Source organism: Triturus cristatus, chromosome 10, assembly GCF_964204655.1.
Source record: "Triturus cristatus chromosome 10, aTriCri1.1, whole genome shotgun sequence".
In the NCBI taxonomy this organism is placed as follows: Eukaryota; Metazoa; Chordata; class Amphibia; order Caudata; family Salamandridae; genus Triturus; species Triturus cristatus.
In genome coordinates, this window is record NC_140593.1 from 1,121,747,668 (window position 1) to 1,122,018,148 (window position 270,481).

At 43.3% G+C, this 270,481-nt stretch overlaps 1 protein-coding gene across 1 annotated transcript; it reads left to right on the forward strand.

Annotated features, from left to right (window-relative positions):
* The first annotated feature begins 15,094 nt into the window (after positions 1-15,094).
* Positions 15,095-223,837, forward strand: LOC146796676 (uncharacterized). The gene is made up of 53 exons (XM_085629355.1): positions 15,095-15,225; positions 23,436-23,535; positions 28,359-28,393; positions 44,599-44,620; positions 49,172-49,202; positions 50,479-50,563; positions 55,124-55,273; positions 59,365-59,567; positions 60,712-60,803; positions 62,586-62,695; positions 64,643-65,007; positions 68,700-68,803; positions 71,246-71,364; positions 73,362-73,544; positions 74,281-74,489; positions 75,399-75,490; positions 79,012-79,109; positions 82,043-82,228; positions 100,401-100,600; positions 101,203-101,306; positions 105,157-105,272; positions 108,480-108,656; positions 109,601-109,797; positions 121,464-121,576; positions 126,014-126,123; positions 129,788-129,955; positions 132,857-133,065; positions 134,264-134,376; positions 139,540-139,667; positions 141,802-141,966; positions 142,663-142,868; positions 146,800-146,891; positions 149,217-149,332; positions 149,440-149,598; positions 155,551-155,750; positions 156,714-156,829; positions 158,991-159,109; positions 168,424-168,591; positions 172,384-172,592; positions 176,401-176,498; positions 178,239-178,357; positions 182,010-182,177; positions 183,308-183,513; positions 184,122-184,225; positions 187,019-187,137; positions 190,464-190,616; positions 192,484-192,692; positions 194,518-194,615; positions 200,122-200,240; positions 203,155-203,322; positions 210,367-210,569; positions 215,603-215,706; positions 219,995-223,837. Exons 2-53 carry the CDS (start codon positions 23,478-23,480, stop codon positions 220,144-220,146), a joined length of 7,347 nt encoding a protein of 2,448 aa, XP_085485481.1. The 5' UTR covers positions 15,095-15,225; positions 23,436-23,477; the 3' UTR covers positions 220,147-223,837.
* Positions 223,838-270,481: the final 46,644 nt, after the last annotated feature.

Here is a 270,481-nt window from a genome sequence, read left to right on the forward strand (position 1 = left end):
CAGTAGGGTAAGTGTTGGATAGTATAGGGGTAAAAATTACTATTCTAACTCCAGGGGGTGCATCAGTAGGGTAAGTGTTGGATAGTATAGGGGTAAAAATTACTATTCTAACTCCAGGGGGTGCATCAGTAGGGTAAGTGTTGGATAGTATAGGGGTAAAAATTACTATTCTAACTCCAGGGGGTGCATCAGTAGGGTAAGTGTTGGATAGTATAGGGGTAAAAATTACTATTCTAACTCCAGGGGGTGCAACAGTAGGGTAAGTGTTGGATAGTGTAGGGGTAAAAATTACTATTCTAACTCCAGGGGGTGCAACAGTAGGGTAAGTGTTGGATAGTGTAGGGGTAAAAATTACTATTCTAACTCCAGGGGGGTGCAACAGTAGGGTAAGTGTTGGATAGTGTAGGGGTAAAAATTACTATTCTAACTCCAGGGGGTGCAACAGTAGGGTAAGTGTTGGATAGTGTAGGGGTAAAAATTACTATTCTAACTCCAGGGGGTGCAACAGTAGGGTAAGTGTTGGATAGTTTAGGGGTAAAAATTACTATTCTAACTCCAGGGGGTGCATCAGTAGGGTAAGTGTTGGATAGTATAGTGTAATATTATGCGTTGTAATGGTATGTGTTGTAATGGTAGTATGCGTTGTAATGGAATGCGTTGTAAAGGTAGTTTAAAAAAATGCGTTGTAGTGTCATGCGTTGTAATGTCATGCGTTGTAATGGATTATGCGTTGTAAAAAATGCGTTGTAATGGTAGTGCGTTGTAAAAGTTGCGTTGTAAAGGTTGTTCCCCTCTAATTCTGAATCCCTCTAAAACCGATTCCTTCTTCACTCTACCTCAACTCTCCTCCTCCTGTTCAATCATGGATGGATAATCTGAACATTCTTAACAACAAACCTACCATCGTTGACAGCGCCAAATCCCTAGGTGTCATCCTCGACACAAAAACTCAACTTACATTAAAAAATATCAACACCATGGCCAAGAACGCACGCTACCAACTACGCCTTCTCTGGGGGATTCAGCGTTTCATTTCTAAAAAAGACCTGAAACCCTGATCCAATCATTGGTTCTCTTCAGATTGCATTACTGCAACTGTTTCCTTGCTGGCCTCCCCAATCCTACCAATCCCCTCTAAAATCCATCCTCCATTCAGCGGCACATTTAATTTATGGGGCCAAAGAAATGATCATATTACAGCTATATCTCTTCGCTGGCTTCCTATTGAAGCTAGGTCAATTTACAAGACCGCCTGCATCACCCATAAAGCCATACACACTTCAACCCCTTGCTACCTGGCCAACAAACTCAAATTATCAGGCGACTCCAGAACCTCACGCAATGCTGAAAATGAACCGCTGGAACCTCCTACTTTCAAAAAGGAAAGACTTATGGCGCAATCCTTCTCAGGTAATGTGACTACAATTTGGAACTCGCTACCTCCAGTCCTTCGAACCACCGCCTCTTTCTCGATTTTCAAAACAGGTCTTCCAAAGACACGTCTCTGAATAATTCACCTCAACCCAGGTCATGACCCTGATTGCCACAAAACCTTCATGAGAGCTCAATTTTGTACATATGTATTCTGTACTTTTATTACCCTAATCATGCCACCTCTCGTTTTTATAATCGTGAATATATCTGTAACTTGTTAATATGTAAATTCCACCATGAGTACCTATAAGTAGTGTTACTTACTTCCATGCTGCTCTCACTCCTTATGTAATTCATTTTGTTCTATTATAAAGCGCTCTGGGTAAAGTTTGCACTATACAAAAATGCATAATTAAATAATAAGTAAGCCCTGGTGTAAGTTACTCCATCAGAGGTTTACCGTCATTTGCAAGTAGGGTGTACAGCCTGTCCTGGGCGTGTACAGACTATTGTAGCCACCAGGCACGCAACCAGTTGCCACCAGATGTATATTATTATTAGTGCCTTTTAGAAAACCTCCCAAGGCAGAACAGGCCAACTTAAGGCTGCAATGTTTCCTCCCTAAAATACCAGAAATGCCATGTACAGGATGAAGATAACCAGAAGGGCCTGTTTTTAATTCCTTATTCTACAGCACAGTATGTTAATTTGGGTTGATCAGATTATTCGATTCAATTCTGTGTATTGCATTGACTAATTTGCTCTGATGCATCAAATTCTGTGAATTTTAGTAGCCTAAAGTGATCATGTGTGGTAGAGAGATACAGGCTATAAAAACATCCTCCCATACTTTCCTAGATTCATTGCTTCACATCACTAGCAGTTCTCATTTGGGTAAAGCGCCGCAATTTACAAATTGGTTATAAAATGTGTGTATGGGTCTCCAGCATACTAAATTTCCAGAGGGAAACCCTTCTCCTATCTGTTAGTGTGGGAGTCAGACAAACCTGCCATTTACCACTGGGTAAGAAAAGTAAACAGCAGGCAACCCTCCAACACAGAGATATTGACACTGTGTGCAGGGGTTCCGCAGCGACAACCAAGCGACCTAGGATCAGGACTCGGACGGTAAATTTATGGACTTGTAACAGCCACCGGGCAAGCTGAATGAGTCGATAGTTTCTGCTGCCCAAACAGCTGTAAATTGTATTAATTACTATTTTTATTTTCATCATGCAGACATTGGAGTAAAGATAATAAACGTACACCTATCAGCAATACTACACATAAACTCCCCTCCTACAAGATAAGTTATACCTAGTAGGAAATAGTGTAACACCTACCTAAACAAAAAGGGACCAATTTTAAATGATGTAGATAGCTGAATGATTCAATAGTTTCTGCTGTCCACACCGTAACCGTTATTAATTACTATTATAATTTTCTTTATGCAGAGATTGTAGTAAAGGTAATAGACGTACACTGACCAGCAATAGTACACATAAAATCACGTCCTAAAAGATAAGTTATACCTAGTAGGAAAGGGTATAACACCCAAGTATACAAAAAGGGACCAATTTTAAACGATGTAGATAGCACACCTAATATACATTTAATCAAGACAACAGTCCATGTATGTTCAAAAGCATGTAATTATACAGCACATTGAAATCACCAGTAAAGAGCATTCTCTATTTTGCTTTTTTTTTATGCATCACTGTTTTTGGAGAATGCTAGGATATTAAATTTTCAGCGAGATAACGTTTTCATCAATCGCAAACTTTTTCTAGGCTATCCAAATGATACTCCTACAATAACAAATACACGCGTATTACAACATTGTTTTCGATTAGCCTTTAGTGTCGTTTTAGAATATCAAAATCTGTACAACCCACCTTGGCACAGCTCCCTGGAGATAAAATAAAAAAGGAGACCGAAACCCCAACCAACAAAGATACCAAACAATTGTGTGTTAGAGGCAGACAAGCAGTGTAGGCTGCTATTATTATAAAGGATGTACACCACCTTCTGACCAGAAATACACCCAGTCATCCAGCCATCCTCTCCACCACTGAATCACCCATGCAACCGTTCACCCACCTCTATCCATCTCTGCCTATCCATGCAAAAATCAATACATCCATTCTCTAACTGCTTTGCACTTTAAGGCCCAATTTAGAATAAGGTGGACCTGTTACTCTATCACAAATGTGAGAGAGCACCCTCTGTGCCAAACTCTCAGTTCGCCCGCCATATTTAGTCGGGCTGACCGTCAACTTTCAGTAGACGATGCTCGCTGGCTCAGTGACGGAACATTTATTTTGCCTGACGGAGTGCTAGCCATCAGAGTAACAGCGCCAGACCACTGGCGTAACAAAACTTGAGCGGGCCCCCCTGCAAGGTACATGGAGGGCCCGTCTCCGGACTCAATCAATAGGTCTCTGGCCAGAGTACTGTGCTGGGAGGGCCACCTGGAGCTTGGACCCCCCACACCACGGGGGCTGGGGAAGCCTGTGTTACGCCACTGCATCAGAGCACTTAGGGTGGGGCAGTTTCATGTCCTTTCTTTCTGTTTGTCACATCCAGGGAAAACCTGGTGGTAATGAACAGAAAAATTAAAATAATGACCCCAACACCCAGGGGTAAACTCCTTGCATGTGACAGTCATTAGGTATTTGTTTTTAAAAACCAACACCCACTTTGGGAGTTTGTTTTTGAAAAACAAAATGTTTGGTGGACTGCCACCGAAAATGACGGCGGTTGTAGAGCGGACTTAATGAATCTACAGACAAACTGCCATGATGGCGGTTCCTTAAAAGATACAAAGATCACTGCTCAGCTGGTGGTGATGTCTCAGTCTGATGAATTGTAGTCCATCTGGGTAGCAGACATAATATCCATTGCCACCCTGAGTGGCAGACTATTGCCCGCCAGACTATAAAAAGGACCCTTAGTTGCCTAGATAGTTTGCGGAAAGCTGGGTGCACGAGTAATGGAGATATACTTTCCTCTTATTGGTTGATTGTATTTAAAGTATTTGTGGTGCAAAGAAATTAAAAAGGAATTCTCAAGCAACATAGCCCATCCTGCAAATGTTTCTGACAAAGTTGTTGTGTCGGGACCCACACTGAGCTTGTTCACAGAATGGAGAGGATGTGGCGTTGCGTAAGAAAGTTTCATATGTGATCAGTCCTTTAATCCACCTCATGCCTCTTTCTTCCACCACCATACATTCCCTGCGCCTTTATTATACTCTTGGAGGTTCTTGCACATCTCTAATTTCTCCTTTTGGTTACCGTCTTTCCATCTTTTCTCCTCTTCCTTTCTGTAAAAAATTGGGTCAATGGTTGAATGGGGGTGAAGCCCCACTGAAGCAGCAACCACAAACCTTGTCAGGGTGAAGTCAAAAGTAAACCCCAAATTAACCTGTACTCAACTCCCTGGTACCTTGATACAGAGCAGTCAGGCTTATCTTAGAGGCAATGTGTAATGTATGTATGCAACACTTCAAACAGTAATAAAGTGAAAACACAAAACACAAAAAATCCCACATCAATTTAGAAAAATAGAGTAAAATTTAATAAATTATTAAAGTCTAAAACGACAAAAATCCAATCAGTAGAACTGGAGATATGCAAGTCGAAAGATTTCAGTGAAAATAGCGCCAAAAAGCACCAAGTGCCAACTGTGATTATCAGGTCGAGCCAGACCGGTCCAAAGCCACAAGTTCAGGCCAACCGCGATGGAGGGTGGGTCGGCTACAGGAATCCACATAGGTTGCTGAACACAGTACCTTTATCCTGATGGCAAAGAGATGCGGGGTCTCACGTTGAGGAGCGCAACAGATGCGATTTGAGGTTCTGGCAGGGAGATGCGCTTTGCGGTGGCTGTTCCGGGGAACTGCAAAATGCGATGTCCTTGCGTTGAGATGTGTCGCACCACGGCAATTCTGATTGACTGCGTTGGGAAAGGTAATGTCTTTGCAGGGAGATGGGTCATGTGGAAGTGGTTCTGATGGGCTGCGTTGGGTGATGTGAAGTCCTTGCATCTAGGAAATCCGCACAGCGGAGGCGATAAATCAGTTCCAAGGGAGATGCGTTGAGGAGCAGAGGTGATGTACCACGTCAAGGAGTAGGGGTGTTGGTTCTTCTGACTCCACAGATGGGCTGGCAGAGCATCTTCAGGTACCCTTCCAAGGGTACAGGACTGGGGTGACACCACTAGGGAGGGCAGGACTCACAGATTCCAGGTGCTGGGTTCAAGGTTGTTGGAAGCCTGTTCTGTCCTGAGGCTTGTGATTAGGAGGCCAGCCAACTAGCCCTTGGAGTCACTCTGGGGTGCATGGTTTAGAGATGCAGGTCCAGACCTTCTCATCCATGCAACAGGGCAGCAGGCAGCAGCTCAGCACAGAAGGGCAGCAGTCCTTCAGAGCAGCAGTCCAGCAGAGTGGCAGCCCTTCAGCACACAGCAGTCCTTCCTGGCAGAATCCCCAGGTCCAGAAGTGTACTGAAGAGTTGGGATCTGAAGTCCAATATTTTTTACCTGGTGCCCACTTTAAAGTAGAGAAAGCTCTAGAGGTTTCCTCCCCCCCGAGGGGTCAGGCATCAGCCGCGGTTGGTAGTAGGAGTAACTGCAGGGCGGTGACGTGGGGAGGGGGAGGGGCAGGGTGGGGGGTAGTAAACTATGGATTACGGAGGTTTACAGGTAAATTAACATATAAATTAATAAAAACGAATTTTGTTGCGTGCACAGCATCGCATTTGGGGATGCAGTGCATGCAACGAAATTCGTTTTATTAATGTATATGTTAATTTACCTGTAAACCTCCGTAATCCATAGTTTACTACCCCCCACCCTGCCCCTCCCCCTCCCCACGTCACCGCCCTGCCGTTACTCCTACTACCGACCGCGGCTGTCAGGCATCCCCTTACTCCCTGTCCTGGCACTAGCTTGTCTGGGGTTGTAAACGACCAGTGTCAAACGCTTTGTGAGGATGCTCAGGCAGAGCCTTTGTGATGTGAGAGTGTGGTCGGTGGCAGTTGCTCCGCCTCGTTAACGTAGAGTGGCCCATCGTGCCAACACCTATCTTCCCTTTGCCTGACTGTCTGGGAGCAATACACAAAGATCAACTGGCAGCAACACCCAGTCCTGTGACCCAGGATCAGGCTGCAGGCACCAAATGGTTAGGACAAGAAAATGCCAACTTTCCAATGGTGCCATTTTCAATCAATCAAACATTAATAAAACATGGCAAATCACCCATAATGGTCTTGAGGCGCTGGAGATGTTGGCTGCTGCTCGCTGGTTAGTTCATTCAAACATCCAGGTCTTAAGTTATTTCCCGAATTGCTGGAGCAATGGAGTGGTCCTTAGCTGCAGAGTAAGGTTGTTCTAAGCCTTGGGCCACCAGGGCGAGAAGGAGTGTCCTTTGCTGTTGGTTTGACGGCTCTACGGGGTGTCTACAAGGGAGAGGGAAGCCGATTGAAGGTGTCTGGTCGGTTGGTGGAGGGTCAGGCATTTATTGATGTATGCTGGTCCTTCATTGTGCAAGGCCTTGTAGGCGTGGGTCAGCATATTGAACTGGAATCTCTTCTAGATTGGGAGCCAATGTAGTTTCTAGCGGTAGGGTGATGTGAGTCCTTCTAGGGAAGTCAAGGATGAGTCTTGCCGGTGAGTTTTGAATTGTCTGGAGTCTCTTCAGGAGGTGTGCAGTGATACATACGTAGAGAATGTTCCTGTAGGCCAGCCTGCTGGTGACGAAGACCTGCGTGGCGGTCTTTCTGGTGTTGACTGGGAGCAACTTAAAGATCTTGTGGAGCATGCAAAGGGTGTGGAAGCAGGCAGATGAGACTGTGTTGATTTTGCTATGGTGTGTCCTATGAGAGAGGTAGGCCTTGTAGTAGTGAAAACGAATGTAGGAGTTTTTTCACTACCAGGACAGGTAAAACTTAAAAGTACATGTCCTACTTTTTAAATACACTGCACCCTGTGCTGTGGGCTGTTCCTGGACTAACCTAGGGATGTTTTTAAAAGGAAGGTTTCGGCCTGGCAAAAGGTTTACTTTGCCTGGCCCAAATGGCAGTATAAAACTGAACACACACAATGGCATACCTGAGACAGGTTTATTGTTTACATTTCTGTAATACGCCTGAGACAGGTTTAAAAGGCTACCTAAGTGGGTGGCACAACCACTGTTGCAGGCCCACTAGTAGCATTTAATTTACAGGCCCTGGGTACATGTAGTACTGCTTTACTAGGGACTTTACTAGGGACTTTAAAGTAAACTAAATATGCCAACTGGGTGTAAACCAGGTCTACTATGTTTAAAGGAGAGAGCACAAGCACATTAGCAGAGGTAAAGTGTGTAGAGTCCTAAAGCCAGGATTACAGGACGGTTAAAGGCAAAAAGGTAGGGGAGAACTACAACAAGGATGCCAGGTCTAACACTTTTCTACTTTTCTGTTTTTCTCTCTCTTGCACCAGGTCAAACTTTGATGAGGAAAAGTAATTGTTGGTCCCCAAAATTAAGTGCAGGTGGGTATCTCCTGCAACCACCGGCTCAAATTAGGCACTGATAAATAGCCACATTTGTAAAGTGTGAGATACATATGGCAAATGCAAATGTTTCACAATGAAGCATACATATGCACTCGACTCTTTAGAGAGGGGGTACTGAGGCACTCATTGCCATGTATGGAGAAACCTTACTCCAGTTGTATGCTTTACACAATGGCACATAAGTATGAGCTGTGCCCCATCATCTAGCCCATCCACAGTATTTCCCAGTCTGGCCAAACTATGATTGTCTCTGCCCACTTGCGCCCTTCATTTTATTACCACATGAATTGCTCAAGCTGCTTTCCATAGCACCCAACAGTGTTCAAGGAGAAGGCTCAGCCTTTTCCACTGCCATTGGCTTCTTCAGGATATCACCCCATGGACATCCCAGAACAGAAAAGCTCATGGAAGGCAGGGCTAGCGTAGCCAGAAAAAAAATCTTTTACTACAAGTAGGCCAGAATTTTCACATTTTCACCAACCGTGCCTGAGCAAAAAGAAAATTATACACAGTCTTAAACGCACCTGTTACCCTGAGGCTCAAGAATCTCATTGTGAATTTTTGGCTCATCAGTGTTAAATTCTGTGGCTTGGCTCATGCTTCATGGGGGAGGAGGACAAAGGCAAACATGTTACAGCTCCCGGCTCTCTGAAAAACACAATAGAGCAAGTGTTTTCCATATGTCCAACATATGGTAGCAAAGTCAGTGGGCAGACACAAAAGAGAGGTTTTAACTGATGAGAGGAGTGACTGCACCCAGATTCACATAGGAGAGATGGTTTGTGAGTCAGGGTGAATTCGGACTTTAAAAAAATGCAGTCTGTGGTTTAAAAGCCATGTGACTCCTTCCACCTGGGACTAAGAAGAAAGAAGATGGCGGGCTGATCCCACGACTGTGAGCTTTCTCTCTCCTCATTAAATCACCGCCAGCCGCTGATCACGGCTGGACTGCCTCTGCTCCCAGCTCAGTTCAGCAGTGCAACCAATAATCTAGTCCTGGGCGGTGAACTCCACTCTGTTCGCAGAGTTTGCAAGGTTTTCTGCACTCTGTGCTCCGCGGAGTGCAGACAAATCCGATCCGCGTAGTGCAGCGGAGTTTTTCCCTGAGGCCATTAGAACTTAAAATATTGAAAACTGCAGCAGCCGACCCTGGGGGGTGGGTGATTGCTCAATTGCTGTTGTGTGGCATTAAATATGTGTTCTGTACAGTTTATGGGCCAAATCTAGATGAGCCTGAGCTCTTGAATATGCTTGGTTTTGAACATCTGGACTGGTCTGAGGGGTTACTTATAATGGGTGATGTTAATTGCGTCATGGACTATATTATTGATTCCACAAATCACTCTGCCTCTCCCAACATGGTGAAAACAAGGGCATCTATTCTTGAATTCGCTCTGCTGTGTGGGCTGAGAGATGTTTGGAGGGCACTCCATCCGACTATGCCAGGGTACACATTCTATTCCTCTCCGCACAGACCCTATTGTAGGATAGATATGTTTTTTGCTAGTGGAAGTTTGTTTCTGGAGGCCAAATGGAAGTTTGCCCTGGGATCACTTCTGATCCTAACCCCATCCTATTGCTCCTTAGTTTTCAAGCAGCTAGACCAGCACAGCGTCAGTTTTTGTTCCCCCATAATTTCCTATCAAACATAAAATATTACAAGTGAATGTCCTGCTCACTGTCAGAATTTTTTTTAAAACAAATGTGGGTACAGCTTCCCCTTCGGTGGTATGGGATGCAATGAAGGCATTTATTAGAGGGACCACGTTGCAGTTAATTTTCAGGAGAAACAAGGACAATGAGACCCCTAGGTTGCTCTGTAAGTAGGGTGACCAGAATTTTAAAGCCAAAAACCGGGACATTTCACAAGAATAGAAGCAGGACTACAATTTTACTTCAAGCAAGCGCACAGAATGACAGCGCTCTGCGCTCCTCAGCAGAGAATTACAAAACAGGCAGTTAGAACATACATAAAATGCAATTTTTAAACCCAGTGGCTTGCCTGTTAATTAAATTGCTTACTTGAAACAACTGCTAACTATCCCTGCTTTGTAAAACATAAAAAAACACCTTCTGCTGGTTTCAGTCGATCTTCTCTAAAAACCAGGACATGAGCTAAATTTCCTGAATTCTGCCGGGACAGCTAGTGGAAAACGGGGACCGTCCTGGAAAAACCGGATGCCTGGTCACCTTATTATGCAGTTGGGGCTCATGCATGCTCATGCTATAGTTATTGGGGGAGCGGAGGAACATATCTTTGTATCACAATTTGATTGAAAAACAGTCCCTTTCAGGGCAGGACCTTAACAAAAAGATTGCGGCTGGTTACGCTAAGAACCAGGCCCTTCAATATGAATACGGGAAAAAGATGGGACGAGCACTTGCTCAACAAGGGCCATATTATCAAGAATGGCGATAACATTATCGCAGCTTTAGCAGCAGGAAACTGCCGCTAAAGCGGCGATAAGGGGTTTGAAATATGCCCTTGAGAATTCCCATAGAAGCCCAGGTTCTGGTGTCAAGGACATCAAACCTGGGCTTCTATGTTTGCGCCTTTCTTGATAATATGGCCCCAAGTCCCTGAAAGAAAGTCCAGAGGTGTAATCCATTCTAGCAAAGGTAGTGATGGCGCAGTATACACTCACCCTAAGGATGTTACGAAACAGTTCTCTCTTGTTTTTTTTTTTTTTATCAATAATTCTATAGCCAGCCCCAAGGGTTTAACTCTTTCGAATGTATGCAATATGCTCAGGATTGTAGACTCCCTACTTGAGGGAGCCCCAAGCTAGCACACTGCAACAGGTTATTACTATTAGCGACATTGATGCAGCTGTCGTAGCTTTGCCATGCCGTAAGGTGGCAGGAACAGATACTATTCCACTTGAATTCAACAAAATATTGAAATATACTATTCTTTCAGCTTTTCTTGATGTTATTCAGCAGATTGATGCTATGGTGAAGTGCCTGGACATGGATTATGATGAATATTATAGTCTTCCTATATCAAGGCAAGCCATCAGATGAGCGGGGCTCACATTGCCTCATATGCTGATGCAAAAGTGTTTGAAAAAATTCTTGCTGTCCGACTTGCTCCTCTCATGTCGGATTTGGTATCGCCACCGCAGTATGGTTTTATACCTGGTAGGGACAATACGTGCCATGTCAATACTGCTGTTGGCTAATTTGATGTAGTGGGAAAACTTGGCCAGCGAGTAGGGATGATACTTTTAGATGCCGAGAAGGCGTTTGACTGTGTTGCATGGGATGCACTTTGGGCTAAGAAGGCAGCTTTTGGGTAGGGGACCGCATCCGTAAGTAGGTTAAGTCACTTTATAGGAAACCTAGAACTTAATTAGTGTACACTGGGGTATCTTAAATACCCTTTGAGCTCCATCACGATACTTGAGAGGATTGTCCCCTATCGCCGCTTTAATTTATTTAGAGCCATTTTTGCGGTCTCTGTCTAGGAATGGTCAAATGCAGCCCATGATCTTAGGGGATCTTGAACTTAAAATCCCAGCATACGCTGATGACGTGCCATCTTTTCATCCAAACCGTCCGTGGCCTTGAAAAATATTATTAAAGAGGCTGATAGTTTTGGAATATTCTCCAGTTACAACCTAAACATATCTAAGACCAAAGTTCTCCTTAATTTTAAACAGAAAGTCCTGATTCCTGAGGTTTGTTCAACAACAACATATCTTGAGGTTCAAATAAGGTTAGGGAAGTTGTCAATGAACTATGAACCCCTTTACTCTCAGTCGCCAACAAACTACGGCTCTGGAACAAGCTCTCGATTAGCGTCATAGGTTGGTACAATATCATTAAAACGAACGATTTGCCTAAGTTTTTATATTTATTCCGGGCTATCCCCCATGGGTCCCCAGTCTATTTTTTAAATGCTTACAAGGTGTTATAGGAAGCTTCATTTGGGGATATAGATGGGCTAGACATGTAATAAGACTTTTAAAATTCCCTTAGGGGCAATGTGTGGTACAGCTTCTCAACTTCAAACTTTATTTTTGGGCGTCATTAGCAGGTCACCTTCGTAATTTGTTAGTACGCGGTGACCCTGACCCCTCAGCTTACGGGTATCGATTGACACTAGGGTCAGATCATAAGCTATTTTCATACAAATGTAGAGATTCCAGTTATTTTAAACGTTTTAAGGTTACGTTTACTATGGACAGTGTCAGTATATGGCGGGAAATATGTGCTAAAAACTCCTTTTCCGCTGATACATCCAGATGTGCTCTTGTGGGACAACCCAGCATTTCTGACCATATTCCATGATGCAGCGGGTAAAACTTGGGGGTGCTATGAAGTGGAGACTGTGGGACAACTCTATGACCTCAATATATTTTGCACATTTTCTGTGCTCCAGATCTCCTATGATCTCCCTCACCATTTCTTTTCCAATATCTGCAGAGGAGGGAATAATTTATGTGTGAATGTAGGCTTGTAGCCGGTATGGGTGGCTCTGATTTGCTTTCCTGTTTTCATAATACACCTAGGAAATCGTTAATTAGCACTATTTACTTAGGGCGCTGCCAATACAGAGCCAATAATGGTCCCGCTCTTGCGGCTAAATGGAGTAAGGTGCTCTCTGATGAAATTCTTGCCTCAGAAATTCTAAGAGACAATCAATGGCTCGGTTCACTCTGTTAATCTAAAGCAGCAACAATTCAAGACAAGTTGCATGTTGTACTATACACCGAGCAGAATTGTTAAGTGGGGGGGCGGGTTCTAGGGGTAAGAAGACCAAGTGCCCCAAGTGTGGGTGTTATGCAGCAGATATTTTGCACATGCTATTCACCTGGCCTAACCTGCAAGAATTTTGGGTGTGGGTGACCCAACTCCTTGGATACAATGTACAACTTTCCTCTAAGGAGATTGTGTTGGTTATAACACGGGAGTCGACATTGGTCTGAGACGGCTGCTGACGAATAGTCGTTTTGGCCAGGCTTTGTATAGCTAGAGCATGGATCTCTCCTTCAGCCCCTAGAGTAGTTGAGTGGTGGGCTGCTATCCGATAGATATTTGAGTCTGAGCTAGTCGTGGCCAAAGCAAGGGGTGTACGCTCTATTAAAAGATTGGATCGAATCTGGGCACGATTTAATGGGTATCCATAATTTAATTCTTGCACTGGGCAAATTAGTCGGCTGGGATATGATCCATAACACTCTGTGGATCTGATAAGCAAGTCTCTATAATCTGATCATGAGTCGTTCCAGCTAATTTTCTTTATTTTTAGGCAATTTTCTATTGTGTTATCTGTAACTCAATGTGTCATTGTTATCTCTGGTTCAGGAGTTTCATTCATATGTTATACTTTGTTTTGTATATGTTGCGATTTACCTGTGCTTCCATGATTGTGTTACAATTATGCGCTTTAAGCCTGGGTGCTTTCCAGGCCCCTGCAGGCAAAAATCTTTTCTTTTTTTTTTTGCTACATGATCTTCTGACTTGCAGAAATATATTTTTTTTAAAAAGATTCCATCCACCAGAATACATAAAACTTGCAATACTTACAAAAAAATGCTTTAGGCTTGGTGTGCAATACGTAGTGGTGTAAAATGTTTATTCGCAAGTCTATGATATATAAAGCATTTTTCCACCAGGCAAATAAGGAGAAAAGGGATTAGGAAAACGTTGTAAAATTGTTAGAAAACAATAGTACTTATAAATCACTTTATTGTTTTTAACAAAGGAAAGGTCTGGTCCTTGAATAAACTTTTTTTTTTTTTTTAAAACAAAGTAAGTTTGAATTGATTGTGCAATATTCATAGTATGAAAAAGAGCAGCCTGCTTTTGTCTCAAATTTTATGTAATTTTGTTATAGCTTTAAAAGTCGCAGAAATGTTATTAGTCCCGTTCCTTAGATGATTGGCAGAGCAACAAATATGGTACATGACTTTTCTCCCTTGTAGCCATTTTGTAAAAATCTTTATGCAAGCTTCACAAGGGTATAAAAATTGTGTTCTACATCAGTGGTTGTTAACCTTTTGACTTTTGTGGACCCCTACTTAATCATTACTGGAACCCGTGGACCCCCACTCAATCATTATTCGAATCTTGGGACCCCCCGCTAAGTCATTACTGGAAGCTGAGGACCCCAGTCCAAGCATTTTCAATGATTTAAACCTCAAAACAATACACAAAAAACACAGAATTAAGCTTACATCAAACAAATGCACAAATGTTTAAGGGACTGATTACGATCTTGGTGGATGGGCTACTCCGTCACAAACGTGACGGATATCCCGTCCGCCGTATTACAAGTTCCATAAGATATAATGGAACTTATAATACGGCGGACAGGATATTCGTCACATTTGTGACGGAGTATCCCATCCGCCAAGAATGCAATCAGGCCATAAATATTTTATTAAGTCACAAACAATTTTTTTTTCTTTTTTTTTTTTTTAATCATTCTTTTTATTGAACAGTAACCGAAGATTGGTACATTACAGAGGAGTCAAGCAGTGTATATTTTACAACGTGCATAATTGGAAGGATATACAAATCATACATATGAGTGGAACATTACGGCAAACTAGGGTCATCATGGTCAACAGTTTGAGGAGGTGTGCATATTTCCCCTCTACTGGTATTCCACGGGCTCCAAACCAGTGACCACTTCCTAGGGCACCCTCTTGCTAAGTACACTGTCTTTTCCCTAAACATACACCAGTCGAGATTCCTCTCCCAGTCCTCCATCGAACAATTTTTTTTTTTATCTACATTTTAATGGGAAGGTTGGAGCTTTTGTAAATTCAATTTTGATGCACTTGCACTGCTCCCACATATCAATCTGAGAATATTAACTTAATTTTCAGCTTCCAATTTTAAATTCCTTCCCATTTTCAGAAAGATTTAAAAATGTCAGTTGTACATTTAGTTTTTTTGTATGGACACACTTTATTATTGTGTCTCAACATTATTTATTTTTCTCAGCAGCTGCGGACCCCCTAAGTATGTTTCGGGGACCCCCATGGTCCCCGAACCACAGACTGAGAATCACTGATCCACATTGTTGGCACTGGTGCTGAGTGAATGTCATCTGTTCTGGGTGTCATTTGCATACAGCGCCTGATTGGTTGATTCTCAGCACAGGCTGAGGATTGATGTCAGAGTCAAAATGTCCCTGTACCGCATTCCATCCGGCCAGGCCCAGCTGGTGATTCTGAGAAGGGTATAAAAGGTTGTCGCGCGGTCCCTCGCTCACTCCACCGGTTCCTGCTGCAGAACATCTTCAGAGCCCAGACCTTGCCTTGACACCTGACACGCACAGTAAGTTCAATGGACGAGCCAAATACATTTCAGCTCTGCCAAACTAATATTTTATTTCAGCCTTGTTCGGATTATGTTTGAGTTTATTGCACTACAAATCCCATAAATTAATTTACAAACTTTTTTTGCAAACTATATTCATAAATCATTAGTATGATTAACAAAACACGACCACAAAATAAAACAGACGTACCACAAATCTTTGTATATTTCATAGTGTTTAATGTTTGTAATCTTAATGTTCACGTAGGATTATGTAACTTTGTCATTAAATTACAATGTGGGTATTAATTGCTTTTTCATTGCTGGCTATATTTGAAGTTATGCATTCTGGAAAGAGCCACCGTGGGTGGCACAAAGAAAGCAGATGCAGTGAAAACACGGCTGACCGAACACAACCCAGAATATATTCTTGTTTTTCTGGGAGTGCACCCGTGAGCTTTGGTTAATCTTTCCTTTTTTGGGAGCAGTCGGACATTTTCACGCCTCACATTTTAGACGCTTCTCTGATTTTTGGGAAAAAGTAGCACCTTTGGTTAGTTGAGTTGGCGGTTTTGTTTTTAATTTCTAAGGGCGAATAAGGAAGTCGGAGCAGCCAATAAGATTTATTGGAATCCTAGTGCGAGCACAGAGATTGGAGGGAGGAATCCCAACTCCTAAACCTATGCCACAGGTGTGAAATTAACCGTGCATGGAGTCGTGTCTGTTTTCTAGGACACAATAGTTTTATAGCTTCGCAGACGTCTTTTCAGGAATCGCTTGGGATCCCTTTGTCCTCTGTGATTGTTTCACAAGAAATAATTGGAAATGAATTGCAAGTGGCAGAGGGCCCGGATGTATCTCCCGAAATAGGTCTGCGTGCACTGTGCACGGGGGCGTGCTCCTTCCACCCGAAGGGATCATTTGGAAGATAGTCCAGTAGGTTAATGCTGGCTCTGCAGAGATCTTTGAGTGATCCGTAGGTCACAGGGCTGCATTCCCACAGGACTGGTCCAACCCTGTGTCGTTCCATTTGCTCGTTATTAGACGGCCCCGGGGCACCCTGAGAAGTCGAGCTGTGTAAAACAAGTTATAATTTAGAGATTGCGCAGTTGAAAGGGAATGAATGAAGTCCGCGTGGCGCTGTAGCTTTTACAACACCACGCCCGTAGAAAAGCACGCCTTGAAAGCTCGTGCCAGGAGAGAGAGTTCGCTGCAGAACTTACACAACAGTCTTGTTAACATTGTTTTGATCTGTATTAATTTAAACCCCAATGTGCACTCACCCCAGCGGGCTGCCACCGAGGTCTCGGGGTCCCTGCTCCTGATCTGGGCGTGGGGTTGGAAGTCCAGTAGGTGTCCGTGTGTCTGTCACCCCAGAGGACGTGCGGGTGATCATATAGCGCATACCAGCATCTGAATCGCCTCAAGGCCCGTTGGTGAATCGAGGGTGCGGAATCGGTGTTGGTGCAAGGTGCCGAGGTGAGAGTACAAGAATTTCAGGTCCTCCAAGGCGGTACCAGTTTCCTCACACTGCGTCTGATGGTGCATGAAACCTTCACGGGCGGGTGAAAACACTGCATACTTAATGCTCATGCAATCACTGGCCTCTCTGCTTAGGCGGCCAAACAGAGGGGCATATTATCAAGAAACGGCGTTAAAATTATCACATGTTCTGGTGTCAACATGGGCTTCTATTGGAATTCTCACAGGCATATTATCAAACCTATTATCGCAGCTTTAGCAGCAGTTTTCTGCCGCTAAAGCGGCGATAATTTTATCGCCGTGCTTGATAATATGCCCCAGAATTACCGCTAATACTAAAAAAGCTTGCATGAAGAAACACATGTTCATTTAATGCATACACTTCTCACTATTTCAGGTTAGCCTCTTTCTAAGTTATCTTAGGTTTGTCAGATCACATAGCTGGTCGAACAAGTCGATAAATCCACTTTCCTAGGATTATGGACTGGTAATCTTACTTAGAGATGATCCTGTTTCCTCCTTCGGTCTAAAGCCCACCTGCCATGACACATCACCTGCCCGATGTGGCAGTAATGGGTAGACCCTGATGGAGAGAGCGTAGAGGGTTAAAATGTGAGACATTTAGGGATTGTAGGGGCTTGGATAAGCACTGATCGAGAGAGCGCAAGGAGGTAGATGGAATACTTTTCTGCCACGATGATGACTTCAGTGGTTGGACCAATGGATTCGATCCCAAAAAGTGAGGGATGGGACCAAAGACCTCTCAAAAGCTTTCCTTTATAAAGCGGAGGATTCATCTTCTGATCTTCTGCTCCAGGGCTCCACCTCAATCCTCCCGCAGCGGTGAAGACCACCAAACAGCAGAACCTTCATGGTGGCCTTCTATGCCTGCCTCCTTGCCAGCGAGCTACGGTTTAAGTTACAGGTAACACCACCAGACCTGACCATTATAGCCGCCATGATCTTTTCTTGACAAAGATCTCCTTGGGCGTTTACAGACAGCGCGGAGCCCGGCAGCACCTCCGGAATGAGGCGGGTTCAGGATGGACCTTCACCTTACCATGGGCCTGGCATGGCATTAGAAGATGCTGGACAACAGCCAGATGGTGTGGGAACCCCTCTGTATGGTATGCGGTGACCTCAGTGCTAAGGGCCCACTGTCTATATCACGGCCTCGACATAGGGGGCCTTCACTGAACGGCGGGAATACAAAAATGGTGCAACACAGAGATCACTTGTACATCTCAGATACCTGATGAGAGGAGTAAACAGGACCAGAAGTGGGGCAGCTGATAGAACAATAAGACAGAAGACTTGGGGGCTTTGAGGAACCTCTGGGGATCTCTTCATGGACCTGATTCTTGGGTGTTGTGGCAAAACAGAGGTACGCTTCTTGGAGCCCATCTAATGGAACAATCAGTCCCATGCCATGTGTGTAGATCTTTTGCTTAATAAAAATAAGTAATTGAAATAAAACCCCTAGATTGCTATGTTTGTGGGATTCCTTGAATGAGACACGATTTGGACAGAGACTTAAAACAGCTCAGTTCGTGGTGCGAGGGTGTGCTTAGTAAAATAATACAATATAATATAGCGAAGCCTGTCTTCTCTAAGAGAGGGATGGAGCTGATGAAATATCAAGTAAGAAATAGAATTAAACAATTGTAGCAAATAAAAAAAAACTGCGTGAATTATTTTTTGGGCTAGAAATGTCAATGTCCTGAGAAACAATGTTTGCACACATTTTAAAATTAAAGTTCTGAAAATAAAAAAGTGAACACTGGCTTGGTGTGGAGAGAGGCCGTAAGTGAGGGATGTGATAGAGAAGGGAATTCAAGGGTATGCACTGGAAAATGGACTCCAAAAGCAGCCAGAATAGGGGCGGCAGGGAAGCTCTAAGGGTTAATGGAGAGCTGTGAAGTGTTGTCTTTCGTGGTTTATTCCTGAAAAGCAACACAGCGTTTTTGTGGTTAAGTAAGTTCCTTTTTTGTACCTTTATTATTGCTAATCACGGTTGTGGTGAAGTGTTAGGTATTATCGCGTTGTTTGAAATGTATCCCACAGCTCACAGACCTGTCATTGAGCCACTGGAAAGACCCACCCAGCTCTGTTCGCCTGACCCTTGTCCTCCTTCCTTCAGGCAGACAAAAATATACCCTTTACCATCGCGTAAACAAATGCACATTAATCACTCAAATGATGTCCCTTCCCCCGTCTCGCTGTTCCCGGGCTCACAATTTCTTCAAAGGGTCTAAGCTAGGGGTGTTCAAAGCGCGTCCAGGAGGGCCGGATCCGTGCTACATTTTCAGGCTAATCTGATTTAGGAAACTAGCTCTATGGAGTTTTATTGAGTGCAAAATGTATCCTATGTAGACATCCCCAAATTCTACCCTGGATCCGGTCCACCTTATATTAGACACCCCTGGTTCTAAGCACTCCTCTTTGGCGCATAACCTGACCCTGAGTGGGACTCCTTCCGTTTTTATTTATTTATTTGTTTGAAGAGTTTTATACTTTCATTTTACTCACTACTTACTCTTTTGGTTATATGTATATACTCTAAGTAAGAACGAAAAGGTAACAACTGTCATTTTCACGAGTGTTCCTGTGTGTGACAAAAAACATGCATGTCACACAGTGTGACCTTGGCTATCTTCTAGTGCAGCGGTGACTCAAGCGTTGGTTTGCGGTTCCCGGAAGCGGATCCTCACTTCTCGTGAAGACGGGGTCGTCTTTTGTTTTAATTGATGACTAAATCATGAAGGCGTGATCTTTGGTTCGGCTGCTCCTTGAAATCTTTTCAAGGGTGCCATATCCTGGTAGATGCACTAAGTCACATCATGTCACACCCATGTCATCTCAGGTATGAAACATCTAGAGCTCACATCACAAAGTGAGTCTATTCTTGGAATGGTTCCCATTCAGCAGGTGGACAAACTGACACTATGGAATCTGGGAAGGACTTTTTTAATATGTTTTTATGATCCAGCAATAATCATTAGTTCATCATTTGATACCGACTGGGTGTACTAAAAATGGCCATCACTGCTGCCCCAGAGCAAGGCTACCAACTTAGTCCATGAAGCAACCAAGCCCCATGGGCGCAGCTCAACATGCTCGGGTCAATTAAGTGATCGAGAATAATGATAAGAAAATTAGTAAATATTCTTCCTGTTATAATAAACCGACCACACACTACCCAGGAATACAATCAAGAGAATAAGTTAGTCATATATGATATACAAATCTAACTGTCAAATTTCAATTTGGGTCATTCTGAGTATATTGAGAACAAAAGTCAACATGTTATTATATTTAACTTTTATTAACCTTGTATCTTTTTGTGATCTTCAAACATTGTTGGCTCGTTGCAAGATTTTGGAAACAGTGACCAGTCGACACGTGTTTCGCCCCATGCTGCATGCAGGCCTGGTGCTTTTTCAAGGCTATAACGCAATGGGCATAGATGGGTTAAAGTCTTCAGAAACTGAACCTAATACAAGAAAATATTTGTTTAACCAAGCCGGGTGGTTTGCAGAAAGAAGATGATCTCCGAGTGTCAGGAGAAAGGTAGTCTGTTGTTGCTGCAGACCTAGTCACGGAAAAGGTACTACGTGTGTCAATTCTTGTGGTTTTATTCATAGCCCTATGATTGTGGCAACAAATTCAATCAACAAATTCAATACTGAGATTGTGGAAAATTTACACTCAACAAAAGACTTAAACATATCTAGAGGATGTCATGAAGTTAATATTCCACTGGAAAGCTTTTCAGCAGAAAAGTTCTGCATGCCCAGCTTAGCATTTTGTAAAGCTTTCCCCAAGGTTTATAGCACTGGCCAGCTCTCATGTTGTAGGGCTATTTGATATTTAGACCAGAAAATATATCACTCGTATCATTCCATTTCAATACTTTATTTGATTTCATAATACAATCAGAAAAGTGCAGTGCATTACATTGTAAACTCTTAGTACACAAACATATAATTCAAGAAACAGAGAATTTCTTTAAAAAACAATACCCAATGCTAATCAAGAACAATAAAAAAAATTCTTTCCATCATAAAATACAACCAACAAGAAAGTTGACACACTGTGGCATATCTCCAAGTAGACGAAGTTTGTAGGTAAAGATAAGCAGGACGGCGTTGTGTGAAGTTGAGCGGTCTTAAAATGGGAAGAATAAAACATTTGCTCAGATTGTTATAAAATTTGCAGAAAAGACCTACATGCATAGTATCGTATCATTATTAGTAGGCCATTGATGCATGCACATTTCTGATGGGAAATATGAACAATGCTGTAGATCTCTTAAATGTGAGGCCCAGTAAGTATGTCCAAAAAGCTCATACAAGCATTTTAAAGTTTGTGGTGTGGGGATCTGAAGGGCACTCAACACATGTGGGCCTTTCAAACTTCCAATGGGGGATGTATTACAAGTCCACCAGCAGTTACGATATCTAGTGGGTATCCCACCCCAACGTGTACCCTAAAAACATCAAGCGGGCATTGGTGCCTTAGTAAAGCAGATACTACGTTCAGATGGATCCTCGCAGTTGAGTACTCTGTTACCGGAGCCCCTGCGACAGATACAGTAGAAAAGCGCCCCAGGCTTGGGAGGGACGGCAATGCCAACAATGAGGTTCACCTAGGACTGAAAAGGGCAGTATTCGGGCGTCACCTTTCAAGAGGACATCTTAATTGCCCTGATCCAGACTAGCAGGTCCAAGAACTGGGTGGTGCACTTTCTACAAAAACTAATTCTTGAAAAGACTATGAGAACAAACAAGGCGGTTGCCGTGGTTGCGAGCAAGTGGACAGTGTGACACATGTAATATACTGCAGAAACCACAAGACCTGGAGAAGATACTGGAACTCATCGCCAAGTGTCTTGAACAAGGATTCAGAGAAGATGTGGCTAAAAATTCTTAGAGTCCTTAACATTGAAGAAGAACATCTGAATGTGGTTTGAAAGTATATAAAGAGCCTCACAAACCCAAGCATAGGACATAAAATATGAAAAAGGTTCTACATACAGCATATGGTGATCTTCATGGTGGGGAAGAGCAAATTTGCTTGTTTCTTTAGTTCTTTGTTAGCTGACCCTGACAAGGAGGGTGGTAAGAAATGGATTAGAGGAAGCGAAATGTTATGTATTTTTAAATATGGTGGTAATGTCCACCGTAAATTCTGCACTTGTTGTACATCTTTTCCATGTGTTTATATATTTTCATAAACACACAGGATACTGTTTAATAGAGGAAAATTAGCACTAAAATGTTGGCGCCGGTGAATCTCCTGAGTGGAAATGACATGAGATTCCTGAAAAATGACACAAGATTACGCAAACTGCTGATTTGGCATTTTATGCATTTTTGTAATCCGGAATATATCCTCATGTCCGAAATGGAGGGCGAGGACATATTTTGCTCTAAAAAATAGCAAACAATCGTGAATTAATCAAACAATAGCCTTTCAGTTCATTGGCATTGTTTCTGTGCTCCCACAATGGAATTTGTTCCCGAACAACATCTCAATTACGTAATGGGATGTAATAGTGTAATTTCAGCAGTGCTTAATTTGTGCCGGCGTTTTACGGTGCTTGGCACAGGCACTAATTTGTAAAAACAATTACATATTTATGAGAAACCCCCACATGGTGGTGCTGTGTCTGTGTATTTTTAATCAGCGATCATTAGTGCAGCATTAAACTATGTAATATAGCTTTAAAAAAATGATAAAACTTGAACTTAAACCTGCAGGTAAAAAACGAGGTGGGTCATGCAAGCTGCAGTGGTCTGGTGAGTAGCACCTTGGGCCCTGGCTCTCAATATTTTACAAATCAAGCACAGAATCACAGGCATATAAAATTACAAATAATGCGAAATACCACTCCCATTACTTGACCTTTCAAATGCATCTACCGAAATCTGAAAAGCCAACAAATTCTTGAATGTCACATGAAATTTCGATTCGGCCATCTCTCTCTCTCTTTCTCTCATGGGCCATTGGAGTGTGGTTCTGAGTTCTAGGCAGGTGTAGGGTCTGTAGTTTCTATTGCCTTGAAATATATACCAATGGTTCAATTTATGTTGTATCGTGAAAATAATGTGTCTTCCAAAGAGAAATGTTTGACCAAATTCTTCATTTTGACAATGTTAACGATGCGGAGAGTACCTGTTTTCTCATGAGCTGGCGGTGTTATATGTTATGAATCCAATTCTAACCTTTTACAAACGTTCTAGACATTTTTGTCGAATGTCATGTCATTTAATATGTTTACTTCTTATAATTAGCAATAGCTAAACAATCAAACAATAATAGAGGTGTACTGTATTCCCGTGCCCTTGAATTCTGGCAAATTATTCATGCAATTGTAACTTTTTACAATATTTCAATCCATTTATTTTTTGTGTTTCAATATATTCATATTTGTTTATGAACAATACATAAAAAAGTTTTAAAAAAACATTCTAGAAGTACATTGCACTAATGCACTCAGACGAGTCAACCTTTAAAAAAAGGTTTGTAACCATTATTGTGAATTGTCATGATCTTTATAGATTTAATATATTCATATTTTTATAAACCATATAAAAATAATAACCCTGGACGTGCATGCTCTTAATGCTCATTGCCATGCAGTACTGTAACAATGTGAGACCTAGTGCTTAGCAGATGACGTATGTTCAAGATGCAAGTAATGGCTGCAGGAAGCATAACAATGGCTGTCGTCTTTTCCGCAGGACTGACCCATCTCACAGGAGGAGCCCTCCACCCAGGACAGAATGAGGGGGAAGGGCGGCCAGCCCATTCTCGCGGCCCTCACCACGCTCCTCTTTTTAGGTAAGTCATTTGGTTCTCCCTCTGAAAAACGACTCTCCTGAACTTAGTGCTGGTTGTATTGGTAACTGTCCACCTTTTCATGTTGTTTATGGGCAGCAGCACACATAGAAGAAGCAAGTCATCATTATTTAATGATTGTTTATGTGCAGGAAGGGATACCTTCTGCACATAAACAATCTGTAATGGCGCTTTGCTCTTTCTATGTGTGCTGCAAACAGTATGGGCTGCTACCGGACCCAGGTGGTGGGGCGGGGGGTGGACAGAAAAAGAAAACAAAAAAAACACTTACCTTAAAAGGGCGCCGCCTCTCTTTCGTCCTCCGTCCCTCCGACAGCTTCCTGCACTCCTGGCCAGCAGCAGGAAGCACCCGCCCTCCCAGCCTCCCCATAGCCAATCATAACACTGCTTGCCTCTTTTTTAGTCTCAGGAATATTTCTAGTCAAGCGCTGAGATGCCCCCGGTTGAGTCGAGCGCTATAGAAGTATATATAACATAACATAACATGCAGCGTTCTGATTGGTCTGAGCGCTGTGGTTCGGCACTCAGACGGGGAATGGGAGGCTTTGCATGTTCCTCACCAGGCTGTGTAATGCAGCCTGGTGAGGAAGATGCAAAGTGCGCATGACTGTTTGGCCAGCCCATGAGGGTCAGCCGAGCAGTTGTGCACACTTCATGAGTGAAAACCACTCCTCTCCCTACTCGGCCAACCCCGCATCGTCCGTGAGCCACGGAAGTATACAGGAAAAATAAAATGATAATAACAATAGTTGATATCATTTTATTTTTCCTTTTGTTCAGCGAGGCGACGCTCCTCTGCCTTAGCGGAGGAGCCGCCACTGGCTGCAGAGTGCAGCACACCGAGGAAAGGCAAAAACGAGGAGAAATAAAAGTATCCAGGCGCTTACGGGGGCGGGGCGAGGGGGTTCTGGACTCCTGTCCAACCCTAACACAAAAGGAATGCTTGAAAACTACTCTTCTGGCCTCAACCCACCAAGGTGGAATGAAATAGATGTTGGTTTTAGTTGTAAAATACCCGCATAACACACTTTACGCAAAGGGCGTTTCTGGGACGTCTCTAGGCTCTGACTGATCATCAGCGAGAGGAGAACTTAGACAAAAAGAGCGGTCTAAAGAACCGAGTTGAAAATATTAAAGGATCTGAATTTATTAAATGATGGCACATGCCTCGGGGACACCAGAAAAGAATTCTAGGCCTTGACCGCTTTAGTGAATAATCTTCTACCCCATATAGTGAAGGCAGAAGGGACTGTGACAAGGTCATCTTGAGTTCTCTGACCTTGTGGTCCAACTACAGCCTTTGCAGTCGCGTAGACAAATATTGAATATAGTCTGATGTAAATATAGTGCACGAAATACCATTTATTTAAAGAATATTGTCCAATTGGGTAGCCACCAGAGGTGAGATGTGATGGTAGGAGACATGTGGGACAAGATATTCATGTCAGAAGATAGTCTGACGATGATAGGGCGTCCACACCACTGGTGAATAGTCAGGTCCTAGCTTTCTCCATGCAAAGTTCTCACACGCTTTTCTTGTGGACATCCTTAAAATATGACCAGGGTCCAATGTCCGTGCGCCAAATGTGGCTACTCCTGCTGCATTGCACATGTGTGTGAGTCTGACCCAATGTTGGTGGGTCAATTCTTACTGCTGCCTCAGAACCAACAAGGAGTTCGGTCTGGCAGCTAAGCCTATTTAAGGGGGAAAGGCACATCGTTTATTGAAATGCTGCTCTAGTGCTCTACTTCTTTGTGCTGCTGAATTGAAGTGAGGCGAGAAGACACCAAAAGAAATGAACATCCCGTACAAAAGTGTCTGTTTCAAGAGCCAGGCTATGCGGCTCCCGTCCAGGGGTGGCAGCCACTGCTTGACTCACGTGAGTGGCTTCCTCAGGGCATGGTTGGTTCTGACTTCAGATGACTGCGACTCGTCCTCTCCTCTGGACTGGCAGCCACTGCTTGACTCACGTGAGTGGCTTCCTAAGGGCATGGTTGGTACTGACTTCAGATGACTGCGACTCGTCCTCTCCTCTGGACTGGCAGCCACTGCTTGACTCACGTGAGTGGCTTCCTAAGGGCATGGCTGATACTGACTTCAGATGATTGCGACTCGTCCTCTCCTCTGGACTGGCAGCCACTGCTTGACTCACGTGAGTGGCTTCCTAAGGGCATGGTTGGTTCTGACTTCAGATGATTGCGACTCGTCCTCTCCTCTGGACTGGCAGCCACTGCTTGACTCACGTGAGTGGCTTCCTAAGGGCATGGTTGGTTCTGACTTCAGATGACTGCGACTCGTCCTCTCCTCTGGACTGGCAGCCACTGCTTGACTCACGTGAGTGGCTTCCTAAGGGCATGGCTGATACTGACTTCAGATGACTGCGACTCGTCCTCTCCTCTGGACTGGCAGCCACTGCTTGACTCACGTGAGTGGCTTCCTAAGGGCATGGCTGATACTGACTTCAGATGACTGCGACTCGTCCTCTCCTCTGGACTGGCAGCCACTGCTTGACTCACGTGAGTGGTTTCCTAAGGGCATGGTTGGTTCTGACTTCAGATGACTGCGACTCGTCCTCTCCTCTGGACTGGCAGCCACTGCTTGACTCACGTGAGTGGCTTCCTAAGGGCATGGTTGGTTCTGACTTCAGATGACTGCGACTCGTCCTCTCCTCTGCACTGTCCCAATCAGCTGCGGCTCCTATTGGAGCAGGCTCAAGACTGATTTGCATATGGCTGGGTCTAATCTGAGGTGGCATGGTGGGCATGGTGGGATGCAACCCAAGTAATTGATAGTGGCTGAGAATTATTTCAGCATATCATCCATCACTTGTATTGTTCACTGTGACACCATCAGTGTGATGGATATGCACAGGTGTGCATCCCATGCTCACTGTGCCACTGGAGCCCACAGCACCCAACTGAAGAGGCCCAAATAGGCTGAAATGGTATTGGGTAGCTTGTCTTACGGTTCAGAGAAGACCTGGCTTGGTGCATATGACTCAGTTTAATCTTTGGTGGCATGGTGGGCAAAAAGAAAATGATGGACTGCGGCAAAGCCCTAAGTAGTTACCAGTGGCTGAGAATAAATCGAGGATTCTAGCTATCACTTTTTGTTCATTTACTGTTCAGCAGGCAACAGCAGGAAGTCCATCTTTTATTTGACCACTAAGGTCTGAAAACTAGACGGAAGACGGAGAATAAAGTGAATCTTCACTATTCTGTGTATGGGCACCCTTCTTCTAGTTCCACAAACCATAGTGGGAGTAAAGGAAGGACTGTCGCTCTCCCACCTGGATGGTGTGCATGCTTTTGGTTGGCCAGACTGACAGTACAGCCGATGGGCAGGCCACTCCTATAGGCAGTAGAGGGCTCCTGGTCAGTCGGTAGGGGTGCTGCTGCTGCTGATGTGACGTGACCAAACAATGAGCAAGGTAAGACTGCCTTCCCAGTTCACACTCCATCCTCACTTGGCCTCCAGAGAAACACTCTACAAATGATACACTGTGTCCAGCATAAGTCCAGGAGGGCAACTACATGCCTTATTATCAACACAGACTATGTAAACTACTTCCACTTTATGTTAATATCTGCAAACTCTATTATTGATCGGGTCCTCCATAATCTTCTCTGGACACCCTTGACCAAGTCCCAAAGTTTGCGTAGCGCTGGAGTGAGGGAGAGCACGGTGAAGCGCCATAGGTCACGGTGCGAGTGGGCCACAGAGGCTGCAGCAGACATTTCACTTCAGTGCTAAGTGAAATATCTAACTACTTCCACACAGGGGTCCCTTCAAGCACAAAGCAAAGCCACAGGGCATGCATTCACCTCTACCCTTATCAGCCACTCCTAGTTACACGAGGGAGGCTTGGTGCAGGGCTTCGAAGAGCTTTTCATCTGTCATGGCAGTAGCAGCAAGCTGCCTGAGCCTACTTGTAATGGGTGTGGTTGGTTGTCAGGGATGTATCTAGGTAAACATTCATGGGGTGAAGAGACCGTAGGGTTGAACCAATGTGAGCGTCCTTCGGGGCTTAGCAAAGCAACCATGGGCTTGATGAAACTACAACACAATGGACCTCTGGTGGCTTCAGAGAGTGTCTGTCATCCCATCGGCATGAGCAAGAGTAATCTTGCTACAGGGTGCTGTCACCAAACCACTTTTCAAAGAACATTCTTGTAATGAAATAAAAATAGACTGTACAAACTGTAGTCGAATCCTCATCAAGAAAGTTGAAAGCCTATGTCATACGCGTGAGATAAAGAATTTCCAATATTTGAAAGCGGATTGAAGGCCCTAAGTCTCAGGTTAGTACAAGCACATGAAGCAATAATGTTTGGCTCTTTGAGAAAACAATCTCCATACATTTTTACATTATTATTAGAAAACATCCTGTGCGCAAACATTCAGCTTATAGCAGTCCCATACCTGAGAAATGAATTGTTAAGACTGAAAACTGGTGTTGATCTAGGTTGGAAGAAGACAAATGTTAATACAAGTAAAATAAAGGATTATCTTGTTAAAGGGTTATGTGAATATTGAGAGTTTTCTTCTAAATGGGTCAATTATTATGCGCAGTTAGAAAATGTATTTTTTAAACCTGTATTTCTTCAAAGCGCCGTATGTTTCAGAAGACGCGCTTTGTGTTGCTGGAAATGGAATTGCGAGAGATTTGCATTGCCTAAAAACGAGTATACAAACTGAAATGGCTTCTTGAGTCTGATTATCTATTTCAATCAAAACCTCCATTTTGAAGTTATTAATATTGCACTTCAGAAGGACTTACCTGTCTTTATTAACTTTCTTTTAGTTCACCATATTGAAGCTCAGGCAGATCAACCACCTGTAAGTATGATGGCTTCGATTTTGCATATATCTCGCCTGTGTCCTGCTTGTAAATTGTAATAGGGGATGTTTATTTGATCTGAGTAACACATTTCATTTATTAACAACGTAGAAAATTAACTAGCGCCTTTTACTTATGGTTTTGCCAAAGTAATCCACAGGCCATTAACATAAAACACCCCAAATGTGTCAAATTCTGATACAAATTTGCCCTTTGGGGCGGAATATTTGATAAAAATGACACCAAACATCCCAATCGCTAAGGAAATTTAGAGGATTTTTCCACATTGAAAAAGGGGAGCAGGTAAGGATGTGGGATGGGGAGTAAAGCTATACTGTAAAGAAGGCAGTGCGTCACGCTCTTTTCCATGTAGACATACTCACATCATACCATTGCCTGGACACCATCAGCCAATCAGATAGTGCGACATTGTATTGTACTGTAATTGCATTTATATAGTTCTTACTACCCCTGATGAGGCGTCAAAGCGCTTTTTCGGCAAGTACTCCGGAACCCATAAAGGATTAGTGGTGAACTAGTATAGTGAAATATGAAAGTAATTTGAGTGGTGCATAGGTTAGTCAGTTATTTGGATTGAGAAGGATAGTGGAGGAATAGAAGAGGGGAAAAAGGTTTGTATTTATATAGCGCATGCTACCCCTGATGAGGTGTTCAAGTGCTTTTTTGGCGAGTAGCACACTACTCCGGAACCCATAAAGGATTAGTATGATCAGACTATACCGAAGGTTTGTCACATGTTGGGCCACAGGGGCCAGATTCATGCCAGATTTCTTGACTGATAGGATGCCTTTACATATTTTCACCCAGTTTAACTAGGGCCCGCATCAGCATTAAGCGACACAAAGTGGCTAAAAATGGTGCATAGTATTTTCTTGCCAGCACAAAAGGTATTTTATGCTGGAATGGTAACACTTTCTCAGCCTAAAAAACCACTTTGAGCTGCTTTGCGTTTGCTTCATAGGAATGTTACTGGGGTGTTACCTTAGCCGACAAGTGTAAACACCCCCTGGTTTGGATGCAAACCCCGATCTAGTAAGGTAACCAGACTGGGCTTTACGTTTAAAAAAAACACCTCCTTGAAGCAGACACTAACAAATGTTCTTATATCTCAAAAAAAGCCACTCATTGCACTTGTGCTGAAGTGCACAGCACACACACACTGCATGGGCTCATATGATGTCCAAGCATAGGAATTTGTACTGGAGGCAGGAGCGGGCCGTGCAGGTAAGAGCGGGTGGGTGGGGTGGGGGCGAGTCCAAAGACGATGATGAGGGAAAATTAAATTTGAATAAAGAACACCACTTACCTTGCGCTCGTCGCATCACCGAGTCGCTGATGCGGTGAGCGCAAGGTAAGTGGATTCTTTTTATTTTATTTTCCCTCGTTGTCTGTTGAGTCACCCCCTCCCTGCCTCACCACTCTTACCTGCACGAGCTGTTCCTGCTGGGAGGGCAAGCTACCAATGCAAATCCTGTGCCAAACAAAGCACACTGACCTTTGCGAAGCTGTGTGTCTTTTAGAATGCCAGCGCAGCTGATGCAAATTTGGGTGCTACACTGAATTGGTTAAAAAAGTATTAGAGCTTGATTCAGACTGCATTCATAATAAGACAGATACCCTTCACATTTGGGATGGAGTAACCCGTCGTCAAACTCTAAATCTGGGCTATTGAACTAAAAAGGACATCACTTGCATAGTCAGTGGTTTATTAAAAAAATTGTCCACTAAAACCAACACCGGTCATCCCTGCATTTGATTCACAGTACCTATATTCATATGGCCCTAATTTAGGTCCGTTTATGGTCATCCTGGGTCAAACCCAGTTCCCAATTTGCCAAATCAGAATTACTACTTACTTCAAACACCTATTTTCAGCCACTTCCACGGCACAGTGTGTTCAATCTACTGGGTCTCCCGGTCCTGCCAAAACAGCTGGCGATGGGCATTCATTGAAGGCCACTGCTGTCTTAGAGATTCTCTACTGTCCAATATGATACAAAGAGGCCAGTAACATGTAACAGCTCAGGCTTCAGCTGCTGTACTATAGTTGCCCAAATTAGTGTTTGGATACAGCTTCTGTACCTTGGCTGTCAATGCCTGCTTTATTGTGCCTTCCACCACAACAACAATCCCAACAGCTACAGGTGAGTGGCAGAGGCACATGCATAATAACAGCTGTTGCCACTAAAATATGAGAATTAATAGAACAAAGAAAACTGAGAAACCACATTGGAGAAAACCAATGGCCAGATTTAGAGTTTGGCTGACAGGGTAATCTGACTGCCAAATGCTGCATCCGTCTGCCTCATTTATAGCTGGCCACACTTCTCTAGTGGCCCAACAGAGTCAGGGCTGTCGGACGAAGGACATTCATCATCTCCCCTATTGACGGTGGATAAAATAATGTCTTTTTTACCCTGTCCTTGTGTGTGTGTGTGTGTGTGTGGGTGTATATATATAGATATATATATATATACACACACACACATATACAACGATTCCACCATTTAAAGTCCTCCTTTCAGGTTAGAAAGTGGACGGCACCACAGGAATGGGATATCTTACATTTAATTTTTCACCAACAGTGTCTTTTACAATAGGGAAAGTCGACGCGTTTCGGCGTTTGCATTCTACAGATATGCAAAAATGAAGCAGAGAACATATATTGATAAAGATATAATCTGCTTCTGCAGCCATTGCTCTGTAATCAAGATGTCACTGCTCCCGGTCTGGTTCCAACTGCTACACTGTGGCTGCAACTAGTATACTATGGTCTAGCTCAATTTGTTGCTGCAATGCAGATGCTCTGTATTTTGTTCAGGGCATCCACTTGCCTCCTCTGGTTTCAGGCATGGAATATATACAGGGGGAAGTGCAGTTCCCTGCTCTAGTTGCATATCCTGTGCCGATGATCTGCAGTTTCAGCGCCACTTCTTCTGGCAACAAGTGGTGATGCGTATGGATACAGTTTCAACCGTTCCGATTAATGTGGAAGTTGCGATACTTAATTGTGTGGAATATGACTGAAATGTAACTCAATGTAGCATGGTGGGCGTATGCCTAAAATGCTGCACCATGTTGCATTGTGTGGGGCTTTACTGGAAATGTATTTGCACTTCCAAAGTTCCAGTTTGAATGGAGCACTTTAATGCAGAATGCTTTCTTCTTTTCAATTCTGGGGGAAACCGAGGGAAGTCACCAAGATAACAGCAGCATGTAACTTATGCATGCATTTTAAAAAAGACTCCACCCTTGTTAAATGATTACAATTTTGTATTCAAATTTGCTGTGACAAACTCTGACAAATTGTTTCAGTATTGGATATGAGGTCAATCTTGGGGAACAGGTAATCACCCAAAATAAAAACAATGCTTTGGCCTAAGCAGAAGATCCCTGGCACAGAAGTAGCAGGGTTTCACCTTGCTGTACTACTTCCTAGCCCCTTCTAAGCTCCCTATGGGACTGCAAATCCACCACTATTCTAGGTCCATACCCATCTGGAACCTGCAGCTCTCCAGAAGGGTTTTCCATTCATACATACAACCCAGCCTTCTTCCTCGCTGGACCCTACTTCACCCCGCAATTAGCAATAGATAGCGGGTGAGGAACATGATGCAACACAATGAAGCATTGCTTGGGTATGCTTTTAATACAACTCAGTGTTGGGGTATTCTTTGGTGATGGGTACTCATGCCAAATCAAAAAATATTTTGGGTTAGATCAGAAGATTCTAAGCACATAAGTTAAAGGGGTTCACCTTACTGTCACCATTCATAACACTTTCAAAGCTCCCTTTAGGACTCAAAGTCCACCTCTTCTGTATGTCTAAATCTATCTGGAACTTACAACTCTCCAGAAGAGTTTTTCCACTTATCCATGATTGAATGTGGTGCAAAAACCAAACAAAAAGTGACTCCATCCCTAATCATCCAAAAGTACACATGTTGATTGAACCTTGCTTCCAGAACAAAGTTGTAGATGCTCCAAACTTGCCACTTTAGGACAGCTCAAGTGCCATGTGCTTAATTAATCTCCCTTGAGCTTGATACAGCAGTGTAAAGAGCTGACGTCCATATGCGCACCAGAACTTCCACTAGCTGAAACTGGTGGGTTGATTGCCAATACTGTCAATGTGAGGTGGACACAAAGATAACTATGATGGGATTATAATGGTTTCCAAATCACATGCAATGAAGCAGAACACCAACCGAGTTTATGGGTACAGACATACAAACCCAGGGTGCACTCATTTTCTCTTGTACACTCTGATGTTTAAGCATTTGGGCAATCTTAATAACAGTCACATGATTGCACGTGTAGTCGTTAGAGGTTCCAGGCCGTGAAAAATAAGCCTCACTTCTTTCTGCCCGTAGCTGCCCAACGATTATTCGAAAGGGTTGTCTTGTACACTGTATATCACACGGGTAGTAGGAGTGAAATCTCTAAAATCCTCATACTACTGGATAATTGGCAACAATGTCATTTTGCCCCCAAGTAAGCCAATTGTGACCGTATTACCCCAACATGTTATGTCTATCAACTGTGACTCGACATCCATGAATCCCGGGGCTGCGAGCAGTGGGTCCACCGTCACTGAGATGGCCTTTGATATTCAAATACTAAATCTCAACACAAATTTTGTCACAGCAAATTGGAAACCAAAAATATAATCCACATAAGGGTTTTATCCCCCATCCCTTTCTATTTTCCAGAATTCTACTGCAATGGCAGAACCCACCCCGACAGCAGCACCAGTCTCTGGAGTTTCCACCCGCACCCCTGGGACAATGGTTACTATCATTTCTACCACAAGAACCATCTGGACTCCTAGTAAAGCTACAACTACATCATCTTTAGGAATATTCATAGTGGAGATGCCAGCTGTAAGTCAATGTTCTGACTCTGGCTGGACACTGCTCCTTTAAGGATGCCTCTTCCCATAAACCAACCATTGCCCTCATGGTCAATTATGGCAGGGCAAACAGGGGTGGCGGGGTTGAGATTTATGATGTGGTGGGTAGTGATAGGACAATGGATGTGATGGTGTTGCCTAACAGTTGACCAATCAAATGCTGTGGCTATTTAATTCTTCCTATCAAAACCCTTGCTCCCCTCAACATGCCATTCTTATCACTGATGAGCACAACATTTATTTTACGTCTTTCCCATGTGAGCCCTGTATGTCACTTGTGCCAATATTGTGTAAAACTCACATGTACTGAACAGTTTACCTCTTAATTATTCCTGTGGCATGGCTGACACCTGCCATTAAAAAATGAATAATGCCAATTTAATGCAATTTGACTAACAGATATTCATACATTTTAACTGTGCTTCAAACCATTCTGAATACTTGGTGCCCATTCATTATTTAACTCTAGATCAATGGTTCTTAACCTTTTGACTTCTTTAGACCCACACTTAATTATTACTTGAATGCAGGGACCCCCACTGAGTAATTACTGGAAGCCGAGGACCCTGACCTAAGCATTTTCCATAATTTAAACCCGAAAACATTACATAACAAAATTGATTGATCAAATATACGAATGGTGAAATATTTGATTTGTTTCGCAAGCAAATATAAAAAAATCAACATTTAAAATTTTATGAGAAGGTTGAAGCTTTACTAAATTGAATAGAGGCCACTCATCCTCCATACTGTTTTCTGTTTGATGCAGTGTCACTTCTCTCATGAATAAATCTGAGGATACAAACCTAATTTTTAGCCTCTAGTTTCAAACTCCTTCAGATTAACAGAAAGTTTTAAAAATTTCAAAACTTCATTTTGCTTCTTTATTTCTTTACACTTTATTATTTGTTAATATTATTACATTTTCTAAGCAGCCACGTACACTTTGATTAGACTTCTCGGACTGTCGGGAGCCCTGGGACCACAGGTTAAGAACCACTGTCCTACATGATCCAGTTTTATATGTGAAATATTTACATAATAAGGCATATTTTAGTGACAGGATGTTCTAAAGATAGTGTATGACTGGCATGAATTCCTCCTTAAGAAGTCCCTTCTGAAGAAGGGCTTGTTATCTGATCACAAAATAAAAGGTAGGGCCTTTCCTCTTTAAGTGAAAAGATGAGAAGGATTTGCTTCCCCATCTGTACTTGCAGCAAACACTCAGTAACCCATTCCTTCATCAATCCTGCTTCTGTCCCCATTGACTACTAAAGTAAATGAGCAAGGGCAAATGCCCTGGGGCGCCCATTAGTAATTTACAAACCCAGTGCAGGTAAAGGTGTTGCTGGCAGCAGGAGCAACCTTTCCCCAACTACCCTCTCTCTAAGGTGACCTTAGGAGGAAGTGAACGTAGGCTTCTGGGTACAGCAATTTGCTTGCACACTGGTGTGACAACAGCAGCCAAATTATGTCCTATAATTGAAGCCGTACACAAGATACTCTTTTGACATCTTTGCTGAACACACTATAATAAGCAACTTTAGAATCTGTCTTTGGCATTCACTACCGGCCATCATAACAACTTACTGGTGTATATACAATAACTTCTGGGATTAAATGAAGTGACATTGGTTTAAATGGTCTTCTTCCTTGAGGGAGGAACACAGAGGAAACCAAGCCACATTCAGCTAGATTCAAAATCTAACCACAATCCAGAAACTGTACATCTGAAAATGCTTTTCTTTATCCACCATTTTATCCAACCCTAGGCCACCGCTTCAGTCATCCAAATTTCAAAATAATCCATTAACTTCAGTCCACAACTTTAAGCCTGTATATTCATCAACCTCAAACTGCAATTTAAATCACCATCAATTGAAGACAATAGTCACCCTCAATTCACAGTCTCAATCAACCCCAATCCACAATCAGCTATTTTACATAATCTGTTGTTCACAACCTTTAAACATGCTTAGCAATATTACATTTGACATCCTAAAAGGTCATGACCCCAAAATTCACAGTGCTAAGGTATTGACCTCAAAATGCACAGTCATGGCATCCCACATTACCAATATTAAAGCATGACATTATCTTCTGCACATATTATGAGTAATCAGACATTGCAATTAGGTGCCCACATCATCCTTAATAGAGCATTGCAGCATTTGGACTTGGTCTTTTTTGCAGGGCCCAACCCCTCCAACTTTTTGCCTTTCTCCTCCTACTTTTTACAGAATTTTGTTTGTTGGCTTTAGGACACTGTGCACTTTACCACTGCTAACCAGTGCTAAAGTGCTTGGGCTTGCTGCTTAAAACATGGTAGCAACAAGCATTTACCCAATTGGCATATTTAATCTACTCATAAGTCCCTGGTAAAGTGGTGCTACATGTTCCCAAGGCCTCTGCTACTATTGGGTCTCCAACACTGATTGTGCCACCCACTTAGGTAGCCCACCAAACATGTCTCAGACCTGCCATTGTAGCCGGTGTGCATTTTTTAAACCATTTTGACCTGGCAAAATAAACCTTTTACCACGCCCAAACCTTCTTTTTTAATACATATAAGTCACCCCTAAGGTAGGCCCTGGCCAGCACCAAGGGCAGGGTGCAATGTATTCAAAATGTTGGGCATGAACTTTTCAAGTTTTACATGTCTTGGTGGTGAAAAACTCTTGAATTCGTTTTTCGCTACTGCAAGGCCAATCTCTTCAATGGGATAATATTGGAGTTGCCATTATTACATTTTATAAGTGTAATTTCCAAATGGGAAGAGATAACCAGTTCTTGTTTGGTGTCTCTGGAATCCTACTTTAAAATCCTTAATTTTGGTGCAATTGGATTTTAAATTCCAATTCTGAAAATGCTACTTATAGATATGGGGCATATTTTTGCCTTAAGCATTTGGTGCCTGCAACCTGTCTCTGGGTCACATGACTAGGTGTAGGTGACAGTTGGGCTCTGTAAATTCCTCCTAGACAGCCACCCTCAATGGGAGCTTAGGTGTCAGTGGATGGGCCAACACTGGCAGCAAGGGGAGGGAGGAGCTGGGCCCAGCCCCCCTTTCAGTTGAACATGCTGTGCCCTGTCTCGACACAAAGGGCTGCATACCCCCTATAGTTAGTCTGGAGCCAGGGAAGGCAGGGTATTTGTGCACTCCAAGGCATGCCTCTAAAAGTTTCTCCCCACTTCAATGGCACAACTGTGTATAAAAGAAGGATCTCAGACATCAACTCTTCAGTACACTTCTGGATTTGTGGATACTCAGCTAGGAAGGAGGACTGCTGTGCTGCTACAAGGACTGCCACTCTGCCGGACTGCTGCTCTAAAGGAACTGCTAACCTTCTGTGCTGACCTGATACTAGGCCTGGGCAAAAATTTCGTTCCGTTCGCGGAAATTGCGATATTTTGACATTTTTGCGTTCCGCGGAGAGCGCGAAAATGTCAAAAATTCCGGTTTCCGCAGCTTGGCGATAATTTGTTTCTTGCTCGCGCTGTAAAATGATACATTCTCGCGCGCGCGCGATCGCCTTACCTGAATCCCTGCGTTCGCCGACAAGTTTTCTTGATCCGGTCGCGTTCTCCATGAGATGTTGTATTGTTTTTAGCCATTTGCGCTGTCTCGCGACAGTTCGCGCCCGCAGTGACGTCATGCGTCGCGCGATCACGTCTTTCTTCTCGCGATCATGCACCGCGAGAACAACTCAAAACAAGATGGCCGCGCCCGCAAGCAGCCACATGGGTAAGTTGGCGACCCGCAACCATGCAGAAAATCGCGCGAACATGCCGGAAAAAAACTTCCGCATCTTCGCGATATTTCTGCTTGTTTGCGATAATTTTAAACATTCTCGCGATAATTTGCGAAGGTTAATTCCGCAAATTCCGCCCACCCCTACCTGATACCTGCTGCCCTCTTGCCTGGCAGAGAACTGGACCTGCAACCACATCTTGAACCTAGGACTCCAGAGTGACTCAAAGGGCTAGTCTGCTGGCCTCCTGAACTGCCCTATTAACACTGAAATTCAGTGTGAGCCAGTGACAGCACATCTCTTTACACAGTAATTATCTCTCGTATGTGGAGTACCACCACCGCGAAGCTCCAGCCCACCCATATGCGATACTAGGGCTGCTCTTCGTGCCACACTGATGTCCGCCCATGCTGCTCTCCTTGCTCCCTGCAACCCTCTCCAATGCGAGCAGGACACTTCACACAAAACTTGAGATGGTAAAGCTTCAGCTACACTAATCTGGGACTGTATCCAATTTGCTCTTCATCGCGGTCGGCCTGAACTTTTGACTTTGACCTGGTCCAGCACGACCAGATAGCAGCAGTTGGCACTTAATTCTTTACGCGCTATTTTTCAGTTTACTCTTTAAAAATGTATACCTCTAGTTCTACTGATTGGATTTTTGTTGTTTTGGTCTTGTTTAATTTATTAAATTCAGCTATGTTTTTCTAACCTGCTGTGGGACCTTTTCGTGTCCTGTTTTCACTGATTTACTGTTTGAAGTGTTATACAAATACTTTACACACTGCCCCTAAGTAAAACGTGACTGCTCAGGGCCAAGCAGCCACGGGATCGAGCACAGGTTTAATTGGGGTTTGCTTGTGACTTTTTTTTTTTTTTGAATTGTGGTTGCTGCTTGCCTAGGGCTCACATGCCCGTCAATCACTAACCTAAATTCTAACAGCAGCTTATCAGGAATATGAGTTACTGTCAGCATTAACAACCCTTAAAGCATAGTCATTAAATTTTTTTGAATAAAGCATTGCCTAAAGTCATGGTGAATAATTAATTTAAAAAAAACATCATTAAACCATCATGAAGAACACTTTTCAATAAAGCGTTGTTCAAATCCTTATGACAACCATCTTTGAATAAAGCATTTTCCAACATCTATCATGTCTCTATGTCTTCTTTAACACACTTAAGATCACAGATCTTGCAGCCATGAGCTCAGCCCCTATAGGGTATTGCATTCCCAGCTGTAGGATTTCAGCCGAGGGAGTGCTTGAGAACAACCAGGGATCCCAGGGTGGTCTTCTTTGATGCACAAGACTTAGAATCAGTACATTGTGAAAATGCCTTTGGGCCTCCTTGGGGGGAGTTGTGAAGCTCCTGCCACTGCCTCACTCTCCTTTTCTTTTATCGGTGTTGGCCCCACTATCTTAGAGCTGGTGAAAAGTATTTTTGTTAATTTCTGTCCTGCAGTGCATTAGGGGGTGCTCTCTCCAGGAGTGTGAATAATAATGAGCGGCTCCTCTTGCTTGTTGTGGCCTTCTGTGTCCCCTTTCCTTTCTGCTTTCTCTTTCATGGGGAGGTGTCTGGTCCCACCCGAGCACCCCAGCCAGCCTCCAAGTGTTGGGTGAATCCCAGGGAGCCCACCCCTGGTTGCCCTGCCGGGCCCCCGTGCGGGCAGCACTTCCTCATGCTGTCGTGGGAGACAGCAGTTCTCTTTCCCGGCCTGCTCCTGAGGGGAGGGCGCTTCATCTGGCGGTGGCCATCCCCTCCTCCCAGACACAGGCACAGAGTTTCGGGCAGGCCCACCATCGATAGGGGAGCATGGTGGCACCCCCATGTTCCTTGGCTCGCCAGGGACCCGTAGTTGGGGATCCCAGGCTCTGTTTTTCTCTCCCTATCGTATTGGAGCACAACAGCACTTTCCCATCCTCTTGGCCCATAGTGGACCTGGGGTCGGGGGTCTGGGCTCCAAATCCATGAATTGGCCTGGGAGTTGGAATCCTCAGGCTCTCTTAACTCTGGGGAGGGGGCCTCACGCACACCCTTCCTAACATTTAAAAATTAAAACGAGGGGCAGGGGTTCACAGGACAAATTCTTCTACTGCTCATATCTCAGGCCCTGTTTGGCTGTTTTGCTCCTTACTGGGCTCATTTTGCTCCTGGTGACGAGCCCTAGCCACCCTCAGGCATCCTCGACTCTAAGGGGGTGAACTTTGCAGACAGCTGATTCCACGAGCTCCCTGCACCAGCATCCCTTCACTTTCTCCTCTGTTCCTTCTCTCCTACTTGGCGCAGAAGTAGGGGTGGGCAGAATTTGCATAATCGCGTTACGCAAATCTCAGCGAAACAGTAAAAAATCTCCGCGAACATGCAGAAATTCCGCGAACATGCAGAATTGCTTGCTCGCGATGCTTTTTTCCTGTTCACAGTTGCTGTTTGCATGCTCGGGGAGAAATATCTCGTGAACACGCATTTTGAGAACGCGAACAAGAAAAAATTTCGCGAAGTCGCGGAAAGCAGAATTTTGGACAATTTCGCCTTCTCCGCGGAACGCGAAATTACCGAAATTCCGCAAATTCCGCGAGCGGAACGGAATTTACCGCCCAGGCCTACGCAGAAGTCCAGTTCTTTGCCCAACTAGTTCTTAGGGGGTTTAAGGGGACCAGCTTCCCTGTGCCTCGGGAGAGCTCCACTGGTCTTGGGGTCAACTGTAGTCCTTACTCCAGATGGATATCAGGGGGTTCTTCCTTCCAGTTGTCCATGGCTGCTGCCTCCAGTCCCAGTGTACAGCAAAAAGCACAACCAAGGGAGAGCTCTCCCCCTTGTGCAAGACCTTTTAATTGGGGGTGAAACGTTCTAGAAGTCAGGCTTCTCTGGCCTGGGATCTGATTTTGAGCTGAGCCAGTCTAATATGACAATCGTGGATGACCCATAAGCTGTACAGCGGAGCGCAAGTGGCGGAGACAGCTGATCATTCTGTTAGAGGCGCAAATTATGATGTTAGAGCGTCGAACTTGAGGTGAGGATGGGGTCGCTGCAAGTCAGCAGCTGCACCTGACTCAGCAACAATACCAAATTGAGCTGATGGACGAGGCGCAGGGAGCACGGCTTGCTATACAGGGTAGAATTTACCAATGGGGTGACAAGTCTGGGAGACTCCTCAACAGGCTGTGCCAACAGGCGCAAGCATGCGCTCCACTTAGGTGAATTTGTGATTCCGATAATGTACTAGTGACAGACACTGCGACACTTGCTGATAACTTTGCGGCCTCTTACCAGTCCCTGTACACACCCTGCTTGAGGCCTCCGCGATCGAGCACTTCTTTGATGACATTCCTCCGAAGGCCCTCTCCGAGGAGGCCCCGAGGTCCCTCAAGGCCCCCTGACACTGGAGGAACTAACCGCTGCACTGGCTGACCTTCGCACTGGGAAGGCTCCTGGCCCCAATGGTTTCCCCAGTGATTTTTACAAAGCCTACACGGCCCAGTTAGTCCCCCACTATTTAGCAGCTGTACAAGGGCCAGCCCAAACCGCACGCATGCCCCCAGACTGGAAACACGCAGAAATTGTTGTGTTCCAGAAACCAGGTCGACCCCCGGAGCTCCATGCCTCCTATCAGCCAATCTCCCTTCTAAATGTAGAGGCGAAGCTCCTCGCCAAACAGCTCGCCACGAGACTCCTGGCTCATCTTCCTGACCTGATCCACCCGGACAAGGAGGGATTCATGCGAGCCACACGCCATAACATATGTCAAGTCCACAATGCGATTGCTGCTGTGGATCGTCTTCATCGCCCAGCGGCCCTAATGCTAGCCGACATCGACAGAGCGTTTGGCTCAGTCAGTTGGACCTACTTATTCATACTTCTGGAACGTCTGAATTTCGGCCCCAAATTTATATCATACATACGAATGTTATACCAGGGACTGACTACATCAGTGCGTATAGCAGGAAGCGTGTCTCCTCCCTTCCCAAGTGGCCGGGGCACCAGGCAGGGTTGCCCGTTGTCTCCATTATTGTTCGCCCTAGCCATTGAGTGGCTTGCGACCTGGGTTCACCTAGATACCCAGATTTGGAGCTTTGAGTGGTCCGCCGAAATTTCAGATCGAATAGCCCTGTAAGCGGATGATGTACTCTTCTTCATGACGCCATTCGTCAATCTATAAGATGATATCTCTCCCACAGTTCCTATATCGACTACAGAAACATCCCTACCCCCTTCCACAGATATGGTTCAGACAGTTTAATTCCATGTTAAGTGGGTTCCTGTGGGGGGTGGCGGTCAGACTGGCTCTTCGCACCTGCTTTCTCTCCACCTATCGTGGGGCATTGCGGCTGCTGGCATACAGTCGTACTATACAGCCTCTCACCTGTAAGTACTAAATGACTGGTGGTATGGCTCAAGAGATGAACCATCGTATGCCATGGAGAGATGGCTGCTAGGGGACCCCTTGCTATACAAATATGTATACGGATGTCCGAATATTCAGGCTCTTCCCCCAGCCACTAAAGTGGTGTTGACAACATAGCGACAGTCCCTTTGCCATATAGGCAGGATGAACCTTCTCACACGTGAAGCTCAGCTATGGTGTAACCGCCTCCTTCCACATTTGCAACACTTACAGGGCTTCCAAGGCTGGGACCGGATTGGGATTTCTTCTCTGGGGGATGTCCTCCAAGGCCCCATTCTCAAATCCTTTTCAGAACTACAAGAAGTATTTTCCATACCACGCCCCAATTTTACAAACATTTACAATTCTGTCATGCCCTTGTGCCCTATCTTAGAAACCTCACGGTCCTCCCTGAATTTAGCCAACTGGTAGGGAAACTCCTCATGGGAGACCTAGAGGACCATTAAATCTCCAAAAGATATCAGACACTAGTCATCCATAGCGCCTCCACATTGGAGACACTGAGAGAAACCTGGCAAGTCGACGTAGGTCCCATTGACAACAATGATTGGAGAGAGGCCCTAGAGTCCCCCGGGGGGGGGTCGCAGTCTCCTCGCACTTGCATCTGATCCAGCTAAAATACCTACACAGAACAAATTACACATGTCTGAGGCTTTGGAAGGCTGGGCTTATAGCCTCCCCAGTGTGCCTACGCAGTGGCACAGAAGAAGCCACATTCCTACACACAGTATGTACATGTACAGCCCTAGACAGCTTTTGGAAAGGAGTATTTACATGTCTGGCTGAGGTGCTTAGGTGGACCCTGCATAGTACATCACGGCTCTTGTTTTTACATATCTCTGAGGATATCGGGGGTAACAGGTACACATGCCACCTGCTGTTTATGAGCCTGACCTTAGCTAAACGAGACATAGCTCGCTCATGGAAAGCAGAATCCCCACCCTTGCTGGGTGTTTGGAAGAGAGGATTAGATTTCTGTATGGACCGGAGGAGCCTGAGTTTAGGGCTCGGGGGTGCCCTCAAAAACATGTACGCATTTGCCAGCACTGGGCAGATTACAGAGGTATTGTCTTGGCCCCACTGACACCACAGCCCACATCGTCAGATTTAGCCATGCTGCTCCACAGCTAACATATAGATTATGCTTATGGCCAACAAGTTGATGACAGGGATTGATCACCAGGGTAGCGACTCAGGGACACTGTCAACTTTCCGCGAGATTGCTTCTTTTCTATTCTTTCCATCGCAGCATGTTTATTGTTAAGTTACAAAATGCTATATTGAATACTTATGCCAATACTTTATCTCAGCATGTTAATGTATAGTATGGCTCTTCGAGCACAATGTTGGCAAAATCCGATAAAGTATGTTCTTAAAAAAAAACAAAAGGGTATCAAAAAGCAAAAAATCCAGGTGGAATAAATGGGCAGAACCCATTGCCTTACAAATCTCAATTTACAAGATCCACCATGCGAAATTAACATTCTCCACTACCCTTGGTCTGCACCTTAAACAGTCGTCTCTCTGCAGTTTTTCTAAATCGAAAGCCTTTCTTCAGTCCAAATTTAAGAAGCAGTTTTCACTACATTTGGATGCCAAAACTAGTGTGCAGGTTGACCTAGGGGCAGCTCCGTCACTATGGCGGAGGAGCGTCGCCCCACTGCTTTTAAGCAGTATGAAGGAGAGAAACATACAGTCGCGGCCCGTGGAGGGTGTTCCGTGGGGCGGAAAGGCGGGGCGGGGGAGGGGCAGGGAGGGGAGTTCTAAAAACCGGAATATGGATAATTGCAGGTAAGTAAACAATTAAATAAATAAAACGAATTTCGTAGCGCGCGCTGCATTGCATTTTGTGATGCAGGTCGCGCAAAGAAATTCGTTTTTATTTATTTAATCGTTTACTTACCTGCAATTATCCATATTCCGGTTTTTAGAACCCCCCCCACCCTGCCCCTCACCCACCCCGCCCCTCCCCCACCCCACCTTTCCACCCCACGGAACTCCCTCCACGGGCTGCGGCTGGAAACATAAAGTAATAATAACTTTAAGTTATTATCATTTTATGCTTCCTGACATGACCTGCTGCTTTGCGGCAGGCGGGTGGGCGGGTCAGCTCTGCTCTCTGAGCAGGGCAGGGGAGGAGAGGTTTGCCCACTCCAGAGTGCGCAGTGACTGTTTGGTCGGCCCTCTCAGGCCCCCCAAACCAGTCATGCACATGTCCCTGTTCTCCATGCAGGCTGCATTACAGCCTGCATGGGGAACATGCCCACCGCTCCAGCCCCTGGCTGAGCGCTGTGTCACGGCGCTCAGACCAATCACAACGCTCCATTGGAGCATTTTGATTGGCTTTGGGGTGGGAGACTGGCTGCCTGCTTCCTGTTCCAGTCAGAGGCAGGAGAGCAGGAGCACAGAAGACGCGGGACCCAGCCTTGAGGTAAGTTGAGATTTTCTTTTTTATTATTTCGGCCCCCCCTGCCCATGCGACACCACCGGTGACCCCCCCCCCCCCCCCGCGAACCCTCACCGTGAAACCCGCCCTGCCTCCCAACCCGCGAACCATGCCGGCCGCCGCTGTCCAGTTGTCAGATCCTCTGCCCCGAAGGGTTAAACAAGCTGAGTGAGATACAAATTATATATATATCCGACCTTTGTCATATACAGTCTTCAACATCTAATCCTCAAACCTCAACCTTAGTGGACTTTAAGACATGGACCCAAAGATGTTCACTCTGCTGCAATCCAGGCCTCAATCAGCCTCATTTGACACTCTCAGAGCACTCAGTCACTCAAGTTGAGTGTCCATCATGTTCAATGAGTATCTTCACTCCATATTTAGATTACCATCCATCCTCATAACCTGTCAGAAAACCCATGAAAAGCAGTTGGTGCCTGAGATCAGCACAAGTCAGTGTCGGGAACAGAAAAAACAATGACTTCATGGGAATGGAGAGTCCTTGAGCAATACTATATTGTGGTGCTTCCCATGTAACACTTTTGTCATGTAAAGTCATTGGTTTGAATGTCTTGAAAATTTGTGTTGTGATCTCCTAAGTTATCATCAGTTTTCATACTCTGAATGGCACTTATGCTAACTTAAGTTTTCCATTTGTTTTTCAGTGCACGTTGTACACCGCTAACGGTAAGTACGCTTAGAGTTCTACTCAATCCTACTACAAGCTTAAACTTTTTTAAAGTTTTCACATTGACAGTAAGTGTGAGTGTGTCCACTAGCTGTGAAATCTCTCCTTCTCAAACACTTGCTGTGGTCAATGTCTTACAAACAGTAGATCTATGGCCTCCCTGTCCTACAGTGGGAGATTTCACTAAATATGGCAAACTGTGCCCAATACCAGGTACATTTAACATGACCATTGCTGTGCTTAATCAACTACAGCTCACCTTCATAGACCAATTCAGGACACACTTAAATGCTATTCAGAGGGAACACTGCTTAGGCGCTTTTAAGTGGAGAGGTTACCCCCAACCACTAGATTGAGATATTTTAGGTGTCCCATCCCTTATGGACGTACAAAGAAAGGGGAAATACTTTTCGACTGACAGGAGGCAGGCGTGTGGGTTATACGAAGAGGCCAACAGTAGTTTGTCAGAGATCGAAAGCTTTGTAATCTAATAGGTTTGAAAAAAAAGTAGTTTGACAATTGATTTAAAAAGACACTCCGAAAAAAATGACAATTTGCTGACCTTTTTTGAGTAACACAAATGAAAAAAACCTGTGATGTTTCACTTATTTTGCTGACATTTTCCACAAAACTTCCATTTGTAGGGATGTTTTTATTTAGAATTCGTTTCCTGACATTTTTTTTTAAATACAATTCATCAACGTCGAGAAGTTCTTTTTTCCCCATGACTAATTATAAAGTCACGGAGTCAGTGTAGGTAGAAAGATGGTGGCACATGATTTACAAAGTTCACCTTTTATCTACTTACTCGAGTCTGGCCAATTTCTTTTTTTTTTATTTTTTTTATTTTTGTAGAGCAGAGCAGGAAGACATTCCAACATTATATAATATAATTGATCGTCAGGAGTAAAAATCGACAATTTACCAATAATATACACTTTTATTCATTTGTCAACTTGAACCCATATAAAATAAATAGTCATACCAATTAATCAAAATACTTTAAATGACAACGGGAGTCTGACAGGACCATATAATGATTTAAAAATACCACATAATCGTGCTACAAGAAACAAAAAAAATTCTAAAGTGCTGAAGTGCTATAAATACAAATTGCCTCCTGATGAGCATAGTTACAAATACTGTTTACATTATTACATCCTCAGGATCACCACTAATTGATAACCTTATTCGCTGCTACCCATGATCATAGAGTGTTAGCGAGCAAGCAACAAAATAGATCCATACACGAGTGTTGAAAGCCTTATACCTATGCTAAAAATGGCAACATTAAAGTGCGATCGTACCTTCTCTTAAATATAGGGACATAAAGTGCAATGTGCTAAGGTGCTAGGTTTCTATCATTGTTTCCTAATTATAAAAAAAACTTCCAAACAACTGTGAACTTTTTTTTAAAATGGCGACATTAAAGTGCAATCGTACCTTCCCTTAAATATAGGAACATAAAGTGCAGTATGCATAGTTACCAACACTGTTTACATTATTACATCCTCAGGATCATCACTAATTGAAAACCTTATTCGCTTCTACCCATGATCATCGAGTGCTAGCGAGCAAGCAACAAAATAGATCCATTAACAAGTGTTGAAAACCTTATACCTATGTTAAAAAACGGCGACATTAAAGTGCAATCGTACCTTCCCTTAAATATAGGGACATAAAGTGCAGTGTGCTAAGGTGCTAGGTTTCTAGAGTCTGGGAAATTTCTTGCTGGTAATCTCGCAAATTTCAGTCGCTTTTTATATAATTCATCAATGCAAAAACAGACAATTCAGGTAGCCCGGACCGGCCCGCAAAACACGACTATATATATATATATATATATATATATATATATATATATATATATATATATATATATATATATATAAAGCTGCGGACATCACTGGCCCCCATCTCGGCAGTTGTGCACACGTGGCAGCCCAATACTATCCAAACCACACGTGTAAATTATAGAATAAAGGGCGCACTCCAAAGTTTAATGTGCAAGCTTGATTAATTTCATTAAATTCATAAACTAGCCTCACTTTATGGATTTGATGGAATAAATCGATTTTGCAGATTAAACTTCGGAGTAGGCACTGTCTTCTATAATTAGACACGTCGTTTGTGTGTGTGCCCTCATACACACACACACGCACACGAATAAATATAATTTTATTTCGGTGGCAAAGATAACGCTTCCAAACTCAGAGGATCTTGTTCACATAAAACCGATGTTTAAAAGGTGCACGTTTTATGCAAATGCATAAAAACATCACCAATGGACTTTCAAAACACATGCCAAACAGAGCATAATGATATAGATAGGTAAACGATATTATTTTCTACAAAAATAGATGAAAGGTGTCTCACCTGGCAATAACCCCAATCCTGCATAATGATGTGGATAGATAAAAATCCACTGATAAATTCATGGTTACAATATTAAAAAACTGTTCGACAGAGTGTTACATTCCTTCGTAAATTAAAGTTCCATATCTATGTGTTTTGTTACATATCCAAAATGTTTATCATTTTATTTCCTAAAATACACCATATAACTCTAGAAATATAGTTCTATAATCCAACAGAATGCTTCCAAATAAATTGTGTAGTCAGATAGGCGTCCCCAAAATATTACACAAAGTGTTCAGAGCAAATTATCAACAAACTAGCCATACTTATATAGCTATATATGCGGAAATCTAATATTATCTACTCGCCAGTAGATAGTTATCGTTAGGACCCTGTTTCCATAGGAAATCCGCAACATTCTATTTGGAATAACTTTGGCGCCGGTCGATGAATCCTCGCGAAATTTTCCAAATAGGTGGGGCGCTACGCTCCGCTCCTACCCTGAAAGTCTCGGGGGGATTCGTCAAGCAGGGGCTGAGATAAAAGGGGGGTCCCAAAACGCGTTTTTCCCATGCATTTTTCCATAGGACCTTTAGACACAGCTACAGCCCGAACGGCTGAACAGAGTTACTTGAAATTTGGCAGAGAGGTAGTCCTCAGGTCAAGGAAGTGCCTTTTGTAGGTCTGGTGTAAATCTGTTCAGTAGTTCCTGAGAAAATAGCATTTAAATCAATATATATATCTGAGCCAGCTTACGGTGCGCTTACCGTGCGCTTACGGTAAGCTTACCGTACGCGTACGGTGCCGTGCGCGAGCGCGATTCTGATTGGCTGTTAGATCTTAGTAAACATTCGAATCGTTCGAAACCAGGAAGCGGCGGCCGCCATTTTCTCTCTCGCACTCTGAGGGGGGGAGGAAAAACAAAGGCAAAAAACATGTAAAGGGACTGTTTAGACAGCTCCTAACCACCTAGCCTTGATTAATGTGTCCCCAAAGATCCCCCAAGGCCAAAAATACTTTTTTTTTTTTTTTACGAAAAATCGCCGATTACGCGTACGGTAAAAAAAAAAAAAAAAAAAAAAAATTATCCACACTCTCCCCACCCCGTGTGCAAATGGAGCCCGAAGTGCACCATTTGTACATGGCATATGGGTCCAAAAAAAATGTAAAAGCTTACCTTTCACAACGAAGCGCATATTATGTCCTCCATGTGCGCACGGTGCGCGAAGCGCATCGTGCGTACATGGCCCATCCACGGCACTAACTGGGTAAAGTGGGCGCGCGGTGCGCGAAGCGCACCGCGTGCTCACTGTGCGCGCACGGTGCGCGAAGCGCACCGTGCGCGCACGGAACGAACTGCGTTAAGTGGGCGCGCACGCCACGAATGGGGTAAAGTAACTTAGCATTTAAAAAACCGTACAAATTCACTGAAAAAACCATAGGTTTCACACACGTTATAGTTAGGAATTAGCATTTAAAAAACCTTGCAAATTCAGTGAAAAAACCATAGGTTTCACACATGTTATAGTTAGCTGGACATTTTACTGATAAAAAACCAATGCAATTCCCCCGTTATAGTTAGTGCAGGCAACTATAACTCACGCGACCGCAATCCTCTGCTGATGACATATGTGTCTTTATGAAAAAATATATTTGTAATATATGTATAGCTAAAATTTAATGGAAGAAGACATGGGCAAATAATTGTCTAAATACAGTATTAGCATCAGCAGAGGATTGCGGTCGCGTGAGTTATAGTTGCCTGCACTAACTATAACGGGGGAATTTCATTGGTTTTTTATCAGTAAAATGTCCAGCTAACTATAACATGTGTGAAACCTATGGTTTTTTCACTGAATATATATATATACATATATATATACATATATATATATATAGTCTAAGCACATCAAAAAATGCTTTTCCTATGGAAACTAGGTTCTATCTGTAACTATCTACTGTCGACCGTCAGTAGATAATATATATTTTATATGTATTTTTTTGGGTCAGTTGCTGACTTGGTGTAGACAGGAAGTGGAGTGCCATTGATCGGTTTGAAAATGCCAGCACTTTCTGAAGCCCTGTGTACCTCTGATGGTTGTTAAAAGATCAGTATAAGGAGCTTGTGATATACTTTTGACGCCAGTGCAAGATTTGTGTTTGACACTTTTCTTCTGTTTTTCCCATTCCAGGCACAGCACTATGTAATGGTTTCGTCGACAGGTAAGAATTTATTACGGCAAAGTTATTTTTAATAATTTTAGCCAACCTACCGTTAAAATACCACAAGACCAATGGACACATCAACGTCCCTCACCACTACTAAAACTTGTGGAAACGTTTATAGAGCTTCAAGGCGAAAAATGTTTGAACAGCACAAACAAATTAACTTAGGAAGCTGATGGACCCTATATCTTCTCACTTCAAATGGCCAGTGTAAAAAAATGAACGGGCAAGCCAAGCAATGCTTTATTTGAGACAGTGGTTTCCGGTGCTCGGCACCTGCACTTAAATGTGTGAACACCTGTGCTTTAAACAGTCTGCCACAAGGTGGGGATGTGTGGCTAATTTCGAGATGGCCATTAAAACAGGTCATTTTTACTACAATATACATAAAAAATGACAATTACCTGTCACCCAAGCCATTCTTACGGCTTTGAAGGCCTGAAATAGTCTGAATTGTCACACTTGTACGAGTGTAAGGGTTAGTAGTTGTGTTGTTAGTATCATTGGCAGCATGGTAAAAGATGCAGTGGCCTCCTGACGACAGCCCTGGCACTTATTTTTTTACAAAGTAAGCACTGGTGCCAAGCAAAAGATGTATAGTACTCTGCTGGGTAAGGAGCTGGAAATGGCTCACCTAATGAAGGGCCAACAACCACACTTAGACACCCCCCCCCCGCCGCAGGCTTATTTATAAGTAGAGTCGGTGCAGGTGGTGCAGCCTTTCAAAATTTTGGGGTTGAAAATGTTGCGACAATTTCCTTTAGGGAATATTAACTGAATACACCTTGTATCATGCTCTGCAAAATGTGACAACATTTTAAAGAAACTATTATCAGAGGTGTGATTACATCATGTTCTTGCAGCTTTTCCCTTATTAAACAAAAAAAGCTAGATTTAGAACCTCAGCGCTGCTCTTCTTCAGGTGTTCAAGCTACAGGTTCACAAGAGTTAGGGCTGGATTACGAGTCTGGCGGTCCTGCGGCAATGCCTTTCTAAGACATACATGGATGCCTTTGAAAGGCACCGCCTCAGGGCCGCCACGCCGCCCGCCAGACCACAATAAACTTGTAATCTGGCAGGCGGTGGCCCTGTTTGGCGGTTTTGGCAGTTCTGGCGGAGGTGAGACTGCCAAACTCGTAATCGGGCCCTAAGTCCAGATGGCGGTTGGGTGTTGCTTTGGAAGACAGATGCTTGTCAATCATAAATGACGCCCAGCTGCTGCGATAAAGTGTTTTTACAGACATTTCATCATTTGCCTTCTTTTTCCTTTTAGTAATGGCCTAGCGGGTCAGTTGGCAGGTGTATTCAGCGAAAGTGAAGCCTGTACGCACTCCATCAAAGACTACGCTTGTGTCACAGTGAGTACCGCCCACAACTATCACTGCTCCTCACAACAATGAACCTATTGAATGCTGCTGCACTTGGTGTACTTTCTGGTGGAGAGTAGATTGACATTTTGGATAAAATACTCCAGTAGAGCATTTTGGCCTCTCTGAATTCCAAGAAATGATCTGATAAGAAGGGGTGGAGGCAAATTTCAGCACTTAAAGTTCTCCTTTGTTGTCAACAAAATGCCCACAGTCAACTAAGAGTCCATCCATCTAAGGCCTAACTGGTGGATTCATGACAACCTTTTTAAAAGAATCGAGTGAACACCATTGGAAGGACTCAGCACCTCAGGTTCTACGAAGGCGCTGACTATCTTTTCAAAGTACAAGTAAAAATTCCAGACACTGATCCTTACGAACATTGAAGATGAGAATATTGAATTTAGCTCTGCACCTCGCACTGATCCCCCCTGTCAAATAACCGTAGATATAAATGAATGGAATTGCTACTTTTTGGCATCTGCCGTTCAAGCCTCATATTTCGAGATTAAAGTTTCCTCTTTATCACCTTGCCTGTGCTTGCTCATAGAGTAGCCAGAGAATGTAACAGAACGTGTCAATCATCACTCCTTCAAGAGGATATGGCCTAGCGGCTACTGCGATCTACCTCGGAGCTGGGGAACCAGGTTCGAGTATCGGCAACGACATTCAACCAGCATCCTGTGATTCAGGGCAAATCACTTAATCTCTCGTGCCTTCCAAAACAAGCATGTGCAATGCAATCGGTCTCGCCTTTGGGACCTTATATGTATTTAGCTATGCAACAAATTAGCCTGGGTGCTGAAACATCTACTGTTCTTTACCATTGAGCGAAAGTAAGCACCAAACTGCGTGACACGCCAGGTATGGGTACACATGGAGTCAGATATTGCCTTTCAGCAGAAAATAGTATAATCCAAAGCTCTGTTTTTAATATAAAACCAGGGCCTTCGGTGGCCATATCACTGAAAATACAAGATTTGGAAAAAAATATTATTGTCTACGGGTGCTCGTGGAAGGCAATTACTACGGACTAGAATCTAGAGAATGCTAAAGTGATTCTGGTATTTTACTGACCTCTGCTGGTCGTTTTCTATCAAGAAAGTTAAATAGAGGCAGTTGAACAAAACAAAAAAGTCCCTAATCGGAAGCAGACAAGTCCTAGGGCTGATCTCCAGAGCCCACAAAGTACATAAACATATAAGTATATAATAAGTATATACAAGAGGTCTTGAATGGTCGACCTAAAACAAATGAATGTGCCCTTGTGTAAGGTGACTGGTGCTCATGTAATGCAATGTGGTACCGGACACCTTTGGGTCGAGTTTGCGCTATATAAAAACCTGTTAAAAAAAAAAACGCTCCATGTGTGCATCTCATTTAAACAAAGGGGACATTTTTGGGCAAATAATATGGGTTGTAATTCGGGTGGGTGCAACCCCTTAGGACTTCCCTTCCACACTCTTTGTGAAATGCAATTGTAAATTGATACTTGTATAGCGCACTACTCACCCGCAAGGGTCTCAAGGCACTTGTATGAATACCGCTGTGGAACCCATCCTGGCTTTCCCTGTGAGGTGTCCACTCCTGGGCACCCTCAAGGTGGAGGCCAGGCATCTTTAGCGTTGTGGGTGCCGTTGTGGAGATTGAGCAAGCTATTGCCCAGAGTTGCACTCCATGATTGAAATAGGCACCGAGGCGAGAATTATCAGGTCCGTGGAATTTTTGAGCCCAAGACCCACCGAGGCTGGGAATTGAACCCTGGTCCCGGGCCAGACCTCTGCATCAGGGTCTGCCGCTCTAACCATTGAGCCACACTTCTCCACGTTGAAAACTTTACAAATGTGCTGCTAGTTTTAGCCACGAAGAACGGTGATGGAAAAATGAGCCACACGCCATTTATTTTGCAACACTATTTGTCATTCAACCCAATTGCTCGTACACTTTGCCTGCAAAAGGGCATATGCCAGAAAACTTTACTATGAATAAATGAAAAAACCAGAGGAAAGCATTACAATTTCAGAGTTCAGAATCCAAACTTCAAAAAATGTCAAGGGCAGAAAAAAAAATCTGTCTATCACTACTTCCAAGTCAGTTCACAGCAAAGTCCAGAACATTTTAAACGAAATGTAATTGAAAGAAACCAAATAATGTTTCAAGTAAACAACAAAATATCTAAGTCAAAGAAATGATATCTGATCTTTTCAGGATTAGTACTGACTCACAGACAAATGTCATTGGTGGAACAAGCTTTTGAAATAGTATTTAAACACCTAACAGCGCCTGAGAAATCACCCTTGATGTAAATAAACATAGACACCAATTAACTGTCTGGGGCTATCTATGGTTTAATTAACATGACATATTGTGGGCATATATTTTAACAAGAAAAGGATTCTCTCTTGCTCCTTTTAGAAGGTCCCACCCTTTACCTCACTCCAGCTCTACTTCTCTTTATCTAACCTCCTTTGCTTTCTCTCAGAGACCCCCTTGGTAGAACCACAGTAGAAGGAATGAAGAGGGGATCTCTCTACTGAGGGAGCAGTGCTCATAGATGCAGGTTTCAGTGGAAGCAAAGGAGTAGGCAAACATTTTGAATGCCCCCCCCTTTTGACTCGTACTGATAATGACACCAACGATTAGGTGCAACCCTACCCAGAAGAATCATTCCCCTTGCATCTATCCACCCAACCATTCACTCTTCCTTTCAACTTTGCCTACATCCTTTCATTTTCCCATCCATTATTTAATCTTTACACCATCCATTCATCCTTTCAGCCTTTTAGCCATTGATGTCTTGCCACCCACCATCTTTTTTTTTTACAATTCCTTAATTTCACCCTTCCCTCCATCTTTCCTTCTCGCCTTTCACTTTTCCTTCCACCTTTCCTTTCACATGTCTTTTTCTCTACCTTTCGTTCGTTCACTCTTCCATACTTATCATCTTCTTTCTTGTGCCTTACTAATTAACCCTCTTTCTTTTATTTCATTTTCTTCTCACCTTTCTCTCTCACTTGATTTTTCCATTTGTCTCTCAATTGTCCCCATTATAATTAATTTTCCTCCTCCATCTCCTTTACTGCACTTACCTCATTTGTCAATGTTTGCCTCAAACCCCTCCGCTGTACAAAACTGCGTTCTTATGAGCTACTTTGTTGGCAGACGGACGAGGGCCCTAAAGAATTAACAAACATTTGTTTGTTTGTAACAAACATAGTGGGGCCCGGCTTACTAGCCCACTAGGCCCTGGGGCAACGGCAGCTACAGATGATAAAGTGGGGATTCACTATGCCGCTGAGTAAAATAATCTAGGTCCAGCCGCTCTACACACTGGAGGTACAATACTTTATGGTCAACCCAATTTAAGACACTATGGAAGATAAGTCGATATTCTTATTGGAAGTGAAATAGGGGAAAAGGAAGAAGTAAGAAAACCAGCAACCTGTTGGGGCCTCTCTGTAAGCGTGGACTTGCAGATCCATTTATTTACTGGTTCATCGCAATGGCCATCACACTCTCTGGAGAGTTGAACTACAATGTACATAACTATGGGGCTTACCCCAGTCATTCTGAGAAACACAGGCGCCTCAATGAGCCAGCACAAGTAAACTGTGGTATGAAGGCTGAGGTCTGGACATAGGACGTCAGATATCTGGCTGGCCATGTGAATCTTCTTCGTTGGAAGTAATTAGCTGTTCATTCTCTTCCCGCTTCTTTATCCACACATTTTCACAGGCTTTAGGAAGAAAAGTGGGATGTCCTTAAGGTTTTCTAATTCATTATCATGTTTTAGTTGAGCAAAAGCATAACATCGCCCAGAACTGGCAGTTGAGAAGTAGCCTATGTGACCGACCTCTACACGCCTTGTCCAGAGAGCTCCCATTGTGAGACTAAGCCACTTTGAAGACATGGTGACACTCCCACAAATCCATGTACAGACAATTCCGCAAATAAGCCACCCATTAATTAAAATAATAAGCCCCAGTAGACTCCATCCTCTCTGCCAACAAAATTGACCCTGCAAACGCAAACCCTTCTGAAGCTCAAAATCCATATGCAGTTCAACATCCATATGTAGTTCAAAATCCATATGCAGTTCAAAATCCATATGCAATTCAAAATCCATATGCAGTTCAAAATCCATATGCAATTCAAAATCCATATGCAGTTCAAAATCCATATGTAGTTCAAAATCCATATGCAGTTCAAAATCCATATGCAGTTTCCCGGATCAGGGACCTGGACTTTGAGACCTACACTCTTGTCCAAATGAATCCCCCAAATAAACTGTAGCAGAGCCACTATTATCCCCCAAGGCACCACCTCTTCAACTGGGGAACAACCAAAATGCTTCAGATCATCTTGTTGCCCTGTATCAAGGCTTCTCAACCTTCACCTCCATGCTCTGGGACTGAAGGAGTTGCTCTGCACTGTCTACCATTATGTGCTTCCAAGGCATGTGGCGGGAACTTGAGTAGAATCTCCTTGTACTGACAGTCAGTCTTTGTTGTTCAGTAAACAGTGTCTGATGGTTCTTTCTGTTTGTTTCAGCCCTCGGTTCCACCCAACATAGTGGCTGCTGCTCTCAAATGTGCCATCACAGACCCTGCATCTGATGGGAATCCAGCATACGCCATCCTGCTCTTCAACAAGCTCTCTCTAGACGATTTCAGGGTCGCTTTGAATGTGCTGGACACACAGGTACAGTATTCACGACATGGCACACAAATGACTGTCTTTCGACTCAGCAATATCCCCATATAGACTCAACTGCTCAACCAGCAACCATGCATAGAAGAATTTCCAGGTCAAAGGTTAGCTGGGCTTCAAGTGTGCGAGAGAGGAGGACTCTGGCAGACACCAGTTAACCGGTCTGAGTTACCTCTGGGGATGTGGGGTCTGAGGTATTGCGGGAAGGCAGAGGGGGATTGACATATTTAGGCTTATATATACAAGGACACTGAGAGTAGAGAATTAGAAATAGAATTGTATAACCAGCTCTTGAAATAGAAATGTCAAGAGCTGGTTATAAAGAGGGCTTCCTTGCCACAGTAAGCTCACCTTTGACCCCTCTGCATTCAGAATATGCTCATTTGTCATCCACGAAATATATTTAACATCATATTTTAAGGGGGAGGAGCCAAGATGGCGACCGGAGCAGACGCTTGAGCGCCCGGCTCCGTCGGCCCTTGGCCCCGGACTATTATCCTGATTCCTATCCTTGCCGATTCTCGAGGTGAAACGTGTACGACGACGCGCTGTCCACGCCGCCACTTCCCCGAAGTCTCAGCCCGCCCGGATGCCGGAGTTTTTGGTGCTTTTGTTCTCCACCCTGGACCCCTGCTCCATTGTGGCCTTTGCCGGCCCCCAGGAAGCTCCGCAGTCCCCGGACCCGCTAGCGCAAATCCGAGCCCCGCGGTCCCGACCTCACCTAACACCACGGACTGTCGCCAGATGAGCCTGGGGAGGGACGGCCAGACACCTCCTGCACCCTGCGCCTGAAGGGCTGGGGCTGTAGGGTAAGCCCCGGTGAGGCGAGTCTCCTGCCCCGATCTGTGGACCGCGCTGTGGGAGGCTGCTGACCCCCTTCTTCTATTGCCTAGTCGGCTGCAAAGAGAACCCGAGGGAAGGGAGGCGAATGTTGGCTTTTCCAGTTGCGGTGCAGACCTGAGGGGAACTGACTCCTTGCTACGACCCCCCCCCCTGGCCATTGTGCCGTCCGGCGGTAAAACATGGCGTTGTTTGCCTGCTCGCGGCTGGGGGGTGATACTCCGGTCTTGCCCGCTGCCCGCTTCGCCCTCCCTCCACCAGACACCAGCTCCACAGTGCCGTCCCGGATTGCTGCCGATGTGGGGGTGCAGCTCCCGCTGACATGCGGCTCCGTACTGGCCGTCCTGCGGGACTTTCGTTTACAAATGTTTGCTCGCTTTCAGGCGCTAAGTGAGCAGTTTGACTCCCTGTTGTCGGCTGCGGGCCGTGAGCGCTCCGTCTGTCATCAACACGGCGTGGGTCCGCCAGTGCTTTAGTCCTCTTGCGGGGACGCAACGGCTGTGTGTGATCGTGCTACACTGGTGCCTGCATCTGGCTTTCCCGGCACCCAGGATCAATTGCTCTTCAGCTTAACAGCGGATACTTTGTTTCCCCGTTCATTGCTGCCTGCTTCATTGTTGCCTGCCCCACCGCGTCTGCAAGAGTATCCAGCTGAGCAACACCTAACATCCTCGAGGAATCGTTCACGGTGGCCTACTGCTTCTTTTCTGTGGAACTCCTGTACTTTACATGCCATGTCTGGACTTTATGTGGTGCACAAAGGGACCTCTACAGATGGTCGGCGGCCATTTTGGGATTCTACTTCACCATCTTCTCCCAAACGGCCATATTGTCTTTGTCTGCACGGGCTGCGGGGCCTTCATGTAGGGGCTGGCTTAATCTCAAGCCCGCGATCGGGCCAGGGCTAGACTGATTAATATCGCCATGGTTTCACGGAGGGGCTGGACTGGGACTGGAACTGTATGTGTACTTTGTGCGCATTCGTCGCGATTCGTCTTTCTTCATCTAAATTGTTGTGACAATTCATTTTCACACGACCGCTTTTGGGGTAGTGGGTTCTCAGTGTGTGGAAGCCAAAGATGGCCGATGGTTCAGGGCGCTCTGATGATACGTAGGCTCCTCCCCACCTTCTTCTTTTTGGGAGTTTAGATTAGAATAGTCCTATTCTTTTCTCACCCCCTTTAACATAGGTGTATTGTTTTCTTATCTTTCTTTACTTTATTCTTACTCTCTTTCTTGTCTATATTTCGGGTTTATTGGGCGACAGGCACTATGCTGGGGGGGGGGAAGGCCGTAGCCTCCGCATTGGTGTAGGGTGGGGGGGTAACTTACTGTTTCTAATTAGTTCTATGGGCCTTTTTTCTCTTTATGTTTCTGCGCTATACTTGTTTCGATTCTGGGTCCGGGTGGGGGGTTGACTGAGTGGGGGCGGCACTGGAGGGGTGCGTAATTGCTCATGTGACTATCCTGTTATATAACTGCATTGCCTCACTGCCTGTGATTTTACTTCCATTGCTGCTTTAATGATGCTGCTGCTCTCCTGTGTGGTGAAGATAGCGTGCGGACTCGAATCTCCTTGGTTCTTATTCTTCACTGACTATTTCCCTGATAAACTTATTTTGAAAACTTTAAAATTAACCTTCACTTCTCCTTTCCCTGGGGTCAAGGATCTCTCCAGTGTATGTGTCATAAATCATCGCTAACCTTGACCGTTGAAGCACAGGGGCCGTAATGTTTGTATCAGTGCTTAACCGTATCGTGGCCGGCCTGAAGGTTGTAGGCCCGTATTTGTTCTTTTAATATGCACGAATAAAGGTTTTTAAAAAAAATAAATAAAAAAAAAAAAACATCATATTTTAAGACAGTGTTATTGCATGGGCAGTCAACAGCTTGCAGAAATAATTCTTTTGTCAGACTAGCTCTTGTTTTTGGTGGCTAGTTTCTAATATAAGTGCACATATGATTTTCACAAGACAGTGATGCACAGTGTGTCGCCATGCTGTGCGTTTCATTAACGTCACTGCAGCGTCACCAATCTGCGAGGACCTTCTTAAAAAAAAGTGTTTTCTCTGCCACATTGGACCATAGAAAGCTCCTGCAGATCATTTGCATTTTATGCAAATGATAAAATATAGTTTGCAAAGACGTGCCATGAAGTCGACATTTAGAGGATACTGCAATGCGATCATTCAATCATTGAAATGCTCCAGCAGTGTACGATTGGCAGGCGGATCATCGAAAGCACCCTGGCTCCCAGGTGTACCTAGAACTTAAAACGTATTTTTTGCATCCTTGGTTCAGTGGTGGAAGTGGGCAGCACCAGACGTGCTGCTAACCAGTACCCTCTAGGAAAGATTTGGGCCTCAGCACTTATTTTTCACAATTGCAGCTCTTTACATAAATAATTGATATAAATTGCGAAATCAGCATATTTACGATTAATACCACAACCTGGGTAAAAACTGTATGTAGCGCTGTGGATGAGGTAACATACAGAGGGGAAACAACCTTTATAACGCGGCTGTTACACCGCGATACCTTTACAACACGGTTGTTACCACGACCGCGTTGTTAGTGCGCGATGCATTTACATCGCAAGTCATTACAACGAATTCCCCTAGGGAGCGCTGAGGTATTGGAAATTAATTCCAACACCTTATCTACTGCTGCGCAAACTGGAGTAGGAATAGTAAATAATACTATTCCTAAGTCCAGCGCGCCCCCTAGTGGAAGTCGTTGTAAAGACTTGCGATTTAAATGCATTGCGTGCTAACAACGCGGTTGTTGTAAAGACTGCGTTGTAATAGCACGCGATGTAATACTTCACGTAGTAAAGTACTATATTCCATACAGAGACTCGTGCTCTACACAATAAGTGCAAACATACGTAGAGAGTGAACACATGTGTTAAGCTGAGGCGTAACTCACGCCGACAGTCAGGACTGGTCGTAGCAGGCACTGGGCATTATCACGGAGGGCCGGAAGGGTGGGGGCCGGGTTTGGGGGTCGGTTTTGTAGCAGCGCTGCAGTTTTGGCCCCCTGCACCAAAAGCAGCAGCAGTGTTTCCCACCAGCTCCTCCCCCTCCCTCGCTTCACCGATACCTGTCTGTGCACCGTGCATCCTTCACTGAATGAGTAAAGTCCTTGAAACACTTGTGGCTGGCAGTATTAGCAGCAGTGAGTACTTTGCAACATGAAGATTTCATAACAAACCTTAAAGCACAGCCTTCTGCTCCTTACAGCTTTCTGGCGCCCACATCACTCCCCAAGGCAGGGACATGATGATGAAGGCAGCATGGCAGAGGCTACAAGAGGAGAATTCCTTCTCCAACTCAGGATTCCTGTCCATCTGGTTCCAGGAAAGACTGCATTTATACATGCCTGCCATCAACGAGAACATACTCAACTGCATGGCAACTCTGACGTGTGATGGGCTGCAGACCATGTAAGTAGACCGCGCCAGCATCAATCCTAGTAGGTCAGGGTCCATCAGAAAGGCATGCTCTGTAATCAATGCAATCATCTGGCATTGTAAGAACCACTATGGAGCAGCCATGGTCCGTGCAGGTAACAGTGGTGGGGCCGGCTAAGGAGGGGTTGTGAGGGACGAATCAGAGGGGAAATTAATTATTTATTTAGATTTCCCTCTGCATCGCCCCTCGAAATCCCCCCTTACCTGGCCCCACCACCCTTCCCGGACCGCGGCTGCTATGGAGTCCATATGTTATGTTATTCAGTGGATATCTTGTCTCATCAACATCCTAATTGATGTCTACTCCCACAATCCCCACTCAGCAGCTTACCTCTCCATTACCTTCACACGTCCCTCAGATGAAAATGACTTTTTACAGCTCTGTCCTCGTGAAACATGCTTATTTTTAGGTTTACTTCATTGCATCTGAGAAGGCAGCTCCACCATTCAATGGCGGCATTACTGACCAGTTGTCCTCTGTGTAATTCCCAAAGCCAGAGTCCATGTTCAGGACTTACCTCGCTATTCCACACCACGCCCTGTCGAAATAGACTGGAAGGCGTGTTTTGTGCTAACAAAAATGGTCCAAAATTCCAGGTCATGTCATATCGCGGAATTTTGTGTAAGTTTTTACATTTTAAGTAATTTTCGCTAATGGAATTACACAAATTTCGCCCAGGCCTATGATACGGCGGAATTCTGGCGCCTTCAATGTGGGACTCATCTTTAGGGAGCAGAAAGGCTGCATCTTGGCAAATATACTGAAGGGTTGCATGTTGAAATACCGACTTCAGAACCATAATCTGGCCAAAAGATTGGGGACTTAAATATCAAGAAGGTAAGTGCATATAGGTGCAGTTAACCCCTCGACTGGTAAGGACGAGATGGTCTCAGCACCATCGGAGCTGGCTGTGCTGAGGACGAGACCGTCTCGTCCTTAGCACGTACGTGGATACATAAAGTGAAGCCACATACATTTACCTTGTCAATATTCTGGTCTTCAATATTTTTCCCATGATATTCTGGTAGCGCAATGTTCTCGCGTCGATAATAAGGTAGAACATCATATTGACGAGGTCAGGAGCGGAAGATTTACGACTTTCCTATATTGCTACAGGGTGCAGACTCTGGATAACGTGTACGATGAGCTGGAGAACACCACCGTGCTGATGGTGGTTGGATGGATCCAGAGAACCCTTGCTGCGCATGGTAAGTGGGGCATCGGAAAAGAGGGATGCAAACCTTCCAATGTCGAACGAAACCCCGGCTCTTACAAGAGACAGCCATAGCAGCACGAAAGCAAGGGGGGACCCGGAGGTCAAATGAGTTATTTGTAAATCTGTTTTTACCTTTGGATTGGATTGCCCGTTGCTTTTACCATACAGGGCTAACCCTAACCCTTACCCTTATGGTGACTATTACCATTAGTCCATCACCTTCACCACCCCCCCCACCCGTCACTTTTATCCTCTCTCTAACGCTAACTGTTACCCTCAACCTCACCCTCTCTCTTCTCTTAATGAAACCCAGTGCTTTAAATGGGCCGGTACTCACCGGTACTGAGTACCGGCACTTCTGAATTGTCTGGCCGTCAGTACCGGCACTTTTCTTAGGTGAGGGAGAGTACCGGTACCCTCATTGAGAGCACAGCAGGCTCAGGTTACTTATTTCCTCAGGGCAGATGCCGCCCTGCTTCCGAGGAGCTCACAAGTCACTGAGCCCCTCAGTGGCCTTTTGCACAATCGCTGCTGGAGATTCCAGCAGCTCTTACTTGAATGCCCCCAGACTGCAGGGGGTTGAGAGGGCGTGCCTTGCGTCATGCTGTGATCAGCAGGACAGGGTCTAGACAGACCCTGCACTGTTGATCAGGTGCGCAATGGTTATTAGGCTTAAAGTGCTTAATGCCCCGCCACCCCCTTCCTCCATCATGAGTGTGAAATGGGCTGGGGCTGCCAGTCAGTAATCCTGTCCCATTTAAGGAACTGTCTGTACTGGCCGTACTAAAGTGAGCGGCAGCGACAGACAATCCTCTACCTTACCCAAGGCCGTTTTCTTTCTCCATCTTTTTGTTCAGCACAGAGGTTGCTTTCCTTTGTGTGCCCCTCTGTTGAAGCAGGAAACGAAGATGTAAAGTGGATAAATGATGTTTACTAAACGCATTTCTCATGCGTTTTGATATGTGCTATAACTGGTACAGTGGTCATTATGTAACATCATATCTTGCCCCTAGCCCCGCCCATTTGCCACACCTCTAACTAATTTTAATGAGTACCTGCACTTATTTTTTCCCATTTAAAGCACTGATGAAACCTAACTTATAATATTATTCTTTACCTTCCACTAACCCTTTACCTAACATTCCCATCTTCTTGTGTGTGTGTGCATGTGTGCGGAGTTTGTGTGTGTGTGTGTGGGCATGTATAATTCACGCTGTGGGGACTGACTCGATCCTTATAGCGTGGATTAACCTTGTCAAATGTCAGAATCAGACAAACACTATGGGGCAGATTTACAAGCGCCTTGCGCCACTTTTGCGTCACTTTTCCCATCTTAAAAGTGACGCAAAAGTGGCGCAAGGGCCTTGTAAAGCTGCCCCTATCTTTGTGAGGACCGGTGCGTTGTGAGGACCCTTCCCGTAGTGTGTTTAGGTACTTTTGAGCAAGTGTATCAAAAAAGTGAAAGTGCAGTTAGATTTGCCTCGGTCCGCTTTATAACCTACCCTACTATCAAAGCGCGCGTGGAGTTAGAATAGTAATTTGGCCGGTCCTCATAATAATAGGTATGTTATTGGTGGGCGGTGGGGTTTATTGGGGAGGGCGTGTGTGTGTTTGTTTTTAAACACTTGATCACAAGGTCAAAAATACCTTATGCATCGAAGCTGTCAGGGAATTTATTGTTAAAAAGAAAGTTTTGCAACACATTCAAATGTTGAGAAAGTGCAGACATAAAGTGTCTGAGGCGGCTGACTGCATCCGGTTTGTTTCCCTTCAGGTGGTTGTCCCAGGGAGAGCATGGCAGAATGGATTTCCGCCTATTGGAAAGATTTTAGTAACGTCACATCAATATCCGTGTTTATGCAGTCCTGGAGCGGGTTCAATGCGGTAAGCCTTTTTATCCACATAAAGAGCGTAAAGTCATTAGGGTGTATTCAACTTTGGGTACTTTTAGCCAACAGATTTTTAGCACAGCCGCTGCCTGCAGAAATGAGTCTGAAGTAGGTTTATATTCGTGTTTGTCAAATGTGGGTTGGCTAAACATGTGAAATGGATGACTGCCCTCTTGGACCCACGCTGGACACCTCTAACATAGCTGATCCTAATGAGACCCTTACATTGTAACATACAAAAATAGACAGGCTTGGAGAGGAAGGGAGAGGTATAAGGCGGCGAGAGAGCGTGTGATGAGGGGGAGAGGAAGACAGACAGAGAAAGAAATGGAGGCTGAGGAACACCAGAGATAGAAATCTATATAAAAAGAGAGAGGCAACGAGAGAAAGAGATGGGGAAAGACAAATGGAGAGGTCGATCTATAGGAACAATACGACACAGAACGAGAGAAGTAAAAATAAAGGACACAGAACAGAAAAAGAGAAAGATAGTTATAGATCATTTCACAAACCAAAGAAAATGTCCTATTACATGGCTGCTCGAATGTGAGAACAGACTCATAAATAGACTTCTTACCCACGGAGAGAAATGTATACATCCCGGAGAACGATACGCCTGACCAAATCACCACAAACATACAGGGATTCAGCCTTAAACCTCAAACAAACATACGTGAGGAAGAAACTATGGGGCAGATTTACAAGCCCCTTGCGCCGCTGGTGCGACACTTTTAACAAAGGAAAAAGTGACGTACCGGCAGCGCAAGGGGCTTGTAAATAAGCCCCTATATGTATGCCAAGCAGGCAGACGAGGGCCTCATTTATGAGAAGTGACGCATCGCTGCGTGAAAGCAGCGATGCGTCACTTCTCAGTGTGCCCTCCTTGCGACATGCTTGATGCGTCATATTTACAGTATGACGCATCATGTTGCAAGGAGTTACAGATACATCAGTATTTCTGACGTATCTGTAGGCGCAAAAGTGACGCATAGCTGGAGTGTGTCACAGAAGTGACGCAACTCCAGCAATGTGTTCTTTCACATATGGGGTAAGCCCCATGTGAAAGGGCCTGCGTCAGTCTTACGCCTGCTGTGAGGCAGGTGTAAGATATTGACGCATCTGCACCCTAGAAGTGGCGCAGTGAAATCTCATAGATTCCACTGCGTCACTTCTACGATGTATCCTTACGTGGGAACGCCCACCCTGCATACATTATACCTGACGCAGGTATAATGTAGCGCTGGGATTTACAAAGTGACGCATCTAATTAGATGCGTCAATTTGTAAATATGGTGTAACAAGGCTAATTTTTTACGCCGCTGGTGCGTCACAAAAAGTGACGCAGTGGCGGCGCAAAAGTGACGCAAGGGCTCATAAATAAGCCCCTCGGTTCTCACTGACATCACCAGAGACGCCACAGGCTCGTTGTCTGTGAATGCCACAGCAACCTCATCTAGACATCCCTTCCACTTAGACATCAATGTGATTGAGTGCGACCACTAACAGACCAACACACATCTTGTTGACCCATTCACCAGCGACCCACTGACACACGTGTCCAACCACAACCAACCCATCCACCGTCAGGAGAGGTCTGCCGAACTCTCACCAATACCGTAGTATTATATTCCAAATGTGATCTGCAGCCGCTTCTATGATAAAATTCATTTTGTCACTAGCTTTCTAGGAAAAAATCAAAAGGTGTCACTTCCGGTTTCATAAGCTGGCCCATAACTCTCTGTTGATGTCCACATTGTACACACATGGTGGTGGTAATAGGGTGGGAAGGGCGTGCCTGTGACGTTGCCTACGTGGAGTTGGTGGCTTCATCTGCAAGTCGGTGTGGCTGAGGCTTGTTCTTAGCTCATGTTTTCACAGGGAATAGTTGTCATTCGTGCTATGACGATAATCACAATATACATTTCTGTGCATCTTCCTCCAGTCTGCCGCCTTGGACGTCCTGGATTCTGAACAGCTTGCAGAGTACGCGGTGACGTCAGGGGCACTGATGTCTGAGTCCAGCAGCGTGGCCATCATATCGACCTTGAACAATCGAGATGCCGGATCTTTGCTGTCCTTCCTGGACTTCGTTCAGGCGCATAGTCCCTCGCTACAGTTCAACAGTCACGTGATGCACTCCCTGCTAAGCATTACTCTGAGGAAAGTCACCATCAGCTTCCCAGATGTCTGTGTGACCACCTTGAAAAAGCTGTTCCAAGTGCACCTGAGGTTCCTCTTGGTGGTCATTGACAAACCAATGTTGGACCTCATTCCAAGGTTCATCGGGTGCAGTGACTACCACGACATGTGAGTATGAAGTAAGGATGTCTGCACCTTTCAGCCAAAAACCACGGAAGGAAACAGTCAGCTGAGTGAATGGCTCCCGCTGAAAGGGTCCATCAAGGGATGGGTGACATTACTCTCTTGGCACAAAGATAATTGCTTGATGGTTTTCCACCAATATACCCCTGAGAGGTTCCTTATTGACCTGACATGTTCAGAAGTCTTACAGAAGGAAAATTAGTTTTACAAATCAAAATTTCCACAAAATGCTTCATTGTTGTTCCCAATAAAATGAAACCTGTAGGAGAAGGATGGGTCTCTAATAACTTTTTGAAGCTACCTGTCTACCTGTAGGAGAAGGATGGGTCTCTAATGCTTGTTTGAAGCTACCTGTCTACCTGTAGAAGGATGGGTCTCTAATGCTTGTTTGAAGCTACCTGTCTACCTGTAGGAGAAGGATGGGTCTCTAATAACTTTTTGAAGCTACCTGTCTACCTGTAGGAGAAGGATGGGTCTCTAATGCTTGTTTGAAGCTACCTGTCTACCTGTAGAAGGATGGGTCTCTAATGCTTGTTTGAAGCTACCTGTCTACCTGTAGGAGAAGGATGGGTCTCTAATATCTCTTTGAAGCTACCCGTCTACCTGTAGGAGAAGGATGGGTCTCTAATGTTTGTTTGAAGCTACCCATCTACCTGTAGGAGTAGGATGGGTCTCTAATGTTTGTTGGAAGCTACCCGTCTACCTGTAGGAAAAGGACGGGTCTCTAATGTTTGTTTGAAGCTACCCTTCTACCTGTAGGAGAAGGATGGGTCTCTAATGTTTGTTTGAAGCTACCCATCTACCTGTAGGAGGATGGGTCTCTAATGTTTGTTTGAAACTACCTGTAGGAGAAGAATGGGTCTCTAATGTTTGTTTGAAGCTACCTGTCTACGTGTAGGAGAAGGATGGGTTCTGTAATGTTTGTTTGAAGCTACCTGTCTACTTGTAGGAGAAGGATGGGTCTCTAATATCTGTTTGAAGCTACCAGTCTACCTGTAGGAGAAGGATGGGTCTCTAATGTTTGTTTGAAGCTACCTGTTAACCTGTAGGAGACGGATGGAACCTAATATTTGTTTGAAGATACCCGTCTACCTGTAGGAGAAGGATGGGTCTCTAATGTTTGTTTGAAGCTACCTGTCTACCTGTAGGAGGAGGATGGGTCTCTAATGTTTGTTTGAAGCTACCTGTAGGAGAAGGATGGGTCTCTAATGTTTGTTTGAAACTACCTGTCTACTTGTAGGAGAAGGATGGGTCTCTAATATCTGTTTGAAGCTACCAGTCTACCTGTGGGAGAAGGATGGGTCTCTAATGTTTGTTTGAAGCTACCTGCTAACCTGTAGGAGAAGGATGGAACCTAATATTTGTTTGAAGATACTCGTCTACCTGTAGGAGAAGGATGGGTCTTTAATGTTTGTTTGAAGCTCCCTGTCTACCTGTAGGAGAAAGATGGGTCTCTAATGTTTGTTTGAAAATACCTGTCTACTTGTAGGAGAAGGATGGGTCTCTAATGTTTGTTTGAAACTACCTGTCTACCTGTAGTAGAAGGATGGGTCTCTAATGTTTGTTTGAAGCTACCTGTCTACCTGTAGTAGAAGGATGGGTCTCTAATGTTTGTTTGAAGCTACCTGTCTACCTGTAGGAGACAGATGGTCTCTAATGTTTGTTTGAAGCTACCTGTCTACCTGTAGGAGAAAGATGGGTCTCTAATGTTTGTTTGAAAATACCTGTCTACTTGTAGGAGAAGGATAGGTCTCTAATGTTTATTTGAAGCTACCTGTCTACCTGTAGTAGAAGGATGGGTCTCTAATGTTTATTTGAAGCTACCTGTCTACCTGTAGGAGAAAGATGGTCTCTAATGTTTATTTGAAATTACCTGTCTACCTGTAGGAGAAGGATGGGTCTCTAATGTCAGTTTGAAGCTACCTGTCTACCTGTAGGAGAAGGATGGTCTCTAATGTTTGTTTGAAGCTACCTGTCTACCTGTAGGAGAAAGATGGGTCTCTTATATTTAGTTGAAGCTACCCTTCTAACTGTAGGAGAAGGATGGGTCTCTAATATTTGTTTGAAACTACCCGTCTACCTGTAGGAGGAGGATGGGTCTCTAATGTTTGCTTGAAGCTACCTGTAGGAGAAGGATGGGTCTCTAATGTTTGTTTGAAGCTACATGTCTACTTGTAGGAGAAGGATGGTCTCTAATGTCTGTTTGAAGCTACCTGTCTGACTGTAGGAGAAAGATAGGTCTCTAATGTTTGTTTGAAGCTACCCGTCTACCTGTAGAAGGATTGGTCTCTAATGTCTGTTTGAAGCTACCTGTCTACCCGTAGGAGAAAGATGGGTCCCTAATGCTTGTTTGAAGCTACCTGTCTACCTGTAGGAGAAGGATGGGTCTCTAATGCTTGTTTGAAGCTACCCGTCTACCTGTAGGAGAAGGATGGGTCTCTCTATTTGTTTGAAGCTACCCGTCTACCTGTAGGAGAAGGATGGGTCCCTTATATTTGTTTGAAGCTACCCGTCTACCTGTAGGTTCTCTTGTAAAGTTGGTCTTTGCTGACACTGTAGTTGTTCCTAAACACAAGTAATATCGATTCATTTCAGCTCAGATTCCTCTTATAAGTCTACCTTGCCTGTATGCATTAACAATGTCTTAAGGTTTTCCCATATAGGGTTTCTTTGTATACATCTCGGGGCAGATTTACAAGCCCCATGAGTCATATTTGCGCCACCGTTGCGTCCGTTTTTGTGACTAAGCGGCGGCGTAAAAATGCGGCCCATTTACCACGTGATGCATCTAAGGAGATGCGTCACCTTGTAAAACCCTGCGTCACATTATACCTGCATCAGGTATAATGTATGCAGGTTGGGCGTTCCCACGCAGGAAAGCCACATAGAAGGGAAGCAGTGAAATCTACAAAGTTTCACGGCGCCACTTCTAGGACGTCACTGCTTCAAAACCTTACACCTGCTAGAAGCAGGCGTAAGGAGTGACGCAGTACAATGAGGATAGGCCTCCCCATGCATTGCTGAAGTTGCGTTGTGCTTGCGGCACAATTACAGCAAAGCGTGACTTTTGCGTCCACAGATGCATCAGAATTTCCGATGTATCTGTCAATACTTGCGCCATATTTTAAATAAGGCGCATCCATGGTGGCGCAAGGGTTTCTCAGGGTGGCGCAGGGAAATTGATGCATCTCTCCAGATGCGTCACTTTCTTGTAAATCTGGCCCCTTGTTTGCGGAAAAATGCTGCTCATTTATAAAAGGGTAATAGATAACTCAAAAAAGGCAACACTGAATTAATGATTGTAAGAAGCCTTTGCAGTGTAATGTTAGATAAAGGTGTACGTTTCTGGGGTCAGTGAGTACCCTCAAGGGTTCATATGTCCTCTGGAAAACAACAATACGCAGAGGAAAATGCTCTCATTAAACTTTTTTTTTTTTTACAATATAGGAGATAGTTTTTATTATGTTAAGACCTCTTCGTGTGTACCCCAACCGGTGTTAATCCCCTTTCTCAGCGTGAAAACAGATTTACGCCTGTTGAGTAAGCTACTAACGGATGTGACTGCAGAGCAGGCATGAATGCGTAATGCTAGTTCATGGCGTATGGGCGCATATGTAAAATGCAGGGAGGGGGTTTTTGAACACAGGCGCTCATCCGCCATTTTTGTTTCTGGACAGAGCAAATGGACTGGATGCGGTGTTCGCTCAATTAAATGATTCTCAGAAAATGGCGGTTCTCGACTACAAAATAGAATATCTGGCCAACCAGACTCTGAAAGACGGTAAGGTTATTTCTGTATTGATGATAGGTCACGAGATAGTTTGGTGGTACTAGAAGCTGCACGTTTGTGTTACTTTTGTATTCATTTGATTGGACAAGATTCTGTTTTACACCTGAGGTGTGCGAAGTTGGTGAGGTTGTTCTCTGACAACTTCATGATTCTTTTTAAAGTTCACCAGTTTCGCCAACTTTAAGAAGTGGACGAAGTTTAAAAAAAAAAAATGCGGGTTAAAAATCCAACATGCTGTCGGTTCTGCAAGGAGGAAATCCATGCAAAATGACACTTTTAAAGAGAAAAAGAAGTTTTATTGGAAAAATGCCTTGCAAGGAATTACACCGACAAGCAAAGTTGACAGAAAATGGTGATTTTTTAAGAGCGATTTCTTCCAGAACCTTTTCGGATGCAGACCTTGCTTTAACTTTTATTCTTCTAACCACCTGTTTTACAAAACGTTTCACACTTTGTGAAATTCACAAAGATTTCAAAGATTCCAAAAGCTCAAATGAGTTGCGAAGTACAAACTTTGCACAACACTAGTAGAATGGAAACATGCTTTTTCAGCAGATCTTGTGAACATACAACAGGAGAGCATGATTGCCCCTGTTTTGGGGGGATTTTCCTGGTTTCAGTGTTTCATCACGTGACATACCTTCCTAAGCCAATCACCGCTGCAGCATGTCATGGGATGCTGAGTTGATATGATGCCGGTTTTGTCAGAAGTGCTTTCGATCGTTTGTCAGCACCACTGCGGTCCAGTGACGGCAAACAAAATCTAAGTTTTTGCAGAAGAGTAGCTATAATGGAGCAGGTGCAGTGGCACCAGGGTGCTGGTGACCGAGGGGCCCGCTGCAGCTCAGTTATGGCTGGTTTCACAACCTGACAAGCAGGCAGGGAAACCGATTTTTATTGCTTATTTTCGGGCGCATGGCAACAGTGCTTAATCTGAGCCGGTGGTTTCCAGTGCTAGGCACCTGCACTTAATTGTCAACACTGGCACTTATGACAGTTGCCAGATGGTGGCGCTGTTTGTATAATTTAGAGATGAGCAAAACAGCAATTGTTTATTGATGCAGTATACATCAAAAACAACTAATACGTGCTGCCAATGCCATTTTTATAGCTTTGGGGCCCTGGAATAGTCTGAATTGTCACACTTGTGACAGTGTGGTGGTTAGTAGTTGTGTAGGTACTGTCACTGGCAACACTGGCAGTGGCAATGGGTGATGCAAGCTGCGGAGGCCTCCTGACAGGAGCCCTGGCACTTATTTCTTTTTTACAAATTAAGCACTGCAAGGCACCCATGTTATACCACTGACTTTTTGTGAGCAGGCAGCCGCACATCAACACCGTCGCAACAATCGAAGTTCCTCCCCCATCAACCATTGTGCAATGATTGCACGACCAACCAACAGAGCCGTTACAAATCCATGCATTCTAGAGCTCCCACAAGGATTGTTGTATGCCGCATTTATTGCAGCTTTTGTTGGTCCTACTAAGGACAAGAAATCAAAGGAAAAAAACACTGACCTCAACAATGGTTAGGAAGTGTTTACTGGTCAAGAGTAGAGAGGAAAATAAGAGAGCGGCAGGACCGTGCTGTATTGTGGGTGTTTTTGGAGAGGAGGCCAAAGTGGAAGCGTAAGAGGTAAAGCAGAGGGGAGTTTGATCCGGCTTCTACGTGTCACACAAGTTGAGTAATGGAAAAGGCTACTCTGCCCAATACCCTGCTTCTGGCACAGAAGAAGACATTCATTGTTTGAATGATGGAATGTTCGGGGGTTCCCAGTGGACCTCAGCATCCTCCAAGAAGGTCTTTAAGTTCACCTTGTTCGTCTGCCTATCCTGACATCATCTGCATTCAAGGCCCTTCCCCTCGACTTCAGACATATGTGTCTCCAGCTGAGTCTAGAAGAAGATGGTTGGCCAACATTACCTCCTCCTCACCTCCTCACCCCCTCCACTGCAGATGAGTGAGATATGGATGCCTCATGCACAAAATGAGGGATGGACATAGACAAATTACAGGGCCTCTATGTCAGTGAAAGCACCAGGATGGTGTGCTACTAGCCATTGAACTTATGTTCTATTTGTAGACAATTTTTACCTGTTTTGGTACATAAAACTGTATTTTTTTTTTTTATTGCAGTAGATTTTTTTAAAACAGCATATGACATTTAAACGTATAACATATTGCATACATAAAACATATAACATGTACTCTGCATCGCTTGTTGTTACAGGGCAGCCCCCATTGACTGTGTTAATTGTAGTTCAGTTTGCCTATTTTGGCTGCCCCCCAACCACTGTCCTCGTATGGGTCAGAGAAAGCAAAGAGAGGGGCAGGGAGAGGGACCAGAGCGGAGAGAGAGAAGAGATATCGCATATAGGGAGAATTAGCCTACTCGCTATTGTCTAATGAGGGTTGCTTTTTTTAACACACAGGGAGTGCCTGCACCATTATGTATGAGACCAGTACAAAGTGGTTGGATAATAATCTAGGACCATACAGCTTTCTCCTTTCGTTTGAACAGATTCTGGCTATCAACCACAACTTCATTGGGGTAAGTCATGCTTGGAAATTTGGTGTTGAACTCTTGCGGCTGATTACCAACTCGTATTTGTGGCCATGCTGCTTCCTCCTGTTGTATGCAAAAGACTGAGGCGTTGAACCAAGCGCCTGTGTGTATATGTGCGCAACCCGGATTTATAACATAAGCAAGGATCCCACCCTCCATCGCATGCATTGGACACAGGACTTTTGGAGCCCTTCATTTTTGCTTGTTTTTTAAATAGATATATATTAATGTGTACTATTATATAGTTTTAGGGTCTCGGTTATATTTACAGCATGTACTTGTGCCACCCATACATCGAGACCTGGAGATGTTAAAATAAAGCTTTCCTGGCTGTGGGGAATAGAAAAGGATATATATCTATATCTATCTATATATATATGTATATATATATATATATATATATGAATCATGTAATGTCCTAGGTTGGGGGACGGCGCTCTTTGGTCGGGGAGGTGCGTAGTACAACCGGTAGGACAACCGGTATAAACAAGAAGCAAGAGACCTCTGAGCCCAGAGGTCAGGAGTACACGCACTCAAGCGGAATCCAATGGTTTAGTTTGCAGTTCGTTTTAATCCAAAACAAAGTTCATCAGCACAGCCAACAACAACACTGGCCCAACGCGTTTCGGTTCTCACTCGAACCTTGATCATGGGTGATCAAGGTTTGAGTGAGAACCGAAAGGTCCTATGGAAAAATGCATGGGAAAAACGCGTTTTGGGACCCCCCTTTTATCTCAGCCCCCGCTTGACGAATCCCCCCGAGACTTTCAGGGTAGGAGCGGAGCGTAGCGCCCCACCTATTTTGAAAAATTCGCGAGGATTCGTCGACCGGCGCCAAAGTTATTCAAAATAGAATGTTGCGGATTTCCTATGGTAAGAGGGTCCTAACTATAACTACCTACTGGCGACCGCCAGTAGGTAATATATATATATATATATATATATATATATATATATATATATATATATATATATATATATATATATATATATATATATTAACACCCTGCAAACAGGCACCAACACCGTGAAGAATTATGGCACAGACGGCGATTTATTTCAAAATCAGGTCAGACGCGTTTCGGCGGTGAAACCGCCTTGCTCACTGCATGAAATGTTCTGTCAGTGTCAACCAAACAAATACCTCCACCATTTACCTGTGGTTGCCAAGACAACCAGTACATGTCATAGACATAGAAGTTTTTACACCGTGACTTGGCATATATATTATAACAAATCCAACACTACTCCACAGAGAATAGGGCACGCACACAAATTGCACTGAGATATATATATATATATGCCTTAAATATTGATATCAGCACATGACATAGAAGGATACCACAAATCAACTATATATATATATATATATATATATATATATATATATATATATATATATATATATACATAGTGTAATATACTTTTTATCGCCATTGTCGAAGAAGTGCAGGGAGGGACCCACAAAGTCTGAATAGCCTGAATAAGGGTAGTGGACGAGCCCCCCCTCTGTAAAGTTGGAAAGGATTCAATGAACAAGAGGATCGCGCCACTTTGCCAAGAGCATCCATTCCACACAAAATGCATTTTTGTCCAGACTTTAATCCATCCCAGGTAGATTCTCCTGCAGTCCGAGGTGGCCCGTCCATGTAGTTATACAAGAACTCAAGTTAAGTGGGGCACCAATTTCAAAGGGCAAAAAAAAAAAATGACATAAAAATATTGAGGGGCGTATTGTATGGTTAACATAATGTGCCTTTTAAAGGTAGGTAATCTAGGAACTTACCTGCCTGCATGGCCACTGGATGGGGTAGTGAGAGGAATAGGTCCCTGTGCTGCAAGGTCTCTGGTGTAGCCACAGCTCCCACTTCTGGATCTTTACGGGGAGGAGAGGCAGTTCTGACCACAAATGAAATCATTTGAGTGCTAAAAACAGGTTGATGAAGCACAGACGGGTTATGTTTGATTCTCTCTTTTCCTAGTTTGAAGCTGCATCATTGCTCAGTGGTGAGCAGCTGGCTGAGCTTGTGGTGCAGTCGGGTCTTCTGGGTAATGCCTCGGTACAGGATGCTGAGAGGAAAGTCGATATAGTACTGGAGAATTTTAATGACACCTTTGAGGAGTTTACCTCATTCATGGTCGAGCTCCACGTCCAAACCATGCAGGTAAGAACCAACACCTTCAAAGTTCCTTCATCCCCTGCAAAAACTCGTTCCTAGGCAGGACAGAATTCATCATTCCTTACAAATGTGGTCCTGCTGTGAAAGCAACAACTTGGCTTTAAAACCAGAATCCTGATAATGAAGCTAAAATCCTTCCTGTTTCAGGGTCTACCCTTAGTTGGAGGAAAAAGATTTACGGGCCTTATTTAGAGTTTGTAGATGATACACCCCATCACAGACATGGTGGATATCCCGTCCGCTGTATTACATTATAGCTGATGGCCCGTCCTTGAAACGCTGAATAAGGTCCTAAGACCAAAGAAATAAAGTTATTGGCCTGTGATCACACACACAGGTCTACAGCTGAAAGTGGGATAGTTGTGCCTGTCTACTAGCTTGAGATCGTACATACATCTTAGATCCTTGACCATATCTCCACACATGGTGCGTATAGTCGAGGCAGGGTTGCATGAACGAACTTGTCAGTGCTGCAGGCACATCTGGACTTGTACCTGGTGGATAAATGCAAGTAATTGCTACCCAGTGAAGTCAAACCTTTTGATGGACTCTGTAAAGTTACAATGAACAGCCGTCTTCAGGCTAAACAAAGAGAGATATACTTTGAGTCTAGCATTCTGCTGGTGGCCCCTTGACCTGAATCACATGGACCAAGGTAGTGAGACGAAAGTAGATGCTCTTCTGACTCGACTCTCTCTCTCGATGTTCTTTGTCCCTCCAGGCAAATATCAATGTCATTGCGATTGAAAGTATCAGGTGCAAGATGATGAAGGCCATGTGGGGGGAACTAGCCCCCCACTTTGGTTCATTTGCCGACAGTGATTACGGGACCTGGATTGGGCAACGACTCAAATTGTTCACTCCCTGCATCACCACACACGACATCTATAAACTTCCCTCCACGGTGAACTGCACAACATTCCATGCCATGTGAGTATTGCTCTTTTTGTGAACGAACATGAGGGCTTGTGACTATGTCTGTGCACAAGAGGTATTCCTGTGCCAGTGGTGTTAAAAGACCTTCTGTTTATTTGCTGATGAACGCATTGCTCTATTATCTCTGTGTACGGATGGTGGGAGTCTAGAATGTCGAGTAGGGTACATGGATCGAGGTTAGTATTGTAGCCAAAATATCAGGACACAAAACTGTCGAAAGTTAAGTGCATATACAGGAGCACAGATTAACAATTCTTAACTTCACATCTACTTACTTTGAAGATATATAGTGTCATGGTACATATATGTACAGGTAGGTATAAAAATTCTATGCATACCTACCTGTCGACAGCTGTGGTCCGGGTAGGGAACAGCGGTGGGGCGGAGTAAGGGGGGATTTCCAGGGACGATGCAGAGAGAAAATTAAAAAAATAATTAATTTTCCCTCGGAATCGTCCCTTGAAATCCCCCCTTACTCGCCCCCATAGCCCCTCCATTGTTACCTGTACGGACCGCGGCTGCCTGTCAATAGTTTTGACCTCAATAATATGGTATGGTATTAGGGTACAACGATATTTCCTGCACAATATCCAGGACCCACACCAGTGCAGATGTGAACTTGTTCACTCTGTGCTTATGCAACAGACCGATAGGATGTGCAAAGGGTATGTGCATTTGTGTGTGTGTGCATGCATGCATGTGAGCGTGCTCTGCTGACTCTTTGAGTTTTTTGCCTCTTGACCTGTGTGAATCTGCACATTTGAGTAAGAGATGGATTGGCCAAAAACAGAGACTTGCTGGTGATGCAGGCAGAAAGGCTGAACGTTATGCAGTTAACTAGTGTGCTGCTGCTCGGAATTGGTGCGCTATTCTCTGACACAGGTTTTTTGTCTTCTATTTTAGCATGCACAGTTTTAATGCTGCTTTTCAACATATGAACAGTGGCACTCAACGTGTTGTAGCTAAATGGATTTATGATTACCTGAACGTCACACGTAAGTGATTTCTATCAGCCTGTAATGTGTTTTCCTTGTTCTATAAGACTTGATGCAAGTTTTGTGTTTAGTCTCTCTGTCGCATTCCATCTCTCTCTTTTCTCTCTCTCTGCCTCTTTTGCTTTCATGTTTGCTCTCTCTGTCACTTACTTTCTCTGCCTCTCAGTCTTTTTCTTTCTTTAGGTCCTCTACCCTGCTTTCAATTTCACCTTCTTTCTCTATATTTCACCTTTCAGTTTCTGCCCATTACTGTCCCCCTCTCTCTCTGCCCTTCCATTTCTTTCTAATTCCAACCCGTTCCCTCTCTCAAGTTCTCTCTCACTCACTCACTCACTCACTCACTCACTCACTCACTCACTCACTCACTCACTCACTCACTCACTCACTCACTCACTCACTCACTCAATCCCTTTTTCATTCTTTGAGGCTCTCTCTAGCACTCCTTTCTTCTCTGATACCACATCTCTCTGTCTGGTTTTGATCAATAAGTTAATGCTGCTTGAATATCAGTAAACCGTTTGATATCACATTTATCACCTACCATTCACCAGGCTCTCTTCTTCCAATAGTCATTCAATAGGCTCTGTTCTCCAGATAGTCATTCACCAGGCTCTCTTCTCCAGATAGTAATTCGCCAGGATCTCTTCTTCAGATAGTTATTCACCAGGCTCTCTTCTTCATATATCATTCACCAGACTGTCTTCTTCAGATAATCATTCACCAGGCTCTCTTCTCCATATAGTGATTCACCAGGCTCTCTTCTCCATATAGTGATTCACCAGGCTCTCTTATTCAGATAGTCATTCACCAGGCTCTGTTCTCCAGATAGTCATTCACCAGTCTCTCTTCTTCAGATCGTCATTCACCAGGCTCTCTTCTTCATATATCATTCACCAGACTCTCTTCCCGCGATAATCATTCACCAGGCTCTCTTCTCCATATAGTCATTCCACAGGCTCTATTCTCCATATAGTCATTCACAAGGTTCTCTTCTTCAGATAGTCATTCAATGGGCTTTCTTCTATAGATAGTCTTTCACCAGGCTCTCGTCTTCAGAGAGTCATTGCCCAGGCTCTCTTCTGCAGAGAGTCATTCTCCAGACTCTCTTCTTTAGATAGTCTTTCACCAGGCTCTCGTCTTCAGAGAGTCATTGACCATGCTCTCTTCTGCAGAGAGTCATTCACCAGACTCTCTTCTTCAGACAGTCATCCACCAGGTTCTCTTCTTCAGATAGTCATTCGCCAGGCTCTCTTCTTCAGATAGTCATTCACCAGGTTCTCTTCTTCAGATAGTCATTCGCCAGGCTCTCTTCTTCAGATAGTCATTCACCAGGCTCTCTTCTTCAGATAGTCATTCACCAGGCTCTCTTCTTCATATATCATTCACCTGGCTCTCTTCTTCAGATAGTCATTCACCAGGCTCTTCAGATAGTCTTTCACCATGCTCTCTTCTTCAGATAGTCATTCACTAGGCTCTCTTCTTCAGATACTCATTCTTCAGGTTAGTATTCCTCAAGTTTGCCAGAAACTCTTTTCGATACAGCTGTTTGAAAATATCTGATTTCTGACTGAGAACAATGTATTGAATCGTTTTACCCTGGTATTAAAATGCTGTGTGTTTGTGCTCTAACCCCTGACATCACAGTGTAGCTTTGGTGTACATTTCAGTTGACCAGTTACAAATACTGTCCATGGATCCAGTCACAACGTCCAGGATTTTGGACATTGAACTATACATGCATCCAGAAGGGAAAACATGAAATCATAATGGTGTAATCAAAAGAAGAACTAAATTCCACTCACAACATTAGTTATTAGTATTTGGTTGCAAAATGGACCTGAAGTTATATATGAATTTATCCATAGCCGTATATAGGGGTCTAAAAACCTTATTCATACCAGCACCTCGATCCATTATCGAACATTTGTAAATGGGCAACAGGAAGTTACATCTATTGTCCTCATTATGAATGGACCAGTAATTGAAGTGACATTTATCACCCCATCATAAGGTCCGACTCAGCTTAGCCGGAATTTATCGGTTGAGATGAATACCACTCAATTACAAGTTTTTGGCCACTAGCAATAGGATTTGGGGGCTTACCGGACATTTTTTCACCCAATCAGTATTCAAAGGTTTGACATGCCGATTTCCTCACCAAACTCATAATTGCTGTACGTGCATTAACAGGAGTTACCACACTTTTCGCAATTAGCCGGTAATCTCTCGTTGTTCATAAAGCCCACCTTACCTTTCGTCAGACAGGTTCTAGTGGGTTATGTAAACAATGCCCAAGATGGCTGACATTGTATCTGCAGCGTGTTCTAATCTGAGTGTGTGAATTTCCAGGGTTGTGCCTCTCTACAAATTTACCACTCTCTAGGAAACTGATTGGAATCAGAATGTGTAAAAAGAAGATAGGTGTTTTTCCTGAAAAGTCTTCAGTGTTAGCAGTGTAGTCCGCAGGCATGTGTATGTCATGCGTCTGTGATATAGCCAGGACCACTGGAATTATGCGGCAGAAGAGAACTAAATTATGCTGTAGAGGGTGTGTAACTTATGCTGCAAAAAAGGCAAATTATGCGGATTAATGAGGCACATAATGTGATACTATCACTTCATTATTTTAGCATTTTTAAACTTGTCAACACTGTCTGGGCATTGGTTGCACCTCAGTAGTACCAGTTGAACACCAAAAATAGCAATGAGCAACACAAATTTTAGCGCTCAACATTTGCAAGGGGCCTTTCACTGTTGAAATCTGCAGAATATGCAGCACATAATAGATTATGTGGCAAATGGGGTAATTCTATATTTATATAAAAAAACAGTGCAGCCGTAAAATTGCATAATTCCTGTGGCCCTGGATACAGCGGATAAATTATCTACAAGCACATTCTCAAAAATGTTACAAATCTGCTTAGAAGCCTGGTATTGTATGACTGCCTATAATTGCAGGTAGTTTGTACTAAGTATTTGGAGCCAGGTAGCATTATAACCCACCACAAGATAGACACTGCAGTGTTAAACACACAAATGTAGTGGTGATGCACATTTACTAGCATACCCTCAGAGGCATGCGGCACAACTCTACCACAAGAAGTAGATGAAGGCAGGAATGAATCTAAGAAACTTCGGGTCATTAAGCCCTCAGCACTGCATCTATTGGTCCACCCAGAGCCCTTCAGCATGCCACCTCTCTGCAATCTCATCAACTCACATGCTTCAGTTTGCCCACTGGTGATCATTGAAAATGACCAAAACATATGGCACCTCAGATGTATGTGTGCTTCTAAAGAGAAACCTGGACTGTACAGTAGTGTGAGATCTTCAAAGATCCAGAATGGAAAAACCCTCCTTAATTGATCCAGCCATCCAGTTGTACTGATTTCCATGTACTGTATGACTTTCACTTCTGTCCATTAGGTGCCCGTCAAGCTCGTAGAAGAGTAAGATATTGGGATTTAATATTGCACATTGAACGGGTTGTTCCTCAAACTGATTACACTTCCTTATTTCAGAATGCCCGAGCGACAATTGGCTGACCGACAATTTTGGGGACTTCAGTGTGGCTGTTACAGTACAGGAGATAATGTGCCTGAATCCAAGTTTTGATTTGGTAAGAACCCCTTGAGAGATATTGGGAAAATACTTGACAGTGAGATTCAAAGTGAAGTGTCTTTGAGGATAATACAGGTGTGGTATTTGGGGCAGAAGTACATAAAGGAGAATTTGTGATCCACATGGGGTCAGAAGACCATAAAAGATGATGGAGAGCTAAAGGTGAGGATGCTGAATGACTTAAAGATGTCTATCAGTGAGATACCTCAGTCATGAGATTGTGTTACCAATGCATTAAACACACACAGTTATGCCAAAGAAATGGCACGTACCGCAAGATACATTTTATAGTCCCTCATTCTCACTAGTGTTGGCCAACCACATTGGTCATTCCACACCTGAAATCACCCATATCATGGTCTTCAGTACTTCTATGACTCGGAATTACTGCACTATTACAAGTTTACCCCCAAGGAATTGTAAATAACTGTGGGAATTGTATTTGCACACCTAGTGTTGTATGTTTTTTCCTCATTCTACTGGGATTTCTCTGCACACATTTCACTAGGTTTTTCCTTGTGAAACCAATGCAGGGAAAGGGATTCAACAGAGTGGTTCTCCCGCAAATCTGAATTCTCGATTGGGGCGGAATTCCGTTTTCCACCTGAATCAGGATTACCCAGAAACTGAGCATCAGACCCATAATATTTTTCCCTGTTGACCAAAACTTAACTGAATCTCTAAATATGCAAAGAAAGGGTGGGGAGAACATTGCTAAAACAGAGCAAATAAAGTAGAGGGAGAGAAACATGATACCAGGATACTGAGCGATCACTGAAGTCTATTACAAACAATACTTTTCAGTAGTCTTCAAAGGGTACCTTATAAAGCTTGACATTTGCCCAGCTGTCACTTATACAACACAGAGGATCATGAATGAAACAAATATCTGACTAGTGACCAGTGTAGCACTTAGGCGTGACTGTAGTGTACTTGCAACATCACAGTCTGCTCTTAATTTTCCCACTTTGTTTTTTATCAACAGTAAAATTCTAAGCTACTTTGAGAAAGTCAACACTGAATGACTATTGATTTATCTAATCAGTGCAGGATTTGTGCCCTGATCATGACACAGCTATTTTGTAATAGCAGAAAGTGGCTTAAAGCCACTTCCAAATGAATTAGGCACTAAACAGTTTTATCCCCCATCTGATGTAGGCTTAGAACAACATCTCATAGCTGAAACTCTGTGGCTCTTGACATTCAATGCAGCCATTCGTACTGCAATAGGAGCCATGTCGTCTGTGTCACTCTACACCTAGTTGAATCCGTTGTCTACAGTAGCGTAGTAGTGGGGAGGCGTTCTGCTCAGGCTGCGCGAGTCTCGGGGACAGTTTACCTGCTGCCACCTTCCCCCGCACTTCGCTCTTACCTGCGGCTGTCGTGGGGTCGCAAATGCAGGGATCACCACGGGCGGCAAAAGGTCTAGTTATACTACTGATTGTCGATGACTTGTCTGCAGACTTCCTTAACCCGTTCCATGCTGCGGATGTCCCGGCCCACTCATTAATTCTCCAGCACCGTGGCGGAATTCGCGCCGTGGTCAAGGTGTTAACTGATGCAATGCTGCTGAGTAACATCTCCTAATAGCGGCACACTTACATCTTTAAACAATAATTATCAGTGTTGAACTGGCCTGCTGTGCACTCTCACACTGTCAGATGGGCCGGTTAAAATGGGCCAGTGTGCAGGTGTGTTTTCTTGGGCCAGTGGGCTTTGGTGGGACCAAAGAAACCAGCCCTTCTGGCAGTGCCAGAGTGCCCGATAGGACAGTCCTACATTGATAATTAGTAAGAGAAAGTTAAGCTTAGATGTGGGAAACCTATCTGAGTATGTGATAGAGCAATTCAATGAAGAGAGCAAACGCTCACAAGAGCTTCTGAGTACCATGGTTTTCACCAGTATGTTACATCAGAAGGACAGTTTGCCCATCTTAAATTGAGCTAATTCTATGCTGTGCCCTTTGGTTCCTCTGTCAAGGACTTAATTTAGCATGGACCAAACCTCATGGAGAAGCATTGGTCGTCACAAAGAATTCTTTAGTTGCATCAAGAGTTTCTTAAACATGAGATGTTGTGTCTAGAACAGAGTGGGGTGTGAGGTCTGGTTGAGAACAGATCACAGAAACCAGGATATGGCGGGAAGTGAGAGATCATGCAACTAGGTCCACGGTAGACAACCAATAGATCGCCCTGTGAACTTATAACATCCCAACTTGCATTCAATATCCTTATCAGAAAGAAAACAAAACAGAGTATTCTAATTAAATCATCAATCATCCATTCCAAAAATCAATTTCTCATTTCTTCAATGTAACAGCATAAATCTTTGGGGGCAATATAGAGGTGGGTGGATGCGGGATTGCCACCAAGCATTTTCGGATGTCACATCTGCCCACACTCTAAAGTTCCCAACAATTTTTGGCAGATGACCTGCATCCACCAAACTCTGATTAGAGAATCTTAGTTAAAATCGTGGTTCTAATTTTATAATTACAAAAAAGGCAGTTAAAACACTTGACACAGGCATACCTTGAGATACATCCCACCCTCAGGAAAAATCAGCATTTTAATTGAGACATGATTTAACAAATACCATATTGTAGTTGGGAGACATAACTGCGAAAACCCAAAAGTAGCAAGCTAAACCATGCACTGGTATTTTTCTGCCTAATGTCACATAAGCACATAATTTGAGTAACTGGGGAAAAATAGAACTACAGAAATTCCTAATTAAACAATGAAGCTTAGTTTAGAACCATAAGTCTTTAAAACCTAAGTTCTGCATGTTCATTGCACAACTGTGCCTATCACACACATTCTGCAAGTATTGCATGTTTGCTGCCAAGATTGGTCTATTTGACCTCAATATTATTAGAGTAAAATTGAAGCAGATTATGGCTGATTTCTGAATCTGATTTTCTGTTTGCAGCTGGGTGAAGTGGACAATCTTACTCCAGAGCAAAATGGCTATGCCGCCTTAGTGATACCCAATGCCCTGGAATCAGTGACCGTAATGAGCACAATCTTGGATGCAGTGACGAATCAGTCAACACAGGAGCAAGTCATCAGCAGCCTCGGTGTATTCTGGGATTCCTTCACCGATGGTTATAAACAGGTAAGAACAATTATATTTTAATACAGGAAAAATTCTGGACAAATTGTCAGAATTCAGATTCTAGTGGAAGAGACGGGCATTAGGTAATGTCTGCACCAAGAGACACATAGTGGCTATGATTATCAGGGAATATCTATTTTACCGGTAAATGTTTTATATACAAAAAAAATCAAATGCCTTTCCGAATGTTTAAAAAAGTAATTTTTATTCACATTATCAGAAAGTGCATTGAAATTGAAATATGGGGTGCTTACCTGTGAATATGTAGTGGAAATGGTACATTAACCTGTAACATTTGTATGCTTGTCAGTTTTGGTCTTGAGCTCTTCTTTTACTCTTAGGGGCATATTCTCAAGCCCCCATCACCACCACAACGTCACTATCATTGACGTTGTTGTGGCGATAGGGGCTTAGCCCTATTCACAAAGCAGCGTTAAGCCACGTTAAGTGGCTTAACGCTGCCTTGTGTGCCTTGTTAAGCCACGTTAAGTGGCTTAACGCTGCCTTGTGAATAGGGCCCCCTTCACGCTGTTTGTAGCGTGAAAGGGGCGTGCAGTGGGTGTTGCAGTGGGCGTTTCACCGCAACACCCATTGAGTTTGAGTCTACCTGCTATTCACAAGGGCAGCGTAAATAGGAGGTAGCGCCAAACTGAAGACCAAGAAAAATCTGGTCTTAAGGTGGCGAAACGAGGAGAAATGCTTTATTTCTCCTCGTTTTTGCTTTTTCCATGTGTGCTGCCTTGTGCAGCACACATGGAAAAAGCAATATGCCATGGTTTGTTTATGTACAGAAAGGTGTTCCTTCCTGTACATAAACAAACCTTTTTTTAAATGCCGTTTTGTAACCTACATGTGTGCTGCATAAAGCAGTACACATGTAAGTTACAAACTGGCATTTAAGGTTTATTTGTGTGCAGGAAGGGACCCTTTCCTGTACATAAACAAACCTCCCTGCTTGCAGACACGCTTGCACTCTGGTGGAAGGGTGCCTGCGTTGGTGCTAAGTTGTGAAACTTAGCGCCATCGCAGGGGGAAACGCGAGGCTGCACCATATCCTTGAGAATAGGGTGTAGCCTCGCGTTTCCGAAGTGGCGGAGAGATGCGTTAAGCCAAGTAGGCTAACGCCTCGCTCCACCACTTCCTTGAGAATATGGCCCTTAGTTTCAAGTCACACATAGAAATATATTTTGTGACGCCCTAACCACTCAGAAAACTGCCTTCTTGAGGGGCAAGACAATGTGGTTAGGTCATCCAGTGCATTTTCTATAGAAATATAGAACTGTGACTTGTGTCCCACACATGCACAGTGTTAAACACACCATACAATCAGTTGTGACTATGAGTGTAGATGCTTGAACACAATGAATGTCCCTTTTAGGGCGCTGTTCAGTGATGAGCTGGATAATCAAGGAGCAGGAAGGACTGTATGTTTCCACTTTGGCCTCCACTATATCTACTTCCACCTTTATCGCTGCCAGCAAATCTACTACTTTCATCAAGAAATATTTATATTTATTTTACTACTACCTCGGCCCTACTACATACTAAAAATAATATTGTTTTTTTGTAATTATGGTTAAAAGTTTAACTTTATGTTATTAAAAAAAATGTTTTCAAAACCTATCCATGATCCTTACTTACTTTTGATTCATTTTAATTTATTTTATTTATTATTCTAAATCCACCCCTATTTCCATTTTAATACCAATTATATATATAGTTATTTATTTTAGAAGTAATATGTTCTTTTTTCTATTCCTAAACCCAATACTAACCCAAACTATAAATTTCTTTTTCTTTAATTTATTAAATGTCTTTATATTTTCCCTTATAAACTTTAATCAAAAATCATATATGTAAATTATATTTCTTAGAGGGAACCTTCCTCACTAACCTCCTGTTTATATTTGCATTAGTTTACTTTCTATGTTTTTTAATGTATTTTTTTACTTTTTTATTAAGCTTTACCTTTTCTAGTGCTATTTCGCAATTCATTTTTTATTAATTTCAGGTAAAGTAAAAATAAAAATGTATTAGCTATACCCGGTTTATGTGAGGGACCCTACATCCGAACTCCCAATTCATTTTTATTTCAATTTTATTACATGATTTCATTAAGGACATTTATTTATTTTAATTTAATTTGTTATGATCGTTACCTCTAATTTAATGATGTTGCTTATCTCTGTTGATGTAATGGTCTTCAATATAGTGGTCAGCAATGTAGTGGCTACGTCGATGTATTGGAGTCGATGTAGTAGTTGGTACATATAATGAACACCAGATAGTCGGGCTGTATTATGAGGAAGCAATGACTAATGGTTCACCTTGCCCACTGTAGTACGAAAGCGCACATACAGATACATTCTAATTATTGAAACAATGTTTATGCAGCTGAAAGGCCAAGCACTTTAGCCAAAGTTGATTAAATTTTAATTCTGCAGTTATTACAAACTTTCTTCCTTTCATCTTCTCAGGTGGCTACTTCTCAAACTCCCTAAAAAGAAAGCAGGGCACACCATAGTACCACTTTCCAAAGCTTCCAAACACCTTTTATTTTGGAGTGCATAAGCAAAGTTCCTATGAGTTTAGTAATTATTAAGATGCCCATCTTACATGATTTGACAAAGGTAAATGTGGTCATAATCAAAATGACCTTTCTGATATCTGCCTGGAGTTTACAAAAGAATTCCTGGGACCGTATTACAATAAAGGCGTTTGCACCCGTTTTGCGTGCCCCGGGGCACTTTGGTATTATAGAAGGCATGGCTTGGCAGTTCGGGCTGGACTATTCCCATGAGGCACAGGGTCAGACTGATTTGCATATGGCCATTTCTGAACTGGGGTGGCAGAGTGGGCTAAAGAACGGTGATGGATCAAACCCAGATCTGTTGACTGGGTGTGAGTGTTTGATTGGTTCTGATGCTCCGTCCATCACCACCCCCTTTTGTACCGCTTTGTTTGCCATAAGTTGGCAGGGTATGCTCAGACTTGAGTCTCTTGTTCACTTTGGCACTGGATTCAAGCAAGCCTGGCTAAAGACGGCTGAAATGCCAGAAACCGGTCCTAGGAAGCTTGTTACCCTGTAAAATTGCAGGCGAGTGCCGCCTGCATTATGAAAACACGGAGCAGCTGCTTCGTGTTTTCACAAGAAAGCGCTGCCCTGGGGTCAGCGCGAGTTTGCGGCTGCCCTGCGGGTAGCGCATTCTTCATAATTGGGCGCATTGTGATTGTTTGCACCCATCGCACCTTTTGAACGATGCGCCGGGCGCAAACAATCACAATGCATAATATGACTCCTGGTGGGCATAAAGTAATTTACTACTGATTTCTCCAGCACAAGTGCAGAGAAATGTGCAGTGGTAAATCCTTTTCAGGGGGGTGTGAAATGGGCGTTCTAAGGCGAAGTTTGCATTGAAAGTTTATGAAAGTCCACAGAGACATGATTTTTGAGGTATTCGCAAACTCATTGCAACACCTTTGCACCCTGAAAATGATTGGAGATTTAAGAGCTGGTGCAATCCCCTTTGCAGTATGGGAAGGAGAATGGATCGCCCCCAGACTTGCTGGTGATGTAGGGGAAGGGCTTTCGCCATGGAATTCTTTTTTTCCATTTGTCAAAAAATGTTTCTCCATCAGAGAAGTAAAATGCTTTTGTACAGGAGGCTCCCTTTCATGCATTTGTACAGGAGGCTCCCTTTCACACTTTTGTACCGGAGGCTCCCTTTCACGCATTTGTACAGGAGGCTCCCTTTCACGCATTTGTACAGAAGGCTCACTGTGTCGCAGGCTCCCTTTCATGCATTTGTACAGGAGCCTCACTTTCACACATTTGTACAGGAGGCTCACTTTCACGCATTTGTACACGAGGCTCCCTTTCACGCATTTGTACAGGAGGCTCACTTTCACGCATTTGTATAGGAGCCTCCCTTTAATGTATTTGTACAGGAGGCTCCCTTTCATGCATTTGTACAGGAGGCTCCCTTTCACACTTTTGTACAGGAGGCTCCCTTTCACGCATTTGTACAGGAGGCTCCCTTTCACGCATTTGTACAGGAGGCTCACTTTCACGCATTTGTATAGGAGCCTCCCTTTAATGTATTTGTACAGGAGGCTCCCTTTCATGCATTTGTACAGGAGGCTCCCTTTCACACTTTTGTACAGGAGGCTCCCTTTCACGCATTTGTACAGGAGGCTCCCTTTCACGCATTTGTACAGAAGGCTCACTGTGTCGCAGGCTCCCTTTCATGCATTTGTACAGGAGCCTCACTTTCACGCATTTGTACAGGAGGCTCACTTTCACGCATTTGTACACGAGGCTCCCTTTCACGCATTTCTACAGGAGGCTCACTTTCACGCATTTTTTATAGGAGCCTCCCTTTCACGTATTTGTACAAGAGGCTCCCTTTCACGCATTTGTACAGGAGGCTCCTTTTCACACATTTGTACAGGAGGCTCCCTTTCACGCATTTGTACAGGAGGCTCCCTTTCACGCATTTGTACAGAAGGCTCCCTGTGTCGCAGGCTCCCTTTCATGCATTTGTACAGGAGCCTCACTTTCACACATTTGTACAGGAGGCTCACTTTCATGCATTTGTACAGGAGGCTCCCTTTCACACATTTGTACAGGAGGCTCACTTTCACGCATTTGTATAGGAGCCTCCCTCTCACATATTTGTACAGGAGGCTCCCTTTCACGCATTTGTACAGAAGGCTCCCTTTCACGCATTTTTACAGGAGGCTCACTTTCACGCATTTGTATAGGTGGCTCCCTTTCACACATTTGTACAGGAGGCTCCCTTTCGTGCTTTTATACAGTAGACTCCCTTTCACACATTTGTACAGGAGGCTCGCTTTCAAGCATTTCTACAGGAGGCTCCCTTTCGTGCTTTTATACAGTAGGCTCCCTTTCACACATTTGTACAGGAGGCTCGCTTTCAAGCATTTGTACAGGAGGCTCCCTTTCATGCTTTTATACAGTAGGCTCCCTTTCACACATTTGTACAGGAGGCTCGCTTTCAAGCATTTGTACAGGAGGCTCCCTTTCATGCTTTTATACAGTAGGCTCCCTTTCACACATTTGTACAGGAGGCTCCCTTTCAAGCATTTGTACAGGAGGCTCCCTTTCGTGCTTTTATACAGTAGGCTCCCTTTGACACATTTTTACAGGAGGCTCCCTTTCACACATTTGTACAGGAGGCTCTCTTTCACACATTTGTACAGGAGGCTCCCTTTCGTGCTTTCATACAGTAGGCTCCCTTTCACACATTTGTACAGGAGGCTCCCTTTCAAGCATTTGTACAGGAAGCTCCCTTTCGTGCTTTTATACAGTAGGCTCCCTTTCACACATTTGTACAGGAGGCTCGCTTTCAAGCATTTGTACAGGAGGCTCCCTTTCGTGCTTTTATACAGTAGGCTCCCTTTCACACATTTGTACAGGGGGCTCCCTTTCACGCCTTTGTACAGGAGGCTCCCTTTCACACATTTGTACAGGAGGCTCACTGTCACGCATTTGTACAGGAAGCTCCCTTTCACACATTTGTACAGGAGGCTCACTTTCACGCATTTGTATATGAGGCTCCCTTTCACACATTTGTACAGGAGGCTCCCTTTCACGCATTTGTACAGGGGGCTCCCTTTCACGCCTTTGTACAGGAGGCTCCCTTTCACGCATTTGTACAGAAGGCTCCCTGTGTCGCAGGCTCCCTTTCACACATTTGTACAGGAGGCTCGCTTTCAAGCATTTGTACAGGAGGCTCCCTTTCATGCTTTTATACAGTAGGCTCCCTTTCACACATTTGTACAGGAGGCTCGCTTTCAAGCATTTGTACAGGAGGCTCCCTTTCATGCTTTTATACAGTAGGCTCCCTTTCACACATTTGTACAGGAGGCTCCCTTTCAAGCATTTGTACAGGAGGCTCCCTTTCGTGCTTTTATACAGTAGGCTCCCTTTCACACATTTGTACAGGAGGCTCCCTTTCACACATTTGTACAGGAGGCTCTCTTTCACACATTTGTACAGGAGGCTCCCTTTCGTGCTTTCATACAGTAGGCTCCCTTTCACACATTTGTACAGGAGGCTCCCTTTCAAGCATTTGTACAGGAAGCTCCCTTTCGTGCTTTTATACAGTAGGCTCCCTTTCACACATTTGTACAGGAGGCTCGCTTTCAAGCATTTGTACAGGAGGCTCCCTTTCGTGCTTTTATACAGTAGGCTCCCTTTCATGCATTTGTGCAGTAGACTCACTTTCACACATTTGTACAGGGGGCTCCCTTTCACGCCTTTGTACAGGAGGCTCCCTTTCACACATTTGTACAGGAGGCTCACTGTCACGCATTTGTACAGGAAGCTCCCTTTCACACATTTGTACAGGAGGCTCACTTTCACGCATTTGTATATGAGGCTCCCTTTCACACATTTGTACAGGAGGCTCCCTTTCACGCATTTGTACAGGGGGCTCCCTTTCACGCCTTTGTACAGGAGGCTCCCTTTCACACATTTGTACAGGAGGCTCACTGTCACGCATTTGTACAGGAAGCTCCCTTTCACACATTTGTACAGGAGGCTCACTTTCACGCATTTGTATATGAGGCTCCCTTTCACACATTTGTACAGGAGGCTCCCTTTCACGCATTTGTACAGGGGGCTCCCTTTCACGCCTTTGTACAGGAGGCTCCCTTTCACGCATTTGTACAGAAGGCTCCCTGTGTCGCAGGCTCCCTTTCACACATTTGTACAGGGGGCTCCCTTTCACGCCTTTGTACAGGAGGCTCCCTTTCACGCATTTGTACAGGAGGCTCACTGTCACGCATTTGTACAGGAAGCTCCCTTTCACACATTTGTACAGGAGGCTCACTGTCACGCATTTGTGCAGTAGACTCACTTTCACACATTTGTACAGGGGGCTCCCTTTCACGCCTTTGTACAGGAGGCTCCCTTTCACACATTTGTACAGGAGGCTCACTGTCACGCATTTGTACAGGAAGCTCCCTTTCACACATTTGTACAGGAGGCTCACTGTCACGCATTTGTACAGGAAGCTCCCTTTCACACATTTGTACAGGAGGCTCACTTTCACGCATTTGTATATGAGGCTCCCTTTCACACATTTGTACAGGAGGCTCCCTTTCACGCATTTGTACAGGGGGCTCCCTTTCACGCCTTTGTACAGGAGGCTCCCTTTCACGCATTTGTACAGAAGGCTCCCTGTGTCGCAGGCTCCCTTTCACACATTTGTAAAGGGGGCTCCCTTTCACGCCATTGTACAGGAGGCTCCCTTTCACGCCTTTGTACAGGAGGCTCCCTTTCACGCATTTGTATATGAGGCTCCCTTTCACACATTTGTACAGGAGGCTCCCTTTCCTCTTTGCTGAGTTCTCTGCTATGGAAAGCTCCTCCCAGGCGGAAGGCAGCCTTTTCAAACAGTCACATGACATTCCCAGAAGTATGCCTGGAAGCCTGATCCTGGCACAGCTTTCCAGGCATATTTCTGGGAATGCTCAAGAACATCAAAATGTAGTAAATCTGCTTCCGTAGGTAGGTGTTTTCTACAGAGGAAAATGTAGTACTTTTTTGGTAAACAATGCCCATTGATTGGTGAAGAGGAGAGTAGGCACACGTACACATACAAAGACACATGTACACAAGCAGTGCCTTTAGAAATATACATATATATTGATAGAAGCACTTACAGAGCGAGAAATTTGAAAACAGAAAGAGACAAGGACCAAGAGGTTTAAAGAAATGTTTTTATTAAAGGATTTGAGTTTTCCTTGAGAACTCAAGGCAAGAGTTATGACGTGTTCATTTTTTACAGTCATGGGCGCACCCTAAACAGAGCTAATGGTATCAAAATTGCGACATAAGAAAGGAAAAGGATATTAAAATATTAATTGTCTCAGAAGACAACTAGAGACGCAAGGACAGGGGACATTGGAGATAGAAAATTGGTTCAAAAAGAAATATAAAATGATTGAGGGTAGTGGGTGTAGTCACACTTGATAAGAAAGTGGATTTGCCCCTACCCCCACCAAGAACCCTTCAAATGCCCAACATGAGATAAGGTTGCCTGCTTTCCAGTGACCCATAATTCTTCACTAAGTTCCGATATGTTTGGCATATTTGGGTACATTAAGGAGATGCTCAGGCTGCGCAGAGGAGGTTAGTGGACTTTTTCCAGCAGAGCCCAAATTACACAAGCAATCCAAGACATTTTCTCCCTCCAACGTAGTGCATACAATTATATCCGGAATGTTGAGGTGGTGGATCTGTGTTATTCCAGTCCTGTCCTTTAACCATATATTCATGTTGTTCAGCAAGGCAATTATAATGGAGTGTCCAAGTTGGCAATGTATTCATTCTTAGTTGAAAAAAATACCTTGTTTAAAAAACATACCTTTTGTTAGGCTAAAGAAGGAATCATATCATCATGTTCCCTGAGAAGAAGTCTCAGGAGGAGAAGGAGGGCTGTCCGTCAGGTAAGTAATGGCATGAAGAAAATTCTGGTAGAGGGTACCGTAGCAGGGGACAGCCAACATCCCCATCATTTTCTCAAGAGTACAAAGACTGCTCCTAATGAGGAGGTGCATTTCACTGCCACTCAATGTTATTGATTCCTAAGTCTTTCGCCCACCTTCTTCCTGAAGACCGAACTCTACGGGTACAGTTAACTTGAGTCATCTTTGTGAAGCGGAGCTTCAACATCATGAACTTTGCTTGGAGGACATAGTCTCATCTGGGGCCAGGTACAGAGTGGTGTTACCACAGTCTTAGTGGGTTAGCTCTAGTGCATTCGAAGAGGCAGGAGGGCGTCAGACACACTATAGAGTTTGTACTTTTGTGAAAATGATGACAATGTTGCATTACCCGCTAGTTTATCTTCTTTGGATTCTGCATCTTATGCGCACACCCTGATCTTGATCTGTCTAAAAGATCCTTAAACGAAGCAACATCAGGGATGGATCAACCTCTGGACCATAACAAAAAACAAAAGCAATCTATCTTATTTTGTTTTTTGGAGCAAGGAAATGATCCAGTGGATTCTTGGTAGATGGCGTTCCCTTGGCCCCACCTTGTCTTTCCTTAGATGCAGAGGCATGGACACACAAATGGGTAAAGCACCGGGTACAGGACAAAGACTGATGAAGAAAGAAACACAGGCAGTAGAGAGGCCCATCAGATTGTTCAAAAACTGCCTTTGCACTGAGCCAGCTGCTTGAAAGTTTGTTTAGTTTCAACCATTTCCACCCACCAGGCATCAACTTCCATCATATTTTATAAAATTGAAAATGAACCACTTAAATTATTTAGACACTTATTGAATTCATCAGTATTTTATCTGGATGGTACAGCATGCACTGTGATGGACTTAGAACAGATCGTTTAAATGTATAATGGTCTGGAACAAGAAGGGCAACAGAGGACTAGCATGTTTCAATAGCGTATTTATTTATTTATTTAAGTTTTATATAGCGCAAACGTGACCCTTGCGGGTATCAGAGCGCTTTACAATTATTCAGAGAGCAGCGACAAATAGAATCAATAATATCATAGTCGAGAAAAATACAGGATATAGGCACACCCCGATAAGGGAGGGTACACAACAATGTCAAGACCGATTAGAACATAGCATGCGTACATACAAAGCAATCCCTTGCATCCACAGTGTCAATTACCTGGGTTCCAGTCTTAGACAGTGGTCCTTCTCTTAAGAGCTTACGACAATGTAGGCGGAGCCCAGTGCCCATATCACTGTATTTTAGAATTCACAGCTAGAATTTCTCAATAAGTGATCAAATTATAAACTCGAGAAACTGCCACTGTTCTCCTTTAAGGAGGTATAACTGCATAACCTCGCTGTATGAACATGCATACCTATAATCAAAAGGAATCTTATCTTCCTTTCCTGTATGCAGGATGAAGGTACAAACTGATGCCACTGGAATTATGTGGCAGGTGAGGAACAAGTTTAGCAGTGAGTTTAACAAAGTTATGCGACAAGAAAGGCATATTATGTGCTGTAATGCGGCCACATTTTGTGGCAGCATTACTTTACTATTTTGTAAATGTTACAATGTTAAAAGTGTGGGAGGAGGTGGCACCACGATAATATCGGTTGACCACCTAAATGCAACAATCACCAAATGAAAGGTGCAGTAAAGAGCCTGCCACTGCCCGGCAACACAGTTGTCAGCATTTTTAGTAACTTTTGATCCATTTTAGCAAGAAACCTTTTTTTTTCTTAAAATCTGCAGTTTATGCCAAAGATGATGGATTATGTGGCAAGTACAGCTAATTCATAATTACGCAGAAATTACTGTGGATGTAGAATAGCATAATTCCAGTGCCCATAGTCTAAAGCTAATATTACACAATGCACTGAGACAACGTTCTGATGACAGATAAAGGTCCTCTGATCTCGAATGTGAGCATTTCCAAGTGGTACACCTCATTGACACCTTACTTGATTCTGTTCCAAATTAAGCAGTTTTGCCCACATAAGTCCCAGTCAGCATACTTCAGACATAGTCCATTACAAAGATTTCTAAAATAAAAACTAGTCTTTAACTCCCAACAAAAGCCATTTTACAGACAGATTCCAACTAGTATGATCAAACTTTAGACATTAGAAGGCCACGATACGAGTGGTCTCTGTATAAAGTTAGAGAATCAGTAATGGGGCTTTAAAAAGAAGTCAGTGAGCATGCATACCTCCTGAATTCAGTGTAGTTGTTTCTTCCTTTCTCAGCAATTTTTTAAAACTCTACACATAGTGACATTAATCTATCTTTTGGAGCTATATTCATTCCTGTCACATGAAATCAAAGAAACCTATGCATGCTCCGATATTCATTTCTGCCCCATGAATTGAACTGAATGTTCACTCGTATCTCATCAATCTAAAGAAACAATTGAATGCAGTGACATTCATTTATTTCATGTTTCTTCAATTGAACTTCTGTAGGGAGTGATAGTCATTCCAGTCTTATGACTCCACTGGAACCTCTGAGTGCAGTGGTATTCATTCCTTTCTTGTGTCTCCGATAAAAGCTCTGTAAAAAGTGATATTCATTACACTCTTATGACTACATTGGAAACTATGCACACAGAGATATTCATTCATTTCTTGTATCCCTGGTGGGACCTCAGTAGGGATTGATAGTCATTCGAGTCGTATGACCCCACTGGAACCTGAGTGCAGTGATATTCATTCATGTCTTGGGACTCATGTCACCTTTGCTTGAAGTGTTATTCATTTCTGCTTCAAGACTCCAAGAAACCTTTGCATCGTGTGATATGAATTCATAGCTCATGACTCAATGGGGCCCTGTATAAGCTATACATATAGCTATCTCACGATTTCAAAGGAACCTCTGTATGCAGTGATATTTCATTCTGTCCACTACTTCCTATAAAACCTTTTTACAGTGGTATTTCTTCCTCCTGTCTCGTGTCTCCGGTGATTTCTAGACATACAGTGCTATTTCTTCCTATTTCATTGTCCCAATGAATCCTCTGTCGGGAGCGTTGTTTCTTCTTATCTCATGACTCCATTGAAACCCATGCCTGCAGTATAGTTTCTTCTTATCTCCTGACTCCATTGAAAACCCTGCATGCAGTGTTTTTCTTCTTATCTCATTACTCTTTTGAAATACCCTGCCTGCAGTGTTTCTGCTTATCTCATGACTCCATTGAAACCACTGCCTTCAGTGTTGTTTCTTATTATCTCATGAGTCCATTGAAACCCCTGCCTGCAGTGTTGTTTATCCTTATCTCATGACTCTATTGAAACCCCTGCCTGCAGTGTTTCTTCTTATCTCATGAATCCATTGAAACCCCTGCCTGCAGTGTTGTTTCTTCTTATCTCATGACTCTATTGAAACCCCTGCCTGCAGTGTTATTTCTTCTTATCTCATGAGTCCAATAAAACCCCTGCCTGCAGTGTTGCTTCTTTTTATCTCATGACTCCAATGAAACCCCTGCCTGCAGTGTTGTTTCTACCTGTCTCATGACTCCATTAAAACCCCTGCCTGCAGTTTTGTTTCTTCTTATCTCATGACTCTATTGAAACCCCTGCCTGCAGTGTTGTTTCTTTTTATCTCATGACTCCAATGAAACCCCTGCCTGCAGTGTTGTTTCTACCTGTCTCATGACTCCATTAAAACCCCTGCCTGCAGTTTTGTTTCTTCTTATCTCATGACTCAATTGAAACCCCTGCCTGCAGTGTTGTTTCTTATCTCCCAACTCCATTGAAACCCCTGCCTGCAGTGTTGTTTCTTCTTATCTCATGACTCAATTGAAACCCCCGCCTGCAGTGTTGTTTCTTTCTGTCTCATGACTCCATTAAAATCCCTGCCTTCAGTTTTGTTACTTCTTATCTCATGACTCAATTGAAACCTCTGCCTGCAGTGTTTGTTTCTTATCTCATGACTCTATTGAAACACCTGCCTGCACTTTTGTTTCTTCTTATCTCATGACTCCATTGAAACCCCCGCCTGCAGTGTTGTTTCTTTTCCCATGGCTCCCCTGAAACATCTGCCTGCAGTGTTGTTTCTTCTTATCTCATGACTCCATTGAAACTCCTGTCTGCAGTGTTGTTCCTTCATATTTCATGATCCCCATGGAACCTCTCCAGGGAGTGGCATTCTTCCTTGTCTCATGGCCTAAATGTAACACAACAATGCAATGACCTTCATGCCGGTCTACGGGCTGTGTACAGTTCCCACACTTTTAACAAGCCACTTTAAAAGGATTTGCTAATTAACATTTCAGGGATGTCCCCTAGAGTACCTGAATCATAAAGGAAAAAATAAGTTAGACTTCGGACACAAGTCCGCCATATCTAAGCAGAGGACAAGAAGTGTGCTTCTCTCATGTTAACACACTTCTAATAAATCCAGCTACCAATTTGAGGAACCAGCATTAATGAATGTATACAACTGCATTATGTCTTTGTTAACAATTACAGGATAACAAATTCAAACAATTATTCAGTAGGATAATTGAATCAAAAGCGTGAGGTGGGTTCGATACCTCAGGTAAACTCAAAGTGCAGGAAACCACGGCGACTGATCGTTAGATATCATGCACTCAGTTACATTTCAGAAGGTCTTGTGACAATATCTCCATGTGTGAAACGTCAAGGCCTTGGTAAGCATAGGTTTGCTATTCTTAACTCCATGTCTAGGTTTATAGATTCCATCAAAATATATGTATTGTTAACGTACATATATGTGGACTCAAGAATAGTAAATCTAAACTTACCTGTATATACTTACCTTGTTGACACTTTGGTCCACAAAATTTAGGCCACAATATTTTTGCACATCAACATGTTTCGCACTATTCAGGGAGTATACTGGTGCACTCTAAGACACTTTTCACTGTGGTAAAAATGCATTCAACTGGGCCAAACTTCCTGAGAAACCTTCTCTTAAAAATATGACAATATGTAGCTAATTAAGAGCTGGTTTTCAGAAACAGTGTTAAAATGTTGCTGTGTGACAGCCAATCTAAGTTCAGCTCAGAATAGGACAAGTTTAGCAGTCCAAAATTGCCACTGCTATTAGCCATACAAATTTAATGCCACTGTGAACCCACCCAAATAAAACACATCTATTAAGCTATCAAGATATATCACAGATTTTAAGCCACCCAAATGTAACACCCCTTTTAGACCATTCAGATATATCAACTATGTTGTCACCCAAATAAACTTCCACTTTTAAGCCCTCCAGATATTTAAACTATTTTAATGAATGGAAATATAGTCCACTTTTAAGCCATCAAGATATAGAACCTATTTTAATCAATGGAAACATACATCCAATTGTAAGCCATCGAGATATATCACCTATTTTCAGTCATCCAAATATATTGCTGCTTTTTCACCATCCTAATATATCACCTATTTAAGGCATCAAAATATGCAGCTGCTTTTTAACCATCCAGATATATTGCCTATTTAAGCCATTCAAATGTAATGCCACCTTTAGGCCCTCTAAAAAACGTTCTTAAGCCATCCCAATATGCCACCACTTTCCTTGTGTATTTCTTACACGTAAATGTACAGTAACTCCTTCTCTAAATATCTTACATGCATACTGAAAAAGTACCTCAGAATATCAACTTATATAGGGCCAGTATTTTCTTTTAACTTCACGTCATGTTGGAATGAGACGGCAGATGAAGAAATTCTGCCATCTTGTATATTTGTATATTATATGCAAGATTTGTGCGGTTGGATTCAATGCCAGAAATGACTAATGTTGAAAAAGGCTTGAAGCCAGTCAATTCCAAAGCTATGCATAACTTCAGTAGAGGGAGAAAGCCAGAAATCAATGCTCGGTTTGGCCTTAATAAACAAAAACATCCTGCAAAGGGCCAAGGTGGGGACAACACTGGGTGTGACCTTTGTTCTTGTTTGTCTTTTTCACATTAAATTGGGACTTTTTCTAGATCTTTTTGTGTCTCACATGAGGTAATCTTTGGTTACAAGGATGGCTTTTTTTGTCCTACTGCATTTTGGAGTGTTGGCACCTGAGTATGGTCAGACAGTTGACTTTTGGTGAAAACAGATCCTTTGTCCTTTACTAGAGGTTCATCTGTGGGACTTTGGTTTGTGTCTCTTTGTTGTTGTTCTGGTAGGATACTAACCACCATATTTCTTTCTGATGGCTCTCTCAGCCTTATGTGTCAATTGTCTGAGTGTGTGCATCCACTACTCCTGACTGCTAAGGCTCCTCTCAACGGTGCGTGCAGTCAGGACTACTTGTGGCAAAAATGGGGTAACTGATGCTCTAGCCTGTTGTCACAAAAACCTTATTTTGTTTCTTAAACTGTCCTTCATTTTCACTTGTGCATTACTGTGTATGTGATTTTCATGCATATTCACCACGTTGTCCCTATTTCAAACATTTATACACCATCATGTTTGCCTGAATGGCTGTATGTCTTTGAAAAAACACCTTTAAATGTGCATACACAACATTATGCTTGCTTTACACTTACTGTACATGCCCACACATCATTGGATAGACTCTGCATGCACATACACCACTACATTTCATCTTTACATAGTATTAATGGCTATGTACCTATTTTAGATGTCCTTTCACCCCTGCAAACCTACTTCTCTGTTCAGTTTCTTTATATGCCTGTGTACCTAGACTCCCTGTCCATACATCCCTTAGTATCACAGAATGGTTTTGTGTAATCCTTTCACGTGCACTTTTATGAAACCAGGACTTCACATTCAGGTTACATTACTCTACCAGTCTCTGTGGCACTTACCTAAGTGCACGCATTGAGTGTGGAAACCATTGGAAAGTTTTCTGAATACACACTGAGTTAAGACTTGGTGGGTGTGCACAGCCTTGCCTTCTGAAAGGACACCCACCAATCCTCCCCTTGTCAACACCACAAGCCTAACCCTGCCTGTCGTACTGATGGATATTTCAGTGTGCTGTGCTCTCCTTAGGAGTATATGCCAATATAATATGCACTTCCAAATACCTTTTTGCCCACCTAAGTTCAGTTTAAGTGGGCGAAAAAGTATGTAACTGGGGCCACGGATGTCTAATTTTCTCACAACAAAGCCTTGCGGGTGGACGTTAATTACCCATAATCATTACGCTGCCTCTTTCACTGCCTCTGTTCTACTATAGAACACAGACAGACTTCCATAAATCTAATTGCTCTCATATATATGATACACATTCCTAAACAATTGCGTGACTACTTTGTATCCCAGATCACCACCAAACCGCTACTTCATGCTTCTGTATTCCACCACATCTACTTTTTATTTTATTTAGAGAGTTTTATAAAGTGCACACATGACCTATGGATATAAAAACCCATACCTCGTCACATAACCATATAATAACCATCAAATTGAAAACAACATAAACACATAATGTTCACTTTCAATTGTCCCCTCACCTGGCAGCTTAATGAACGACACCGGTGATAACCGTGTCTCGGGAGGACTACAGTTGTTGGGCCCTGCACTAGTCTCCCTTGTCCAGATTCTTGTTAGGAATATGTTCAGTAGAATTCTTTTGGCCAATTTACTGAAAAGTGAGGGTTTTATTTGATAGATTGAATCTCCACCGGGAGAGAGTTCCATATCCTTAAGGCAGATACGGTAAAAGTGCAGGCGTAGGGTTTATTCATTTTTTTTGGCGGGGGAAATCTTGGAGTTTTCAGCAGGAGGGGCCTGTTATCCGCCAGGAGTGGCTGTCTTGTGAGATCATGAGGGTTTGTGCGAGGTACCAGTGTTCATCTAGTGGAGGACATTGTGCGTCATAAAGGCTATTTTCATCTGGATCCTGGCTTCGAATGGGAGCCAGTTGAGAGACGAGACACAAGGAAGAGTGATGAGGCAGAGGTATATGGATGTGTTTGTCAGTGAAAATGTGATGAATAAGTCTGAGAAGGAACGCAAAGATTTAAGGGCACCTCTGTGTGTCAATGTGGGTCTTCATAGCACAATGACCAATTCCTTAATACTTTGTATAACCATATCCACTGGCAGCAGTATGTGTGTGTATCCGTGCAATCTTGCATGACCTAATGGGCAGATGTACTGCACATATACCGTGAGGAAGTAACTAAAAGAGAATAGGTGAAAGAGTGGCTAGAACCTTAGTGCAATCTTAACTCTGCATGGAAAGCACTCTAAGTATTAAACTGGAAGTGAAAGGATTTTTGAGGCCCTCCACTTAGATCTCAAGGCTTCTACCTGCTAGATGCGCTAGGAAAAGCAGGAATCAGCAAGAGTGCAAGGGACAAAGAACTTAGGTTCTAGACAAAGCTTGATATAAATAGTAAAACTAAAATATCAGCAATTATAATGTAGAAATTAGAAACAAACTAATTTAAGAAAGAACTGCGTGTAGCCTTCTTCAAGATAGATCTCCAAGGCGCCCTTGCAAATCTATGGGAGAGGAGAAAAAATAATAAAATCTTCTGAGTTATTTTATGTTTCTTTTCAAGGGAGCCAGGAATAATGGGAAAGCAGAAACTCAGGAGACCAGTTCAGCCTGGAATTAAGAATGTTACACGTTGAAAGTTACATTTAGCTTAGAAGAATTCTTGAAACTAACATCTCTCATATGAGAGCTGGTGACAGATGTTGACCAGGTTGCATTTTGCATGCCCTCCCATCTTTGTGTACCTACTTTGCAGATGTATTCACCACATCGACACAGCCCGAAACATCCATACACCACTGTTAGTTACTCTGTACTCCAAGGTCAAATTCACACAGCTCTCTGGCTGAATAAAGAATGTGGGTCAGAAAAATCTGATTAAGGTTTATGCTTCACCTTCCACATTTAGGCCAACTTTACAAGATTGGCTAGTGCTTTTGCAACCTATAGCAGGCCTCGCTCAGAGAGGAGACACACTTTAGCTGGACTGTAGTGAGGGAAAGCATACAGGCCTAAAATCTGTACAGGAGGTCAAAAACTGTCTAGGGATAGTCAACGATTGTTGGTCTGCAGATTAGGACAGATGGATCTTCTATGTACACCTCACGCCCTTTGCTATTTAGGATAGATACACATGGCTGAGTTTGTGGTGTTCAGTGTTCACCTTGTACGGCAGGTTAGGCCTCACAGGAATGCCCACTAACTCACCTCTAGCCCTCTATTTTCAATTGTGGAAATTATGACATATTTTGGAGAATTTCTGCATTTACAAATGTCCTTCGCACACACACACACAATATACTTCATCTGTTTTTACGTAGGGTGAATATTTTGCAAACCCTGTGTTCGACATTTGGGTACAAAATGATGTGTGAGTGTCAAAAATTGGGCACCTAAACAGATAATGTTGCTTATCAGTATGTATCAAAATAGAGCACCCACTTACGTATCGAAAGGTGATGAGATTGAATGGGATATGGCCCTTGTGGTTGAGCAGGTCTTGCATTAGTTGAAGGACTCTGTTCTTCATGTGAGTATATGTGTGGGTAATACGGTCTTTGACATGAGTAAAATGAGTCATGCAGGGGGCACATTGAAGAAAAGAAAACTCAAAGCAACACTGGAGAACACATTCTCCCCACCCCATCACCAGCTCTTCACACTCCCACAATGTACTTATTGACTGAATGTGTTTTCGAATTGCTGATGGAAAGCTCATGTCTTTGTGTCCATTCAGATGAACATAACGATTTCCTATGAAGTGAAATACACAATGTTCATAACGACCACCGACGAGATCCAGAGCACCTACGTGGACATGAAGGTAACCAAATTCACCCAGTGGTTCAAAAGGTTTGAACTGGTAATCGAAAGCATCAATAGCACCATCCTGGACCAAATTCCTCTCACGATCTCCTGCGAGAAATATGAAGCATTGTGAGTAATCTTCAGATATTGCCTTTTTTAAGGTTTCACCCTCTGGATTTGACAGTTTGCAGTAGCCCAGCCTATTTTCATATCTAGAAAGTAAGCTACCGTAGGATGTACATTGGGAATGATGAGAGAGCGAATGGGTTTTTGAAGGTTCATATTGGTATGACACATCTCTCTGGGTCATTAGTTTAAAACTCTACCCAGAAAAGTGGCAAGGTCTTGTCTGGGATGAGTCAATAAGGTGCCTGGAGCACAGGATGTACCTGTCCAAGACACCCTGTATTGGAAGGTTCATCACAATTTGAACCTGTGTAAATGGTACCCAAGGACAATACATGCATCGTTCAAGTCTGAAGGTTTCGCTAAGTACGACGTTTCTTCCCTAAAGGCATGACTCAAGACTACTAGCCCACATGTCCTCTTAGTGGCCATGTGTGAAGTGGAGCGATGCCTTTAGTTATGCATTGTTGGGGAATTACGAGCTGTATTTGTTTATTAGCTTGCTTGGCTAGCCCTGTGCCTCTAAATGAGTTCTTTAACAAGGATTCAGAATTTTATGTGCACTCGATCAATCTCTGTCTGAGCTTGCTTTTTCTCTGTTCTAGGATTGCCGCGATCAACATGAAGTACTCTGAAATTAATGGAGAAAACATTAATGATGTGTTTCATTTCATAAAGAAATACATGGGTCCGACAGGTGGGGCTCAAGGTAAATATCTAACATAATTCAAAATGGCTGCTAGGGAGGTGCCGAAACTACAATAATCGTTCAGCTCCACAAAGGTACAAGGCTAAGATCCAGAAGCAATGAAACATCTGCCCTCCTCTCTGTTCCCCCAACTAATTTAGAGTGCGAGAAATGAGGTGTTGCTCCTGGTGGACCAAACACAGGTGTTGCCATCCCAAATATCATGACATTGGGCCTGATGCCAGTAGAAATGGTGCTGCTGGTCGCCTTGTTTAGCTTAACCTTTCTGAAACCATTTATCCAGGTGTCTTTTCTGTCCAAGACTATCAGATCCTGAGTGTCATTAACCTTTCACGGCTTTAGTGACTATGGGCAGGCGTGTTTCCAGGGCTAAAAGTAACGCCATCTACGAGGATCCTGAATGTGGTTTTTTTTGTTGCTAATGTGCCCATTGTAACAGATTGAGCTACACTAACATAGACCTTACAAGCTGTTGAGAAAATAGTCCGTCAGAAGGGTTACAGATTTTTACTGAGAGTAAATGTCAATTTCTTCCACGGGAGATGCAAAGGTCTACTTTTGGACGCCCTGAAGAATTCAGAAGGAATAAACATTTGAATTGTTTTCAAGATCATCACTTTTGAGAGAGACATAAGAGGGTGTAGGATAGAGGGTAATGACCACCTTGGATAAACGACTAGTAAAAAAAACCAACACTGATTGCATGTAATCGCTTCCACTTATATTAGTAAACCTCCAATATCTCAAAGGACTTAACCCACCAGAAGCAAGACAAATCTTCAGCTAGAAATGTTCATCATCATCTATATTCATAGCTTTAATAGCATCATTCTCTTGGGCTGAGCCTCCTACTACCTCACATCTGCATGTAGAACTTACTGCACACACAACTCACTCCACCCAATTCAGCCACCAAGCATAAAGTCAGAAAATCAAGACATGTTTCTTTCAAACTGCATGATCCACCAGGATCAGCATGCCCCTAGCATCTCCTTATGATGGATGTATGAAACTTGCATAATTCGCGCTGAGCAATTACATGAAATTCCGAAATAATTACCTGAATGTATGCAAAATGCTAAACCGGCATTTAGCACTATATTTTAGCACAAATTGCATCTTTGCATTCATTGTCAATGACAAATTCATACATTATGCCCTAGCAAAACTGCTGTGAACAATAGCCTCCGTTCTGACAGTTTGCATTGTTCGCACACGCTGTAATGTGACCTAGTGGTGTAATCCCGGGAATTTCACATAACAAGCATAATGCAAACTTTCCAAAAATAGGCAAGATTACATTATGAAATTGAATTTTTTGGCTAGGCCTAATCAAACCAGTGATTCATCATGCGTTGACAAGTTTCTCTGTAGTAATGTCACTCTTATCTATATATATTGCATGAATAGCGTCTCAGAATGTAAGAAAATAGGAGAAAACATGAGACATAATATATGGAAGGACACAAAATATTCTGCTCTTACGCAAGTAGAATAATTATAAAATGCCCTTGGCAATGTGAGAATAAAGGATCAAAGCTTGCAAAGTCCTTCGCATGGAAAGCAAAGATATAGGTTCTATGGAAAAGCTTTGTATTTGGCCCTGATATTGAGAAACGGTCTTAGGCATCTGATGGCCTCTTGTGAAACACTCTATACTTCCTTAACTTAGAGATAATTTAAAAACATTCCCAAATGTTTTAAAAGACCAACTGAGTTTCCCTGACTAACACCTTATGAGGTCGATTACGATGCAGCCCGGTAACGCTCTGACCGTTGTTCGGAGCCTTTCCGGGCCACATCTCGGTTTAATTTCCAACCGCCGCAGCCTTTCCGGGCCGCATCTTGGTTTAATTTCTGACCGCTGCATTACAATACTAACGGTTGGAAACTAAACTGGCCGGTCATTCCGGATGGCTTCCGATGGATCAAGCGCAGCCTTTCTGCCCTTGGGATTACGGTACTCGGTCTACGGCAAGCTTTCCATGGCGTGCTTTCCGACATGCTAAGCCTGTTGGAGAGGAAGTATGGGAGCCCCTAGCAGGGCCCCCTTTCCTCTGCGGCCTCCTGTGGTGCCTGCCACATGGTGCAGGGATGAACACAGATTTCCATTCCTCTATGGGAGCTTGTGTTATGCCCGGTTTACGGCCATAACACAAGCTCCCATAGAGGAATGGGAGTATGTGAGCGAACAGTGTTCAGTCTCATCATGATGAGGCGGTCAGAATGATGTAGGTCGGTCGGTCCTGTTGTCCTCCCGACATCGTAATAGGCCCCTATGTGTCTAAAATGGTCCCAGTGGTGTTCACCATGCAAATTTAGATGTGGCTAATTCTCTGCCTGTAATATTCAACTTTACCTGAGAATACAGGCACCAAGCCGAAGGAATGGGTACCCAGATATCAATGGAGCATTGCCCCGTGCAAAATCTAAAAGTAGCATTGCACGTGAATTTACTCAGATACCCGTAAAAACTGATAGCATGAGAGAAACACCATCTGCTACTCTTTGTCAGAACATTTCACTGAATTGGTTTTTCTGAAGCCTCATTTCCACAGTGACGCTACCCACCCAACTGCAGTAATTCCAGCCTTATGCTCACATTGCTCCTAGCATAGCCGATACCACCTGATTGTGATGTTGCTGTTCGCCCAATCAATTACTTTACTCTATAGTGCATATGGAGACAATGGTGGTCCTGATGACACTCCACTTAGCTCCTTGGAGAGCCCCCTCAATGGATGATGTGGTTAAGGAAACACTGTAAAATGACTGCCTGCTGTTTGACTTTTAACCAATTTTTTGGGAAGACGTGGTTCTGGAGCTAGCAGTGTCTGCCACCTTACTAGATGCTGCAGGCTAGAAGGAAGAGAATGGGTTGCTTTTGTTTTGGCACATTTGGAGTTGCTGCTGGATGCCACCTAGCCACAATAACAGGCTAGGAGCAGTTTTGCATCTGGTAGTTCATTCCCTCAATATCACAGTATTATTAGGCCTGGGCAGTAAACTCAGCTCTGTTAGCGGAGTTTGCTGAGTTTTCTGCATTCCATGGAACTCACGGATTGCAAAAGTCTCTGCTCCGGGTAGCGCAGCTGAGTTTTTCCCCGCTCACCTGCAGTAAGTCGGCGAGCACGAGCTGCCGCTCGGGTAGAATTTCTACCCAAGCGGCAGGGAGAGCAGCGCGAACGGTAGTTCTCACCTCACTCCGCCGCTTGCGGAACTCCGCGAACTATGCCCAGGCCTAAGTATTACCAGGGTATTCTGGCACACATTCTCAGTGGTATTTTGACCACCAATTAATTCCCAGCAAGAAGTTCTCATTTCCCCATGTGAAACATTCAGAAAATGTTCCTCTATCAACAGCATGGACAGGTTTCATCCATGCATGGTATTTATTTTTTATTGACTATGCTAGTCTTCCTTCTGCCTATGCTTGATGCTCCCGACCTTCTTCAGGTACCCTTCTTTGGAATTTGTAGCTGTAGTTTTCTGAACATATTCCAGACTAATCAGTGATGCTTTATGCCTGCAGCACTTACATGTGTGCATAAATGAATTATATTTGTAAATAACCAATACATTGTTTGAAAAAATAAATTCTTACAATAAGTACAAATATAAGTGCACGAATAAATAAATATATGGATCACTATAAGGATCTGCTCAGTAAATATCTGCACGAATGATGACCTTAAGTACCAGACAAACATAGAACAGCCAAGCTCTTTGTATCCTGTTTCAAGCTGTGTCAGAAGTTGCTTGTTCTCCACTGCAGTAACATGCATTGTTACTCGGTGATCAAGTCAATTCACAGAAAAGTAATGGCCTATTTTTACTTCTTCGCTCCTAGGTGTCAGTTGCTCTGTTAATGTGACCTCCTCGGTTTGGTTACACAAATACTTCGGCAGTTTCTCCAGCAAAGCAACATACTTAGAATTGAAGGCTTTCAACTTACAATTCAATGTGGTATGTGTGTTTTATTTACTTACATGTTTGTCTCACCCATGACACTTAACAAATTATGTGATTTTACCTGCAGGTTAGCTGCACTGGGATGTGATTATATGTTCTGGCACATATTGCCACTTGGTGTGTGTGTCTTATGTTTGATTTAATTGAGAAGTTCCTAGAAAGTTTTATCAGATCAAGCTAACATCCCTTTATTCTAGACACCTTCAGATATTTAATCCTTTTATAAACTTAGATTGTGACAGTGTTTAATTTGAGCTGGTGCTTGCCAAAGCTCAGCACCGGCCGTTAATTGTCAACACCGGTACTTATGACAGTCTGCACCATGGTGGCACTGATTCAGAGATGAGCATAACAACAGATGTTTATTAATTCAAGATACATTAAAAATTACTATTACCAGGTCTCAAGCTATACTTATAGCATTGAGGGCCTGGAATAGTCTGAATAGTCACACTTTTAGTAGTGCGATGGTAATAGTTGTTTTGGTCCTGTCATGGGCATCTTACAAATTAACCCCTTCGCCGCGGCACGAATTCCGCCGCGGCACTGGGGGGGGGTTTGGGGGCAGTGCGGCGCCGCTGTGCTCATGACGGAACCACGCCGTCATGAGTCACGGGCGAGCTGTGCTCATGACGGAGTGGTTCCGTCACGACTCCGCCCACTGCGCTAATCGCCCGCACAGGCGGGGAATTAGCGCCGCGTGGGCGGAGCGGCCGCCAACGGCCGCAGCATGACGGAACCACTCCGTCATGAGCACAGCTCGCCCGTGACTCATGACGGCGTGATTCCGTCATGAGCACGGAACGGGTTAAGCACTGGATTGCGGGAGTTTATCAGCTATTAGTAGGAGAACACTATCCTGGAAAGTAGCATAGAGATGGTCTGTTTTATCCTGCCAATATCAAAATACATGGTTTAATTTATATTCCAATGTATAATTACAATTCACCAACCTTGCTGTTATTCTTTTACACTCAAGCCAAAAAGTGCATGTTCTACCCTCCTCTTATAGTCCAGAATACTTCTGGGCCCTCTCCGCAGAAATAGGATGTGCGACGACACAATTCATGCCTTTACCACAAATGCCTTTACCATGCATCATAAACCAGGCAATGCATTTACCACGCATGTCTTTGCCATGCATATAACTTTACCATGCATACCTTTATAATGCAAGGTAAGTATGTGGTATGTTATGGTTAGGGAAATATGTATATATATGTATATACATAGTTAGTAATTTTAACCCCCTCTTTTTCAAACTGATTTTAAATTTAAAACAAATTCTTTATTGGGGAAGACCCCTCAACCCCACTCCTTTTTTAAAATGATTTTTATTCCCCTTTTTTAATCTTATCACTGTGTATCCTTACCCAACCCTAACCCCAAAAAACACCTTTACCACCCAATACCCCTACCCACCCCAAACCCTAGAAATTCCCTTACCACCCATTATCCCTACCCTTCCCCATAACCCTAAAAATACCCTTACCACCCAAAACCCCTATCCACCCATAAACCCTAAAAATACCCTTACCACCCTATGCCTCTAACCATCCCATAACCATAAACATATTCTTACCTCCCTATACCCCTATGCACCCCTTAACCCAAAAACACCCTTACCAACCCCTAAACCCTAAAACCACCCTTACCACCCTGTACCCCTATCGAACCCTAAACCCTAAAAATACCCTTACCACCCAATACCCCTACCCACCTCTAATCCCTAAAATGCCCATACCACTTTATGCCTCTACCCACCCCTAAACCCTAAAAACACCTTTACCACCTTATACTCCTAACCACCCCTAAACCTTTAAAACACCCCATCCACACTAAACCTTTAAAACACCCTATCCACACATACATACACACACACATACCTACTATAAATACACCTATCTTGAATTGTAAAAGCATGTGAGGTAACGGTATATGCATGGTAAAGTATGGGTGGTAAAGGCATGCTTGGTAAAGGTATATGCATGGTAAAGGAATGAGTGGTAAAGGCATTGCCTTGTAAAGGCAATGCGTGGTAAATGACGCGTGGTAAGGTCACTGGGTTTTAAAGGCAATGCGTGGTAAATGATACATGGTAAAGGCATGCGTGGTAAAAGCATTGAGTTGCAAAGCTAATGAGAGGTAAAAGAGGTGTGGTAAAGGCACTCCCATAGAAACACTGCGACCCTGAGATGCTATATATTTAACCGAAGCTTATGTGTTGCAACATTAGTTCTCTCCACGTTGGTGGGCATTCGACTGAGCATTTGAGAACCTCAGACAGAAGAAGGGGTGCGAGTAAGACTGGGTGGGCTGAAACGTCAGGCACATCCACTAATTAAAAGGGTGTCTATCTCTAAAATGGCTGGGCCCATATTCTTGAGATCTGTGACATCCAGGAGGTCTGCAAGTGGCTTGGTTAGGTGCTCTCCAGCACTGGGAGACTTATTCCATGGGTGCACCTAAAACCAACTCAGGGAAACAGGTTCTGTAAATTAGGGTAAACGTGTACCTGTAGGAGATGTTAAATCAATACAAAGTCCCATTGATGAAACTGTATTACAAGGATCCTGATAATGCCCGCTGTATTCAGAATTCAACCAATGTCAGAGAAGAATAGTCCTGCCTTATTCTCTCCCCTCCTAGAAATGAGTAACATGCATAAACCTGGTTAAGTCAAATCCAAGGGAGAGAGAACTCGTTGTAGTAGGATGAACCTTTGACCATGGGAGCAAATCCTGTGGAGAATAATTTCTGTAGCCTTGGGATACTACAATGATGCTTCTATCTTTTAACACTTACTCAGAGAACACAAGTGGTGTTACCCGGTACCTTCCTACGAAAACGTGAGAAACACCGATTTACGAGTGATGGTCCCACCAAAGAAGAGCAGATGCCGCACAGGGGAAAAAGTGTTTCTCTGCAGTGGCTAGTCATGTATGGGAATTTTTTCCCAATGACACAAACATTCCAAGATTATCTATCCTTTAGGCACAGTGTAAAAACCTTTATTTGCAGAATAACAGCCAAACCTCTTTTAAAAGATGGTCAAAATCTCAGTACAAAGAAGCCATTTCTTTCAAATTGTGTGCTTAATTAAATGACCTTTGTGTACCATAGCAAAACATTTGAAATGACGTGTCTGTGTCAGGAGTTCGACGTTCTGCCCTGTGGGTCTCACCTTGTGTTTCTTCTCAGTTCGAAGGCGATGTGTTGACCAATCTGACGGTGAACCAGGTCAGCGATGTGATGGTCTACTCAACAGCGCTGACCAGCATGACCGAAACAAAGCAGATCTTTGATTACTTTGAAACTATCAGTGTAACTGAGGTTAAATCCTGCATGCAATCTTTCACAACTACAGTGTCTTCCAAGGTAAGTTGAACAGATTCTATACTTATCACTGGAAGTAAAGGCTGCCTAAAAGCGGCACAATCGTATTTTAGATCCAAATTGTATTTGGTATGAATGATATCTGTTGAGGTTCTCCTTTTGTGTTTGACTTGAGAAGTGTATTGAAGTAAATGATTTATCAGCATTTCACAGGCTTTGGGTGTTAAACACCCAAGAGTGGTTGAAGTAAGTAGTGGTTTCAGTGCCTTAAATTTCCATAATCCAAAAACCATGAAATTGAAAGCACCAGAGAGGGTTCCAATAATAATGTTTCAACCAGTGACACAAGCATTCAAAACATGCTCTTTTAATGAGGATGTGAGCGCCCGGCAAGGTCAGGCATTGCTGGTTTTTGCTCTGATTGACACTCTGTGCCCTTTCAGAAGTACTGTACTGCAGGAGTAAGATTGTATTGTATTGTAATTGCATTTATAAAGCGCTTACTACCCCAGAGGAGGTTTTTTATGCGCTTTTTCGGTGAGTAGCACGCTACTCCGGAACTCATAAAGGATTAGTGGTGAATGCTAACTAACCTCAAACTGACATGAGGCTCTCATTCCAAGATAATGGGGGACACCACATTGGTACTTCCCCTTCCTGAATAAACTATACCATGGGTATTGCTAACTCAACTGAGCAGAAAGTCTGCAGTATTCGAGTGTGGGGGCACTTGGAAAAACGTGAAAACGTGGAAAATCAATGTTTCTGGACCCTAATTCTGCTGTTATTCCCAATTTGTGATCCTTACACACTGACACATTTTGCCTGCTTTTGTTTGGTGACATTTCCCGTGGAGAGTGTCGGGGTGCAGTATTTTAGCATTATTTGTCATCATGATCCAGCCTGGAACATTCCAGGATGAAGCCCTTATTGGGGAAGGAATAAAGGGCACCCATCTAAGTGTGTGTTTTTTTTTTTTACAACAGCCAGTGACAATAAACTCGGATGTTGGAGAATATTTCATAACTCACTACCTGATGATTATTCAAGATCAATTAATCACCTACGAAGTAACAGAGTGGACATCCCTTTTTAAATTTGAGATAAAATATTTTGTGTCCTTCTTCAGTTCAACCTCACTGGAAATCCTCATTCCATTGGACTGTGGGTCTCTTCTGGAGATGTAAGTATTCGGTGGCCAATCAATCAATCAATCATGTAACTTGTAAAGCGCACTACATACCCGGGTGGGTTTCAAGGCGCTGGGGGGGGGGGAGAAATTTACTGGTCGAAGAGCCAGGTCTTGAGTTGTCTCCTGAAGGTCAGCATGGTCTCTTGACATCTCTTCCCTGCCTGCAAGCCACCCCTCCAGATCCCCCAAACAGTGTCTATAAGAATACATGTTATTTATAAAGCAACATATACCTATTCAGCACTGGTGAATGGCAAAGTAACATAATATTGCAACAACAAAATTGTGTACAGCAGTACAAGAGAATCACCCACTATGTAGATCACGTTGCGGCAGAGATATGTCCCTCTCTGCAATCTCTTTAGAAAGAGTTCATGTCACTTCTGGCATATTCATAAACTGCTCCTTATGAGTCCCCTCCCACTGTCACTCGCAATATCCCCCCTCTCTTTCTCTCTATCTTTTTTGCACTATTTGTCTCTCTCTGTCTCACTGTGTTACCTCTTCGAGATCTCTCGTTTCAACTTCCTCTTAGTCTTTGAACTATCCCTCACCTCTTTGCCTGTTTCTCTCACTTTGCTTCTTCCTCACTTTCTCTCTTTCTCACTCTTTTCTCACAGTTTGTAGCTCTCACATTGACTTTGTAGCCCTATCCTGCTGTCTCTATGTACTCTCTCCCTCTCCCTCTTCCTCTCTTCATCTCTTCTTTTTCCTTCACATTCTTCGTACTTTTCTCTTTTTTTGATATGCAAAAATGGAAGCGTAGAACTCTCAGTAGTTCCTGAGTTTAGGTGACTATAAATATATATATTTATATATATCAGAGCAAATCCTGGCTCGTCGCCAAACCTCCATGGCGCACAAACACAGTTACAGACCACTCGAGGGATGTAGTGAAAACTGCTGTGCTTTATTTAAATTTCATGATTACAGCAACCAGTCAGTCCTGGCCAGTGCCTCAGCATGACGCGTTTCGACCGATACGACTCGGTCTTGTTCACATAACGCGCTACAAGACATCATGTGTTTAAATAGTGAAGGTGTTTGAAAAGAAAAAAGTGAGCGAAAAAAACGCACCTGTGTGCAATTAAGCAAAAGTTATGTGACATATAGACATAAAAGAAATACTATAGATGGCAACCCGATGAGTAAAAAGTACATGAATTGCATAAATAGGTGGAATCAATATTTAAAATCTCATTAATACAAATATAAATATTAGAAATGTAGAGTGATAAATATTGAAAAACCACATTTAAAAACGGAGGGAAGATAAAATTTACATGATTAATGCCTGTACCAATAAATATCAACTTAAATGTTAAATACATCTTACATAAAAGTAGTCAGCAAAAAAAATATATATATTCCCTCACAGCTATATACTCATGTGCAAATAATCAGTAGCTGCAAAAACTGTCTCAAGTCTCGGAGTCACTTTATATTGGTGCGTTTTTTTTAAAGTGCAAAAAGTGCAAATGTGCAAGTGCATGAATAATAGCTAAATTTGGTACTTTAAAAAGAGGATAGAAGTCCCCGGAGCCCCGGGGAAGCCCATAAATATCAAATGAATCAAGTGGCTAGCAGCGTAACAGTTAGAATATCGGGCAAGTGCCCTTACTCGTCCAAAACATATACTAAAAAAAGAATAATACCATGGTTCTCAACAAGGCACCACAATATCTCAAGCTATGGGCAGTAAACGTGAAAGAAAATATAAGGGGAAAAACAGGAATGGAGTCATGAGTCAATATACAAGTATATATGGGGGGGCGCTAGGTGGCGCTGGACCGTCATGGCCGCGCTTTAGTGAGGCTCTCGCCAGCCGGGCGTCAATAAACCCTGCAACCACATCCTACAGGCCAGTTACCTACATTTAATCGATGCCGACGGACAGCTGAAGGTCTCGGGTCCACTCGGCGCAAGTTTCGAGTCTGTAGGTGCCCTGACGGCGCAGATACTACCCGGCGGGGACGAGACAGCGAGAGGGGCGGACCTTCGGAGCGGAGGCTCCTAACAACGCGAGACCGGGGATTCATCGGGCCCTGCGGGCCGCGAGGTACTCGTGGACTTTGGCTGGCACGAAAGACACTCTACTGGACGACCGCGGTGGGCCTGACGTCCCCTTCACTTCATCGCGATTGCCTGTGCCCACCTGTGGTGCCGGGCGTGCTTCTACTACATTGAGGCTGCGGATGTCATATGTGTAGGTACCCTGCCCACCCTACCGGACCACGCTAAAGCAGGGGAGCGCGCTTCTTGGCCCGAGGGCGCCGGGGGCTGCATCGAGGAGGGGGCTGTCAGCGGAGCACCTCCACTGGAGTTGCGGAGTAGCAGCGGCCCGTGCCCTTCGGACGTCTCTCCTGGTCTGCCTACGGAGCGGAGGTGCGTGACCCTATACTTGCCGGGATAGCGGTGGTGCTGTGGCTGCACGGAGCGCCCTGAGGCCAGGCTGACCTGCAGGCCCCCGGCATCTGGAGGGGTCTGCTCCTCTGGCGAGCTGGTGTTGGCACTGCGGAGTGTGGTAGGCGCCTCGACTCGGAGCTCCCGTTAGCACCTGCGGTATTGACCCTACCTTGCGGCCTATCTCTCTTAGGCCTCGTCCGACGCGGCCATGGGCAAAGCGGACGCAAAACAGGCGACTCTACAATTCAACCCCCCAAAAAAGAAAACGCGAGCCCTGCCTGCGGAGAGTGGCGAATTGGGGCCCAGCGAAGAGGAGGAAGTGGACTGGAAGGCTATCCTTCTCGGCCTGCAGACGAGCCTAACTTCCATTGACACCAAAATCGACAATATGAACACACGTCTGGAGGCAGTGGTACATCGGCTGGACCAACATGGAGAGCGCCTGAAAGAGGCGGAGGGGCGAATATCGGAGCTGGAGGATGGCGCAGTGGCCGGTGCAGCTAAGTTGACGCAGATGGACCGGCTGCTCAAGGTCATTGCCGACAAAAATGAAGATTTAGAGGCACGCTCCCGCAGAAACAACGTTCGCCTGATTGGTCTTACGGAGTCCAGCGGTGGGGGTCGCATGGAGGATTTCATTGAGCGGCTGCTGATCGATAAATTTGGAAGGGACTCTTTCTCGCCGCAACTGGTGGTGGAGCGAGCCCACCGCTCATTGGGGCCTCGCCCGATTCCTGGGGCCCCTCCACGTCCTGTTATCATCAAATTTCTGAATTACAGAGACCGTGACACCGTATTGCGTCTAGCCAGGGAGAAACAACCGATCCTACATGAAAACGTCACCATTTCATTTTACCCGGATTTCACACAAGCAGTACAAGATGCCCGTCGAAAATTTACAGGAGTAAAGAAGAAACTACAGCAACGAGACATTCCTTACTCCATGCAATATCCAGACAAGCTCAAGGTCACACATCATGGCAAGCCCTTCTTCTTTGGTACTCCGCAACAGGTAGAGGACTTTTTGAAGGAACAGTCTTCGGCGGCCCCTCAGCGACGCGGTCCTGGAACGAGATCAGGCTCCAGCTCCCCGACGACTGCTCCTGACTGATGAGTACCGCTGTTATGGTTTATGTTTAGTTTCTTTACCCCTTCATGTATCTCTCCTTTTTCCTTGGTACTATCTATTCCCCCATCGCTCTTGAGTCCACTCTTTGAGCAACCTGTACTTTGACTATGGAACTTGGGAGGATCATGCTTTTTGGGAGGGACCGTCTCCATCGGTCACTATGGGACTACATTTACCCTTCGCCCTCTCGCTGAAAGGTACGGGTTGAACAGTCATTACGGTTTGGGGCCCTGTATATGCTGTCGCCTACTGTTAACAAGGTACTGGTCTGGTCGCTGACGACTAGATTTCGCCCTGGCACTCCCCCCCTGTCCCACCTGAACTCCTCCCCCTATGGGGTGATGGTATGGTGGGTGAAAAAAAGGGATGGGAAGGGCAGGTCCGGCACACCGGCGAGTCCCCTATAGGGTATACCCCACTTTTTGCATATATGTTTGTTGTAAAGATTGGGAGGGGGTCTGCATTCCGGCAGGATTGGGCTGCAGTGGTGGGAGGGGGTGGGATGGGGGTTGGGGATGTTCGACATGATTGGGATGTTGAAGTAGGCAAGGGGGTGGGAGTTCCAGGGACTGTTTTAGGGTTGTTGTTCGCATTCAGCATGAATAATGTGCATATATTTGTTGAAATAGCACACTGTGTCACCCTTTTTTTTCGACCATCACATTTATGGCCCTGCTGCCAGTTGCACCTCGTCACCCATAAGTCATCTCTCGGCACACATGACCCGCACCACAGGCACTGAGATGGGGGAGGGAGCCCTGCTCACTGCTGTCACCTGGAATGTTCGGGGCCTGGGGGACCCCAGGAAACGTAGGCAAATCTTGGGTGCCTTAGACAGGTTGCATGCTCAGGTTGTATTTCTTCAGGAAACTCACATGGACCCTCTTCGCAATGCCACCTTTGCTGCCAGATGGGCTGCACATTCCCTTCATGCCCCTTACTCGTCTTATGCCAGAGGCGTTACTATCCTAGTTAAAAGGGGAGTTCCCTACGTTCCCATAGGCACCGCCACTGATCGCGAGGGTCGTTACTGCATAGCATGGGGTAGGATAGGGGTCGAGACCATCACCCTTGCCTGCTCTTATGGCCCCAACTGCGATAATCCGAGCAGTTTCATTGCTCTCTGGAACAAGGTCAGGGAGGTGGGATCCACCCATCTTATCTGGGGGGGAGATTTCAATGCTGTTTTACACCCCACGATGGATAGGTCCAACCCCTCCACGCACCACTACACTAACACACACAGATACCTGAGGGACATATGCGACACCCATGAGATCGTGGATACCTGGCGACACTTGCACCCGACTTCTATGGAAGGCACACACTGGAATCATGCACATGCAACTTGGGCCAGACTAGATTACATTATGGTGGATAAGGCCCTAGCCCCCTCCTTGGTGGGGGTGCGACATCTGGGCCGCACATACTCCGATCACTCTCCAGTATTGGCCGAGTTCCGGCTACCCGACATCATGGGCAGACCTCAGACTTGGAGACTCCAACCCACCATCTTACTTGATGAACTATTTAGAACAGAATTGGGTCAAGAACTAGAAGACTTCCTATCCCGCAACAGTGGAACGGTGGACCGGATGGCCACTCTCTGGGAGGCGCTGAAGGTAACGATACGAGGCTTCTGCATTTCAAAGAGCTCCGGGGTACTACGGACCCTGAGAGATACACTACGCAAACTGGAAACTACACTCCACACTCTAGAACATAGCCCAGACTATAACACCAATGCAGATGCGCAGGCAAAGTACCGCGAAACGCTATCGGACTACATGTCCACCGCTGAAAGGGAGGTAAAATTCCGAGGCCAATACTTCAAAGCTCGCACGTACGGGGAAGGGGAACGACCCGGTAAATCTTTGGCGGGAGCGGTCCGACCACCACGAGGCTCTAATTTTGTGCTGGAGCTGGAGGGGGAGGATGGGACTCCTTTACGGGACACGCGCTCGCTTCTGGCGGCCTTTACCACACACTACTCAACGTTATACTCCACTACCAGGGTCGGTGCACTGGACATGGACGACTACCTTAGGGAGCTCACACTGGGATGGCTCTCTGACCGTCACCGGGAGTTCCTGGCGGAGCCGGTGGGCCTGGAGGAAGTTAAAGATGCGATCAAACAGATGGCTCCGGGAAAGGCCCCTGGCCTGGACGGGCTGCCTATGGACTTCTACAAGGCGTATATTGACATCCTTGCTCCGGTGATCCGTGAGGTTTTCATGGAGGCGCATGAATCAGGCGCACTTCCTCCATCAATGCAGGAGGCGCTGATTACCTCCTTGTTGAAGCCTGGGAAGCCGCCTCAGTGTTGCGACTCGTACCGCCCGCTCTCGCTAATTAACTGTGACGCAAAAATCCTGACAAAAATACTGGCTAACCGTCTGCAGTTGTTACTGGGAGGCCTGGTGTTATCTGATCAAGCGGGTTTCGTCCCGGGTAGGGCCACCTCCAATAATCTCCGGACGCTATTCTCCATCATGCATAATGTAGCTCCAGATTTGCCATTGGTGGCTGTTTTTTTGGACGCCACCAAGGCCTTCGACTCCCTGGAATGGGACTATCTCCACTGTATCTTGCGCAATATGGGCATGCCGCTGGGTTTCACGCGCTGGATTGATCTCCTGTATGACAGACCGGTCGCCAGGGTGGGGTTGAACGGGCGCATTTCAGACGCCTTTGTGGTGTTGCGAGGTACCCGGCAGGGTTGCCCACTATCTCCGCTGCTGTTCGCGATAGCGATGGAACCTCTGGCGGCCCGGCTCCGCCAACATCACCGAGACAAGGCTCTGCGCTGTCTCCAGCGAGAGGTCCTCATCTCCCTATACGCGGATGACATTACTCTCTACATACGTGACCCCGCTGCCAACCTCAACCCTATCCTCCGTGAGTTTATTCGTTTTGCGGGTCTATCTGGTGTCCACATCAACTGGGGGAAGTCCACTATATTCCCACTGACTGCGGCCGCCCAGCCCTTCCCTCTGGACTACCCTCTACGGTGGGAAATGGAGGAAGTTCGTTACCTGGGCATACTCCTCTCCCATGACCGAGAGGAGCTAATGCGGATGAACTATGGCCGCACGTTTGAATATATCCAGGCATGCGTGTCTAGATGGATCACGCTGCCCCTCTCCTTTGCGGGCCGCGCCTCCTTAATCAAGATGGTTGTTCTTCCAAAACTCCTGTACCTGTTCATGAACATCCCATACTACCCTGGCAAGTCCTTCTTTCGTCTTTTGAGGTCTGAACTCATTCGCCTGGTCTGGGGAGGGAGGAGGCCGCGTCTTCGTTGGGAGGTGTTGACTCGTCCATTCGCGCATGGAGGGCTCGACCTTCCGGACTTCGAGTTGTATTATCACAGCGCGCAGGCCCACTACATTCATCACTGGATTCGCCCCACGCCCTTCCTGCCGCAGACGGCTGTGGAACATTGGCTGGCTGCGCCTATTCCACTTGAGGGAGCGATACTCAGTACACCAGAGACACATACAGCGTACCGCACCACGATCTCGAGCTCCATTCTAGCGTGGCGATACATTGCGAAGGTGGCATGCGCACCGCTCATCTACTCCCCACTGCTTCCTCTGGCATACCATCCCCGGTTGCCCCTTTTACAGGAACAACTGTTTAAAAAGTTTATGGCCAAATTCCACATTACAACATGGGGGGACCTCTATCATAGTGGACAATTCCGTTCCCAATCTCATATGTTCACTCACTCTGCACCCACTTTCATGGACACCTTCCTATATACCAGGCTTCGTAGCGGTATTCGTGCATTAACGGGAGACTTTCCTAGTGAGCCACCCACGCTGGAACCCCTGCATCGTCTACTTAAGGCTAACACTCCGACTCATGCAGTCTCTACCCTATACCACTCGCTACGCACCACTCTAGACTTCTCGCCTTGCAAGGCACGTACAAAATGGGAGGAAGACCTAGGACTGCCCATAGATGATGACCTCTGGAGCTACTGCTGCTTACAAACCGAACAGATCTCCTCCAGTAGCAGGTTTAGGGTGATTCATTATCGGTTCTTACATAGGCTCTATTGCACTCCAGCACACATGCATAGGATAGGCCTTCGAGAGGATGATCTATGCTGGCGCTGTCGCGCTCCGGGGGCGGACTTCCTGCACCTGGCGTGGGGATGCCGGGAAATTGCCGACTATTGGCAACAAGTTTTTTCCGGCATTTCCGAAATGATAGATGTCTCACTGACACCCTCTCCAACACAGGCACTCCTGGGCTATACAAGTACTATACGAAAACCTGTCCGTAGATTTGCCACTATCGCCTTTCTTATGGCGAAACGTCTGATAGCTTGTAGATGGGGGCGGGGCAGAACTCCCAGGTTTAAGGATTGGATTGATGATATGGTACACTGCCAGGATACTTTACTTCGTTATGCTGAACTCCTGCCTTCCGCTTCACGGCCGGCTGACATCTGGGGTCCCTTACAGGCATATCTGTTATCACACCCACAGACATAGCGGACCTTCTTCCCGCTTTCCCCTTCACCTTCCTAGACACCGCTCCTGCGGTGGTGGCCCAACTTCTGCCCCTTGGCCAGGCAGCAATCGGGGATGAGAGTTGAGACTGTCATTGGACGCAACAGACAGGCGCCTTTATACCACTGCTACACGTTATTATGGGTCGACTGTTTCAATGCAAAAGTTTTTGGGGGTGATGGTTCTTCGTACTGGCACGTTAAGTATCTTGCCTCTTATGCCGCAGCCGGCCCCTGGAGGGTTGTAGGCAGGCAGCTGTGTTTAACATTCATTCTCCTTCTTGTACCACGCTGCCGGCCACAGGTTGGTTGTAGGCATGGGGCTGTGTATTTTGTATTCATGCTGAATAAACGTTTTGGAAATTTAAAAAAAAAAAAAAAAAATATACAAGTATATATATATATATATATATATATACAGAGAGAGAGACAGAGAGGGAGAGAAAGAGAGAGAGACAGCGAGAGGGAGAAAGTGAGAATGAGAAAAATGTATATATATATATATATACACACACACACTAAGAAACAAAAGGTTAAAGTGACATAATAGATAGATATGGTAATAATATCTTTACATTTTTTCAAACTTGAGAAATTAACTGAAAAGACTAAAGATTAAAGATTAAAGTAACATTAAAGGTGAAAAAGTCAGGTACAATGCTACATTGAAATTCACCAGTTATAGTTAACTGAATTAACTGTAATTCATTCCCTCACCATGCACAGTGTTGTCATTAATGGTGTCATTCAGAAGTAGCATCAATGTTATCACTGATGTCATTGAACATGTCATGAGCGATGCCATGTGTCAGATAATAAACAGCACATGATGAGGGAGCAATCTATAGTTACTTCAGCTAACTATGTTGATGATAAAAGTGTTGAAAATGTATAGACGTAGAATATTGGGGATTAATCTCTTGATGCTCAATCTTGAAAGTTAGACAGATATTGTGTTATTTTAGTTCAGAGATTTATTAGAGTAGCATCTCCTATGGTATGGATCTATTGACAAAATAGATCAAAATAGTCCAAAAAAGGAACTAACCAACACGTGTTTCGCAGGCCTGGGGCATCTTCAAGGCAGTTGATTCTTGGTAAAATTGTGCTGGGAATGAACTCAGACTTGTTGCTGGTCTTGAAGGTAATGTCCGGTTCTAATCTTCTAGTTGGAAATTGAGGGGAATTTAAATTCCTTATTTGAGAATCCTGTAGTAGTGGTATAAAGATAGCAGAACAATCTAATTGTCCTGGATAGTCCAGGTTGTTCCTCATTCTTGTACTGGTCGTAGTGATCCAATGGTGAATGTTTTGGTAGATTGTGGGTCATGGAGGACACCCCTGGACTCCGTAACCTGCAATCTACTACTACAGACATCAACACGGGTATCTAAACACTGCTAGGCATATCGTTTGGTTGTGAACAGCAAGTTTTCCCCCTTTTTTTAATGGAACACTTATATTTGCATGAAATTCTACACAAAATGGTGCCTTTTTGCTGTTCACAGTTCTGATAGCCACAAGATTTTGATTTTCATTAAAACAGCTACTTTATTGTTGCAAACCCTTTGGTTTATTTTGGGGGGGCATTTTCCACACCTATAGCTCCTGCCCAACACTCACCTGAGGTGCGACAACTCTAATGATTCCATTCCATTCAATAACTTTATATAGGTTCAGAGAACTATAAAAGTACACAACATAATAAAATACGATTCAGTATATAAATAAAACCGCACAGCTATAAAACACATTACTCAATTGATTACAAAGTCTGCCCACCTAAGGTAGTTAAAATGTAAATATATATTACAATAAATAGTATACACCAGTGTCAATCTATTACCCCTGTTAAGATAGAATGCTTATTAAGTACCACCCCCCCAGGACAAACATTTATGGAACAAAAACCTCCAGGAGATCCTATAACTAAATCTAGATGGGTCCGCTATGTCAGCCATATGGGGTCAGGGACTATTTAATAAAAGAGTTAGTCAATATGATGTTGCTCATACTAAAGCGCATGGTGCGAGAATAAAATATTTTAAAATCACTGAGAGCTTATAGTAGACATTTACATACATTTTGCTCCAATGTGCCAGGTTGGGCATGGAAGTGAGATTAGGGAGTTGCCTGTTTGCTATAGACCATACATCCTCTTATCTAATGATTCCACCTCATGGATGAGAATTCTGTTTACCACAGCATGAAATTCATTTTTTTTAAACAAATGGCGCATTTCGAAATGGTTGTCAAAACATAAAAAATTCCTTCACCCAGCCAGTCACATTTGAGAGACAATTCGAATGTTATTAACACGATTCACGATTTTCTGCATTGTCATTTTAAACTGAAGAGATGCACCAATGCAAGGAAGGTATTCTAAAATTACACAGTACCTGCTGTCACTATTCTGCTCTCTTTCTAGCTCTCTATCTATCTATCTATCTATCTATCTATCTATCTATCTATCTATCTATCTATCTATCTATCTATCTATCTATCTATCTATCTATCTATCTATCTATCTATCTCTCTATCTATCTATCTATCTAGCTCTCTATCTATCTATCTATCTATCTATCTATCTATCTATCTATCTATCTATCTATCTATCTATCTATCTATCTATCTATCTATCTATCTATCTATCTATCTCTCTATCTCTCTATCTATCTATCTATCTATCTATCTATCTATCTATCTATCTATCTATCTATCTATCTATCTATCTATCTATCTATCTACCTATCTATCTATCTATCTATCTATCTATCTATCTATCTAGCTCTCTATCTATCTATCTATCTGTCTGTCTGTCTGTCTGTCTGTCTGTCCATCTATCCATCTATCTATCAAGAAAGAGAGACAGATTTTCCAATATGTGTGTATGTGTCTGTGTATATACTTAAATGTGTGGGTTTAAAAAAGTTAGAAAATAGGAACATGGTTTAGTTTAAACAATAATTATTTTTTTTTAAACAAAGCAAAATGTAGCATGTAGGAAAGTTCAAGGAGAAAATGTTCTTTTACGTTATTTTGTGTCAAATCAAATCATACCACATCAGGTGATTTTAATTTTGGGTTACAATAGTGTGGCATCAAACAACCCTGGTCAATTATTTGACCTTTCTGTACTATAGTGCGCATTTGTCGCAGCTGCCATTGTGGGGTATTGTGTCTTGTGAGTTGTCCCATTGAGGATGCTGACTTGGTCTTGACATCACACTTTTAGCTGGTTTGCATATATCCTGCGCCCTTCGCTCTTGACCTCAAAGATTTGCCTTAAACGACTTAATATGTCACTTAAATTTAAATTAAAGGGTCTCTGGAGAAATGTTGACCTTGCTTCTGTTTTTTCTCCTCTACAAAATATTTCTGAAGATTGAGTTTAGGCATATTGTCTTTGGACAGTTTCCCCACCAACCTCCTCAGGCACTTTGGGCTGGTTGGTGGGTTACTAACACGATGATGATAAAGTACGAGTTACTCTTTGGTTCATCTTTTGTGAAGCATTTATTGATGTGCATGCTATGTTCTTCATGTTGGGTGTGTTGCCTATATTGGCACTAAGTGTTTTGGGCTTTTCTTTCATGACAGAATAAAACAACTGAATGCAGTGTTTTCCAAGATGGCTGAAAAAAATCGTGAGGCGGTTGTTAGCTGGTTTGTGAATATTTTCACACTTGGCGGACACGATTCATACCCAAAAGGTAAATTTCATTCACACAACTGTCCCCCCCCCCCCCTTCCCTTTTAATCTGCCAAAAAACAAGAACTGCCTTACCCCAAAACATGGAAAACCTTTTAGATCATGATGGTGCTTTTCCTGCAGAGAGGCTCTTCCTAAGAGGCTTTTATCATGAGAAGGGCAGTGGATGCATGGCCTTCCGGAGGGATCGATGTTGACACACAAGGCGGATGAATTGGCGTAGGCAGACAAAATAAACAAGAGTCAGTAAATAGAACATTTGGAGGCAAAATTGAGCTTAACTCATAGCCATAGGAGTCCCAGTGAACAATTACCTCTGGTTCTATTTATGTCTGCTTTGTAATTTCTTAATATCTCCTTTCATACTATGTGCATTACATAGAATGCAGCCTCCTTTTGGTTTAGTAAAACAATGGATTAAGAGTTTATTTTAGGCCTGGGTTGTCAGTGCACTTGTCTGCTAGACGTATGGTAACCAATTCTTTAAAACACACATATAGTGGACTTTGGCTCTGCTAGGCGTGTACTATTGTCTCACATCAAACCCCTTCTAGGCGGTGCTTTCATTGCAACGCAGGAGGGACTATTTTACATTTGAAAAGGACAATCACCACGCTATGTCGCATTCAATACTTTATCTCCTCTATAGACTGAATTTCCGAAAGCAGTTATTTTCAGCTACTTTTCCCAGCAATTGGTGAAAACAGCGGCTTTAATGTGACGCACAGCATGTGTGCATGCAATACATGTAAACAGCATTTGGTAATTCATGTTAATATGTGTTGGCACGATAAAGTTGATTATAAAAAAAAAACATATGTGTTGGCACAGTACATGTGTTAGCAGATCTGATCTAATAGCAAGTGCTGCCTGCTTTGGTACATGGGAATCCAGGACTGGGTCGCTCTTCCTGCCGCTAAAACAATCTGATGCAAAGTGCTCTAATGCCGCTCGGATAAGTTCTCTTTATAAAAATGCAAAACAACATTAAAGCTAGACATATTGGGGCTGATTCACAGAACTAACCTGAGATAAAATCCAAAATGTACTACTTTTGGTATTCACAGAAGGAATTTAGTAGCAGTAAAGTTAGGACTCCTAACTTTCCTACTACTAAACTGAGACAAAATCCTAACTTTACGACTTTCGGTATTCACAAAAGGCATTTAGTAGTAGTAAAGTTAGGATTCCTAAAGCACTCCAATACCTTTGAGTTGAGTTTGGGGTATATAAAACCTTCAAAAATAATTAAAATATATAGATTACAGTCCACCCCAACAGAGCTCCTAATTTCGTCTCTCCCTATCAAGGCCCCTGCCATCAATGCCTGAGGCATGGCCGCGGGGTGTGGCGTTAAGGCCACAGCTGCCGTATTTGAAACTGGGGTACCAGCCTCAAGTCTCGGCGTTGGCTCCACATCCTGTAATACTGGTAAAAGCACTTAATCTCTCCATGTGTAAAAATACATAAAACATGAGTCGAGCCGTGTGTTATGTAACTGGTGCTCATGTAAAGCGCTCCAGTGCCTTGGGCTAGGTGCGCCTATATCAGGCAACAAAAATAAATAAAGCCTGGCTCAAGAATTATTCTCCTTTCTCCTGTTAACTATTACCGCTAATGCTGGGCAGCCAGTTTGTACCCCCTGTATTCGTTTTTCTGCTGTACTGACTATAAAACCCACTTTGCGTTTTCCTAGCCATTTCACTCAATCACATACATAAATATTTTTATTTGGTATGTGGTTCATTAGTACTTATATGCTTTCATTTGCTCCATTTTTATTAATTTCATTCTTTGATGTTGCTGTTACATTTTCAGTTCAAACGCTCATGTGTTTTATTTTTATTTAAAATTACCCAAATCATTTTTCCGGTCTGTGCAAAGTTGGGTAAGAAACTTGACTCTGCATGTTTCCCAGTGGCTTAATATTAGACCTCACACAGTGCAGGGGCCCCCGAGCTTCAGGGGGCCCCTCAGCAGCACAAAGTTACGCCCTGCCACTGGCCGGCACTGTGCATGAGTGGCCAGTTTTCAGGCCTATTGATCTGACCAGGTGAGAGAGCTCATGCTTAAATTAGTGCATTCATTACATAATGTAGCCAATGCGATGTGTGGCTCTGGGGGCACCGCAGGATGAGTCTTAATAAAGTCACAAAAACAGGTGTTCTGATTGGGTAAGTGCAGTGTGGCTTGGGATGCCGAGCCCACATTGTAATCAGCCAATCAGATGACAGCTAACATTTGTGCCTTCATTCAAACATATAGTGTCCTTTTGTTACGCCTCTCATTGGCTGATGACGATCAGCAAGGGTGGGATATACCACCAGAGAAGCATGCAAATGGCCCTTCCCAGCCCCTGGGCACTGTGCCTCCGTGCTCTTTACAGAAGGGACTGAGGTGGCGGTGTCAGGCACTGTGTAGCGCCATATACCAGTTGTGCCACCCTTTAAAGTGGCCAAACTGTTGGCATCAAAAACCCACAGCTGCAATTGAGCAGGTGTAACTCACTTTCTTACACCCGAGCCATGAGACGCTTGTGGCCGCCTCCCTGCAACAGCAGGAAGAACAACCAAGGGTGAGTGTCCAAGCAGTGAAAAGGGCGGGAAAAACAGGGTTTACGTGGCAGGGCTGCTGTTCAGGTCCTTTTACTGTCTTCAATGGATATGTATCCATCAGTTAAGAGTGTTAGCTCACCTATTCATCTTAAGAGTTCTATGCAGTATTTATTGCCCAGGATGTGACCTCGACTACCTCGCTGCCACAGTCTCACATATTAACGTAGTTTGTGTCTTTTGTGAAGCACATGTATGTTCTTTGGCAAGGTTTGCGCTATGTAAAACCACCAAAAATAAAACGTCAACTCTGTCTGTGATCCACCTCGTAATTTTCTCCTCCACAAATGAAGAGTAAAATGTTGATTTCATTTGGCTGGAGCTCCTGCCTCTGGGCACATGGCGTGGCACTATCAGGGTTGGGATGGCAAACCAGCCCTGGAATTACGTCTGACCGGCTGGGGGGTGGGGGGGCACTGCTGCTGTGCTTTTGTGGGGGACACTGCTGCAAAACCGGCCTCCAGTAACAAAAACAGCCCCCACCGGTCGAAAACCAACCCCTATCATTCCAGCCCACGGGGAAACGCCCGGTGCCCACTTCACCAGTCCGGTCCTTGGCGCAAAAACATTGACACTAGTGATTGGCTGCAAATGAAAAGTAACTTCCCTTTCACCCAAGCAAAACTGCACCCATCGACTGGGGTTGAATCCCGGGCAAAGCTCAGACTCCTATTAATACCTGGCCCTATACTTTGCTTTAAACCGATGTGCTGTTGTGTTATAACCCGTGTCTCCGGTTTCTGATCATATGTCTTCCTTTTAGGGTGCACTCTCGCCCAAGAAGCTGTTGCTATCAACGCACCCTGAAGTTCTAGCGGTAGCATGTTTGCGCTTTAGAAAATGCCTACTCGCTCAAGCACTCACAAATACTTCTGATGAACTTCGTTAAAAGCTTCCTTTATAACTGTAGTTATTTGCTAAATTATGAGGGTGTGGAACTGAAGAATTAGCACAGCATTTTTCAAATGCACGTGTACAAATGAGTGTGCCACAAAGGTCTTAGAAACTAAAAGAGGGCCTGTTTAAGTCCTGATATAGTAGGACTTTCCCTCGGACTTCTCTACTCATAGGATACCTACCATCATATGTGTATCTGTGATCTGAAATGCTTCACTTCCATCATTACATTTGGGGCTTTCATTGTTTCCATTTACTTAAGTTTGTTTCTTTTATTTTAATTGCAAGCTTCCTTATTTCAGTATTCCGTCAAACCAAATGCAAGCGTTTGCCACCACTGTGCCTTGCTTATATGGACCAAGGAGGCAGCATCAGAGCTTAAGTCTCCACTATAAAAGAGCTCGTTTTATATTCAGAAAAGTAAGATAAACATTAAAAGAAATAGGTAAGGTCCAACCTCTGTGATAAAGTGAGGCCTTCTGCGCTCTCAGGTTTCCCGCTGCCCAGCTTGAGCAGCTCGTCCATTCCAGACAGGTGTGTGTGATCCTGCATCGAAGACGGGATACATAGGACTACAAGTACCAGAATGCAATGGAAAAGTCTGGTCTGGATGCGCTGCTCAAGCATGGAACCAGAAAACGTATGAGCTGTTGACCTTTCCAAATACAATTATTTTTAGAGGTAAAATGAAATCCTCTTTTGGTTACTTTGTCCGGTGCCTTAATAAGAGATTAGGATTGATGCAGCCCCTATTTTCAAGACGTTGACATCACTTGCTTTTAGTATGATGGCTGATTCGGGTACTTACTTTCATTCATTCTTTTTGCTGCTATTGTGGGACAAAATATAGAACATTGTGATGAAACTGGCAAAAGGGGGCATGCACACAAGAATCTCAGGAAGCTGAACGCTCTTTCTTTCTCCCCTAGATTGCCAAAATAATTACACCCAATCCGAATGGCTGCTGACGGTCTGGGATAATTTTAGGACTGTGGCCAACCTGTCTCAAATTGAAACTACATATGATGGCTTTGACGTGGTAAGTTTATTGTTGGTATGTGTGTATGAAGCGTGATAAGAGTATTTGTACACTGGGTGTGGGGCCATCCTTTCCTATCCCTTTCAGACTGAACAATCTAGGGACACCGGTGCTGATTACAGCCCTTCACTTGTCCTTATCTGTAGAGTTTAAAAAGTCCTCTAACTCTGCACTCACCCATCTGCTTCTGCTAGATCTCACCACTCTTTGTGGCCAGTGTGTATCTACAGAGTGTCTCTCTGCACTGGGGCCCATGTGTGATTCCGCTTCCTGCCTCAGTGTGTGTACTGGTCACATCTAACCACTTGAATGAGTTTGTGCACTGTACACATCCAACCACCTTAATGAGTGTGTGCACGGGATGGATCCTACCACCTGAATGAGTGTGTGCAGCGGATGGATCCTACCACCTGAATGAGCGTGTGCATCAGATGGAGCCTACCATCGGAATGAGTGAGTGCATCGGATGGATCCTACCACCTTTTAGAATGCAGGCATTGGATAGACCCTACCACCTGAATGAGTGCCTGCATCATATTCTACCACCTAAATGAATGTGTGCATTGGATGGATCTTATCGCCTGAATGAGGTTGTGCAGCAGATATATTCTACCACATGAATGAGTTTGTGCATTGGATGGATCTTACCACCTGAATGAGTGTTTGCATCAGATTCTATCACCTGAATGAGTGCGTGCATTGGATGGATCCTGCCATATAAATGAGGGCATGCATTGGGTGGATCCTACCACCTGAATGAGTGTGTCCACTGGATAGATCCTATCCCTTGAATGATGGTGTGCACTGGCTAGATTCTACCACCTGAATGAGTATATGCACTAGATAGATCCTACTACTTGAATGAGTGTGTGCATCAGATGGATCCTACCACCTGAATGAGTGCAGGCATCAGATGGATCCTACCACCCGAATGAGGGCATGCTTCAGATAGATCTTACCACCTGAATGAGTGCATGCATCGAATGGATCCTACCACCTGAATGAGTGTGTGTACTGGATATATGCTACCACCTGAATGAGTGCATTAACTGGATAGATCCTACCACCAGAATGAGTGCATGCACTCGATAGATCCTCCCACCTGAATGAGTGGGTGCACTGTTAAGATCCTAGCTAGCTTTGTGGCCAGGCTGTGTGCATATTGTCTCCCTGCACTGGGGCTCAGGAGTGTGTCCACTTTCTATTTGAGTGTATGCATTTGGATAGACCCTACCATCTGAGTGAGTGTGTGCACCAGATGGATTCTGCCATCTGGCTGAGTGCGTGCACCAGGTGGGTCCTAGAATCTAACTCAGTGTGTGCATCGGATAGGTCCTACCACCTGAATGAGTGCATGCACTGGACTCATCCTACCACCTGAATGAGTGTGTGCCTCAGATTGATCCTTCCACCTGAATGAGGGCATGCATTGGATAGATCCTCCAACCTTAATGAGTACATGAACTGGATAGATCCTACTTGTCTGTATGGCCAGGCTGTGTACATTTTATCTCTCTCCACTGGGGCTTGAGTGTGTTCACTTTTTTTAGTGCATTCATTGGATAGCCCCTACCCTTTGACTGAGAGTGTGCACTAAATGGATCCTACTATCTGACTGAGTGCATGCACTGAATGGACTCTAGCATCTAACTGAGTGTGGGCATCGGATAGATCATACCACCTGAAAGAGTGTGTGCAACTGATAGATCCTATGACCTGATGAATGAATGCATGCACTGGACACATCCTCCCACCTGAATGAATGCATGCATCGGTTGTATCCTGCCACCTGATGAATGAGTGCATGCACTGGACACATCCTACCACCTGAATGAGTGCCTGCACTGGATAGATCCTACCACCTGAATGAGTGCGTGCACTGGATAGATCCTGCCTGTTTTTGTGGCCAGGCTTTGTGCATATTGGCTTTCTGCACCGAGGCTTAGATGTTTTCACTTTCTGATTGAGTGCGTGCATTGTATGGGCCCTACCATCTGACTGAGTGTATGTACTTGATGGATTCTAGCATCTGACTGAGTGTGTGCAATGGATGGATCCTTCCATCTGATTGAGTGCATGCACTGGATGGGTCCCACCAACGGACTGAGTCCATGTACTGGATGGATCCTACCATCAGACTTAGTGCATGCACTGGATGGATCCTACCATCAGACTCAGTGCATGCACTGGATGGATCCTACCAACTGATTGAGTGCATGCACTGGATGGATCCTACTATCCGACTGAATACATTGAATAGACCCCACCATCTTACTTAGTGCATGCACCAGATGGATCCTACCATATGACTAAGTGTGTGCACCAAATGGATCCTACCATCTGATTGAGCACGTGCACAGGAGAAATGCCTATCATCTGATTGAGTGTGTGCGTCATATAAATCCTGCCATTCTTTGTGGTTAGGATGTGTGTGGACAGTCTCTCTGTGTTAGGGCTCAGGAATGATTCCGTTTCCTAGTTGAGCATATGCATGTAATTCTATTGGACCCTCACCATTCCTGTTCGACAGAATGTGTATGCAGATTGGGTCAGGAGTGATTATGTCTCCTGCTGGTTGTGTGCATATAATGAAGCGTGAACAAAATAAAGGACATTTAGAGATACGGGACGCATTACAATAGAAATCACGCCACCCAGGCAGAGAGGTGCTTGATAAAATTGGGTGGGTTGTTCCAGCGCAAACATTCTTACTGCTGTGGTACCATGGCAAGGCTGACAATGCCTATAGCGTTTGTGCCACTCATTCCACCTCCTACTTGTCACAGGTTGGAGCTCTCATCCTTCCTCAAGAGGCAATGGTGCCAGGGATAGTAGCCATTTTATTGAGTCAGACCTGATTTAGCATCCCATTATCACAGCCAAGAATAAAATCAGATTAAAGCACCTGCAGATGATTAAGGTGCTGGAGCAATCACTGTAGCTCTCACCATAGACTTTATGTAGCGCCATAAACTGTTTTTTCTTCCTCACCACCACCTCTGATGTAACAGCCTGCAACTTTCTACAGTAAACGGGGCCAGATTGCAAACCAAAATCAGCCCTGGCAAAACTGTTTAAACTGGCGCCACACTGTAGTAGGCTAGAACTATAATGGGATCATGGAGGCATACACTGGTCTTGACGACCCACCCTGCTCTGAAAGCAGCTCACTAGTCTGCAGCCTCGTGCAAAATGCAAGGGTGACTTAGTAGCCAGACCTGGCAGTTGCCTAACATCTTCTATGGCACTATACATAATGGTCCATATAGGATTGTTAATCCCCTTGAGCAGTGAGGCCTGGCTGTGGATTCCATGGCTTGCAGCCTTGAAGGATGCCTTCTTTCCCCTCTGCGAGCGTGTCTTCTCTTTACTTGTAATCCATAAGATCTGTCAAATCCTTTACATCAAGAAAGGTCTTCTCTCTTGAAGTCCCAAATTCAGCAGGAAGTAGAAAAGAGCACAAAAGTGAGACGGGAGGGTTTGTATGAGTGTCGCCTGTTCTCCACACATAGCTGTTGCTAATCCTGTGGAAGGTCGGCTTCTCTGTTGACTGTGGCTACGAAAGAATACATTTGTGAATTTATGAGGGAGGAAATTGAAGTTTGCCATAATCCAATGGAGGATCTACAGATGGGTGAGAGGCTTTCCTTTTTCTGTCTTTCAGATCACCGCGCTGCAATTCTTGACCATAACTCAGAAGATTGAGTTTATCCAAACTTCACACGCGTTGACCAACATAACAATAATGAAGATTGTACTTGACAGTATGAGCGAAGGAGACACAGGAATGTCCATCACAACTGCTGATGAGTTTCTGACAGCCATCAATAAGGTAATTGAAGTATTTTATTTTAGTTGTGTGTACTTACATCAGTAATGTGTTTAAACCTATTGGCAGGAAAGCAGTTAACACTTACTTGTAGCTCTGTTTTATTCTGCTAAATCACCTTCTATATTCTTTATGTGCATTAGTTTTTATTTAGTTTATACCTTGCTAAGACTCTCCATCAGCAGGATTTGGGTTATTAGAACCACATTCAATTGATATGTCCCTAGCAGGTCTCTGAGATTGGTAGGACGGAGCAAGGTCATTGTTCTTACGTGCAGGTAAGTTAGATGGACCAATGAGCTGTCACGGTGGTGGCTGCCAGGCTGTGGAATTCCCTCCCGGAAAATATTAGGGGTTTAAACTCTCACCTGATTTTTCACAGACAGATTAAAAATTGCATAATCTCTAACTAGACTTCCGCTAGAGTAGCACGATTGTTCAAGTCTTATTCTGTTTAGGTCCATCCCCCTTCACTTGATGTCTTGTCCGGTTTAACGCTTGGATGCATCTTGGTTTAATCCACTCCTACCAATCCTAATCCTAATCCCAGGAGCAAAACACTTCTGTACCGTCATGTGGACCGTAGCATTCAATAAAAGATTGTGTACACCTGGCGGGGATTCGCTCAATAGAATTGCATCTCACATATTTACAATTGCGTTACATTTGACAAATTTACAGCGAGATTACAAAGTGATTTACCCAAAATCACACAATCGTGTTTATAATTCAGGTCTTTAGTTCCTAAAACTGGCAGTTTTCCCACTAAACAACATCTACTTCCGCTGGGCTGAAACCTGGTGGGATTTGTTGTACTCTACAGAGTCAGGTTTTCACTGATGTAAGTGTGCGAGGCCTATACGGTGTTGTGTCCTCCTCAGGCCTTCCAGCCTTGATAAACTCCAAAGGCTTGGTACCAGAGGGACTTTTAGGAATTCTAGAATAAATTGAAAATGGAAACTAGTCATTTTTGGTGTTTTTAAGAAGCAACAGAGCCAAAGTGATGTGAACACCAGAAATAAATAAAACAGAAGAAATGTTGATGTAACTGCATCTCAAAACAAGTTTTTAGTGCACTCTTTAATGTCAGAATATCACATTTTACAAAATCGCGATACAATATTACAGTACAAATTACAAACCAAAATATTGATAGGCTAAGTGCATATAAATAAGTATATGTCCACTATTCTTAACTCCACATCTGCGGACCTTGAAGATATATATATCGCCGGGGTACGTACAAGTGGATTTAAGAATTTTGCATCTATACTTTCCTGTATATATAAATGTGTTGTAGATGTTTGTGCTTCCAAACTGGAGTTCACGTTTGTATCCCCAGATCCGATTCAGACAGGACACGCTGAATTTGGTGACTACAAATTCCACTCAATCATGCAACAATATTCACCAGGGTGCAGACATTTTCCATAGTTTAGAGCAAGGCTATGGAGACATGAATATTCCTAGGTTCGTGGCAAGTTTTCATGTTGGCCACAACATTTCCTCGGTGTCTTTGCACGACTACTTGTACAAAAACATCAGTCCTAAAAAAAAGTTGGGGTGAATGTGCAAATGGGGTGGGAAAGTGTCCCAAACAGCCAATATTTTCAGGGAGCATAGGAAAAGGCATTTCTCCAGATGGAAAAAATATATTCAACTCAGGTAAAATGAGAGAAACAGTAAACTATAAGATGACATCTAGAACCGACACCTTTGAAGGGTTGGGAGCATTTTGCAAAGCTCAGCTACAGCACTGTAGGGGTAACTCCTTGGTTGAGTCACCCTCTGGTGGAATTGCATTTATAGGGGGAAATGATTACCAGGGCTTTTCTCGGGATGATAAGTTCACCATGGGAAATGATTGTGATGCATCATTCTATAGAAGGCTTCTCCAACGAGTAGCTCGCGAGCTACTGATAGCTATCCAGATACCTGCGAGTAGCTCTCCTTTGTGCAGCCCAGCCTACTAAAGTAGAAGGTTTTTCTTAGTTGAAAATATATATGTCCACCAACATTAAAAAGTGAGTATTCAACATAAAAATGAGTGTATTTTCAAAACCCATCAATACCATTCAATATTTAAAACTGTTTGATATTTGAATGATAAATCATGCAGCTTTGGGAGGTTTATGACTAAAATTATTACTTTGGTATTATTACCATGGTGTTGGCGTATTGCAGCTGTGGCAGTCATGTGTTACGCTTGTAGAGGCATTTAAAATTGAAAAGGCCTTTTTTATGTTACAGTTGGTAATCCTGCACTGAGGCGATGATGGCCGGTAATCTTGCTTAGGGTGACCACTCATATAATCTTTTCTTATGTGTATGGCACTGATATTATTAGCAGCTCGGGATGATTTGGTTGAACTTAAGTAGCTCTTATTACAGAAAAGGTTGGAGAACCCTGTTCTATAGGATAGGGAGCAGACGTACATGTATTATAGCCTTATAGCCCGCCGTAGCGGGCTATACTGGCTATTAAAGGCCCTCTGCAGTGTTAAAGGCCCGAGCCGAAGGCGAGGGACTTTAACAAAGCAGAGGGACTTTAAAAGCCGGTATAGCCCTGCTACGAAGGGCTATAAGGCTATTAGAACATTCTGCCACTAGAGGGCAGAATGTTCTAACAAATAAAACAAAGCCTTCAGGGAGCACGAGGAGACTGAAATCCCCTGATGATTCATGAAGCCTTTGTTCACAGCCAGAGCTGTTGGAGCTCCGGGCTTATACCATCCATTATAAGCCCGGAGCACTTCATTGTTTTCAATGGAGCTACCAACATTCCAATGTTCTAATGCATAGTACAGCTAAGAAAGTGACAATGTGGCAAAGGACGACTGAACAAAACAATTGAATGTTTCGTGGCAAGTACTTGGTATCCACGCTGTTTTTTTCTTCATACAGGTCCACGGTGAGCTTGTGATCACCCGTGAAGTGAATGAGTTGATCACAGAAGTGTGTTTCACTGCAGTTTTCAAACAGTCTGCAACTTTTACAGTGGAGGATTACCGGCATTACTTTGAGGTTCAGTTCCGGCATTTCCTCATCTACATTAAAGTCGAGCTGATCATATATTTGCGGATAGACTGTACCTGCAACTCTTTCTCAGTCATGTAAGTGCTGCTCACAGACTTGGCCCCGACCTTTTCTTCCCTGAAATGTTTGTTGAAAAATAAATGCCTTGATTATGCGCTGACAGGATTGTGTTATAGTGTGGTAACTCAGCACCAATACCATACAATTACAAGGTGAACCCCATGGAATGGGGAATTACTATGTTGAAGCAGTTTGGGATATAGGGGTGTGGGTGAAGTAGCGGAGGGAAGGAGCAGATCGACCAGAATAAAATCAAGAGAAGAGGCTTGGCTGATGTCAAAGTCTCAAGTGATGCCACTGGGCAGAATCACTCCATGTTAAAATTGGTTCTGGTGTTTCAACACTTTGGAAAACTGGGAGCTTTGCCTACTCATGATCAGGCAGAGCAGAATTCCTTATAGGAATTCCACGCTGCCTGACTCGCAAAAAAGGGAAACTATGCTTCATAGTTCAATATCTACAAAAAGTGTAATTACTATAAAGAACAGATAACAGATACTTATTTGCAACAGAAAAACACATTGGCTTACAAAATGTGTGTATATATATATATATATATATCCGATTACCACTCAAAGGTGCATTACGGCACCGAAAGGAGAGACAGACAACTGTTCTTGCGCTGATACTGCCAGCCGCAGTAGTGATTTATTAATTCATCAGTCTAGTACAAAAATATATAAATATTGATATATTGATATATATATACACAGATATATATATATATATATAAATATATACACACACACACACACACAACATATATATATATAGTGTGATCAAGGGCACAGCGTGCTCGAAATGCGTCACAGAGGGAGACAATAAACAACATTTCTTGCCTTACCTGTTTGGGTCCGTCTCCCTCTGTTCGCCGAAAGCAAGTACGGGGAGATTGCTCGGAACATATATATATAAATATATATATATATATATATATATATATATATATATATATATATATATATATATATATATATATATATATATATATATATATATATACACACACACACACACACACACACACACACACACACACACACACACACACACACACACACACACACACACACACACACACACACACACATATATATATTATCTATATAGAAACACTACTAAATTCAGCCAAAAGCATTTCCATCTGTGTTTTGTGGTTCAAAGTGTGTTAGCTTGGCTTTGTTTTTCCATATTATCTCTTTTTTTCCTCTGCAGCATTCAAGCTTTTGACAATGTATTCAATCAATTGCCTGAAGAGGTCAAACTTGCTATCTCCGACTTTATCAGAAAATTCCTGGCACATCAAAATGCACTGGCGGGTGCTGCAGGTAAAGGAACAGATTTGATTTATTTCAGGTGTGGGTGTGTGCGGGTATCAGCTATGTAACCGTGTCAGAAGAGTTGATGGTGTATTGTTATAATTACCATCTGAAGGTTGGACCATTTTGGGCAATATGTATCCGAGACAGTCCTCAAAGCCCAAGGGAGGGCAAGAGCAGACCAAGTAACAACACGACCCCCCAGTTAATGCTTAATTTGTAATCAGTGCTGGTGCCCAAGGTTTTTCTCAGAAGCCAGCAGCTGGTGCTGACGAACATAAGGTTTGCTGAATACCTAGAATGCGTAGTCTTGATTCCACCTCATCCACTCACTGTTCCTTTGTTTCACTACTTTGGGTGATTTTTCATCCCTGGTTTCTCCATGAAATTTAATTCACCAAAATGCCAAGTGTAGTGGAAGTGACATCACACACCATTTAACCTTCACACTTTCACTCACACATGCATGCTTACACATAAACACACATTCAGACTTATTTATACAGCCCCTGAGCAACACCACATTCGAACAATAATACAAAAAATGTGCGTGTTCTTCCGATTTAGTCCTTTGTCTTTTTATTCTTCCATCATCATAGTAAGTTGCAATTCACTTCTTGAATTCAGAATTCACTCCAGTTACGATTGTAGCCAACACGTGTTTCGTCACAGGTGCATAAACCAAACTGACTTCATCAGGGCTATACACAGGTATTGTAACACCAAAAAGGGACGTATCCAGTCTTATTAAATGAACCGTCCTCATTCATCAATTGTATCTGAAATACTAGGTTTCCAAACTCGTTATAACGATCCAAATTCCAATTGCAGTAGGAGTAGTACCCTTATTCTAAATCCTTTGAATGCTCCGAGAGTACTCGTTTGATCCATGTTAATCAGCGTGTATGACATATGCACTTTCCCTCTCACATAAACAAGCATGCTCAAAACATATATTCAAAAGCATTTTTTACTTACCTCAGCTGCCAAGCCAGCTAATTGTACTCATTTTTTAAATATTATTCACTATTAATGTAATTAAAAAATGACAGAAAACAAGGAAAGTGGCGTCTGAACCCACATCCATAAGGACGAGCTGCCCTTGTCTAGCCAGGTCTGGTGGCTTAGTGAACTAATGCATCCATTGTAGGGTACTTTGTTTGCCCTCATGGTCACAGATTCAAATTCTGGCGGGTCTACTCAGCCATTCATCCTTCTTAGGTGATTAAATAAGTGCTATTGAGTTCGGTAATAATAAACATCTGTTATTCAGCTCCAAGATTCCCTCCTGGGTGAACATGCGCTTTAGAAATACACATGTTGTGTTCGTGCCACTGACTTTGCTACCTCTGAGGTCTGAGATTGCCAGGGCAGTGCCAGGGCTCACAAGGGACAAGCCAGGGTGTGGAGCTGTGCCCCCTGACAATCCCTAAAAAATGTCCACGTCTTTCTCCCTTTGTCACTTTTTTTTCCACCTTTCTCTTCCTCTCCTTTTGCCCTTTTTCTCTCTTGCTCTGGGTCATATTAAATCAGTATTGGTTGGCTGTTGTTGGAAGGTAATACCCATATTTCAGAAACATCAACTTTCAAAAATGATCTGCGCTTACATTTTCCTGAAATCCCAAAGAACTTGTTGAATGAAAGGAGGAAAGTCTGGGGTAGGGTTGATGTTCCCAAGACACCAATTCACTGAGTAGCAAATCATAAAACTTGTGACTTGTCCAACAGGTTTCCCACTAACAGAGCACAGGTTGCATCTTTCTTGCAATCAGTGTTGGCTCCAAATCCCTTCCATCTACATAATATGTCTGACTCAAGAGGACTCCCCTTCTAATGAATACATTACTGGCAGCATTATCACAGTCTGACAATGCTATTGGCGGTGTAAGACTGTAGACATGCTGTTGCCAGGGGGTTAAAAATTGATGGGACCACCAAAAAGTGTCATCCGTGGCTCCCATCCATTGGAAATGGCGGGACATTCCAGCTCTGGTCAGATCCTGCAGGAATAGGCAGCATGAGCTGTGTCCGGCTGCAGTGCTGGAACCTGAAGGGAGCGGGAGAATGGAGACTGAAGAGCTGCTCTCACTCATATGCGTATTCTACACTATTAAGCATGGCATGGCTTCATTGGGTTCCCATGAAATCTCAGGAGGCATTGATACGGCGCATGACGGTGTGCAGCTGCAGTTGCTTGTTGCTGTACAGAGTACCAAATGCTGTTCTCTAACTATGGCATCTGGCTACTGAGGCCATTTGTCCACTTGTGTGATGGGCCATAGTGGTGCGTCCAGCATCACAACCTTTGATGGCATCACAAGGCACTCCTTGAAGGGCAGATGGTGAGTCTGCAGGAAGATGTTTTTGTGCTCTTCCCTTCCTGATGTGCAAAGGCAACATGAGCAAGATCAAAAATGCATCAATCAAACGAAATCTCATTACAAACACCAAATGACTGTCCTGTGGGCTACTTGTAAATGTGCTTAACGCTGGCAGCAAACCAATGAGTTAAGGGGCAGACACATTGCACTCAATCAATCAATCAATCAATCAGTATTTATAAAGCACGGCTACTCGCCCATGAGGGTAGCCAGGCACTGAGGTCTCACTGGGCTCAGTTGAAAAGCCAGGTCTTGAGTCTCTTTCTAAATTACATGAGAGATGGTGATGTTCGAAGGTGTTGGGAATGTTTGTTCCAGGCTTTGGCGGCGAGGTAGGAGAAGGCACGCCTCCACTGTGGCTTCGACGGATATGGGGATTGTGTACATGGGCGAGGGAGGTGGGGAGCAGGTGCCTTGTTGGTTGGTGGAAGTTCAGGCAGTGGTTGGTGTATGCTGGTCCTTGGTCATGGAGAACTTTGTAGGTGTGGTTCAGTATCTCGAATCAACATCTTTTCTGGATGCGGGGCCACTGGAGGTTCGTGAGGTGGAGGTGATATGGGTCCACTTGGGGAGTTCAAGGCTGCACTAGAATGTGATCCTGTGGGGTGATCCAACATGTGATGGACACTGCAAATGAGCAATAACTAAAGATGCTCCACTTTACAACATGCTGAATAGATAATCAAAGCTATACTTTTACAAGACGTAACACATTTTCTGATCTTCTATTTTAATTTGATGCAACCACTGTGTTGTGCTGTAAGGCTTCTTTAACTCATTTTATGGAGATATTTGTATTATTTTTAAATTTCATATAATGCTGCTCTTACCCCTGTGGGTTTGAATGCACTTTACAGTTAACAAAACCAGGAGACTGAAGTCTCTGATACAACAGATGGAACAGTGCAGTAATAGAAACAAGAAACCTGATTGCCAGTGTACATGCTGACGGGTAAAAAATTGAAGGGCATAGAAGAATGTAATGGGAGTGGGGAGTTAAAGAAGTTGAGAGGGGCTATTAAAAAAAAACAATAGAAAGAAAAGCGTGCAATATTCCATTATGGATGTGGGGCCATGCCTATATACCACTGCAACACAAGGTATCCAGTCGGCCTTCTCTTGTGTCAATCATTGTGTTCAGATATGTTTGTCAAAGACCACAACTCCCAGAATGCCCTCTTTTACTGAACAAATACACATAATATAAAAAGGTGTCCCATTAAAATGGATCATTGGTCAATAAAAACAGTGGCCACAGACATTTTACTTTGCTTGCGAAGACGTGCTTTCTGGCTATGGACCAGATGTACGACTGTTTTTAGGGGTCGCAAATGGAACATCGGCCCATCTGCGACCACTAAAAAGGGTTCTAGTATGTACAAACCCTATTTTGCGAGTCGGTAACCTATTACCAACTCGAGAAATAGGGTTTGTGACTCGCTATTAGGAAGGGGCATGCCAAGGGCGTCCCTTCCTAATAACGAGTAACAGGGGGATGGACTATTGTTTTGCAACCACGAATGCGGTCGCAAAACCTTCACTGTTTACCGCTTCCTACAAGTAGGTGGTAAGCCAGTTGCAAACGGGAAGGGTCCCCAGGGGACCCCTTCACCTTTGTGAATGTATGCAAAAATATTTGTTAAGAGCAGGCAGTGGTTCTATGGACCACTGCCTCTCCTTAAAAAAATGAATAGAAAACTTTAAATTTTTTGCTTTTTAATGCCTCCCATTTTCCTTTAAGCCAAACGGGCTGCATTTGAAAAAAAAAGTTGCTTTATTTAGAAAGCAAACACAGACATGGTGGTCATCTGACCCTAGCAGGCCACCATTCCTGTGATAGTAGCCCATTCCCAATGGGTCGCAAATTGCGACCTGCCTCATGAATATTGATGAGGCAGGTCATATGTGACCCCATTGCAAATCGCTAAATGTGTCTGAGACAGTACATTCCGTTTTGCGAGTAGCAAAAACTCTTACTGGCACATGCATCAACGTCGGCTTTTGCGATTCCTTAATTGCGATTATTAAGGAATCGCAATTAAGGAATTGCAAAAGCCTATGCATGTAGGAATCGCTATAAAAATAGCGATTCCTACACATCCCTTAATTGCGACTCGCAAATTGCAAGTCGCAATTAAGGAATGCCGTCACATTCATTCCTATGGGCCTCCAGGCCCATAGGAATGAATTGGAGATTGCATGAGCAATTTGCGAGTACCAGTAGGTCCTCACAAATTGCTCATGCAATTTCAAGGGTGCAAGGGTGTCAAAATGACACCCTATTGCACCCCTGAAATTGATCTGTGCACATATGTTGCACACACACATGCCCTAAGGGCATGTGTGTGCGCAACATGAAACTTTGAAAAATGCACAAAAGTGCATTTTTCAAAGTTTTTGCAAATTACCATGAAGTCCAACTTCATGGTAATTTGCTCCCTCTATTAGCGAAATCGCTAATTTTTTTACTTTAATGCATTGCATTTAAGGAATCTCAATTTGGGATTCCTTAAATGCAATCGCAATTTAAGTAATCGCAGTTTAGGGATTCCTTAAATTGCGATTTTTGCATTTGGGATGATGCATCCCAAATGCAAAAATACCGGTCGCAAAGGGGCAGATTCTGAGAATCTGCCCGTTTGCGACCGGTTGTTTCTTTGATGCATGTGCCTGTTAATTTGCTACCCGCAAAACGGAATGGTCATACTTCTGGCCCTATATGCGGTATTTGTGCACTGACTGACCATTGGTTGCTCGTTTTTAATGAATACCTGCCAATGTTTCTTTTCAGGCCACGTCTGTTCAACGCTCTATCAAAACAGCACCAGCAGCATGACGTACCTGGAGGAAATCTACTACTCCTTCAGCGTATACTTTAATGTTTCTGAATTCCGCATCTACTTTGCTGATTTTAATTCGGTAAGCCAGAGAGGTTGTGAGGAAAGTGAAGCATTGAGGTCAGATATGATGTAATTTCCACTAAGAAATGTCGACACGAACAGGTATAGGTGCTTTTTCAATTTATCACAATAACTATACGCCATGTAAAGCACCACATTAAAATGTGAGGGCTAACCTATTGACTTTGCCAATGCTTATTTGTGAAGGGAATGATAAATAGATGTTGTGGGAACGTGAAGGGTAGCAAGGAGCTCCAATTGTTGACTAAAACATCTTGGCCAATCACCCAAGATTAATTTCAAACTGATTAATGACCTCAAAATAAAAACACAGAATCAGCTAAGAATGTGACATAACCAGTAGAAGCTATGCTGATCTACCCGAAGTTACCAAAAATCTTTGGTCAATGATGCTTGCCTATCTGTATGGGCTCTTCCAGTCGCCTTTCTGTAAAATAAATATGAAATATTGTTACACCAATTTGTAAAATCATCTTCAAAGGACACTTTCTACCGAAATGTTCTTTCTGAGCATTTGCTATTTAAGTACAATAGGTAATGGGAGGAGACTAAATGTATTCCTGTGCCTTCTCTCCTCTGTGTCCACATTGTCTATGCTCACTGTGCTTGGGACCCCATGCTCAACAAGGATGCCTGTCAAGACAGAAGCACAAGTTGAGTTGTTTTCATGCCATGGATTAGCAATCCAACCAAAACTCCTATATTTAGGAGCAGAACTGGACTGATTGGCACATTACGTGGTCCCCTTTTTAATCCCATGGATGAGTTTAAAAATGATGGAATGTTGCACCTTGTGTAAACCTTGTAGGAGACCACCATCTTTTCAAATTCTATTTTCACTCCAAACTGCAATGACAATGTAGCAGTAAGGTCCTTACATTAGCAAACCAATATTTCAGCTGCTTCCTCAACTACCTCAGCCCCCTGTCCAAAACTGTGGACATACACACACACAAACATACGCGTACACAAACACACATGCATCCTCACACACATGGCTTTCTTTGACTTGCACTGCAGTTTACCCATTTACCTTTGGAACATGCAGCTTTGTTTATCATCATTCTCCATTAGCCAAAATATTGGAGAGAATCTCTAATCATCTGACTGAATCATATGCAGTTATCTTATCATGGCTGGAGAGTGTTAGCTGGTAGGCTGAAAAGACAGTTTTGATTGTCCGCCTAACTAACTGGATGATGAGGAAAATACCACCTAGGCACAAGCGCACTGATCTTCTGGATAAATTGGTTGTCATAACCTTCCCGTTAGAATGTCTTCAGGGAGAGTTCAGGCAAGATGTAAAGTTTTACTAGTCCTTCATAACGATACCTGATTTTTCACATTGCTCTACCCCGCAGCAATATCCCTGTGTCAGTCAGGTTTCCTCGTATATACGCATACTGTAACATATATTACCGTATAATATCTTGTAAGACACTCAGTTACAATGCAACTGCCTTTACATCACATGCCATTACAATGCATGTCATTACAGCGCATGTCACTACAACGCATGCCATTACAACGCATACTATTATTTTTTTAGTATTAGGGTGGGTATGGGTTTTGTGGAACATAGAATAGTAATTTTTACCCCTACACTATCCAACACTTTTCCTACTGTTGCACTCACTGGATTGGGAATATTAATTGTTACCCCTACACTATCCAACACTTACCCTACTGTTGCCCTAAAAGTATTATGCGTTGTAATGGTATGCAATGTAATGTTATGTGTTGTAATGGAATGCGTTATAATGGTAGTTTTAAAAAATATATTGTAATGGTATGCATTGTAAAATTATGCAATGTAATGGTAGTTGTGATGTAAAGCCTGCATTGTAAAAGCATGCGTTGTAATTGCATGCGTTGTAACATCATATATTCGTTTCTGGTATCGACTCTCACTTCCCAGCCCCATCCCACTTATGTGATCTACCAATTGTGCTACATGGGGTGAAATCTGCTGATGTATGGCTGGTTGACCTTTTGTGACAGAGTATCCCATCCACCAAACTGAAAGGGACAGGACATATGCTCTGTGGTACACTGTAAACTAGTGTCTTTACATTGTTGCTGCTTGTTCTGTACCCAATACTCACTGCCTTGTTTTCTATTTTTCCATCTAGTATGACGTTCTCGACTCCTTTTCCCCTCAACAACTGGCAGAGCAAATGGTTGGGGATGCCTTACGGGATGACATCAATGCAGCGCTCATTTTATCGAACGTGAAAACCCTGACTTACGTTGAGACTGTGTACTTTTTGACTAAATTCAACACTTTGGTAGAAAAGGTACAGTTGGATGGGCAAGGTCTGTGGGCCTTTGAGGGCATTGCTGGGATGAGTCGGTGGCATGTTGGAGGCAGGCGTTCACGTAGAGCAAGGACATAGGCAGATGTATATTGCATGTGCTTAGAGAGATGTCCACATCTGAAAAACATGCTTTGTAAATGTTTTCAAACTAAGGGGCATATTATCAAGCATGGAGTTAAAATTATTGCAGCTTTAGCGGCAGAAAACTGCAGCTATAGCTGCGATAATGGGCTTGATAATATGCACTTGAGAATTCCAATAGAAGCCCATATTGTCACCAAAACATGGGCTTCTATGGGAATTCTCAAGGGCATATTATCAAGCCCGTTATCGCCGCTTTAGCTGCAGTTTTCTGCCGCTAAAGCGGCGATAATTTTAACTCTGTTTCTTGATAATATGCCCCCAAGTATTGTGCCTTCTCCTATTTGTAAGTTGCGCTTGTTCTACCACATGGTCTCGAGACTGTACAAGGTATTATGAGTGGCGTGTGGAAGAATTTAGCACAGTTGCCAAACCATGCTAGAAGGCTAGTACCTGCCTGTGATGGTCTATTTTCATTTCCCATTAACCCTTGAAGCAAAGCTGTGCGGAAACGAGGCAAACTTTAGGAAGTGGGCGCCATCTTGCAGTGTTCTCTAGCAAGGCTGCCTCACCTTGTGTTTTCTGCATTTTCAGGAAAATATGCCAGTCTTGCCGAATGAGAACATCCAAAACCTGCTGTTTAAAGTCTGTTTCGACAATATGCAAGAAGGCATCAACACCAGAAAAGAAGAGTACGGCGAGTGGTTCAGAGTCAACTTCAAAATCATCATCTCCAGTATCACAGTGCAAAATATAATTGCTATCCCCACAGATCTGGACTGCAGATCCCAGGAGAAGCTGTAAGTTCGATTCAGCTTCTATAGCAGGCTCTATGCATACTTCCCAGCATTCGAAAACCCAAGATAATGCATTGACCAGTTTGTAACAGAAAGAAGTGCTGGGACCTGCATCTTTCTTGAGAGCGCGTCAATGGAACTGCTGAATGCTGGGGCTGCCTTTTCTTGGGTCTACCTCATGTCTCATTCTTCCACCACTCTACACTTCCTGTCTCGTTCTCTAAACTCTTGTAGTTTGGCTTTCTCCCTTTGTCGCTGTCTCATGGTTCCTCTTCTTCTCTCAACCTCTTCAGCCTTTCTCGCTCCTGCTATGGGTCAGGATGGCTACTGCTATGGGGAGAGGATGTGGTCTCACAGCTAGATTGCCGACCTTGGAGCTAGGAAACCAAGGTTCGAGCCTTGGAGTCGACTACACATCCTGTGATTCTGGGCAAATCACTTAATCTCCCCGTGCCTACACAAAAAAATATATAAATGTGTCCTTGTGTAACGTAACTGGTGCTCATGTAAAGCGCTCCAATACCTTCGGGTTGGGTTTGCGCTATATAAATCTGCAAAAACAAAACAACAATATTAAGTAACAGTGCCAAAAAGTGAATGCTGGCGTCCACCACCTGCACCCACTGGCACAAATTATGTATTTTTAACTGGCTTATATTTCCCTTCCACATCTCACAGAGTCCCTGCCTCTATTCTCTCTGCTTACATTGGGACTCTTACACGCCACCATCTTGTTTCTGGTTAACAAGTCAGAGGGACAACAGTTATGTGTGTCATGGAAGCAATATGTTCCTCAAATTGTATGCAAATTCGTGAAATTCCTTCTCTAAGTATAGGCAAGGAATTGTATGGCTTGCTGCTGCCCGCGTCAGTCTTTCTTTAGTGTCTATCGATTATTTGGACACGCGCCCTTCAGTCCTCTGTGGGATGTGCATCTAAGCGAGTGAGATCGTCGGGCCTTCCAAAATTTAATGGTATCATAGACAGACTTAGAACTTCATAATACCTGTAAGTGAGGCAATTATATGTGCTTCAAATGAAACAAAGGGGTGATTAGGACATTAAATAATTATAGAAGCATTGTTTCTGTAGAATAACCTGTTTTTATAGAGCATGTTATTCAGTACTTGTCCATTTCTAAGCACTCTAACTAATAGGTGATATCCTATTTAATAGTAAATAAAATCCCAACCTTAGCAGAATGACAGGCATGGTTGGTCATGGAAAAATTCAAACTTGTGACCTGCAGATCACATGTTTCAGCGGCAAACGCCATGTTGCTTAAGGGAAACATCCTTTACCCCACATGCGTTACTCAGCATGCCATTACTCCGCATGCCATTACTCTGCAAAATCTTTTACAACGCAGGGCTTTACACCGCAAACTATTACAACGCATTTCCCAAAGTAACACCCCCGTGGAGTTAGAATAGTAAATTGCATTGTAATGGGGAATGTGTTGTAATGGATTGCGTTGTAAAGCCCTGCATTGTGAAAGAGTTTGCGGTGTAAAAACTGCGGGGTAATGACATGCGGAGTGAAAGTGTGTGGGGTAAAGTGTCCTATTCGTTGCTTAGGTCTATAAACAGTGCGGGACCTAATCCCAAGGTAATGAATGGTCCATATTTAAAGACCTGGGACCAGTGCCTAATTTGTAAAAAGAAAAACATATGTGCAAGGGCCCATGTCAGGATGCCACTGCAGCTTGCACCACCCATTGCCCCTGCCAGCACTGCCAATGACAGCAACAACAGAGCTACTAACGACCACACTCCTACAAGTGTGGCAGTTCAGACTATTCCAGGCACCCAACACTATAAGAATGGCATGGGCAGCAGGTCTTCTTCCTTTTTAATCTATATTGAATTAATAAACAACTGTTGTTGGGCTCTTTTCTAAATTAGACAGACACCGCCACCATGTGGCAGACTATCATAAGTGCCGGTGTTGACAATTAAGTGCCAGTGCTGAACACCAGAAACCACGGCTCAAATTAAGCACTGGGGGCCCACATGATATGTGTACATTGTTGCTGAGAGTGAATGCTAGGAAATGCACACTTTGCCATAGAAGAGGGAGCTACCAGATATCACTATGGAATGCAACAGTTTATAGAATGGCTGTGGAGGTTCTCTGATAGCTCTCTCTGATTGAAAAACAATTGAAAACCAGTCCAGTGAGCAGACACCAGAGGAAAATACTCAATCTCCACCAGTAAATGATTACAGCAAGTGTTATGGGTCTAACTTTTTGTATATATTTATTTGATGCCTCACAATTGAGGGGACTGGCGAGAGGTTAGTTCAAATTCCATATGATCCTCATTTATTCAGAGACCTATCTGCCATGATACAGCATAAACAATGGTCTACATGCTTTTGTAGGGATAACCTCTACATTCTCCCCTTGATCTCTTTATTCAGACATGTGTTGGCTCCGTGGTCTCAGGTAGGAGCGTGAAATCATAAATGAATCCCTGCAGCACCAACAATGCTATGGTGTTGTCATAAGGTGGTACCACCTCCCGGTCATTACACTACTCCGAGGTCTTTTTCAGCCTTTGATGGTAAAAAGGTACACGTTCCTCCGCGACAATCTGCATATCCACGTTTCGCGGCATACAGGGTGGTGTGTGAGGGACAGGTAATTGCGAGGAATGTTCCCTGTCTACAGCATAATATAGTTGATGACTTATCCAACATTATTCGGGCACCATGCCATAGAAATCAATTGCTACCATCTTAACCCCATTCCAAAAAGTCGCATTGCCTGTAGAGCTGATTATCCGTCTTAATTTTGCATGAACAAAACACTGTTGTAAATAAGATTTTTCGACACTTGCTTATTTTTAAAATGAGTGTCAGATGGCAGTAAGGAGGGAGGTCTTTCCCTGTTAAATCTGCAACAGCAGAGTGAGACCTCCACACCCAGACCTACAGTTTGAGAAAAATGAGGCCCGGGTGAAATTTGGTTTACGCCAACTTGTTAGGTGAAATACTCAAGATTTAGCCATTAGTCCACATCACATAATTGAGATTATGTCTAGGCAAGCATCCTATCACAGGAGCACATGAACAAGCTACAAGGATGCCTTTTGTGCTAAGAAAATAATGCAAAGTGGCGGCAGGCATTTCATGAAATAAGACATAATTATGCATAATTTTTTGGGGCTTACACATAATTTCCTTGAAGGCCCAGGCACTGTGCAGTCCAACAGGGGAGATCTAGAAAGGGCCATTGCCCTGTTGATGGGGCAGTTTTAGACTACCAGCCCTGTCTGAGCAGCTCAGTAGCCCACCTTACCTCCACAGCAGAGCAATGCCGCTGGCCACTGGATGCCGCCTCCCAGATCCTGTGGAGGTCGCGCAACCCGCAAGAGACTGTAAAGGTGCAGAGCGGCCAAACACAAGCTGAAAACCTAATGTGCACAAGGAAATCCAGCTGATCTTAGTGCCCACTACTGGATGGAGTCTGTTTAAAGGGTGGCCACATTTACAATGCCAATCTCATGTGACACACTGAGGCACCTCGTGAGTTGGCAGGTCACACTACCCTCAATTCACTACCATGGCCACCACCATTACAAGCCCACTTCCTTTTTTCTGTGCATCTAGCAGGATTTCTCCATTCCCCCTACACCCTCTGGTGAATTCCATCAATAATCAACTTAATGTTCTTCTACCCAAAATATAACAGTCTGCTTATGGATGGGAAAATAGCTCAGTAGTAAAATTATTCTCTAAAATTAATTTTGTGATATTTGTGCATTCCAATAATTTTCCTGTCAATCTTTCAACAAGTACCTACATTATCTGCTTAAATAGTGTAACGTTCACGTCTGTTTTACTGATTAGTGTAAATCTATTGAGCACTGACCTGTTTGACTATAAAATGCACTGATTTGCTGCCTTTTTATTCTCTTTCTTACTATCAGGGTATCTGGATTTGGTGAAAATTTTAAAAAGCTCGACAAGGTGCAAGGTGGAGCCATTCATGGCAGAATAGTCGCCTTCCTAAGGGCTCAAGGTAAGTGCCCCTTGTGTGGGCCTGAACAAAAGAGCAACGTGAACTTTATACACACACGGCGAAAACATATTTAATTCATTGTTAATTTAAATCTATATTTTATTTTAAAAATCCTGAAATGCGGATACCCTCCTCGGTGGGCTGGTGTTAAACAATTAACGGCAAGTAGGAAAAAAACAAAAGTCACATATTAGGGATCTGTAAAAATGTATAGTCCCCACCCCCACCCATTCTAATTTCGTGGTGTTGTTTAAAAACTTCAGAAACAGAGTAATCTTTGTAAAGTTTGAGAAGTTAAAATTGTGAGAAAAAAAGAAAGCACGTTTAATAAAACGTTGCTTATCCGATTTACATTTCGCCCATTCCCAGCCAGGCTTAATTCAAACTATGAAACTCGACATCATGAACAAATTAGTTAATGGAAAATTTGGGGATGTCAGTCATTCAAAGTCCCTCATTCAGCAAACAAATCTGTGGCTGCAGCACTAGAATTTGAGCAATGCCTTCACGTGCCTTAAGGAGGGGATATAACACAATATATTACCCATAAAATAATCTTGGTAATAAAGCACAGACTTCCACAGCACTGGGCAAATGCCCGAAGTGCTGCACCCCAAAAATGAACAGTTCCTTTGGATTTAGCTACTGGGATGACCCATAAAACAGTCATGCAGCTTTTAAGATGCTGGCAACATTTGTGTTGGAATCTCTCTGGGGCAGTGTTTTATATGATTATTAAGATCTCATGTTATGGGTTTCATAGATCTATCCAAGAGGTGGTAATAATATGAGCAAAGTAAGACTAAAACGTATGGACACAAGAGCCAGAGTAAAACCCATATCCTCTTACTATGGAAGAGAACGAATATATCTTCCATTTATTAAAAAACACAAATGTATTTCTTACAATAATAAGAATTAAATCCATAAAAACTAAGCCTGCGGTTTGCAAAAACTGTAGGCCTGATACGCAAAGGGTCTCCGCACTGGTGGCGGGAGCCCCGCAGTCGGGGAGTGTCTGCACTCGGGGCAGAATCTCCCCAATGAGAATTCTCATTGCAGAGATTGCGCCCGAGTACGGAGACATCCCCACGACCGGCGGGGCCTCCGCCATGAGTGCGGAGGCCCCTTGTGAATCAGGCTCAGCACTTATAAGTGTGAAACACCTTTTTACAATATATAAAAGCCCAGTGCAAATACCAAATATTAGGGGGTTGGAAGCAGTGGCAAAGCAAGGGGGGCGGCAGCCTCCCCCACCCCCGCTCGTAAGGGAGTGGGGGAGGGGGGGCTGCAGCCGTCACGGGGCGGTAGCCACGGGGGAATCGCCAGCAGTCAGCTCCTCCCTACAGCCGGCGCAGGAATCTGTCAGCACCCTCCCCCAAGCTCTTATATGCCGCTGCAGGCGGCAAACGCTGGGGCCGCAATGCACTTGCAGTTTCCAACCATAGATCACTTACAACTCCATGACAAACTCCAGTTGTAACTGCTGCACAAAGGAGAAGCTGTCCACGGGGGCAGCTTTCCGTTTTAGCCCTAGGGAATCATTTCAGGAAGCCTGGTGGAGCGGACAGTAGTTGAGAATGGAAATGTAGAGTTGGAGGTCTTCCGAGCCTTGCTGGCCTCTACCCATGCATTCACAGCCAATCACAGGGGCTGCTGCAAACTGTGACTTTCTGAATTAATATTCGTATGGAAGGTAGGTTTGCGTCCCACTGCGAAGGGACACATTGTGCTATAACCTATAAGGGCATAGGTTGTGCTAGAAACTGCATTCCCACTAGTAAACCAGTCATTGTGCATATTGCACGCCCCCCAACTGGAATAGAGTAACAGCTCTATCCCAAGCAAGGGATTTGGGACAATGTAAATCGTCCCAAACATATTGCTTCATGCCATTTTATTTGAGTTTTAATACTTGTGATCTTATTGAGGTCCCAAGTAGAATGGGATTCATACCAGCACCGTCAATAGCTTTTTATCTTCTGTCCTCTTGTCTTTTGTGACTGTCCATAAAAGTTCTCATCTGGTGCAAACCACTAGTCCACTATAATAATCCAGGTACACACAGCTCAATTACTCGAACATGATAGTAATTTGGTGGAGTGGGGGAGAGGCAGTTAAGCAATTCTAAAAGAAACTTTGAAAAGATGGTGATCCTGGATTCTGTGTGTTTCCGCATCTTGGTAATTGAATGCATGGTGTGAGGTCTCCAAAGAGGACCCTCAAAGAATTATTTCTTTAGCCAGAGGTTTAACTTACATTTGAGGGATGTTCTCTTTTTGCTCTTATTTTGAACACTAATGGTAACCCATCGTTGCTCGACAGGACGTTCGTGCATTAGCGGAGAGAACAGTACTGAATTTATAAAAAAATGGTATGGTGATTTCAAGGAGTATGCCACCATCTCAGAATTCAAAGAACTGAACCCCAACTTTAATTCGGTATGGCAGCTCCTTTTCATATCTTTTCTGGATTTTGTGTCGTCATTCTGCAGCATCACTGGAAGATTCTCTAACCCATTACCCACTTGGTTTTCTGTTTCCCTCAGTCGGCTGCCCTGGAGGAGTGTACCCCTCAACAGATTGGAGAGTATACCAGGACTTCGGGGGCTCTTAACAACGAGCAAGAATTTATCAAAATCTTTCAGAACCTGCAGACCACAGAGGAAGTTTCTTTATTTGTCACCGAGCTGAACACCAATGCACAGGTATATGCATACCTTTATATGTTTGAGATGCTAGCCAGGCAAACTAAACCTAAGCCAGCAAAGAGACCTACTAGTATGTAATTTTTTGAAGAGTTGGGTTAAACAGATGTTGAGTTGATTGTGTGTGAGGTCTCCTGTGATTTTGAAGTCTTGAACATGAGCGCTGCATTGAAGAACACCAAGTAGGGATTCTCTTCGGTCGTGAATTCCTTAGAACTTCTTGGGAGGAACAACAATTGAACTGAATACACTGTCTTGTCGGAATTTAAAGAAAACTGTGCGTTGCATAAAGTATTATATGGTAATTCCACAATATAATGAAGCATTCTTACAATCAGGGGCACTTGCCATTGGAAACATTTAAAATAATTATAGCTCATTGTTTTAGCTGCAAGACAGGATCCTCATACACGAGTCTGGAGTCATTCAGGTAGGAGGGAAGATCTTTATTTCATGTTAGGTCTTTAGGTTAAGGGAACAGCTGGTAGATGCTGTTAGGGCTCCATGCTCCCTCCAACCATCTCGGTCTCCTAGCTTCTAAAGATCTTATCTCCTACCTGAATGGCACCGGACTCTGGCATGAAGACCCTGCCTTCCCACGGCAACACACAGCGTGAATGGTAGGTCTTTCATTGGGTGATTGTGGCTGATGGGACATCTGGACTGACTGGATATAAGAGTTGCAAGCAGTCCTTTGCCAACCTAATGAGCTTCAACCATCATCAGAGGACACCAGTAGGTAGACATTAAAAAAGAAAGTCGCAACACAGAGACAAGTTGGCACATGCTTGCAGTGGTCAACATGACATAGCATCAGAATGGGCTTTTGCCACTTCTGTTTAAAGATGGTACCCTACATGGAGGGTACTTTGAAAACAAATATAGATTATGCATGTGGGAGCACGCATCCATGGAGGTCATCAAACCCCTAAGCGACCATAGTTTCTATCTGTGTATGCATGATGGAGCATGTGAGTGACCCGTGTGGTAGGGTACCTTGTGCTCATGCAACAGGGAAGTCACACCGAGAAGCAGACTTGTCTCCCACTGCTGCACCTTCAGCCAGTGCATAGATCTCTGAACTCTCAACACAGTAGTTTTAGGATTGAGCTGTTCTGCTCCAACCACAAAATGACTTCCTTTAGTTGCTCTAACAAGATAGAGAAAAGCAACTACTGCCGCTGGCTCATGGTGAATAAATTACAAACACAAGTATGCAGTTGTAGTCTCTTACTGTGGATGGAATCTCAAACTATTAGAACTTCTACTGTGTTGAGTCACGCACTTGCGCACAACACTGTTTTGTGCTGATCAGAGGGCTCTTTGTCCTATTCAGATTAGAGTGTCCTATGTAGCCCAAACTGTTCTCTGCTTTCTGGGGTTCAGAGGAGATCCATTCCATGCTGTTCAGAAATCTCCTGCTTTCTTGATATTAAGCAGCATTGGCTGAGCTTGTTTAGTGTATCATAAGAGCATTTTGTTGCTATCTGAGTAGCATTTGATGCTGTATTAATTGCATTGAGAGGGCTGAGTTCAGTCATCTAGATGGTTGCATTGAATGGAAAAAGAAGCACAGTGCCATTGAATGATCCTTGACTCTCTGTTGATTGCATGCACTTGTAGGACTCATTCATTTTGTGGATTATTATGGATTAATGCTTGTTAGATATTACAATATAGAGTGGCAATTTTACTCTAATGTGATAGTAAACAGTTGGCTCTCTAACTCCATGAATAGCATTCTGTGAGATGTACTCCTGTGCAACATTGTTTAATAAAAACAATTTAAAAAAAAATGTGATAGGAAAGGGTAGCAGATAAACAAAAGTGCAACTAAGTGAAAATAATCTGCCAGCTAGAATTCATGACACCAGCAGGGAAAGAATACAACACCTTCAATCGAAGCTTGGTGAGACCAAAATGCCCCTTTGCAGGTAAACAAAACATCTCATCAGGAGCAGGGAACTGAGATACGCAAGAAAGCTGTCGAAACATGAGCATGGGGTGGGCCCAAAGCATTTTATTTATTTATTTATTTTAAGCATTTATAAGCGCACTGTCACCATTGCAGGCATCCTGGCGCTGACTAGATCAGAGGGAGACGTAAAATGAAGCAAAAAACCGAGAGTTGTCAGACAGAAGTGTTAGGGAATAACCAGGTTTTGATCCTTCTCCTAAATGGGAGAAGTTCAGAAATGTGCCTAATATCAGCTGGGAGCGAGTTCCAGAGCTTGGCAGCGGTTACTTCGAAGGATCTGCCTCCAGATCTAACTCTCTTGAATCTGGGAACAGCTGCCAGTTTGGCCTCAGAGGAGCGAAGCTGCCTGGCTGGAGTGTACCACGTGAATTTCGATTGTAGGGAGGCAGGGCCAGTTCCATGGAGCGCCCTAAATGCTATACAAAGGGCTTTGAATTGTACTCTCTGCCTCACCGGCAACCAGTGTAGTTTGCTCAGAGAGGAGAGCCCGTGTGCTCTACTCGAAAGCCCCAAGGCCATCTTAGCAGCTGCTGATTGAACCCTTTGGAGCCTGTCCAGCAAGAATCCAGGGGATCCCAGCAGAAGGGCATTGCAATAATCCAATCTGCTGAGAATGGTGCATCTTACCACTTGAACACGAGCATGTAGGGGAAGGAGAGGAAGGACTTTCCTTAGGGAACGGAGGATAGCAAAGCAGCAAGCAGTAGTCTTATAGATATGTGTCTCCAAACTGAGCTTATAGTCCAGCATGACCCCTAGGTTACGAACTGATTCCACCGGCCGGACAGTGGTCCCAGTTTCAGGGGGCCAGAAATTATCTGGGAAGGGTCGGGAATCTTAGTTCCAGCGCAGAAGAGCAGCTCCGTTTTCCCTGCGTTAAACTGAAGGGAGTTGTCCCTGAGCCAGCGGGAGGTGGCACGCAGGCAGTTGTGAAAGATCTCAACCGAAGAAGAGTCCTCACCCTCCAAGGAGAGGATCAATTGCGTGTCGTCGGCGTAGTTGACAATTTTAATATCGAAGCTTTTAATTAGTGTAATCAGGGGTCTAAGATAGAGGTTAAAAAGAATTGGGCTAATTGCTGAGCCCTGGGGGACCCCGTGTGAAATCAGAGGAAAGACTGACTGAAAGGGAGGGATAGACACCGCCTGCTGCCTATCCTGTAGAAAGGAGTGGAACCACTGCACTGCAGACCCTCGTACTCCCGCCTCAGACAACCGCTTCAACAGAATCTTATGGTTCACAGTGTCGAAGGCGGCAGACATGTCAAGCAGGATCAAAAACGTTGCCTGCTTTCTATCTGCACGCCTTTGGAGTTCGTCCATAGCGGTGATAAGGGCGTTCTCGGTACCGTGGGCGGGCCGGAAGCCGAATTGATCACCATCTAGTAGTTGAAGGCGTTCCAGATGATTGGAGAGGGTGTTGCTAACCCATCTCTCAACAATCTTGGCTGGAAATGGTAGCAGAGAGATGGGACGGTAGTTTTTTGAGCAGTCCGGGTCTAAAGAGGGCTTTTTTAGTAAAGGAGATACTAGCGCCTGCTTCCATTGAGCTGGAACAGTCCCAGTCACAAGAGATTGATTGCAAATAAGATGGAGGGATGAGAAAAGTTCCTTCTCAAATTCCTTCCATATTTTTCGTGGAACATAGTCTAAGGGCGACCCCGAGGAAATCTCTCTGGCTAGTTTGCCGAAAACTTCATACGTAAGAGGTGGAAACTCGAGTAAGAGATCGTTTGAAGCCAGAGATGGACCTACAAGAAGGTCCACTGAGGATCCCAATCTCAGATCAGGGGGAGGGATAAAGTCTGGCGAGACTTCCAAGTCCTTAATGATAAGCTCAACTTTTTCCTTAAAGAAAACAGCAAGGTTCTCACAGAGTTCTTGCGAGAGGATGATGGAATTTTGGTGCATTCCGGATTGGTGACACTATTCAGGATATTAAAGATGTTTCTGGAGCTGTTGGTGGAATTACAGATCGTGGAGGAATAATAATCCGCTTTTGATTTATTAATCAGTTTCTTATATTCATGAACTTTATTTTTCCACAGCTCCTTAGAAGTGTCTGAATAGTCACGTCTCCACCTTCTCTCAGCTTGTTTGCAGCATTGCTTCAGATCTTTTAAGGATTCATTGAACCAAGGAGCGGAGTCATTGCCCTTACAGCTGCGCAATTTCAAAGGGGAATGCACGTCAAGGATAGATGTCATACCTGTGCAGAGTGAGGAGTAGTTATCATCTACCTGTTTTTTCTCATCAAAGACTTGTTCCAACTGGAACACTACCCCTGAAGAGTGCAGACGAGTAAGAGCTTTCCAATCTCTACAGTTAATTTTTCTGGTCAGCCCAGGAGCCTTATAATGGCAGTCATTCACGTGTATAAAAAATTTGATAAGTGAATGGTCCGTCCAATCCATAGGTAGGGTTTCCCCCATCCCAACTAACTGGGGATCTGCGAACAATATATCTAAGAGATGTCCGCCTTTATGGGTTGCTCCGGTGACCAACTGAGAGAGGCCAAAACTAGCGCAGGCGTGAAGAAGGTTATTGAGACCAGAGTCGAAAGCGCCATTGCGCCAGAGGTTAAAATCCCCAAGAATGAACAGTTTGTGATGGGAAAGTGCAATATTAGTCAGGGTGACCAGGAGCGCTTGTTGATGCTGGAGGCTAAACGCCCCAGGAGGGTGATAACACAGTATCCCGGTGACAATAATGCCAGGGAGGGCCTGGAATGATAATCCCAACAATTCAATGCCTACGGTCGGGTCTAGAGCGAGAGTTTTAATGCTACAGGATGCCTTAAAAATGACACCTACCCCCCCCCCCCCCCTCTCCCACTAGCCCTAGGGGTGTGTAGAAATTTATACCCAGGAGGACATGTGAAGCCAGGATCAACGAGGCAATCAGGGCGAGTCCATGTTTCCGTCATGAACAGAACATCTAGTTCATGAGTTTCAATAAGTAACTGGATCTCAATACTGTGCCTAGGCAGGGACCTTACATTCAAAAGGCCAATTTTAACAGATTGTTACCCAGAAAATCGGCTCGCAGAAAGGCTGCATGTAATAAGGTAACAGTGCCTTTGTTTGCGTATAGCTTACCCAATTGCAAGAGCGCCTCTCTGGAGTAGGGAGGGCCAGCAGGAGGCATGCTGAGGTCGGTTGGGCTCAAACAGGTAGCGTAGCTGGCGCAAGGCGCTACCTTAGCGCGGACAGGCGCAGACGGGCTTGCCTTAAGCGCGCCTTTGGCGCGCAATCGGCGCGCCCGCTGCGCTCGTCCGCTGCGCGTCCGGGCATGGCACATGATTTAAGGAAGAGGAAAATAGGGGAGGGGGGGGGGGGTGGCCTCAAAAAGGGGCGTGGCCTCAGCGAACGCCGGTGATGGCGGCAGCAGTGAACCCTGTGCAGCTTCAGCGACAGCGCTGTAACTGCTGCGCGGCCAGGTTAGGAGCACACAAGTTGCTTGCAAGGTGCAGGAGGGGGCAAGGGGTGAGTAAAATACACAATAAATTGGTGACACTCAAAGTTATTTAAAAACAATTCACACTCCCGGCTTTCCGCCTCAGGAGATCAGGTCAGTCTGAGCGGCGAATGCATACCATAAATCTAAATAGTATACAATAGTTCTGCTTGCTAATAGACAGATAAATCTGTCTGTAGGCAAGGCCTAAAAAGAAAAAGAGGGTAAAAGGTGAATGGCGGTATTCTATTTAGTTCCCTTTCCATCACACACAAGGGCAGGAAGACAGAGTGCGTTAAATGCGCGGAGTCACTAACGTGAAGATGATTGGTCCATTGCTTGATAATGTTGGGGAATCAAGTTAAAGAGGTTAGTTTCTGAGATTTCATGGAGACTATATAAGACAGTACACAGTGATATAAACATCATAGCCTCAGCATCTGATGTCTGGCTTATTGATATGTTTTAGAATGTCCAGTCTGAAAATGTACTCACATCAGGTATACATTTATCTTTCAGGTTGAGCTACAGGGCACAGAAATCGGCACTGTGATCTTTACCCGCATCACAAGTGTGATCTCAGAGGATTATTCTACATTCACAGAGACAGATTGGATCTTCTGGTACCAAGTACAGTTCAAATACATCCTCCAGTATGTGAATGAGACCATCCTCATTGAGATACCCAGCAACATAGACTGTGGCTCGGAGCAACAAATGTAAGATTCTTTGCCTGTCTTGGGTGCTGCAGCGCCTGACAATTACCTTTGATTCTATACTGGGCCAATATGGTTTTGATTTTAAATTTTTACTCCTTTGTCGACATTGCATGGGGTGGTAGAAATATAAGTCCTTACCACAAAAGTTAAATGGTTTTGAAGCTGCTTTTGTCAACCTTTGCCATTTATTTCACATTAACCAGCAATTTTAAAAGGAAAAGGCTTGGATGAGGTAGAAGCTCTATTTATTTTTTTTAGTTCTATAAATTTGAAGAAAACTTTTATGTTAAAGCGCAAGTAATATATCTAAAGAGAACCCTTACTTTCATTGAGTCTTTCATCGCTTCACCATTAAAAGCAAAGGCTCGTTCTGTAGACCCATTCCCCGTAAGAATACCAGTGATCCAGCCAGAGTTTTTTTCATTTTTATTATCTGGCTGTTTGGGATAACTTCACCAAAGTGTCTCCACATATCTGACAAGCAGACTGCATGCTTGGAAGTGATTTGTGGTAGAAACAAAGTCAGTTGTTCATGAAGTCTCTTGCCTACTGTCGTCCATCGGGTGTCATGGGCCAAGTGTAGCCACTTTGCAGACTTTGAATAACGTGGCGCTAGAGGTCGCCTGGTGTTTGAAGACATGCTCTCTGTTCTCAATGCAAATGCAGCTACCGAAGACTGAAATGAACATCTGACCCCTAGTTTGTTTCTCTAGTCTAGCTGTACATCTATACATACATTTAAGTGCTTGGTCCTTCATGCTTTCACGTATACACTGTTATATGTGGTACACTAAATCTGTGATGTTAATATGATTTACCACGCACACTTGACGTCTCTTGCCCTCATGCTCACAACTAAAAGCTCTCTGGGTTCTTGTCACCGAGTAGCGTAGCACTTTAGAACTGTTTCAGTATGATACTACACACTACAATATAAGACACTGCTTCCTTCTTCTCGTACAGTGTGAAGGCTTTCAATGGTGTTTTTGATAAGCTGTCCGAAGAAGTCAAGAAGTCAGTTTACGACAAATTGATCAAACGCATTTTCGAGTTCAAGAACAGTAGCAGCAGCAGCACAGGTAAGTGACACTATGGTACCTTGCCTGGAAATTTTGAGTTTCCCAAATAAATGTACAGACTCTAGTCTGTGCTCCAAGAAGACGATGACCCGCTGTTGGCTTCTCAGTACTTAATATAACAGACTAATATGTCACTTGCCATTGGGTCCTCAATGTCTGTCTAAAAGAAGTTAGTAAATTAAACTACCACAATGTGACTGAGACTATGTTAACTTCAGCACTACCCTCATGGAATGCTGAGATGTGGTCAGCCAATGGGAGTGCTCCCATGATGGCACTGCTGTCTGTTGTTTGACTGCATTCTAGGTTCATAGCTTGGACATGATAGAGAAAGAGGCTATGGACATGTTCATTGGCTTGGGTTTAGTGAGGTTAGGGTTATGGGTGCTTCTTAACTTAGTAACCACATGTCCCAAGTTACAAACAGTGAATTGCCCTTCCATTCATTATGTGCCATTTCAGAGGGCATTAACCACTGTTAAAACTGCGAGCGCAAGAAAATAATGCTTGATTAAAACTGTCATTGAGTTGCTTGGAAAATTGATAAACTCATCTCATTCAACAGGATATCAAGAGAAATGTGCACCGTACTAGTGAGGGTGACCAACCTGCTTGTTTGCAATGTGACAACTTACGAAAATTTGATGTCATGGTGCAAAATGATAGTGCTGCGGCTCGAGGCACACACTAGCATATGAAGAGCTGTTGTTCACCTGCAAGTTGCCCCTACTGATCAGAACACTAAACCATCCAATGAGGATCAATGGTCATTGCACTTAGCGTAAAAGCCTGGTTCATTGGATGAAGACTTCATGGATTGCAAAACTGTGACTTTGCTTTAGCAACAGCACAGAACTGCTAACCTTAAGAGTATTTTGAGTGCTCACTAATAGCAGAAGTAACTGCCATCTAGTTACTTTTTATTGCATCTAGTTAAATTAGTTAATGACATTTTTAAAAACGGATTCCAAATTAGTCACTTGTGTACCTTTCATAGAGAAGGTACATTCCAGTTACTGTTCTTGTTTTCTATCCCTGTAGGAAAAGCAAAAACTCGAAATACTAGACTAATTGATTTTTTTTAAACATAAACCTATGGTGACAGATGTGTTGCTAACCAGCTTCCACATGATGGTCCATTATGGCTACCTCATTAGAGATAGCACAGGCACTTGTTTAAATGCTAATAGATGTTGAGTTACTGAGTTTTCTCATAGCCATCAGCTTTTCCCTCCTCTCAGTGATCTCCTCTGAAAAAAGTATTTGTCACTGGGGTAGGTGTGGTGTAGACACTACCAGTGTTTCATTCTCCAGAGCGGCGTAGTACTGTGCAAGTCAATCTTATAACAGGGACAGGGGATCCCGGCAAAGTTGAAGAGCACCCAAAAATCGGTGAGGTTGCGGATATCTACAAATGTCTCCACCACCCATTCCTTCATGGAAAGGGCAGGAAAGCATATTATCATTGTTATTATGAGGCAGCCTTCTCAGCAATCCCAGACGAATTTCGTTTTTATCCCTACTGATGACGGATAATATCCAGAAACACATGTGTCTAGAGATTAACAGCACCAACTTTGTTGAAACAATTCAACAAAAATTCAAGTAAGCATTTTAATTGAACTGCATTTATGAGAATGCCAAGGGGCAAACTGTGCTTGGAGGTGAAGCAGTGTGCTGCCATCCCCCTTCCCTATCATTGTTATTATTTTTATGATTGTTAACAATAAATAAATTAATAAAAAACATCTCTCCGTAGATGCAATTGGGAATTCACAAATGTTTTCCAAGAGTACCACTGGAAATTCCTGGGTACTCTCGGAAACCTGAAACTGTTGAAGGATTCAGGGAGCTTTTGGGAATCTTTCTGTTCATTTCTAAAATTCTGAAATCTGCCACCCTGAGAGGCAATAAACGTTTGATACAGATCCCTATGTGCTTTTGGGAACCGGCCAGGGTGTGTTTGTGAGCATAGACGTACGTTTGGGCACCTGCCCTCTCTCTACCAGAGGGCTCAGAGGCTTCTTTCTGAAATCGCAGGTGCTAGGAAGGGCTCAAAACACAAAGCAGTACTGAGAGTTCATGCCTTTAGATCCTCGATTTTAATATATTTGCCATGAATAACACATTTATAAGCCTTGGTCTCCTTGTGCATTTGCAGGTGTTGTCTGTGGCCAGGCCGAGATATCATCTATAGACTGGATCAATATCAACTTCGGTAAATTTTTCAAATATGCATATTTGGGGGATCTTCTCACTTGGAACACGAAATTTGAAGCGGTAAGTATCAAGAATACAGCATTGGAATGAAAAAATGATAGAAATGTATCTTCAATGTCAGTTCTTCCTCGATGCTTTCTCTTTCTCTTCCTAAGACCTATGAGCACCCCTTCCACTGGCACAGATATTGGGCACACCTTCCATTGGCACAGATAATGGGCACACCTTCCACTGGCACAGATAATGGGCACGACTTACACTGACACATATATTGGGCACACCTTCCACTGGCACAGATAATGGGCACGACTTACACTGGCACAGATATTGGGCACACCTTCCACTGGCACAGATAATGGGCACACCTTCCACTGACACAGATAATGGGCACGACTTACACTGGCACAGATATTGGGCACACCTTCCACTGGCACAGATAATGGGGACACCTTCCACTGGCACAGATAAGGGGCACGTGTACCTCTTGCACAAATAATGGGCACACCTTCCACTGGCACAGATATTGGGCACACAGTACACTGGCACAGATAATGGGCTCACCTTGCACTGGCACAGATAATGGGCATACCTTTCACTGGCACAGATAATGGGCACACCTTCCACTGGCACAGATAAGGGGCACACCTTCCACTGGCACAGATAATGGGCACGACTTACTGGCACAGATATTGGGCACACCTTCCACTAGCACAGATAATGGGCACACCTTCCACTGGCACAGATAAGGGGCACACGTACCTCTTGCACAAATAATGGGCACACCTTCCACTGGCACAGATAATGGGCACACCTTCCACTGGCACAGATAATGGGTACAACTTCCACTGGCACAGATAAGGGGCACACGCGTACCTCTTGCACAGATAATGGGCACACCTTCCACTGGCACAGATAAGGGGCACACGTACCTCTTGCACAAATAATGGGCACACCTTCCACTGGCAGAAATAAAGGGAACAGCCATTTTGCTCCGTTTTGCTGCCTACAAATTGTAGCAAAGAATGTGTTGCCATTGTCTGCATGACAGCAATACATTTTCACCCGGGCTTAACTGTGAGAGAGGAGTGTGGAAACCTTGCACTTATGGTTTCTTGCAGATAATTTCGCAAGTGTGATAGACATTTGTACAAAGAAACCCTGTTCACTACCCATCGTTTTTTATTTATATAAAAAAGCAAATAGCAAACTGGGTGAATGCGCTTTGAACAATATCACATCTTCCACCTTTAGTACATGGGCACATTTTATTTCCCATCCTTCTTATGTGAGCACAGCAGAAACAATGTGGAATTATTTTGTGTCCTGTTGGCCATGGGGCAAATTCCGAAGGTTCCATTTCCTATTAAAGAAGCTGTAAAAACCAATGCAAATCCTCCTTGTTTTTGCAACAGTGCAACGTTTCTGTAATACAGGCTTATTTGGATTTAAATAAGGGGCTATGAGGCACTCAAAAGCTTTTCTTTCTGTTAGCCTGGATCTCTGGTATCAGAGTAGGCGATGAAAATAAAAAAAATAAAAAACAGTTGGGGGAACAGAAGCAAAGTTCAGCTTGATAACTCCAATTAAAAAAGGAATGGGTTAATATGGGAGGGGTGGGAGGAGCATCCCATTAACAGCAAATGTTGGACTGCCCACATTAGAAATAAAGAAATAAGGACAGTAAAAAGAGGTGGGCCTTAACACGGAGACTCGGTAGCCAAAAACACTGTGCATCTGGGTACCGGCCTGTCTTTATGACGGCACGAGCCACCCCCTCATTGACCCTGACCATCTCTGCTGCTGAGCCCTCAAGTAATAGGAGAGTATAAAGAGAAGGGCAGTGGCCGTATAGAGCAAAAGTAGGCAGGAGGGGGGCAGGAGCGGCCTGTGCAGGTAAAAGCGGTGGGGCCTGGTTGGGGGGGGGGGGGGGGGGGGGCGGAATTAAATAAATAATTATTTTTCCCTCCTCCTTGTCTGTTCAAATGCCCCCCGCCCTGCCCCACCACCTCACCACTCTTATCTGCACGGACCGCTCCTCGAGGGGGGAGAAGGAAAAAAAAGTTGCATAGATGGAACCCAGGGGGAAGCAATGTGTCATTAAAAACATTACACTGTGGGCTCCATCTAAACACTTGCTGTGGGACAGGGACGCCAGAATGCTCACCCGGCCAGCAATCAGCCCACCCTTACCACCGACACCGATACCAAACCCTAGCTCCTGCCTACAGAGGCCAAAGCAGGTTGTAAATGGGGGCAGTGATCCTCATGGAACTGGAATGCCTGGCTAAATTTGAGCTGGAAAAACCTTGTTGACAGTATGATTCCCAATGGCATGAGGAAATACTTGTAAATTGCACCATACTGGCAAGTTGTTGAGAGGTGTGGAGGTTGCAAGACCCCAGTACAGTGCTTCTAGTAATCAGGGCTAATCAGCCCCAACGACTGAAAGAGCTTTCCTCTGTGGAAGAACTCAATGAAGAGTGTGACAGACTTTGACACATTTGAAATTACTGATGCATTCTGAAGTCCACAAAACATGAATCTGCCTTTTTTACCCTCCTGATTAGTGGCAAATTTGACCATCTTCAAGGTGGGAGGGCAAACGCCAGTGTCGGGCATTATTTGCCTAAAACGGGAGTGCCCAACAGCTTTGTGGTAATCAGGTCCATTGTATCCACCCACAGACATACACAGCATGTGTGATGTTGCAGAATGACTCAAAGGGGACTCAGTCAGTTGAGTTCTTCTGGCATCTTGTGTAATCTGCAAGTCTGCAGAAGCTACATTAAGAGCCACCAAGTGCTCAGTGGGCATTTATTGTTGCTCCACAGATGCCTGCAGGTGGTAAATGGGGTGCCTACAAAAATGTCACAGACAGAAGCAATAATCAAAATATTGTCAGGGAAAGCACATATATAGGTTTTCTCTTCTCCAAATCTTTGCACCTTAAATATATAAATACATCGTCAAGGTACATATATGTGGACTTAAGTATAATAAACTCACATAAATGTATTCCTATGATATTTTTGTTGTTGATAATCTGTCTACAATGTTTTGTTAACACAGTATTTAAAACTCCATATTTTGGCAGTATACAACCACAAAAAGGTCCATTGTGCCACCACAGTGTGCATGATTGTGTCGAATGTATGACGTTACATCACAGTTTTTACACCGCAATACGTCTACAACGCAGTCATTACAACACAAGTTGTTACAATGACTTGCGCTGGAGGGCGCTGGACTTAGGAATAGTATGATTTACTATTCCAACACTAGCCTACGTAACAGTAGGGAAGGTGTTGGAATAGTAAATCATACTATTCCTTAGTGTATAGCGCCATCCAGCGCAAGTCGTTGTAACAACTTGCGTTGTAATGGCCACGTTGTAAACGTATTGCGGTGTAAAGACCGCGTTGTAACCGATGTTTCCCGATTGTGTCTGATGCAGATACTGAAGCTATGTGGGCTTCCTGTAGAAGTGCCATTGGTTGTGTGCCTGAGCTTTGTTGGATACCTGTAAGAGCTCTAACGGTTTCTAGGAGGGCTCTTTCGGGTACCAGACTGAGCTCCATTGGATACCCGAAAGAGTTGAATTAACTCCTAGCAGAAGCTCGTTGGGTACCAGACTAAGCTCCTTTGCATACCCAAAGGAGCTCCATTGGAGCGCAGCTGGAAATACTTTGCTGATCTTATTAGATCTATCCATTGCCTTCAACGTGGTCAACCATTCACTTCTTATTAATCGGCTCACGATGTTAGGCTTTAGGAACCCAGCATTGGCCTTGCTTGGTTCATTCTTTTGTGATAGGAAGCAGGTGGTGGCTTTGAGAGATGCCATCTCAGACCCCTTTTCCCTCCCTTGTGGGATGCCTCGGGGTCCTCCTTTAGCCCCACAATTTTTAATATATGTGTCACTCCCCTGATCAGTTCTATCCCCAGCTATGGTTTTGCAATATTTTTCTACGTCCACGACACACAAATTGTGTTGTCAATATCATCTGAAGTGGAAGAGGTGGCTAAAAGGTTCGGTAGCTAAATGACTCATATTGAGAACTGGATGCAAACAAATGTTTGAAACTAAACTCAGATAAAACTGAGATTTTACTCTTCGGGAACAAAGACTGGGCACTCAGAAACGTCTAGTGAACAACTTCAGTATCTTCAAAATGCAGCTGCCAGACTGCCTTTGAAAATTTCTAAATTCGCCTTATTTCTCAATCCTTACAGAGCCTTTATTGGCTACCAGTTAGGGATAGGATTAATTTTATAGCCCTAAGGGGGTAACATCCTTTAGGATGAGGCCAGAATCACGCTGTGCTTTCACAATGCCGGCAATAGTACAAATGTGTTGTTAGCACGCGTTTGTTCAGCACGCAAGTCGTTACAACACTTGCTTTAGAGCGGGCACATTGGTGGAATGATGTTGAATATAAAGTCTAACACCTTCCCTACTGTTGTGCAGACTGGAGTTGGAATAGTAAATGTTCATATTCCAAAGTCCAGCGCCCCAGTATGGCAAGTAGTTACAACGACTTGCGTGCTGAATGAATGCGTACTAACGACGCGTTCATTCTAATGATGGCTTGATGAAGGCATGCATGCTACATTCCACTGCGGGCCTAATTAGGATGTTGAGCGGTTGGATCACTGACAGGCCATCGGTGGCAGTCAGACCACACACATCCCTTTGGTACGACCGCTGCATTACGATGCTGCCAATTAAACCCACAACTGTCGGACGAAAGACCGCCGCCTCCACCAGGATGAGAGAACCTGATGGGGTGGCGTTCAGAGCAGTGTCCTAGAATGGCGCCAGTGCCGAGGCAAGCACTGCCAATAGGAATACAACATCCCTTTCCAACAGCCATTTCATGGTGGGATTCCTGCCATGAAAAGGTTGTCGGAAAGGGATATGGGGCCCAAAACAGGGCCCTGTCCATCGCGGGCCACTTGAAAGTGGCCCTGGTGGCACATGTAGTGCCTCCACTTACCTCCAAGCACCATGTGCCATACACAACATGGTGCATGGCACATGGTGAATGGACGTGCAGCACACACTGCACTGTGGCGGCATCTGCTGCGGCCCTTCTAAATGGCCAAGCCATGCCGCCATGGTCAGACCATTGACTTTCCGACCGCCAGCCCAGCGGTCATATCCAAATATGGCGGTCAGACTGATATGCTCATCAGGTGGTCTTATGACCGCCGCAATAGCAGCAGGCGGTCCGTACGCCCAGCATCATAATGATGTCCTAAGTTTGGTCCATAAAGCTCTTCACCGTACTGGGACAGAATACGTTCAGAATTTCTTTTTCTGGCATTCACCTGGCCAGGTACTTAATCAAGCTCAGCCAGACTGGTAACTGTTCCCAGAATAAATAAAGTAAGATGGGGTGGCAGGAGTTTCTCCTTTTGTGCTAGCACATTTTTGAACGCTTTGTCTCTAAACCTGCGATCTCAATCCAAACTGTTGAAATTTGGGAAAGTGCTAAAAACTTGGCTTTTCTTACAGACCTATAATTAATCTCATCCATTGTGTCCTATTCTCTGGTGGGCTTTTCTTTGTTGAACGCCAGCGCCAAGACACTTTCGGGTAACCACTTGCTAAATAAAACCCACCTACATTACAATTATGTTGTGATCCTGTTTCAGCTCCATTTAAAACTATTACATTGCGCCTGCAGCAACACAGAGGACTGACATTGTGTAATACAAATTAATAACACAAGAGCACTGAGTCTTCATTGTAATAGTAGCCACAACCCGATTTTTCTTCCATTTTACAAAACAAAAGGTTTGTTCCTAAATAAGGAAAGAGTGCAATTCAGCCTTTTGCTCTGGGCAAGAGACTGCCCTGATTCTGGTCTGCACACGGTGCCCTAGGGCATATTCTTTTGGACAGGGTGTGGAGTGGGCTAGTGGGAAAGAGTATTTACATTTTACAAGATGCAGTCACAGAGATACTCAGCGCCATCTTGGGTCAGGCTGCACTCCTTTCATGATGATTTATTGCTTGAAAGATTTGGTTGTGCTAATATTCACCAAACTCCACTCTGCACAGCCCAAAGGGCCAGCTGTTGCAAAGGGTTTTAACTATTCTGTGTCTATGGGAAAATGTGTTTGTACACATGGCCCAAAGTGTTTAAAACGGGCTTATGGTACACAAGTTGCCTTTAGAAAGCTTTGCTTGACTGAATGATTTGCCAGAAAGTCACATATATCAGGATAAATACACTTTATAATGATTAGACTTTTCTCGGAGCCCACCAGTAGGAATAACTGGCCAGTCCTATGTCGGACCTCTTTGCTCGATCATAAAACAACCACATTCTTATAGGTGCTTGACATAGAAAACACATATCCACTGTCCTAAAGTATTTCTATGCTACCGGTACACTCCCATTACAAGTATTGCATCGCTGCTGAGAAGTGCTGGAACTCTCCCATTACAAGTATTGCATCGCTGCTGAGAAGTGCTGGAACTCTCCCATTACAAGTATTGCATCGCTGCTGAGAAGTGCTGGAACTCTCCCATTACAAGTATTGCATCGCTGCTGAGAAGTGCTGGAACTCTCTCCTTTCAAGTATTGCATCGCTGCTGAGAAGTGCTGGAACTCTCTCCTTACAAGTATTGCATCGCTGCTGAGAAGTGCTGGAACTCTCTCCTTACAAGTATTGCATCGCTGCTGAGAAGTGCTGGAACTCTCCCATTACAAGTATTGCATCGCTGCTGAGAAGTGCTGGAACTCTCTCCTTACAAGTATTGCATCGCTGCTGAGAAGTGCTGGAACTCTCTCCTCACAAGTATTGCATCGCTGCTGAGAAGTGCTGGAACTCTCCCATTGCAAGTATTGCATTGCTGCTGAGAAGTGCTGGAACTCTCTCCTTTCAAGTATTGCATTGCTGCTGAGAAGTGCTGGAACTCTCTCATTACAAGTATTGCATCGTTGCTGAGAAGTGCTGGAACTCTCCCATTACAAGTATTGCATCGCTGCTGAGAAGTACTGGAACTCTCTCCTTACAAGTATTGCATCGCTGCTGAGAAGTGCTGGAACTCTCTCCTTTCAAGTATTGCATCGCTGCTGAGAAGTGCTGGAACTCTCTCCTTTCAAGTATTGCATCGCTGCTGAGAAGTGCTGGAACTCTCTCATTACAAGTATTGCATCGTTGCTGAGAAGTGCTGGCACTCTCTCATTACAAGTATTGCATCGCTGCTGAGAAGTGCTGGAACTCTCTCGTCACAAGTATTGCATCGCTGTTGAGACGTGCTGGAACTCTCTCCTTACAAGTATTGCATCGCTGCTGAGAAGTTCTGGAACTCTCTCATTACAAGTATTGCATCGCTGCTGAGAAGTGCTGGCACTCTCTCATTACAAGTATTGCATCGCTGATGGGACGTGCTGGAACTCTGTCCTTATAAGTATTGCATCGCTGCTGAGAAGTGCTGGAACTCTCTCATTACAAGTATTGCATCGCTGCTGAGAAGTGCTGGAACTCTCTCCTTACAAGTATTGCATCGCTGATGAGACGTGCTGGAACTCTCTCCTTACAAGTATTGCATCGCTGCTGAGAAGTGCTGGAACTCTCTCCTTACAAGTATTGCATCGCTGCTGAGAAGTGCTGGAACTCTCCCATTACAAGTATTGCATCGCTGCTGAGAAGTGCTGGAACTCTCTCCTTACAAGTATTGCATCGCTGCTGAGAAGTGCTGGAACTCTCTCCTCACAAGTATTGCATCGCTGCTGAGAAGTGCTGGAACTCTCCCATTGCAAGTATTGCATTGCTGCTGAGAAGTGCTGGAACTCTCTCCTTTCAAGTATTGCATTGCTGCTGAGAAGTGCTGGAACTCTCTCATTACAAGTATTGCATCGTTGCTGAGAAGTGCTGGAACTCTCCCATTACAAGTATTGCATCGCTGCTGAGAAGTACTGGAACTCTCTCCTTACAAGTATTGCATCGCTGCTGAGAAGTGCTGGAACTCTCTCCTTTCAAGTATTGCATCGCTGCTGAGAAGTGCTGGAACTCTCTCCTTTCAAGTATTGCATCGCTGCTGAGAAGTGCTGGAACTCTCTCATTACAAGTATTGCATCGTTGCTGAGAAGTGCTGGCACTCTCTCATTACAAGTATTGCATCGCTGCTGAGAAGTGCTGGAACTCTCTCGTCACAAGTATTGCATCGCTGTTGAGACGTGCTGGAACTCTCTCCTTACAAGTATTGCATCGCTGCTGAGAAGTTCTGGAACTCTCTCATTACAAGTATTGCATCGCTGCTGAGAAGTGCTGGCACTCTCTCATTACAAGTATTGCATCGCTGATGGGACGTGCTGGAACTCTGTCCTTATAAGTATTGCATCGCTGCTGAGAAGTGCTGGAACTCTCTCATTACAAGTATTGCATCGCTGCTGAGAAGTGCTGGAACTCTCTCCTTACAAGTATTGCATCGCTGATGAGACGTGCTGGAACTCTCTCCTTACAAGTATTGCATCGCTGCTGAGAAGTTCTGGAACTCTCTCATTACAAGTATTGCATCGCAGCTGAGAAGTGCTGGAACTCTCTCATTACAAGTATTGCATCACTGCTGAGAAGTGCTGGAACTCTCTCATAACAAGTATTGCATCACTGCTGAGAAGTGCTGGAACTCTCTCATAACAAGTATTGCATCACTGCGGAGAAGTGCTGGAACTCTCCTTCCAAGTGTAAAATGTGCAGATACTCAGCACTAGGCAGTCCCTGCTCATTTAATCACTGAATTTTCCCACATTACATAATACTAAATATTGTCCTCCGTGAATTAGATTGTAAGAATAATGACTTTATTGTGAATAAAACATGCACATTTTTTATTCACTCAATTTAAACATTTAACCGCTCATTCAAACGATCTCGGAATTTCCCAAGTAGATAAAAAAGAGGTTTTTGGCTGATCCGGTGTTTTGAATTACTCCATGCAGGATTTCCGTCCCGGTGATGTCCAAGGCCATACCTTGTCATTTACAACATGGTAGAATATTGCGGAAATTTGCAAAGGTATACTAATTTCGATTGTAATTCCCCATTCCATGCACCAGACTCCTTACTGCATGGTAAAATAGCAATCATAAATTAACCAACCTCGTAGAATCAGGATTTTCAGACGTGGTGTCACCACATCAGGAGCCCAGTGACTCAGGTAATGAAGACCTGAGAACGTAAACTCAGATTTCTAAAAGAGCGGGAACTCGGACTAACATCCAATGAGCTCCCTCAGACCAAAAAGGCACGTTCATTGCAGCAGGTTTTGGGTGTTACTTCTAATTTTAAATGACTGAGTGATATAAAAAGGACCAACTTTCATCTCCTCCTGAAGTCTGTGTGTTTTCTTTTCCCAGGCCGACGTGGTGACAAAGATAAGTGTTGAACAACTTGCAGATTATACTCTGGACGTCAAGGTGCTGAGCAACGACGACTTGGTTTGCCCCATCCTTGCCAGGCTGCACCGTCAGAGCGACGACGTCATCTCTACTTTCCTGACTGAATTCCAAAACAGCGCCCAGAAGGTACACTGACACTTTATTTTGTATGTAGTTCAGGACATGACAATCTCAACCTACTCAGTAAAGAAAAAGGTGTGTATGTAGGGAGAGAGATGTGTCTGTGAGTGTATACACGCATAAACAGAAAGAGAGAGGACACATATGAGGCAGCTGTATACTGTGATCCATGAACACAACTGAGGGGACCTGGTGACAATATACCAGGGGCCCAGGGTTTAGTGGTTTATAAATGTAATAGAACACAGAGATTGCTTTCCTGGACCACAAACCACGTTAATCATGAAGTGTTTTATATTATAATACATGTTTTTATTTTATATGTCAATTTTACTGCAATAGGCATAAAAAGGCACTCTTTTAAACAGAAAAAATCAATTTGCTTATCCGTAGTCAAAAGAAGAAAAAAATATAATTGTATTGTTCAGAAGGCAATTACTGACCTCTGTGAAATCTGATTGGCTCTCCCACTTTGAACATTCCAATGAATGTCAAGGCCTGTTCCACAGAATAAAAGATTCTCACAAATGAGTGCACCAGTAGTCCTCGACAGACTCAGTTCTACCATGTAGAAAACCACTAACTGTCGAAAATACTAAACAATTAACAGACTTGGGAGCATATGTACAAGAAAATGCCAGACTGCGGTGATACGCCAAATTTGGCAACGCTGCGCTCCAACATTTTCAAAACGCAGGGATGCGCCGTATTTACAAAATTACGGCTCACCCCTTTGTTTTCCTTAGTGCTGGAGCTAAAAAAGCTGCCTAACTTCAACGCTGGCACCCTACCGCCATGTTGCAAGGGTGTCTGCGCTGCGGGGGTGATTGTTTATGTGCATGAGGGAAGGGACACCCTTCCTGCACATAAACAATCAATAATGGCGATTTGCTTTTCCTGTGTGTGCTGCAGAAGGCAGCATACATAGAAAGAGGAATAAACAAGGAGAAATAAAGGTATTTCTCCTCGTATCGCAAGTCTATGACCAGGTATTGAAGTTGCCCAAGCACTGTAAGTCTGGGGCAGCATCAAAAAGCAATGGGTGTTTTGGTGGAATGCCCACTGCAACACCCATTGCACGTCCCTTTGCCACAGAGGGCTGTGGCAGAAAAGTGCACATATACAAGGTGCTGTTAAGCCACGTTAAGTGGCTTAGCGCCACCTTGTAAATATGGAGAGTATGCTATGCCACGGAGCATCAGAAAAAGTGACTCTCCCGTGGTGATAGGGGCATACTACTACTACTATACTACTAGAGGGTGCTTGAAGGCTCGCTTCTCACAAGAGTGTACTGCAGCCCGTGTCTTTGTGGTGCTTAAGGGCTTTGAGAGATCCTAGTTATCCGAGTCTTCTTAGGAAGGCTGTGCTCTGCCTCTCAGTCTCTGTCTGCTCCATGCTCCTCGTCTCACATATGTAGTCTGTGAGTTATCTCCATGGATGTCTCTTTTGGGGCTCCATTCTTGAGACTTCCTCCAACCTTTGCAAGTGTAATGAGTCAAGGAATCAATAAGTCCCGTCCATTGGATTTTATGGGTGGATGGATGGTGTGCTTGTCAGTGTCCTCGCTCCATGATGGTATTGTGTTAACCAGCATTGTTGGCAACAGTTATTTGGCAGCGATACAGTTAGTACTGACACTGGGGGTCTAGACTGTTCCTAGATAGTCCTCTAAATGCGAGCATGGCTGAGTCAAACTCTGCACATAACCACAGTATTAAGTGTGTATCCCAAAGTAAACTAATATGTTCTCAAGGATAAAGGGGAAACGGCCACTCACGTTCCCAGAATTTTGAGGACAAAGACCCCAAAATTTTACACTTTACAAAACAGTCTTTTTCCTGAGCAAAAGAAAAATAATGTTCAAGAGTACGTAGGTCTTCTACGCCTATCTCCTAACTGTGAATACGTTTGCCATTGTAATGAGGCAATCACTGGATGTGACTACCATGGAATGAACATTTGAAAATAAAGAAGACCTACATACTCTTGAACATTATTTTTCTTTTGCTTAGGATAAAGACTGTTTTGTAAAGTGTTTCTATATCGCCTAGAATTCTGCCAACTAATAAAGAGCGCTGAGCGGTTCAAGGATGGCCCAATGGGCACTCTTTCCCGTTGCATGCAGAGCATGACAAGGATCACTCACACTCTCTACCCCATCAATGCAGCTCTGGCTTAGTATTCAGTCCAGAAACTCTATAGGAACTGGGTCTGCGGCTGTCGCCACCGCCACATCAACCAGATATCTTCAAAGTTAGTCACCAATCGTGAATGCCCAGTCACTCACTCCGAAGGAATCCCTTAATTGTACCCCAAGAAGAAAGTAACAATAAGGAATCAGGCACTTGGTTCTGTCAGCTAGTGATGGTGCCTCTAGTGGTTTTTTGTAGGAAAAAATTTGCTCCACCATAAGACTCACCACAGGAAGAACAACTCAATGCGCGAAAAGCCCTGCATGATTCTGGAAATCCTGAAACGGTTAAAATCCCAAAGAGTATGGACCTCATTATCTCAAAATATCAGACTTTCTCTCTCACTCCTCCCCTTGCCCAAGGCTCCATAGCTATACTCATGTATGCAATATTTGTTAGGAGTCTGCCCAAAATGATCTGTCTCCGCATAAAGATGTGTTACCACTCCACCTCGCTATTGTAAAGGTCTCTCCTGCTTACCAGGCGTGGCCTTTTATACAAAATAATGGGGTAACCCTGTGTCCCTCAGAACCTGGGTATATGTATTATACGGATACAATGGTTCTGTCGGGGAATTACAATTGCTTTGGGATGTTCACAATATAAATGCATTACATGTAACATGTATCCATGATTTAGGAAAAGCAATGACAACACCCAAGCAATACTTTTGAATCGATATTTTTAAGAAAGAATAATGAATAATTAGGGCTACAAAAATACAATTGACAGAAATGTGAAGAAGAAGTGACATGTAAAGGTGAATACAAACGATACACTTAATACACTTAATATAACAAACACGATTGGGTAGAAGTAATTTTTGGAAGATTGAGTCCATATACTTGATCACATACGCATCCTGTTCATGTATGAATTGGTTTTGGAACTGAGACGTTGTGTGGACTCATGGTGTACGTCGACGTTTCGACCCTATGTTAGGCGCAAAATTTTAAAAAAGCGTCACGGCGGGTCTTCCTCGGGACGAAGGGGTAGAAGTGTAGCCTATGGGGTAGAAAGGAACTTCTTTAAGGGTGTGTACTTGTCATTACAAGTAGTTAAATAAGTGTTCAGTAAGTAATTAATGCTTACCCTGCGCAAAAATCAATCACTGCGCGTGCATTGGGCTTCTAATTAACGAAGGTCGGTATGAATTGACCTAAAGGATAATATCAAAAGTGTGGTAGTTTCAGAAACTGGCCTTATCAAGAAAGCCAAGGTTAATAAACACAGTGTGTGTGCTAGATTATATCAATGCAATAAAGGTGAAATAGCTTCAAAAAGCTGTTAGTTGAGATGAAGCTCAGACGACTAAATCGGACTTGGTTCGAGTAAAAAAGCAGCAGGCGTGGCCAGCACAGATAAGAGCGGTGGGGCGTGGTTGGGGGCAGAGTCAACATAGGACGACGAGGGACAATAAAAAAAAAAAAAAAGCTCCCCCCCCCCACCCACCGCACTTACCTGTATGGGCCACGCCTGCTGCTTACTTGTAAAGTGATCCATCCATCTAAATTTACTTTCAGTAGTAAATAATGCTTGGTGTTTTGTTGCTATGAAATGGGTGTTGGCCTCACACAAGCTCACATCGCCTTGTTGTCTTTTGCAGAAGAACTTCACCACATTCCCAGATGCAGCCATCAGGAAGAAGATGTATCTGCAGTTCTTTGGAGACCTCCAGGTCCACTTCAGAGACTACACATCTGCGGACTGGACTTCATTTATCCAGACAAAAATGGCCCTCTTTTGGGACAGTATTGATGTGCAAACTGCTACTACTGTTCTACAGTATCTTGACTGCACCGCCTACAGACAATTGTAAGTACACACAACATATTTTAATGTTATCTTAAAATAATTTATAAACTGCACAGAACTCACAGAGGGTCTCTCTGTGCTAGGAGGGGAAATGGCGGAAGCACAGTATCGAAAGAGGAATTTGTTGGAAGCCTTCCATGAGTGAATGTTGTTTGCTTTGGTGTACAGGAAATAAGAACGTTAGTGGGGCTTATACACTGACCTGCTATCAAATAGAGGCATAGAGTAGAAAGTCATGCATTTGAGAATGATGCAAAAAGAACTATCTTGCAACACAAACCATGCATCCAGTTACTGTGCAGGCCTGGACTGCCCGTTTCACCACCGGGCATTTCCCCAGGGTGCTGTAGCTTTTGGGGGCAGGTTTTTAGGGCAGCAGGTGCTGCGGAGCTCTAGTACTTTCTCTGGCTCTCTCGTGTAATTAGCAAAGCACAGGGGGGTGCTTCCGGAAAAGAGGAGAGCGAAGAAGAGAGTGATGACAGAGCGAGGAGAGGAACTGATCGGGCTAGTTTGAGAATTTTTACCAGGGGTTCTTTTGGCTGCCAATCCCTCCTTGGCTATATATGGGTATATCTATAGAAGGAGGGTCCCACACCAGGTCCTTTTAAATTAATATTGGATCTTAAAGCAACTGAACCCCTACAGTATATTGTGACTCTGCAGGAGACATTCCTTCTTCCGAGTCACAGTCCACTAGTGCACTTCCTCCTGGTTGGTTCCTTCAGAGCCAAAGCCGACTTGGAAGATGATGACTGTATGGGGACCGAGGATTCCCCTTCATCATATCCAACTACCCTGCCTCATCCTCACATGAAAAACACAAAGGTGATGGGTGGAATGCTTGCAAATAGTATCAGTCAATGACAGTCATCGGCCAGCGCTCCAGTCCAAGCCTGCTGCCCTAAACGCCTCCCTCTTTTTCTCTCCGGTCACCACTGATTCCTATGGGAGGTGTGTAAAGATGGAGGGCTGGCAGTCAGAGAAACTGCACAACGTCTTCAGGGTATAGACCCCACCTCTGCTACCTGAACCTACCCTTGTTTACCTTAGAGCTGCTGTCCAGGGGTTACCTAAAGCTCTGACCCTAATCAGTGGGGACTTCAATGCATTATTGGATCCCACGCTAGACTCCACTGGCCGAGAGCAATGAAATGGAATGGAACTATCTCTTTGGCCAATTGGAAATTCTCCCTGGACTTGAGTGAAGTGCATCAAATATGCCCCCCCCCCCATTTCAAGGAATACACCCACATTTCAGCTAAGCATAAAATCATGTCTAGAATTGATTTCCTATTTTTTTCCGGCACTGACGTGGTATGCACATCAGCTGGTGATATCCTATCCAGTGGAATATCTGATCACTCCCCAATCATAGTGTAAATCAGAGTCCTGATGGACGGTTGTCACCCAGTGTGGCGTATGAATGCTTGGTTGATGCTCAATGCTCACAATTCTTAATGCAAGAAGGAAAGCCTACTTTGAACTTAATGTGGGCATTGTGAATTCCCTAGATATGGTATGGGCATCAGGGATGTTTGCCATAGTCAAAGCATTCTTAAAAAGAAAGAAAAGGATAAAAAGCAATGAAGTCCACGCTCCAGGCAAAAGTGCTTGCACTGGAACGTGAATACCTATAGAAGCATGAAGATAGGGGTCATGCCGCATTTGATCTCCCTAAAATAAAAGTGTCTGTAGGAAGCTCAATAGTGCTGAATAACCACAAACCAGTGGATTTATAAAAGGGGAGCCCAATCTGTAAAATTGCTCTACTGGCTTGCCATCAGAGACGTCGCCCCTGAGATGATTCCTGTAGTAATAGATCCACTGGGAAGCAAGGGAATTCAGCAATTGAGATCAACTCCACCTTTTCTTCTTCCTATTGAAACCTGTGTGCAGGGCTGAAATGCTCTACCCAAAAATGCTCTGCCCCTATTATTGATGACCTCCCCCTGGAACCCTGAGCATGCTAGACAGAGATGGTTTGGAACAGCCTATTACTGTGGCAAAGATTGAGGCAGCTTTTGCTGTCATGAAACCAGGCAAAACACCCTGACGTTAGAGAAGACCTCCTTGAATATTAGAACAAATTTAAGTTGGTCCACTCTCCTCACCTATTTCTCAGTACCAGGAAACCATACAGGACGTCCAATCCCCTTCTGACATTGACTTGACTACAATGGCGGACATTCATAAACCTGTTCCTCCCGAATGCAGAAATTAAGATCTATGCTAAAGTCATCTGAAACAGACTCTTGCAAGCACTTACCCAGACCAGTGTGGATTAATTTCCAATCACAGCACCTGACATTCATAGATTACACATAGCCCAAGCACAGCTCCATATGCTCAGAGACCCCAACACCCTCATAAAGTTTGAAAAAGCATTTGACTCCTTTGACTGGTTTTTCTTGTTCAGAGTACTGACACTCAGAGTAAACTGCACCTTATCATCCCTATTCCCAATCTGCGGGGGGACCAGACAACCACAGATTTAGCTTCCAATACCTGGGTATACACAGTGCGTTAGAACCAGGTCCCATGTGGAGCCTTAACCTTACCCCACTGTTAACCATAACATGAAAGGACCTGAACAGATAGAATAACTTCCACTCAACATTCTTGGCAAAATACCTCTCTTTAAAAGGATGGTCTTGCTGAGGATTCTATACATGCTACCAACCTTCCCTCTAGTGAGTGTCTAAAGTCGGTTCATGGACTTAATAGCTAGGGTGCATTCCTTTCTATGGGTAAATCAACCCATATCACCTTTAACAAATGTACCCAATCGATATACGATGGAGGCATTGGTGTGGCAGACCTCCTTTTACCATGGCCTTCACATATTCTGGTGTTGAATGATTGGCTATATTGAGGATATGAAGATCCAGCATTTTGTACTGGAATCTCCTGAGTTGACTGCGGCCATATATTGGGCCTACTGTGTGGGAACCCTATCCCAGACTCACTCCCAGAGGTGACTAAAGTGGCCCTTCTAGGTTGGTGCTCACTCTGCATCTGATCAAATGGGACCAAAAACTAACGCTTGAGATGCCACTTTCGCAAGGGAAATGGCTTCTTCATATTGCCCCACTTGAAGTATTTGAGAGGTGGGACTTTATCGGGATTTCTAACCTGGGGATGTCTCTCAGGGCAAGCAAATGAATCTGTTCCAGACTCTTTAAAACAAATTTGACCCAGAGTTGTGCTTTGAATGCAGCATCCCAAGGATTTTTACACTGTGGTGGGAATCACAAAAGGTCTGTCAAATGATCCAGAATTGTACCCACAAGTATCTCTCTAAGTGCCATTTCTTCTGAATGACAGCATGTCATTCTAATTCATAGCATAAATGCCTAAGCAGCCACAACACCTCATAAATGGCTTCACACCTCTTGTGCTTTTCAAGAACAGGGTTTTGCCCACTGGAGGTCAACAGTGGCAGGATGAGGGACACAAAGGCATACACATAGGTGCCAGCACTAACTTTTGCCTGGAACTGGATGAGGGAATGGCAACAGTGTTAAAGCTTCAAAACTCAGCAGCATCTTTCCTGTGATCTTACTCCATCATGAATATTTCTTCCACCCCAACAGCGGCTAGAGATTAAAGTCCAAAGAAAACACTGGCATAAAAGCTAACATTTTACCGGCAACGGTAGGTGAAAAGGCTCCAATTACTTGCCATTTGCTGTCTACTGGACAGACAAAAACATTATCCTGGTATGCCTTGGCTTAGGAATGAGGTTCCTTCCTGCAATTTTTACTAGATCATCCAGGAGCTTAACGATTTTGCCTGTCCTTTTTTTCAGTGTTGGTGAAATAGATGCAACTTCATTGTCGCCAATTGACCAGGCAGACATTTTCAAAGTCTTCTTGGATTTCCTGCACAAGCAGATTGAAATGACAGGTAATTGCAGAATGTAAATGAACTACACCTACATGTTTTGTAACTATCCTTACATCCTGAAGGCTGCATCAGAAGTTGTGTTGACCACATTCGCTTCAGAATTAGCTGCCTTGGCTTTTATTTGGTTTGATTGCTTTCTGAGGCTTGGATGAGATGATGTCTTGCAGTTCTGACAAGGATTAACAGGCACGGGATGAAGAGATAAATGTTCAGTTGTTGATTTAGTGAAATAGATGGAGGATGTTTACATACATATCAATGAAGATGAACGAAAAAATAAATCTTATTTGGCTAAAGGGGCTATGACCATTAAAAAATAAAAGGGGTGTCCCCACAGAGACAAATGTGTCTGTGAAGAGACCCCCAAGGGGGCCGGCCGAGCAGTTTGCCAAGGCCGATTTCGGTTCCCAGTCCGGCCCTGCCACCATTGCACCTCCCCAACCGCCAGGTATCAGAGATCTCTGGCGGTGGCGTGGTGGCGTGGTGAAGCCGCAATATGCTTGGTGGTACAACTGTGGTATAGCCAAGCATATTATGAGTTTTCATGGCGGTTCCTACCCCATGAAAACCGTGGTGGAGAAGAAACAAAGGGGGCCGGACAGGGTCTCCTGTTTCCTTATGGCCATGGGATGCATGCAGGGGGGTAAATGTTCTGCCCCCCTGTGTGCATGCACTGCAGTACCTGCACTGCATGGACTTCACCAGCCCATGCCATGCAGGTACTGGCTTTGTTGTTCCTATTGTGGTGCCTATTTCATGGGCACAACCGTGGGACCTCCAAAGAAACGCCCGCCAGTGACCGTAAAAGTTGTAATCTGGCAGGCGGTTCACACACAGGTTTGGCGGTGTGGGAGCAGGGCGGCGGTATGGTGGTCCCACTCCCATTCCCCCAAACCCGTAATCGGGCCCTAAGTGTCTGCTCTACCTGTGCAGGCGGATCGCAGATGTTAGTCCGTTCCAGAAGTAAACACAGTTATGTTGTCCCATTTCTGCCAAAAATAAGCACAGGATCAATGATCCCCCTTCCTCCTTTACTGATGCAAATCAGCCCAGCTCATTCAAAATTGGGAAGTCCAAATTTTCATGAAACTTTCAAAGTGAACGAAATAGTATTACAGCTCAACAACCCTTTGCAATGTATCTGCACCCCACAATAAATCCAGCTCTAAATTGCTACTTATACCTTGATTACCAGTTGCACTGTACTAACGGGGTGGTAAATCCTGATACACACTTTATATTACCACACTGTAGCACCATACCAGTACTGTGTAATTATGAGCTCACCCCCATGGAATTCCCATGTGGAACTAAGTGTAACAATCCTAAAGCTTTGTCAAATTTACAGTTCCTTGCAATTTGGTACATACAATTGTGTGGTGGGTGGAGGAGGGGTGAAGTATGTAGGAGAGGGCAGGGGCAGATAAGGCCAGGCATGGGAGATTAACAAATGTTACCCACTGAAAGAAAACAAATCTGGGGATGAGGCTTGGCGGCTGTTACAGCCAAAGCCTTATGCGATTTTACGAGGTGGAATTACCACCAGGTATTGCGGGGTCTGGTGTGCCAATAACTGGCAAAACGGGGTGCATGAAAACTAGCCTTCTTAAGAACAGGCAGAGTGGAGTTTCATACGGTCGGTCTGCTCTGACTGACTTGCATTCAGGGCCACAGAGAGCAGCACATTGTACTCCTGAACAATGTTGTCAATAAACTTCTATTATGCTTTACCTTTCACAGGATCCGCATGCTTCAATTCAGAGGAAGGGGACTTGGACGCCATTAATGGACTCTTTGGGTCGTTGGCTTCGATTGCAACATACGACGACATATTAGTTATAAGGCCGAGCTTCAATGGGGTATGTTCAGCAATGTGCACCTCTTTGCAGTTCAGAATAAGAAATTGATAAAAGAATTTTAAGTACAAACTTCTTTCAATCCATTTGATATGGGGTATCTACTGTTGACATATAATCCCAAAGCACCCATTTTCTCTTCTTGCATCAATGGATTGGTGGGGTTTGGAGTACTTTTTAAGTGTTAGCATCCCTTGGTACAATACTAACCAGGAATGTCTGGTGAACTAACAGTACCTAACCGTCAAGGACAAGTACCAATGCAACTACTTCCTTTAACACTTGATTCACACTTACAAATTCCTTGCAAACAAGTTTGCCTCATTGATTTGCCAACTGAGAACTTGATTCACAGAGGGTCTCCAGACTTGTGGCGGAGGCCCCGCAGTCGTGGCGGAGTCTCCGCACTTGGGGCGGAATCTTCGCAATGACAATTCTCTTATGTTTTGAGTCCTGGACTTTTCTGTTACAAATCAGTGTTATCAAGTGTATTCAGTATTTTATTTGTAAAAATATAAGTGCCAGGGCTCAAGGTATTACTCTGCAGCTGGCATCACAAACTGCTCTGGCCACTCCTGCTGTATGGCAGTGCCATAATAATTTTTTTGTTATACATTGTACAAAATTGACTGAGAGCGCCACCATGTGTTGTTCTCTCATAAATAAGTGCTGTGTGTTTAAAGATTACTGGCAGTACAGAGCACTGGAAAGCAACACCACAAATTAAGCACTGAGGGGGGAGATTTACAAGCCCCGTATGCCACATTTGCGCCGTCGTTGCGTCACTTTTGTGACGCAGCGGCGGCGCAAAGCCAGCACCATGCTGCGGGGTATTTACAACGTGACGCATCTAGGGAGATGCGTCACGTTGTAAAGCCCTGCGCCACATGTGGGCGTTCCGGCGCAGGGGGGGGCGCCCCGGCACAGGAACACCTCCTAAAAGTGGCTGAGTGAAATCTACAAGATTTCACTCAGTCACTTTTACGGCCATGCTGTGTCAAAACCCTGCGCCTGCTTGAAGCAGGCGTAAGGCTTGACGCAGCATGTTAGGCATAGGGGCACCCCGAGCCTTGCTGGAGCTGCGTCGCGCTTGCGACACGACTCCAGCAATGTGTCACCTTTACGGCAGCAGATGCGTCACGCATCTGTCTATTCTTGCCCCATGGTGCGCCGCATTGTAAATGCGGCGCATCCATGGTGGCGCAAGAGGTGTCTGCCGTGAGGCAAAATAACTGGCGCATCCTTGCTGATATGCAGGGATGCGCCAGTTATTGCAAATCTGCCCCTGAGTGTGTTACCCTATATTTATGTGGCAAGCGAGTAAACTTTGACTACAGCTCCCAGAAGGTACTGTGTTGTCAAAAGGCCAGGACCGCAAGCATGGTGTGAAAATGACATAGAACGATGTGGTAACACCACAATTACTGCATAGCCATCTGTCATATTTATTTTTCAGTACAAAACTAGCATTATGCCTTTTGGAAAATTCACTTTTAGCTAATAGTCAGTTTGTAAACCTGCGCTTCTAATTTGGCACTGTAAGGCTACCGCCTTGCTTGCTTCTGCTGAAGGAAGCACCTCCTTTGGTCATATTTATGGATAACACCAAGATTCCAGTCTTTCTATTCCACATAATGCCTAGCTCCTTTAGATTCCCAACTCCCAAGGTCCCGCAGGATGAAGAGAGTCAGTCAACTGATGCACCCACCTCAGGGATTTGTGTTTTACCCACATGGTTACATGATTTAATCCCTGTTGGTCCACTTAGCCTTTCATTCTTCCAAGGTCACTAACATGACTATCACTGAGTTGGACAACAATAAACACCCCTGAGGCAGAGGAGGGGACATAGAGGGGCTGCAGAGCTGTTTAGGGGCCTTCCTCTTCAGAGTCATTGGCTACACCCGCTCAACACAGCCAGGACCATTCACTGCTAAAATGTTTTAGATCCAGCTTGATTTCACATGGATAATTTGTGTGTGCAAAAAGTGTCATATGCCAGATCTCGAATACTGAAATATTCCAGATCCAGGTTCCTGAAACTTGGAAATATGCCTCTTTCTGCAGGAGCAGAGCACTGCAAAAAATGTGTGCATTTTTTTTCACAGTTGTAACTGTGAACAAAGGGTGGGGAAATGTGTTTGGCATGAGAGCATCATGGGATGACCTGATACAAATACAATGAGCATCTACCTAAGTCGTAACTTGCAGAGAATTACTGACTTTAGAAGTTTCACCAGGGTGAAGTAAGTGGTGGGAAAATGGCCCTTAGGGAGAGGTGAGAAATGAATTTCCAGCTCTACTAAGGGCAGGACGGAAAGCGATATCACTGAGAAATGCTCCAACAACGAAAGAATTAAAAATAAATTGTGCAAATGCACATTTCCCCTGGCACACGGAGCAAAGGGTTTGCTCTGCAAATAAATGTGGAAGTTTAGTTAGATCCTATAGGACTATACATTGAAATGTAAGTAAATGAGAGACTTGTGAATAGGAGGAGTCAAGGACGACTGCACTGCTATCAGGGAATCTATAGCAGGGAGTCTACACAGCTGGCCTTTCTGAAGTTTTATATTGATTTTGTCATGATTTGAAATAGCTATTGATTGAAAACAAATTGGGATCTGCTACACCTTCTATTCTGCGCACCTGTTGGTTAGCAATTTTGACATGAGTTTGGAATTTGTTTCTGCCTTGGTCCTTTTAAAAGTTTCATATCTTAAAAACATCAATGGCCTTAGATCCAAGCACTGGAGCTGAAGAGGGCCACACAAGCTGCACTCATTTTAGCACTTGCATGTATAAGTTGTCTAGTGGAAACTTCCCTCTCCTCTGTGTTTCCCCAGGAAAGCACTACCCGGAAATGCATACATGCCTATTAAATTCCAAGACTAGGTGCAATGACGTTTGCAATACAGGTAAAAATATTGTTTGTGAAAGTCCACCTTTACAGCCCCCAGTAATTGAATTGGGTACAATCATACTGGAAGAACCTAGCCCAAGTGATATTTGCCCAAGATCCGCCGCAAGGAACACAAATGGAGGATCTTAATATGATCCGTACTGGTGACGTATATAAATATTGGATCTTGAGTGGAGATTGGGAAAAATTAGTGCAATTTTCTTTCACATAATTAGGTAAAGTTTTGGGAAAAATTATGCAAAATTGGGCATTATAGCATATCCTTCATTTAGCTCTATATTTTAGTGTGAAATGCATTCTCGTGTCAAATTATGAGCGAAAGTGACATGAGTGAAAGTTGCTCGCGTTCTGGTCATTTGCGTTATTCCTGCGCACTTGCGGTAAAAAAATGGCACATCACCTGACACATGTGTAAGTCCTTCAAAGGGTCAGATGTGTGAGCACCACACAATTTGTACATTTGCGGTCAATCAGGTGCATTAACAGATTTGTTTATTGAAACAACATCAGCAGAAATTATTTTTTTTACCATTGAGAATATATTTTTCTGACTCGCCCACATTTTATAAAAATATAATAAATCACATAGTGCGTTTCTAATAATCTGGTTGCCCTCAGTTCTTGTACACACACATTGGAAGCTGCAACCCTACCATGAGCCCTACTTGCTTTACGTTCACGGTATTCCTGTGCCACACAAGACTATACCCCATGCTTTTTTTCTCTTTGCAGTTATCTCACTTCAGTTCTCTGAATGCTGCACAGATGGCTGGTTTCTGCCTTTCCGGTGACAACATTAATAACTACGGTACCATGTCGATAGTCATGAGCACTTTGAGAACCATGTCAATAAGTGGCCTTAAATCATTTGGCATGGCTATTAACAGCATCGCCAGCAAGGTAATGTGTGATTTTGTTTTGAAGTATTAATTGATCTTTTCTTTGTTGTGCATGTGAAGTGCGTATCTCATCTACACTATCATGAGGGGGGTCCTCTGGATGGTTCTCCGGGTCCTGTCTAGCTTCCTCTCCCACTGTACTCTCTCTGTGCCTCTGTCTCTTTCCATGACACGTCTCACTTCATCCCTCTTACTCTCCCTCCCATGCCTGCCCTTCATATGCCACTTCACCTCACTCTTGCAACTCTTCTCCTGACTTCTCCTACTGTGACCTTTAGATCATGCATACAGACAGCTACAAAAATAAGAACCTCTCCAAGATCGCTGCTGCTGCGTATACATGTGCAAGCACAACTGTTATTTAGTACAAACATAAAACAAAACAATAACTGTTAAAGTCAATAATGTAACATGCAAGACCTATTGACTTTGCCAGTGCTTTTTGCAGGGATGATGTCTGTTTTCAAAGTGTGATGGGCAATGGTATATGACCAAATTTAGCCCTTACCAAGTACATTTCGAATAAAGTCCTGAAAAACCACCCACTTGGGATCACGAGGGCATATATCTCATCCTACAGTGGCAATTAGATTGGATGAGGGGGCATCGCTCACTACTTGTGGCATGCTTCATCATCGGCGACCTCATCTCACCCTCGTAAGATGGTACCACCAAAGCGGCCCCAGCCTCCTTCGAAGGGGGTTGTGGCTAAGACAGCAGCAATAATGAATCACATAATATTAGTCTGTCTTATAGAAAATTAGCATACGCGTCTTTTGTATTTGGTTGGTTTCATAGCATTTGGAATTATTGAAACGTGTAGTGCGAGGGAGCTCACCTGTTGTTGCCAAAGAAGCTAAAACAAATCACTGAAATCAGTGATGTGCAAAAGTCTAGGAGCAGAGAAAAAGTAGGCAGATGTCTTGCTAAACTGCAAGATCCATTTAGTTCATGGAAGTGCATCGCAGAGGGAGGGAGTTTCAACTGAATATCCTCAACCACCTATCCGCCTGACTTAGAATTTAGGAATTATTTGTCTGGAGTGTGCAACTTTGTCATAACCCTGCTTTCTGGTCACTGACCCTGGCCTTAGGTTTAAATATCCTTTATAATATATTCCTATCATTGCAGAAAGAGATAACTGTAACGAACATCCAGGTCAGAGATGAAATGTTGTACCTGATCATCAATGGTATCCATGGGGCGTTTGCAGCTTTCACAGCCAATGACTGGAGCCAGTTGTTCTCAGGTGGGCTGTCTCTTCTGAATCCCAGCATCAATGCCACCACCCTGCACCTGATCCCAGAAAACATTGATTGCTCCTCTTTACAAAACATGTAAGTTATGGCCTAGCGCTTCCAGAATGTTTCTGCATAGAGTTTGGCTGTAAGTAGTAAAAACAACCACTAGGTCACAATTTAGCATGGAGTTTTCAAATGTACAACAGTTGCACGCTAGTAAAAAAAATGTAATTTATTCATATGTAACCACATTTACTAAGATGTAGGAACTGGCTTAAAAGTAAGTGTGTAACTTATGTTCTTGTTTGAAATGTACACACTAGATTTTGTTGTAAGCTACGCTTCCTGGAGATGGGATAGAGAAGTGGGGTTAGGAAGGCGTAGCTGAGGAACATGTATGACCATGTGCTAATGCATAGCCCACACATATCTATGCTCCTGCAAGGTCCAGTTACAAGTGGTGCAGAAATGGAACGGGCGCCAGTTACTTCAGTTATAAAGGAGGGTGGTGGAAAGAATCAGTGGATAAAACTTGAAGAATGTGATGCAGAACAGATGGAAATGTAGGACTAGAAAAGATGCATTTGAAATGTAATAGGAATGGGAGTGTGGAATGATTTACTATTCGCTCCTCTGCGCTTGCTGAATCGACTTTTTACAATAACCATCTCACTGTTTCCCCTTTCTCACTCATTGGACACCAGAATCGAGGTCTTGGGTCACAGCTACAATCAAATGTCTGAAGGGAGCAGAATTGACGTCAAAGACTTTGTCAAATCCCACCTTGCATGGCTGAAGGTGAAAACAGGTGAGGTCTTCCAAGGTGATGGTCATACTAAAGGCACCCTTAGAGCTAGAGACCAAGCTTATTCCATGAGTATTTGTGTCCTAGTTCCGACTTAGATCTAAATTATCCTGGACTACCCGGGCCTGATCTACAAAGAATTTCCTGTGAGTGGTTGGGTCTGACTCCAGACCTAGGCATGATTTACTCATGAATTTCCAGATGTAAGACATGATTACCCATGGAAAAGTATTTCTACACGAGTGAGCATATCTTACAACTGGAAATACATGAGTAGGATGCACTCAAGTCTCCAGTCTCAACACGGCTTGCAATCTTAGCCATACTGTTCCGCATGTTTATTCTTGTGTCAGTTTAACTCCTCAGTGACAGCAATAAATACTATTCAGACAGCCAGGGTCTCTCAAGAAAGCCATTCTTAAAAAACATTTTAAAGTCAATCGATCAAACAATCAAATTTGTCTTTATTCGATCATAAAATAGTAGATCATAAAAGATACATAAAACCACATTTAAATTACATAAATAAAACCACTAGGTTCTTAAAAAAAAAAAGTTTACAATGTTTGTAGATTTTTAAGAGATGAATTTCTCCGCAAGTCCAATACACTATATGAAAGAGCTATTTCCAGTGTCTTAATATGGATGGATCCTTATCAGTCAAAAAGCGAAATCTTGGTTCAATATAACAAATGTTTCTCAAAAACAGATTTTGGAAGAAAAACACAGATATTAAATATAATAAAATACAGACACAGTAAAAAAACAAACATATTCCTCAATTGGAAAAAACAGATTATATAAGAAAAATAAGTGTGGTAAAGTGCATAAGCAGTGTTAAAATAAGCAGGTCCTTTAATTCATAATCGCAAATCACCTCCCTAGAACAACAAGGATTTTCTCAGGCTCAGTGCGCTTTTGAGAAAGCAGGTAAGTGCATCATATACATCATAACCATCTAGCTGCTGCAGAAAAACACAGTGGCAGTCTACATTTGCAGAACGTAAATCTCCATAACTGAGGTAGTAAATATCTCTTCGTAGAGGGAAGGCAGTACTTACAGAAAAACACCAAGTGTAACAGAGTCTGGGGGAGAATACTCATCATATGGACAAATACAAATGTCTGTTGTTGGGAATTTCCCTAGCAGCAAACACAGCAACACCTATTAAACACTAATCTAAACTGGGTCAGAAGCATTCGCTCCATGCGTTCTGGACAAAAGACAGATAAGGAGCAACCCCGACAGAAGACTGCAGAAAGCCATGTTTACCGGTCTGAAAAAACATTTGACAGTCAGACTGTTGAGTGCAAAGATATTTGGCGATACAGATATTCTAGGGCAGGTTTACTATTCTTAACTTCACATCTACCTACCACGTATGTGTATCGTCAAGGTATGTATGTGTTGAGTTATATCTACTAAGGGGCTTATTTACAAGCCAATTGCACTGCTGGTGTGTCACTTTGTATGATGCTTGGCTGCACAGAGTCAGATCCATATCTTCGAGGCCACCCAAAGCCACTTTGCTTGCCTTTTCATGGCCTCGTAGATATGGTGTAAGGCAACACCGCACAAGTCGCTGCTTTGCCTTACACAGCAGGTGTAGCAGGTGGGTATTCCTACGCAACACCCATGGGTTTTGATGCATCCACAGATTTACAAGGATCTGTAAACCTGGAAAATGCGTCAACACTGTACACCTCCCCAGGGCAGGCGTAAGGAGGAGAAAATCTTTATTCACCATGTTCTTTCCTCTTTTCCTGTGTGCTGCATCACACATAGAAAGAGGAAAACACCTCATTGGATATTTTTTGTGTGCAGAAAAGTGACATTCCTGCTCAAAAACAATCCTGCCAGCAACGCAGACACCCTTGCACCATCGTGCATGGTTGCCTGCGTTGGGGCTAGGCACCAAATTGTGCCCCCGCACGGGCTGAAAGGACCGGCATGCACCATATCTCGTAAATATGGTGCATTCCTGCCTTTTCGATTTGGTGTAGGGCAGCGCAGCAAAAAGACTTGGGGTGCTGCCCTACGTCAGTTCATTGCAAATGAGGCCCTAAATCTATTCTACTCATATTTTAGCAGTCAGTAGTTTTTCTTTGATATTAGGGTAGCTTAGTATTAAAAATCCGATACTGTGGTGGCACACCCAAAAATACAGGGTTCGATCCAGCATCATGTACAGAAATACATTTCCGATGGCAATATTGTGTGACGTTCTAAACTTTTGCGATCTTTGCTCAACTTCACCTGCAGATGAAGTTTCATGCAAAATTTATTTTTTGAACCACTCTGGCTCTGATTAAGAGAAGAGGGCCAAGTTCCAATCCTTTGCACCAACAGGAGTTTGTGAACGGTTCTGAATTATAAGTGATACCTGCCGTTCACCCAACCCTTCATGAAAGGCATGCAACATTCCAGGGACAAATGTGTGATCTCTTCTTGACCATTGAAATCTACACTTTGGGTTACTGGTTTTATGTGGCACATATTCTGCATTGTTAAGGTCTCATTTTGTGCTTAGTGGTCCAGGCCAGGCTTCACATGGATCTGTTGTTTCCATCGCAGACCAGAGTCTGGTTTACCTTGTGATGATGTTTTACTGCTCTTCCTGTTACTGTCCACAATTAACTTTTCAAATGCCACTAGGTTGCTGGTACCAGGTGTTCCAAGGCACTATGTTAACACCAGGCCTGTCCTGGCTTGGTTTTGGAAGGGTAATTAATTCCAAAATATATCTTCAGAACTCGGTAATAACAAATATTCTTGTTATGTTTTTATTCCTACAGGAAGCCCTTGCACCACAAATAGTGATGGAAGTGCCCAATGGATCAATATGAACTTTGGCCCATTCAGCGACTACTGCCTTTATAGTGATTTCACCACACTGGATCAAAATTTCAACCCGGTATGTACACCCTGTTTTTAAATGTGTGATTTTCTCAACTGATTGTAAGCATCACTGAACATTTAGATGCAGAAACACTGACTAATTTTAAAGCACTTTTCACACCCAGGTACACTTAAGTGCCAACATGTCCCCTTAGCGCATAGATAATCCCAGTCGTGATTCACGGTGCCAGGATTGGCAGAATTATCCGGGACTGAGATTTACTACAGGGTCATATGTATGGGCATTTTGTGCAGTTAGACCTAAAAAGTTGATGAATATTCACAAACTCGTTGGAAAGTTACCAGTGTCAAAGGCAGGAAGTGCACTTCCGGTTTAGATACGGTGTGTCCGCACCTCAATATTGAATTGGGGTCGGGAGAAATGACTGCACCCCTCCCATCTGCGCTGCAGCCTGAAGAAAACACCATTAATTTTCTAGTTGGCTTAGATACTTTATTAGCATTACATTGTCATGTGTGTGCCTCTGAAAGATCAAGCTCAGACAGCTGGATAAATAAGCAAAATTATCACAGCTGTGTGGAGAGCATTTTTTTGTGGAAGTGCTAAATGCCTGCCCAAAAACATGTACTCATGACTCCCAACATGAGTGCGGCGTCAAAGCCCTCCCCTGGTGATTCTCACATGATTGTCTAGCGACATCTGCGCTGTCAAGCAAGACCACAAAACGGTAGATGAAAAGTTGCATCCTATTTATGCATGCAGGGTTATACACATGGTTGCACTTGTGAGCATTCCTGGAATTAATCAATTTACCTAGATTCCCCGTACCATTCATGGATTACTTTACAGGATCAAAAAAAATCTAAATGTACTCCAAGTGCTGGAGTAATCCTAGAAGTGTACATTTGCTGCTTTCACAGTATTGCACTACTCAAGTCTGAGCACTGACACACTGCACTATTGGTGGACTTCCACAATATTATGTTTTGATACATATTCGGATTCTGAAATCTATGGTCCCATATATGTTCAATTTCTGCAAGTAGGACTGTAACTCAGTCTTCAATTTAAGAAAATTTGATTCAACACTTGTAAACAGATTTTTTAATCACACAAATGCTTTCCTGCAGATAAGTCTATGAGCAGGCGAGAGGTGTGGGCGTTACATGGCAGGAATTCTGTGTGAGCGTGGGGATGAGGCTTGGCTACTACTGCAGCCAAAGCCTCATGTTAACTTACCACCTTGAAAAAGTGGGTCTGGTGTTGAAACACACAGGAAAGGTCACAGATTAAGCTGAGTAGGAATCTATCTGGCAGTTGCGTCCCCTGACTCATAACAAGGGCACAGCACAGGAATTCGGACAGAAGTGCGATCAAAATGCATCTTATACATGGTTCAATAGTATTTGATATATTGATTATCCACAGCCTCTTACAAACATAATGAACATATCTTCCAGGCCCTGGCTTCTTCTGCCACTCAAAACAAAGGAGAGAGTTGGACAATGACTTGCTCATAGACCAGTGTTGGCATGATCTCCGAAGAAGTCTTGCAGTCAGTTACATAAAATCCCATCACTCCACGTAACCATGGTTTTGTGATCGGGATCAAATCCGTCCGGCAAATACTATCAAGGTTACAAGTAACTCTGGACTCAATCGTCCCCGTTCACAAAGTAAAGTCGGGATCACACTCATGAAATAGCCATCTAATGAGTGTACGGTTTCTTCCTTATTTCACAAAAGGACCATATATGCATGATACCAGTATTGTATGAACACAGCCCCTATCCAAAGGCTATTGTGGATCTTGGCAATGGGTTGGCCACATCAGCTCTCGATGGGTCTGTAAAGCCCCTACATAGTAAGCACAAATTACTCACATCACAAAAGCCAGAGTAAGGCGTTGAACGACAAATGTATGTCAAAATATAACTTGCAGAAACATTGTCTGGCATAAAAATTGTGACTTAAATATTGTTTGCAAATTATTTGGTCCATTGGGTGAAGAGTTTCTATTAAGTACCATGACTAGATGCTTTTGTTATGCATGGCTGTTACTGAGAGCCACTGGCCTGAATCCCAGATTATAACACTAGTTAGTCAGCGCAACTGTGTGTAACAGGATTTTTTCCCCACTTTTGCAATGTCATAAAGGAATTCCAGGCTGCTATTACAGGCTTTTCAGATCCTGTCAGTGTGTGCATCTGGAGATCAGCGAGAACAGTTTTGGAAGAGTAAAGAAGCAGTGGGAAGTCACAATGGGTTGTGAGGGATTTGGTGACCAGAGGCCCTTTGGGACCAGTAGGAGGCCATGTTATGAATGGCGCCCCATTACTCCTCTCCATAGCAGCTGAAAGCAGTGACAGACACTTTTGGGTAAGCCATACATATCACAAAATTATAGATGGGGATAAAAGTGTATAGCAGGGGTGTTTCTTTTAACTTAGGACTCTGAGTGACACAAGAGTGCACTTCATGCCTATGCGATGTCACTCAGAACCCTTCTGGAAACATTCCTTTTATTCATTGTTACACATCCATAATTGTGTTTAGGACATTGCATTAATGTAGCATATGCCATTCTGACAACCATACTCTGATACCCTAAGGGCCTTCTATATGAAAACAGTTGCATTGCTGCATGAAAACAGCGATGCAGCAGTTTTCACTGCACCCTCCTTGCGGCATGATGGATGTGTCATATTTACTGTACTCATGTTGCAAGGAATGACTCATACTTCAGTATTACTGCCGTATCTGTCAGCGCAAAACTGACGCATTGCTGGAGTTGTGCCTGAAGCATGACGCAACTCCAGCAAAGCAGGGGAAGGTCCGTTAGATTTTACTCCTCCACTTCTACGAGGCTTTCTTACATCGGAACGCCCACTCTGCATACATTGTACCTGACGCCGGTATGATGTGGCGCAGGGCTTTACAAAGTGGGGCATCTGCCTAGATGTGTCACGTTGTAAATAGGGCGCAACGTGGCACATATTTTACGCCGCTGCTGCGTCACAAAAAGTGACGCAACGGGCAGCGCAAAAGTGACGCAGAGGCTCATAAATAACCCCCTAGGTTTTTAATACCCAAGGTTAAAAAGATCGGAAATTGAAAGTATGCAACTGTATTCATTGCTGTAATCCTGCCCCCTACCCCTCCCCCCCATGCCCGATAGGTGAGCGGATAAACAGAACCTGATTTATTTACTGAATCTGGTATACAGTGTGTGAAATTGACTCTCACCATTTCGGGATGTGTTTTATGAGCAATCTATCGCTTTGGTACTTACTAAACCTGGTTTACGTGCCTGTGTCCACTCAAATGTGCATGACTTTAGCACTTAGACGATAACCGTGTTTCTTGTTGTTGCTGTTTAGTTGTCAGCCTTGCATGCGATGACCCCACAACAACTTGCCCAGTACTTGGCATCGGACCGGCTGAACTCTGCAGCAGCCGACAAGGTCATCGAAGCCGTGGCTGCCACCAGTTTCGGCGCTTTCCTGGATGAATTCAATGCCCAGTTACAACAGGTAAAGAGTAGCACCTGTGTTTCTCTGTACAAATCGGAATAAATTAGGTTGGCCTTACCCCTTAACCTGACTCAGACCTTTTCAATTGCTGCCGGAGTTAACTAACACCAGAGTTGGGTAAAATATCACACCCAGAAAAAAAGAGTTTTCACTTGTGGTCGTTTTTGCCCCACGAGTTAAAATAGTTTGTCACAGAATATGTGCTTTAAAAAAACTGAACTTTTCTGATTTAAAGGTGAGGATTTGTATTCACCAGGGAGAGTTGTTGTCGGTAACAACAAGTCCACTACAGCTACATTGCGCAAGGAAAATTGTTAATGGGTGTTGAATAGTTTAGAAGATGCCTTCTGGGCGTGGTCAGGTACTAATGAATTGTTCGACCTTACACATGCTCTGCACTAAGGGATCGCTGCTAATTTGAGCCGGTGGTTGCCAGTGAGGGCCACTGGTGCTCCTTTTTGGGACTGGAAACTTATTTTTCATCATCAGCCTTTGAATTCGAAATAGAGAGAAAATGGCAGCAAAGGGAGAAAGAAGGAAGAAGAGAAAGACTGGAAAGCAGGGATGAAAAAGAACTGGTAGGAATGAGATAAGAGGAGAAGGAGAGTATGGCGATTGAAGAAAGAGGCATGAGTTGAAATTAAAACTAGGCAGCCTTGGTATTCTGCACACTGACACCGGTGGGTTTCAGAGAGAAATGTTGGGCCACAGCACTTAATATTTTACAAATTAAGCACTGATTGTTGCCTTTCAGGTAAATTTGAAATCCAGTTTAAGTCGCATTATTGCTGGGGAAATCTAATTAAAAAAGATCTTTGGTACTTAGCTGTCGATTTTTTTCATATTTGTCAGTTGTTGCAGTGACAGTTCTAATGTTCCAAAAACTCAACATTAAAATTTCACTATTAAACATTTTATATTCCGGAAAGACATCTTCCACTGCCCCTACTTCCATCCTCTCGCCTCACACTCACAAAAACCTCACACCCCTTGTGTAGAATGAGTACTGGTACGTCTCGGAAATGCACAAAATCCAACAATTTTAGATAATCCTATTTGGTTAAATTTCAAAATCTTTATTATACAAGTGCAATTTTGATATCTGATTGTAAGGTGCTCAAAGGCCTACCATTTTGCTTTAATGCCCAGGAATATTCTATGTAAAATAAACTTAAATACCTATTGTCTTGTAGTAGGATCAGCTTCGCTTAAGCATACACCTACGTTTAAATATGTCTCAGGATGAAGTGGCTGACTGAGGACAAAAAAGGGTATTTTTCACCCCTTATGATATTCCCCACTTCTCTAGTGTTAGGCAGCCATCTAAGGCCTATTACCTTTGACAAGATGATGGCTGCAGACCCAGATTCACGTTTTCTTTTGCAATTGCGATAATTTAAAACCTCACAATTTCCCAATGCCTTGTTCCTCCCATGATCCCTGGACTCCCAGTCCCCTTCTTAGCTGCAATCAACCAGAATGTGGCCTAACGGCTAGAGCTGTCGACCTTGAAGCAGGGCAACCGGGTTTGAGTCTCGGCAGGGATGCTCAACGTCCTGTGATTCTGGGCAAATCACTTCATCTCCCTGGGTCTACCTAAAATGAATGTGTAACGCAACTGGTGCTCATGTAAAGTTCTCCGATACCTTTGGGTTGAGAGTGTGCTATATAAAACTCTTAACGAATTCTGGGATCTTGACAGCATTAGCTGCGTCACCCATCCTCTGAGGCAGACGACCGCACGGGGGAGTCTGGATAACCAGGATTTTTCTTTATCCTGAAAGGTCAATGAGACTGATTGTTTCCTGTTTTTAGCTGTTTGCAAATCTAAAAAGTTACATTCTTTGCATTGTCCCTTTAATTTCAGGCCTCAGTGACCAAGTTGACAAACGCAGATGTAAGGAGAATACTTCTAGAGGGCATCTTCTGCCGCATAGGTCCTGTGCTGCTGACATTCCAGGCCAGTGACTACACGGAGTGGTTCCAGAACAAGCTAAGCTACCTCATTATCAGCATCAACGCAAAGGTCCTGGGATCCCTTCCTATAGACCTGTCGTGCAGTCATCTTGCAGCCATGTAAGTACAAAGGCGATCCCTGGTCATTTCATAAAAGGAAATTAAATATCAGTATTTGTAAAGCGCACAGCTACCTCCGAAGAGGTGTCCCAGTGCTGGGGGCCGTCGGGAAGATTAAACGAGCTATTGCCCAGAGTCACATGGTGCTGGGCTAACCTGCCACCGGGGATCAAACAGTGAACCCTGTAGTCCGGCGTCAGGCACCCTAGCCGCTGCCTCACACCTCTTCCACAACAGATGGGGGCAAGCAAAAAGGGATCAGCTTTGTGGTCAGGGGATCATGCTTTGCAAGTAGGTGCTTTATGGGTTATAGGCAGTGCCTAATTTGTGCTGGTGACAGCACGTGATGCGTACACAGAATATTAGCAGGAGAGAGAGGGAGGAAGATATAGAAAGGAAAACAGAGACAATGGGAGAAAGCAGAGATGGAAAGGAACCTGCTAGATCGATATAATGAGTCTAGAAGTGTGGAGTGGTGGAATAGAGGCATGAGGTGGAAACAAGACGAGGCAGCCATGAAATTCGACAGTGCAGGCTCTTAGGAAAAGGGTAGTGCATCTGAGTTTTATAAACAAATTAAGCAGTGGTTCCAAGGATGTATCGGCACTACAAGACCAAAGAGCAGCTCTCTGCGATTCCGACATGTAATGTTGGCTCTTTAAATTGCAGGGGTCGTGTTGGCTGCTAACAGCTGGAGCCCGTGCAGGTAAAAGCAGTGGGGTAGGGTGTGTGTGTGGGGGGGGGGGGATTTTGACAGACGACGAGGAGGGAACATTTATTATTCATAACATTTTCCCTTGTCATTGTCCGTCGAAATCCACCCTCCGACCCAGCCTCACCGCCCCATCGCTTTTACCTGCACCGGCCGCGGCTGGCACACAGACGACTAAAGAATGCATTAGATAACAGAAGGCGTTCAAACTCTGGTTCACATGGCAGTTAGTTTTGTCATTTTGAGGGGATCTGGATCATAGATCATGTGGAGATTTGCCTTAACCAGTGCAAGCTACTTTAACAAAAGTGTGGCGGTGATAAGGAAATGGATGGGGTTTTTGTTGTTAAATAGATGTTTTTTCTTATAGTTTAGGTTTGCATATTTAGTATGTGTGTGTGTCTACATATGCAAGCACGTGAATGTGTTGTTGTGTGCGTGCATGTTATGGGCCACGTTTCCCCCAAAAATGGCAATAGGACAGAGCACTTCCTCTTGGAAACACTGTTGCCAGGGCACACCGCTTCAGTTTTTATCCAGTCAAGCTACACAGCCCGGCTTTGTAGAGAGGCGCAAACGAATTGAGCTTTTCTAATTACTTGGAACTTGACCTCTCCTCCATGAAAACTGAAGAGTTGCACACATTTTGTTGCTGTGGTCCCTCCCTGTCTCAGTAGAGTAACGCATAATGATGCCCCCCCCCAAAGAATGTTAAGAAGGGGCCCCCTGGGTATTCCATATCTCACAGATATTCTTGAGCCTTGGGCTCACTTAACCATAAGGGTTGGAGCAGGGCATTAGGAGTTGGGTGCGCCCCTGCCCATTACGCCCCTGTCCTCACAATGATGGATCAGGGTGTATGAATTCATGTGTGTGACAGCAGGAAGGAATTCGTCTGATTGTAGCAGCATGACTGAATAGTAACCTATGCCCACTTGGAGCCCCCCCATGAAAGGATTACACATTTCGGGGCCTCAACAAGGTCACCTCGACCATCCCCTCAGGGGGCTAGTCACTTTAAACACAGTGTAGAGTGATTACACTGCCTAAGCAGCAGAGGGAGAGACAACATGAATTCTAATCGCCTGTTTCTTTTTTCATCCATCTCTGCAGAGTACACGTTCTCAGCCAAGCACCTGTGGTGTTTGACCACCCGGAGGCCATTTTGGACTTCATTGTGTCAGTTCTTACCGTGCAGAAGTCCAATACAGGTAAAAGCTGGCATTGACCACGCCCTTATTTTTTGGCACTTCCATAGCACAGAGTTCAAGTACAACCTGGTCTTCAGCAGTAAAACCTACCCTAGCCTAGTTGGACAGATACGGCATGGACAGCAGTACAGGAATCACACATGAACACGCTTGGAAAGTGTATCTGCTGCAATGTAAGCTTCCCTTATACTGAATGACAAAGCATCTGCAATATTAGTGTGAAATTCCAAAAACATACATTAAAACAGCTACAGCAGTGGCAAGAGCGGTGTAGCAGTGTGTTGGTCCTCCCAACCAGTGAGAGAGGCCCTGGGTAGAAGGTCCGGCCACGGGTAGAGTTGTCGGAAGATGAGAGTGCTCATACAGGCAGAAGCCCTCATTGCAATGGTGGTCCACTAGTGCGGGTGGCAGATCTCTGACCGTCAACCCCGTTATTTTCTAATGTGTGATAAGCCTCTCTCAGACTGAGTGAAGGCCAGCCTGACAGACACTCATCATGCCAAGGTTGGGCAGCCCAGCGCTTAACATGTATAAATGCTTGGCAGCCATTCAGCCAAGATTTGCCAGGCTGAAGATGTCAAAGCCCTTCTGGAAGTGACATCACTAATCCAGCAAAGCCTGTGAGGATCCTGCACCTGAATATGAGTGATAGAATAGCATCACTGAGAGGGTCGACCCAAGGGGCTTTAGGTTTAAGCCCGTAAGTGCCATAGGGTGAAGCAGCACACCACTATTTTTGCACTCATCACAGAGTGGTGTGGGATCGGCAAGTATAACTTACTCGTCCTCTCCATGAGTTAGTCAATGTCCCTCTCACATTGGCTGACGCATGACAAGGTTAGCCTAGCAATATACAACCTACGGAACTTTCAATTCTGCTACATTCCAGTACACCCCTGGATATGACCCACAAACAACTTCTCTACTAGGCATTATCTTCGAACCACCTAATATTTTGCATCTTGCACTACATGCACACCCAGGGGTTGTATACATGCAGTTTGGCACACTTGAAAATTAGATTCTCCCTCTTCAATTCAGAACTAAATTCGAATTTGCTTGCACATTGAAGTTCACACTCACCACCCTCATACATCACTTTATTTACCCCTTGAATCATCATCTTTAAGGTAGTCTCATCAACCGTAATAAGCAGTACTTTTATAAACAGCATATTAACTTGCAGATTTGCACCACAGGCAGGAGTGAATCCATATAGTCCATGAGGGTACAGGAAGACAGTGGCTTAACAGACGAGGATGTCATTTCAGATAACCATGGTCTACCTTGTGGCTGGTGACAGGGGTATGTAAGGAGATACTCCCTGGGAGTAGCAGCAAGTGTCAGCAGATTGATATTGAATCCAGCTAACCTGTAATGAGTGGAAGATCTTATGAGCACAATGCCATGGCAGATAATGCAGACAGAGAGGTAACAAATATATTTTTCAGCCCCACCAGGCGGTGGAAAAGAGAAAGATACCTCTACTAGTACTTCAGAACAGAGGCAAAAAAGGATAATGGCAGTGTTGCACCCATCCTAAAAAAGATGTGCAAAATGGAGAAGATTTCTGAAGCAATATGATACTGCATGTAGAGGATTGAAGCCTAGAGTCCTTGAGAAAGCCTATTGGTGCTGCAGCTGGAGGGAGGGTGGCTGGTGGGTTTTGTTGAGTAGGAGGTGAGATCAGAGGTTGACCACCAGGGTTGGGTGTACGACTGTTGAAAAGTGGGTTATTAGTAGAGGCAAATGTATATCAGCCCCTAGTAATAAGGCCAATACCCCAATATAGCGCTCAGTACAGGTCTTAGGAAATGATTCCCATGCTCAACCCTTGGAAGCTTAGCTACGAAGAGGCAGGCCTAACTTCAAAGACAGGTATGAAAAGCATTTAAAATCACAAATTCAGTAAATAATTAAGACCCCACACAAAATAAAAATCCAACACCAATTTATAAAAATAGAAAATATTTTTATCTTTAAAATGACACCAAAATGAAAATAATCCAATGTAGGGAACTGGATAAATGCATTTTTAAAGATTTAGCACTATATAGCACATACAAACCGATAGTGCCTATAGGGACATCTGGTTGTGCTAGACCAGGTCAAAGCCAAAGTTTCAGCCCACCGTGATGGAGCACTGCTTGGCTTCCCCTCACGGTAGGTCTCGGTCAAAGTTTTCACTTTCTAACTTTTTTGGGAGCTTTTCTTCTGGGGGTCCCTTGAAGCTCTCAGCCACTCTGGATTTGGTGAGGTTTTGCCAGCTTGCCTTGTAATGAGTTCCTGGTCAAACGTTTGGAAGTCCGACCTCCGGAACTTTCCAGCGGGACGAACCAGGGATCCAGGCTGGCTCCCGGTTCAAGGTGAGCGACTTGGCTCTCGCGGTTGGTCCCGGTCACCTTTTCCACTTTTCTATGTTCACCAGGCCAGCTTTGGTGAGGGTTCACCGGCTTGGGTTTCCACCTACTCCAGGTCAAATTGTTGAAGTCGGACCTCCAGAGCTTTTGAGTGGGACAAACCTGGACGGCAAGCCGGCTCGCGGTTGACGGTCGCCAGCTTGGCTGGCCAGGTCGAGTTGGTCCACTTATGGAGCTTTTTGTCAAAGTTGCCCCAAACTTCTCAAAACTTCTGGAACTTTGTCCAGAAGTTCCCTAAAGGTCTCACAGTGTACCAACATTTCTCTAAGGGTCTCGTATCTCCAAGATAGTCCTTGAAAGTTTGAATCTTCAGTTCCCACAATCTACTTGGGTCAAAACCCTTACAAATTCACTGGTAGTTCTCCAGGCTGGGGATTCTTGGTGGTGATGGTCCAGGTGAGCTCTGTTGACCTGTAGCTTTCAGGGAGTCCACTCTTTAGTCCTTTTGAAGCAATGTAGCCCCAGGGCTGTAGTACCAGATTGTGCAACAGGCACAATCTTCAAAGTGCAGGGCCTGCTTGGTGCACAATGTAACTCCTCAGCAGTGACCCTTCCTCTCTCAAGGTCCAAACTGCAGATCTAAGAGGCTCTGTCCCTCTCAGATACTTATTCCAAGTTCTCTGGGTCAAGCACAGGTCACGCCTGTCCAATCAGGTGCAGGGCAACACCCCATAGTATGACCACATCCTCTAAAGTGTGGCATTATATTCTCCCAGAGAGCACCATTTCTCCAAAATTCATCATGGCTGATTTTCCAGCAGAGGGAGCAGAACTAACTAACCCAGCCTACAGGATGGCTTCATATGCATAGGTCCACTCCCCTTACATCTGGGAATTCCTCCTTAATCCACACATCTGTCTGTGGGGCAGAGGGGAGAGGTGCAAATGAAACTGGGTTCTCCCGCTTGTCTCCTCCTTCTCTTGAAGAGCATTATTTACTACCCCTCCCCCTGGCTCTGGCATTCCTATGTCCAGCAACCTCTCATCCCAGAAAGGCTTCCAAACCCCAGGGTTCATTTATCATCTCTTCAAAGCAGCCAGGCTAATCCACTTATATCTGACCAATCAAGGCAGAGCACTAGAGGGCTGAATTTTGGCTTACAGACAAGAATGTCTTATAACTTCTCGTCTGTACATTTTAGAATAAATTCAAAAATACCATATTGTTGGATTTATGATTACCATTATACTGAATCCCTTGATCCTAGTTTTATGGCTTTCCATTCTCCAGTTATTAATTAATAACCTCTTGCAATGTTAACCTCTGGGCTGGGGATCTGCAATGGAAAAATTAATTGGGCAATTTCTCCAATACCAGGGCCTATAAAACATGTTTTATAAGGACCCTGCTTATACCTACAGGACCCTACCCCTGGAAAACCTAGGAGGAAAGACTTTAGAGGCTCTGAATATATGAAAATATTGCAGATCCTCACTTCATAGTGCTCCTAGTACAAAAGTCGCTTTTGGGAAGCACTTTACAACAATGTGGGGAGTGAACTGTACAATTTCACTAAACCCAGGGCATATAAAACTCATTTTATAAGGGTCCTCCTTATAGATACCTGTCCCCCAAACCCCCCCCCCCCCCCATCCCTGGGACACCTAGGGGAGACCCTGGGGGTATTTAATATGCCCCAACATTGTAGTTTATCAATTTGTAAGCACCCCAAACACAAAAGTTTGGGCACAATTTGCATTTTAAAAGCAATCCTGCAACACAGGGCTGCTCTCAAACTGACCCCAGGCTTCAGCAGTGCGCACATGCAAGTGCAGAAAGGTTGCTGGCCTTTAAACTGCCATGCCCTATTATATACTAGTGACTTTAAGGTTGTTCCAATCCCCCTGCCCTATTATGTACTAGGGCCTTATGGGGGTGGTCATACCAATCACAGGGGTACCCTAAGCCATAGTGTATCCTAATGTATTTTAAGTGTCTTTTTCAGCATAGCACTGGCCCTGGGCCAGGGTAGGCAGAGCCCAGGGTCAGAGTCAGTTACCACCAGTATCAGTCTGCAAAAGGTTGGAGGGTGCCCAGGGCACAGGATGACTTTGCAACACTGACCTGTTGTCACTGGGCAGTAGGGCAGAGTGTTAGGTTTCATCGTGGTGCCACCTGACATGGTCGTGTTAGAAGCCATGGAAACGTGCTTTTCTCAGTGTCGCTCACACCCAGGCATCCTGGAGACAAACGAGCTAAGAAGGCATACAAGTTCCCTTCTGTCAAGCAATCTCACTCCCCAGATGGGGAAAGGTGGGTGGCACAATTGGAGCAGCACTTACAAATCCCAAATTGTAGAATTCCATACAAAAAGTCCAGCCATTCTGAAAAAGGAAATGATCCTCCTTTTTTCTGAATCTCTGTTTGGTGACAAGTGCCAATTGGAAGGAGCTTCAAGTGGTGATACAGGAATGTTGGCTCAGGGTGTCATCGTCTGTTTATGGTATTCATCATGGAGAAGAGTGGAGATGCTCCGGAAATAATATGCTTTTACCCAGGTAGAGGTGGCACCTGAACCCCTGCGGGTATTTAAGAATGCTTCAGCACATAGAGGTACGGTGTGCAACAGTATTTGTTGTAAATGAGACTTTATAATAGGCATAGCAGCTTTAGACTTCTTGTAGATAAATAGGACAATTTTAAGAGGTTGGTGGGATTTCTAAAAGCCCGAGATAATCAAAATTAAATTTAAATTTGCCATTATTATTTCACCTTTCCTATTCCCTCCATAGCCAGTTATACCTTACAAAGATGGCGGCTTAGCCATTTGAAGCATAGCATTTTATGAACAGGTGATGGTGTTTACACTTTGTATAGTCTTGGACTGGGCCACTGAGATAACTAAAAGGGTCTGTTGAAAATTGTGGGGTAGCTGCTTGATGAGATCCACTGTCTGTTTTGTTCTGGTTTTATGAGATTATTAAATAATTAAATTTTAAAATAATTAACTAAACTAAATAACAAATTCACTGCGACAGGGAATATGAACATCAACTCTCTAACCCCAAAAACAAAAAAGCCCACACCATTGCCACTGCACAAAGATTGCTCCATTTAATTCCGGTTTCTCTCATTGCCTCCGCAGCCTATGCGTGCACTTCTCTTGCCGCTAATGACAGAGTGTGGTTGACGACGTATTTTGGAAAGTTTTCCAATGAGTTCACAGTGGATACTTTCACAAGCTTAAAGGAAGACTTCAGAGGGGTAAGTAATCCCCGTTATAAGCATCACTTACTCCGCCCATTTTATGGCCATCACAAATCCATCACAGTAATTCACTGTTGTTCATTCACAACCCACTTTTTGTTTACCTGTTGGTCTCCCTTACTTCTCCCTTCTTTTTCCCTTTCCCTTTCTCTCTCTTTCTATGCGCCTAGGTCTATTTCCCCCTCTTTCCTTATCTGCTTTTCCATTGTAAAGCAGGGTTATCAACTGAGAGGTCCACGTGGTCAGAGATATGCCAGAATCAGTCAACAACCACAGTAAATAATTAGCATTTAGATGTATTGTATGTAAATTTATCATATGTGGAAATCCTGAAAATGTGGCATGGATCTGGATCTTGAAAACCCCTGTTTGAAATTTACTGGTGATGTTCTGGAAAAGGTTAGATGTCTGGTAATCGAACTACAGACTTTGGGACTTATTATTTACAAGCCATTGCGCCACCGGTGCATCACATCATTAATATGGGAAAAAATGACGTACCAGCAAGACTATGTTTTCTTCTTAGAGCATGGGAACATTTCTGGCATTACTGGAAAGCATTCTGCTCATTAACATACGCGCCCCGTTTTCAATAAATGTATCTAGCAGCCTTTTGCTGGTGGCGGGGGGGGGGGGGCTGATGGAGTTTCAAGTAATGACCAGCAAATTTTGTTGCTAGTTAGTCCCACAAAACTCTGAAAACATGTACAATATTTTAGAAATGGTTTCCTATAATCTTATTAATAAACCAATCATTTCCAAATGTATTTCCAGATTGTTTAATATTGGTGCCCCTGTCACTTAATTCCATGGTGTAGTCCTTCTGCTGTTTTCTCTTCTTTTGTATTCCGCTTTTTACACACAATACCAACCTTGTACTTTTACAATTGAGCACGGCTCCATCTACATCTGCTAGGTATTCACAAAATGGGACCATGCACATGTTGATTCATTAATTCTGCCCAGAGCCAGACTGGGCACCAAAACTAGCCCTGGCAAATTATGCCAGAGCAGCCCCCATACTGCATGGAGTGAATGAGGGCAGCTTTTCGCTGGTGGTCTGGCAGGGTGGAAGCTGGTTTCACTGCTAGTGGGGGCGGTTTTGTTGCTGGGGACAAGCTGGCCAAGTTTGTGCCTGCATGAAATAGAAACCACCAAAATATTTAAAAAAACAAATGGTTTTAAAGCACGCTTTAAACCATTTTTTTGTATTGTTTATTTACAAGCGCAACCAGCCTCAACCTCCCAGCCCATCGGGAAAATACCTGATGCCTGATAATGCCAGTCCGGGCTGATTCCGCATAATGTTACCCTTGGTCCCCAAGACATTACACAGTAGCAAATCCCATGCAAGGGGTGGGCAGGGAACTGATCAAGGGGTAGTTTGCCTTGCAAGTTTGTCAATGCCCACTGTACCCCTCTGGCAATGGTGGTAAGTTTACACAACAGGGGGAACTGAAGAGAAAGGGAACTGTCCCACACTTTGCGGGGTATAGCAAAATAGGTTTTCCATGGAGATAATCATTTTCTCTATTGAGAAACTAAACAAAATTATACATTACACAGTGGTGGTTCCTTTCCTCTGCCATGAACTATACTGTGAGCATCTTTCATACAGGTGAAATGCATACACAAAAAAACGAATTACTTCAAATGTTAAGGAGCATGCTGCTGCACAGGTTTGCAAACATATTATTGGGAAGTTTTGTGAATTGACATAACTCATGAAACTAAGGGGCATATTTACAAGTAAGCGACAGAGCGCTGATTTGCCCCAAAATTGCTAACACCGTGCTCCGTCACTTTAGAAACGCAGGAGAGCACTGTATTTACAATAATACAGCACTTCCCTGAGTTTCTCCCTGCGCTGGCTCTCGATTCAGCTGCCAGGCGCCAACACAGGCACCCTTGCACCATAGTGCAAGGGTGCCTGCGTTGAGTAAATGATTGTTTATGTGCAGGAAGGTGTCCCTTCCTGCACACAAACAATCCAGAATGGCAATTTGCAACTCATATGTGTGCTGCATTGTGCAGCACACATAGAAGTTGCAAATCGTCATTTTTTTAATGATTGTTTTCATTCATGGCAATTTGCTGCTTCTATGTGTGCTGCACAATGCAGCACACATAGAAACCACAAAAACAAGGGGAAATAAAGCACCATGTTAAGACCAGGTTTTCCCTGGTTTTAAATTTATTTACGTCACCCTTGTAAATAGGGAGCAGCGTCAAAATCAATGGGTGTTGCGGTGGAATGCTCACCACAACCCATTGACCACCCCTATCACGCTAAGTCTATCATGAAAGGGGGCCTTATTTACTAGGTGACGTTAAGCCACGTTAAGTGGCTTAAAGCAACCTTGTAAGTAAGGCGAATCCCCTATCGCCACAGGAACGTCACAAAAAGTTTGGAAAAGACACACACTAGAATACGGACAGCCTGCTTCAAAATAGTTAAAAACTTTAAGAAGATACCTCCGTAATTAAGGGTCCATCCACATCTGCATAAAAGTCCAGGATATTCCAAAAGAAACAACATATGACGATGAAATGTTCTAACGTGATTTCAGGTGTTCCTAATGTATTTTTTGTTGAATGAGGGGTTAGATGTACTGTTCTTTTACAAATTCACTAGACATTAGTGTGCTTCATGAATCTGTTTTACCATTGGGAATTAAGTAGGTAAATTAGAAGTTGTGAGATGGGCGTGTTGTGTTCGTGCCTTTTGTGTAGGGATGTGTAGATTGTAGATGTTGAAATATCAGATGCGTGTAGTTCGTGTGTTTGCCTGTAAAGAATTGTAAGTGAGGAATGTGTGTGGTTGGTATGCGTGTGTCCATCTGTGCACAAGAGTAGCAGTCATATGGTTGAGTATTATTCCAAGCCTAACAATCTGTGTTTTATGTTGTAGGAGGACTGCTATGACATTCTCACTGCCAGCCAGATCTCCAGTTTGGCAGTACAAAGCTCCATCATCTCCAATGCCACTGCAATTAGTCTTGTGTTTAGCTCAGTGAAGATGCAGGACATTTCGTTCTTGAGCATTTTCCTGGATGAAATGAGAGCGAGAGTATTGGTGGTAAGCAAGTACAGAACACATCTTGTTTTGTAGCTCCTGTGGTATTTAAAATCTGGAGGTACCAGGTACGATTAGAGGTAGGACTGTGGTGAGGAGGCATAAAGTGATCCTGTGATTTTAGTCAGGCTGGAGCATCCTTGAGTCTGAGATGTAGGTGACGCCTCATGGTCTGCAATGCTCTATGAAACAAACGCATTGTTCATAATAATTAATGAGGTGAACACCCATTCCATATCTCATCCCAGCCCTTTACCTTGCCTTCTCCATATCTCCCCCCTACATGTAATCTGTATGTTTGACAAAATGCAAATAAAGATACTAAAAAGAAAAAATGAGGTGAAGTGAACACAGCTGGAATCTAAGCTAGGCTCTAAGGCCTGATGTTCAAAATTGTTTTTAAGGTCACAGACCGCAATTCGAATTGTTTGCAACCATAAAAACATTTTTAATGTACAAACCCTGTTTTGAAAGTCAGTAAATGAATATCAACTCCTCAAGAAATCAGTATTGTAAGGACCATGTTGTAGGAATTCCCTCCAAATAGAATTTTTTGTTTAGGAGACGTATAAGTGTTTTGTCTCAACAAACTAGTCCAAACATTGAAAAATTGCATACCCTCAAGTTTGAGAGGTAAACCATTTTTAAAAGGGAAAATGGTCCGAAAAAGAACCCCTTCCCCTTTGGGAAATAATAGAAAAGCTTGTTGGAAGGTAGGCTTTTTTTTCAAAAGTAAACTTTTTTTTTTAAACACCCACCATGTCCATTAAGATTATAACATTAAGGATGATGGGTTCCATTTAAGCAAAAAAGTTTACTTTATTTAAATGTGCTTACAGACATGGTGGTCTGAGATTTTGCTGATTCCCAGAGGCTACTATCCCTTGAATGGCATCCAATGAGATTAAGTCACAATTTGCAACCTAGCTCATTAATATTCATGAGGTAGTTCAGATTGCGTGAAAAGTTTGCAAACCAAACTATTACTACTTAGGTCAGATCACAAACAAATTGCAACCATTGTTTTATACATCAGGCTCAAAGATCTGTATTAACCTTCAATTTCATTAAGGGTCCAAGATGTAGATTCGTGCACTCAAGTGGACAATGGGTGCACTTGGTCTGTCACTTCTGGACAAACGTATTATTTGAAGATTATTATTTATAGCACAGTTTTAAATAGAGCTAAGGTGATCTGCTGGTGTTTGAGTGCTTTGCACTATGGCATTCTAATTAGAAGCCAGAGACCTCAGATACAGGAAAAAATCAATGAGCAATCTAGAACATGGCTCAGTCTGTAAGAAAAGTACCTCTGTTAAAAAGAGAGGACAGGGAAGGAAGCAACACAAGAAGGAAAGGGCCAAACACGGACTTTGAAATTAAAGTAAGGCCATCCCTGGAAGAGAGAAATTAATGCATAAAAAGAAGGGAAATCAAGCTTGTTTGGGAGAAACATTTGAAGCAGAGTGAAGCCAATGATTCAGACATCTGGGAGGTTGGAGTCAGGGGAACAAGATTTAAAATGCCCTTAAAATGAGTTTGAGCTCCAAAAACTGGGAATTCCAAAGTCTCCTGGTGCTGCCACAAAATGGCCGCCATAAATCGCTCTTTACAAGGCAGGTAGCTGTAGGAGGAGGGTCAGCACTAGGAGGATACCAGTGGCCACTAGCTATTTTGTTTATCTGATCAAACCCCTTCTCCCCCAAGGCCCCAGCAAGCAGCAATAATTCCACAAATACAAGCACCCCTACATTCTGCCAGTGAACACCTTCCCTCCACCCCTTCATTGTATTGTATATTGTATTGTATATTCACTTATATAGCGCAGACTGTCACCCTACGGGTATCCTGGCGCTCTGACAATACAATCGATTACTCATGCTACAGGAGAGAAAGCGGCTATCAGGCTTCTGGGAAGAGCCAGGTCTTAAGTAGGGGTGGGCGGAATTTGCGTAATTGCGTTACGCAAATCTCCGCGAAACGGTAAAAAATCTCCGCGAACACGCAGAAATTCCGCGAACACGCGGAATTGCTTGTTCGCGATGCTTTTTTCCTGTTCGCAATTGCTGTTTGCGTGCTCGAGGAGAAATATCTCGTGAACATGCATTTTGAGAACGCGAACAAGCAAAAATTTCGCTAAATCGCGGAAAGCAGACTTTTGAGCAATTTCGCGTTCTCCGCGGAACGCGAAATTACGCAAATTCCGCAAATTCCGCGAGCGGAACGGAATTTGCCGCCCAGGCCTAGTCTTAAGGCTCTTCCTAAATTCCAACAAGGAGTCTAGCTGTCTGATGTGCCAAGGGAGCTCATTCCATAGACGAGCCCCTGCCACACTGAAGGCCCTCCCGCCCATCCTGGCACGTTTGAACCTGGGTTGTGTCAGTAGATTGGCGTTAGAGGAGCGCAACTTTCTTGGAGGGGGATAGCGTGAAAATCTTTCCTGCAAAGGGGCCAGGCCCTCCCCATGCAAAGCTTTGTGGACAAGGCATAGGGACTTAAAATGAATTCTTTCTCTGATCGGTAGCCAGTGAAGCTCACGCAGCACCTGGGTGGAGGAGGAGTCGCGTCTGCGGTTAAGCGCCAGCTTTGCTGCAGCAGACTGGACTCTTTGCAAAACCTGCAAGATATATTGGGGGCTCCTAAGTACAGGGCATTGCAGTAGTCCAGCCTGCTGAGCACTGTACTCCTTACAATCAAAGCACGCGAGTTGTCTGGCAAAAAAGGAAGGATTCGGCGGAGTACTCGCAGCAGCCCAAAACACACACTGGCGGTCTTGTTTGCTTGCGAGTCTAATTGAAGGTTGCTATCAAACATGACGCCGAGGTTCCGGATGGAGTCTACCAGGGCCAGTGGAGCCTCATCCGGGGTTAGCCTGAACTCAGTCGCCAGGTGATGACTCCGCCCTGGTGGCGAGTAGAACATCACTTCAGTTTTTGCTCCATTAAACTGCAAGGAGTTATTCCTCAGCCAGTTTGTGGTCAAGCGCATGCAATTTTGAAACTGTTCTAAAGGCATCGCCTGTTTACCTTCCAGCGAAAACACCAACTGTGTATCGTCTGCATAATTTACTAGTTCAACTCCAAATGCTTTAATGGCCACAAATAATGGTTGTAAATATATATTAAAAAGAATGGGGCTAATACTAGAGCCCTGTGGTACTCCATAGGCCACGGGGGATTTTTCTGAAGAGAAAGGTCCCAGCGTTACCATCTGCTGTCTTTCCGCAAGATAGGAGCGGAGCCACTGTAACGCTCGGCCTTTTATTCCTATCTCCTCCAGTCGCTCCAGTAAGATAGGGTGGCTCACTGTGTCGAATGCGGCTGACATATCCAGGAGCACCAACACAGCGGTGCTCCCGGTGTCAGCCCGCATACGCAGATTATCTAGCACAGTGACCAGAGCAGACTCCGTCCCATGACCAGGGCGGAAACCGAACTGGTCCGCGTCTAACAGATGATGCTCCTCAAGGAATTCCGAAATAGATCTGCTCACAACCTTTTCCAGGATCTTAATAGGAAAAGGGAGCAAGGAGATAGGTCGGAAGTTGGCTGCATTAGTAGGGTCCAGGGAGGGTTTTTTAATAAGAGGGGAAACCACAGCCTGCTTCCAACTGACCGGCACTAGTCCGGCTTCCAGTGATTGGTTACAAATCTGGCGCAGCCAGGGGAAGGTTAGATGGCTGTATGTTTTCCACACCTTCTGGGGCAGGGGGTCGAGGGGTGAGCCGGAGGAGATGCTCCCGACCAAGGAGTCAAAAATAGAGGCCGACATAGTGGGAAAGGCAGTCAAGGGGTTAAGTTGGACTGAGATCCCATTTATTACTGGTTTTTTTCCGGGGCTCAGGGCGGTCGCCTCGTCCTTAAAGCGGTCGACTATTTTAGCCACTTTATCTTGAAAGTGAGTGGCGATCTCATCACAGAGCTTTTGTGAAGGGTCTACTCTATTCTCCAGGCAGGTTGGAGCTGAGATGGTTTTTGCTATTCTGAAAAGCTCCGTAATCCCATTTGGGGCCTGCAGAATAGATTGAGCATAGAATTGGGCTTTACTTTCCAGAATGAGTAGTTTGTATCTGCCTACTATTGACTTCAAAGTAGCCTTATCTCTGTCCGAATACCCCTTCCTCCATGCCCTTTCTGCTTTCTTGCATTGTGATCTTAATTGTCTCAGATCATCAGTGTACCAGGGGGCTGAGATTTTCTTTCTAATTTTCGTTTTTTTCATGGGGATCAGGTTATCCAGTGCAGACGTAATGTACTCCTGGTATATATTATAGTTGTCCTCCACAAAATTAGAGCTCTGGAAGGGGCTCTTCGAGGGCGGTGCGAGGAGTAATCTAGAAAGGCAACTTGTGCCCCTCCGCTTCAGACGCAGGGCCAATGCTTCCATAAACACGGTTACGTCTGTTACAGAAGGGCACCACCAAAAGGCGCACCATCTAAAAAAAAAGGCCCAGCCAAAGTGGCCCGTGTATTAGGTGACTGGTGGTGTTCTAAAGGAAAAGCCTTTTTTTCTGGATCACCCAAAAGTATTGCATCCAATTTACACAGGATCTCAACTTTGTAACTCACTCCTGCGAGTAGTTTATACAGTGCAATATCACGTGTCCTCTCCCTGCTCTACGACTCCAGTGAGGCTCTGTGGTTGACTGGACACTGGCTTTGGGGTAGGGGGTCCCGGTGAACCAAGTGGAACCATAGATATGCCTTGGTTGGGCATTTATGCTTTCCAAGGGGGATATTATGAGCGTTAGGGTCTAACCATGGTTGTTCTATGTTCTTAATTAGGTTCATAGAAGGGTCATGGATTGGTTAAGGTAGGATTACAACCTGAGGCTGTGGATGAGGGGGGAATTTTGTACACAAATTGAATAGCTATAGGTGCCATTTCCTGGTGTCCTGGCGGAAGGCTTTGCCACTTCCTTCATTCGCATCAGCCTACCTTTGTCAGTCGTCACCCGTCAAAAGTGCTTTTTCATTCTTGGGTCTGGGAGCTGGGTATATTGAATCACTCACGCCGCGTCCATAATTGTGTAATGTATTGAAGTTGTGGTGTTCCCAAAACTCTGAAAAAAAGGTAATTTTCAGGTCTTTTTCTCATTAATAAGATGCCACCCATAGGAAGCACTACAAGGCTGCTGCTTTACATCTCCAAAGACGGCACCAGCCCTGACCTGCATATGAACATCTAGCTTTAGTTATGAAATGCGTGGTTTGCCATTTGTCAATAGGAGAAAAGAAGGTACTAAGCAGTTTTTTTAGAGAGAGCCAGTGATCCTGGAGGTATTTATACCAGCTGGGCTGTCACTCCAGACAGAATAATCTTCTTTCTTTGAAGGACATCACTTGGGAAAGTGTAATCTACCTTCAAAGGCCTGCCACTAATTGTGGTTTTACAGCTGAGTTGTAATGACAGAACATTAAGAAAAACAACATCACTTGGTGCCTGTATAAATGTATTATGTGTGACACCACACTGCCCGTACAGGTACAGGGCGCCTCCTGCAGGAAGTTTCCTCTGTCTCTTGCAGTCGGTCTCAAACACAAAGTAAATCTGTGGAAATGGTGAACATAGACTCTAAATCCAGAAATGAACCTGTAAGACAGAGCTTTATTTCCTGACAAGCAGGCAGCGCCAGGGACTGACTCCAGGACACCTGTACAAAAGCTCCATATATCGAATGAGAGAAAAACTAAGCAAGGCTACAAATGATCCTTTTTTAGAGCCCTTATTTACCTGGTCTGATTGTTGCAGCTCAAATTACATTTTCAAAGCAAAAGGAAACAAGCATTCGGAAAGCCAAATAGGTCTGGCGTTGCTGGAAAGTCTTTTGGCTTTGTCAATGCTTGTTTCGTTTTGCCATGTTTTTCATGAAACATTCTTTTGAGAGCTGCCAGGCCTTAGTCAATGGAAAGAAAAATGAAAAAAGCACACAAAAATGTTTTGATGTGAAAACATTACCACTGTAGTCCTTGGAACAGAAGTAACTACTTTATCTGTGGTGCGCCCTTTGTAATAGATCAGAAAGCTGTCCCTCACAGTACATTCAGCCAATGGTGGAAGTGGCCTGCCCTGATCCATCGGCTCTTGCTGTAGTGGGCAGAAGAATGTGTGACTGACACAACAGCATATCAAGAGCTGAAAGCCCCTCTAATAAGTGCATTATATGTACTTTAAGTAAAATCAAAAAGGTCTTGGCTAACGCAGACCTAGAAAGTGTTCACAACGTAACTGGTTTCATTGTTTAATAGGAGGGAATTTCTGTTGTGAAACAACACATTAGCATGAGCCAGTCTCCCTCAATTTGTCCCCTAAAAATTTTTTTTTCATTAGAAATACAGTGCAATGGAAGTATAGAGCATAATAAGAAATAAATGTTCCCTAATGTTTGTAATGAGGATATTGCACCTCACTTTCTAATTTCTTTACATTATAAAATCACTTGCCCTGCTCTCTAGAGCCTCCATATATGTGATCATGGAACTTCTTGGTGACTGGCAATGTCTTGATTATTTTTAGTTGGGAGTAATAAATGTCATATATCATGCATGTAAAAAAAACATAAACTAAATACCCTAGGATGTGTTTTACCTAATATAAGTAATTATACTTATAGGGGACTTTTTGTCACCCTCTTCAACCAGTGGTCTTTTGTTGTGCCATTCACTTTTTTTCTTCCACCCACTACGGCAAACAGCATGGGTCATTGAGTCAACAACCCATGTCAGTCACTGGCTAGCTTCACTGTCAGTGACCGCATTCTGGTCTTTCTAAAAATGCGCACCCTCACACAAAGTAGTTTTGTTTAATTTTTATTGGTGAGGGTCTAGGAGCTACAATGCAAAGAAAAAGGACAAAACAAGCATTGGCAAAGTCAAATGCCTGCCAACCACACTAGACCATTTGGTTTTGCCAATGCTTAGTAATAGAGAGGAAGCTCTAAGAGAGGAAGCTGTGCTTTCAAAGCATCCAGGAAAAAATGAATAAACATCGGTGATATTATCATAGTGGGCACGCATTTGATTTTCTGTCAATTTTCATGTCTTTCAGGACAACACATTGTTAACAGACAATAGAATTGCGGCCACCATCTTGACAGACGCCTTCGAAACCTGGGGCCACGTGCTCGGAAGCATGCCTTTGAGCAACGTGACACACTTCCTCACAACAATCGACTTCCTGTTGCCGTACATCAACTCGACTGCGCTCGACTATCTGCCCACGGACATTTCCTGTGCTGTTTATCAAGAAATGTAAGTATTTTCAAGTCACTTAGAGATCCGTGTTTCTGAAGGGGATTGCGCATGAAAAAATCCTGAGTTCGAGTGCAGTTTGCATCAATCCATAATCCGAAATTTGAAGTAAATGCCATGTGTGCCCAATTTTGGATTTAACCAACGAGCCCTTAAGATTTTCACTAGAGTAATAAAAATACATCAGTGCCTTGAATAATACCAAGGAAAATAAATATAGACACATTATTTCTTGATGTTTTTATTTATTAATATGGGTCTAGCACATCAGATGGAAGTCCTTGGGCTTGGCCTTGTTACACAATCTTGCTGACAGCCTATCAAAAGTCAGCGATGCGTTCCACATTGTTTCTTTCTGTCACGTTCTGATTATAATTTTCTGAAAGCCATCCATGACGTTGAAATCTACATCTCCCGTGGAATGTAGTAAAAACGCTACAGGAGCTTGAAACTCACAGGTGTTTTGTCTGTGTCTTTTTCACACCTTCGCCTGAAATTTGGGCAAACTGGTTGACCCCCTTTACATTCTGCGAAAGTGTGATTGTGGAATTCCTACATTTCTCGAGAAACAATGCAGCGCAAAAGATCCTGGGGGCATATTTACAACAACCGGCGATAATTATTTAGTTTTTCCACCAAATTACCAGTAGTATGCTTGGAATATGCACCAGACACAGGATGAAAATCAAGCTACTGAAATTGTCGTGTGACTCTTTCTTTGGACTCGTATTCACCCTGTTGGGAGTTCTCTATGTGCTAGAAATTAGCACAGGGCTAATGGAGCGTCCTATGGAAATGGAAAAGTCACTTACCTTGGTTACTTATCTTTCTGGTGTATACTCTATCTACCTGCAGATTCCTCACCTTTGAACATGCAGGCGCCAGTCTGGATTCAGAAACTGCTGACGTAGCGCTCCAGTGCCTATAGGGGGTGTTGGCTCCCCCTGACACCAGCAACAGAGCTATGTTAGTGTCACTGGAGTCATAAAGTGCCCACCCTCATATTTTGGCGTCAGTTCTCACTTGTTTCTAACCACGTCATTCGAGGCCGAATGAGAATAACGGCTAGACAAAAATGGGTGCTGTGCTACATAGTAAATTTGCATTGTTTTATAAGGGTTTTACTTTTTTTTTTTAGAAAAGAGGAGGGTGAGAACGGTGAGAAATCTGCAGGTCGATAGAGTAACCACCAGGGCTGGGAACTGAAACCAGCCCTGGCAAACTGCTAGGCCGGCCCCCTGTCAGCTAGGGGGGGTGCGGCCTAGGATTTCAACACTTATTTCACATTGGGTGGGAATCTCAAGGCAGACTTTTCCTACCTCTTGCAAGTGGATGTCAGCCATGGTGGGGCACATACTATCTCTTACAGGCCAATCAGAACAGCTAGATGTGCCCCCATATGCTTCAGGGATAAAGCTACAGCTTGAAATAGGGGATTGTGGGACGGCACTTGTTCAGTATTTAGGAAGGATTTTATTTTTGGTGTTGATTTCCACAGTCCTCAATGATGATTTTTGGTGGAACTTTATGAATTTCCCTGTATCTCTCTTGCAAAGGGAGTTTGTTAGTGGCTACATTTACCAAACCCTGGTTATCCACAGTTTTATTAATGGGTTTATATATACTCAAAGCTCCCTCATCTATTTTAGGTCTCTTGCTGTGAAGTTTATAAAATACACAAGGCAGAATCAAGTCAGGTGTTAGAGAAGCCTATTGACTGCTTGTCATGAGATAGCTTACCCCGCAACTAACATAGTCAAGTGTCTCTAGAACCTTTGACATAAGGAGGTCCACATGCAAGTCTGGCAGGAAGATCACAATTACTGTTTTCTGTTTGCTAGGGACAGTTTCGGCCAATTTTGTTACAGGGGCCGATATTGCTGGCCCCCAGTAACAAAAAAGGTCCCCACCCTGGCGGCCCACCAGGGAAACGCCCGGTACCAACTATGGCCAGTCTGGCCCTGGTAACCACCAACCATAAAGATCGTTACATTGCATTTTATCTTCTCAAGTTTGTTCACTCCTTGATGACTTTATCCTAAACACGATACATCTGGTCTATACGCTTCTTTAAGTCCCAAATTATCTGGACTAATAAGTCCTTTCACATGCACCTTGAAGGGTCAACCATTTTATTAATAGTCCTGAAGATGGTCTAGTGGACAAAAGCCTTAATTAGACAGAAAGATCAACAACTACACCTTTTTCCCTTTTTTGTTATTGTTTAATTATTCAAGAAAAGGTATTCACAATTGTTATTAGGAAGGACATTCATTTGTATATATTTGCAACTTCTGGTTTCATTGTGTTATGATCTTGTACCCTTTATATATATACAAAATCGTCTCTGCAACAATATAAAACTCTTTTGCATATAGAAACCCGTGTTCCCTTTTATTATATCTCATTTCGATGTAAGATGATTACATGTAAAAATAACTACAAATTTGTTTTTGTTTAAAAACGTTTATTGACAAGTAAATTGTGATAACCTGTCAACATTGAATCTATTTAAGTGTTTAGCTGAATAAATCCCTTGTTGGCACACTTACCTGCTAATACTATTTGCCCAAGCCATCAAGGGCTGATTGGGTTCCCCACTGTTTAAGACACTTTTGTCAATGTAAGCCTAATTTAACTTCCTCATTGCTTCTATTAGTTACAGCAGAATCTCCCTGACTCACTATACTCGTTAATGCTGACAGAATCTTGTTCTCCCTTTATATTTCTATTGGTAGACGCATGATGGCACTCCATCATTGCATTCATTAGTACTTTAAGAATCTCCATCGCTTCCATTAGTTCTGACCCTATCTCCTCAATTTATCTCCTACCACAATCTTTCTTGCTCATCATGGCCATTAATGGTAGTAAGGTATAGTACCACAATGTTGAATAGAGCAATATACCTGGCATAATAACATGTCTCAAATATCGTCTGCAATAATATCGCCATATTGGAGTTAATAATAGACAATCACCACCTATAGGGCAATATTTTTGTATTGGGGATAAATTGTGAGCAGTGCAGCAGTGTTTTATGTGTCGCCTCTGAAAAAGGACGTCAAGTCCGAAACGTGTCCAAATGCCAATGCCACATGGGGACTGCCATATGGTGTCTATAGATCAAAGCTGTTTCTTTTTTTGCTAATAAAGACCTGTGAGAGTGCACTTCGCCTGGGTGCACCTGTTTGTGTGTGTGTGTGTGTGTGCGTGTGTATATATATATATATCACATACACACACGTATATGTGTCTGTGTATCTATTTATATATTTATATTTGTGTGTGTCTGTGTATATATATATATATATATATGTGTATAGATACATAGATTAGTGCCATCAGTGCTCTAGGATTTCCATTCCTCCTTCTGATTGGGTTTCTCTTCCATTACAGGTAGGGGGCTCTCACTCATTTTTTCATCTAGTGCCACCAGGACCACTCCTCCATCATGTCCATAAGTGCCAGCAATGCCTTCCTATTCTCTTCTGTTGGATAGATCATATGTCCTTCTCTCTTTGCAGTCACTGATGTTGGCGGGGATGTATACCACAGCTCCCTTTAGTTTCAGCTCTAGTTCACCTTCTCTTCCATTGCTGTATGTAGGACCATCCCCACTACCCTCAATAATTCCATCAATTTCAGAAGAAGGCTCTCCCTCATCGCTCCACTTAATACTAGTAGTATCTCTCTCATTCTGCCATTTAATACCAGCATTATCTGCCCCTTAATGGCTCCAATTTTAGTCAGCAGGATTTCCCTTATTTCTTCAGGATCTCCTACTATTAAGGCTTGTAGCAGTACTGCAGGACTTCCTTCATCTTGTTCATTAGTACTCGAAAGGCCCTCCACTTCATGAAATCCATTTGTGTGGAAGGAATGCCCTCATCAAACCCTATTTAGAAAGAGTTGGGGTGTGAAAGAATTGCCCTCATCAAACCCTTTTTAGAAAGAGTTGGGCCCTCCTCTAATGCTTCTAGGGGTGTAGCTCTATCCGTGCTGCAGCCCGCGCAGTGGCACATTGACCCAGGTGGGAGGTGGGAGGGCAGGCCCAATAGTAGCAGTTAGATTAGGGATCACATCATGTGAATGATTCACACACAGACCCTGCTTGGGACCTGAACGGTGTTTACAGTTGCAGGAGGGAACAAAGAACAGAGAGCAAAGGAAAGGAAAGGCTCAAAGAAAGAAAAACTATTGAAGTGAGAGAAAGGAAAAATACATAAAGACGAGCAAAAGGAGATAGGAAAGAGAAACATAAAGAGCTCTAAAAATAGGAAACTCAGGCAGACAAATGAAGGTCGGTGAAGCAAGACAGAGGGAGAAGGAAAGATAAGATTTGAAGAAGAGAACGTGAGGAAGAAAATAAGACTGAACAGGTAGATTAAGTGGAGCAGAAGGGTAAGGTGCAGATAGAAGAGCGGATACAGGATGTCGGCCAGGAGAGGAAAAGGGAAGCGAAAGAAGTGAGTAAGGTGAGAGAAAAAGACGAAGGAGAAAACGATGAGGATGAGTGATAGAGAAGACTGAGAAGAGTGAGAGGGAAGGGACTGAAAGGAGGATATAGACGAGAAGGAGATGGAGATAGGGAGGATGGAGAAAAAGACAAGTAGGAAGAGGAACTTGGAGTCTTGTACCTACCATTTGTCCAGCAGGTGCATTGACATTCAGATCAGGGGAATGAGGATCCCACTGCATGCCATTTCATAGCTGCTGTTACCGACCCAGGTGTAAGGCCCCATATTCCATTCTTGCATCAGACTCCAGGCTGCTTCAGAGATGGCAATAGGCCTCAAGCCAGGGCTGCTGAGGGTGTCACACGTGACATCGAGGCACGGTACATCTTTGCAGCTTATCACTGAGTAGCGGTGAAGCATGATCCTTTGGTGCCACGTGGCATCTTTGCAGCTTATCACTGAGTAGCGATGAAGCATGATCCTTTGGTAGACAAAAGCTCATGGTGGCAGAGAAAGGAGGGCATGCTAGATCTGGAAGCCAGTGAAATATCTAAATTGTTCATTCTTTTTCAGTGTGAAAGCATTGGATAACGTGTACAGTGATCTCTCCATGAAGAGTAAAACGGCAGTGCTAAACTTTCAGAGATACTACCTCACCCAGAAAGCTTCAGGAGGAGGTAAGCAAATACCTGATATCACAATATTTCTTCTATTTGTGCTACATAAAAATGGAAAGTGTTTACAACTGTGTCTTCAAAGTCACTTTATATAACTATTACTGGCATGTGTCTGGGATAAAGTTATTATTTTTAAATAATAAGATCTGGTTGGTGCACATCATAGTGACCATGTGCATCCTTTAGAACCTATATTGAGATTTTTCAAGCTAGCTTTAGTGAATACCTGAATGTTTGGTTTTCCCTCTGAGACAAAGGCCAAAGACCTCCACAGCATGTTTGAATAATGAATGGGCACCAATCGGTCCCGTTTAAAAGGATGCCAGTTTACCTATTCCTGAGTTTCATGTCTCTACCGGAGGGGAGACGGGGAAAGCTTTTGGGCCATTGGACAGTAGAGAACTGACATCTTGTCTCAGATGTTTGTAAATATAATTACTCTTTGTGTTTTGTCATTTTAAAAGGGTCCACCTGGGTGGGATTATTTTCTAGGGAATGATATTTGACTGTAGAGAAAGAAAAGGTCCTGGGGTCGTAGTTTGTATTTCACAGTTTCAGCAATTTTCAGAGATTGTTTATTAGTTCAGTTACAGAGCGTCCGGCGCTTTGTGCCAGATCACATTTTTTTATAGCAAATTAGCAATTTAGCAATTTTATTGATGAGTGTCATTGGTATTAATAAACATCAAGTCTTCCTATTTGATATTGTGGCCTGCGGGGTGAGGTTGGCATGGTCAATGGCAGTAGTCAACATAAGATACACTGATGTGTTATAAGGAGTGAGGGCAGCCACCTTCTGGGATATGTTTTCACAATCCTTTGAGATGCTCCTACCTAAACCAATGACTGATGGAATCCGTACCATTGGATGGGCGTTTGGCCAGATCTTTGATTCTGTGTAATATTTTGGGCTGTGGCATGAGAGCGCGGTGAACATCTGTACCTCTATATATGGCACTTTAGGAGACTGATCTTTTGGTGAAAGGTATCCAGATAGCAGTCACTCATGTGAACATTGTTGAGACTTTCCACAGCTTCTGTATCTTGGTAGGGGGCACTCCAACTCTTCTTCTCAAATTGAAATCAGGAGTCTGTGGTCATCTTTTATGTCTTGGTGTTCAAGCAACATTAATTAACAAATGCTCTTTCCTTGTTCAGTAGGATTTCAACACTTATTTCACATTGGGTGGGAATCTCAAGGCAGACTTTTCCTACCTTTTGCAAGTGGATGTCAGCCATGGTGGGGCACATACTATCTCTTACAGGCCAATCAGAACAGCTAGATGTGCCCCCATATGCTTCAGGGATAAAGCTATAGCTTGTAATAGGGGATTGTGGGACGGCACTTGTTCAGTATTTAGGAAGGATTTTATTTTTGGTGTTGATTTCCATAGTCCTCAATGATGATGTTTGGTGGAACTTTATGAATTTCCCTGTCTCTCTCTTGCAAAGGGAGTTTGTTAGTGGCTACATTTACCAAACCCTGGTTATCCACAGTTTTATTAATGGGTTTATATATACTCAAAGCTCCCTCATCTATTTTAGGTCTCTAGCTGTGAAGTTTATAAAATACACAAGGCAGAATCAAGTCAGGTGTTAGAGAAGCCTATTAACTGCTTTTCATGAGATAGCTTACCCCGCAACTAACATAGCCAAGTGTCTCTAGAACCTTTGACATAAGGAGGTCCACATGCAAGTCTGGCAGGAAGATCACAATTACTTTTAGTCTATTTATTTAGTTTCTCCATTAAGCACTCAGCTGTTTTAAATACTCTGTATTTTGCTTCTTTTGTAGTGTGTTGAAGTGTGCCAGCGCACAGCAACAAACCGCATAACCATCAACAAAACTAAGCATGTAGTTTTTGGTGTGGTGTTAGTGGTACACAATATTTTAAATGTATAGTTGTATTTTTTGGGTGTGTGATTACTCCGGGTTAAGCCTACACTCTGTCTTCTTGCTAGAGAGTTTTGAGTATAATGTCAGTGCTCATACACATTTGTTGCTATGTTGTATCATAGGATCCTGAACACACTGTCTTAATGCCATGCTGATGCACGGGTAACTATGTGCTGTGGTGTACTGTGGTAGGCTCCTCGAAAGAGTGCTGCTGACCTTGCCAATAACAGTGCTCAGGCACAGGTGCTTCACGTTCAGTTTTGTTGTTGTGCTGTACTGGTTCACATGCACGATTATGTTGTGTAATTATGTGTGTGAGCTTGGGGTGTTCTTTGCAGCAAACTGCCCATTCTAAGATATAGAAGATCCCCAAAACGCTATGCAAAATGACTGTCCCATTGAGTCATGGTCGCTCTGGTTTAGCATCAGTAAAAACACCTGAAATGAACTAGGAGCGGTTTGAGGAACAATGTACATTTGTTCATGGTGGTCAGCAAACATGCACCCAAAAAAGCGTGAAGAACCACGACTCCAATAGATACTGTCATTGTCCGTTTAGTAGGTAGGTGCTTACATGCAAGATTTCAGGAGACTATGGGCCTGACTTAGATCTTGGTGTACAGGTTACTTCGTCACAAGGGTGAGGGATATCCTGTCCGATGAAATATAAATCCCATTATAGAATGTATGACGTTACATCGCATACATTCACAACGCAGTATTTTACATCGCGTTTGTTGCAACGCAAGTCATTACAAATACTTGCGCTGGAGGGCGCTGGACTTAGGAATAGTATGATTTACTATTCTAACTCCAGTCTACGTACAGTAGGGAATGTGTTGGAATAGTAAATCATACTATTCTTTAGGTTAGAGCGCCATCCAGCGCAAGTCGTAATGACCGCGATGTAAAGGCATTGCGGTGCAATACCAGCGTTGTAATGGATGTCTCCCCCCATTATATCCTATGAGATTTATATTTCGGCGGACGGGATGTCCATCACCGTTGTGACGGATTAATCCGTCCGCCAAGATCTAAATCAGGCCCTTTGTCTTCCAAGACCACCGTTGTTCCCCCTATGTCCGGTATCAAATCAGCAGTAAGTAGGTCAGAAACAGAGGATGCCAAGGAAAGCTTGTGCCACTGTTTACCAAGATAGCTAGCCAGTACCTCCTGTATACCTTAATAAAATGTAAATGTCCTATTTATGTAGTGAACATCGCAAACTGAATTGAATTGTGACTCAGGACAATATGTGTTATTTTCCCCCTGAGTAATGGTACCGCTTTCACTGACCTCAAAAGGATAACAATGTAAATCCCCCTGATTGATAAATCAACTCTGATATGATTTAAGCCTTTGATCTTTAGATCTCTGGAAGGCCACTCATCCCACCAAGCTATTTTATCAGGTGCCCATTTCTTTAAGGTGACTGACTGCCCACACACCAGTAGCACAGAACTGAAGTCCAGCGGCATCCTTTTCTTCCAGTGAAGCTTAATTCCCGCTTGACACATTTCCTCCTAGTTGCTCGGGGCCTACAGCAATAGGTGATGCACTTAACAGGGTATCTAGTGTTGTTCTGTCACTCACAGCAGGACCTTGTGGCCAGCATGCGAGTACAAGGAATATAACACACACCACCCCAGATTGCTCTAGCATTTATGAGCGACCCTTTTGCTGGTTTGCACCTATTGCCCACAATCACTTATATCCGTAGTGCTTTCCATCAGGTGCTACTTGGGTGTAGGGTCTCACGGCCTGATTTACAAACGTAAAGTAAGTTTGCACTTTTTCAGTATTCACAAAACCACATTTTAATAGTAAGTTTATGAGTGCTGAGACACCACAGTTGGGGCGGAGAACTCCGCACATAGAAAGATGGGCCTGTCCTATCTCTTAACGTGCGGAGTTCTCTGCACCGATTGTGGTGTCTCTGCGCTTTTTAACTTACTATTAATCCCTTTGTTGCGCCCATCGGCCAACAGCCATCGCAAGCACTGCCTCGGTAGTGCTGTGCATGTCCCTTGGCCGACGCGGCCCTGCCCACTCAATGGAACGCCCCGCACCGCAGCGGAATTACCGTCATAGTAAACAGGTTAAAATGCAGTTTTGTGAATAATGAAAAAAATTAAACTTTCACAAGTGTGTACGTTTACCTTTCTGAATCAGGATCCAAGTCTTATAAAATGCTATATTAAGGCTCAAGTTGGTAAACTATGAACACAAAGTAAATACAGATTAAGAGACTTTACTAGGACGGTTTGTCATTTGGATCTGTACTGCCACATGAAATAGGTGTCCAGGCGTGACTTGTGATGATGAGAGTTAGATTTCTCACAAGTAAGTCGATAGAAAAAAATAAAACATTGTTCTTGGTTGTTTTTCTAGATGATGCCTGCGCCCATGGAATCACGACCACAACAGACTGGATACTCAAAAACTTGGGGCATTTCTGTGAACTATCAAATGGGACAGAATTTCAGACTTTATATGGCTCCTTCAATCTAGTAAGTTACACGGGTATGTGCACCTTCGCCTGAGTGCTCCTCCCATTCGATGAATGATGAGTAGCACAATTTAATCTAAGCCTTCTTTCTTCAATATGGGTGATAGTGCTGTAGACCACGTTTGCAGCCATTCTATAGCTTCATTTCATACACTCTGTAGGAAATTGGAATAGTGTTTTCTTAGTTGTGGGGGCAGAGATGATGGGGATAGGAAAAAAAACAAGAAAACAGAGAGAAGGTAGATCCCCATAATTGCAATGAAAGATTTTCTCTGTTAGAGAAATTGAAATTGTTGCTTCATATAAATAATGGCAATACAATGAGGCCCTTAATTCCATGTTGATAGAAAAACCTTCCTTTCCTAGTGAGAAAGATGAAACTAGAGGAGAATTAACATGTGACATTTCCTCCCTCATATTACTTCTATGGGGTGGAGATTTCACTGGTTGGTTCTTCTCTGAATTAAGTATTTCGTCCATAAGTCAGGGGATTTGATCTTACTGCTCAATTTTAAATCATTCCCTTAATGCCCGACTTCCCTCCAATGATCGCCCATCTGATGTTGGGTCCACAAGTGTAAAGATAGCAAGAAACACATTTATAAAACAAGAAATGTAAAATATATGACATAATCTGGTTTCTAAAAACCGTAACCGTTTTAGTGTACTAGAAAACTAAATCTCTCCTATGCCTGTCACTTGTGTAGATATAAATTACATTCTAGCAATTGCAAACTCTTTCAGCCAATTCTACAAGATAAAAATCTCAGAGCACTTTACATTTTGCACAGTTTTTGGATCTGATCCTATCTTCACAAAAACAAAACTGTGTATAAATATGTAATAATTATTACACACAGGAAATGCTGAGATGATCAATGAATATGGCACATCTGAGGCTCTTAGAGTAGGAACAATAATTTGGAGAACAGAGGAATACTGCCATCTCTTCATACTGCTATACTAGTTGCCTTAACTAGATATTAATATTCTTTTTTTATTAAAAAAAAAGTTTTACCTTGATTCTGCCTGTGCTCCGGAACACCAAACAACTGCAACCATTCGATGTGACCTGCTTCACACTAGGAGTTCGTTTTTTGATTTTTCAAGATTGCAAGGGGGGATTTGAATTATCTCCTTAAGAGATTCAGGTAGGGTGATGGCTTTGCCCACTGCATTGGGTTGCAGAGTACTGACATCCGTTGATTTCGGAAAGAGGGCGTCAGATATTTTTATGCTTGCATGGCAGTGGTTGCCCACCACTTTCTGCAAGCCACAGTGCATCAGTGTATCTTGACTCATGCACTGGCAAAAAAGAACACCATACTTGCAACCTAGAACTGCAACATCTGATTTTGTTAGAAACAATAGGATTAGTGTCCAGTGGCCCTCCACACATCATTGACCAGTTTGTCATGGAAGGTAATAAGATCAATTATTTAACAAGAGAGTTTGTCCTAAAAAAAACTCCAAGATTTATGATTTTTAGTCATACTAAAATTTAAAGTTCGGGTTTTAATAAATTTCGACATTTAGACATCCAAACATGCATAAGAGGGCAGTTTGCCAATGCTAACACATTCTGTGCAGTTTTAATGAATGCCCTTGTGGGTCTTTCACACACCCTAGGTTTTCAAACTGCTATTATCTTCTCTGCTGGAGTTGATAGAAAATGCAATTATTTGTGAACAGCCACACTGTCCTTCTAATGATGACATGGCTCCTGACGCATTTTCCTTGCTTGACAACAGCTAAGGCTTTCCATGGCATTCTCTTTTCTATTGGTCCCGCTAGATGTGGTCTCCAAAAACAGGAAAAAAAATAGTAGAAAAGGGCAGTTAGCAAGTGTTTAAAAAAAAATTGTAATACTGATGATACTTATCCTTATAAAACCATTTAAGATGTCCAGCACCCTTCACACATCAATTTACAAAAAATGTTTTTCCAACGTTTCAAATCTCGTGCTTAGCTACTAATAACCTAACCAATGATGGCTGCCATGCTTGTCTTAATTCTTTTTGGGCTTTCCAGTTCTATTCCTACTTCTATGTCTCTAGCACCTTATATGGCACTTCTCACTCTAAACACCACTGCAGTACTCAGGCTCAGACAATTTGCTTAGAATCAGGGGAGTGGATTGGTGGGAGGAGCCAGATAAGACCACTAGCTGAAAATAATGAGCCATATGGATAAATTGCCTTGGGCAAATAGAAGGCACGTATGGCCACAATAACGCACTCTATTCCCCACCGCATGCTTTAATAGCCTATTAAGGAGATAAAGCACTAATAGTATGCTAAAGAGCAAATCATATATGCCCTCACACTAAAAGGCTAAAAAGCATCCCTTATTGGGGCACAAAACAAGACATATTCCAATGCTTGTTAAAATACATCTGTCAACATGAATGTCTACAGAAGCAATGAAGACAAATGCATAGAAAGTATCCAATCCCTTTCTTAAATTCAGGGCTCTATCTCCTACGTTGGAGCTGCTTTGAGGGTAGATGGAAAACCATGGCAGTGGCATCCATTCAAGTTACACTGACTCCTGTGGATGCAGCCAGAGGTTATTGTTTATAGTGAACCGGTAGGAAAGAGCAGGACATCGATAATAAGGCTGGCCACCCACTGTTCACTATACCCCAGCTGATACATGGTAATTTCCTATCGGATTGACAAAAAAGTTTTCTAAAAATGTAGCTAACTAAATGAGAATGGAACCCTTTTTAAAAGCTTGATTTAGAAACATATTTTGCCGCTAACTAAATGAGAATGGATCCCTTTTTAAAAGCTTGATTTAGAAACATATTTTGCCGGTGAGGCGACAGTTCACGTGCAAGACTTTCTAAAGTATTAAACTGAGTAATTGAAAACCCATTGAAGCTCCCTAAAAGTTAGGGTCTTAAGAGGAATGGTTCAATAAAGCTATATATTATCCAGCATAGAAAGACTTGAGGCATTGCATAGGTCTGGAGGGATGGTGGCCAAGAAAAATTAATGTTAAATCAGGATAGTACAGCGTGTAAGGGACTTGTTTTGAAAATATAGCCCATTGCGGAGGAGCACATATTCAAAGGCACCTAACCAAGGAAGCCAAGCACACTGGAGTCAACATCGCCAGGACACCGCCGACAGATGAAGACAACCGTTCATCGATTTGTAATTTGTCAAAGCATTTTCTATTCCCATTAACAATGTTAATAAGTCGGTGATCTAATTTAGTTTAATCAGTAGCAATGTTTAAATGATGACATTAGAATTGTCGCCATTGGTGAAATGAGGCAGAATTTCACACCATAAGTGCCTTCAGATTGTAATCATCCTGAAGACAGAGGGCGCTATAATCAGTGGCCCTACTCAGAAATGGTGCTTGGAAACAGTAGACTATGTCTCATATACCAATGCAATCTACTTCTGTACCGATAAAGCAAAAAGGAAATACTTTTATAAAGTATTGACTTGAAACCCATGACTTATGCTAAATGATCTTTTGCAGCATTTTCTTGTGCAAGGGCTTGATCTGTAAGATCCAGATAGTGAAGTTGAGATGCCCTTTGTATCAATGCCAGATTCTTCTCTAAGATGGTTGGCCTCTATTTTGCATGTATGCTTTGAAACCTGGCGCTAGCATCCATGGATTATGCACATCTCTGTTTCTGATTGAATACTTTCCATGTAGCATCTACCTGTCTGTGGCTAAATAAAAATTATTTTCAAATCAAATCCGACTTAGTATCTTTCATGGTGTTTATAGACCTATCTGTAGCAATGGTTTCTGTATTGAGCCAGGGGTACAAAGTATCTCAACCATATCAGTCTGGTTGCTACTGGTTGAACTAAATAAAGGTTACTGCGCCTGGCACATTCGGTGTTTCATGGAAACCAACGGATTAACAATGTATGAGCAAAGAGTCACAACTACCTAACTGGCTCCGGCAGTGTTAGCACACATTTTTGCACACATTCAATTATAAAAAGGTCTATTTGTGTGAATTTACTAATTTACAAGAAAGTAACTGTGCACCTTGAAAAGAGGTCTTAAAAAGGGAAAATACTCCTTGTCCAAGAGATAGCGGGCACCCACTTCGGTTCCGGTTCTTATTTGTGTCAAATCTAGAGGATAAAAAAATAACATTTATTTATGCTGCATTGAAGTTCAGTTTCCTGGGATTACTAGTTAATATCTTCATTACACAGAATGCAACCCTGCACTACAGTGCATCAATATTCTCAACACAAGGCCACGCTGCGGTAGAATCTCACGCCAGCGGATATCCAACTTGAAAGATTTGTTCTTGTAGAGTCACACCTGATTACCAGGTGACTGTCCAGCTCTTGTTTTTGTTACAGATTCACAACTCACCCTGGGAACTTGACACATTCAATGCACATGACATAGTTTATTTTAACCTTCAATCTTCTGGATGGGCTTAGACATGTCTGGCTGAAGATCTTAGATATTCCTTCTCTATTTCCTGCGAAGTCTTCATCCAGTCCCTGGGTTCCGGTCTCAATGAACACCATTCAGTCTGCAAAGGGTGAAGGTTGCTGCAGCTTCTGCTTCCTATGGCTTTCTTGTGCTTTGTGGAAAGATCTTCCATGTTATTTGGGATATTCTTTCAGCCCTTCAAGCTGAACAAAATCTCACAAATAAAGGCTTCGCTCTGAATGTACCAGGACCTGCTGCTGTCATTCTCTGCTACTTGAATGTGTAATGCTTGAATCTAAAATCTTTGATACTCAATGATTAAGTGAGAATTACTGAGATTAATGGAGTCCCTGATGTATTTCCTCACCCCTAACCACCCCCATCAGTCCACAAACCTGCCCTGCAGATGACATGATGGTAGTAAGGTTTAATATAAAGATGACATTGAAACATATTCTGAGACTCAATGGTGACATCTGGAAATAATATGTTAGGTTGGAGAACAAAATAACCAAACAAAGATGTTTGTACACCAAGAGGCACTGGTCCTACACATCAGTTCTACACAACTACTGCTTGCTTACTGCGTCTGGTGTTTAAATGCCTTATGGTAAAGGTCCATGCTGAGACCAGGACTGGAAATGTAAATAGGAGAAGTAGCTCTATTCAGGGGCAGGGAATTAGGGAGAGGTTTAGCAAATAGTAGGGAGTAGCCTAGAAGAGAATAGACTGGAAAGAAGCTGAATCCTTGAGCAGTCAGAAGTGCACTCGGATCTGAAGACTGGACAGGAAAGCCACTGAAACCATCGCATAAGAATAACAAGGGTTTTAACACAAACCTAAGAAGTGACAACTGGAACGGAGACATGGAACAATACGGAAACATGGCTGAGGAAAGGCAGGACTGGATTCTTACTACAGGGTACACAGAATGAATGACAATATAGAAATAGCGCTCAGGAAAAGCAGGGCTGAACTCTAGGAAATAGGGAATGCAGGAGCAGTAGTAATACAGAAACACCAGACAGGCCAACTAACTAACTCAAGGTGAGCACACATAAAAAAACAAGGAAAAGCAGAGAGTGGCTGCAGCATGGATTGGAGCTATGCAGAAAGAACAAGGAGCTCTGCAACACTGGACTACAAATCTACATTCAATCATGGACAAGAGATAATGTCAACGAGTTAGGAATCTGCACAGGAATCCGAAAACAGAAGTAGAAACAGCACCAAATAGGACCAAAGACCAGAAGAAGACCTACAGCACTAGAAAGTGTTATTAGAAGTATAAGTGAATATAGTAGCAAAAAGGAACTATGAACTGAGGAATTAGACATGAAAAGCGCACAAGATTAGAAACAGAAGGAGCCGTAGCACTAGAGAAGTATTCAGAAAGGAGCTGCAGCACCAGAGTCGTACTCAGGAACAGAAAGAGATGTGGCACCAGAGAAGTACTCGGCAATAGAAGGGGCTGTAGCACCAGAGAACTACTCAGGAACAGAAAGAGCTGTGGCCTCAGAGAAGTACTCAGGAAACAGAAGGAGCGGTAGCACCAGAGAAGTACTCAGGAACAGAAGGAGCTGTAGTACCAGAGAAGTATGCAGGAATACAAGGAGCTGTAGCACCAGAGACGTACTCAGGAACAGAAAGAGCTATGGCACCAGAGAAGTACTCAGGAAACAGAAGAAGCTGTCACACCAGAGAGCTACTCAGGGACAGAAGGGGCTGTGGCACAAGAGAAGTACTCAGGAACAGAAGCAGCTTTAGTGCCATAGAAGTATGCAGGAATACAAGGAGCTGTAGCACCAGAGAAGTACTCAGGAAGAGAATGAGCTGTGAAGGAGCTGAAGCACCAAGCAAGTACTCAGGAACAGAAAGAGCTGTGGCCTCAGAGAAGTACTCAGGAAACAGAAGGAGCGGTAGCACCAGAGAAGTACTCAGGAACAGAAGGAGCTGTAGTACCAGAGAAGTATGCAGGAACACAAGTAGCTGTAGCACCACAGAAGTACTCTGGCACAGAAGGAGCTGTAGTTCCAGAGAAGTATGCAGGAATACAAGGAGCTGTAGCACCAGAGAAGTACTCGGGAACAGAAAGAGCTATGGCACCAGAGAAGTACTAAGGAAACAGAAGAAGCTGTAGAAACAGAGAAATACTCAAGGACAGAAGGATCTGTGGCACCAGAGAAGTACTCAGGAAACAGAAGGAGCTGTAGTACCAGAGAAGTATGAAGGAATACAAGGTGCTGTAGCACCCGAGAAGTACTCAGGAACAGAAAGAGCTATGGCACCAGAGAAGTACTCAGGAAACAGAAGAAGCTGTCACACCAGAGAAGTACTCAGGGACAGAAGGAGCTGTGGCACCAGAGAAGTACTCAGGGACAGAAGGAGCTTTAGTGCCAGAGAAGTATGCAGGAATACAAGGAGCTGTAGCACCCGAGAAGTACTCAGGAACAGAAAGAGCTATGGCACCAGAGAAGTACTCAGGAAACAGAAGAAGCTGTCACACCAGAGAAGTACTCTGGGACAGAAGGAGCAGTGGCACCAGAGAAGTACTCAGGGACAGAAGCAGCTTTAGTGCCATAGAAGTATGCAGGAATACAAGGAGCTGTAGCACCCGAGAAGTACTCAGGAACAGAAAGAGCTATGGCACCAGAGAAGTACTCAGGAAACAGAAGAAGCTGTCACACCAGAGAAGTACTCAGGGAGAGAAGGAGCTGTGGCACCAGAGAAGTACTCAGGAACAGAAGGAGCTGTAGCACCACAGAAGTACTCTGACACAGAAGGAGCTGTAGTTCCAGAGAAGTATGCAGGAATACAAGGAGCTGTAGCACCAGAGAAGTACTCAGGAACAGAAAGAGCTATGGCACCAGAGAAGTACTAAGGAAACAGAAGAAGCTGTAGAAACAGAGAAATACTCAAGGACAGAAGGATCTGTGGCACCAGAGAAGTACTCAGGAAACAGAAGGAGTTGTAGTACCAGAGAAGTATGCAGGAATACAAGGTGCTGTAGCACCCGAGAAGTACTCAGGAACAGAAAGAGCTATGGCACCAGAGAAGTACTCAGGAAACAGAAGAAGCTGTCACACCAGAGAAGTACTCAGGGACAGAAGGAGCTGTGGCACCAGAGAAGTACTCAGGGACAGAAGGAGCTTTAGTGCCAGAGAAGTATGCAGGAATACAAGGAGCTGTAGCACCCGAGAAGTACTCAGGAACAGAAAGAGCTATGGCACCAGAGAAGTACTCAGGAAACAGAAGAAGCTGTCACACCAGAGAAGTACTCAGGGACAGAAGGAGCTGTGGCACCAGAGAAGTACTCAGGGACAGAAGGAGCTTTAGTGCCAGAGAAGTATGCAGGAATACAAGGAGCTGTAGCACCAGAGAAGTACTCAGGAAGAGATTGAGCTGAGAAGGAGTTGAAGCACCAAACAAGTACTCAGGAACAGAAGGAGCTGTAGCACCAGAGCATTATTCAGGAACAGTATGGTAGTGTCAAAACCTGGACAGGATTGGAAAATAGAGCAAGGTCTGCAATGTGCTAGGGAGCATTTTGAGGTAAAAATGTCTTAAGGCACACCCCCTTACACTCTTGAGAACATCCTGGTGGCATGATGGCAGAATCCTGACACCTGCCTCAGGCAGGTTAAATGTTATCCATTACAAAAGCAAATTAGGGAAAACCAGAGTTATATGTAAATAGAGAGATTGTTTAGCCTTACAGCATACAGGATCTGTCACTCACTCAGTGGAAGGAGCCATGCTGATAACACTAAGGAACATAGATGTGAAACAGCAGTGTCAATGACAATATAGGTCCATGAACTGGACATTGCATTGCCATTAAAACGTCCGGACATTGTTCAATATCCAGGCACTGAGTGAAGGGTATGGAAATGACAACAATACAAAACGGCTGCAGTAAAGTCAGCAGCACACATATAGGCTTACAACAAGTTTACAATTAGTGCTCATAAGACTCTTGAAACACTATGAACCCGACTAAATACTCTGCATTTCTGACTTCACACAATAACATGCAAATTACAGTTGTGATTATCGCTGCTGCAAATGCACGTGTTCTAGAATTAATCTTCCCTCTCTATTGCACACACCAGAAAGGTAAATGTCTTGTGATGTTAACTGAAGTGTGATATTAATAGCCAAGTCAATCATGCTCAGTTTAACGACCTGGGAATGGTGAAGGTTTGTGTAAGTGTATGCAATCCGTATTCACATTTGAACTTTTGACCTGCCTATACGCTTATATCTAAAGCTGGAGGCGTACTCTATTGAGTTAAGCACTCTTAAACCTTGCAAAATTCACACTTCTAATCTCTCTGCCTGGTAGCCTTTCACATTTACCCTATTTACTCCCTACTCGCTTTTCTCTCAATCAATTTCTGTAATACCTAATTCCTTTACAGTAATGCTTTGAAAAACTGCCAAAACAATCTCCCAAAAATTACTTGAGGGCTAAAGGAAAGTATTACCATGGATATTTGCCTACAAGAAATTAAAAAAATTATAAGATCCGTTCAGAATGAGGAGGCAGCAGGGACAGACTCATTTTATAACATATTTCAGGAGGAATTGCTGGAAAATGTAGTGAATTTTTACCACACAAATAATTGGTACTAATAACTATAACCCCAAAAAAGGGCAAGAACCCAAACTTTTATGGCTATTTTAGGCCACTTTCGTGAGCTAAAGCCAATATTTTTACCAAGACCTTGGCAGGCTAACTTGCAGGAGATACCGATGTATCATGACTTATTCTAAATGATTTGTTATAAATAGCTGCACAAATAGATGTCTGATTCACCACAGTCAGAGAGGACACGGAGAAAGTCTTCAACAGAATGGAGTGGGACTTCCGGTGGTGTGTTTGACATTAATTGAGATTTGCCGAGGCTTTCATAGATTCAGTCAATGTCTGTATAGGAATTCATCAGCCAAGCTAATGACGAATTGCCAATTAACGGTAAAATACAGAGAGTATATGAAAGTGGTGGCAACTCTTCACTGTTATTAAGGAATCTTCATCAATTTAAATAAGAAAGGGAAGGTAATTGGAAGTGGTTGAGTTGAATAACATTAGAATAAACGTATCACTTTATTTGATCAAATCCCTTTTTCCACAAACTTACTCATTGAAACAAGATTTCTCTCACCCAGTATCAGATGTTTTAAGAAAAAAAGGATTATAAAATATACCATACTAAAATTGTTATGATGTCAGAAAGTGATCAAATAAGTAAATTAATAACCAATTCTATTAGATTTGTGAGTGCAAGGATAACAGAAATGTGCCTCAACTCATATGAGAAATACAGACGTTGGAAGACAGTTCTATATAAATGGATAAAGACAAAGGGCCTTATTAAAATGGTAATGGAAAACTTTTCTGATTTCTAGAGAAAGTGTTAAATGCAGAGAAGGATCCATTTCCCTATCATATTATCCTGATAATGACATTATTTATGTTGGTGTATTCTCTTCTGGCCTCATTTCATAGCCGTTTTTTTTTATTATTGGTTTTATAATGGCTTCGAAAAACTCCTATAAAACAAAATCTGGCCCGCTAATTAAAAGGTGCTGGGGCTCTACCAAATACACAGGGGCATTTCTGGTCATTGTTCTGCATTCTGTCCATCAATTGTTGTTTTTGCATTTCTGGTAATAGACATTTAAAAGATTCTGCATGTTCTTTAACATCTATTTGAATCAATAATTGGCAGTAATTTTAAAAGTCCATGATACATAAAAAAATGAAATTTTGGCTTTTAAGTTCTCCTGATAAACCGATTTTAAAAAGGTGTTACTGCAGGCTGTACTGAAATATGTAGTTCAGACCTCAATGTCTGAACCCTGGATATAAAAGAGTTTCAATGAATTACAAAAAAACAATAGCTACTCCTCAACTACCTCAACAACTCACATTGATGGTGATATCTTACACAGAGAATAGATTAATTCTTGTAGAGGAATTTGTGGCTAGGGCATGTCTGGATCTCATCATATGTTCTGCATTACTATTTCTTCAAACCACTTCTTAAGACTGTCATTAGAGAGAATATCAGCAATTCACTAGAACACTCATTTCTTAAAATTCCATATCTCCTTATAACTCACTATAATAATACAATATGCACAATAATATTATATTATAGGAGAGCAAAGACAGTGACAACTGAGAGAAAGACAATTGACAGAAGAGAAAGGTTGTCAGTGCTTTACAAAAGGCAACATAGTGAGCCATAGCTCACAGTGCAAGGGGAGAATGTTCCAAAGTTAGGAACCTATTTCCCTGAAGGACCTCTCCCAAAATAATCCTCACGGAATTGAGGAATCTTAAAAATTTTTGGGGATCTTAGCATAGGTCAGCCTGTGTGGCCAGTTTAGATCAGAAAGAAACATAAAACCAGTTACAAAAAAAATCACCCGATGTACGAGGCAGAGCACCTTTACTGGATTATTTCCTTGATAGGTAGGTAATTAAGTAATATGCGGGTGTCCTAAATATATTCATACTTTCATAGACAATAATCACCTGGATCGTAATTTTTTTAATGGCCTGCAATTCTTGAGTTGTTTTTTAGGTATTCCCAGGTAGACTGCATTCCCATAAGCCAGGTCGGAAAGAATGTTGATTCTCATAGGTTTACTGCATAGAGAATTGTGATTTTATTTAAGACAAGGAGGCTAGCATTATGCATAGTACTTTTATTTACCACTTCTGCGCAGCAAACACTTGAAAGAATCCTCAGAGCAGAACGTAAACACCAAACAATTAAAAAATAACTTTAAGGTCCCATATAATCCTGCTGTACGCCATCTTCTCCCTCTTTTGTTTTTTTCTCCATTCTTCCCCTTGTGATAAATGTAACCTCACCAGAACCTTAACTTGTACAAACTCATGTCCTTAAATGAATCCTAATTTGTTTGTAAGGAATAAAAAACTTCATTAAAACAAAATACTATTCCTTAAGTTAAACTTCTCCTTACCACATGCTCTATAAAGAATGTACTATAAGTAATCTTAATTAAATAGTTATCGTAAAAGAACTTTCCAGATAAACCATAGTAATACACCCTCAAATCTCCTAAACCCAAAACCAGGGTGGGAGGGAGGGATTGTGCTAGCCTCCTTGCTTTCAATAAAATCACGATTCTCTATGCAGTAAACCTATGAGAATTGACATTTTATGGCAAGACAGGAGACTAGAATTATGCATGTTCAAAGCCCTCTAAAACTTTATTTGCAACATGCTCTATAGGCTTGAAAAAAAACCTTCTGAAAACCTCCGCATTAGACCAATCAGCTGCTTTTAAGATATCTTCCAGACTTACACCATTAACATAGGCCTTGCTAGCCATAGCACCCCTAACAGAATGTGCTGCAAAATATCCAGATTCACACCTGCCTCCTTCATAACTGACCGTACCCATCTAGCAATAGTCGCTGAAGAAACTCCCTTCTAAGGTTTCACATGAGAAATCAGTGGGTATCTACTCCATCACTTCTAAACTCCAAAACCCTACTTTCATATTCCTTCAGACATTTGGGAATACAAGGCTTTGGACAAGCATCAAACATAGGATAAAAAACTGTCACTTTTACAAATTTCAAACAACACCCCCTGTGGCTGATAAAACCTTGAACTAACTTCCAAAGCTCTAACATCTGACACTCTCCTAAAAGAAAACATGCATAACAAAGTCGCCAACTTCCAAGACAATTCTCTCAAACCCAAATACCTATTTGTAGGCCATCTCTCAAACAATTTAAAAACCAAATTAACATCCCAAAAAGATAAATTACAACTTGCCTTAGGAGGTCTTTTCAACCCAGCAGAAATCGCTGATCTATAACAATTAATTGTTCTACATGATAATCCCTTCTCAAACAAATCTGCTAAAAATATTGACACCACCATCTCATCAGCCTCCACGGGATCCAAATCCCTTCCAAGCACCAACATAACTAAACAGACCATGCACCCCAATATATCTGCCGAGTCCCAGGCACCCATGGCTTACTGAGTAATGCTGTAGCCGTTCCCAAATGTTCTGTGAATCTTTTGAATCCTCTGATATTTTCCAAACTAGAAGGTTGAGCGAACCTTCTTTCCCCAAAGTATGCTCCATCGCCTCTTTTTGTGTTGAATTGGGTTTTACCATATAATACATATTAAGAACAACAATAAAAAGGCAACAATAAATTGTTAATAAATTCTACAAGAATAAAAGATATCAATGGCATGTATAACATTTGCCGGTGAATAAAAACAAATGCATATGGAATATATAAATAGGTACATAATAGATGAGTAATTAGATAAATAAATAGAGAAATAGTGAAAATTAATATAAATAAGAAATTGCTAAAGTGAACAGTATTAATTGATGAAATATAAATAGATTAAATATAAATATGAAACAATGACTATACATGAGAGCATCGTGGGAATAGTATAGAGATACATTATCATATAAAAATACTCATCTAGTAAAGGTTTAGGGTACAAAAGAAGGGGTGAATAGGAAAGTAAGAGGAAAAACGTAAACTTGAAGAGTTATGTGAAGGGGTGGAGCCAGAGTACAAGGAAAGAGGAAGAAGAAATACGAGTGAAAGAAAATGCATAGGATGTGAATAAAAGACAATGAGAGAGAGAACAAATAGTAATGGGAAGAAGTTAATGGACAAGGAAGAAAAGCGATGAACAAGAGAGTTGTCAGTATCATCAGTTTTCGCTTTAAGGAAAGGTGACCAGATCTGCAGAAAGATATCCGATTGATCCTGAAGATTATAAATCAATCGTTCATGTGAAGCCGTCTGAGGCATTGCCACTAACCATTCTTCTTGAGAGGGTGGGGATGATGACTTCCAATTGTGTAAAATAGAAATTTTAGCTGTAGCTGATGCAGTGTGGAAGAGAGGGTGTTGTAGTTTGGAAAGCTTAGAGTGATGTAAATCATGTAAGAGAATGCGGGTAGATGTAAATGGTAAATGTTAGGGTATTGTAGAGTGTAATGTTTTACCAACATAATTCCATATAGGTCTAATTCTTGGACACTCACAAATAATGTGAGTTGCATCACAGCCAGAGGCGGAACATCTCCAACAATCAGTGTGTGAAAGTAAACCAGCTTTATGTAGTTTGACCGGTGACCAATGCCAATCATGGAGAACTTCAAACAGGCAAAATTTAAGCCTTGCTTCATAAACCTCTTCATGTGGACCTTCTAATATGTGATCCCATTCCACAGCAGTATAGGAAGTTGATAAACGAGTTTGCCACTTAAATTGGAGATTATGAGAGAGGGTTTGTGAAAAAAGATGGAGCGTAAAGGTTTTATAAAGACCAGAAGTCACTCCTTTATGCTTCCCCCACACATTCAAATAAGATAACATTGGAGATATTTGAAGCAGCCAAGGGGGAGACCCCAACTGTTTCTTCAAACATTGTTGAAGTTGATGGTATTTAAGAGAATGTTGGGTAGGAAGATTAAAATCCTCCCTCAATTGTGAGAAGGATTTAAATTCACCATTGTGGAGAAGCTGATCTGGGGAATAGATGCCTGCTGCTTGCCACAATGGCCAAGATAACATACGACCATTAATGCGTATACCTGAATTATTCCACAGAGGAGCCTTGATGTGAATACGTGCGTTTGAATCTAAGAGACGATGCCCTCTTTGCCAGGATTTATGCATAGCTGATAAAATCGGGTTTTTAGGATCAGAACGACTAGTGCCACTGCCATACAAAAGAGAGAGACCTGAATCTACAGCTGAGATGACGCTCTATATGGACCCATTGCAGCATATCTTTTAGTCCTGGCAAGAAATAAGAGAATTGAGAGATGTGCAATGCAAGGGAATAGTGTTCAATGGATGGAAGACCCATTCCACCATATGATTGATGGGCTTTTAATTTTGCCAATGCAAGGCGAGGTCTAGCTGAACCCCATACAAAGGACTTAATTTTAGAATCAATTGATTGAAGTGTAGATAAAGGGATTTGAAGGGAGAGCATACCTAAAACTTAAATGAAACGCGGGTGAGTGACCATTTTGATGGCTTGGACTCTGCCCCGCTCCATCTCCTCTTGTCTTATCAAAATTACATTGTAAGCTCTTCTTAACAAGCATTTGCAATGCATCGGTCTCGCCTTTGGGACCTCTTAAGTGTTTAGACAGAGCTATTGGCACTGCTAATGTGTTTAAGTTATGGTTGAGACAAAAATATCAAGCATCTGCAGGATACTAATTTTCAGTCGTATACTCTCTCGTAAGAGTCATCTCCTCAACGAAACAATTAAAACTAGGGACATTTTGGGTGAAAATGAAGAATGTATGCACAAATCAGAGGGAAGAAAAAGCTAAGGAAGAAATACCACGCAAAGGCCACCTAAACAAACACCATCTTCCTACAATGTATACTGTAGGTGTTGTGGAATATAAACTTGCAGACATTAAGCAGGATAAAAGATGTTGCAACCAGGAAACTTTGAGGAATTCAATTCAGAAAACTCCAAGTGCCTTTCTGCTCAGCTAACCCGAGACCAGCGAGGATGTCCCAAATCACTCCTACCTGTCGCAACTCTGCCTGATCGCCCTGTTTGCTCCTACTGACTGTTCACTCTGCCTGCTTCTGCTGAACAGTCACTCTGCCTGCTCCTACTGACTGCACTCTGCCTGCTCCTACTAACTGTTCACCCCGCCTGCTCCTACTAACTGCTCACTTTGCCTGCTCCTACTGACTGTTAACACAGCCTGTTACTGCTGGCATTTCATTTTGGCTGCTCCTCTCGACTGCTTGCTCTACCTGATCGTCTCGTTTGCTCCTACTGACTGCTCACTCCGCCTGCTTCTGCTGACCAGTCACTCTGTCTGCTCCGGTTGACTGTTCGCCCTGCCTGATCAGTCCCCCTCCTCCAACTAACAGTTCACTCTGCCTGCGCCTAATAGACAGCTGCTAATGACCACTCACTCTTTCTGCTACAACTGACTGCTCACACTGCCTTCTCACACTGCAGTGACTGCTCGCTCCGCCTACTGCTGTGGAGTGCTTACTACTCCGCACACTACCAGGTCCTACTGACTACTCACGCTCCCTACTAACTGCTCTTACTGTCCTAACTCACTGCCAGCTCACGCTGCCTCCTCACGCATACTGTGCCTTGTGCTCCCTACTACATAACAACGAGCTGCTCATACGTTCCACTCACTCTGACTACACACTGAATTCTGACTGCTCCGGCTGGCTGCTTAGACTGCACGCTCATGCCCAGCACCAGTCTTAATTGGCTACTGCGCACCCCTACTGACTGTCGCCAGCTATTAAAGTACTGCCTGCTTGTACTCACTGTCCTGCTCCTAAAACCTGATCCATACACCACTGACTGCTCCAATTGTATGATCAATCCTGAACGTCCTGCTCTGACTGACAGCTCCGTTTGAATGTGCATCTTCACTGTTCATACTGCCTGCTTCCTCCGGTGAGCACTGCCTGCTCCTGCAGCTGGCGTGCTGCTTGCTCTGGGAGTGAGAGAAGCTAGCACTCCAACTCGCTTATTTCAACTGATTTGGTGAATTTTCCTGGGCAGTGTTTGCAGGAGCACTACAATTTTACATACATCAAACGAGCGCACTGAATGATGATGCTCATTAGCAGGGAACTACAGAAGAGGCACACAGAAAATAAATAAACAGCAATTTTTATAGCCAGTATGATACCCGTTAATTAAATTGCTTTGTTTAAACACACTGCACACAGCTTTCAGTCGGCCGTCAATAAAAAACGGGACATGAGTTAAATCTCCTGAAATCATTCAGAACTGCTGGTGAAAAGCAGGGACTGTCCCGGCAAATTCAGGGCGGCTGGATGACCATATGTATGATTCAACTCAGAACAGGCATCGGGATCTGGGCTACTTACTACCCGGTTGCCCTAATGCATTACAAACATCACAAGCGCATGCAGGAAATACTCAGGGCACCGGGGATCCTTATTACGTGCATCCGATTACGTTACAACAAACTAAGGTGAAGCACTATCAATCATGCAGATACATGCATCTATCAAGAAAACCAGTTTAAAAAAACAAGATTTAAGCAAGCCAAACACCAAAGGTACCGGGGGCACAGGGCATACTTACCATCCACATACAGACGTTTACCCCACAGTCGAGATCGACAATAGAACCATACAACAAGCGTGAGACAATGAACAGTTCAACGGCATAGAAAAAGGACAAGGGAGTCCTCGATGTAGTCAATGGAAACCGGCAGACATGTTGATATGGGAACGCCTCCTATACGTGGTTCGATTCGAAAAAATATTGCATTTTCCTAAAAGGCATCGATAACGCGATGGCTGTTAAAATTAAACAATTTAGTTTTAAAAGTAAGTTGCAGGGGTTTACATGTAGGTGATAATTTAATTTTGAATTCAAACGTGTTTGAAAAAAATACAACATCATTAGAATTAGAAAAAAACGTTTTTACTTAAATTGGAAACTATTTAATTCCAAGTGGACAGAGGTTCGGTGGTGCTTTCATTTATGTTGTTTTGGCGATATTCTCTTTCACTCCCATTAAACAAAGTGAGCGGATTTGGTCCAACGGCTAGATTGCCGACTTTGGTGCTGGAGACCCCGGTTCGAGCCTCGGGGTCGCATCCACATTCTGTGATTTTGGGCAAATCACTTTATCTCCTCGTGCCTGAATGTGTCCTTGTGTAATGCAATCGGTGCTCATGTAAAGCACTTCAATATCCGGGGCAAGTTCGCGCTATATAAATCTATAAAAGTCATCTGTTTCCTGGAGTGAAAACATGCCGATGCGGTTTGATGGGTATGCGCGCCCAGGCAGGGGGAGCGCTTACAGACATGGAGCTAAAAACAACAAAACACCGGCCAGGAAGAGAGCACGTCATCACGTGCGCACTATTGTGATCAGGCCGGGTGCCAGAAGAAAGTGCGCAAGTGAAGGGGCCAGTAGCCTTGGAAGGTTACTAATGACGACATAATCGTCATGAGGAGGGACTAGCAATCCTTAAACAAATCGGAAAGCAGCATTTACTGACCTAATCCAATGAAAAAGATGGGCGGCGAGTGGGCGGAGCTTCCACGAAGCTTCCCCACTAAAGTGTATACTGCATGTCTCGGAGAGACAGTGCAAGCACTGTCTAGGCGAGACCTAAAAAGGCTCCTCCATCACCATCTCCAACACTGAAGGGAACCATGCCTGAGAGTTCCAAAAAGGAGTCATCAACACTATCTGACAGTCCTGCCTTCGCACCTGTACCAACACTCTCTGAATCCTAGCAAACGGGGGGAACGCATATGCCTTAATTTCCTTCTAGTTCTGAGTAAATGAATCCACAGTTATAGCTCCTGGATCCGGTCTCCAACTGAGGCAGTCCTTCAACTGATGCATCAATTTGGAGGCAACAGATCTATCTCAGTAGACCTAACCAACTCTGAATCTCCTGAAAAACCACCTGTCCAGCTTCCAATAGCTGAATCTACCAAATTCCTTGCGCTACAAAATTCTGCACCCCTGATAGATACTGAGCCTGCAAAGCAATCCTGTGTTTCAGACAAAACTCCCAAATTACTTTTACTTTCTCCGTCAACTTCCTTGATCGGCTTCCAACTAGCTTGTTTATGTATGTGACTGCTGTGATATTGTCCATTTAGAGAAAACTGAACTCCCATGGAACGGAGACTTAAAACTTTGCGAAGCAAAAATCCCTGCTTTAATCTTTAAATATGCATCTGTTCCATCCTGCTCCAAATTCCACCTGTCTCCTGAGTCGAACATGTCACTCCCCAACAAGATTTGCTTGCATCTGTTTCCAACACAAATCTGGCCTTGAACCAAAAATTGCTCGCCCATTCCAGGCCTCCAAATATTCCAACCACCAAATTAGCTCCCTTTTCGCCTCCTATGCCATTGGTACACAATCTCTGTACCACAAACATTTGCCAGAGCAGAAGTCTTTAACCGTTGCAAAGCTCTCTGGTACAAAGGCCCAGGAAACACTGCATGTATAGAAGATAAAATACCTATAATCCTTGCCAAATCTCTCAATCTCACCATCTCTTTCCTCAGTAGCGACTTCACAGATTGACAAATTCTTATCATTTATTTTTCTGGAAATGATAATTGCCCTTCGACTGTGTTCCCCACAAAGCCCAAAAACTCCAAAGACTGAGAAGGCTCCAAAATGACTTCTCCAGATTTATCAGAAAACCCAAAGAATCCAACAGGAACCTCACAGTTTCCAACTATGACTTTAACAATGTCACATTGTGATTTATTATCAGAAGATCGCACAAGAACACAATCATACGACTACCTCTCTCTCAAAAAACTCAACAGCCAATCTCATCATCTTCGTAAAAACACCAAGGGGCTGATGACAACCTAAATGGTAGACAAACAAACTGGTATAAATGACCTTTCCACCTGAACTGAAGGTACTTCTGAGTCTCCTTCTACATGGGAATTGTAAAGTATGCATCCTTTAGATCCATCTTTACCAACCAATCTGAATCCTGTAAAACATCTCTCAACAAATGATTGCCTTCCATCTTGAAATGTCTGTATGTCACATAATATTTTAGATCCCTAACATTGATCACAGGTCTCCATCCCCTGTCTTTTTCTCTACTAGAAATAACGTACTCACAAAACCAATCTGATTTTCCTCTACCTCTATAAATGCTCCTTTCTGTAACATACTTTCTACCTCTTACATATTGTTGGTCATTGTTGGAACACAGTTCTCTTAGTTCCTGTCTTTGCTCAGGGACAGAAGTGAACTCTGTTGTGTAACCCGTAACAGCCACCAACACCCAAGGATCATTTGTAAGCCCTTTCCATGTTTCTACAAAAAGTCTTAACTTTCCACACACCTTTCCTTGGGTAAAACCAATCGAGATCCTCATACTTCTACCCGCCTGAACTTTGTGTAGATGATTGTCTTCAGCCTCTAGCGGCTCTAGATCTGTCTCCCCTTCCTCTTTGAGGATGGAATCCATATTCACTCTGTATAATCCACTGTTAAAACCTTGCGTCGAATAGAAGCTGTGGTTGCCGTCTCTTCCCAGCCCTGCCATAAAAACTACTAGTTCCACCAAACACCTTGCGCATATTAAACTGAGCTTTGTCCAAAGCAGTAAAAGTATGCACATATTTCCCCAAGGCTTTGACTAACCATTCACCAAAGAGCATGCCTTTGGGGTCCTCACTAGATTCTTTGCAAGCAAAATCTCCCAGTTTCAGATTTATGTGAAGCAAAACTGCCATACGCCTTTTGGCAATCAGCCGGCATTCACCGTGCCCAAGAAGCAAAGTGCCCTCTGGCACCAGCCGCTCAGTAAATTAATTTCCACATCTTTTCCCTTCAGATACGCCTCTTTCAACATGTCAAACATTCTTGCAAGAGGCCCTAAGGAATCCAGAAATTTGTCCTAACATTGTTTAAGAGATTTCTTTAGGCCTTTCCCTGGGTCTCTATCTGACTTAAACATATATGTAATTAACTCTGGGTCCAGATTCGGGGTCAACAACTCCTTATCCCCGACAACGGGGGCATGCACTCTGCCCTCATGACATTATGTTCCCCTTTGTCCAGAGGCCTCTGAATCTAATGCCTAATGTAGTCTACCACATGACTCATAGGCCACCAGTCGGATCCCCTAGGGTGACGTATCTCTTTAGGGTCAAACAACATTTGACCAAGAGGATCAACCACAATCTTATCACCTGTGCTCCTGCTATTCTCACTTCCACCAAAATCATCCTCCAAATCATCTTTATAATTCAAATCAAATAGGTATTCATCTTAATTATTATTATCTACACCATCCGCAGGGATATCCTGCCCATCAGAAGTGTTGCCATGAACACCCACTCTTAGCGTGTCGCTTAGGATTCCTCTTCCTTCAGCACTGGATTCCGGATGCTTTCTTTTACCAGAGCACTTGCCCCCTGGTCCTCAGTGAGCTCTCTCCTCACCCTCAGATATTTAAAAATACTCTTCCTCCTCATCAGTATGAGCCCTTTTCCTACTGGACATGGCGGATTTCACAGATTCTTCCACTAAACTCCTAATTTCCTCCGTTAAATTTTTCTTAATCCTCGACCCCTGTTCCTCAATATTAATTTACTTTTTAGACATAACTGAGAATAATCTCCTCACAAACCTAAACTCAAATCCCCAAATATACCTTTTCCACAACTGACCGACACTCTGATAATGAGATGTGCACTTTCCCTTAACAAAACAGCATACATGGTTTCCTAGTAACGTCCTAAAGGCTAAGCAACATGCTCAACCACCTGTTGAAACAACTCAGGCACACCGTATTTCAAAGAAACCCAATCCAAAATGGCACTTCCAAACGGAGCATATTTTATTTTAAAAAAATTCTAAAGTTCATAAACTTTAAATATTGAGCATTTTAAAAATTCTTTTGAAAGCGCTAATCTGCGCACCCCAAAAAACTGAGCTGTCTCTCGTCGTCTCAGAACTTCGAGGCTCGGGCCTAGCAAACACACGTACTTACATGCACGATGCGCAACATCAAAATGAATGGCCGCAGGACCACAGCCAAGCCTTGAGCTACCCACTACGGAGAGGCTTCACAGCTCAAACTCCTCGCACACTGTGCTGCGGAAAAGACACACGCAGCCAACGGTAAGCGTGACAGCCTAGACCTCTTTTTTCCCATAATCTATAAACTCTGCACAGGTTAACAGGATACTTACCTGAACCAAGATAAAAGCAATATGAGAAATGCGGTTACTCCTAATTAAACAACCTGGATAAATATTAAACTGACTACTCATTTAAAATCTATAAAATTAATCTTCAAAATAAATATACCTACAGTAAATAAAACACTCAATCAAACTGTCGGTAGATAACAGATGTTTATTATTGCCTAATTCAATGGCATTCAGATTATCAATTTAAGAAGGTTGAAAGGCTGAGGGGATCTGGTGTTATTCAAACCTGTGATCATGGCAAGAAAGACATATCCCTGGCATGAATGCTGAAGTTCACTGAGTCACCAATCCCAGGAACATGCTTATTTACATGTCTACTGTCATAACAGCTATCACTCTAAAACAGAAGCACAGTTTTTGTCTTTCAGCTGTACTCATACACAAGACAGAACTATTAAGCTATTGAAGAAGAATTCTCACGAGTGTTTATGCTGTATCGGACAGAGAATCCATTGACATCTCTTCTTAGGAAAGTCAGAGTTTCTGGTACCAGGATCAGGATAGCAGGATGAAATTAGAGAGATATTCAGTTTATCAAGCGAGACAGATTTAATAAAGTCCTGTAAACAACAGATTCAATCATGCAAATCTTGACTGTATATATATATATATATATATATATATAATGCTACCACTCTGACACGATGTGCAATTCTGCTTTCTTGAGAACCTTGGTCCGAAGAAAAATCCCTTCATCGAATGGTCGCTTCTGAGTGAAATGACAGTTGAGGATATATTCTGAAAAATAACCCCATTTGAACAACTGGAATCACAAAAATGGATTGAAGAATCAGAATGAATTGTGCAAGCATCTGCACCATTGAGAGAATAAGTAATATAACTAAGCCTAGGCGGAGCAGGCCTAATGCCTCTACGCGGAGTTCCACTGAGTTGGAAAAAATCTTTATGGAACTCCACTCCTTCCCCCCTCCCAAAGTAATTATAATGTTAAAAAAAGGCACTTACCTGCCGTGGCTGCCTCCTCCTCGCCATGGCCGCTCTCCTTCCTCGTCCTCACCATCCTTCTTCTTTGATAACCCCTACTTTGTACGTCTTGCACGTGCACATGCGCACTCGCAAGACGTACAACGTAGGTGCCATCAAAGAAGGACGGCGAGGACGAGAAGGAGAGCGACCATGGCGAGGAGGAGGCAGCCACGGCAGGTAAGTGCCTTTTTTTTTTTACATTATAATTACTTTGGGTAAGTGCCTTTTTTCTGACATTATATAATTACCTTGGGAGGATGGAGGGGCCGGCTAACTTCGTTCCACCACGGAGTCGGAGTTTTGCCTAAACTCCGCGTTTGTAACAGAATGCGGAGTATGCAAAACTCTGTAAACTCGGCTGGGGTTAAATATGACCCTATTTCTTCTTTCTTTCTGTTTGCCATTTGTAGTTCCTAAACAAATGCACTCTACTGATTGATACATAATAACATTTTATTTTTTTAAATAAATACATTCAACCATACTGGCATGATGGATCCGGCAGTGTATCTATCCTCCCAGCGTAGATTTTCCCCGCCCAGTTTCATTGCCAACATCTATAACCCTTTCTACACTGTTCTCTTCTGGCTCAGAAAACTCTGTTGCTTACTGTTCTCTTTCTTCTCTTTCCATTCTTTCTTTACTCTCAAATGGCCCATGCTTGCAAGTTACCAACAGAGGAGTAAGGGAAGTGAGACAGGATGTGGAGTAAATAGGTTTCCCTTATGAGAGCCGTGCAGGGCAAAGAAAGAGATCTAGGAAGTTATAGAGAGGGGAAACTGAGGAAGATTTCCTAGCATTAAAGCTATGACACTGAGTCAACAACAGCCCATTAAAAATAATATACACAGCCCCCATCTCTAATGCAGAGTCATAATGTTAAGGACCAAACATGTCCAGTGCCCTAGGCAAGGCAGGGAACCCTTAGGTTAGTCGCAACAGCAATGGATCCCTAAAAGCCAAGTCTAATTGTGTACCTGCTCTTTTTAATGCAGCTTTGTAAAACACTGCAGGAGGCAGAACACTGTATGTTACTTACACTGCTCATAGACGGCAATAAATGAGCAGAGCCTGGTACACAGAAAAGAGCAGCTAGGAAACCAACAAAACCCTTTTTTCTTTCTGTGAGTCTAGATTGCAGATTCTGCTGACTGAGGAGTTTCATCTACCAATCTTAATATAAAAAAACAACTCTTTCATAATACTTCACATATATGCAATAAATGGTCAAACAATAACACACAGATCAAAAAAAGCAACAAAATAATACAATAAAATGTAGTTGCAACACATGGCCATCATGATATATGCCACTCATGATCACTAGCTGATTCAAAACTCGGGGCTGTTTGTAAACAAAAGAGAAGACGATACACTACGATCCTCCTGCCCAAAACAGCAACTCTTAAAATGATGCGTGCGGTCACTAACCAACCACAAACTACAGAAAACAAAAACTGCTAAATACGAATGACACAGACAGTGAAAGATAAAAAACGAAATTCTAACACATATCTCAATGTTCACAGTCAAGATTTATGGAACAGGAAATCTGCTTACCTCCAGGTGTGGGGTTAGTGTATGCCAATATGTTGAAAGATGGATATCATGTAACTAGTGGATCCTAGCCACTCCTGGTCAATGACTCTTTTCCCACAGATAGAGCTCCCAGTACGGAAGAGTAAGCAGACAGCAGTCTGATCATAAGGCATAATCAAGGAGTGTACCTAAAGGCGCAAATTAGAACTTCAGCATGCTGGCCAACCCGGTGCTCGACCTCTGTGCAGCAAGGCCGAGTCAGAGAATCCCCAAACATGGCTTCAGAGCACTCCTTTCAGCAATTCAGCAACTTATAAAGGTGAACGGTTCAGGCTCATGTCAATAGTGGTTGACTCTCGTTGGTAACAGTAAAGGAGAGTAGCGGGGGCCCTGCAACAATGAACAAAAACAACAAAAAACATTGGCAAAGGAACATGCTTGCCAGGCAAACCCACCACTCAACTCACCTGAAAGTGAAGATTTATAGTTCTTGGGCTGCCCTCCTCTGGTATCTGATAAGAAGTAAAGAGGGTATCTTGGCACTCTGTGTCCACATCCCTCTCATGTCTTTGCTGGCTGGGGTGTTCAACTCATGTAAGAAAATCAGATCATATGACTGGAATATCAAGTTTTAAATATCATTTTACAAAACTTATATATCAAATATATCAACTACTACAAACAGATAGGTATCTATAGGTGCCTGTAGATGTGCTACTCTTGACTGTACATCGATATATCGTGAAGATATTGAAATGCTGATGTGACGTTAGGAATGGTAAATCTCTTCTTATCTTTATATACTTAACTTTACAATATTGTGGACATTGATATTCTGGATACAATATTTTTGTAGGCCAACATGTCTATTGTCAATATTATGACTTACAATTGGTCAACAACACCATGACAAGCAAGCAGCACTTCAGCCAGCATCAGAAGTACTAGCGAAGAGGAAATTATCAGACGGCAGATCTTTTCCATCTATGCACCTAGAATTTGACATCCACACATTCCCAACCCTTCAGCAATTCAGAAAGAAACTTCAAACACATCTCGTCAAAAAGCATTACTACCAAGCAAGACAGAAGCCTATTATTACGATCTTGAGTCATCATCCTAGGCTTATGTTAATCATACATTCATACATGCATACGTACATACTTACATACATGCACATGCTGTCAATTAGCTCAAGTGCATCCAGAAGGTTTGCTATCCCAACCAAAGCCGTTTAGGCAGAGTTTTTCTACTTCGAGATAGTTCTAAGTAGAGCCTTGCCATGCTCAAGAATAGAGCATGGCAACCCAGCAGGTATCTCCTCAAAGAGCCTGCTCTGGCAGGAAACTTTGTGCCCTTTACTTAGAAGAGTACCAGTGGACAAATGGAACTGAGATTGAGGGGATGAGATTTCCCTTGTCATTTATCTGTGAGCAACAGCCATCCTACATTTTGCCATTTTAAACGTAGATCATTCTTTTAACACCAATCATTCTTCTATCAACTCGATCCAATGTGCACTAAGCTAATGGGAGAAATAGGAGCACTGGATAAACAGAAGGTGTAGACGTTGAATCTGTTTTCGGGGCACTGCGTTTTTCTGGAACAAACACTCCTGTTTTAGTGCCAGGGTTACACAGGCAGGCACTCACACAAGCATATGCAACTCAATCGCTCACCAGAAGAAGTTACGTGACCCACAGGCCAGTCCTAGCAGAATGAAGAGATAGCCAAATAGCAATTGACTGGATCTTGCGGATCATGTGTCTAAGCTGCCAAAACGAGACAAGAGCACTGCCTTTCCCTGAAATACACCCCTTCCGCCTTCCTACAACGCCCAACTACTCACTGATCCGATGGCTTGTAAGGTACATTCCAGGATATACAATGGGGCAAAAAAAAGCATACACTGGGCACAAAAGGTGTATTTCCCAACCTATATCTCTGAGACAAGCAACTCCTCAAAAGAACTTTTCTCCAAGACAAATTTCAAGCCCTCCAGCGACTTCGGGAATTTATGCGATAACCTTTCATTCTTCATTAACAAAATAAAGACATTTTGAAGGAGCATCTCTTCCTCCCTGCAACCTGTGTCTCTGTCCCAGTACCTCCACAGTAACCCAAAACTAACATGAAGATCTCCACCTTAACCAAGGGTGAAACAAAATCTTTAAATTCTTCAAGAAATGCTCCCCTCCCTGGAATTTCTGGTATGCAAAGTCAGCAACCGGGAATTCGCAACGTTGATCCAGTTCATCACCAAGCTAATCAATACCTTCCTCTCTTTTTGTCTTATCCTGCAACTGCTAAAACACTCAATGATTTCAACTATTCTAAAATAGCCATCCTTGGACCTAGAGAATCTATCCACTATTAGACCAACCTCTGGCATTCCTCACATAGCTAAATCGCTTAAAGGGGTGGCTGCACATCAACCCTCGTCTCAACTTGCAGCGCGTAGCATCCTCAGTGACTTTCAATCATGCTTTAGACCCAGGAGAAGTACAAAATACAAACTTCTAAAAATCGGAGAACAACTTCAAGGCCTAACATGTTCCTTAATCCTACTAGACCGCTTTGTGGCGGTTGATACCATCAGCCACCAGGAAATCCTAGACATTGCAAAAACACTTAGCTGACATAAAGGGAACAGTGCTAGCTTGGTTCTAATCCTTCATCCTCAACCATACTCAGCAGAACACACAGGGTATTTTTCTCTCCAGTTCTGCTGCAATCATGTGTGGGGTTCCGCAAGGCTTCTCTCTCTCTCTTGCTCTCTCTCTGTCTCTCTCTCTCTCATAATTTTCAATATCTTATGAACCCTCTCACCAGTCCACTTGATTCAAAACAACTTGGAGATTATTTGTATATTGATGAATACAGGCTACACTAAACGTTTGATGATAGTTCTGGCCACTCTTCCAAATTCGCATATTGCTTATTCCAGCTCCAATTTTGGTTGCAGAAAAACTGGCTGTGTATGAATGGTGAGAAAATCAAACATCTGCTACTGAGATATTTTTCCCCAGTCAACCTTTCCTTCTGGGGATATCTAGGTGGCTTGTAGCACTCCATAAAACCTCCAAATAAATAAATAAGGAAATGCCGCAGCACACACTATATTAAAGCAGGAACGTATATAAAGGATAGTTTAGTCATGAGCAATCATAATGATTGACCTTGTTGACACTGTGAATGACAGCCTTACGTAGGCATTGTAAGGAACAACTTTGCACAATCGTAATACACTGAGGCAATGTTTCCTTTGCTTCTTTCTAGTACGATCATTTCTGAGTGGTGCATGACTGCCAAACTTTTGTCCAGGTAGCTAGAAATGCCTGTCTCTTGTCACTTACCCCACCCCCCAGTTAATAAAACGCTTTCAATTTTTGCTACCTCCCATGCATATAAATCACTTATCGTCTCACAGTATTCAGGCACTAGATGACGCTTCATTCTCTTGTGCCCAAGTCATCAATAATGGAGGTCACCCATTAGTCTTCTGTTCTGTTACTCTCCGGGACAGGCAGTTCTCTTGACTGTAGGTATGATGTGCCTACTTAGGACAGCAAATTTATGGTATACTAAGAAATCTTGCTCCTACACTCTGCCGGTGACCAGAAGCTTTGAGAGATTGATTAGACCGCTTTGTATTTTATCAGCAGCTTTTTTAAAGACTTCTTTTCTTAACCTTTACTTGAGGCAATAGAAAATATATCTAGCCAAAGAATATGCAGATACACATTACATTGTGCTTCAGGTACACTCCGCTACAATAACCACAGCTGTCCGTAAGCTCGGACCATGGATACTCTCCAGAGTATGCTGTCACAGTTCCATGTACATATTAAACTTGTCTCAGGGATGGTCAACTGACATCACTTTTACTTTCTTGGGAATGGACTATTTCACCTCAGCAGCACACACATTTATGATATCATATGTAAGGGTGCATGCGTTACAGCCAGGATTGTTTTTGTGCAGAAAGGGCGCCTTCCTCCACAAACACCATTCTCAAAGGCTTTTTCCTTTTTCCTCTTTCTGTGTGTGCTGCAGAATGCAGCACGAATAGAAAGAGAGAAAAATGAAGAGCAAAAAAACATATTTTTCCTCGTTACGCCTCACCTGGAAAGGCGTAGCATTTTGACCCGTTAACTAACCTTAGTAAATGTGGGAATGTGCCAAAATCCATGGGTGGATGAGTGGGAACGCCCACTCTCCACGGTTATAACGCATGCCATTACCCTGCATGTCGTTACAACTGGAATGGCTTGTTGCAGGGGGTAGAAGGTGTTGGATTTAACTCCAACACCTTCCCTACTGTTGCACTTAAATGGCATGCGTTGTAACGTCATACAACCACTCTCCACCCATGGAAGGCCTTCCCAGGGCAAAGCAATTCAAAGCAGCGAATTGTGCTGCCTTGTGTTACTCCAGATTTATTAAGCCATGCAGAGCCACACAAAATGGCTTTATGTAGCTTAGTTAATCTCACTAAAGCTCTTGAGTTGCCTTGCGCTTCCTTTCGTGACACAGCGGCAATGTAGGGACTTTGTAATCTTTGCCTCAGTTTTCTGAACATTTAGTGGCCCATAGTACATTTAAATTGACCATTGATTTGGCCCTCCTTTCTCAAAAATGGCTTGGGGGAAGCATCCAGATCTAGACCAGTGCATTAAACAGGCCAGACTTGGCAGCTGCCCCGGGCATCAGCCATAAGTAAGAATCAGAATGAGTAATACAGCATAGACTTGTTTCCATTGCCCAAAGAATGTAGAATGAGAAATACAAGTTTGCCTTGAATGTAATACATCTGTGTCCTTGACCAAACTAAAACCTCTTGCAAAGCTGTATTTATTTTATTTGTTTGACACAAACCTCAACCGAGGATCAAGACTCTATACATTGTAAAATGAAATAGAATAAGTTCGAACATATAAGCCTTGCAATATAAAGAATGTGGCACAACTTAGCTCATCCGGAAAATTAATGGTTGATTCTTGAAATTATGAAGGTAAATTTTTAGCGCCTTTCTGATAGAGAGTGGTTTTATAGACTCCTGCACTCCATAACAAAGGAGGGTGTCAAATAAAGTCTTAGGGGCTGATTATGATTCTGGCGTTCGTATGACAGCCAGACTCGCAGTGGTGGTGGTCCATCTACCGCCCTAGGACTTCAAAAGTAGTTGCAGGGGAGGACCACCGGCTGCGCCAGGGAACAGTCGTTCCCTGGTGGCGGCGGAGCCATGCCACAATGTAACATACTGAGCTGGACTGACACATTCCCGGTCAGCATATTCTGAGTTCCTCCACTGCCAGCTATTTCATGGCAGGAGCCATGCCATGAAAAGGCTGGCGGTGGAAGAACAAAGGGGGCCCTACCGGGCCCCCATACCCCTCACAATAGAGATACATTCAGAGGGGCACAACGTGTGCCTCCCTGTCTGTATTCGCCCAAAGTTCCAGCATGGCATGGACGTCACCGTCCATGCAGAGCTGCAACTTTTTTGCCATTCCCAATGCGGTGCCTGTTTTCAAGGCATCCGCCGTGGAAAAGGCAAAGGACCGTCCGCCTTACACAAGTTCAACTTGTCACAAGTAGGGGCGGTCCTTGCACGGCTTTGGCACAGCTGTGTTGGCAGAGAGCCATAATCAGTCCCTTAGTTCTTGCCTTTGGTGTTTTTTCTCATTCTCAATATGTCCAATGTTGTACGTAATTTTCCATCAAGTATTGTGTAAGGGAAATAACCTCCAATAACCTCCCTCAAAGTTATATCCATTTCTAATCAATTTCCAGCCCCACTATGCTTTAAATTACAAGAGTTGCTACTAATTCCATCAAATATTCCTCAAAGTAGAATAATACCAGAAAAAAAAATCTGAAACAAAGTGAAATGTGTGCTATGACCTATCACCATGTTGTACTCTTTTTTAACATTACTGGGGAATAGTTTCCCCTTGCCACAGCCGCACTCCCAATTCTCTCCTGTTTATTCTCTTTTTTTTCCTGAGAATCCCACCTGCTCTACATATCCTCTTGCTGTAGGCATGGTCACTTGTAGCATTATGGTAAAAATGAGGCAATAGTAGCTGCCGGAATGTCTGTCAGTGAAAATGTTTTAAGGTGATAATATCCAGTCAAAGCCCTGTAAAAGTGAGGATTCGTGAAATCAATTTACTAAATTAGCCTCCGAGAAAAGGGTTCTTACGAAGTAGATATAATCATTTCCATGACCTAAGGGATACGTTTTGGCTATTTTATGGTGAAATTGCTGCTGATTTCACATACTAATATGGCTCTTGTACTGTGAATTGTTTGCTCGATTGTGCATGAAAATATATTGTTGATTATGTTTCCATGTTTTTTAGTATATACCATTCCAATAAAAAATTGAAATGTAAAAAAAAGAAGTTGAGGCAATTCAGTTGGGCTGAAGAGACTTTCCAACCTTCTCTGTTGATATCCCGCCATATCCCTGTGTTGCCATCCTGCAAAGGCTTCAGTAACCATGAATTGGTTAGGGCATCAGCAAATTGGCCTCTTAAATCATTGGTTCTTACATGATCTACCAGGGTCAATAGAAAGGTCCCTTAATTTGAGGCAGAACTGCAGTGAAATTAGTAAATTGGAGCTGATGATTCTGGTGGAGGAGGATGTAAAGGTTGGCAATCCCTTCCAGCGTTCATTCAGCTGTGTATTTTCAAGGATTCTTGTGATTGATTTTTGACAGTGATTTGCTACCTCTTCATCAACTTGATTAGGTTAATAAACCATATTCACCAAGTGTATTTGGCTACTCCATCCTCCATCACCTCCTTCAAGGACAGCAATCATCTTTGAAAGTGTACATCCATTTTCCCTTCAGTTCTTTATAGAATCTAGACAAATAGCACTAGCAAATGGGACTATGAGATATTCTTTTACATCTAATTGTGTTCTTTGCTTTTCTTAGACTGAAGCACTGGACCTCCTATCACCACATCAGCTGGCTGAATTCACTTTGAGAGATGGTCTCTACAATCTGAGCATAACACTGGAAATCCTTATGCGCCTGGACCACCTTAATTATGCTGGAGTTCGGAAATATATGGTTTACTTGAATTTGTATGCACAGGAGTTACTGCCTTCTCCCAGATCCCGCAGATCCATTTCCGCTACACAAGTAGGTGCTTTAAAGCTTTTGCTTGCTAATCAGTCTAACTCCTGGTAGTTTGATGGCAATGCTTATCTGTATGTTTAAGCTTCTTTAACAGCATGCTCTGCCAATAATTTCCATGTGCTGAAAGGAGATGGTAAGCAAAGTAAGTGCACTCTTGGCATCTCAGAAAAGGGAGACCTACAGGGCAGATGTAAGTTTCATTGAGTATCCCTAGCTAAGGTGCAACAGAGAAGTCTACATAAAGATCAAGGGACCCAAGATTAAAGTCGACTGGAGAAAGGAACAATGCAAGGTCATGTACATTGTTGGGGTAGGGGGCATGGGAAGAATTCTATCGCTAAACTGAGGCGAAGGCATATGGGAAGGTTCTTATGGATGGTGTTACTCCTAGAGCAGTGTCTCTTTAGTTACTTTTTGTACTGCAGGAGTGAGGGTGCAAGCCTGATGTATGGAAGAGTGTTAAATCCAGATCCTTGGTGCATGGTAGAGAAATATGACATGAGGATGTATTCATGTGAATGAAGAGAAGCATATTCTTGGTTGTTTGACAATATATCAAGGTCAATAACATCAACCTGCAGATCAATTGGCTCTACAATATTGACAGCCAGCATATCATGGTAAGGAATAGGATACATACACAAGTACAGATTTAATGTTCTTAAGTCCATATCTGATTACCTTAAATATACTTTGGAAGACAATATTGTAGAGTTGATATAAGTGCAGATGACCTTCAATATTGTGACTTCATAACCAGATGTTCCACAGTAGCGTTGATGGGACATATGACAGAAAAGTGCTCATCATCTCTATCCAAAATCATAGACTTGACAATGATCAGATTATTCTTTTATCCAGGTGAGAAATCTTCTAATGTGCGAAATTACTAATATTTTAGACAAAATATACTAGAGGAAGACTGGAGATACATGAAGATTAAGCAGCAACCTATAAAAGTGCCTCTGGAATGCGTTGTGGATCTATGATTCTCTTTCAGATCCGTTGGAACAGATTATTGCCTTTTCTGTCCAGAGTTCAGCCTACCAAATGAATTGCAAGCCTTGGGTAAACTGATAGATAGGAAGGCCAGAATACGCACTGGCTTAGCGTGGGGGTAAGTGGGCTCAAGATCTACATTGCATGTTGATCTTTCAATGAATATATTTTGTATTTGTATTTACAGGCCAACCTGATTGCCCTGCCTGATGCTTCTGTTCGCGATGCCATTTTAAGCACAGTTTGGGCCAAGATTGCAACATACTTCTACTTCTTCACACCAGACATGTGGAACGAATGGTTACAGACTCTCTTGCCCTTGGTGATACAAGGCATAAATGAGACACAGATTTCTGAGCTGAGAACAGATGCCACCTGCGCATCCTACCATGAAATGTAAGTAGCTTTCAATTTCCCTCCATTTTTTTTGATTGCAAAGAGAACTAACAACATCTTCCTGCACTGAGATTAGGGCCAGAGACCCTTGCAAAAACAGTAGTACTGTGAAATGTGGTCTGAAAACGGAAGGTGTACTTTTGTGGCTTTTCAGTCCCTCTGTAAGGACAATCTAATCCAGGTCCATCTTCTATTTACTTAATGTACAATGTGCATCTTCTCTTCATTCCGCGGCAATGTACTAGAGGGTTATTTTAATTCAGTGATTTGTACCACAGGTGAACATTTCCTTCAACGGCATGCTATAATAGTTCTCCTCGTTAAGTATCTATGTAGTCTAGTTTTCTTCAACTAAATGACAGTGTAGGTGTTCTTATAGTCATCACATGTAGACCCCTTTTAAATTCAAAGTACATGTACAGTATTATTGGTCATTGTAAGAAAGTGGATTATAATTTGGAGAGGTCTATCTCAGCCTGAAGGAATAATAACACTATAATACATGGGAATCTGTCATCCCTGCATAAAATCCTGTCTGTGAGTTATTTATAACAGGCCACTGGTGGCACACCGATTGCTTATTATATATGGGTAAAAGTACCTCCTCCCATACATTGTAAGGTGTTGCAAGTCACCAAGGAGTTCCAGCTAACCATTGGTAATGTGCTTATGCTCTCTCTCTTAAACATGAAAACATTGGCCTAAACTTAAGTAGTACATTTAAGTTTTACTTAGAATTCCCTAGTAAATGGTACTACATGCGCCTAGGGACTGTGAATTAAATGCTACTAGTGGGCTGCAGCACTCGTATTGACACCCACTTAAGTAGCCTGTAAAACATGTCACTGCAGCCTGTAGAGCAGTTTAAAACTACCCTTTCGACCTGGAAAAATGAACCTTCTGCCAGGCCAAACTTTCCTTTTTAATACTTATAAGCTCTCCTTGAGGCAGGGCCTAAAGGCTCACAGGGTATGACGAATGGTATTTAAAACATAGGACATGTGTACTTAAATGAAACATATCCTGATTGTAAAAAACTCATGAAGTCATTTTTCACTTTTGTAAGGATATCTCTCCCATAGACTAACCTTCGGATACCTTATTACAATTAATAAGTGACAACTTCAGTTTGAGAACGGATAGGGAAATGTTTCTTCCACTCGAATTGTAATTTAGAATCCTCTTTGACAGTAACTTCGGATTTTAATACTATTCTGAAAATCCACTTTTAGGAATTTGGCATTTTTATGCCTAAACCAAATGCGCCTTTCTGTGAGTGTCCAGGGTCACATGACTGTGAATGGCTCTCCTCTGGTGTTTTGTGCATTCTGCCTGGACAGGAAGACCAAAGGGCACTGGCTGTGGAGCAGTGTGAGAACCTCCTGAACAGGATGTCCATAGGGGATATATTCAGCCTTTGTGAACGTTAAAGGGTAGCCTTGGGGTTGTCCACCTCCTTCCTGACCTCTAAGGGCTACCTGTCCTGTCACTGACAAATGCCGCCCACCCCTAGGCCTGGCTGCCCTTTGTTACCCTAGACACTTTGGAGCCAAACCCAGGAAAGGGGGGATGGTTACACGAAGGGGGCATGCCCCACCCACAACATGGCACTAAGGATAATGGGGGTATATTTAGAAGCTCTCATCATAACACACCTGGATTTGTGGAAGATGCACACAAAGAAAGGCCCGCTGTCTGATGAGGGACGACCAGATCTGCTTGCCTCGAACTCAGGCTGCCCACTAGTGATTCCAAAGATCAGTTGGCTGACCTCTTGTTTAAGCTAAAGGAACACAACAAGCTACAGGAGGCCTCCCTGAACTGTCCAGCTGACTAGAACCAACTAACCCACCGAACCTGCTTGAGCCCTGCTGCTGGAGTGATAGATATTTGTAAGGTAGACTGTTATAGTAAAATGATAGTGAATATTCAACCAGTAAAATATTCATAATATGGAAACTGGATTTTATTAAGCAAAATGTAAGATTCCTTAGGGAATGGTGAACCAGCCAACACGTGTTTCACCCCCTAAGTGGCACACAGGTCTGAGGCTTTTTCAAGGCTATATATAATTTTTGTAGAAGCTTATAAACACAAACGCCACAATATTAAATATAGCAAACATACAGTAAAAATGGTAGTGAGGTAAATAATAATACGTAATTGTTAAACCTGGCATCCTTGCTTTCAGACCTCCTTTTTTTATAACTTTGTTTTTGCTAGCCATAAGAATCTGCTCACTTTACCACTGTTAGCCAGAGCAAAAGTGTTTGTGCTTGTTCTCTAAAACATGGTAACATTGGCTTATACCCAATTGGCATATTAATTTACTTGTGATTACCTGGTAAAGTGGCAATACCTGTACCCAGGGCTTGTCAATTAAATGCTCCTAGTGGGCCCGCAGCACTGATTGTACTAACCACTCAAGTCGCCCTTTAGCCCATTGTAGAGCCTGTGTGTACAGTTTTAAATTGCCATGTGGGCCTAGCAAATCACACCTTTTGCCAGGTCCTAACCTTCCTTACTAATAAACCCCTGGGGTAGGCCCTAGACAGCCCAGAGGGCAGGGTACAATGTATTTAAAAATGTGAACATGTACTTTTAAGTTTTACATGTCTTGGTAGTGAAAAACTCTTACATTTGTTTTTCACTAATGCAAAGCCCTCTTCTCCCATAGTATAACATTGGAATTAACTGATTACATTTTAGAAGTGTAATTTCCAAATGGGAGCAGGTAACCCTTTTATGTTTGGTGTCTCTGGAATCATAATTTAAAAGCCTAACTTATGGTGAAGTCAAATTTTAACTTGCAATTCTGAAACTGGCACTTTTAGAAAGCTTCCCACTTGCTTGGAACTCCAAATGCGATCGTGAAATAAACGTTGCCGATAAGTAAATAAGAAATGTATTAAAAAAATCATATGAGGCCAATAGATTTATAACTGATGTTCATTTTTTACCATTGAAGAGACAACCCTTGAAAATCTGAGTTCATTTTTGACTCTTTCACCAAGGGGTCAAGAAATTTCAAAAGATTCACCTTTGTCCTGAAGATGGTCTCATTGATTTGAAACAATGGAGACCGAAACGTTAACGCATAACCCATCCTTCTCTTTAGTTATTGTCAATTAATTTTTCACAAGCTTCGAATCCTCTGCATAGGACAGACTCATTGCTTTATCAAATGGAGATGGGTTTTTATATATGGATAACCAGGATATGTCAGATCTATGTTTTCTGTTATCAATGTACTTTCAAGTTGATTGTTGTGGTTTCTGTACCCATATAGTTATTCTTTAAAGAAAAATAAACCTAATCATTTTTGTTTTGATACACCCGTCTGTTGTAATTGATTTATGATCAATTTTATTTGAATTTGAATTGAGTTATTCCTTTTGGTGTCATCCGACGTCACCTCATCCAAGATAAAATTATTTAAAATCATATCCCTGGAATGATTCGCTTGTAGGCACCTTTACCTTTTTGACTTTTAGAAAGCTGGCATTTTCTTGCCATAGCCATTTGGTGCCAGCAGCCTGTTTCAAGGTCACATGACAAAGCATAGGTGACAGCTGGGCTTTGTGTGATCCTCCTAGACAGCCACACACAGTGGGGAGCTTAGGCATGACTGGATAGGCCATCACTGGCAGAATGGGAAGGAGGAGCTGGTCCCAGCCCCACGCACACTTGAAATGGCTGTGTCCTGTCTCCCTACAAAGGCCTGTATACCCCTGTAGTTAGTCTGTAGCCCGGGCCAGGAAGCGGGGGCATCTGCGCACTCAAAGGCATGCCTCTAGAAGCTTCTCCCCACTCCAAAGAAAAAACTATGCATAAAAGAAAGACCTCAGACACCAACTCCTCAGTACACTTCTGGACCTGTGAATACCCAGCCAGAAAGAAGGACTGCTGTGCTGCTGCTGAAAGGACTGACACTCTGCCGGACTCATACTCTGAAGCAGCTACTACCCTGCTGACCTGCTGCCCTCTTGCCTAGGGAGGGAGAACTGGACCTACAACTTCATCTTGAACCAAGGACCACAGAGTGACTTCAAGGCCTAGTCTGAGCCTCAAGGACATAAAAGTCTCCCCAACATCCTGCACCTGCCCCAGATACAGTGAGTTCCTGGCCCCCAAGTGGTGCCTCTCAGGTCCTGGGCCCTCGAATTGGCTCATGGGGCTGAAATCAAGCTTTCACAACTATGAACAGGTCCATTTGCACCAAGACCGTGCCGGATGTAGTGGAAATCCAGCCTGCCCATCTTCCACACCCAACTTGATCTTCGCGCCATGTCGACAGCCTACAGCAACGCTGTCCTTGCTCCCCATGGCCCATTCCAATGCAAACTGGACTATTGGCACAAAACTTAAGAAGGTAAACCTTCAGCGGGACAAACATGGGACTACATCCAACCTGTACTCCATCACAGTCGGCCTGAACTTTTGAATTTGACTTGGTCCAGCGTGACCAGATAGCCACGATAGGTGCTTTTGGCGGTATTTTTCGCTTTAACCTTTAAAAATTCATATCTCCGGTCCTACTGATTAGATTTTTATTGTTTTGGTCTTGATTTATTTGTTAAACTCTTCTCTATTATTTTGACTTAGGTTTGGTATTTTTTAAAGAGATGTTTTCACTGTTTTAGTGTATGAAGCATTGCACCAATAATTTTCACATTGCCTCTAAGATATGCCTGACAGCTCTGTGCCAAGCTACCAGGGGCCGGAGCACAGGTTAATTTGGGGTTTGCTTGTTCCTTAAGCTGACAAGGATTGCGGCTGCTGCTTGATCAGGGCACATACCCCAGACTAGCAGTAACCCAATTACTCACGATAATGGTGAACAATGAATAGAAAAAGAGAAAATAAAGAAACAAAAAGGAAAATAAACAAGTTTGCAATTAGTACATTGTATTAAAAATAATATAAGTACAAAAATAAAGGTGTGTTTCTTTTATACTCTGTGAGATTTTCACTGCAATCCGTGCCACACTATATTGTGATGTCTATACATTAAAGAGATGGGTGCCATAAGAAGAGAAGAAATTTAGATTCTAGGTGGGGTGCCTGTGTCTGTGTAGGTGAGGTTAAGCCCAGGTAGGGGCAGTGCATAGTTGGAAAGTGGCCTTCCACAGTCTATACAACTTTGAAAAATCCCCATGCCTGTGCGCATCTTAGGGAGCAAAACATATGTTGGCTATATCACCAATACATAAGGAATCTTACATTTTGCATAATAAAATCTAGTTTCCATAATATCAATATTTTACTGTTTGAAGATTCACTATAACATTATTATAACTTTCTACCTTACAAATATCCACTAGTCTTACTTTTTTTGGGCTGAAGGCATAGGCCTCCCTCACAGGTTATGACAGTTCCTACTATAACCAGAGCAATCTAAGGGTAGCGTAGACCTGAGCCTTTTACCCCTCCCTCCTTTCCTTTAGAAACTCAGCTAGAGTAATTCCTGATCCCCAAGAGGTGCCCCTCAGTTCCTGGACCCTAGTCTGGCATCAGAGTGTACTCCTCCTGCCTCAAAACCAGAAGCCCAAAATCCCAGATGAAGATCCAGAGGTTTTTGGGCTCATCACGACCATGAACAGCTTCCTTGAGTCACCTAACGACAATCCCCGATGCTCACCAAAGCAAATCTCCAATGACGACTTGCTCTTTGCATGCATTCTGAGAACCAGCACCAACAGCAGCAGTCTGTGTCGACAAGCAACACGAAATTCCAGCATTGATCGTATCCTTGCATCAAACAGCGACTGTCCATGACACTAGACCTTTTCCTCTCACTAACAGTCTACTTGTGTCTATCACCAATACAAAGCTCTGCTGCAGCTCCCCTCGTAGGTTTGGACTCGGAGAAGGTAAAATCTTCTGTGGGACAAACCTGGCCCCATAATCCATCCCAATGCTACATTGTGGCCAGCCTGAACTTGTAACTTTACCCGTCGCAGTGAAACAATGTAAGCACAACTTTGTCATTTTGGTGTATTTTTATTTATCAAATGTTACTTTATTTTTCTAAACTGGTATGGGATTTTTCTCAAGTTGTTTTCCCTTTATTATTGTTTAGGTGCTGCATGTATACTTTACACGTTGCCTCTAAATTAAGCCTAAATGATTTTATGTCAAGCTATCAGAGGGTTCAGCTCAGGTTTATTTAGTGACTTTTGTGGTTCACCCCTACAAGGATTATTTTAATTATCTGAGTGGGGCTTCCACCTCCCTGAACTAATAAGCACATTTTTCACAGGCATTCAATATGAATGTACTTTCAGTCGTTTTGTATTATAGGACAAACATTTTGTTTTGGTATTAGCATTTTCTTAATTGCACTTTAACTGATCTATTCACAAATCATAATTGTTTAGCATTATTTTTACATTGATGGCCTTTAGTCAGGGCTGTTTCTTACAGTTCTTTGAAGCACTCACCATCAGTCCAATGGGCAGATGTACAATGCTCAAATTAGCGCCTCGCCAATTGCGAGTCTTGTGCGACTCGCAAATTGCGAGGCGCTATTTTGCATGTACCAGTACAACTATGTTTAACACTGTTTGCGATTCCAAATGGGGTCGCAAAGTGTGAGGCTCATGAATATTAATGAGCCATTCGCAATTTGCAAGCCCATTGGGAATGATAGGCCCTCCCAGGGATGGTGGCCTGCTGGGCTCAGCAGACCACCATGTCTGGGATTGCTTCTAAATAAAGCAGTTTTAAAAAAAAAGAATGCAGCCCCTTTTCCTTAAAGGAAAATGGGATGCATTGAAAAAAATAAAATTGAAACGTTTTCGTTTCATTTTTTAAGGGCTGGCAGTGGTCCCTGGGACCACTGCCTGCCCTTAAAAACTATTTTCAGAACCAGCCACAAAGGGGAAGGGGTCCCCTGGGAACCCCTTCTCATTTGCAACTTCATTACCACCCTCTTAAAGAGGGCAGTAATTTGCGTCCGCAATTGCGTTCGCAAAACATTCATACATGGCTCTGCAGTCGCTATTAGGAAGGGAACGCCCCTTCCTAATAGCGAGTCGCAATACACTATTTTGCGAGTCGCGAATTATTTGCGAGTCTTAAAATAGTGTAAGTACATGACCCAGACTAAAATTGCATGCGCAAACAGGTCGCAAACCCATTTGCGCATGCAATTTTGCGACGTACATCTGGCCCCAAATATCTTTTCATGGAACTTATCACAATTTTACTATGAAACAAACATGTAAACCCCTGTTCTTCCCATCTTGTGAAATCATCCCCTGACAACTGTGTCCCCTCTTCTTTCAGTGTCACCGGTTTTAACATTGCTCACGACGAGTTACCAATTGTCACCATTGCCGATATTTACAATATATACATCAAGAATTATCTGGAGGAGAACGCAGCGGTAACAGGTAAGATACACTTAAACTACTAAATGATGTGAGAAAATAAAAAGAGAATGACATATGCATTATTCTTATGTGTCCAAAGAAACAAAGCTAAAACTAGCATAAGTTTTTCACATGTTGGGCACTGAAAGTAACAAAATTGTGTTGCATTCCACATAAACTTGGGACTTATTTGTCATTTGGCTTGCCAAAAATGTTCACGCTCAAGAGTAAACAAGTGTCTATCCCACAATCTATTTGCTAGTCTCAGGTTCTCACCCACTGCTTCGCAAAGACCCCTGTAGCGACCATCCCAGGATTTCATTTTCCCTTGGGGACACACTTTGCAGTTCCTGTCCCATCTCCTGCGCAGCCTCCCTACTCCAATCTTGTGATGAACCCAAAGACACCAGCAGTATTTAAATCTTGACAGTGATACAGCCGTGCTTGGATTCAGATGATGCCAAGATTTTAATCTGGTTCCATTCCCCAATTGGCCCCGGTCTTTAAAGCCGCCCTTCAGCAGGGACAAACTAAGCACTTCATGTAACCAGTCTGGTATCCCACGTGAAATTGCCATAAGGAAACTATGCCATCCCAAATATTAGCAAAGGCCTCCTAGAGATAGGCCTTATCAGCGTCTACTGATATTATTGCTAAAGGACTATTGTCAGCCTCCACAAAGTCATCTGAACCTATGAGTATTTGTAACAAATCATGTAGGCTAAGAGCTAGAATAAAGCTCATTTTATCGTCATGAAAGAAACTGCTGAGTACCATTACTAACCTCTTAGGTCTATCCAATTCACAACTTTGATCTTTATTTGGTATCAAAAATAATGTAATAATTGCCTCAGCCCATGAAGCTGGTATCCATTGCCCCTTTAGCAGTATGAACAATTACTGCCAGATGGGCGTATAGTTTTTTAAGTTCCTTTGAAACTGCTGCCAGGACCACATCAGGACTTGCCATCTTCCTATTCTTCATGGGGACAATTGCCTTCTGGATTTCTTCCTAGTACAGCTTGCTGCTCAGGTTATTTATTTTGGCAGATGGAATTTTGTAAGCGTCAACAAGTGCCATTCCTTAAGCCATCCTTGAGTGAACTGTAAATTAGGGTTTAATACAAGTTTAAAAAATATTTTCTATAACACAACTATTACATTGAAACTAGCTCGAGCTCTGCATTTAAGACCTGCATGAGTGAAGTTAACAATTGGATGGACAATAACTGTCTTAAATTGAATGCCACTTTGGCAATAACCCGTCTTTCTGGACACTGGCTTGGTGGTTGCCTGAGTTGGGCCCCCTTCCGGGACCCTCAAACAATGTAAAACATCTTGGTTTCTTGTTAGATAACGAAATGAAGCTCAAAGATTAGGTGAACAAAATTACATCAGCCTCTTTCTTCACTGTGAGGCTGGTAAAAAAGATTGAGAAATTCATACCCCCAGAACTATTGAAAACTGTGATCATCGCTTTGATACTCTCAAGGATTGACTATTGTAAAAGTCTCTACCTTAACTTTGCGACAGGTCCCTTGAAAAGATTCCAGACTCTACAAAATGCAACTGCATGCATCCTTTTTAAAATTCCAAAATATGAATCCGCTAGAGGACCCATTAGGAAACTCCATTGGTTACCAGTTAGACAACGTTGCAGGTTTAAAGCATTATGTTTAGCATATAAATCAATGCATGGCCAGGGACCAGTACACTTTAAGGAGAAGCCTAGATGGTATATCCCAGGGAGGACTCTCCGCTCTGGCGCCGCCATGAACCTGACTGTTCCCCCATTCATGATGACCACTTGGTGCAGAAAGAGTTTCTTCAGGACCACTGCAGTGCTCTGGAACAGCCTACCATTGAAACTAAAAGCCGCTACCTCATTACTCGCCTTCAGAAAAGCCTTCAAGACCTGGCTTTTCTCGCAAGACTAGCAGACACCTAAGCTCAGCAAGATGCCTCCTTTCTTTCTACTGATCTACCTCAGACACGCCTCAGATAGCGCCAAGACATTAATTCGCGCTCTAGAAATTACTTTTACATTGCATTACATTATGTAGAAGGGTCCTTTAGGGTTTGCCAACTATTTCATTGATTTAGTTCCTTAGGCAGATGAGAACTGGTCTTCCCAGTCAGCATTGCAGCACTTGCGTTACCATATTCAAAATGCTGTTGCCTACTTGTTTGCCAGCATCTCTAACATCTATCACCTACTATTGGTCTGAATAGAATTTCAGCCTCTTGTAGCTCTGTAATACTTAAACATCTAGTAGTCTGGGACAATTTGCGGTTTTCCAGCTTTAACCCAATCACCTGAATATTAAGTTCTATCTGCTTATCTTTACCCAAGTCACTCCTTATCTTGACCCACAAAGATTTTAATAGTATTCCCCTTAAAAAAGAGTTGTATATCATTCCCGGACTACCTTAAGGAAGGTGGAACCCATATTGAGCTCAAACAATTTCTTGGACGTGCCCCTAATTCCATGCAACCTTTCCTGATCTACCAATAGTTTCCTGTCTACGGGACACTGTGTGCTATTTTGCTCAGACGAAACCTGCAGCTGTGGGAAATCACAGAGTGATCAGAAATGTCAGCCGGGCAGTGAGTAATGTCTAAGAACCTCTCAATCAGTATCCCATCTGATAGGAAAAAGTCTAATCTGAAGAAGTGACTATGTTTTTTACAGAGAAAGGTGTATGTTCACTTCAAATTTCACATGTGTTCAGTGTTAGGAGTCATATTTTTAAGAAACCTATAGCTTTTGAGATCTTTATTATTAAAAGGGGCATGGATGTGTCTATAACATTAGCCAGCTCCTGACTACTGCTAGCGCTAGGCAATCAAGAAATTAGTGGCAAGATTGCACATTGGTCCAGGATTAACTGGAACCATAAAATTCTGCACATGAAAATTCCATGTAATTAAATGCAATTTGTGCCATAACCCATTGACCCAAATCAACTGGACTAAAGCCTAAGACTTTTTATCCCGAGGTGTACCTGAATACAATGGCACTCTTTTGAAAAAAGTAGGACTGGCCAGAACAATCAACTTGCTGCAGCTACCGATTCGTAAAGAGAACCTTGGATTCTAGCCCAGTGAGGTGATTTTCTAGCTATTCAAATTAGGTGATTCTTGCACTCTGGAAGGTACTCAAGGAATCTAATTTGCTTAGCTTTTTTTCACAAACCTATTCACATTTCTGGATAGCAGAGATAGCCCATTATTATTTGATTAATTATTCTAGCCATTATATAACCTCTTCCTAGAGTAAACAAAATACTTGTTAAAAAGTGGCCTGCCATTTTTTTTTAAATCAATAAGGCAAATGCTCCCAACCAAGGTAACCCCAAGTTTGGAAACCCTCCCCATTTTTCTTTGGCACTGTATGATACTGTTCAGGGGCATTTTGCTGATTTAGGTGGGTGCCCTTAGTAATGACATCCTAGCCCACCTTCCCCAGCTCCTGCTTAATATAACTGATCAGTGAATGAACATTGTATGTATCACAAGAAATATATGTTTTGTTGTGCCGCATGATTCAACACTTTGCAGGGAATTTCTTATGCATCTCTCTAATTTTATAGTTCTTCCATATGTTTACCTAATTGCTATTAAGAATCTTCCGCTGCTTGACATATATCTGACAGAACATGGAATAAATAGTACACAGTTACAACGTTTTTGCCTTTAGTACAACTTCCAGGATCTGGTTCTTAAGTACATTTGACAGGAAATTTAGCAGGACTTCCCTTGTCAATTTTTGTGAGAGTTCAGTTTAAATGGGCCCCTTTGCATACACTAGATTTTATATGCTATGTCTACTGCCATATTTACAACAGACTAACCACCTGTTCCTTCGGGAGTATTGAGGATCCTAATGCTGTTTTGTATCATAGTATTTTAGAACTTCTTTAGATTCTGCTAAATGGTTTTATACTGTGCCTTTAACTGGACAGTCTCCCCGGAGTTCTAAAGAGGGATAAATCACTTAGATGTCTTTTTGGTTTATTTCTGAAATTTCAAATATGTTCCTCATTTCAGTGGTTAGGTTTCTTAACATATACTCTATAGCCCTAGCCCCTGAAGATAAAAAATATCTTAATCATTCCTCAAACTAACCTGGGGAGCACCTTCTATGGTACTCATGCCTACCACACCTTCAGGACCTTCTTGAAGAGAGCTGCAACACAAAGGTAGGGGCAAAACTTCAAACCTGTTGGCTATGGGGACAAGAAAGTGAGTGTTCTGACAATGTTGTTGTGATTTACAGGGTCTACCAAGACACGAGAAGCAAGGGACACATTATCTATAACTTTGATCAAAGTTACAATTTTACTACGTTTCAGGGTAATTCACTAGTTGTTCTAGGACAGCCACTTAAGTTGTGGGAGGAGGTGGACATATTGTATTAATCAATAATTGCAATGGTTCCATCATTTTTCCAGCTCATTGTAGTTCAATAAAAGTCAGGTTACCACCCGTTAGGGTGCTTATTGATGTCAACCTTTGTTGAATCTGCAGCAGAAATAATCCTACAAAAGGGCATTGAAGAATGAGTTGGCCTAGCAACTAAAGGTGTACCTGTTTCTCCTTTAGCCTATTGCTGACCTTCCTATTTGTAAAACGCTAAGGAGACTTCTGATCCTTGAATTGGAACTAGAGCTAGAGTACTCCTTGACCTACACAGAGCAAGATCTCATTTGACAGCACAATCAACTCATTTATGCACTTCACTACTTTCTAATTTTGAAAGGACTCTGTAAGAAGTGCACTTAAGAAGATAGATTTTTCCTTTAGCAAACCATTTATCCATTCATGTTAAAGTCAATATTGTTTCACTACCACACAGCTCACATTCAAACACCGCAACCCTCTGCAACGGACACTAAAAAACGTATCCGTTTGCTTTTTTATGTAGGAAATTTCTTGCTGCCACTACACAGATACACATATGCAATTGTAAAAAGTACTTTATTTAAAATTATAATCTTTTGACATCTTCTATTTCAATGCTTTTGACATCTTCTATTTCAATGTCTATAAAAAAGATTAAAAAACATTCATGAGTAATTCATTCACAAAATTGTTACAACAACATATAACATTCTTTGTACACAGGAACATAGCAAATAAAAGACAAGAAAGGAGATGAGGAGAGAGAGAAGAAATAGAGATTATCCACAAGACAACACACTTTATCATAAACACAACCTATCCTTGACAGTATTTAATTAAGGCTGGGACCCGATGGATTAAGACTATTTCAACTGTTGTGCCAGCCCATGTCACAAGTTAGGAATCAAAAGCGTTAACGCGTTTCGATGGTATCGTCCTGTTTTACACCATCTTTATCAAGACGATAACAATAACTCTCATTGTATGCATAAGGGAATCAATATCATACACCTTCCGGACTCTCCCGTCTGGTTTTGCTGGTAGTCCTTATTTGTGAATATGAGGATCTCTTAAAACATATAGAGATTCCTTGTAGAGATATTTTTCGCAATTGTAGAAAAAAACAATAACATTCAATGATTTCTTATTTCAGCGCCTTTTTCTAGATGGGGTATCTCTTATTTATTCCCAATGTCATAGGTTTTCCCATCCATGATTGTGGGAGTATACCACACTTTTATTAAGCCTCCGTATAGAACTGACGGCGTTTACCTCTATGAACAACTCATTACGATGGAACTGTCATCTGAATGCCACTGCCTACGAGGGACCTGTGTCTATTAGTTGGGTTTTTTCACTAAAAAGGATTTTTCCACCTTCTTTTTTTTAACATTATTTATTGAGCAGAGCATAAGGGACATAACCATAGTAATGAGTAACCGGGAGTTTATAAAACACCATGAGATCGGTGCATACAAATCATGAATAAGACCAATACATTAAAGTGCAGAGAGACTTCTTACAGTGATATACGGGCGACATACCCGTTATTCACAAATGCAAGAGTGTGCAAAAAAGCTACTATCTCAACTTTTTCCAGATGTACAATTTTAAACATGCTGCAGTGCTAGAGTGCTAAAAGGTGCTGGTGCCCACCAAAAACCCCAGAGTAATCTATCCATTCCAGAAGCAGTAACTCCACCGGATCCATGGTTTTTCCGTACTGAACTTCTCTCTTATTTTTTAAGATATTAACCCTGATCTTTAAAATTTTCTAAAACTGCTTTAGAATATAGGAAAGACTTCTATTCCGTCGTAGTTTCAAGATTCATTAAGTATTTCCAGACCGCGGTAAACTTTTTTGTGGCACCCACCTGTCTCGCATTTGCTTCTTTAAAATTCCTAGTTCGTTTCATCTTAATTAACCACCTCGCATATGAAGGTGCTTCCACCGACCTTCAATTCTGAAGAATTAGTGAGCGAGCGACCAGGGAGGAAATAGCCTGAAAAGCCTCCTCCGCTTTTGACATTATCGATATTCCCCTAGATCTGGTGATACCGAAGAGGGCGAGATCTGCCTCAGGAACTAACCTTTTCTGGATCGCCAGGCTTATGGCGGAAAAAATCTTTTCCCAGAATAGCCCTAGCTTTGAACACATAAAAAATATATGTAGCCATGCACCTTCCCCTGCTGTCTGGCATCGAAAACATCTATTCTCTACTTCTGGATACTTTTTATTGAGTACTTTGGGTGTGTAATATGCCATCCACCTAGACAGAAAGGCCATTCTCTTAAAATTGGCTGCTCTTAAAGCCTTGCTCCCTAACTGGGATATGTCCTGTCATTCGCAACTTGAAAAGGTACATTGAGTTTCGTGGGATACTTTTTCCAGGAATTTCTCGACCAATGGCGATTCACTTTGGTTGAACAAAAGACGGTGCCAATTGCACACCCCTCTAACCTTTGCACCAAATAGAGTGGTTACTAACGTAGTCGGGGCGTCACTGGACAAAGGATTATATCTATTTAAAAAATATGTGATCTGTAAATATTCGAAATAGACAGGCTTCCTCTGGTCACCGCATCTAGTCTGAACCTCTTGCCAGGAAATTATTCTATTATTAATTATAAAATGCCCCGCTCTTCCAGACCACATCCCCTTCAGTATCGAAGGTGGCTTGATTGATTTTGGAGACCCAATCTTTTACATTCACCTAATTTAAGATAGTGAAACCCAGAAGAACCGTCTTGTTTATAAAAGGACTACAGTCTAAAGGAATAATCATGACATTATTCTATATCCTAGCCCCGAGAGCCAGAATATAGACCTGGTCCTAACTGAATTTAGTCAATTTGAACTGATTGGGGGTTATAAAATAAATCAAAATAAAACAGAGATTTTAGTCTTAAATACTGATAGTGATTTTCTTCCTGTAAATCTTACACATCAAGCCCTCAAGTTGGATCCAATACTCTACCTGGGGATATATGTCTCTAATCAGTATGGGCAGCTATATAAATTGATCTATGAAGCCATACGAGGCAAAATTAAAAAATTATAAGATAATTGGTCACTTTTACCATTGACTTTTTTAGGCCGTGTGGCTCTGATTAAAATGTCCATACACCCTCTACTCTTTTTTCTTTTTATAAATATACCCATAAAAATCAATACTAGCTATTTTAAAGAGTTAGAAACTATGTTTAGAGAGTTTGTCTGGAGTAAGAAGGTACCTAGGATTAAGCTCTCTACACTACAACTGGATATTAATCAGGGTGGCCTAGCATTACCACAAATCCGTACATATTACGAAGCAGCTATTTTAGACTTAACAGCTCGTATGCTTGATTTGAATGGTCTACTAAACAACTTTTTTATGGATAAAATGGTGCAGGAGTCTGGTTCGCAGATCCCGATATTTCTTAAAACGTCTAAACTCCCCAAGATATTTTTCCACCTTCTCACCTGTTTTCTGGGAACTAGAAGTGTGCCCACTAACTGTTGCTCCATTAAGGTGGGATGCAGGTGGCTGCTGGACTTTCCCACCACTTCAGAACATGCTGCATCTAATCTTGTTCGGGAAAATGAAGACACATTCTTTCAGGGATAGCGTCCACAGCGAATGGGTCCAGGAGCTCCTGACCACCATGCTAGTCAGCCACTGTGTTACCCTCCTCCGATGTTAAAACTTTATATACCTTTCCGTAGTAATGCAGAAATCAACAATATTATTATTTATTATTATTTAACACTTATATGGTTCAACAAATCATCCCTCGGCGCCTTGGCAAGACACTAGCAGGAACCACGACCCACACAAACCCCCAAAACAACCAGGTTTTTAGGCATTTCTTGAAGTGTCCCAGAGAGGTACAGTGGCGTATCTCTTCCGGTAACCTGTTCCAGTGAAAGGGGGCAAGATAGGAAAAAGCACGTCCTCCCATTCTAGATTTATTGATCTTATACAGAACTAGAAGGTTTTGATTGCTTGACCTCAGATGGCGACCGGGGATGTAAGGCCTCATCTTCTTCCTTAAATATGCTGGCCCCAGGCCTTGTCTTGCCTTAAACACCAGTGTGAGGAGTTTGAAGACTGCTCTTTTTCTGATGGGCAGCCAGTGTAAGGCTTGCAGCAAGGGTCGAGAAGGGGAACGTCTAGGCTTATTCAAGGCCATTCTTGCTGCAGTATTTTGCAGTACTTGGAGCCTAGAGAATAGCTCTTCTCTGGCTCCTACCAGTAGTGCGTTGCCATAATCTAACCTGCTCACAATCAGCGCCTGAATCAGGGTCTTTCTTGCATCCAAGGGGATCCAAGGAAATACCTTGCTTAGCATTTTCAGGATTCCAAAACATGATCTTCGGACGATAGTTTGCTGTCTAACAGAACTCCCAGATTCCTGACCTGCTTTGTGGGGGAAGGAGACTCCCCCAGTTCAGTGGGCCACCAATCTGGCGTCCACAGTTCCTCCGCCTTCCCGAACAGGAGAATCTCCGTTTTATTGGAGTTAAGCAGGAGGAAATTGTCCCCCATCCAGGCCGCTATGTTCAACATACAGATCTTAAACTTGGCCCTGTTGACAGCAGGATCAGATTCGAAAGGGGTAATCAGTTGCGTGTCATCCGCATACGAAATCGTATCAAAGCCACTTGCTCTTATAATGGCGGATAGAGGGGCCACATATATGTTGAACAGAGTAGGGCTTAAGATGGACCCTTGAGGCACCCCCTTGTCAAGTGGAGTGGTTGCTGACACATATGAGTCTAGCTTGACACATTGTGTTCTGTTTGCCAGGAAACTTTGCAACCAAGCCAGTGCTAGACCTCCGACACCAATCTCCTGTAGTCTGCAAAGAAGGATATTATGCAAGATGGTGTCGAAGGCCGCTGAGAGATCAAGAAGCACCAACATAGTGGGAGTCCCTCTGTCTAAGGACATCCTAATGCTGTCAGTGACTTCGATCAGGACCGCCTCCGTGCTGTGACCTGCTCGAAAGCCCGATTGAGCAGGGTCCAGCAATTGATTCTGTTCCAGATAGTCTGTCAGTTGTTGGTTGATCAACTTCTCCATGAATTTTGAACAACATGGAAGAAGGGAAATTGGCCTGTAATTTTTCATCTCTGCTGGGTCTGCAGGCGTTTTCTTCAAGAGAGGTTTGATCGATGCTCTCTTCCACTTGTTCGGGAAAGTGGCGGTGTCTCAGGAGATGTTACAAACTGATGAAAGTGAGGAAGCTAAAACCAAGGCCAATTCTGCCATAATGAAAGGAGGGGCGCAATCTGACTCTGACCCTGACTATGTAGCTGTCAGTGCCTCCCCTACTTGCTCCGTGGTGATGGTGGCAAATAAGTCAAGTTTAGGTAGTGAGGGGTCTCTACTCTGCGGGGTTGGCAGCCTGGGGGTCTCTCCTCCCCCCAGAGAGTTATAGATGTTGTCTATCTTTTCTCTAAAGTGGGTGGGCAGGTTATCACATAATTCTTGAGTGTGGGGAGCCGCTGCCCTGCTCACTATTGGGTTGGTGAATTATTTTAATTTCTTAAAGACTTCCTTTGAGGAATTCTTTGCCTCCCTTATCCGCAGACTCGGATGTTCTCTCCTGGCACTTTTACATTGGCCTAGATAGGATCGATGTGCCACCACATAAGCTGACTTGTCGTCAGGACATTTAGTTTTCCTCCATTTTCTTTCCTGACCTCTGAACCGACCCCTCTCCGCTTTGAGCTCTTCCAAATACCAAGGCGCAGGCGCCCGTTTCTCTATTACTCTCATTGCTTGCAGAGGGGCGATACTGTCCAGGGCATTCCCGACTGCTCCCTCCCATCTTTCCAGGGCCTTGTTAATGTCTGGCTCCCCCTTCAACAAGGGGGATGAAAAGGCCTTGCTGAAGGTTTCCGGAGTGACTTTTCTCCACGTCCTACGAAAGCTCTTCCTGAGTAGGGTCTTCTTTCCACCATCTGGCTGGCTGAAAGAGAATCTTAGGGCCCAGTGGTCCGTCCACGTTAGCTCCTGGGGTGCTTTCATGGAGAGATAAGGGACGTTTGAAAAGATGGAGTCCAGTGTATGGCCTGCAATGTGAGTAGGCTTGTGCACTGTAGGGAGAAGCCCCAGTGATTCCATTGCTGACAGAAGGGACTTGGAGTCTGGGTTCGAGGGCTCTTCGAGGTGGTGATTAAAGTCTCCTGTTAAGACGAAGTAGTCAGATTGTAATATATAAGGGCAATATATTCAATACTCAAAGTAAGCACCACATTTATTGGAGCATCCCCCCCAG

Coding starts and splice junctions, on each gene's coding strand:
- LOC146796676 (XM_085629355.1), top strand. CDS start 23,478: ATGAGGGGGAAGGGCGGCCAGCCCATTCTCGCGGCCCTCACCACGCTC. Junction 121,577..126,013: donor ACACGATTCATACCCAAAAG/GTAAATTTCATT, acceptor TTTCTCCCCTAG/ATTGCCAAAATAATTACACC. Junction 149,599..155,550: donor AGCTGAACACCAATGCACAG/GTATATGCATAC, acceptor TTTATCTTTCAG/GTTGAGCTACAGGGCACAGA.